At 49.0% G+C, this 279,796-nt stretch overlaps 7 protein-coding genes and 1 long non-coding RNA gene across 32 annotated transcripts in view; 6 read left to right on the top strand and 2 right to left on the bottom strand.

The window, feature by feature from the left end:
* ANKS3 (ankyrin repeat and sterile alpha motif domain containing 3) overlaps positions 1 to 1,431 on the bottom strand; it is a 17,579-nt gene extending 16,148 nt beyond the window's left edge. For both annotated transcript variants that reach the window (XR_005103966.1, XM_037385855.1), the window contains exon 1: positions 1,346 to 1,431. The gene's annotated coding sequence lies outside the window, so the exon portion shown is untranslated. The remainder of the gene's footprint in view (positions 1 to 1,345) is intronic.
* A 107-nt stretch (positions 1,432 to 1,538) lies between these two features.
* On the top strand, positions 1,539 to 97,278 carry C4H16orf71 (chromosome 4 C16orf71 homolog). Of its 6 annotated transcripts, XM_037386620.1 has the most exons (32): positions 1,539 to 1,594; positions 3,405 to 3,597; positions 6,261 to 6,374; positions 7,176 to 7,670; positions 10,802 to 10,898; positions 11,286 to 11,421; positions 12,397 to 12,543; positions 13,358 to 13,423; positions 15,538 to 15,903; positions 17,801 to 17,951; positions 32,193 to 32,384; positions 35,091 to 35,246; positions 40,492 to 40,686; positions 49,173 to 49,289; positions 51,510 to 51,654; positions 53,866 to 54,178; positions 56,198 to 56,304; positions 59,475 to 59,629; positions 60,984 to 61,128; positions 63,906 to 64,037; positions 65,487 to 65,681; positions 66,967 to 67,293; positions 68,923 to 68,985; positions 70,598 to 70,651; positions 72,721 to 72,890; positions 78,387 to 78,582; positions 82,193 to 82,287; positions 83,802 to 83,922; positions 86,525 to 86,742; positions 88,339 to 88,424; positions 92,379 to 92,448; positions 95,616 to 97,278. In XM_037386620.1, the coding sequence occupies exons 2-32, from the start codon at positions 3,451 to 3,453 to the stop codon at positions 95,691 to 95,693; spliced, it is 5,049 nt and encodes a 1,682-aa protein (XP_037242517.1). In that variant the 5' UTR covers positions 1,539 to 1,594; positions 3,405 to 3,450; the 3' UTR covers positions 95,694 to 97,278. The 6 variants fall into 6 exon arrangements, 4 of the variants coding, with proteins under 4 accessions (XP_037242517.1, XP_037242519.1, XP_037242520.1 ...); XR_005104053.1 differs by lacking the exon at positions 72,721 to 72,890 and having other exon boundaries at positions 95,616 to 95,694; XM_037386622.1 differs by lacking the exon at positions 12,397 to 12,543.
* Positions 97,279 to 107,605: 10,327 nt separating this feature from the next.
* SBK1 (SH3 domain binding kinase 1) lies at positions 107,606 to 125,132 on the bottom strand. Of its 5 annotated transcripts, XM_037386685.1 has the most exons (5): positions 118,527 to 118,562; positions 116,043 to 116,850; positions 111,221 to 111,423; positions 110,915 to 111,117; positions 107,606 to 110,286 (listed from the first exon to the last, which is right to left on the bottom strand). In XM_037386685.1, exons 2-5 carry the CDS (start codon positions 116,114 to 116,116, stop codon positions 109,504 to 109,506), a joined length of 1,263 nt encoding a protein of 420 aa, XP_037242582.1. In that variant the 5' UTR covers positions 116,117 to 116,850; positions 118,527 to 118,562; the 3' UTR covers positions 107,606 to 109,503. The 5 variants fall into 5 exon arrangements, 4 of the variants coding, with proteins under 4 accessions (XP_037242582.1, XP_037242583.1, XP_037242584.1 ...); XM_037386686.1 differs by lacking the exons at positions 116,043 to 116,850; positions 118,527 to 118,562 and adding an exon at positions 124,378 to 125,132; XM_037386687.1 differs by lacking the exon at positions 116,043 to 116,850 and having other exon boundaries at positions 118,527 to 118,671.
* Positions 125,133 to 132,050: 6,918 nt separating this feature from the next.
* XPO6 (exportin 6) lies at positions 132,051 to 187,649 on the top strand. Of its 6 annotated transcripts, none has more exons than XM_037382986.1 (25): positions 132,051 to 132,160; positions 148,472 to 148,562; positions 149,942 to 150,054; positions 153,129 to 153,326; positions 156,180 to 156,339; positions 156,726 to 156,803; positions 162,196 to 162,649; positions 162,760 to 162,789; positions 166,102 to 166,228; positions 167,003 to 167,112; positions 169,432 to 169,540; positions 170,289 to 170,378; positions 172,667 to 172,736; positions 174,496 to 174,655; positions 175,354 to 175,446; positions 176,912 to 177,056; positions 177,525 to 177,671; positions 178,422 to 178,611; positions 179,761 to 179,916; positions 181,240 to 181,354; positions 181,826 to 181,997; positions 182,425 to 182,586; positions 184,664 to 184,762; positions 185,700 to 185,930; positions 186,912 to 187,649. In XM_037382986.1, the coding sequence occupies exons 1-25, from the start codon at positions 132,158 to 132,160 to the stop codon at positions 187,011 to 187,013; spliced, it is 3,405 nt and encodes a 1,134-aa protein (XP_037238883.1). In that variant the 5' UTR covers positions 132,051 to 132,157; the 3' UTR covers positions 187,014 to 187,649. The 6 variants fall into 6 exon arrangements, with proteins under 6 accessions (XP_037238883.1, XP_037238882.1, XP_037238880.1 ...); XM_037382985.1 differs by having other exon boundaries at positions 170,286 to 170,378; XM_037382983.1 differs by having other exon boundaries at positions 169,432 to 169,597; positions 170,286 to 170,378.
* On the top strand, positions 132,406 to 134,479 carry LOC119146004. The gene is made up of 3 exons (XR_005103596.1): positions 132,406 to 132,800; positions 132,920 to 132,990; positions 133,129 to 134,479. It is a non-coding gene; the product is annotated as an uncharacterized LOC119146004 (long non-coding RNA).
* A 2,919-nt stretch (positions 187,650 to 190,568) lies between the features above and the next one.
* On the top strand, positions 190,569 to 193,100 carry NME4 (NME/NM23 nucleoside diphosphate kinase 4). 2 transcript variants are annotated; one of them, XM_037386027.1, is made up of 5 exons: positions 190,569 to 190,699; positions 192,295 to 192,425; positions 192,540 to 192,641; positions 192,731 to 192,843; positions 192,931 to 193,100. In XM_037386027.1, exons 1-5 carry the CDS (start codon positions 190,609 to 190,611, stop codon positions 193,049 to 193,051), a joined length of 558 nt encoding a protein of 185 aa, XP_037241924.1. In that variant the 5' UTR covers positions 190,569 to 190,608; the 3' UTR covers positions 193,052 to 193,100. The 2 variants fall into 2 exon arrangements, with proteins under 2 accessions (XP_037241924.1, XP_037241923.1); XM_037386026.1 differs by having other exon boundaries at positions 192,713 to 192,843.
* A 100-nt stretch (positions 193,101 to 193,200) lies between these two features.
* DECR2 (2,4-dienoyl-CoA reductase 2) lies at positions 193,201 to 201,218 on the top strand. 2 transcript variants are annotated; one of them, XM_037386011.1, is made up of 9 exons: positions 193,201 to 193,986; positions 194,132 to 194,200; positions 194,630 to 194,681; positions 196,851 to 196,986; positions 197,420 to 197,544; positions 198,122 to 198,215; positions 198,459 to 198,563; positions 199,163 to 199,351; positions 200,175 to 201,218. In XM_037386011.1, the coding sequence occupies exons 1-9, from the start codon at positions 193,778 to 193,780 to the stop codon at positions 200,207 to 200,209; spliced, it is 1,014 nt and encodes a 337-aa protein (XP_037241908.1). In that variant the 5' UTR covers positions 193,201 to 193,777; the 3' UTR covers positions 200,210 to 201,218. The 2 variants fall into 2 exon arrangements, with proteins under 2 accessions (XP_037241908.1, XP_037241909.1); XM_037386012.1 differs by having other exon boundaries at positions 199,163 to 199,380.
* A 482-nt stretch (positions 201,219 to 201,700) lies between these two features.
* Positions 201,701 to 279,497, top strand: RAB11FIP3 (RAB11 family interacting protein 3). 8 transcript variants are annotated; one of them, XM_037385981.1, is made up of 15 exons: positions 201,701 to 202,396; positions 222,591 to 222,684; positions 239,430 to 239,521; positions 252,840 to 253,027; positions 256,115 to 256,288; positions 260,435 to 260,569; positions 263,885 to 263,920; positions 266,695 to 266,788; positions 268,595 to 268,698; positions 270,746 to 270,886; positions 271,840 to 271,921; positions 273,834 to 273,971; positions 275,063 to 275,218; positions 275,997 to 276,137; positions 276,857 to 279,497. In XM_037385981.1, the coding sequence occupies exons 1-15, from the start codon at positions 202,094 to 202,096 to the stop codon at positions 276,968 to 276,970; spliced, it is 1,992 nt and encodes a 663-aa protein (XP_037241878.1). In that variant the 5' UTR covers positions 201,701 to 202,093; the 3' UTR covers positions 276,971 to 279,497. The 8 variants fall into 8 exon arrangements, with proteins under 8 accessions (XP_037241878.1, XP_037241879.1, XP_037241885.1 ...); XM_037385982.1 differs by lacking the exon at positions 260,435 to 260,569 and having other exon boundaries at positions 201,712 to 202,396; XM_037385987.1 differs by lacking the exons at positions 201,701 to 202,396; positions 222,591 to 222,684; positions 239,430 to 239,521 and adding exons at positions 246,970 to 247,179; positions 247,367 to 247,500.
* Positions 279,498 to 279,796: the final 299 nt, after the last annotated feature.

The raw sequence follows: 279,796 nt of genomic DNA, 5'->3' as shown, positions 1-279,796 counted from the left end.
CAATAGTGCTGAGACTCAGAGCAGGTAGCAAACATCATATTACCCTGAATTCAGAGAGTTTGCTGATGAGAAAACCAGAAGGCAGGAAAAAACCACCATAAAAACTTATTATGAAAATGCCAGCAAAGAGCATGCCTTTTTGGAGGATAAGCCTGAGGAACAAGTGACAATAGATGAAAGAGCAGCAGAAGACCTACACTGAATTAAATGGGAGATGATACCAAAAGCAACAGCAGCAAGCGGTCACCAACAGAACAAATCCAAAAATGCCTGTTAATCATCACCTATCAGGGACCATTAAGCTGCACTGGCTCTGCTAAATTCATTCTCTCATCCTCTTCCACACGCACAGGTAACATCCACACAGGTCCTTCTGTCCCAAAAGAAACAAGACACCCAAAACAGCATAAGTGTGGTGCGTGTTGGTGTTCTCAACTGAGCCATCAAGCAGATAACACACTTCACTACTGCTCCTAACCTAGTTCTATCTCCACTAAATTCAGCAACAACCTACTGGAAGAAATAAGCAGCCTTGTTAGATCCTTGTATAGGTAACTAATAGTAGTGCTTGTTGTGACTGAGCTGGTAACTACCAGAGCCAGAACTTCTTCATATCACTGTTGTCTACTGACTGAGCAGAGACTGGCCCCCACATTACAGCTGCAGGAACCTCACCAGTTTTCACAGGATGGTGGCATGTACAAGAAAGTAGTGCTACAGCACAAGCCCCAGCTGAGGGCCCACAACACCTTGGTTCAACTCTACATTGGCCTGTTGAAGAGACACCAAGCTCTTCATCTGTACCATGAGCCTGGCACCCTCAAGTATCTCAAAGCACAGCACATGCTCTCAAAAAAGAGAAGATAAGAAGTACAAGAGCATTTCAAGAGCCCCATTAGGGAGCGCATTTCCCAGGGCTGGGGCTATGTCGCACAAGGCACAGCACCCCAATGGAGGCGCACCCCACGGCCCCCGGGCTCGGTGCTGGGCAGGCTCTGGTTGCCCAACGACATGCCCGAAGAGAAGCGAGCCCAGCTGCAGCTGTCAAACCAGTAACTACTGTTACCAGAAGTCTCACAGCAAAACCGTTTCCGCGGGCGTGATCCCTGCGTCTCACCGGGCCACTGTTCCCCCAAGACCCTCCTAAGAGCTCGCTGTCGGTGCCCCGGCCTACCCCACCGCCGGACCTCAGCCAGCAGACTGGAACCGCTCCGGCTACGGGCCCACCGCGACCGGCGGCCGCCAGGGGGACGGCCCCAGAGGCGGCTGCGCCCAAGCCGACCCCTCCCCAGCCAACAGAGAACAGCAGCCAGCCCGGCCCGCTACAGGCCACACCACCCCTCACCTGCACACCCGGTAAGCTCCACCACCGGAAACCGTCCCGCCCGCGCAAGGAACGCTGGGAAACCTCCGCTTGACTCAGCCTCCAAAGCCCAAGAGCCTCCACGGCGGAAAAGGCGGGCCCTGCTGGTGGCGCAGAGCCAATAAAAGGTGCCTCTGTAAGGAGGAGGAGCGAAGGTCAGCCAATGGGATTTGCGCTTCGCGGGAGGGCGGGCGGTTCTAGCAGGCAGGCGGACCCAGCCCGGTGGCTGAGGTAGGGGGGCGGGTGGATACTAAAAGTACCAGCAGCGATATGGGCGGGTGGAGTGGTGATTATGGAGGTCTTAAAGCTGTGTTCTTGCTGACTGGCCCCTGGTTTTGGTTGCTTTTTTTCCCGTCATTTTATAGGCTACGCCGGTTGGCTTCACCCCGCCGCCAGGGACGGTTGCGGCGGCCAGGGGGGCTGTGAGGAGGGGAGGGGGCGGTGCTGGGGGGCCGCGGCGGGCAGGGCCGCGGGGAGCTGCTGGCCGCGTTGCCATGGCGACGGGGGCGCTGGTGCCGGGGCGCATGCGCCGCGCCGCCCGCCATTTTGGTGGCTGTGAGGGAGCGCCCTCGGGGCTTCCCGCCGGGCGTCGGTCGGGCGCTGCGGGCCCCAAACCTGGCGGTGCGGTGTGGCCGGTGCTGAGGGCAGGCGCTCGCTTCTCCCTGGCTGTGCGGCGCGCTGCGTGCCCGTCAGCACCGCCCCCAAGCGGAGGTTTGTTTCCAGCTGTCGCCTGCCTCGTTGCCGTCACACCCCTGGCAGCGAGGCTCCCAGGGTGGATGTGACAGAAAACGTCAGTTCTAGCGACATGGATTTCACGTCTCAGTTGCCCCAAGCTCTTCAGAAACTGCCTGTTGTGTTACAGCTGTCTAACAAGACTGCACTTGGCTGTAAACAGAGTACTGCTTGCTCTCAGAGAAGCTGCTCTGTTACATTGATAAGTCAGATTGGGTATAACATACTCAACCTTGAGAGACTGACCTTCTCTCAAGTTGGCAGAGGGAGCCATGTAGGCAGTTTGTTTTTATCCCCATATTACTCCCCTTGCCCTTAAAAACTTAGGCATACTGTCAAAGTACTCCAGCCTGGGGGCTTTCCCTCCAGTCAGATTCAGGGGCTGTCTCACCTGAACAAAGCTGCTGCTGTATGGCTGTGGCATACGAAGTATTTGCAAACACGCTTTGCAAGTTGTAAGCTTCCCAGGGCATGAGATGAGTTTAATTTTATGTTTAGGGGAGTGTTACTGTATTGGTCCATGTGAAGGCAAATAATAGTGATGGTGTAATCATTTGAACAGTTACTTCAGTACTGAACACCATGCAGTCACAAACCTCTTAACCTTTCTTGCCAAACAGAAATTATTTACTCCAATTACAATTGACTCCACCAGAAACCATGCAGTTGTAGCATAAAATCTAAACCCCAAACATTTTCATGAGGATTAATTACCCAACTTCTTAGTACAGTGATAGTCCTTACTGTGTTGTCTTGATTCCTCATGTACGTCAAGGAACGCATGAGGGAAGAGTCCACTTTATAAACACTTTGAGAGGTCAAAATCCAAGAGCGTGCCTCCTGTCAATTATTTTTACACAAACCCAGTGGAATAAAGCAACCAAATAATTTTATCTATCATTTTAGCAGTGAGGAGGGGAATGTGAGTAGGGAAGAGGAGTTAAAACCAGCTGAGAGCAGAGGTGTCAGCCTTGCCTTCACTGCATTTCTTCCCTCTCCTTGCAGGCTGTGTGAACATGCCTTTCTGGGAACAGTTACAAGTCAGTGGCTAAGAATCCCGAAAAACACTTTATAAATGAAGCGCTAAACTGCCCTGTGTGTGGCCCCAATTATGGGTGTATATTGTGAGCAGGGCAGAAAGCTCTCAGCCTTCTCAAGGCAGGTGGGAAGGAACAACTCCAAAAATACAGATTTTATCGTTCACTGCTGACAGTGAAAACCCTAGGAGTGCTGAGAACGGTGCTGACCCTGAATGCACATGCTTTGTTCTTGTTTTGTACTGATGTTATCCCTTGTGTTCTTTTGTGAGGTTTACTTAAGCTCATCGTTCATTTGATTGAAGGGAAGCTGTTCGAATGGCCTCAGAAGGGCAAAGTGAGGAGACAGAGCATCCATCTGAGCCTCCTGCAGCTCCTGTTCCGAGCAACCGAACATTTCAATGGGAAGCCATACTTGCTGCAGTGAAAGATCAGCTCCCATCTCTGGACTCTGACGCTTCCACAGTAAGCACTGGAACTTGCTTTTCTTTCTCACAGTCTTTTAGAAAAATCTCTTAAAAGCAGAAGGTCACCTTAGCCAGGCACTTCTGAGTAGCTAGTATGGTATCCTTGATGGACTACCTGTTCTGACTATCGTTAACAGTGAGCATTAATCCACAGCTTTGTGGATTATCTCTAATTGTCAAAGTGTAATTGCCATCTCCTCTTGCTGTATTTGAAACCTGCAAAAGGGACTGATTTCTCCAGACAATAAGTATTTCTAGGTTGGGAAGAGGAGGGTAGGGGGCATCTTGTAGAATGAGCCTGCATTTCTTCTTAGTTTGTTCAGTCAAAAATACAGTCTGAAAGAAGCATACTGCTGATTTAAAATGAATTTATAAGGTTTTATGCTTGAGAGTATTGTGCTATTCATTCCAATAACATACTTGCCAGACAGTAGGCCTGTTAGTATGTTTTTCTATGTATGAGGATCATAGGAAAGTGATATTCCTGAAGACTTTGTGTACCACTGGAAAAAGCATTTGGCAGATACTTCAATCCTGAATTCTGCTTTTTTCCCAGCCTGTAACTCTCTGCAAGCCATGTTGCCCTTTTTGCTTCAATCCTACCTGTAAAGAAGCACAATGCCACTGATATTTTAATATAAGCATAAGACTGGTATTGAGCAGTATTCTTCACTGTTACAGGTTTTTTACTTGCTGGGTCTTAGTGTCTGGGACCAGCTGCTTCTTGGCTGAGGAAAATCTCTCTTCACAGGACAGGAACAATCTGGTGGAAATAATAAAAATGCCTACCTCTCTATTCCAAGATACTAGCTTTAGCATTGACTTTTCCAAGGTGATAATGTATCTCAAGACTCAATTATTAGTGGCCTTTTTTTCCAAATCAGAATATATTGTTAATTTTCAAACATGTATAATCTTGAAAAAATATTTTTATCTGAATATCTGAAAGGATATATTTTAGTCTAACTTAGTGTGGCCCTTAATGCGACAAAGGGAGTCTTGTGAGCAGTGAAGGAGCCAGAAATGCCTGCATGGGGTATCTATTACTTACTATTAATCAATCATCAGAAGCAGTATGATCTACTGGATAAAGTGTTGATACAGATTCCCCATGACTTGTTTTCTGCACCTGGCTCTGTCACTAACATCTTGGACAAGTTATAATGCCTCGCTGTTTCTCAGTTCCCCTCTACCTACATTCTGTTCTAGTTATTTAAAACGACATTGCATTTTAATACACATCTATATAGTATAGATTAAGGCTCAACACTCAAGTTATTTTTAGGCATTCTTGTTGTATAAGTGTACAATAAGGTTAAAACAGAGATAGCTTTGTACTTTGGTGCCAAATACCATTCCATAACTCTAAATAGATTTTTTACTTATAAACATCTCCAAATTCTCTGTTTCTATTACATCTGGAAAAAAATTCCTGCTGAAAAGTGAGACAGGAGCCTGCTGAGCCTGCAGTTTCAGTGCTGCACCTCTGTCCTAGCAGTTTCCACCTGTGCGAAGATACATTTATGCATCCGAGATCTGTAACCTGAATGTGCGGTGCTCCTGCATTCGAGAATAGCACTGACAAATGTGGTTTATGCCCTGAAGTACTTTTAGTACCCTGATATGCAATTTATTAAGAGGAAAGAAATTCTGTTATTGTTTGCTTCATGTTAAGAGAAATTAATTACACCACAGTGAGAAAATTCTCGGTGGTGTGAGCTACTGAAAACATACACTTGTAAAACAAAAGGACCAGCAGGAAATGTCTGTCCTGACTGCTGAGGAGATGCTTAATCTCACTTTGGTGTCTATGCATAAGGATTCATCTCAAATGCATATCTTATGTTCAGAAAAGAGATTTTCAAAGCTATTTAGACTCTGTCTAACCAAGTAAAGATACTGCTTTACATTCTAAATAGTGAATGTTAGGGTCCTGATTGCAGTAGTGAGCCCTTATGGCCCTGCCCAGCCTCAGCTGGGGCTCCCACCCACAAGCCCGGCAGCTCTATTTAAGCTTAACTCTGGGCCTTAACTCTTGAGCTATGTTGGAGGAGTACTGGTTTCTAGTTACTGTTCAGAGTGTTCTAGACTTTCATGCATGAATTGAATTTGAGGCTTAATCTCCCACCTGCCTCATTACCACAGTATTGTCTTATGATCTGGATTCTTGGTTCAGGCTGGTCGCTGTCTCTGGTCTGTCCTGCTTAATTGCTCTTAGGTGCTGTGGGACTTGGCTTTCCCTGGTGAGGCCCCTGGCTTTGCAGTTATGTGCTTTCCTTCCCTTAGGGAGCAGCCCTGCTCTTGCTGCTCTGTGATGGTAAATGGAGTAGTGCAAAAAATCACTTGGGAGTTAGAGAACTTGCCCACTCTTGTCATAGCTTTGCTGAGAGGGATGTTAGTTGTCAGCCTCTGTAGTAATTCAATGTTTTATGTGTTTTTTACATTTGTAGCTTGCTCAAATGTTAGGCTGCTGTAAGGCAGCCTGGGCTGCTGAGTGTTGGGCTATCATATTGTCAAGCGAAGATGCAACTGCGGGGAAAATTCTTGTCTCTGAACTTCAGTCAAGTGGTGACAACATAGCATTTGTCACTGCAAAACAGCTATTTAGGTGTGTAATACAGTCCCTCATTTAACTTCACTTTTGTTGTTGTTTGTTTGCAGTCTGATTGTGAGAGCGATGGGGAGCTTTTCATTTTCCAGCGGGAACAGCCGAACTTAATTCCTGACCTGTCAGAAGAACTGATGGAGTTTTCCCTGGAAGGCTCAAATGTGCAGGTTGTTGACTGTTGTGCACAGGCTGTACTACTGTAACCCCACTCTTCTGGTTGTCTCTAGTGTGGGTAGCTGCTGCCATTTGACCTGTTTGACTGAACTGTGTGATAGAAGAGCATAGTTCAGAGTACTTTCTCCTACTGGAGATTAGATCTTTATACAGTGACTTTAAAGTGATAGTTTTATAGTGGCCTCCCTGGTTTTGAGATTTTTAGACCTTTTTTTGTCCCATCTCCTTGCAGTTTTTCTTTTCCTTTTTTTTTTTTTTTTTCCCCCTGTGCAATGGCCCTGAATTTTTCAGGATTTGAAATAATTTCAGCCATCATTTTATGTATCTAGAAAATGTAGAGTTAGTTAGGACAGTGTAGGAAGGAAGATGAGTGCAAAGTTTATCCCTTGAACAGATTTTTTGAGATAAAATTATTACATGGCTAATCTTCATCACTTCATCATGGAAGCAATTGTAGGAAGCTGGAAGAGGAGCCAGCTGACCCTACTGTTCCATCCTGGGAAGACTAACATTGTGCTGCTTTTTCCCAGTTGTTTATCTTGGTGAAAAAAAAGTCATATGATGAGCACATGTAAGGAAAATTAATTTCAAGGATGTTTATTACTTCCTGAAGTTAAAGTCTCTGGAAAACAAATAGTCTTAATGTTTTTTATCATGGACATGGTGTGTGCTGTGTCCAGATGGTGTCTGGGTTGGAGCTGCTATCTTTGCATCACTTTGTTTTGGTTTATTGTAAGCTTCTAAAGCTTAGGGAGGTAGGACTTTCTCTGTGTGTGTATTTTCTCTACCTGTAGCAAACACAGGAAACAGAAAGACTACCATGGGAGACCTGGAACGGAGATCTGGAAAGTTTTGGCTTTCAGAAGAAACAAGGTGGTGCCCAAGTCATTGCAAAAGAAGATATACAAATGATTAAAGATGAGACTCCCAATCTTGCCAGCCATACTGAAGAAATTGCAAGCCAAAAGGGAGCTGCTCTTGAAGAGTCTCATGGAGATTCCACAGATCACCTTGAAGAGAAAGAACTGGGCAGGGAACAGGCCAGGGAAAGAGGGAACACTTGGCTTAATACAGCATTGCCTTTGGAAGAGCCAGGCAGTCAAAAAGAGAGAAGGAAGCTCGTAGAGACAAAGATACTCTCCAAAATATTTCTGGAGCCGTTACCAGGCCACCCAGAGCTAGATGACAAGCCTCCCTCACATGGCATTAGCATCAATGTAGAAAAAATTGCTAAGGAAGAAACCTCCTCAGGCGATAATCTTCAAGAACTGACCCATTTGTCATTGCAGGTAAGTAAAAAGTCTTGGTGAGTGCTGCTTGTGGGGTTAGAGAGCACAGTGCATTGCTTGCAGAATCTACTAAAATAAAGAACTTAAATGCCAAATTTTGCACATGCCACAGTTCTCTTTGTTGCTTTCATTGTCCTGAATTTGGGGTTTGTTGGGTCATGTGCTGTACAAACTACCTAAAGCTCTCATATTGCTGTCATTAAAACTCCATAATGGCAACAAAAGGCATGGTTCGTGGTCTGGCCCAGGGAAGCCAACCACAACATCTCTTCCTGGGAAGGTGGGAACTTTTCTGGTCCCAGGCAGACTTTGCATTAAAACAGTGAGCTTGCTGGCCTTCCAGCATCTTGTCTTTTTTGTAGCACTGTGGTAATGCTGGAGATGAGAAGAGAAGGTGGCTAGGGTTGTTGCTGAAGTCTTAAATCCCTTTCACCTAAGGCAGGTGCTTAGGTCTGAGATTACCAGCTCATGTGCACTTAACTGCTATGGAGAGGTTGTGTCTTCAGTGCTGCAGTTACAGATCTCTGCTTCTACTGATTTTTAAGGTCATTAGGACTTAATTAGCACAGAACATGAACCTGGTATTTCTGTTCAAAGCCTTCTATAGAATCAGAGTACAGATGTTTCCTTTTCCCTTTCACTCCCCTTTCTGTACTCACAGAAATAAACTTTTTTGGTGTTAGAGCTGTTCTAGTATAGGCAAAGAACACAGCTGTGTGCCTGTGTTTTAAATTGTGCTGCATCATTTAACCATGCCATTATTGGCGGGGATCTTTTCTATGTGGTTCTAGCTTTAATTCCCATTTCACCTTGTGTTAAGTTAGTTGCTCTTTTAATCCTGGAGGTATAGTTTTCCTTTCAGAACCTGTTTGATATCACTGGCTTCAATGAACTGAAGTTTGGGTCAGTACTGAGACCAAGCTTAGTGTATTCTCGCTTCCATAAAGTGAGGGCAAAGCTGTATGTATTCTTTGTGTGCGTGCTGTATGTGTTTAGATTTGAAAGGTGGTTCGTTCATCCTCGCTCAGCAAGGTACCTCAGTTTATGTCAAGTAAAGTTGTTAAAACTAATATACAGTTTCTTTTTTATTTTAATATTAGTTTTATTTTTTTTAAGTTCCTTTTTGTATTAGAAATGAAATTGTGCAAATCTTAATTTCTTTTTTTCTTCTGGATTCTGTATTGTACAATACTGCTATTCCTGTTAAGGGTTAGGAGGATTAAGCCTTAATACAGCAGGTTAGATGGTAGTTTGATCTTTTTATTATAATGCTTTGTATTTAAGCACTATTATTGAAAAAGAAGCTTAGTACTAATGGCATCATAATTAAAGCAAATGTATATGTTGTCTTTCTCTTCAGGCTGTTTGATAAAACAGCACCTGTACTGACCTGTGACAGTTCTCATTGTAGTAAGCTCACCTGTCAGTCATTCTTCACTCTTCCAATACATCTCAATGATATTGTTGAACCAGTATTAGCTTTGTGTTGATGTGAGAGACTTCAGCTTGTGACTTTCATCAGGCTTTTACCTTTCATCAGCTGCAGCATGTAATATTAGAATAGATCTAATCATGGTTCAGGTATGTGTGAAGATTTATTGCTCAGGGCAGAGAGAGAATCTTCTCTTAAATGTGAGGGGCAGATGATGGAGGTTTTTACAAGGTGAAACTGCTTGTTTTGGAGGCTGCTTCTGCTTTTCAAAAGCTCGAGTGGTCCAGTGAAATACATGTTAGTTGTAGTTCTGACAATTGTTGTAATGGACAGCCACCTTCCTTTTAAAAAAAAATCATGAGTATTTCTGAGTTCTGGTGATGGTATTTCGATGGATGTGAATATTCTTAATTCTAACTTTCATTTCAAATAATATTCAGAGGGGATAGCAATCAGTGCTTTAAATGCTTATGAACTTCTGTCATCGCAGACTGGTTCTTGTACTTAAGCTAGCAGTGTGCAGTGTGAGCATACCCTCAGTGTGTGTGTATGATTCATAGCAACGAAATTGATGGTCCTATCTTCAGTGCCTGATAAGCAGCTGTGAGATTGTATCTGATGCTGACTGTACCTAGAGGAATGGGAATTTTCCCTAGTCGGAAGTTGAAGGGAGTGGAAAAAGCTGTGGGCCTCATCTCAAAGGAGTGAAAAGCCAGATGTCCTTCTCGTGTTAGTGGCAGTAAGAAGTTCTCAGCATTATTCAGGATCAGAGTATGTGTGCTCGGTCTTGTATCAGGCCGTTGTTTAATCTGTTTTACTGTCGCCAGTAGTTTTCTGTAGCCTATGTTGAAAGGGTTCATGATTCTCAGAGAAAAAGCCTCAGCAGAAGTCAGTGAAGCAGCTGGATAGATGCAGTGTCCAAAGAGACAGAGCAGATGTGTTCCTTTGGTTGCAGCACTTCCTTGGGGAACTGCTTAAAGCAGGCTGGCAGTGCAGTTAGGGTATTATTGGAAGCAGTGAAAGGGTGAGGAAAGGTACTTGTGGGGGATGGCCAGAGGGAAATAAAACCTGCTGGTGTCTGGTACTGTTAGTGGGTTTGAGGGATGAAAGGGACTACTTCCTGTTGGAAAGGCTCCACCGTGCGAATGCACATGGAAGACTGAGCCATGTGGAGGACACAACATGAGTTACGTCCCAGCTTATGGCAAGACGGACCAGGTGGATATTTTGGATGGGCTTATATTTCTCTTTTTAAGGAGCTGTCAGTTCAGTCCATTGTAGAAACAACTTCTAGACTTTGCAGCTTTAAGTGGGGAAGGAGAAGGTACTCCACCTTTGTTATATTTGAATGAACATTCGTTAATCCTTCACTGAGTTTTCTTAGTAATTATACTGCACTTGGCTATGCTAGATGTGCAAAGCCTTGGCAATGATGTGTTCAAACTGTAAATATCCTTTTGTTAGTTGTGCCAAATGTTGAGGCTTATGCTGAAGTAACTGTGACAGAATGACACACTGATTAATCTAGTGGCAAGTGATAGTTGTGTGGTACTGGAAATAAGAACTTCCATGCCATTTGTGTATTTATATGTGCCAGAAGAATCTGATGGAATTACTACAAAGAACGTGAGTCAAAAGGTCTTTTGTAGCAGTCTTCTGGGAATGAATTTTCTATCACATTTTGGCTGTCTTCTTTCAGAATATTGAGAAATGGGATCTACACAAGGATCCTGAGGAGCTGGTGCAGCAGAAAGATAACACTCGTGCAGAAGTTGCTTTCTCCTCAGCAGATCATGGTAACATTGCTAAATTAATACCAACTTTGCTGAAAGTGTACAAAAATATATAAAACAGGTTCCTGTTTCCTGCAGCAGCATCTTGAATGTTGAAATCGTAGCGGGTTTTTTAATGCCTCTGTAAAACATTTTTAATTAGCTTCCCTCAAGATTTCATCTTGGTTTCATAGCTTGAAACCAGTGCTTTGTGGCCTGTTACGGTCTAAAAGTGAATCGGACAAGACGGATGAAGGTTTGAAGTGAGTTGGAGCCAGATGACAATAGTATCTTTATCCTTCCCCTTGTGACTGGCTGTAGAGAAAGGGGTGATGTGGAAATGGGGAGGTGTGTTGGGTGATCCCATGGCAGAAGACCACAACTGGTGATTCTTTTTGTTGCTCTTCATAGAGACCTTCAGGAGTAGGTCTGAAAATCAGCTCATGGAAAAGCTAAAAGAGCTGTGTGCCAGGCAGTCCAGGACCGTGTCTCCACACTGCAGGTGGCCATCAGCCAAACTCTCCTTTCAAGAACGGCAAGAGAATAAGTAGGTCCTTTTCTGTCGTATGCGTGAGGTAATCGTGACTGCCAGTAGGGGTACCTGGAAACTGATGGTGTTCTATAGGTGCTTTTCTCTGTAGTCTCTGCAGAAAGCTGATTGTAGTTGGAATATGCAACAGTGTTGTTAAAAGGAAAAACTAAGACTCAGTCCTTCGTGTATGTTTGATGACAACAGTCGATATCCTGCCACCTTAGTGTTCTCCATCAACCACCACCTTTGTCTAGAGACTCTAGACCTTACCAGACACTTGGGATGAATGAGAAAGGCAGGAAAACAAGGCTAAGCAAATTATCATGATCACATTTATTTTTGTCATTTAGGGTACCAGTTTCTCTTGCTGGTACCTCAATTTAGTTGAAGTATACAGGATGATTTTTTTGGTAGGTATCAGTGGAGATGTCAGTGCATCTTGGAGGGTTCTGTGTGAAGGAAGTGGGTTTCCAGACTGGAGGGATCAACATCAATGATGGCATCACAGAGGAAACAGTAGTGAAACAACTCTGTAGAGGGGAAGGTGACAAGTATCCTCATTGCCAGAGCAGTGAGAGCCATGAAGATGGTTTGCACTTTGCATGCTCTGAAGGATAAAACAGAATTGCCAAAGGAGGCAGGGAAGAAAAAGGGACCTGTATTTACTGGTTGGCACTGGGCTCTTCAAACTTGTAAGTTCTTTGGTACCATAACTGCCTGCATTGGTTCTACAGAATGGTTTGATGTTGTTAGTTTTTCAGACCTAAATATCCCTTATTACTGCCTGTGGTTTGTATTCCTTGGGGGAAGCTGAATTTTCAAGTTCAGCTTTGAAAGGTGGTGGATAGTAGGCAGAAGCAGTTTGAATCTGTACAGTAGCCAAGCACAAAGCTCCTGTCACAATCCAATTTTGATCATAATCCACACCCAGCAGGACTTCTTGTCTGGATAAGGCAGAGGACATGCTGAAACAGTGTTTTCTATACTTAGGGATGTTGCCCTGCTACCATCTTCACAAAGTTCTCTAAGGACGGACATGATGAGATTACAGTGCCTGCCAGAGCCTGTAACCGTGTACATAGATTTAAGAGATGTTAAACCACAGAAGTCAGTAATGTTCTCTGATGAGAAACAAAGGTAAATTCTGGCTTTATTGTTAGTGAGAAGTAACAAAAAGTAGAAAGGCGAAACCTTCTCTGCATCTCATACTGGTGAAATGTAACTTCAAAAGTGTTCACTTCTTCCACACCTCTGTGACCTTGGTAGGAAGGCACGGCCCCTGTCTGAGCACAGATGTTCTTGGGAGAGCATAACTTGTCTCAGAACAAGTAAATGTGTGGGGATGCAGGCAGCACAGAAGGGGACATGCAAATCATCCAGGGAAATAACATTTAGAAAGTTTCCATCTATAAAGGAGTGAGCAGTGACTGCAAAGCAATGCTTGCAGCTGTCTGAGTTGGGCTAGCATTCTGACAGCACTGTGCAAAATGGACATCCTTTGCTACATTCCTGGCAAGCAACTGTAGGAGACAGATTTCTGTCTTTAAAATAAAAGAGCCTTATAGTCAGTTATGGGAGGCCAAATTCTTCTGAATTTGCAAGAGATTCTGGAAACATCCTTTTCCCTAGAGCTCATAGTGTCCGAGGTAGCTGTTTGCTCCTTTCTCAGGATGCATATTTGCTGCAGCAAGGGGTTGAAGAAAACAGTAGTTGGAAGAGACCTTGTAGTTAACACAGGTGATAGTTACTGAGGAGCTAATCATTTTGAAGTAGTTGCTTGAAACTTTTTTTTTCTGGAGTCATAGTGTGAAGAATGATCTATAACACCTGGAGATCTTCCCTGAAAGTATCTCTCCCTTTTTCATTGTTCTAAGTTTGCACCCTAGAAATGAAAAAAAGCCAACACCCAGTTGGAATAGAGTTAACTAATATGGTCTAATTTGTTTTGTAGTGCAAGTGACACCTCAGCTGAAGAGGAAGAGCCTATGATGATAAAGGACCAAGCAGAACGGAGAATGTAAGGTTCTTTACCACGACCCTAATTCAAATGATACAATATTCATTTTTTTCTGAAAGTAAAATAATTGCCCTAACAGTGGTTATAGTGATAGCTTGTGTACTGAAATATCTCCATTCCTGGTCTTCACCACAGAAAAGCCCAATAGTGAAAGTGCTTCAATCTGGCCTCAGGAGATCACTCTTTTTCTGTTGCATGGTGAAGATACTGAAGCTAGAAAATAGTTGTTGATCCTTGAGGCAGTGTAGCACCTTGCTCCTGTACAGCTGCATGGAAACAGCTCAAAACCAAGTAGAGGTAGTCCTGGGTGGCTGGGAAACCGGAGTCTTTCTCCAGACTTGTTTGAGTGACATGAGAACTGCTTTTAAATGACTCAGAACCAAACGCTGAAAATGTTGTAGGGAGTTGACTCAGATAAACCTTTATTTTTAGAAATAATAAGATAGGCTAGGATAGATGTTGATTTAAAGAGAATATTGAATACATTGTGTGGGCAGGGATGCTCTCAATTCCCCTTAATTGGCAGGAGGAGAGGAAGAGGGGAAGGGGGGAGGGAAGTGTGATGGATGGAATCCTAAACTGTAAATTCTTCAGTATGCACAGATGCCAGCCATTTCCTGTTGCTAAACTCAGGGCTTGATTCATACCTATAGGTTTAGATGTTTGTTTAATGTGAAGCAGGCATGTCAGGCTTTAAACATCTTACTGCATTTGTGCTCTGGATTACATCTAGAAGTTTGATGGATGTAAGTTCACATTCCAGTAGTGCAGAGGACAAGCAGAACATTTGTTGTATAGTGCCAGCCAATTACCTTTTTTTAAATGGTTTGAAAGAATAAATGATTCAACAAGGAACGGAGCCTAAACACTCAATATAATTTAGAACATCTAATCCAAAGCCAGCATAAAGCAGGGACAAGATGATACTTGGGGAACTCTCACTGGCACTAATGCAAATACAGAAGTTGCATCAGTGTAAATCTGGAGTGATGGACAGCAGAGCTTAGCTGATTGGATTTTGATTTGTTCTAATGTTACTGAAGAACAAACACAAATGGAATGCCTGGCAAATGTTATTTAGCTCTGTTTCTAAATAACAAAGCCTCATGGTCTCAGTAGGGCAAGATTTTGATCTCATTCACAAGGGGTCAATGCTAGTTTCACTCTTGTCCAGTTGGAATTATTAAACAGGGCTACATATTCTGTGGTACAATATACCAGTGTATTCAGGCATTGGAGGCTTAGTCTTTTTGATCTCCAGGCACTTAGCCTAGAAAATACACTGTTGGTTTATCTGCAGAGTGCTTGGACAGTCAGTACCATCTCCAGCACTATACCATAAGGCTGCTCTCCAGTACGTGGCACTCTCCTAAAATTGCCACTACTTAGGCATGTTTCTCAGTAGTCCAGTCATCAATGATAAATGATCATTTGATGGTTCTGGTTATGATGGCAGGAGATGTGAGATCCTTAAGGAGGAGGAATACTCTCCATCTGTTTTATCCTTTGCTCTGAGAAGCATAGGTTTACTTTAGATAAGACAGGGGTACGATGCTGTGTACTTGTACACACCACCTAACCACATCATTAATATCCAAGTCAATCTGTTACTCAGTCTGTGTACTTTCAGCTGCCACTAAAGTAAGGCATATTATTTGCTAATAATCACTAGACCAGCTATGAATTGATGGTAGTCCTCCTGTAGCAGATGACTTGGGAGGCTGATCATTGGACAGAACTGCAAGATAAAATAACTGTATCTGCCCATTATATCATGATAGGACTTTTCACAGCAGAGTACTATGACAATACTGTGGTTGTTGACAGTTTAGCAGTCTTGTTAACCCGGAGGAGGCATGGATGAAGTTAAGGCAAACGCTCAAAAATCCTAAAAATTATTAGAAGAACTTTTCTGCTGTACTTATTTGAATACCAACCACTGTATCCAAAGGGGACAAAAATATGTAGACTCTTAATTTCCATGCCAACATTACATTTTTTCAGGGCTCTTCTAGTAGGTGTGTGGTGTCACTCATATGAGAAGTTCCTCAGAGTCTGAATTTATTCATACAATACTTTACCTTGATTAAATCAGGTTTTTATTTTCTTTGCAGGAGGAATTGCTCAGGGAAAAGCCTGCTACTGCAACAACTCCGTACAGCCCGTAAAGAAGACTCAGAGCTGCTTCCTAGAATGTCTGCTCGGACTGAAAAACTTGAAGGCACAAAACAGGATCCAGAAAGTCTGGAAGAAATAGGTTCCTCTAACATAAGTCAAAACCAGTATTTTAAAGTAAGGCAAGAGACCACTAAGGTGAATCCCAGGAAACTGATGAGATTGAAACCAGAGAAAAGAAATACCCCCTTGTCAAGCTGTGGGGGGAATGGAGCTGACATAGAAGAAGGAAACAAAATAGAAGCCGAGAAGGTTCAAAATTCAGGAAATGCTCCAGAGTCTCTAACTACAACAGAATTGCCAAGGTATCACACAAGAAAAGTTGTCAGTGGTTTTGATTATGGCTTAACTAGTTGTCAAAGATTAAAGAACATTACTTATCTGGTCTGTAAGCTGGAGCAAAAGGATGTCTTGTTTCGTTACCTAGTAAGACAGCCCATCCTGGCTGTTGTTGCTTAAAGGTTTAGAGGCAGCCAGGCTCAGTACATTAGTGAACTGGCCTGGGATTAGACATGCTGTGGCACTTCTGACACTGTAAATTTAGCCATTTTCTTTTGATTTTAGTCTATATAAGAGGAGGATAACATGCTATTGATCTACTTTATGAAGAACAGTTCTGAGATTTACTAAGCATAGCATATAAAAGATGGGTTTCGAAGGGTCTGTCTCTCTGTACCAATATAGTGAGGCAAAAAAATCTAATCCTTTCCTGGCAGATCTTTATATAACTTGGTCTTGACGTCCTCAATGTGAGGATTCCTTGACTCCCCAGGTAGTACATTCTGCTGTTTAATTATTGTTAAAAGTCTAAAGCTTTTCCTTAAGTCTCCTTTAAATTATCCTATCTCCAGTTTAAGCTTTTTTGTTGTTGTTGTGCTCCCAGGAGGTATAGAAAATGGCTTACTCTGTTTCCCAGCAGAAAAAACCTTTTACAAACCAGAACGGTTGGAGTCGATGATCTTAAAAGTCTTTTCTAACCTAAGCAGTTCTAAGATTCTATGTCTCCCCATGTAACTTTTTCCCTAAAGAAAGCAATTCTGACTCCTTGACACCAAGAAAAGTGCAAGAGCTTAGAGGGACAAAGTGCACCCATAAGGAATGAGATGTACCACAGGGATACCTTGGAAAACTTTTTTTAACAGAAATAAGAATGGTGTCAGTTGAGGAAATGGCAGAGTTATTTAGGCCTCTGCTTCATTGGACTTTTAGTTTAATGTAGTGTATTCTGCATAAAGTCTAATTTTAAAGTGAAATCAGGTGGGTGCCTTATGCACCTGCTCCATTATAGTGACTTTTCAAAGGTTATATTCTGCCTGCTATTTTCAGAGTGAAATTTAACATTTTGAATTTGACATAGGAGCCCTTGAAAGAATTAGAATCTGCCTGCTCTAGAGACTATTACTTTCTCAGTGTTAAACAGTTGCCTGCCCTGCCACTTAGAAACTGTAGCTACTGTGTACTTGGTTTAAATGGCAGATGGTTGGTTGCAGGTTTTTTTCCTCTATGGGATTCCTGACATTAAAGCTCATTGCTTCCATTGATTCTATAAAACCCCATTTTGTCTACCTGTTAGCCTGTCACATAGATGGCAGACCATGGCTTGGCAAGAATCTGGGTTATTTATTGTTGCTGAGTAATAGCTCAAATAATTTTGACAAATTTCAGTTTTCTTTCTTGCTATTCTAGTTGTTACTGTGGCACCTGGGGCTTGAAAAATTCAGAAGAAATTGAACTTAATTTTTGCCATGGAAATGTCAGATGAAATCTTTATGCAGACATCAAAATGTAGAAAGATGGAAGGCCTTCAGAGGAAACTTGTCACTGTATTATTGCAGATAGGAAAGGAAATGAAGTTAGACTGAGAATTTTGGTGTGGAGATGGGGAGTGAAACATCACAAACATGCCTCTGCTTAATGGAGTTCTGGTCTCCAGATATTTGTTGCCACTTATCAGAGGCTTGAGGTCTGCTCCTTTTCTTTGGTTTTCTTTTTTTAGAGATGTGATTTCATCCAATGACAAGTTCTTGTGTCCCCCCACAAACACCATAAGTGCTTTCTAAATCTATTTTAGTCTTTTATGTCATGATTCACCCTCAAGTGTGTGGTATAAATATAAGAAAAAAGCAATGCAAACAGAGGAACAAGGATGCTTCTTCACCCAAGTGAAAAGCTTAAGCGAAGCAGAATCTGTGTATTTTTCAGGACAGAAGAAAGTAAGAAAGAGCTATCTCAAAAGGAAGAACAGATGAAAGAGAGACACAGATTCCAGGAGCAGCTGGAGACATTGAAGCCTCAGCAGTCAGTTACTGGAAAGCAGCCCATGGCAGAGAAAACCCCTGTTTTGTTCCACATGGTTAGTAGTTAAGTGTAGGACTGTCCCTTTCCGAATGGCTTCTTACCCAAATGCAAGTGTGATCCTAGAAACAAAATGTGATTTTTATTGCATTTCTTAAAATCTGTTTGTTATGGAGCACCATTACCTGATGAGATGAGTCAGGGGGCTCAATGTCATCTATTTCATGGAGCCAGACTTTCACACATGATTTTTCATAACTTTTTCTTAAAAGTGAATTATTTCTACTGTCATACTTCTAAAGCAAAGCCTATCCTGAGTCTTGTCTGGTTGTCAGCCCCTAGCTGCTTTATCTTTCAGTTTTGTGGGTAGGTTTTGAGGATTGTTGTTTCAGTAACAGATTTTGCTTTTGGCTGATGTCCTGATTAAGGGCGTATGAGATTATCCTGATATTTTTCCCCAGAGCCTAAAATGTGGCTCAGAGAACAGGGCTGTTTTTCCTTCTGAGAAAATTTGTATATGTAGTCCTAATTCATCCTTGCACTGATTTCACTGAACACAAGGCCACCTGAGAAGGTAAGAGGAGATGAGAAATTCCAGGATTTGTCCATGAGTCCACCATAATGAGTTATTTTGGGCTAACAGCTGTGACAAAGTGCTTCTGTCCGTACAAAAGTTGAAAGACCTTACAACCCCAAGCTGGGGGATGTACCATTCAGATTTGTTTGTTTTGTAAGCAATAGACTACTGTATTTCTGGAGATTGAAAGCTCATTTTTTAAACACTGGATTGATCACTGATGAGAAGTAAAGGACTAAAAAACTGACAGCTGAATTTCCCCCTGTCAGCCTACTCTGGCAGGGATGGCACATTGTACAGGGCTCTCTGTTTTGAAGGTTGTCCAGGTTGTGAATCTAGTCCTCAGGCTTGTTCCTCTCTGTCTGCTGGGAGGTACCACCAAATTCCAGTTAGCCCTGATTAAGATGCAGGCACTTACTTGCTCATCAGAAATATACTTGAGCCTTGCTAACTCATTCCTGACAATGCAATTGCTGAATTATTCTGCATCTCTGTCATTTCCCCTATTTGCTGCACTGAAGCCAATAAAATGAGGATAACGGCTTGGTGATGTGCTTTCTCTCAAGTATGGCTCAGGGTTATCTACGCTGTAGTCTTTCTGTAACTGAATTGCAGTGTAAATATACCTATAGTAGATTTAATGATTTTACTGCCAGCTAGTCTTGACAGGATGGACATTGGCATAAGGATTTACTCAGCTTCTGAAGGCTGTAGAAACAGCTGACTGGTACCTAAACTAACTTACAGCCTGCTTGAGGGAAACCCACCTGAACTTTAGGAGGCACTGTTGGTAGAAACAAAATCAGCACAACCCATAACAACTGCATTCTGTGGGCAACTTTGCTCTTCGTTCTTCAGAAATATTAATTATTAAAATTAAGAATGAAAAATGTATCAGCATCATCTATCAAATACAAGTAATTTGTAAGATTACTTGAAGTTCATCTTGACAGCAGTATTTCTTTAAATTAGAACAAGTTTTTCTTTTTTTTTTTTTCTTTTTTCCTTTGCTGCACATAGGAATACAGAAAAACTGGAATGTTTTGACATTTAAAACTAAAGAAGCTGTAATTTGGCAGCTGTGTCTTAGTGAAAATATCTAATATCTATATATAAACATGTATATTCAAAGAACAAGCCACAGCGTTTGACAGAGTAGCACACTTTCAAATTTGGTTTTTAAGTCCTTTGTTTTGGCAATGATAGATGTTCAGATCTGGAACACTTGTCATAGTTTCCAGAATTCCTCTGACCATTTATAATGTACATAAATAATTGAATTGAATAATAATCGGGAAAGTTTAGAAACTCTGCAATTACTGTAGCTGAGATGCTGGGAAAGAAATGCAAAATAAATTTATAAAGCTGCATTAGGGTTACATTAGACTTGTATAAGATTGAAAAGCAGTGAAATTCAGATTTAATACTCCTGTCTTTTTTTTTTTTTTTTTTCCCCCTCTTAACCTAGTTCAGTCAAATGCTGTACTTAGCTTCACTCTGTGGGAAGCACTAATATAACTGAGAATCAGATTTGGGAAGAACACTTTAAAAACAGTGCAGGTAACTTAGGAGAGTAAGAACTAACTTTCAGAGGTACTTAAAGCATCTAAAGAAGGGGCTGATATCCAGTTGTATTTTCCAGACATGCAGGTACCAAGTTACCCTGGAAATCAGCAGGTCCATCCTAAGAATTCTGCCTGTCAAGTCTGTGTCTTTAGGTGTCTGAATACTTTTGCAATCTAGCCACCTCTTATTTTTAAAAATGCGTGAACTAATCTGATTTTCTTATGATTTTTTTTTCCTGCTTCACTCCACCACCCAAACTTTCAGTGAAACTTAAGACTGGCGTGAGTTGAACTCTTCTGAAAATAGGACCCTTAACCACATTTTAACATTTGGCTCTATCAGAACTGGTTTGCGCATCTACAGTTCTGGTGAAAGCCAGCAGAGTGGTGATGTGATCTGTGCTGAAAGGTCAGGTTGAATTAGTAGTTTGGAGTAATGTGCATAGGGCTTGTTTCAGTATTTGAGCAGAGTAAGTGTTATTGACAAGGAAGACAGAGAAGGAATGCTGCACAGTATGTAAAACAGTTAAATGGAGGATGTAAAATTAAGTGGATTTGATCTGTCATTTCATTCATCTTGTGTATTATGATAGAGTAACTTAGTACTAATGTTGATTTCTGTATTACATTCCCATTAGAGGGATCCAGATAATAGCTGTTACTTTTGCCAAGCTCATATCTGAGTTTTATGTGGGGGAGCAGCACTAGCAGATTACTCTGTAAGGGAAGACAAGCCAGGAGCTGTGGGTGACAGCGAGGCGGGCAGGGGCAGAGACCTCACCACTGAGGAGAGCAGACTCACAGTACCCAAACACAAAAAGCAGAGCGGGTCTGTTGAGGATAACCAGTTGGCAAATCTGTGGTAATGAAGTAGGTCCAAGATCAAGGCCAGGAAGTCAAGTCAGGGACAGACAGGACTGGGTCCAGTGATGACAGTACGCAGGGTCAGCAGGCAGCCCAGTGATCGCCCAGGAAGTCTGTAGTGTTGAAGCAGGTCTGAGATCAAGCCACAAAGTCAGATCAGTGAAGGGCAGGGTTCAGATGCATGAGGTGAGGCCAGGCAGAGGTACAGCTGCAGTGCAGCTCAGTCAAGGACCAACGGCAAGTGTCCCAGCTGAAATGCAGCTCCCAAGCAAAGGGGGAAGGGCCTGGCAGAGGCTTCACACAGCTCTTTCCACTGCAGCCTCATCCTCAAGTTAAGATGCCTGAGCTTGCATTGGAACTGGCCTTGGAATACAGGCAGCTCAGCCGCTGCAGGGGGTTGTGTTCATGGCCCTGATACTTTACATCCAGCTATGGGATAATTTAACAGACAGAAAGTAGTATTTAGCTTTTATTAAGCTCTTTCATTACTGGAACAAAACAGGTGTTCTCAGTGGGGCTTCAGCTTGATTCTCTCTTTGCCTTTATCGTTTTATCGTGATATGGCAGAACAAGATAATGTAGTTTGAAAGTTATTAGGAATCCCCTTGTTACCAGTACCTTATGAACACTGTTTTATCTACCTTATACAGCTGAACTGTTTGGAAAATTAATGTGTTGATTCATACTGAGGCATCTAATTTTTCTTGGCTACACAATCACTTTGGCTAACCTTGTATTAGTAATTATATTGCCACCATCATCATCTTATAGCAGCTTAGCCTTACAGCTGGCTTACAAAACAAAAACATTCAGGCATGCAACCAAGTCATTCTAGCTGAACAAATATATTATGCAGGTACTTTCTTTTCCGTCTTGTAAACATAGACTCTATAACCTTTCTGTCAAAATTGGTAGGATTTTAATCTTAATACATGGTTGACTCAGCTTACTGATGTCAGGTAGAATTTTCAACCAAAAGATTTTCTGCTTGCATTCCCACAAAGCTAAAATTAACATTATGCTATGGTCAAAATCTTCCTTGCCCTTTTATGGCCTTATTCTTACTTTGATATCACTTCTATAAGAAAATCCCTGACAGAATTCCTGGGTCATACTTGCCATCAAGAGTATGCTGAAACACTCACTCTATGTTCAGTTCCTGTGATAGCTACCCTGGATTAGCACAGTATGACTGAAAGTAGAGATTGATTTCCAAAAGTTGTAGAAATATTTTTAGTTCAATTACTGGTCCCATATGGTTCTCCTTGTAGTAGATGCCTTGATCTACACAGTTGTCAGTGAAATGCTTTTGATGCTTTACCTGTCTTACTAAAATAGGTGCCTGTGTTTCCCATTACTGTTGTATGAGTGTCTTGATCTTTTTAAGGCAGTAGCACTGGCATCAGCGTTTGAAATTGCCTTTTTCTTACATCTTTCCTGAGCACAAAGGGTTGCTCAAGGACATTGGCTGTGTGTCCCAGGATCCTGACCTAACAGTTTCCCAGCTGGACCGCACTTGGGCATCTCACAAACTCCAGTGTAGAGCTGCTTACATGAATGCACTTAGGTGATGTCCTAAGCAATATCTAAAAAAATCTCCATTTTTATTGCTGTGCGGTAAAGGCATAAAGGAAAAGAACTGTAAGAAAGTGAAATTTACGTCTCAGTAGAAAGAATGTACAAAGGCCTGATCTACCAGTTATGAAAGGAAGAGGTTTTGGGCTAGTTCTGTACCAAACCAAGAAAAGCCAATTTATCTCCAGCAAAGTGGTGCAATATACATATTTGGAGAAGTCAAGGAAAACTGTAAAATCTCATTTCAGTTTTAATGATCTTGTGACACACTAACCGAATTTTTATATAGCTGTATTATTCTCAAACGATCTCATAAGTATAAATTGCCTTCTGACCAAATGCTTTCATTTACACTGAACCAAAGCAACTGTGTTTGCACCTGTGTGAATGTAATTGAACCCAGCGTTTAGCTCTTACTATTATTTTACTATATCTTAAAAAAAAAAGCCCATTAATTGTAAAAATTGCAAAATATTTCCTACACTAAATCTTTCTTCTGACATCAGAGCTGAATTTGGCTTGTGCTTCACTCTAGGTCACTCTCTTGGGCTGACTGCGGGGTTGTCACTAGCAGCGATGTGCCAAACAGCCAGCAGATGGCTCTTGAATATTTTTTTTTTTTTTTTTTCAAAAAATAGTGAGGTATTTAATGAGTTCCTGAAACAAGATTAAAATCTCTTGTACTTAATGAACCTGCTGCCTCAACTCAAGAAAGGCTTAAAAATAAACTAAGGCAATTAGAGTTGTAGTTAAATTTAGCATGCAAAAGCAGAAGGCCAAGGTTCCTGTTTGTACCACCAGTCCAGCATGCAGGATTCAGAATAGCATGGAGGTTCCCAAGAAAATGTTTTTCTAACATAGGCAACTGTTAGCTGGCACAGAGCCTGTATTTCTGGCCTCCATCTTCCCACTTGGTGCCAGTGAAAGCAAATGGGAGGGATTTGCTGGCACAGTACTTTATGCTTAGCTTGAGTTTAGCTGGTCTATGGTCTCCTTGGCTGGAGTCAGCACATTGAGGAGCTGAGGCTGCTGCTGTCTCTGCTGTGGCTCAGGATGGCACAGGTCTATCCTAAGGATTTGCCTTAATAGGCAAAGCAGAGTATCTAGGCCTTAGATGTCTTTGTAATAAACACCTTCCTTTACACAGGCAGTCTGCTTACTTGCTGTCTGTTTTCTGAGTAAGAGATGTTACGGAAGTGTGCACTTTGGCACTCTTAGGGCACAGATTAAAGCAAGTCTTTAATTAGTTCCTTTAAATTAAAGGAACTTTACAGACTGATGACTCTTCTCAGTAGTTCTGCTCATACAATGAGAGTAGTTAAAAAAAGACATACAGGAATCCTGCTTTGATAATCTGCTGTCTGCTTCAATAGGTTTCTCAGCCAAATTGCTGCATATATACTCAGGACCAGGGAATTCACCTTCTGTACTGAATGCAACAGGACCACCAAAAAGCCATAAGGAACCTTCCATTTAAGCTTCTGCATGGAGACCCAGTCTGATGGTTTCATAGGGGCTCCCATCTTTGCTGAATGCGCTTTCCAGCTATGGAACTAATTGTACAGTCAGGTCTTTACAAAGAAATGAGTGCATTCAGTGCCGTTTCTCTATCTGGAGTTAGAAATGGCCCCAGGAAAATGTGAAATATTTAATCCTTTATATTCCTTGGCATATCTTGGAAATGATTAAAATTAGTTTAGGCTTATTCTTGAATAAACTTATGCATGTTCTTGGCAGATGGGAACATTTGCTACTGTTGCTTAGAGGGAAGGTTAATATAAGTAAAAAGAATATAGTTTCCAGAATTACATGCATGAACTTACTGCCAGTAGAGGTCCTAAATACTCCTCCTTTCACATTAGCAGGGTGGTTCAGATTAAACTTGAAGAGAAAACAATAATGTAAAATGTCCATGGGGTAAATTCTATTTCTCATTTAGAAGATGGCATGAGGACAGAAAATAATTTCTGTACCTTTTGTCTCTTCAGGTCTTGCTCTTTGACAGGTCCTGTGTTTGTTGGCAGGAGTAGCAACTCTAAGTCTGCAATGTGTATGAACAAGTGCCAGTCACGTTTAATTATACAGAGAAATACTTTCTGCCATGAATCTCTCTCTTGGACTCAGGATAGAATTCACAGCTCCTGACCTTACTTCAGGGCTGTGATCAGTGATGCTATTTGTAGATGAAAGGAGGCTGAATGTGTCCCTCTGGTTTTCAAAGGGGATGTACAGGCTTGTTTGATACGGCCATGCTACTGTTAAAGAAGCTGTATAATGTAAACTGTGTTCCCAGTTTTTCTCATGCCTTCCTGTTTAGCACTGACTTAGGTTGGACTACAGTTCCAAATCTTGGCACACTGAGGAATAAGCTTGGTCACAACTTGTAAACACATTATTACACAATAATTATGGAAGCATTATTCTTAGTGGCAGGGAGTGGAATTCAAGGCTTTGTTTGAGATTATGGAGTGGAAGTATTGTGCAGTTATTTTTATTGTAAAAAAATAGAGCTCTGTCCAGCTCTGTGCCAAGCACCTGCAGTTCACAGAAGCTTCACCGGACATTGTAAGCACGTAGCAGTTCTCACAACCCCCCCATATTTACTGCCTTGGAGAATCCACAGGTCTGAAGGGTTATCTGCATAGTATTTTGCAGCTGGATGGAAGATCATAGAGCCTGTACGACTGGATGCAATCCATTTCTAAACTGGAAACTGATAGTTTGAAAAGCAAGTCACTTGAGTTCTTGGTAAAACTTCATGATAAAACAGCTGAGCATAGTTTGCTTACACCACCACCCCCCTTTTTTTTTTCCTTGGGGGATTTCCATACAGTATTAGAGGAAATACATGAAAAGATAAATAGAGACTAGGAAAAAAAAAATAAGGCTTTGTCCAAGTTAAGTATATGGTGAATCTCCTGGAGTTTCAGACTAGAGCCATTTCAATAGTATTTAAAGCCAGCTAGGAGCACATGCCAAATACCAGCCTAGATTTCAGATGACTGAGGACGAATTCCCTGCTCTATCACAGCATTTCAAAGTGACCGTGTACAATTTACTTCCCTGCTGTGGGTCTGGAAATCATGGCGCATTTTATTTGCAAGGCAGTTTGAAATCATTTGACGAACAATGCTATGGAAGATACAGATGCTACTGTTTGCATTTTGGAGACCACGATACTGTTTCAGGAGTGTAAAGAAAAGGAACAGAGATGAATTTTGGAAGATTCTTGATAGTCTTACACTCTTCATCTTCAGAGGGTTTTACAAGCTTTTGATAATTAATCCAGCTAGACGGAGCCTCAGATAAGGAAATACTATCCTCACGGTTTCACAGAGAAACACTCCATTCCAGAGCCAGGACTGAGGCACAAGTTCTTAATTCCCAGTCTTGTGCTCACATGAAACGCATAAGTAATTAAACTTCTTTTACTTATTTCAGCTGTTTCTTATTAACCAGGAGTATAAACTCATTAGAGGAGGAATTTTTTGTTACACGTGCTCAGAACACTAGCACAATGAGGCTAGGAATCCTTCTAAGCCTCTCTTAAGTGTTACTGTAGTGTAAACACCAATCATGGAAAAAGCACTTCTCATTTTTAATGATTATGCCTCAGAAAGAAAACAAAATCAAATAGGATTCAATGTTACTTTGGTTTAAATTTTAGTGCAGTTTTCAGAGCAGTTCTTTGTTTACCTGGGGAGTTGAGCCTTTGTCAGAAATTTTTTTCCATTTCTAAAGAGATTGTATGTACGACAGCTGCTTGTTAAAAGATATTTGTGCCGGTTACTTGAATGTTTTTTAGCTGCACTCAGACTTGTTGCTAAATGGCCTCAATGTACAGAGTTTTCTTGAACATATTTGAGTGAAAATACCCGTTTTCAAACACTTGGTTAGTTAACATGCTTCACAACCCTCTGAATATTCTGTGTTCCAATGAATATTGGAATTATTTTGGAATTGTTCCTTAGTCATCTGAAATCTAGGCTGGTATTTGACACATGCTCCCAGCTGGCTTTAAATACTAATTACAACATTTCATCTTCTAATGAAATAATTCAAGAGCAATTCCATCAAGAAAGTCATCATTGCTTTAACTGTGCTTGCCTATCAGTGCTGACTGATAGATACTCTTTTTTTTGTTCATAGTATACGGGGCTAGCAAACTCAGACTGACTAGAAAGACACCATCCAAAAAAGAACATTAGCTGGTTGTGTAAGACTTTCTAATAGTAATAATGTTTTGGGCCCAGGACAGGACAGAGCAGGAAGTCAGGGTATAAGACATGCTGCATATACGAGAGAGGCAAGTGTGGCCAGGGCAGTGCTGTGTGCTGACATTAGGAATGCTGGCAGGCCAAGTAGAAGTGAGCAGGTTAGGACAGGGAGTGCACCCTAGGGTACGAGATCCTTCTTCAGGAGAAAATGTTTGATGCTGTGGAGTTGTCTTTTTCACTGCAGATAGCAGAATAAAGGAATGTTGAATTTTGGGCCAAAAATATTTTCTGTGTGATCCTGAGTGAGCACAGTGTCTCTCTGCTAACATATTCTATGGGTCAGATCCTTGACTCTTACAGAAGAGGGGTAATGCATCTCTTTGATAGCACAGTATTCCCTTAATGCAGGCTAATGTAGAAGTGGCATAGAACAATGTAATTCACACTACATCACATCTCTTTGTTGTCTTCATTTGTGTTGAGAGGGATTATGGATAGGATGAAGAAGGATTTTTGCAGAGTACTGACAGGTTCTGAGCCAGAAATTGTAACTGATCCTAGCTATTATTAGCTGTCTGCCAGTATCTTGGGGACCATAAAGCTACTTTAAATTTCACTTGGGGTTGACCATGCTCAGCTGATAGCAATAAGAAAAAGTATACAAAGTGAATTTTGCTGTCTGTGATTCCTGTGCCAAGCAGAGCTCAGATCCTTTCTGTGCATCACATCTGAACTATACTCCTATATTGAGTAATTTCTGGTGATGAGCTGACATTTCTCTTTGACACTTGCCCTCTTTATGCTTCAGCAGAGGTACTGTCTAGGTTTAGCACACTCGTGCTGCCAGAGATGGAAAAGTAGTTTCTTCTGAATCAGGAGAGGTTATATTCTTCATGCCTAAGACTAAGGATAACTGTCCAGAACAAGAACTTTCAGCAAAGAAATTTTCTTTTATTTTTTTCAAACTTAAAACTCACATTAGAGAACTGTGAAGATCATAGCAAATGATGTTTCCATTATGCAGCTCTTTGAATTCCTGCAATCTTACTTTGGCAGAGTTATCTGCTTTGGAGGATCATAACTCCTCCATTTTAGCAATCTGAAGCTCAGTTCAGATCACAAAATTTCAGTAACATCTTGCCACCATCATATTTTTCAGATCCATAACCTCAGCACATTTGACACTCAGAAAGCTGTTGGTGCTATAGAGAGCGAATCTAGTACAAAAATGCATTAACAGAAAGACCATTCAGACCATTAACATCAGTTGTACTCTCCATTTTGTTATTATGTTACCTTCCTAATTACAGAATGTTCTGCCAGTTGCATGCAGGAAATGCAGATACTTTCCTGATTCTTACCCATTGCTCCCACTTTGCAATGATAAAGCAGTTCTTTGGATGGTTTCAGGGTTTATTCTACAATTTAATGTAGAATTTCAAATAATCTAACAGATGGCATTGTCATAATTTTTCTTTCCCCACAGAATGAAAATGAACAAACACTTGACATTTCCAATATGTCTTCATCTAATGCAAGAATTTTTAGAAGCCATGAAAGAGTGTTATCAGCTTCGCCTTGGACAGATTTGTTAGATATGTCCTAAGTATCTGCTCTCCTACATTAGCAACATGACTGCCTGGAGAATAGATACATAACTAATAATCAGCATGCTTGCATTTTGTAACATGAGCTATGTCTACAATGAAGCACAAACATGCAATGCTAGAGCTATTTCAGTGTAAGAGTATAGAATTTTCATTAAAGAAATTAGCTAGAGCTGCTAAAGTACCTAGAAATCAGCTCACATTTACAAATGTACAGCAGATGCATCGTTTGGCAAAAGATTTCTGCAGTCCCTAATTTGCCATTCATCAGGGATTGCCTCTTAAATCTGTGATCTGAGCTAGGGTGCAGATGACATAGAAGGATAAATTTAGACATGGCTGAAAACAATTATTTTGATTAAGCTTCCAGCCAATGAGAGTAAGATTCTTCCTATTCCTCCCCTTCCCCCTCACTCATCCCCTCCAGTAAAGGAGGAGGAGACTCTGTGAGTATAACTTATCTTCATTTTACACATAGGGGATGTTTTGATTTAGCTCTAGCTGCTGTAGCATCTGCTGAGTGTAGTAGAGAGTGGATTTTTTTGGTTGAATATGATACATTGCTTCAGTGTTATCATCAGTTTAGTTAGTATTGGCAAAAGTGTTAGAAGGGAAATATCAAAGTTTTATTTATCTGCAGGAGAGACTATATTGGAATTTTTTTTACAAAAAAGAGAGAGAGGGAGGAAAAAATAATGGTTTCTCCCTGACGTATTCTTTCACTAGGAGAAACCCTCAGACTGGGTGAGCTGATTCTGCTGGGAAATGCTCACTGCTGTCTTGGGTCTATATGGTAAAATGAACTTTGTGAATGTCCAGTATAGTGTGGTTCCCAAACAGCTGACAGCAACTGCTCTTGCTTGCTGTCAGCCTTGTACCCAGCTGGAAACCAGCAGCAAAGTTGTCACCTGGCCCTCTTGGCTTCTGAGCTGCTGCTTGGTCATTCCAGTTCTAACAGTTTTGATGATGTGTCCCAGTCTTTGGGCAACAGAGCTGTTTGTCTAACCTAGCATGCAGGTCTAGTAAAAGCAATGCACACTAGTCTTTTAAAAAATGTTAAGAAAAGCATCATTTAACCAATTTGAGTTATTTTATTAGAAAAAAATGTTAATCTTGGCTGACAAACTTATGTCTACTAAGCTTCAGCTTGCTGTGATCAGAAACAGCTGTTTTTTAGAAAAATAATAATATGGAGGTAAAATACCACTTTTTAATGATTGTATGGATGCCTTCACATTACACGTTTGTGGGGGGTTTTTTTTAATGAATAGTTGTTTCCTTTGGGGCTATGCCTCTGTGTGTAACTTCAATGCTGCTGTAGCTGAAGGCTAGAATATACGGGTGTCCTCAAGTTGTCTTGCAATTCCTTTTTCCTCATTTCTTTCTTTGGTGTGGATTTGGGAAGAGATTATTCCTTGGCTGCTCTGTGTGGTTTCTGTTTCTGCTTGCCCTGTTGTTATGTTAGAGTGGAGAAAGATGGCCAGAACTGGGGTGGAGGGTTGATTGGAAAATTGAGCTGAAGGGCCGTAAGTTGCCATATCGTAAACTGTAATTGCAAAATAAAATAGCAAGCACTTTGGAAATAGAAAATTTTATCTTATTTACTCTATGGTAATTGTTGGCATTTGACTACAATCAGCTGCAAGCCTGTCTGTGATTGACAGCACAAATCTAGCCAGAGCAACCAAAAATAGCCCAGCATCTGAGCAATTTTAGTCTTTTTATAATCTAATACTGTCACTAATAAAAGCTAGTGTAACATATAGGCAAATTAAGCTCTCTTCTTAGGTAAACTAGGGTAAATTGGGCAATGCTGTGGGAAGGCATACTCAGAAAGCACTGAACATATCTTACTTCAACAGTTCTTGCCCAGAATTAAATAGGACTAACTACTTTTTTGTTCATTAGCCTTAATCTGAAGTTAGTTAAGTTCTTCTACACCTAGATACTTGTTGGCGTAAGGAGGCTGGCAGAGGAAGGAGAGGGTAGGACCGACATTGATCAAAACCTCACTCATTCTCAGAGAGAGCCCTAATAAGTAAAATTCTTAGCTGATCTTGGTCAGAAAGCCTATTGAGCCCTCCTCTGCTGCTGGGCCAAGCAAATTTGGAATAGTTGGAAATGTCATGCTAAGCATTAGTAGATACTGTTTTAATCTTTAGCTCCTGAATTGCCTCCTATCATTGTTCTCCACACCCTTGTGGAGAGAGGAAGAAAGAATCATTTCTCTAATACAGGATGTAGAAGGTGGTCATTTTTTCCTGAAAGTCTGCGAGTTTCTTTTAAGGCCTCTTCATCAGAGAACTGCAGTGGTAGGGCCAAAGCCCTGTTGAATTCTGTTAGCTCCCCAGGACTACAATAACGTTAGTAGTGCAGTCTGCAGCATCAGAAACATTTGCATTACTGTTTTTCCTTTATTATTAATTGCAGTTTTTAGCTGGTACTTGTAGCCAATGCTGTGCCTGTGACGCATGTTTTGTCACCAAAACACTGGATGACACAATAGATCAGCTTGTAGCTTTTTATTAGTATCTTTTTTTGAAAACCATTTTAAGGAATTGTCTATTTTGAGGACAGGCACAAAAGTCAAGCTACATTAACTAGTCAAGCGGATTAGTCATTAAACACCTTGGTGGACATTTTAATTCAGAATTAAACTGTCTTTAATTGGATTTAGCTTACTTTGCTTCCAAAGTAAATTCAGGTAAATCAAATTAAGGCTAATTCAGTGTAAAGACATGGGCAGATATCCTCATTATGGGCTATGTGGAGCAACTGAAAACACAACTGCTTAGCTGCTGCTCAGCACTTTCCTGCTCCCATCATGTTTCTGTGGTGTTCCACAGCTCAGCTCACAGGAGGGTGTGCTTGCTAGTTTCATACTATGGTAGGCTATTTCAGATTAATTCTGCTCACCTTAATTAGCAGTTTAGTCTGTTGGCATTGATGTGTACAAGAAGTGCAGTCATGTTGTGCTTTGCTGACTGCAGTGGGGAGCATAGCCCTCGGGTGATGCTGTAACAAGTAGCTTGGAAAAGTGAACCCCATGAACAGCTCCAGCTATTTGCAAAATGAATGTGCATCCATGCCTGTAGAATATCCGCACTCAGGAGGCCTTAGGGAGGGCCCTGAGGGTCCTTATTAAGGATCATAACTGTTGACTGAGCAATACTCTTATGTATACTGGAGAATCTTTGCGATTTTGTGGACTAGCTTCTTAATTTACAAAAGAAATGCTGGGAGCAGCAAATTGAATATAGATAGGAATAGCAAGCCAGCTAATAATTACAGCTACAGCTACCACATCTTTGGAAGAATGAGAGGTCCCATGAACTAGAACCCCATGGTTCAAGCTTGGGGTTGTTTTTTTAAAGAACAGGTCTCTTAAAGGAGAGGGAGTTTGCATCCTAAATAACCAAGTATCAATACTGAAGAAGAGAAGAGAGATGAGTTGCCTTAAATGTAACATCATCTATGAGATACATAAGATGAAGCAGAAAATAATGAAAGTTTTGACACTTCTATCAGACTTGTTTTGAAGGCATTTCACTGATTAAAAATTTAAGAGTTGGCCAAAACACTGAATCTTAAAAAAATACAGAATAAATTTGATTGCATCGTGTCCAGCTGTGACCACGTAATCTTCCATTCACCAAGCAGTGTTTGACTAAATGAAGACCCAAGTTGACAGCTTTTCAAGAAAAACTGAAATGCTCAAGAAGTTGTCACTGATATAATGACCTAGCTTTTATGGCTCATGCTTCCTCTTTGATAAATGTTCGCTAGGTATTAATTGCCCCTCCTGTGATAGCAGTAAATGTAATTCATTCATGATGATGAATACAGTTCCAGTAATCCAAATGACTTCCATTTTCATACTTTTTTTTTTGACAGGAAGCCTCTTACTTGCCAGGTATTGACACATTGCCTAGACCACACAGTATGAAAAATGAGGTGCTGCTCATGACCGTTTGGCTGTCAAGTTGTGGCCAAGTAGTTACAGATCACTGTGGTGGGCAGGTATTGAACGCAGTGCCGAGAGCAGCCAACATCTACCAGGCCTTTGTGACATGGCTTCTCTCTTTGGTGAGTATGTGCAGTAATGGTGCACAAAAGAAGGTTCTGCATGATTAAGGCTGTGTTTTGCCCTCCAGTGAATATACAATCATTCTTGAAATCAGCTTCGAAACAGTGGCTGAACAAAGGGGAAATTGTGTTCTAATTCACCTTAAAGTCATTAAATAAAAATCTTGCTGAAATCGATGGAAGCTGGATTGTGCCTGTAGTTTAAGTACAGGGCACAGAAAGTAAAAAATATAGAGCCAGACTCTCCGTAGTCAAAAGTGACTACTGGAAACAGAGGGCTGTCTAAGTGTTATACTTTGGTCTTGGCAAAAAAGTGAATGGACACAGGTGCCTATTTCTTACCACTTGTTCTAATTAAGAACAGATTCTTTCTGATAGTCAAGAGGGTGGTAAACAAGTGGTGTCTGTTTCATCTTAATTGTCCTCTGGCTCACATATTTTTCTCCTCTAAAGAAACCACCTTTTCCTTACTCTTCTCATTCATCCCATATTAGCCTTTTCCTCTAGGGAAAACAGGCTATGTGTATTTTTCCTCCCAACCCTGCATGTTGGCCTCATTCTTTTCCCTGATTAAAGACATTGGCATACCAATACCGATCTATGCACTCAAGGTAGATTTCACCCTGAGTGGACAGCCTGCACAAGGCTTTTAAATTACTTAAACTCCACTTAAACAGTATTAATTGTTAATGATGTTCACACTTCCATTAAAACATTGCTGACATTCTTTAATATTAGTTCAGTGCTAATGAGAATTGCCACTTGAACAGTCCCAGAGTCTGAATCTTCCATTCAGAAACTAGTTAGTTCATGACCAGCTGCAGTGTGAACTTTCTTCCCTTGTGTTATCCCTTTTAAAAAAACCTGAGCTCAGACTTGCCACATCTTGCTCCAAGCTTGAAAGGGTACCTCAGCTTCCAGGGCTCAGTGTCACTCTACTGAGACTGTAGGGTCAAATGTTGTGAGGGACTATGTGCCCAAGAGAAACTGGGGTAAAATCCACCAGTTTTTCACAGAGGTTCTCAAACAGCTGTTAGATAGTAATGAAAAAGTCTGCTGCTTTTTTTTCTTTTTTTAATTAAAAGAAGTGTAAAGGATTAGGCATTTTTAGATCACATTCTCATCTGGTCATGATCTATGTAATTCTACTGATTCATTGAGTTCCTGGCTTGTGTAAATCAGCATATATTTATTGATTTCATTGGAGACATGCTGATTTCTACCAGTTGAAGCATGATCTTCCAGATGTGAGCATTCCCCAGTGGCAGAGCTGCTAAAGAATTTCCCATGTGAAACCAGTGTTCAAAGCAGTCAAGGACTTGGTAGTGCTATTTTGAGTGGTGTAGCTGACCTACGCAACAGTTTGAAAACCCACTCATGCCCTGTGTTGAGAACATATTTCTAAAGGCATTTATCTCACTGTAAACAGTTTTGGTTTATACATGCAGTAAATAGCAGAGCTGTTAATCCATCTAGAGATCACGGTGATGGTATAAACCATGAGAACGGGACTTAGTGGTTTCTATACTCACCAGAACCCTGGGAAGGAATGATAGTCCTGTATTTCAAACTTGTCTGTCTATTCACGTAGCGTGTGATCTGATTCAGGCACCTCTGCCTCAGGTGGCTGCTATTCCTTTCTCATGGCTTTGCTGGTTGCCTGTGTCTGACTTTCCCATAGCCTTCTGCCCTCATTCACCTGCTGCTCAGGTTTCAGGATGCTCTGCAGCACTACATTGTCTTCCTAGTCTGTTTTGGGTATCTTTCCTTCCTGTCTTTCTAGCCTGTAATAAAGTTTCTCATGTATCCTGTATGCTAAAGTGCATGATGTTTCAGCCTGACTTTGAGCAGCCTTATGACCCAATGAGTGGTCTGTCCTAAAAGGTGTCCAGTGTTCATCTTGGGCTTGGCAGAAGTTGCTTGTTACCCAGTGTTCATCTTGGGCTTGGCAGAAGTTGCTTGTTACCCAGTGTTCATCTTGGGCTTGGCAGAAGTTGCTTTTTACCCAGTGTTCATCTTGGGCTTGGCAGAAGTTGCTTTTTACCCTTCTTGGTTTGAATCAGTTATATATATTGGAAAACAGAATGTTTGCCTCCCACATGTATGCACACAAAAAAAATCCATCATAAAGAAATCACCTCAGGCTAAATACACTAAAAGGTGTATTCACTGGATAGTGATTGAGGGGGGCTTGGCTATTAGCAATCGCTAATAGGGAAAACAAAGGCTTATGAAGGAAGCCTGCACTAGGTCCTCAGAATGGCATCATCACTTAGCATTGGTTTTTGAACTGAGGTTGGATTGATCTCGTTATCATTAATAAAGGCAGCACATGGTGCCACTGTGACAAGAACATACAGTACAGCATTGACAGGGACTCTGTTCTTATTTCTTGCTAGACTAGGAACAGATGCATGTTCTTGCTTTCACATTGTGAAGCTGGTAGAAGTCAGAGCTTGCAAGTCCTCATTGAGAAAATAAATCCTATGGCTTATCAAAACCTACTTGTTATTCCTATTTAATTTGGTCTTTATTGATTTTTCTACTGGCTAAACTACAGCTAATCCACTAATCAAGCGGGAGTGCTCCCTGGATTATTGTACATTATGGAGCTCTACTCAAAAGCAACAGAGCAAAATAAGGGCTTATCCTCAGTCTCTAAATACAGCCATCTAAGAATGAAATTATGTTCAAATGAATTTACAGGTGTCTCCTGTGAAAATGAAAGATGGACCCAAAGCTCCGTTTCAGGTGGTAGGGCTGCAGCAGGCCTGGCGAGAGGATGGTTTGGCCCTATATGCCTGTCTAATGCCAGCAGATGAGTCTTCAGCCCAGGACAGCACCAAGATCAAGAAGATAAATGTGAGTAGCAGCATTTACACTTGCTAGTCATGCACAACAGCCCTAGGCAGTTACCACTAGTTTTTACTAAGGACCAGGCTTGGATATGTGAATTCAAGCTCAGATTTCAGCAAGCCAGGATAAAGCAGCAGAAGTGCTGCTCTAAATTAGAATGGGGGAACAGCCCAGTACTGTGGGAACCGAAAGGCTGCTTACAGTTAATTGCCAACTCAAGCTGTCCTCGGTTGTGCTGAATTTAAATTTATGTGCAGATGAGAAACCAGCTGTCTATGGTGTAGTGTTTTATCTCTACTGCTCATTAGCTGTTATTATATTTTTGATGGCTGTAAACCCATAGTGCAGAAATTTAACTGGATTCAGAGGAGACACATCTTTGGCATCTCTTTGTGGTTGTTGCCTCTTGTATTTTAATCATGTGAAGAGTGTGGCCCACGAGAGGGAGTATTGTCTTGCAATTTGTCTCCCAGGAGTTGGGGCCCGGAGGCAGGACCTGAGACTCCATTCCCTCAACTCTGGTAGACTACAGAGTCTTTGTTGTGCAGTAAAATGCCAACCTAAAAGGTCTAGCACACAAGCAGAAAATCTAGCGTATGTAGGTGGCACAGTGTAATGTAGGGCATGATAAGAACTTGTGTCCTGAAAACAGCAGAGCTATGAAACGACAGCTCTGGGCTCTAGTTTGTTGCCTCTGTCTTTTCACAGAGCTAATATGATACACATTGGTACCCTGAGCATCTTGGTCTGTTTTCATTTTTGGAGACAGTTTTTAGGTATTATTGCTACCCTTGCCTTCTATAAATACCTATCCTACCTATGCAGTACAGCTGACTCTTGCTGGAAAGTGTACCCAGGTATTTCTGGGGAGCAGTGACCCTTGTGTACCCCAAATTTTCTGTGGGACCCCTGCCTGAATAACTGTCCTGTTACCTTTGAGATGCTGGTTCTGCGCTCTGTTGATGCTGGGGAGTTTCCCTCAAGTGGCTCAAAGCAACACTTGTGGCTTTAGCAAGTTCATAGTGGATTTTCTACTCTTGTTTTTGCCTCTTCACCCCAGTAATGTTAACAGGAATGTGACAATAAATGTGCTTATTCTTGACGCTTCCTTTTTGTTGAACCGACCCCACAGGACCCAACAGCAGGTTGGCCCTTAGGGGGTCCCCCAGGTATCTGAGTCACACCTGCTGGACACACCATGTGAAGTTTAAATGGAAGAGGAGTTGTAAACACATTTTAAAAACACTCTTAAGCTTCCTCTACTCAGCTGCAGCAAACATTCTTCACTTGCAGCTGCTTGCCTGTGAGCAGGAAAGATTAAATTTCCCATGATGTATCATAAAGCCTGGAGTATGACAGCTGTGGCTGCAGTGCTTCTGCAAGTAAATGATTGATGCTGGCAACATTAGTAATGATTAAAACACTACCCAAAAACCCCCAAACTCAAACCAATAAGCAACCTTTCCATTAGTGTTTGAGCACTTGTCGGCAGAAGGAGCAGGGCTAATGAGACTAAGCAGCCTGCTAGACTGGACGAGGGCTTGATGTTGATTTCTGTCTAAGGTGACTGAATTCAAGATATTTGCTCTATGGAGCAAAGAAAGCGGCAGAACAGCCTGACCTGCCTTCTGTCCACTTGCCTTGTTGCTCTCTGCTGATTTCAGCTGAGGGATTGGCCAGAGCATCGAAATTACTGAGCACTGAGTATGCCTCAAGTATGTACCCAGTGTTATGGAACTGTATGAACTTTTGACGCCATGGGCAGAGGCTGCTCTGAACGTTTGATTGGAGCTGGAAAGGGTTGCATCAGAAGTTGGTGGAACAAGCCATACAGAGTTTCCAGTCCATGTATAAATTGTATATGCTCTTCTTATGCCTCATTTACAGTTACTGATGCTGCTGTTGAGTTCAGCTAGCATGTTCAGTGAAACATACAAGGCATTTGAACAGTGTTCCTCAAAGCAAGACTGTATAACTGAGGTTTCCTCTCATTAGAGGCTCTACCTTATGTCTTTGTGGTAACAATGACTTTTGTCAATTTTGCTTTCCTGAGGCGTTTGAAAGCTGCTGCTGTCTCCAATGGAGATCTAAGCTGATAGGAAGTTTTTCAGAAATGCCAGCCACAGCAGAGACAAGAAAAACAACAGCAACTAGTCATACCTCCACATTCTTTCCCTTGAGCAGCTTTAACTGCAGCTGGAAAGAAATGTGGTAGAATTTACTCTTCACACTTCAGTTTCTCGCTGTAGTGTTAATGTATAGGGTTTTTAGTGGTTGAATCAGATAACAAAATTCTGCTGTGGTGCTTAATGGTTCTTGTTCCAGTTCTCTCCCGTGGGCACAAAGAGAACCACTTCTCAGGGCCTACCTGCAAAATGTGACTGGGTTTCCTGGCATTTTTGTTGCATATATTTGCTATAAAAATGTAGGGATATCTTAGTTATTTTTTTGAATTATATAAAAAAGACATACAAAACAGTATAAGTGTTAACCAGAAGCATTATGACAAATGGATATTTTAGTGTTCTTAACATGTAGAGTCCAGAGTCCATTTTCAGTGCCAAAGATGTGTATGTAGAAGGTTGCACCACACAATAGGTACAGATTTGCACCTGCTTGATGCTAAGAGGGAAATGCCGGTCTTTCGCTGTGTATCTGTACTTGTATCTCATAACAGCAGCAAAATGACAATTGTCCATGGATTTTCTTCAGATGGTAAGATGAGTATTCTTACAGCAGACATGGGATTACTAGTCTAAGAGCCTAAGGGTCTATCTGTATGAGCAAGGCCAGCTTGCTCCCCTGTTAATTGCCAGCCCTGGTGTGATTGAACATGCTGAGTGTGTTTTTCAGTCTCATTGGCTTTGACGTTATTTGATCCTGTGCCTTGTTGCCTGCTGTAGGGTCACACCTCTAATGATGGGGTACAGTTCATCACCAAGATCTGGATTAAGGCAACCTGCTAGTTTCATGTTACTGTGGGTTGTTGCTGGGTTTTTTTTGTTTTAGTTTGTGGGGCTTTTTTACCCCATTTATTATTAACTGGAGCTGAGCTATATTCTAGACCTCTAAGCCATCAACTTTTTATTTACTGGCTGCTTCACTGTCATCTGTGTCTTAATTTTTGTCACATTTTATTTCTCCATCCCAAGTTTTAATGGTTATGAGCACAGATACAAGGGTGGTTTTTCAAGGCAAAAGCTCCTGTTCTTAGCAGACCAATAAACATTTTGGCTTACTCAACTAGGATGGCATCTATTCCTGTATCAGGTGGTTCTGCTATGTTTCCTCCCATTTTTGTCAGTTTCTTTGGGGTTTAGTGTTTTTTTTTACTTCTGTCCTCCAACTGATAGAAGTGAGGCAAATTTGAACATCCCTGCATGGTTTTGGTTTCATGACTTGTTGTCAGAACAAATGCTTATACACTCACCTCTTGTAATTCTTGCATGCTGATAGACGAGCTGCAGTTATAAGCATGTCGGAAGGGAATTAGATTTGTACAGCATATGCTTTCTAAGAAGCTACTAAGCATTCCCAATTAGGCACACTACCACTGTACAGAGCAACGTGGCTCTTGTCGGTACGCTTCGATCGCTTAACAGTTCTGTGGTGGCTCAGAAGTGCTTGCAATCTATGTCATTAGATTTGGGGCTTTTTTTCAGACATTTCCTGCTTTAGCTCTGCTTTCTGCATGCAGTAATAGCTGGTGTAGAGAAGATGCTTTGCATAATTGTTGATTCTGTTAATTTCTAATTGGGCCTCACTGAGGTCACCAATTTTGTTCTCTGAAAGGCCTGGTGGTTAAGAACCAACTAGGAAGAACAGAGGGGCTTAGAGGGGAGCTTAAATGATGGACAACTGTAATCTAGCAGCGCAGTATTCAGTATTAATGTATCAATATTAATATTAGTCTCCATCTTAAAAAATCTTGAAGTAAGAATTTTCATTTATATCCCCCTATCAAAGCCTTTAAAAATTAACGTTCCATTGTATTGAGCTGTTTCATGGTCCTGTTTATGGCATTGTCTCCCTCTTTGTGTGGTATGTAATCTGCTTTGGAGTAATGTTTCTGGGCAGACAGATGTCATAAGCCAGTGTCTTGGTTTAACTCCAGCCGGCAACTAAGCACCACCCAGCTGCTAGCTCGCTCCCCCCTTGGTGGGATCGGGCAGAGAATCAGAAGAATGAAGTGTGAAAACTTGTGGGTTGAGATGAAGACAGTTCCATAGGTAAAACAAAAGTTGCACACACAAGCAAAGCCGAACAAGGAATTTGTTCACTACTTCCCATCAGCAGGCAGGTGCTCAGCCATCTCCAGGAAAGCAGGGCTCCATCACGCATAAGAATTACTTGGGAACACAAACGCTATCACTCCGAACATCCCCCAGTTTATATCAGCGTGATGTCCTGTGGTATGGAATATTGCTTTGGCTTGTTTGGGTCAGCTGTCCTGGCTGTGTCCCCTCCCAATTTGTTGTGCCTCTCCAGCCTTCTTGCTGGCAAGGCCTAAGAAGCTGAAAAGTCTTTGACTTAGTATAAACATGACTTAGTAACAACTGAAAACACCAGTGTGCTACAGCATTGTTCTTGCCAAATCCAAAACACGGCACTGCACCAGCTACTAAAATTATGTCTCTCTCAGCCAAGACCAGGACAGCCAGCTGTTTTATACCAGTGTCTTGCAACCAACTGAAGACTGCTATTAACTTGCCAGACATCACCTCTGGTAGAGTTTTATAGATGAGCAGTCTGAGCTTGTCGAGAGCTCTGCTGAAAGGGCAATGCTGCGTTCACTAAGGGCAGTTTGAGTCAAGTCTGTGTGGAGGTATGTCCCTAGGTCCAAGGGGTTAGCCCTTCCACGCAGCTGATGGGCCTAACTGACTGTTGCAGACAGTGTCTGCTCTTGAGTTCCATCTGCTGGGTCAGGACCCCCAGTGGTGTTAGGACCTTCAGTTCTGTCTTTGGGCATGGGAATAGGAAATTTGTGGGATCATACTGGGATGGTGGGAGGACTGTGGTTTCTGTGGGTGAGGGAAGGTTGTGGGGGTGCAGGGTGTGATGGTTTGGGAGGCTGACTGTGTTACATTAGGGATTTGGTTTGGAGAACCTGAAGTGCATCTGTATGGCAGATGCACAAAGCATGAGGCTGGGATGGTTGCAGACAGAGAAAAAGCTGCTAAAGGTGTGTGGTACAGAACAAAAAAGTTCCTGAGGCCATCATCAGTGCTTTTTAACCATTGACTCTTTGCAGGCTAAAGAAGATCTACAAGGAACATCCATTTTCTACCAGAAGGTTTCTGCATTTCTAGCCTGTACGTGGCTTACAGATGTTACCTGGTGGAGGGCAGAACTGGCCAATCATTTCCAAAACCAGCTGTATCCACTTCTTCCTGAAATTCCCTCTGTCCTGCTCAGTTACATCACTGCTGTTAATCCTGATCCTCAGGTACTGTACAGAAGTACTTGGACTTCTGGTATTTTTTTTCTCAGATCTAGTAAAAGTTGTTGTTCTTCCAATGTTAACAGGTGTTCTCATTTGCTTTAGCTCAAGGTTTAAACAGAGTTGGAAAACAAATGCTTCTAAGCCATGAATAAATTTCCACTGAAATGTGTGAGATTGCAAGAACATAGCATCTCTTAAAATCAAGTGCTTAAAATCATTTGCCTACCTAGAGATGTCTGCAAGAAGATTCACCTCGTACTGTCTATAAGTAGAATGATAATTAACTTTTTCACTTCTGTCAGATTGGCAAGTGCTCCATAACACACATTCAATGTTGCAAGAATTCATTATACTTATTGGGGGAGTTTATTCCTTGAGGGCATCCAGCATTGTTTTTAGGCCTTGAACAGCCTATCCTACCTTAGTGTAAATATTTAGACCAGGTTTTCAAAGAAGCCCATAATATGACCTGATCTACATACCTTTTGAGGGAACATTCTACTTCTTTCCAATGACATCACCAGCCTTTGGACAGTCATGGTCTTTTCCCAATATTTGTAAATCAACAAAAACCTTGGAGACAGAATTCCAGGGAATGGTAAAGACTGCAATTCTGCTTGACAATGAAGTTTAGTTCTGAAAATAATGTAGCATGAGAATTTTCTGCAATTTCAACCAGATTTGAGGATTACTATTACTCTGTGAGAATCAGTGCCATGAAAGCTGAAGGGCTTAGCAGTGCGCTTAGCAATTTGCCTAAAGGTTTATCCAACTTCTGTGGAGGAAAAGGAGCCTTAATGTTGTTGATTTGCAGTCACTGTAGCTTTCAAGTAGAAGCAAGTGCTATAAAGCAGTCTGACGCACTTGTAGAAGATAAATCTGCTGTATGCTTTTAAGGCATAAAATAAGACATCATTTAAAACAATCAGGGCTTTTATGCAAATCTCTTATTAGAGGAATTATAAATCATTAGAAATTGAACAGCAAGACAGCAGGCATTTTCTAGGCGTGGATCTTTGCCTTGATGCCGTAGAAAAAAACTGAAGTCGATTTAAAGGCCACAAGCTCTTCCTAAATTCAAATGCTCTGTGCCACCCAGGTTCCCAGGACTGAATTACACCGAGACCACTATGCATCATGGCTTTTTTGATAGATGTATCTTGTGGTTAAACAGAAAGGCTGATTTCTCAAAGCAGGGCTCAATGAGCCAGACTCTCAGCGGGCAGCAGCTAACCCTGTTGTGTGCCCTGGAGCTTTACAAAGTGGTACCAACTGAGAATGTTCCCAGTGTCATTAAAATACGATGAAGAAATGCTGCATAGAAAATTCAATATCATATTCTTTTAACTTTGTTGGCTTGAAAATTTTGTACAAGGCCAGTGATCCATGCTTGCTTTTCATATATTTATGTTTATTTTGAGATGGTGTATACAAAACTAAGTAGACCAAAGAGCCTGCTGCTACATGTTGGAACAGCATGCGGTGAATACTGATACTTTTTTTTGCTCCAGGTAGCTTACAGTCTGAGACAAAAATCATGTCAGGTTGATGAAACAAATGGGTAGGAGTGGAGAGAGAGAACACATCAGGTAAAATTGCTGCCTGCTTGTGTACTGACTAGCTCTGTGTATGGTTTTACAAGCAATTGTTAGCCATAATTGTAATAACCTCTAAGCACATTGTTAGTGCACGAGCCAATGTCTTGTTTTCAGTCTATCGGTCTAGCGTTTGTTCAGTCTGTCCCAGACCCCAAACAGATTGTTTTTCTCTTGCTATTTTTCTTTGAGGCTTTCTTATTAATGCTATGCATACAGTCTATTAACTTGCAGTAATTCGTTTCTGATACAAAGAGTAAACTCACAATGTAGTCATTAAAACCCCAGGTTATGTTAGGAGTGACATAATCCCCATGGAAGTTATTAACTGCAATGTCCCTTGTCAGCAAAAAGATTTCTTCATTTTAGCATAAAATAAAAGTACTTTGTCCTGTTAAGCCTTGAGATGCAAACATTAATCTTAGGGATGCAGGCAGTTCATGTAGCCAGTGCTGGTGGTGCTTTTCCTCTGCCTGTTTGCTTCAGTAAGGCAGACTGGATTTTGCTGGCTCTCTCAGGCACTGGGCCATCTGCCCAAAGGGTGCAGCCCCTAACACGCACCATCTTTCTGGTCACCTTCAGAGCATCTCCTTGAACTCCAACTTATACAGGTGCCTGCCGTGACAGAGGTGTCAGGGCATAGTAGTATTGGATGGGCGGTTGTGGCAGTGAGGTTTCAAGGAAGAAGAGGAACCTCCACTTCTAAGTCAAGGCAAATGAGATTATTTTTTTCTTTTAGTTCCAGAAAATTTATTTTGTTGCACCTCTTGGTTATCAGTTCACTACTTGCTGCTTTTTTAGGTAGTTTCCCTGCTAACTTCCAGCACAAGGATTGTATTTTCTTTTTTGACATGATAGTACTCATTAAGGGCAAGTCTGCAAAGTTCCCTCCTCACTTTTCACTTAAGCAAAGCTGCATTTTAATTTTTTTTTTTAACACAGTTTTGGCTAAGCATAGATAAGAATTGTAGAACTGGGTCCAGGGAGCTATATTTGTCACAATGTCGTAACTCAATGCTGCCAAAAACTTCAAACAGCACAGACTGAACTAACAGGAAGTTTGAGGTATGGGAGTGGACTCGCAGAAAGTACAGCAGTTCTTTCATGTGGTGTTTCAGACTTTTGGGATTTCCCTGCTAGAGAGTTGACGGCGGCTGTGCTACTAGAGGAGCTCTTTACGTGTACACACATACACACAACTTTTGGAAGTTGCTAACCTTTTTTCAAAGGCTGAAATAATCCTATAGCAGAAGAGCTATGCATTGCTGATGAAATTAGAAATCACTGTTTCGTGCTGTGGAAAAGCAGACCCAGATGCATCACTTGTTGCTTTGTACACTTAAGGCACCTAATTTAGATCTGTGATTCCCCTAACTCTGTGTAGTCTCTGAAGAGGGAGCAAGAGGCATTTCCAGAGAATCTTTCAGATCTATGAATCTGTGTTTTAGTATGGGCTCAACAAGAAGACTTTGAGCTTTAGAGTTTTGACATGCAGTGATGTCATTTCATTGGCAAGCATCATGGCCTTAGCCCTGCTGAGTGGCTTCAGCATCTTCCACTGTCTTTTACTGTAACTTCTTTTAACTTCAATGCTGATGAGAGGCTTACTTAGAGAACTGCTGGTTACTACCACATGAGCTTTTCACCCAAGGTCTTTTCAGGCCCTTGGCTGTGTGGGCATTGCTTTTCACATATCTCAGACTGTAGCAACTGGCAGTTCAGTGCCTCATGGTGTTGGCAATTATGCTGGTTTGATTTTGGGTTATTGCCCCATGTATTCTTTCTTTCTCCTTTCGTGCTGCATGAGAAGAAGCAAACTAGCACTTTAAGCTGTACCTAGCTAGCCCATGTAATGTTTTGTGGGTGGAGAGTGCTGAGCTACCTGGAGTGCAACACAATTTGGCCAGCTGTTAGACCTGCTCCACATGTTGCTGTAAGCTCTCAGATTGAGTGTATGGCTTAGGGCTGTGCTTTCCTCCTCCAAAGCTTTTTGCAGAGCCTGATGCCAAAGCTTGAAAGACTTCATTGTTGTGTGGCTGAAATGGGCATTAGGGAGGGATAAAACACCCAGAACAGCACCTCCACATCTGCTTTCCCAAACCAGACCCAGCAGGATGAGACTTGCAGCATGGCAGGTGCCAGCCTCTACGTCCAGCAGCTTGATGGTTTGAAATCCAGGCTAAAGCTGTAAAACAGGAGGTTCAAAAGGACAGATTCATCCAGTCCTTTGCTTTCCAAATCTTGCTCGTGGCTTGTATTTCTCTGAGTTGGGGCTAAAAGACAGGTCTCACGTGTCTGGCACCTTGAGTTTGCGTGCAGCCCGATAAGTTGTATCAGCAGTTTGGCAAGAGCGTGTCATCTGACTGATGATTCCACATGGATGTGACTTACCTGTGGTTGAGATTTGTCCTGGGGCCTCATCTATATGTATTTATAGAAATTAATCCATAGCTGCAAGCACAGGATAGCTGCATGGCTCTATCTTCATGAGTCAGAAGGGATAAGGTGACATCCTGGCCCTAGCTGAGTCCCACTGGAGTTTGTCATTGATCTTGGTGAGGCCAGGCTGTCAGTGGTATTTGTAACTAAAAAATACTGACCTTTAAAAGGAGAAAGGACTACAATGATGTCTACCAGAGTTGGTGCAAAGATGAAGGCATAGTTTGGGGAGGAATAAACTATTATAGTTTTTCATTCTTCCTAAAATTTGATAGGTCGCATTTAAATTGTGACCATTCCAGAAAAGAGCACCTTAGAAGAACTATCAAGCAAATGTGTGTAGACATTATTATTGTGCATGATGGGCAGAAAGGGTGGAAGTCACTGTCTTATCCTTTCTTTTCTGTGTTTTAAAATAACCCTTTCCCTGTCCAGAAGAGGGGAAAGGGAAAGTGAGATGCATCTTCAAACTGTCTGAAATACAGTCACCAGAATTGCACATCTTCAGTGGGAAAGCTCTTAATGAGCCCTCTCTATCCCCAGCCTTCTTGCTGCCTGGGATCTTCCTACTGTGCTTCCATATTTCCTATACTAAATTCTGTAGCCATCTGAAGTGAGCATGCACAATGGGAAGGGAAGATGTGCAGGAAGTTCAAATTTGTGTTAATCTGGATTCTGCAAGGAAAACTACGCTAATGCATCGAGAGTCATGACAGCAGGGAGAGTTTGAGAATAATGCTGCCGGTGCAGGGGCATGGCTCTCAGTGAATCATGTCAGACGTGGCCCCTGCCTGTGTGTTAGGGTTGAGGCCTTTGCTGGAGTGAGAATAATGCTTCCTCTGCTGCTGCTGCTGTGGTCAACAGAGTTGAAAGGGAGAGGTTATACAGATACAGAATTTATAATCTGTCTCTGGAGGTAGTGGAGGGTGCAGCATCTTTAAGGGATTTGGGTGTTGTCTCATAGTGATAATGACTGAGCAGATCTTTAGATTGGAAAGTGCCTCACATGTGAGGAGATGAGATTGTGGAGTACATAGAAATTCTTCCTGTAGTTTCTGTTTTCCTGCTGTGCCTGGGAAGCAGTCTTAGAAGACTCGTTGCAACTTAAAAGACTCTCTTAGATCATCTGACAGCAAAAGCTATTTCTTTGTTGTTGGAAATGAGAAGAGAATACACTGTAAGCAAGAATAAGAGATACTGGATTTGGTCATATTTTTGTATGACAGTTAAATATTCATGATTTTGCTGCACGCAGCTCCAGTCTTCTCTAAAATGTGCTTATTCTTGTTTCTGCTCGGTATTTTACAACACATTTTTGTTCTGCTGTGTATTTCCTTCCCATAATTGTCTGGCGTCATCTTGGTAATATTGTCTGAAGCAAAGCAGTAGCTCTGGGGTTTTTTCACACTTTTTGAAAAAATGGTGCATGTTCAATCCTAGCTATGGTACAAATTGGTCTTTCCAGTGTTTTAAGGTAGCAGAAATCAGAATTTGTCTGCTAAAACAAGTAAGAAAAAGGATAACTGACAAAAAAAAGAATAACTATAAATGGGAGGTTATGGACCTGCCCTCCTTTCCTGCTCTTTCTGGTCATGGCAATATGGATAGAGAGGCTATCAGTGCTGTAAGAAACCCTGCTTACAGCAGGGTGTGGGGGAGACAGTCGTGGAAATGGTTATGGTTAAACAATTCTGGGTTTTGAAGCCTCTCACAGTGTCGCTGGGGCTGCTGTAGCTGCCGTTGGCTGACTGTAGGGTACCTTTCCTCCCTGGTATAATGCCTTTACCATGAGACGTGCGATTATTACAGTGCTCTGAGTCCGCAGAGCTTGCGGAAGAGGTGTTTTCAGGTAAGTATCAAAGGCTTTACTGCCTCTTCACCATTCTGCACAGTGCATGGGGAGGGAGTCTCCTCTCTGCCAAGAGATGGGTCAGCATCCAGAGATGATGTATCAGCTAGCCTGGGAGAGGCTTTGTGAACTGCTGTGTTTGCACAGAAGCTTTACGGCTACTGTAATGTTGGAGGCGTAGGAGAGGAACCAGCCCTGAAGTGAAGCCAGCACAGTTCTCACACCTACCCTCTCTCTCATTGTGGGACATTAAAAGTAGCACTAAGGTATCATAAAGATACATAGTGTCAAAATCACCAAAATTATGTCAGTAAGAGTGGGGTTCTGCAACTGCCTGAGGAGGGTCACTCCGCATTATATGTCAGATAGGAGTCATCTCAGTATTGTAACAACTGACTATTCAGTTCTCTTCTACATCCATGGAGAGGGTTGCTTTCTTCCTATTTTCCCTGTGCATTGCAGTTCTCCACTGGCACACTTTAGCTAGACTGAACAAAGCAGGGTGTGTTGTATTGCAACCATTGATGTCTATTTTCTTACTCATGAGGAAAAGGATTTTCTAGGAGAACTGAGACTTCTCAAGCTTCATTTTCTCTTGCTTTGTGAAATCACATTCAGATTGGCTGCTAGAAAACAGATTCTGACAGATCACAGTAACTATTTTCCACAGGCCTTGATTCCCAGGTGTGGACAGATCCCTGCTCTGGCAGGCAGTGTGCCTGGGATCACAGCTGGTCCACAATTTACACTATGATACTTCCTAAAGGTCAGCTTTTTACCCTGGATTTCCCAGCGCACAGCCCCTGTGTCCGAACTGAGGCTGGATGATTATAATGAAGGTTTCTACGGAAATGTAGGCTGGAGTTGGTTTGACCACATTTGTCCTGTCTCTTTTCCTTCTTCTTGAAAGTTCATAGACCCTGAGGTTTGTTCAAGGAAGAACTGGAATAAAGAGAAGACTGAGGTCTTGCTGCATTCACATTTTATTGGGCTTGGCTTTGCTCACTGCATTGTGCCTGTGTTGCATGCAGGAGCTGGCATCAAATATTGGAAACAGAGATTATCTTCTGTTTCCTTAAATCAATGATTTCTTGCTTTTCCTTTGCTGCTTTTCACAACAACCAAGTGTAATATTACAAGTGGAGGCTGGTGATTTATGAACTTCAGGGCAAAATGGACAAATCCATTGAGATATGTCAAAGGTTTCAGTTTTGAGTAGTTGTGTTGACTGAAACCAGTTGAAAAGCGAAATCTCCAGTTCTGGTTTTAGGCAAGTATCTCATGAAGCACAGGAAGTAGAGGAAGGAGAAAACACACAAGGTTACTGAAGCAGAAAGGCAGATGTCAAAGGGGTTTTAATATTATTCAAATTAATTTCATTTTCTAGTTTTGTTTTTCAGTGTTTGTAGAATGATATGAAGTGCCTGTCATTTGCCAAGCAGTGCAAAAAAAAAAATCTCATAGGTGATTACATGATTAAACAGCATTATATGTACCTCGTAATCCAGAATTGATGCTTCTTCATGCAGTGTTAGTCCATTTTTTATCCATAATAAAACCCCTGATGAAATTTAATTCATTTTTTTCGTTTTTGAAAAGGGTGTCCGCATGAGATGAGGACAGATTAACAACTGCTGTAAATCAAAGTAGTCTTTAAAAATAGTGAAGCTACTCTGAGATACACCATGTGAACCTATGTCTTAAAAGTGACAGGGTTTTTTTTTTTTCTCAATCTTGGAATGAATCCTGCCCTCTGAACTCTGCCTAAATATATCCATATTTCTGGAATGTTCAATATTGGCATAGCTATGAACATCACTTCTTCCCAAACTTGAACTTGACAAACGTGACTTTCAAAAGCTGCATTTGTTCCCCGGCTATGGTCTTGCTTACTGAGCATGCAGTCACAGAAAATTCTCATGAGTGACACATTCTTAAACTTGCACTTGTACAAGTTGCTTGCTTGGCTGCCCAGAAAATGTATGAGAAACAAAATAAGGTGCTGAGACTGGGAAACACTACACTTCTGTAAAGCTGTGACCTAGATGCCAGAGTCTTTGCCTGTCTGTGAGTATGTGGAACAATAAGACTTACAGATATGCGTCACTTGTGGTGACATGAGCACAGGAGAAATGTCCTGTTTTGGTTACAGGCATGTGGAAGTTCATGCAGTTCCTTCCCTCCCCTTCCATTTGATTAGTTAATTAGAACATTCCTTTAACAAAGCACTTTTCTGCTGGATGCTCAGCACATCGTGGAGAATCAAGGTCTCGAGCTGCTCAGCCTGATCCTGTGGTGCCTTTTGCATGCAACTCCTGTTCATGTCAGTGGGTATTCTGCATGTTGGAGGGTCACTGGGTTGGACCCTGGGAATGTTCAGTCTCTCAGGAAGCAGTTGCAGATATCTTGGGGTATCACTTAATTGGAGCTAGTGGTGTGGTTGTAAGAAAGCAAATGATAGACTGAGAACATTGGACTAATGAGTTTAATCCATTAATGTGCATCCTTATGTTTGCTCTAGCCATAAAGTACATTTTTTTTCCTAGCCCTTTATTTTGAGGGATCAAGATAACACACAGGTGAGAGATGTCCTTTGTGCATTTCAGGCAGTGAAGAAGGTGTTTGCGGTGCCAAATGGATTTTACTGGCAGACGGTTGAAACCGATGAAAAATATTTCCCTAACAGCAATGACGTTGAGGCTTGCAGAGATACAGACACTGAGGTAAAAAGAAAAAAACAAACAACCAAACACCCAAACCACTGCTTTCTGACTTGTGGAATCATGTGGGAAGTTGAGAGACGATAAGTGACCTGGAATATTTCAATCTCAAGGTTTGGTACAAATACCTCTTGAGGTATTTCTCACTCAGACCTAAATATATCAGCTGAGTATTTTGTGTCATCAGTATTGATGTGCTGATTGCTCTGAGCCACAGAAGATTAAACTATGAAATGTGCAGGTTGAAGAAATTGCTACTAACCAGGTGCAAATCAGTAACAGTAGACAAAATTTTGAGAACCTAAAACCACTTGACTGCAAGCCAATATACAACACAACTTTTTTTAAAACTTGTGCTCAGAAACATTAAAAATTTTCCGAAGCTTCTGGTACTATCTCCCTGACCTACAGTAACTGTGTATGTGTTGTGTGAACAACAGTAGGAAGTAATTCTGCTTAGTTTACCTTAAGAAGAGGTTAAGGTAACATAAAATAGCTCATATTTACCTCTGTTTAGGAGTGCACACCAAAAGGTACTGGACCTCCATCCATTTATGATAACTTGTTGACTATGGTAACACTTTTCTTAGCTCTTGTGCAACACAAAGCATGGCATGTTTGATCTGACAGAGTTCACTTTCCCATTAGCATTGATTCAGGGCGATGCAGGTATGCAAAGTTCTTCCTGAACACGCAGCAAGGCTGACCAGTTGCTGTGAGTGTATCAGGCTTGCGCCTGGAAGTTGCTTGAAGTCCACAATTAGGAGCTGAAGACACCTGGCACTTGACGGAGTTGGAAAATGCCTCATGTCTTCATTGTAGCTCCTCGCCTCAGGAACACTGTCGGCAGCTCCATACAGACCTCTGACAACATGGGCAGGATGCTCTGTAAGGGAAGGCAAGCTGGGAGCTGAGACTAACAGCGAGGCAGGCAGGGCCAGTGACCTCACGGGCAGGGTTCAGCCCCACAATTCCCAAGCAGGAAGAGCAGAGCAGGTCAGTGACAAGGCCAAGCCAGAAAGTCAATGGGTTAGAATAATGGCCAGGATTGGTGACGTGTGAGACTGGGCATACCTTCCTCAAAGCTCAGGCGGAGACCAAAGCCAAGTGCCTGGCTCCTAAGCAAAGGGGAGATAAGCAGTTACTGAGGTTTCTCGATGCTGGACAGCTGTATTATCAAAGTTGGCCCTGAGCCCAACAGCCAAGCCCCAGGGACTCTCATAGCAGCTACAGAAAAACACTTCCTTACCGGTTGCTGTGAATATTGGGTTAATATCAGGAGAGCCTGAGCTAGACAAATAGAAAGAAATAGAGCTTTTATTCCTAATTAGACCACTTTCTTATGATTCGAGTAAATTTATATCTTCATTTATCGTGATGGTATAAGCCTCATAATGTGTTTATGGTGGAGTAGCATTTCATTTAAAGTGTCCAATAGTGATGAATTCTTTTGCTGTTCACTGCAGCCATAAAGCTTGCTGCTGGGAATAGTGTTTTGTTGCTTTATACCCAGGTGAACCATGCACAAATTTGAGGACAGTACAATCATGCTTTTCTAATCTACAGCTAGACAATTTATTACCCACAGCACCACACAACTTCCTGTCATAAAGCACTTGGTTTTTGGAACAATATGTTTCTTCTGATAGGAAAGTTACAATAATTTGCTTCCCTTTTTGGGTATAGAAATTCAGTGTGTGTTGGTGTATGTCTTCCTACATACCAGGACATGCTATTTGGATTAGCCTGGTAAAGATGATTTCAAAATGTAAATCTGGGACAGTACCAGTGATGCCTGCCTTTTGGCATTTTTTTTTTATGTTGATTTTGGCACTTTTGGTAGGTATAAAGAAACAACCAGTTGGTCTATTATTATTTAACCATCTTTCTGTAGTTCATGAAGTTAAACAGCAGGAGTGATACACTTCAGTCTCTGCCCCAGAGAATTTGCATTTTTTTTACTAGTAGGTTTATTTGACAAAAGACACGACTGTATCAGCAGAAATAGATTTGATCACAATTATCGTGGATAGTTATGATTCAACCTGAAGCCAAGAGCCTACTGTGCTAAACTGCATATAAACATAAAATAAAATGAAGCCTTTTTGTAGTTCTTACAATGTAGATAAGGCATGGGAACTAAAGTTGAAGAGATACAGCTGTGTGGTCATTGAGGGCTTGGAAACATTTGACTCATTTCTCCAATGTGCTCTTGCTGTTCAGGTTGCCATGGTACTGCTGTTCGAAACTCTCTTCCAAAGTCCCCTAGCTACCCATCATATGTTGCAGCTGGTACTTGGTTCTGGTCTGGATATCTGTGGACTCCGCCTGCTCTATCCTCAGCAGGATGTGCTGTTCTCTAGCTCAGGTGAGGTCTAGTTTTCCTTCAGAGACTTCTTCATGTGATGATACTGATGTGAAGGCAAAAACCTGTAAATGTATAAGGTGAAGAAGGATGTGGTGTTGTGGGTGTGGGGGAGAGTACCAGATTGGCATGAGTGTTGATTTATCAGTTCCTGTATATTTCCTAAAAGAAATGATTAAAAAAAATATCTTTGGCTGTTTCTTTCCTTCTGTTCCCAGTGTTGAATATCCATGAGTTGAATTTTTAATCCTTGGCACATTTTCGTGTCTGAAACCACTTTAGTTGGTGGTCCTTTGCAGTGATCTTTCCCAGATTGCAGTGCCCTAAGCTCTAGGATTACACTTCTGTGAGTCAAATGTACTAAATTAGTTTCCACTGATTTTCCTGAAGGTTTTAGCTACAGAAAATCAGCCTCCCCCTTCCACATTTTCCCCCATCCCATTGCCTATGGGACTTCAGAAGCATGGGCAAAACTACTGCTTTAGCCATCTTGTAGTTGTATTGGCTGATAAGCTATCGCCAAAATGTCACATTTGCCAATAGAAGATGGTCTGAGATGGGAGACCAACAAGATAAGGTAAACAAATGATACGGGTCTCTGAACTCAAATCACTGTGTCTTTACTCTTAGACACCAATGTTTTCAAATACTGGCACATACCACTCAAGTGTTTATACTTTTTCCATTTGTGAAATAATGAAACCTGTCTTAAAGCATGTGTGGAATATTAGTAGTTGCCAATGCAATAAAACTCCAGAGCAACCAACATTACATTAGCTGCAAAGTATAGAGATCACCTCTGCAATACAGTATGGCTTGTACTTTCTTTTGAGCCAAGAAGTTCTCCTGCAAGGTTTGTATAGAATCATTTTAGTTGGAAAAGACCTTTAAGATCATCCCAAATACAGGCAATCCATTTCTCTTGGGAAAAGTATAGGCAGGCTGAGAGTGAAAGAAATGGGTTTCCGTTTCCTCAGGCAGAAGGTGAGTGAAGACCAGCTTAAGCGGAGAAAAACTCTCCATTCTCCTTGCCCCCTTTTTACATTTGACAACAGGAGCAGACTGCCTTAGAAATGGGATTGCAATTGCAGTTGTCTCAGTGCTGTGCAATACATTCACACTGATAGCTGGAGGAATGAAGAAGGACTCCAGAAATGAATAAGAAAACCATAAAATCACCAGTCATTAGGAGTTGACAAGCAGCAGATCTGCCTCAGTGCTCTGTACCATGCACCATTATTTGGGAACATTTCGTATGAAGAAACAATTCATTTGAGCTGAGAACCGCTCTGTGGGTTTGTAAATTAGATTTTTACCCTTAGCTTGAAAACTTTAAAATGATTATTTTAAATATTTACAGCCAGTTTCTCCATTATCTACCTGCTCCAGAGACTTATGTTCTGGCTTCTGATCCTTATGCAACAAATGATACGATTGATTATGTTTTTAAACCTCAGGGAAGAAAATTACACACCTTGCTTCTTTTTCTAGCTTCTTCAGTAAGAACTGCAGAGGAGCCAAATTTGCTCTTTTTCTGGGGTTACTTACTGGACCCCAACTATGCTGACAGTAGACATGGAGGAAGGTTTGATGGGAACAGGGAAGGTATGTTGCAGGAAATAAGGGAAGCCACAGGTCAAGTCCTGGTAGGGAAATGAAGATGGCTAATCCAATATTTGCCTAGATATGTTATCTTACAAAATAGTACAAAATCTGTATTTGATGCATAAGGAAATAATATAGAAAAGAAATCCACAGATTTCCAGTTTGTGGTCTCCTTCCTAGTTTTCCCGTATCTGATGAAACTGACAGAAAACATCCCTCTCTTCAGGCCCATGTTCTTGTCCTGTGTCCCCTTCAATCCCCCCAGCCTTCCTCGTGGACGTGAACAACATACTGCAGGAGGTGTTGAAGTGCTGACTTGTAGTGTACCAGCTGCTCTGTAGTAACTAACCCTGTGCACACTCCTTTCCACAGCAAATATGAGGCAGCCAACCCCCCTTTCTTTAACAGATGATCTTGAATAATCTCAGATTTACTTTTAGGTAAAAACATGCAGCTGATTTCCAGCATATCACCCACAGGGCAGGTAATTAGTAGGTCACTTTGTTGAAGTCTGGCTATGACAGATCTGAAAAGAGCACTTGAGTGGAATGAATGACCTTGGGACGGGTTGTTCCATGTTTTAGTCACACATATGTTTGTCTTTCACAGAAAAGCTGCCTTCTTCCTATACTTCAAAGACTGGCATGGTGCCACCGGTGCTGGCTTTAGGTGTGAGAGGGCCTAAAGCACGTAGTACACTGCAGAATCTCATTGGGCCACCTGACCCGCAGCTGGCTAGTGTGACGGACAGCAGTTCCATCAATGCCATCTACTGCAGGAGCCAAGCAGAGCCTCTCGTCTACCTGCCCCACCTGGACAGCCGTGTGCACAGGGAGCTGTGCCTCTGGTTTGGAGGGAGGGCTGCTGATGCAGCACTGCAGGCTGCTCTCCCGGATCTGGCTTCCCCGTGCAACACAGAAAGGTGACGGCCCTGGATGGTTTTGAGCTGTGGTTGTTCCCACAGGCAAGGTGTGACATGGAGGCCAGGCAGGCACGCAGCTAGCGTGCTTTGCCTTTACATATCAGTCTTCTGCTAAAGGTCTCGGTGAACAAGAGCGCAGGGTGGGAGCTCTCTGTCTACTTCTGTATTTCTAGACCAGTTACTACAGTCTGCAAAAGCCCCTCTCTCCCAGGACTGTCTCCTCCGCAGCACATAATAGATGTATCAAGGTGTCAGGTGTGGGACTCTTGCAGTTGCTTCCCCTTACTTGTTCCCTGCTAGCTAGGCCGGTAATTCATACACTTGCAGCACCTGCTTATGGGCCCTCTGTCCCAGATACAGCTGATCCGACAGGTTTTCAACCTCCTCCAGCCGTGCCTGCTTTACTAGAAAGTGGCCTTTTACTAGAAAGCCTGGTCTAGCTTTGTTCTATGTCCCTTACCAAGTGATTAGAGGTAAGGGACTTCAGGTGGAAAAGGCTCTTTGGAGGATTATGACAGAAGTGTGTGAAAATGAAGGGTGACTTATAAATTTTTAACTCTAGCAATCAGCATGAGAAATGCAATTTAGGAACTGATGGCATAGCAGTAGGGTGCCAAAAAGTGCTGGGAGCAAGTGAGGTTCAGGAATCTGGAATCTTGCTCTCAGATGGGTCTGGGTACAGCTGCAGAGGGAATGGGCTTTTAAGAATATCGAACTACAGATCTCCTCTCCCTGGCTGTCACGTTTGCCGCACAGGCCTGTGTAATCACATGGGATGCAACTCTGCACTGGGATTTGCAGGCCCTGGGCATCTTCTTTTAATATTGCTAAACGGAATAAATGATGCTGTGGTGAAACTCTCCTGCAGAAAGCTCAGACAGGGCTCTGCAACTGCAAGTTCTGGACAGGTCTTCAAAGGTCCCTTCTGATCCTGGATACTGGGTACAGCGTGGCATACTGTGTCAGAGGCAGCAGGCTAGAGGTGGGGTCGTCTGCAGTCCTGCACACTTTCTGCAAAGTGACAAAGTGCAGCTGTGTAGAATTAATCTGATGCTCATGGAGGGATTGTGTGTCTAGGTTCAGTTCTGCTTGGCCATGAATAGTGACTCTTAGGTTTTACTTATAAGATTTGAAAAAAATCAATTTGGCAAAGTTTTGTTCTCTTTACTTGTTTATTTTCCTTAGAGATGCTTTTTCCCTGTTACAAAAATGATGAATTCTGCTCCTCGCATATAACTTAGCTAGTCCAGAGCAGTGCTACTTTCTAAATAATACACTTGTTTTTCTCCTAATGCTGGTAATTTGGTCCATTGGGAGACAAGAATACAAACTGCAACTGAGATTGCAGTTTTTAGATTATACTTGCAAATGCTGTGGTCTTCTGGGAGTGAACAAGCAGGATGTATTCCAGCCAATTCAGGGGTGGCAATGAATGAGGCAGGCAGGTTTGTCTGAGCAGCCTGCATTTCACAGACCTAGCCAAACTGTTTCACAGACTGCAGTTTGCATTGCTGTCAGTCTCTGGCTTTCAGAACCACACCTTATATTTACCATGGCATGATTTGGTCCTTTTGGGTATGCAGGAATGTTGTAGAGGTTTCACTGGCATGAACATCTCTGGCAGACTTGATTGTGCTTGTTGCCCAACAGGAACCTTTAAAATTGATTAAACTCGGGATAAAGCACCAAAAGTGAATAGGAGCTACGATGACTCTGTGGGTAGGAAAAGCTTTGGTAACGCAGCCTGACATATTTCTTGATTCCCAGATCTCTTTGCCAGGCTGACTACTTTGCATTACCTACTTCTAATTGAACACAGAGAGCCTCAGAGGGAGTAATATTAAAAGGTGTTCAGTCAGAGAAACGTTGATGCAGCTCATGTCATAGACAAGGGATTGAAATGGCTTTTCCAGTGAAGTAGTTTTACCAGAGAAACTTCTGTTACTCTGGGTTTGTTGCAGAAAGTAGGTTTGAGTAGAACCCGGTATAACAGCTTTTAATATTTATGTTTTTCTTTAGCTCTCAGGGTCCTTCGTCAGCCAGGGCAGAAGCAGATGAAGAAAAGGTTGATCTCCAGGACGTGGTGCTGTGTCAACCTCCAGCAATGCTTGTCTCAACTACCAAAGGTCAGTGTTAGAGAATAAATCTTGAGGTTTTATGGCTCTCCTTCACTGACAGTATTACCTCAGTGTAGCCCACCTGTTTTGGGAAATTCTGCCTCCCTGGGTTCCTCAGTGCTGTGACTTGGACAGTTCCAGAGACGGGAATGAATTTATAGTGAAACACTGTTGCCTGAAATGAAGTGACGGGGGAGTATTATCTCATGGGAGTAGCTGCTAGAGTTCTGTAGAGTGCTTAGGTTTCACCACAGGGTAAACAAAAGAAATAACACAACCCACCCCACAGGAAATCTCTACACACAGGGGCCTGTTCATCAATCATGTGAAGACTTAACAGTGTCCTTGAACTGTATGTTTATCTGGTTAGAGATCATCTACCTCTACTGGTGAAGAGTCAAGTATAATCATTGTGGGTATGAAATGGTTAAGACTTCATTCAGGGCAGTACTGATCACACAATCACAAAGGAAAGCACTTAATGGGGCTAATATTAACTGGCTAACACCTGGCTCTGCCCAAATCCCCCTTTTCCTTTTGTAGGAGGGTAGTGTTCTACCTTCTGAATTGGTGCCTGGCTAGCAGCAAGCTGACTGTGTTTAAGGAAAACCTGCCAACGCATGTGGGCCTTCTAACTGGCTCAGGATCTGTGTGGTATTGGGGTGTCTGCTGTAGAAGGCCAGTGTACTGACAACCCTCTCTAGTGGGTTGTCATAGCAGATCTCAGGTGCAAGTGATTTTTAGACAATGCTGTCAGAGTGTTGTTGTCTGGTTTCTACTCCCACAACTGAAGATAGTTTCACAGGAAAAAACAACTGAGGGGAGTGGAAGCTCAGTAGCTGTTGGGGGAGGGGGAGATATCAGAAGGAAACAAGTATTGTACTGATACAGAAAGGAGGCACAGAAAATTATATTGCCAAAGGAAAGAATGTATGAGAAAAGAATGAAAGCATAAACCAAAGAGATGAAAGGAGTGGAAAGTGACAGACAGAAAATGGACAAGGGAGAAGGAAAAGAAAAAAAGTGTCTCACCTTTGAGATACACTTTCATTTAAATGGGTAGTTAACTCTGGTAGCTTGGCAGGCAGCCATTGGCTCTTTGTTATTTGGGATTGGTATTGATGGCAGCTGGTTGCTGCTGGTGGAATGAGTCACATTTTCTGCCTCCCCTTCCTTTTATGGCCATTAATGATTCACATTTGATGTGGGCTGCTGAGTTACACCACACCACGTTCCATCTGTATTTGGGCTCAGGAAGTCACTTTCAAGCTTTTCTCCTCAGATAACTGTATCATGACTTTCAGACAAGAAGCTGAAAACCTGGTCTGAGAGCAGCCACCTATGGAGTTTTAAGGAAAGGAAACATTCACTGACTTTGTCCCTCAGGTCTCCAGCAGCTTCTCTTGCAGACAGGAAGGTATACCCATGCAGACCATGCAGAACAAATATACTGCAGTTCCCACCAGTTATATCTGCCCCTTCTCAATAATCAAAGTTTTACTGGCCCTAGCAGGTATTCTTGTTGATTCAGGACACCTGTATTTGAAAAAACATTTTTTAAGTGTCAGCAGCTAGAGAGGAAACAAAATCTTACCACCTGCAACCCTAAAGTTTGACAGTTCACGTATAAAGAAAGTGGCAGTAGTGTGAGTCTGGCTCAAAGCCTGCAGAATTAAAGCCTTAACGTCAAATAGAAATTTCAGGCGAAGAAACACCCTGCCTGTCCCATCCTTAGGAACAAACACAAGCTTTTGCTTTGTTTTGTTGCTGTTGCTTTGAACTACCAGACTGAACCTTCGTCAGATTCCTGGGGGGACAAATATCCATATCATAAAATCTAGAACCAGAAGAAACATTCACTGCTGGTAGTCCTATCCCCAAAACCAAGTGTAATTGGGACACAGAGATTAAAATACTCCAACCTCATTACATCATTCAATTGGAGCTAAGAGAAATTAATGAGGCAGTATAGAGGAAACTGAGGTAGAAGTGATACTGAGGGTTTGTCTTCAGAGCTCACTTTTGACAGGTTGTGGAGATCTGAACGTACATGGTGTACAGAAAAAAGCCATACTAGGATTAGGACAGCATAACAATGAAGGTGATGGTAAAAGCAGAGGCCCAAGGTATGATTAGAACAAAGCAAAGACCTCAGACAGATCAGAGACTTTAGGGAAAAGTGTTGAGCTTGTCCTGTAGTTCCTAAGGTGGGGCTTAGACACTGCTCAGGAGGTCTTGTAGGCTCTTTCTCCTGAGCTTGCTCATAGCATATGTTGCTACTCTGTTGGCAGTGAACTTGGAATTCAGCTTAGAAAACAGGAGTATGAAAACTCAAGGTTCTAACCCAATGTAAGTTCCAGTCGCTTCTACAACCTTATCTACTGGGCTGAGGGATACAAGGAGAGCATAAGGAGCCAGACCTAGTGGGTGGGAGTCAGGCAGCAGAGAGAAAGCTAGTACCATTGTCATGATGACCAAGGACAGGAACCTGTGAAGCCACAGGTGGTACCAAACCAAAGGGTGCAGTGAGATCATGATCACAGGCTGGTCCAAGGATTCAAGAGCCTGTGCCAGAAGGCAAGATCTAGGATGAAAGTTAAAGACAGGACTGAAGGAGAGACAAGAGGAAGCAGAAGGTAGTGCTGAACAAGATTGCAGAAGCTAGCTACAGCTAGGACCACCAGTAACAGAGAGGAATGGCTGGGGTTGCATCATGCATTTTATAGCGGACAAATTGCCACTTGGTATTGTTGACCTCAGCGTGGCCAGGCTTAGCAGGTCCGTAGCCCTTGAGGGTACTGACTGCTGTCGGATCGCCAGCTGTAAGGGTAACAGCTCAAATGCAGCCTGGCAGGGGCTGGCACACAGCTAGCAAGCATGCAGATACCTCAAAGATAGATGAGCAGCTCATAAATAGCTAGATAGACTTGATGAGACAGACTATCTGGGGTAGATGATTCATAAAGATATTACTGGTCATGCCATAAGCTTTTCCATTCTAGGTTGGCCTTCGATAGCAGTCATTATGAGCTGTATAGAGGAAATAAACCATAAAATACAGTGTCACCATTTGGGTTTGCACTTCAAGTTGGAACTAGCCGCTGTGAGAGTTGTCTTGTGTTGATACCACAGCTTCTGTGGAAATAATTGCTGCTTTTCTTACTCTCTTTTTGATCTAGGGGACATCATTTTGGTGGTGTCACCCATGGTATCTCCTCATGCATATGGTATCGTGATTTCAGTCTGTACCCATCGGGGGTTTGTTCTGCAAGGAATCAAACAGCTGGAGCTTTCACCCAAGCAAGCTGTTGGGCTGAGCATGACATCAAGTCAGGTACTGGACAGAATGTGCAGCTCAGTTGTACACCTTGGGTTACCAGTTGTTCTGAAAATAATTATGGTGTGAGCTTCTGGGTGTGTGAGCTGACATTCCTCTAGTAAGTGTTCTCAAGGACACTCATTCTCTTTTTGCTAGCTAGCCAGCATTCGTGTTCTCTGTATTCCTGTGAGTGGTACTCTGGTTGCTTTCAATGCTGGTTTTTTTCTTTAGGAGGAAAATCCCACCAGGCCTCAGCCTCTCACTGAGAACAGAAGTGTGAATTCGTAATCAGGCTGCCTCCTAAGACAAACACGATTTTTACCATTGATCTCAAAATAAGCAAGAGCAGGCAGTAGCCCCATAAACTAAAATAACAATTTCTGGTCTGCAAACATGTATTCAGGAGAATACTTTTGATCTAACAGGCTGATGTTTGATTTTGTACTTTGTAGTCCCTCTGGGACTGCTTATGGCCTTTCAGCATGAAGTCCCCTAGTTTAATACGTTCCAGATGGGTTGCAAAAAGAGCTTTCCTATTGTCAAAAATAACCTGTTTTTTCTTTTTCTCTGAAGCTCTGTCTAATGTGATGATAGATTTGAGTTAGAGTGCAGTTGGCACTTTGACAAGTCAGCCTAAGGAAACAGGAATAATCATAAATGCAAGATTTCAGTCAGACTTAATATATGCAAGAAGTCCAGTTCTGCACTACTTTACATGATAAATCACCCAGGAATCACATGATGCTTCCTGTTACAAAGGAGGGGACCCCTTATTTTAAATTATCATATTTAGGATCGTTTGCTGTATCAGTCAGGAAATGCGTGATTTTGCAAATTGAACTGTGTACAAAGTGCTTTTTCTGTGATCAAGCCTGAGGAATAACACTTTCCCCACTCATAATATTTTGTAGAATAAATGTAACTTATTTGCGTATTACTACAGCCCAAATGGCCAAATATTTGGAGCATGCTTCGAAACGACCATTTAAGAAGCTAACAGCAGTAACTATTGCTTCAAATGTTCTGTTTGTAGCTAAATGTTTCTGAAAAATCATCCCTTCGTTTGGGACTCAAGGTCATTTTTGCATGAGTGACTTAGGATCACATACCAGCTGAGTTATAACTGTTGTGGTTTTAGTACAGCCCAGTTACAGGGCAGAATGTTTTTATGTTAAACCTCTTCCCTGGGGTTTAAATTAAGTTTCTTTGTCTCATGAATAGATGACGCATGAACACCCAGTTAGTGGCAGTTACTATGGCTCAGCTGGTGAGCTCTATCTTGTTATGCCATTGTAACTTAACTATTTGCTTGAGCCCTATAGTGATTACATCTGGATTTAGTAGTCTAATCTGGCCCTCATTATTTCAGATTGCTGTGTTTTGCCCTAGCAAGATTTCAAGTTCATCTGATGGTTCTGCAAGAGGAGAGCTCTCTGCTGAACCACACATGCACTGTCTCATGTTGTTGTTGAGAAAGGAGAATGCTAGTCATCACATTCCTGCATTGGTAAAAGGTAATGTTTCAGTGCTCAACAGCCTTGGAAAAGGTTTGTATTTAATCTGCATGTGAGCCAAACATTAATAGTCCAACCACAACTTTTATGTTGCAGGGAGTATTTATTGAGATCATCAGGGCCTGATAGTTCTGCTGTGTCTGTCTCCAGACCAGTGTGTAAATCAATCACTCTGTATCCAACAGAGCAGAACGATCTTTGTCAGTTGTTTGATCTTTAGCACTGGAGTCCTCTTGAACTTAAAGTAATTCATGTTGGAAGGGATCTCAGAAGGTCTCTTATCCAACGACCTGCTTGATACAGCATCAGCAGTGAACTCGGACTAAGATGCTCAGGGCTTTTTTCAGTCAGGTCTTGAAAATCTGCAAGGACAGAGATTCCCCTGCTTCTCTAGGCCTTTGTTCCAATGCCTGGCCATCCTTATGGAGAACTGTTTTTCCTTTATGTGAAGTTGGAACCTCCTCTGCTTGAATTTGTGAGCCTTGTCTCTTGGCTTCCCACTGTACACATCCATCATGGGCCTGGCTTTGTCATCTCAATAACCTCCTCTTAGGTGTTCTTATTGCACAGAGTGGTAGGGTAGCAAAAATATGTATGTGCCACTGAGCCTGAGGATAGCATCTGACCCTATCAACCTCAGACCTGACTTCTGCATTCTTGTGACTTCCAAAAACCAGGCAAGTTGCTACCCCAAATCTTCTTATTTGAGTCAGACTGTGTCCTGAGGCTCTGGTTCAGGAAAAACTGTACTTGGTTTTCTTAAGGGTGAGCTGACATTGGTCTCAAGTGGGAAAGATCACAGGCAACAGCAGTTATCAGCAGGGAACAAAGAACCTGCCCTGCCTGCTTCTTCCTGCTCTGGCAGTGGGCATGTTGCCTGCAGCAGGAGAGTCTATTCCTGCATCTGTTTTCCTGCAACCTCCCCTTTCAGACGCCACTGCTGAGAGAAGAGGATCACTGTTGCTGGCCCCTGCATTAATACCATTACAAATCGCTCATGATGGAGACGTTCATCCACTGCCCAATTGCTTCCTTTAATCTATCCACAGTAGAAAAGAACATTTAGAGGTTCTGGGGGAAAAAATAGCAATTCAGAAAGTCCTCTGCTTTTTCTCCTGAGACTATCACAGAATATTCTGAAAACACGTACAGACACAGTGAATTAATCATGGCAGACTAATTACGGCACTGTGTCACCTGCTGCCTGTAGACCCAAGGAAAGTTGCTCATTATGGAAGTACAGTTTCTGCTACTTTTCTCACAGAGTGCCACAGACCATGTTTACAGTGTTCATGTTTTGCATGGGGAAATTTCCACTAGAAATATATAGGGGGTCACTGGAACAGAGGATATTCCAGAAAGATAAAATGTTTTCCTTTGCTGTAGAGAACTACTTGGGGTTTTTTCCCTTAGTTTATAGATAGATTTTGCAAATGCCTCTTTCCATGTGTTCTGTGGCTGCTTCAGAACTGATCCAGAGAGATATCTTATTCCATATTCCAAAGCCCTGGAGAGCGGAAGCTGACATTCTTGCCGCATAAGCTTTGGTTTGGCCTTTGTAAAGTGTAGAATAGTACTAGGATTTGAGTAGAGTAAATACCACACTAAGAAGTTTTGCATCTGTAATCAATACCCCCAAAAAGCAATGAAAAATTCAACAGTCATTCCTGAAACAGAGCAGATAGATGTCTTTGGGTAATGGATCTCTGTCTTGAAGATCAAACACTATAAACCTTTGTCTAAGCTTTACTTTTTGCCATGCACCGAATTTGAATAAATAGCAGGTGATGCTGATGTGGCACATTTTTTAGTTACTCATTGGACCTGAATTTTGAAAAGCAGATAGGTGGTTGTCGGTGGTACAAGTTCAAATTTCTTGTCAGTGCTACGTTTAACATCTGAGGTTTGCCAGCAGCCTCTAGCCCTAGTAATCCATTTCCTGTGCTACACTGTAGTAAATCTTTGACAGGCTTGTATGGTGGAAAGCAATCAAATATATACAAAGTAATTTAAAAAATAAACCTTTAAAACTGATCTGAAATATTATTACAGAAGGCTGAACTAATTGTTGTGGAAGTGTACTGTATGCCAGTACCTTAATATACTGCCTGCGCGTAGCCCAGTCTTTTGGATGAAGAATGGGAACTGAGAGATTGCTAGTTCCAAGCACTTAGTGTCCGTAGAAGTGGCATGGAATTGGATATTTTCCAGACTGGGAGGTACCTGAGCAGAACACCATGTTTCTGTTCAAGTCTGTAATCCTAGCAATGCCTCTGTGGCCGTGTGGTACTGTGTAGGATGCAGGACACTGGCCTTGCACCTTGAGGCACAAGACACCTTGGGGGCCTGCACTTGAGCACTGGGCTTAAGATTTGTGACTTCTCTTCCTTGTGGACACCAACATATTTAAGGCACTTATAATTTAAGAGCTGTGTGGCATTCTTTATGCATTTGTTCCACATTTCAGTTTGCAGCAGGAGTTAGAAAGTAATAGAAACAACTGGGGTGCTGGTCACAAAGCAGAGGGGTCTCCAGAAAAACCTGTGGCCAAGCAGCAATTTTCAACAGCTACTTGCCCCACTGTAAGTGAATGTGATCTGGGGGAGAGAACATGATTAAGTTGCATTTCACATCTTGTAGGTATGCTCAGCATTACAGACCCACATTAATGTCTCTGTGGTCAGGTGAATCAAAGCATTTGATAAGAAGACTGTTTTCATGCCAGACTGCATGACAGAGCTCTGTATTCCTCACGTTCTCTTTCATTCTGTGCACAGGACTGATGAATGGACTGGCAAAGCAAGGCCTCCTTGGCAACAGGCAGAGCAGCCTGCCTGCCACTGCTGCGCCAGACCCCTCCATGTGTTTTCATGCAGCTCCTTACACAGAGACCTTGCTGCAGACACTGGGTAGGTCAAAGCTATGGGAAATGCAGTGTTCTGGCTTTTATAAGGTCTGACAACCTTATGAGGGGATTTTCCTGAATAAGAACATCAGGAATATGCTTGTCTATAATAACTCGTTGAGTGTTCTGCTGCCTGTCAGCTCTCATTGGATGTCTTCTGCTGCTGGGTAATGAATGGAAGAATCAATAGGAAAATGAAACGGAAATACTTTTTTAAAGTGAATTTAAAGATATGTGGAAAAATAATTGATTTAAATGTGACATGGTAGCAATCAATTAAGCCTTAAACCTACCATTGTTAAAAGATTAATACCAAATCAATACATATTTGTTGCCACAGTTTCAAGAGAAGTCAAAATGCTAAAATGAGATAAGTTGGCAGTTAAGCACATAAAACTAGAATTTGCTGAAGTGATAAATGTTGGCAGCTGTAGTTCTTCTGTAGGTGCAGGGAAAGGACTTAGTCATCTCACTTTACTCTGATGTTTCTTAGTTTCAGTTTATAAAGTCAAATCACTTCAGTAGTTCATTCATTCAAAGTTGGGAAATTGGTAGGACTTGAAAAAGCAAGTAAATGTGTTTGCTGTTATGAATCTGTGACTCTAATGGGTAGGAGAGTCTTAAACCTGCTAGTTCTGTACACTTGGAGATCATGGCAATCAGATGTTTGTTAAACTACAGGTAGTATTTTCTTATGTATTCAGGTTAATATAGCTTTATTTAACTAATTAAAGTATTCTAAATCTTGCATGTCAGGATTTTCAATTGAAGTATATTGCTCTTCAAAACCAAATTCACGCTAAATCACAAGGAAAAATAACAATCAAATGTGTGTCATTCACCATTTTCTAGCATTAAGAAATGTTAAGATGTATGGGAATAACTAAGTAAATAAATTTTAATCTATGCAATTGCTTAAATAATCATGTAGTGAAACAGTATGGAATTGAACACAGGTTTCTGATGGGCCGGGGATTCTGTGGGTTGTACTGTTCCCAGTAGGACTGTGGGTACATGCATGGTATTGTAACAGTCCCCAGTTTAGCCCTCAATTGTATGCCATGTAATCTAGAAAGCAAAGTGAAGTATCAGTTTGATGTGAAATTAGTCATTAGTTATCAATCTGAAATTGATGCCTTCGATAATTTTTGTATAGATCAACCAACTCTTAACAGTGTGAATAAGGAGATCAAAATTATTTGCCTTATGTGGCAAAAAGTGATTCTAGTTAAGGAGTGTGACTAATTAGTAAGGGTTTGCTGTGATACTGCTCCTCATGCATGATTCTTTTTCTGGCCATGCTGAGCTGCAGTGTGAGGAGCAGTATCACAGTGAGGCACTGGCCTCTGTCTCCTCAGTTGAGAATTAATCAGCTCCTTCACACTAAAAAAGACTTGTTTTTGTGGGGTAACTAGTTTTGATTTGATTTTGTTTTGATGATCTTCCTGGGCAGGAGGAAACCTCAGTGCAGTGCCAGACCCCCGTAACATTCCTCTGTATCTTTTCTGTGATCGAACATATGCTTCTGATCCTGAAATGGAGCAAGTTGTCATGCTGACGGTGGTTGGAATGGACACTATGAAGAGTGCCGGAGATCTCCTTCACCAGATCCTTCTTCCGGAGTGCAATAATGAATCTCTGAGTGCAGGTGATCCAAGCTCGTGGGGAGGGCTGTAGAGTTGGACAGGAAAGTTTATTCTGTCTAGGTATTTTTATGACAGCAGGAACACTATGAAAAACATGGTAAAGGGGCCTCAGGACGGAGGACAGGTTTCTTTGTTAACCTGCCTGAAGAACTGAAGAGTTTATCGTGGCTAGTTAGTCATGGGCAAGGCCACTTTTCATATTGCAAACAGCTCAGATGGGCATAATTTTCTTCAGAGAGTGTCAAATTAGTTCAAAGATGTGCTTAGGCTTACTAAGCCTTTTATGTAATCCGGACCATTGTGTTTCTCCCCAAGTACTGGGAAATAAAGCAGCTGTGTAATTGGGGCACAGCAACAGGAATTCAGAAGTCACACACTATTCTGTCCACTGACTTCCTTTGTGATCAGAAGCAAGACACTTCACCGCTTCACGCTTTGTTTCTTCATGCGCACAGGAGGAATAACAGTTTTATCCCCCATGTTAAACACTTACAAATGCATGAAGAGTGCTGTCAAGTGCTAAGCAGGATGATGATTTTATATAATTTCATGATACAGATTGTATCAAAGTGTAATAGTACAGGAAGCATGCTAATAAAGGGCAGAAGTCTGGCACAATGTCTTTTATACTATGTTGTACCCTAATCTCCTGAAACAATACTGCAGAGTAAGTTTTGTGTCATAATAAGCAATGAGGAGGTTGTATCTGACAGAAACTTCCAGCAACATGCACTCATGGATTGAGCTACTAAATATCTTGCTATGTTGGAAGTAAGACTCCTTTACAAACACAACAATATTTAAACTACTTTAGAGACAACTCAGCATTAAATGTACCTTATTACTATAATGAATATAGCTTGAAATTGAATGTTATGAGAGGTGGTAAAGGGTCTATAATTATGGATTATACTGTGTCAAACCACATCGTTATCGGTGTATTCTCAGTGTTTCTCTTTCAGCTCTTCTCCATTAGCTGTGTTCTCTAATCAAGTCATGGCACTTATTCTCTGTGGTGCCCTGTTGATTTCCCAGATAGCCCATTTTTTGTTTTCACTGTAATGTGATTTCCTAGCATTTGTATATTGTGGTTTTTCTCAGTATATTTCTATATCTGCATTACAGTCCATTTTGGATGCAACAGGGGGCAAAGTCAAAGCAGCTTTGGAACTTATTGTCTAGTAAAAAAAATCAATGTGAATTTAGAACACTTGTCTCCAAAAGAACACAGCTTATGTGAAACACATGCTGCCAGCTGGTGCTAAACAGATTTCTCTTGACTTGCAGAAGAACCCGAATCAGGATTTGAGCTCATAGGTCTCAAGTGGTTGCCCCATCTCACTCGATGTCAGGCCAAAGAAATAACCCCTTTTGAGGTTGGAGATATTTGCTGGCAAAGAAGCCTTGATACACTAATGTCAAACCCAGTCCTTGTGTGTGCATTACGGCGGATCAATGCCTTCAAAGTTCTTGCAGATACGTTGAAGAGATTAACACAATGCAGAGAGAAGCTAAGTGAAAGTGGCAGTCTTCTACAGCTAGTAATGGCCTTGACCCCAGAGGTGACATTCAGGCAAGCCATCCTCTTCTTCACTGAGGCGGATTTTGTAACTGGTAAGACATGCTTTTGCTGTTTATAATGTCCTCAGATAAAAGGTGTTTTGGAATTTATTGAACCTCGACAAAGGAATCTAGTGTTACGGGTTTTTCTCAGGCACATAAAAACTTAATAATTTGGGGTTAAATTTGGGCTTGGCTGAATAACGATGAAGGATATGAAATCAGCAGGAGCCAGTTGATGTCATGTACAAGTTGGCCTATTAAATTAATGTGCTATACATGGCCTAGTGGCCTTTCTGAAGATACCAAGGTACTCCATAAATACTAAATAGGCATTACAGCAGTTGGCAGGACTAGAGAGTAATACGATGCATTTTGCCTCTATGTAGGAGAGACTGAGAACCGGAGGCCAAAATCTATCCCACTTAAATGTGGTCACCTAATTGTGGTGCCTAACTTCTTGAGGCTAGATGCTGCCAGCCTTACCTTGTACTTGGGGAGACGAAGGTACTGGGGTATTGGTAATCTGCAAGAGCTGAGGAAAGCAGATTTCTTGGGAATTTCTTTTTGTCCTGAAAGAGAATGAACATTTCATGAGGAACAGAGACCTTTGTTGTCTAAAGCTTCTCAGACTACAGTGACATATGCTAGCATTGATTTTTTAGCATAGTAAACTTGCTAGTTTCCTCCTGTAATAAGAAATGTATAGTCATGCCTCTTTAAACCAAGTCACTGTGCAGACTATGGTGTTATTGATATCAATTGCTTTGGAGCAGCACAGTATGAGCTCCCACTATTCTCTTCTAATGTGAAATATATTGGCGTATCACCTCTATTCTTGGGGATGCCTGACTCCTCACAGCTAAAGATAAACGGTTCTGAACCTGACGATTTATGATTATTCAGAAACAGAGAGAAATCAAGATTGTTGGTAACACCAGGTATCAACTGAGGAGGGAGTGACACAGTTCCATAAGTGCATTCATGCTTTGTAATTTATAGCTCTTCTCCTATCTTTTCATGGTGAAGAAAGATACTTTGTTGTCAACACAAACTTAGAAGCTTACATCAAACACAGTGCTTGTATAGTGCGGTGTAACAAATTGACTTTACTGAATAGAAAGAAGAAAGTGTAATGTTGTCTGGAAAGAGATATTCATTTTAATCTCACAGAAAGTTAGATTTGGCAGTGAATTATGTGGATGTTTTATGTGAGTATGGAGAGCAAGAAGGAGACCTTCAAAAAAGAAGGCATCAGACATCCCAAATTAGTGTATAAAACTCTTAAGAATTCGTGCATTGCAGCCCTTCGTTAAAGTTATCATGGCAGTTAAAGGAAGGATAAGAGGAAAGCAGAACTGTGAGATCAGTTTATTGAGGGAGGTTGTAATCACAGTTCCAGCCTTTTGCACCAAAGCCATTGTCAAGGTCAAAGAAGCATAGCTGAAGCATGACTTCAGCATCCTGCACTATCCCTTTTATAAGGTCATTACATTTTTTTTCCTCCTGTTTTTGTTGTTGTGGAAGTAAGGGGAGAAGTCTTTGTGCAGAGAACAGCTCTTCAATATTTTACAGCTGGTCAAACATCTGCTGTTGCCCCTGCTAAATAAAATTACCTTGGTCACCCCGCAAACAGTGAAGGTCCCCCACCTGTGAATCCAATACATCTCCTTCCTTTCACAGATGCAGAACACCGCCCTGCTATGAAATACCTGCCCCCACCTGGCAAGAGGTCCAGGACTGAAGGTAAGACCAGAAGTTATGTACCAGTTGCCTCTTGGATAAAAACAAATAATTTATACTCTTAAAATAGACTGAAGAAAACTGTAACTCTGTGTCCTCTGCCAGAGTCATTAAAATGAGATTAGTTTTGTTAGACATTGTAATCCCAGGCAATTAGAAAGAAAAGGCCAGATGGGTCCACTTGGTACTGGAGGAAGGTGGTGGCATTGCCGGATCACCTTTCTTCTACACAGTTCTGTGCATGCCTGGATGACCTATTTAGGGCTGGTGTGGAATATAGGCTAGAAGAGTAATTAATGCCAGCTCTTTAATAGCCCTTTTCAGATGTAGATCTCAAAAAAGATTAGTTTCATTATTGTTTTACAGAGGGGTGATTGGAGGTGAAATGTGTTGATCACCATTGTCAACAAGAGAGTGACAGAAATCAGAGCAGAACGCGCATTTCCCAATCTCAGACAGGGGCTCTGTGCCTTGCATTACAGTGCCACCCAAGTCACCACAGAATTCACAGATTCTAGAAACTCTTTCAAATAACCCCAATACTAAAAAGAAACAATTGGTACTGTGAGGATGTGAGCTAAAAAGTTAGGAGGCAAGGACCTTGGAGCTGGTTCCGCCTTCTGTATGTACTCTTACTATTCCAGTGAAATAACAGACAGACATGGAAAGAGAAAAAGGTTTCACTGAAAGAAAAGAACACTTTGGCTAGATACTTCCCAGATACTTTGCCCTGGGAAATAGAAATACATGAGTTCCAGACAGTAATAAATACAAAAGAACGTTAATTTTGTTTTGATGAACAGATTTTAGTTTTGTGTTATCTACCTTGCATGTCACACTGGTTAAACTTACCAATCTCACTGGAAAAGGAAGTCCTTTATCAATCTGATGCAAGCTTCTCCTCATTGTGCCCCAGTCCTAGATAACTTCTCAATTCACATATGCCTTGAAGTGCCTTAAATTTTCCTCACCTCTTGCAGGTTTTACATTAGACTGAAGGAAGTGTTTTTACATAGGCTTTCATCATAAGTTCTGACTCACCAGACTCCTTTTATACTCGTTTGCTCTTTTGAAGAACCACTGACGTGACCATTCCTTGTTGCTTGGGGAATGTCAGTGAGGTTTTATCAGCAGAGCTGAGCAAAGGACTGAACAACAGATTTGGGCTTAGTAGATGTGTAGTCAGAGTACAGAACCCTTTGCTTCCAAGGGCACAAGAGAATTAAACAAAACGCCTGAGCTTCTGGGACTTACACTGGAAATGAGGCAGCTTCTAATTTGACTGTGAAATACTGGGAGCACGAAGGTAGCTTAAAACCACTGTTAGCCACTCCTTGAAATACACAGAAAAGGTAACCAAGAATCAATGTGATCTAGATCTTGCAGTCCTTTTCAGCATCTGCTAGTGGGCTTACTGGAGAAGTGGTAAGTACGACACCTCCCAGGGTGTCCCCAGTACATCTGCAATCAAGCCATGCTTGTCCCGGTATAACACTTTAAATTAACAGTATGTCATAGCAATGTTGGCTGCATTATGTAGAGATGATGGCAGTATTCTCAAATTATTTTCCCAGAACATGCATACCACTTAAATCTATCTCCTTTTCTTATTTAGTGGGAGAGAGCCAGAGATGTCATGCAGAATCACTGTTTACCTACTTGCAAACAGGTGAGAGAAGAGCAAATGGAACAATATGGTTTGGTAAGGAACTAACTCGTCTAGAATTACCAGCCAAAACCAAGCAAAAGGGTTATACCTACTTTTTCCTTAGGCTTGAATACAGGTAGTGATAGACACTCTCTTTTCTAAGTGTGCCAGGAAATCTGATACTTGCTTCTCTTGAGTTTACACTTATTTTAAGCCACACACACATCTAAAGTATTGTATACAAATAGCATATAAAATAAACAGTATTTTTCACAGCTACAATATGAAATCAAAGGGGAAAAAAACATTGGCCATGAGGAATGGATCAAAAATTACAAACCAGAAAAACATAACAGACAGCAGGCAATTCGGGCAAAACTGGAAAGGTCACTAAACAGCTGGAACTGGAGATGGAAATCAGGCATGTTTGAGGGCTACCAAACAGGTGCCTCTGGTGATTCATGATCAATAGAGACTCTTCCATTGATAGAAAGTGGTGTTTTCTCTAACTGTTGTCACATATAATCACAGAGGAGAGAAGACCATTCAACTCTAGGTGGCAAGGTGTCCCACCTGTTTTCAATACTTGTCTTTGACCAAACCAAGACGGCAAAGTGACATAAGACAAATCCCTCCTGAAATGTCTAAAGTAAATAAATATTCGCATACCACAAGAATGAGAAAGTTTGCCCAGAAACATAGCAGATGGTGAGTAAAACATCTGGAGGACAATGAACGCTTATGTAACAGTATACAATCGAGGTTGCTGTTCTCTGTGCGAGCAGCTGAGTGGATCCAAGCGGCTTCTTCTGCACTTGCAGGCTGTTGCTATGGCATTTAAACCTTTCTGTTCAAGAATGATGTGAAGAAGGTAGCAGATCTTTAATAGGAGGGCTCTCTGCACGATGAGGGTTAAGTTTCCATATCAAGTCAAGGGGCAGTAATCTTGCACTTTTATTTTTGATCCCATAGTTCTCTGTCGTAAATCAGCAACAATGAATGCTGCTTGCCATTTGAAAATAACAGTATATGTTAAATCATATGTAGCGTTGTTGACGCTTGGTTGCATCGACATCTGTCTAATTAGTAGTGGGATGTACAGGAAACATAAAATGACATTTTATGTACACAAGCAGATAATCATGGATCAATTTTAGCAGCCTGCGGTACTGTTAACTCATGCTTCATGCTAATCAACATGGTTAGGCACCAGCAGTTAATGGGTCCTAGCTGACCGGTTCCGACCCTGCAGTTGCCAATAAATCTTTTTTTTTTGTTGTTAGGATAAAATCTTAAGTATGTTCCTAGTAATAAGGTAGTTTAGATTAGCAAAACTAAAAATTTGTAGATGCTGTCATTTGAAAGTGAAATTTACGTCTTTTCTGCTTTTAATACATTTTGCATCATCAGACAGCAAAACTAGCTTGGTCCATTTTGTTTTCTTTTTCTCGTAGCACACTGAATGCTGCACCTAGCTGGCAGCTCTGCTGGGACAGCTTTGTCAGAAGCAAAAAGTTTTTGCTGAAATTTCAATTCTAGTAAACACAACTCTATTTATAATAGGTTTATAACATTAATTGGCACCTGTCATACTTGTTAATGCCTCTCTGAAACATAGCTCTAAGATACAGAACACTGAGAGATAAACTGTGAGGAATAAGGATTTAATGGATGCCTTAAGGATTATATCACATAATCGCTACAGTTCACATGAAAAATGTCAAAGGGAATATTTTATCCCTCTTGAAACATTCATATATAATATAAATGATTAGAGTTGTATCCTATAGACCTGCCAAAAACTTTTTGGACTCAAAGAAGATTCCCTGAAAAAAAATTAATCTACAAGCCTGGCTGTTTTAGATACATTTTTAAACTACAAATCAAACAAAGCAAACAAAACCCCCCCAAATCCTATATGCACAGGGTTTTTATGGACTTGTTTTGTTCCAATTTGTATGGACTTGATGCCAGCTTTTAGATAACCCTCTTCTACAGATGTCTGTCCAGGCTAGTTAACAAATATTGCTGTATGTTTTACCTCTGTTTTTAGGAGTGGCTTTGGGTTTCACTAGTGTGCTTTGTTACAGGAGGCCAGATTCTTTGCACAGTGCTGCTGATCAAACCTGGTGCATGGAGCCATAGTCTTGCAAGGATCCTCCGAAAACTAGACCTAGAAAAATTTAGTGTGGTTGGAATGAAACACATAAACCTGGAACCAGACGTTGCCTTAAAACTCCTTTCTGCTGAAGTCAAACAGGTTTGTTAAGAAACTGACAGATCTGTGGCTACGCTTCTGTTTAGAATGGGGAAATATGTTAGCCAGTGGGTAATCCATTCCTGAAAAAAAACAAAAATTCCTATCCGGGATTTCTGAGTAGTTGTTGGAAGTGAGCTGTATAGAACAATCAGCTCTATAGCCCTATCAGGCACAAAGAAAGCTGACATGCTGAGGGTTTCTTTTATCACATGCCATAAAGAAGCAGACCTGGTTTCTCTAAAAAAAAGTCTGCAGGATATGGGCAATACAGACCTCCCAGGAATCTTTAGTTGCTGGTTTACAGTGCTGACTCTTTAACTGCAAAACAGGTGTCCTGTCTTTCTTCCCCAAGGTCATTCCAGGTAGGGTACATCTAAGGAGCATACCATGCTCCCTGCACGTGTGCCTGGTTTTCCTTCCATGTGTTTAAACCTGGGAGCTGGGAAACGTTCATTGCACTGTCAAAGAATATATACCTCTGGAGCCCTGTTACCTTGTATTGCATTACACATACAGCTGAACCTCTGCTCCAGGAGCGTGTGTTCAAAAGTCTGTAAAAATGACCTGCAAAAGGAGAAAATTGAGTTACTGTCATTTCTAATACCTACTAGGCAATAAAGAGGGGGTCTTTAGTAATCTTGGGGTATTAAGGGGTTTTCTTAGGTAAAGACAGATTAATGTTTCTGGTTTTTTATAGCATTAGAATTTTTTTTTCTCAACCTGAAATATCCCAATAGGAGTGTAAAGGTATTGTAAAAGCCAGGAAACTGAAAGCTGGGCATTTTAGAGGAGTTAGGTTGTTTGTTCTTTTATTTTAGTTTCCTTGAAAAAACCCCAAAATTCTTGTTAATTGATTGCTTTCATGAAGACATTTAACCAATTAGCTTTTACAAAACGCAATCCTTTATAATTGATACTGCTCTTGGATTAAGTTGGGAAGTCTTACAGCACCGTCATAGAAATTCTTAATATAGAGTCTTCTCTATATTAATATGTAGAGTCTTCAGAAGAAGATTGGAACATGCCAGGACAGTGCTCTAACATAACCATCAGTCAGGAAAAATTAATACCTTCTTCATGATAGCATAGCGATGGAGCACAAACACCTGATTTTTAAATATTTACAGACTACTGGCAGGAGGGATATAGTAGCAATTAGAGTTGATGGGGAAGTGCTTTCCAATAGAGTTTGTAATCATACAGCTAAATACAGAAATACTTGGTTGGTTATCTAAAACAAAAAACATTTTTAAAAGTCCAAATATCTACCTTGGGAAGAAAGGTAGATATATGTGGGGTAAATTTGAAGAGAGGTATTTTCATAAAAATTTTCTCTTGGTTTTAGAGTTCTCTAACACACTAGAGCAGCTGTGGAGCATTGATTTAGTTTCCTTGAAAAGCTGGTGACTAATGAGTTTAAAAATTACAGGCTGTTGGGTTTTTGTTGATAGAAAAAAACCCAGGTTTTAAAAGTGAGAAAGCAGAGATAATAGACTGCCTTTGGCAAGGGGGGAATGGACAGAAGGAAATGCTTTCTGCTATAGAGGGGCTTCTTCTCATTTTTAGAACACATCTGTAAGTCTTTCATTCATGAGGGCTGAAAAAGGCTGAGCTCCCAAGATAAGTAGGTAGATTTACAGAAATCTTCAGCATGCTTCAAGGATTGAGTTATTTTGAAAATCTGGCTTGTAAGTGTTACAATGGCAGCTGGTAGGGGCAGAACTATTTTTCACAGCTGAATTTCATATAAAGCATTTGAATTGGAGGGATATTCATTGTTGATCTGTTTCTCAGTTTAGGGGACAATGGGATACAATGCTGTTTTTAAAACAAGGCTCTTAATATGGAGGTAAATTGATGAAATTTAGCATCTCCTGTTGAAGAACATGGAGCCGATGTGTCTGACCCTCCTTGAAATTCTGTCCAGGACTTTTTATTTCCTCACCTGGAGCCTGATCCAAAATCCTTTTCCAGATATCTCCCATGCGCTCTGCGATGTGCCAGTTTGTTTTGTGTACGTAGTACTTGATAGCAGATATGAGTTTTATTCACTGGTAGCAAGATTACCTAGCATCTCCTTTCTCTTTCTAATGTATTATTCACATGCATGTTGACAAATATCCTCAGCAACATGACCTCAGATCCATGATTGATTTTTTTCCAACTTAAATACTGACATTCAGCTTCTAAGTAGCGTGTGGCCTTTGGCATACAGTAAATAATGAATTGGGCTGCTGTTTGCTGAGGTTATCTAATCACAGGAGCCATAATAATAGTTTTTATCTGAAGTTTAATAATAATTTTTAAAAAAATAACCAGGTAAATAGAGCTAACATTGTCTTCTCAGCTCTTGGCATGACCTGACTGTGTTCAGACTGTGAGAAGCGACTGCTCCCAGCAGGAGTTCTGCCCATGGAGCCTGCATCTCCTTTCTGCGCTTCTCCAGCAGATCCAGTGCTGCAGAGATCTGCAGTTCTGGCTGCTAGCTAGAAAGCTTGATTTTACAGTGGGACCTGATCATTCTGTTGGGGATTACCTGATATGATTGCTTGCAGTAGCAGGTCACTGGACTCAATAACTTCATGGATTCCCTCCAGTCCTATCTTGTGATTCTAACGGTAGAGGCAGAAGGACAATTTTGCTGCTTTTTAATCCCGTTACTCCTCCAGAGCTAGCGCACAGCTGGAACTTCCTCTCTGTGTGCATCAACAAAATTGCTCACTGAAATCAAGTCAGCTGCACATGTGCAATCTCATCGCAGCTGCTCGGGTATCAGCAAGGACATGGTTTGAAGACGGTGCAGAGACAGGATGTAAATAAAGGCATCATTTGGCTGGCAGAGTCTATAGCGGATGTGAGGATCTATCAGAAGGAAAAGAAGTCACCTTGACTCACTGACACTGTCAGTAGCAATTAGAAACAATGCCATCTTTAACCCAAAGTCTGTGCTTTTGCTGGAGAACAACTGAAAGGCAGGAAATAGGCAAAACAGTTTTGTTATGTAGATCTAAAAGCACTGTTTAGAAGCCCTGGAGCAAAATAATTTTATTTATTTTGGTCTTTAACAGAAACTATGCCTTTGAACATATTCTTTCGCAGGTGTTTCTGACATGGATGACATATTATATCCAGTCCTTTTGAACATTGTCATTAAGTAATCATCGCTGTTTTTCATCTCCCAAACAGAAGGCCCTAGAGAAGTGGATTATATACATATTTTTAAAATATGTTATATCCAGTCCTTTTGAACATTGTCATGAAATAATCATCGCTGTTTTTCATCTCCCAAAGAGAAGGCCCTAGAAAAGGGATTATATACATATTATTTAAACTAAGAAAAGTTTTCAAGCAAAAAAGGTTTATTTTGTATTATACAGAACTGAATGAATGTAAAAATTTTGCAGTATACTATGACATGCTAAAACACTTCATCCTCATCTAAACAGAGTGCTCGTATCACAGGAGAGCCTGTGAAGCTTTCCTGTACGTTTCACATGTGCAGCCACGCGATGTGACTGATGTCCTGAGGTTTCCTTTGCCCTGTATTTCTATGGGGTGGGAGGACTGACAAATATCACCACCTGTATCAAATACCTTACATAACTAAACAATTTAAGAATAGTGAGGCTTTTTCATGGATCATTTTGCATTTTCAGATACAGGGGAGAATATCAGGATTGAGCCTGTGATTTTCAGTTTATAGCCTACTTCTCAGAAATGCAGTTTAGGAGGACTGCAAGCGAGAGAAGATTTGAGTCAAAGTTAGTGAATGGTTTCATAATGATAGAAAAGCAGAAGGGGCCTTGAAGTATTTTATCTCCATATTTTTAAATTAAATTATAGGATTTATTTTTTGACATGTTTTATCTAGAGAATTGCCATACTCTGGTTCTTTTAGAAGATTAAAAAACAGAGGCATTAAAACCTTTAGGGGTCTGAATGATGCGATTCAGCTGAATCAAATTGTGTTTTTTCCCCTTGTTTTCATTTTCTCAGAAATTGGAAAAAAGTAAATAACCAGGGGTTGGTTCAGCCAGTGAGCTGAAAATGCTGCTGTTTGTAAGCTGTACAGAACACACAGCATTGGCATGGAGCTTCTCTGTAGCACAGGCGTTGCCACACTGTGGAGGGCAGGGAAACAGAGCTGGGTGCTACTACCACTTTATTAAGGAGGAGGCAGCCTACAGCTGCTGTGGGCACCCTGACCTCATTCATGCTCATTGGAGACATCTGCAACAAGCCTGGTTGTTCAAGGTTTTTGCTTAATTAAAACAGTCAGCAAAGCTGTGAGTGCTCTGCTGCCTCTTGGTAGCCTTCTGCCCCAGGTACTTGCTACCTCTCCCCACGCTTCTCAATCATTATGTCTGTCTCCAGCCTACACATTGGACTCTTCTCACTGCTGCACTGGTTGCTAGTTATTCTTACCACTCTTCCTAAGTTATCTTAAAGATGCTGGGGTGTTTGACCTGCACAGCTACAAGAGGAACATCTCTGCTCAGGGGTAGTTGCAGGCTGAACTGACCACACTTGGAAAAGAAACAAAGGAAGAAAAATTTGTCATGGAGCACAATGCATCAGTGGCGAAGTCAGGAGGGTGAACTGTTTTCTTTCAGCCCCTATCTAGTGCCATGTTCTGAGCCCTCCTTGTTTTAAGATCACTATTTCTGTAGTCCTGATCCTTACTAATATATGAAGTTCTATCACCCTCTGGGAGAAGCTGGGCTGTAGCAGCAGGGGGTATGTGGGGGTCCTTCCTTCTGTAAATTCAAAAAGAAAAGTTCTGGTATTTGTAATCCATCATTTTGTATCAGCAGAAGAATTAAATGTGGGTCCTTATCCCAAGGCATTTATGACCCTGTTGATATTGTTAATGTCGGTTGGCTTCCACCCTATCCCTATGTCCCACTGAAGGTAGAGTGAAAAGCATATTGCATAAATCAAAGGTTCAGCAGTAGACAGCTAAACTGTAGAGTAGCAATTTGTTTTTGTCCTTAAACACTGAAAATGAACTCCACCTCCAGTACCTAGCATGTACAGATATGCAGAACAAGTCACGGCACAAGACTTTTAGAAAGAGAAGTTTGTTCCCTTTCTTACTACAAGATTTAGGCAATTACTGGTAAAGTTGTTTGTACGTTGGCTGTACATTGGCTGATCTATGACCACAGGGACTAAAACCACAAGGTCTTATGGCTTAAGCTCAGTGCTTAACTTTTTCTTTAGCTCTATGTGGACTCAGGGTGGGAACTAGACCTCCTATTATCTGGTGGATGTCACAACAAACACTGACTTGGTGGCCATGGTGTATATAATCTAGAAGCTCTGCCTGCAGAGACTACTAGCACGTATATTACAAAGAGGAGAGAAAGGAAAAAGTAATGGCAGATCTGCTTGCTTCAAACAGGGAAGAGTCTAGCCAAAGGAAAGCCGGGCTGTACCCAGTGCTCACCAACACTGTTCATTATAACCCATTCCATCTCTGTTATTTCTTTTCAGGATCTTGCTGTTTTAGAAGATCATTGTACCTACCTTACATCAGGCACTGCTCTTGTGCTGTGTCTTCAGAGACCAAATGCTGTGAAGAAGCTGATAGATTTACTGGGACCAGAGGATCCTAAACTAGCCCAAGCGCTAGATCCGTTCCTCTGGAGGGCTCAATATGGCATCAGCATAGTCCAAAATGGATTTTATGGTAGGTTTTTGTAAAAAAAAAAAAAAAAAAAAAAGATCCAAAGGCTCGGGTATTCCAAAGGAAAAAATATATTATGTACTGTTACCTGCTGCATTGTCAATACAGGTCTAGCCTTGGCAAGTAATAGAGACCGTTATTCCCTGGAAAGCTTTCATTGTTTTCTTGGTGGATGAGCTGGGTATGTCTTAAGCTATGAAATATTCTCCAAGAAGGTATATTAAAAAATGTTTCTTCGCAGAACAGTCCTAGATCTGTCTCCCATCAGAGCAGATTTCCTTTGATTTCTTCACTGCTTGGTCATTTTGTACTTTTAGCTTGGTTATTTTGTAATTATCCCCAAGAACCCATCTGTCTTCTATCTGCTTGTGTGTCCCCTCCTGATAACTTCATAACCCGTTGGCCACTTGCAACCAGATTTCACAGAGGGATAAAAGACCCCAAGATACTGAGTTCCTGTAACATCTCAAAACATTAATGACCGGCTAGAGAGAGGTGATCAAAAATTGCTCCCACTGAGGAAAGCAGGTAAACTCTGCTGTTTTCCATTCAGAGGCTCTTGCCAGCTGGCACACCAGCTAGTCAGCATCCTCAGTGTGCTGAACCAGTCACAGTTCATCTGCCAGCAGGGAGGGAACTCGGATGTTGCAGTGTGTATTTTGGGTGGGTGGGACGGGAGATAGCTGAGAATGTGGGTGAAGCGTGGGAAAATGGGAAGTATTGCTGGAGAGAGTGGCCTATAGAAGAAGCAAGGGTGTTGCTGGAGGGGGCCTGGGCCCAGGGAAGGGTGTAATTCAAAAATTCATAAGGAATCATTAGTTCACTGCCCATGAAGTGGTTTTCCTCAGTGTGGTACTGATTGTGCTATATATTGTCAAAGGATTATAAAAATAACAGAAGCAGTAAGTGTCTGTGAATACAGGTGAGCTAGCAGGTGCTGTATGCCTTCAAGTTCCAGAAGAACTTTCCTGTCAAGATCCATTGGATTATTTGGCTCCTTCTGTTGTATTCTGTGCTGTCAAATCATCCTCTCTTTTCATCTATATCAAGCAGTCTTTTGAGAGCTGGTAGGGAATGAAGTAGCCACCACATACAGCTTGAGCAAGAGAATCAACCCCTAGATGTAGAACCTTTTTTTTTTTATCAGATATGACCATAATCCTTAGGACCAAGACTAAACTGAGAGAGATCTCTTATGGTGATTGTGAGAGTGACTGTAGAGCAGGATCTACCCACACAAAAGAAACGGTCAGGGCTCTTCAGCCAGTACTTATCCACTACCAGACCCTGCTTCTTTTGCTCTTAAGATTAACGGGTTCTGTATCCAGGTTGCCTTGAGCATGAGAACTTAGCAGTCGTAGCTAAGAATGTGTAATACATACCCAAAACTTAAGATACCCATGCTACAGTTAGAGCATCCCTAGCATAACTCATTAAAGATTAGTTTATGTTAGTCTCACCTTGTCTCTCACTGGGAGTCACAGAGAACTCGCTGTGTTAGAGAAACTCCCAGGCGTCTGCTTAGGGATTCCCTTCAGATCCCTGCTTCCTTCTAAGACTGGGCTCAGCACAGAGCTGAACTAGCTGCCCACCACCTGCCCTCTGAGGCTAGACAGTGTGTTCTGTTGGAGCTAGCTATATGGCTGGCTTACAAAGCCATCCTTGCACCCATTCAAGGAAAATGGGTGCCACTGTAGCTAACGTACTCACTAACTCTGGCTCAAGAGTCTGATCCAGCTGCTATGCCAGGGAGGTGTCTTGTCTGTAAGGAAAGGAACGTTTGTAACCCTTGTACTTCCAATAAGAGTGAAACGTTTACCTACACGTTAAGCAGGAAGAGCTTTATCGTGTCATGAGTGATCATTTGGGGGACCGTGGAAGACCATCTTCCTTTCCTAGGAGGGAATACTAAGCGTTCTTGGTTTTGCTCGAGCTGAGAGAGATCTGCAGTTAACGCCATCTTGCTGAAGTAGAGGAAACTCTAGCTGTGTGTTTCCTCCCAAAGTGACAGGGAAAATTCAGTTAAGGTGAAGACCAGGTTCCAGTGATACCATTGAACCAAGTAATGCAGTTTTAATACTCTGAGGCTCAGCTGCATAGATAAACCTGTGCTTCCCTCATCTCTTCTGGGTCTTAGGAAGTCACTGTATAGTGCTTTTTCTTGAACCCAAAGAGCTCTTACATATGCATTTTATACAGCCTTATACCTTGAGCAAAGTAAGAGTAAAATGTTGCTAGCTTTGGGAGCGTTTGTGTCCTCTGTAACGGCATCGGTGATTTAAGTGAGGAAGATTTGACATAGAGGTGCACAACGGAATCAGCACAACTTGTATGTTGGTGACTTACGCAATCTTAGGGTTGTAAACTACTGTGTTAAGGACTCTGGCTATACAATACCTAGAATTATGAAGTTCAAACAGGGCTGAGTGCTCTAAGAGCAGTAAGACATTATTCTCTGAATGGGCAGCCTGCAAAGGTTGTAATATTTCAGAGATTATTTGCGTTTTGTGTATTTGTACCCCAGGAGCATGGATCTGTGCCAGCACATTGACAATCTATCTGAACTCCAGTTATATAGAAATAGCTTTTCCTTCTCTAATATTTTCACCCACAAATCTGAAGACATTCAGACTAGTGCTTTATAACACTGTTGCTTGACAGGGGAATATTCAGATGCTCAGCCTGGAGGGACCTCTCAAAAGTCACTGAGTTCAGTTAATTCTCTCACAGAAAACCCCATCATGTATTCCCTTTCATAAGCATGCACCCCAGCTGAATGATTGTTACAGAACTTCACTGCTCTGATAGCTAGAAATCTTCTTACATTTTCAAACTTAAATATAGCCCTGTACAGTTTCTATCATTTGTTCTTGTGCCAATACCTGTACTTCAGTTCTAAGTAGTTCTTTTTTTCTTTTCTGATCTTTTCTACCCTGATGTGTTTAGCAGAAATCAGATTCCTTCTCAGCTTTGTGTCATGTTGGGTCAAACAAGCCAGGGTCTTTTAGTTTTAACTCTTCAGATGATTCTCCATTTCTTCCATGATCCTCACATTATTTCTTTGTACCTGTTCCAGTCTCGGTTTACCTTTATTGACTGTGGGTGAACAGAAAAATACACTGTTATCAGCAATGTCTCATACTAATAATGATTTCTGCTGTAAACCAGAGCCCCCAGCATGTTTGGGACTTGCATTATTGTTACTAAGCACATTTGTTTTACTGACTAGTAGCTCCTTCCCATTCAGTAAGACCAGCCTGATGTGATCCAGAAGCAAGGGAACAACAATGGGAGATTAGAGCTGGTATTGAAGAGTTTCACAGGCTCCTTAACATGATTCCCTTGACTACCCTGTTAGGGAGTAGAAGGAGTCTTGTTTACATGAAGCAGCAGCTGAGCGATAATAGGACAGAATGAAAATACCAAGGCGGCAATAGAACTATTCTAAATATAATGGTTTTAAATGTTTGCTATTACTGTACGGAACAGCTGGCCTTTAAAGCAATTACTTCAGTAAGTTGCACATCATCAATCTCTCAGAAAGATGAGTGTGAGTCTAGAGAATGTTTAATTCATGGCCTGAGAGAATCTTCTCATTGTATTTATCTCTCAGGCTCCAAATCCTATCAAATAGCTGTCCGGGATATGAAGCTGTTTTTCCCAGAAGGGCTGTGCTGCGCAGAGTGTCAGACATTAGAAGAGGAAGAGGTAGGATTCTGCCCTTTCCTGAGAAGTATCTTGCTGTGTCAGAGCAATGGCTTTGACCTTGCTATCCCATGACTTCTTTCATATTATGCTTTAGAGAATGCTTTTCTTGCTGTGTTTCACCAGTGGCCGAGTTTTCCTTCTGTGAATGTTCCTGCCACAGTGTGCTAACTTTGTATTGACCCAGGCAGTCTCGGTGGAAAAGTGCTTTTTCAGATGTGTTTGTTCAGTAACCAGTGCTGTAAATTCAGAAGGGGTCAGGGTTCATACTTTAGAAGCGAAGTTCCCAGATAAGAGGCAACATTGCTTTGGAAGCAGGTCAGAGGGAGGGATAACAACATCAGTGATGATTGCTAAGATGCAGCAGCCCAGAGGCTGTTGGGGTTTTTTACCAGCTTTTCTCGCATAGCGTTCGGGAACGGAGATGAAGTAGGATGGCTGATAATGTAAATCACTGGTTGCTGAGTGTCTCCTACAGAGTCTGTATACATCCAGACACAGCGTGGAGCACTGCCCTATTTGTGTGACAAGAGTGCTGTCCCTTGTGCCCTGCCAGCAGAGGTATCAGTCCACAGCAATGAAAAGGGTGGAGCTGTCTCACCTAAGACATCTCACACTATAAAGTACATGCACTGTTTACAGAGCTGCTGGGTGCCCGCATCCTTCTTTGCTCGCAGATAGAGGCATAAAGACTTGGACTCTTGCCTCTTGGCTTGCATTGTAGGCAGCGCTGAGAAGCCTGCCAGTATTGGTGTGGCCCACTCCTGCTCATCTGGCCCTTCACGCTATGCAGCTGCTGGTCTCTGATTCAAACCACTGTTATTGGTCAGTGGCTGAAATGAAGCAGTAAGTCTTTCCTGCTTTAACTAGTTTTATATGTCATTTCCACTCTGGTAATTTTCTTCTTAAAACCAGAGTTTGAGATGATTGGGTTATGCCCAATGAAGGGATGGAAATTTTTGAGCCTTGCTATGTCCACGTGACGCAGAGGTGACCCAGCTGAGTTAGTCCAAGGGGATTAGCTGTGGAACTGGAAGAAGCCGGCTCCATCTCTAATGTGCTTCACTAATGTGGATGCTCCCCCGCTGCAGCTCATTCCAGAGCATCATGTTGGCACTGTGCTGGGATGCATGGATGTACCAGTTCATTCAGAGACAGAAGAGAGCCACTGCACACCAGTGTGGCACTAGATAGACATCAGACACGCACAGGCCTTAAGTTTCTGGCCTTGAAAAGCTGGGAGCAGAGACCTTAGGAAGATGTCTGGTTACAGAACCTTTAAAAGGATGGCAAGATGCCGTATTGAATTAAGCCTAAATAAAAAAAAAATGCATGGAAAATGTTCTTGTACCTCTAGACAAGCAGGTGTTTTCTAGGCTGGCAATTACAGAAATATGCAACACCGACAAAAGCTTCACAGCTCGCCTAAATCAATGCTTAAGAAGTGTTATCCTTCCTGATTAGGTAATGGTGTTCACATGACTTGCCTCTCTCTCTCCTCCCCTTCCCTCCTGCAGATCTATAACCTGAAACGTGACCCCATAGTCAGTTTGGACATCAGCAAGCAGCGCAAGATCATAAAACGTGAAACAGGAGGGCAACGCGATTTATTGCGCTCTGAGCAGCCGTGCAATCTTGGTAAGGAAACGTGTAACCCTCGTTATAGACTGAGACTGTTATTGATTAATTGGACAGCAAGACAAACCATCTGGTGGCCGCAGGATTTGGTATTGATGTCCTTTCAGAAGGAAGAGACAACTCTGAGCTGCAAAGAACAGCTCCCGGGGAGTCCAGCCATTTAACTGTTGACCTGCCAGGCCTTTCCGCTGCCACTGCTTCCTTGAGTTTAAATATAGGGCTGTTCAGAAGTGCTGACCTTACCGCCAGCAGAAGAGCAAGCACTGTCAGCACAGCTAGTTGTAAGCAACCGTGCACATTTCTCTGCTGAACTTCCTCAATGCATTTCAACACCAACTTGTCCACTTATGGTTTGCATGTCTATTCAAAGCCTGCCACAGAAGAGACCAAGACACCATAGGGATGGGCGATTGTGAGAGTTTTGTTCTGTGGGTAGATAAATAACAATTTATGCAGGGAGTGCTGTTGGCAGCGTGGATGTCTAACTCTCAGGAACTGGACTGAGATCTCACTCAGTTCCCACTTGCTACTGAACAGCTGCCAGCTCAAAATTACTTCCAGTTATCCCTAGTCTGACTTTGATTTGAAGTTCTACAAGCCTGCCAGTTCCCTCAGATGTCTACGGTTTCTCCAGGCTTTTGCTGTTGGTTGTATTTAATAGACATGCATACAACACAGGCTGTGACGCAGCACTGTTTACGTCAGGAGATTTAACTAACGTATGGGGATGCTTCCATGCTGGGTTATTGCAGACTGATCACAAGCCTTTATAAATAAGCAGTGACCAGGTAAAGCATCCCTGTGGTGTTCACTGGGGAGCAGAATTGTTTGGAACTGGGTCACACTCATTCCTGTAGTTTGAGTTCTGATGTGACTGGCAAGCAGGAGGGTGGGCAGCTGAGAAAATGTTCCTGTGCTACACCTGATTGCTGCAGTTGTTAATCCTATCAGTAAAACCACAAGACTCTTGTGGACTGGCAGAAGAGTATGATAAAAATGGTACCGATTACAGACCATCACATCCCACCTCAAACCCTTACTGATAACAGGACTTTTGGGCACTGACCCCATACCAGCAGGTGCATGAGATGGCACATGTAGAAGCGCAAGGAGGATGGTAGTAAGTCAAGGCCTTTGCCTTAATGATAGCATAGCTGCTTGGTAGGCGCAAAATCATTTTTGTGTAGAGGCTCTCTGAAGGAGGATTTTTCCAAAGGTAAGTATCGATCAGATCTTTTCCTCTGTCTTATGTTGGCTTTGGGCTATGCCCTACACATCCTTCGTGATCATTACAAAAATCACAAATCCTCAAGCAAGCTCCTTTTCTTACATTGCACACTAATACATCAGAGACTGACTGCATGAAGGTTTAAGACTTAACTGATGCCTGCAGTGCGGGGTGAGGCCTATCTCGCAGCATTACTGATATTCCCAAGCTGTTGTATGAGTCCTGAAACAAGAACTTGGCAACTGTGTGTATGTAACAGCAGCTTTTTTGAGGCAACCAGACTCTTCTGCATGTAGCTGTCTGACCTTCTTGTCTGGGGAGCTGCAGACATGTGATCACATTGTTGTGTTTCTGGTGGGGTATGTCAGTTCAAGCTGTATTCAGAGCACAAAGCTGCAGTGAGAGGAGACTTGCGGGTGTTCTCAGTCCAAAATACCCTGTGATGCTGACAGGCAAGGTATTTCCCCCATCAACTTACTGCACAATGGGAAAGGACCAGACCTGTAGCGCAGGTCTGCTGTGACTAAAGCACTTCTTAATTTTTAGAGAGGATTGTGGAAAATTAAAAAAAAAAAAAAAAAAAAGCTTGTTGTGGAGAAAGCAGATATTCTGCAAGAGTGGTACAGGCCCAGTGTTGGGAGCAAATCTCAAAATACATGCCCCTAATTTCCTGATGCATGAGAATCTCTTTGCTTTGAAGATGTCTAGGGAGAGTAAAAAGGAAACCAATGTATAGCCCTGATGTGTTTGTGTCTCAGAAAATGTATTTCAAAGAGTTAGTGTCCTGGAAAGGCAAGTACACGTGATCTCTGAACTGCCAGACACAATATAGTAAGTGCCTCCAGCAAGCCAGACACGTCATTCACTTTATGGTCTCATCGTGAACACTAGAGGTAGCTCTTGCACACAAAGAAACCTCTCCTCGTAGCAAATAATTATCACAAAGCTGCTGCCTAATGGTCAGACAGATTTACCATGAGGAAAATATGAAATACATTGAGTTTTATGTATGCTGATCAGAATTACATTTTGGATTATGAAAGCAGCTGGATTAACAGATTCCTTTGCTTGCAAGAAATTAAATGGAATAGTATCTCCTGTAGCAAACCAGCAGTTGTCCTTGTCTGACTCCTGAAATGGGGTCACTGCTGCTGTCTTGTGATCTCCAGATATGTACACAATAGGCATGCAGCAGCTTGACAGTTCAGGATGAGCAATTGCATCTGCGAACACCCCAAACAATATGACAATGCCTGAGTGCCTCTGATCTTCCAGTTACTTGTCTGTGGCAGGGACGAATTACATAGAGGGCTGATAGTTGTTGGGGGTAGATATAAAGCAAGCATTTATTGTGTTTTGACCTTTTCCCATCAGATCGGCCATTGCTTGATAACCTCTGCCAAACCACTTGTCTCCTATTGCCTGGGATAATCCTTCGGGGTTCAGAGCACCCACCTTATGTCGAACTGCTTGATCAGCTTATTGGCAAAGATTTCACAGTGACTGGAGTACGCCTCACTGTTCTGGACACACCACAAGCTCACTGCATTTCTGAGACTCTAAGCAGGGCAAAGTGCGGTGTTGCAGCAAAGGTATGAAACAGCTGGAGTTGTGCTTTGCTTCCTTCACACAAAAGAAGAGCCTTTTAATGCCATGCTGTGCTAAGATACCCAGGCTAGCTCTGAGCAAACTTGCTTTGGTAGCAATATTAACACAGCACTGCATCTGAGCTCTGATATTGCTGGTAAGTAACATGGGCCATGTGCCTTGCTAGCTAGTCTGTACCTTGTGTTCCTGTATCTCCGCTAGCTCACTGACACCTAACCTTGACATCATTGTGTGGACACGTGTCCTTAATGTGCTGGCACATCCCTGTTTAAACATTTTATTCCATTCACCTATTAGTGCGCAGTTGCTGCTATTATGTATGTTCTGCTGCAGTCTCCTGTCTTGCTTTTCCATATAAATATAGTTTCTATTTCCCTTTCTCTAATTGCTCCCCATTAATCCTCTTCTACAATGCTAAATAACCCTTCCACTTTTTGGACTGTGTGCTGGAGTCCTAGGCAGAGATTTCATTGTGCTTCGCCTTTAGTTGGTGTTGACAGCTCAAGCTGCAGTCCAGCGTGGGGCTTGAGCAACAGCTCACGGGGCTTGAGCATGAGATGTGCTTCTGGGGTGAGCAGATACATTGCTTTACATCAGCAGAGTATCTGGCCCAGACTGGTTTTCTCCTTGCACTTTGTGTAGGAGAAGCCCACCATTTCAGGAACCTTACTGGGGCAAAGCAGTAAGGTACAATGTGCAAGAAAGGGCTGTCAGGAGCACTGAGTAAACAAGGCGGGAGACTACTTATACTGGAAGTAACAATCAACAGAGGGCTGTCAGAGATTCACAGCAGTCCCTCTGAAAAAATACAAACATCTGTGCTTCCAGCCTTTCAGTTATAAGAGTCTCAGGTCTTATCTGTTGTAAGAACAGGTAAGATCTTTCCAGGTTGTGATTTTTTAAATTGACAGCATCCCTTTGAAGTACATCTGTATAGAATAGCAATTACCTCTAGCATCCAATTAGTCTAAGCACTACTTTCTTCTCCTGTGGTTCCCCTAAGGATGCCAGCCCTCTGCACATGGGAATGTGCGCAGCTCTCTAGGAAGGACAAAGCAAATCAGCGTGTGGGAAGGAGAGCCATGGCAGCAGCACTGCTCTCCTGGTGATGGAACCACTTCCTCCTCTCAGAGTTGAATTACTCTGGGCAGAGCTGGCATGTTTCCAGAAGGCTCTGGCACTGCTGAGCCAAAGGTGAACATTACAGCATTTGCTTTCCCTTGCCAGAAGGGAGATGTGCTCCTTCAAGTGATAAGTGTTTCTGCTGCAATATCTCAACATTTACCATTATCTCCATATTCCTGCTTCCAGCAGACTTAGTAACTGAATAACACACCTAAGTAACCTGCTTATTTTCACTCTGAGAGAAGGGAACAGGAATAATAGTATGCCATAGGAGCAGGATAACGAACAGTTCAGACATGATAGTCTTTCAATTTGAAAGAGTGTTGCTTTGTGACTTTCATCCCCTCACACAGCACACAAGCAGTTATCTGTGCTGTCAGCGGTTCATCAGTGAGGCTTACAGACTTATTTAAGTGGATAGCAACACCAAAGCTCTGTTTTTCCCTCCCTTGTAGTGTTCCCTCTTAATGGACGGTTTGTGCCTGGTGCTAGCAGCACAGCGAGACAATGCAGTCATTTGCTTCGACTCCCTGCTGGACAGGTAAGTGAGGACAGTATCGCTTTAACAGCACTGTCTCAACCCCCTGCTAGAGAGCTTGTGATCTGAAGGAGGGCAGCTGACTTTCTTCTTTGTAATTCACTTCCAGCTTGCACTTCACGAGGTCAGGTGCCAGTCAAAGGCAACCCAAGTTATGTTGTTGTTAATAGGTCAATACCCTGTAGTGTTCCCTGCTTTCAAAGTCATGTGTCCTATGCTCAGGACCTTAAAATACCAAGTTGCGTTGTTTGCTAAAGGGCTTGGAGTGTCTGTGAGGCTTGGCAGCATGGCTCCACCAATACAGGGAATTCTCTGAAATAAGGGCTCACATGGGGAATAGACCTGCTGAATCAATAAAATTCCTAGGAGAAATATCTTAGCAGATTTTACATTTGCTATAAAAAAAAATTCTTAAAATAATGCCAGAGAGCAAAATCAAAAATTAGCCTCCTAAATAAATCACCAGAAATGCTGGGTGGAGGATGTATAAGCCTGGTAAAACAAACAGAACCCCTCTACAGGGACTGATTAGTGAAATAGAATGATTATCAGGCCAATTAACCCACGGTTCCCCAGAGGGAAAGTTTCCTTGCACAGAGGCTGGTATTTGGCAATGCGACATGTAGTTTATGCACATGGTTTCATCTGGCAAAGGAAGCTAAGTGAGTCTTTTTCCTGACACATTTGGTATAGAGCAGTCAGTCCAGCAGCCACACTGATAAGACTGTTATGACTTTGGCTGTACCATCCGGAGGGCTTCCAGGTAACGCTGTCAACGGGACAGGAATAAGGAATTCAAGGATACAAGCACCAAGGGGATCAAATCTGAACATCCAAGTTGGTAGACACCTTGGAGTTCTCGTACTTTGATGAAATGTTACAGTGCTCAGTCACAGAGCCATACCTGGGAAAAACAGTTGGAACAAATTTCACCAGTAACTTTTCGAAAATGCTTTTAAGCTAATGACAAAATTTAGACATTGCTCCAATTCATTTAAAATCACACCCTTGGGAGCCATATCCCAAGCCCTTCACCCTGCAAGGTATAGCACTAAAAGGAAGCAAAGACCTTTCTAGTGAGTTTTCTCCCACCCTTTCGCTGGTTCACTGGAAAAAAGTGGGCTGTTGGGAACCACAGAGATCAGTGCTGAAGGCAGTTCTGGGAGAGTGGCTGGCAGCACAGCTGGCAGCCAATACAAGATTACCCACCTCTTTATTTTCCCCAGGCTTTTGCTCATCAGAGTCATGGGTGCTGTATAACAAGGTCAGCTGCAAGCCAGTGCTTCCCTCTTCTGTAGGCTTAACTTGACGTGTTTTAAGATTGGCAGTCTCAAGGCAGCACCCCCAGAGCAAACCTTGCAGTGGCTTCTCACTGCCCTTCACAGTGAGCCAAGGGGCTGAGGAGGAAGCAGGGAGGAATAGGTGCCAGTCTCAGCTGCATCTGTCACCCCTCATCCTGGGCTGTGCCAGTATTGCTGTCTGTATGAAGGATAAACTTCCTTGCCGAACTGCAAAATACATGTGCATAAATTATGGCTGTTAGGAGGCACTCCCAAATGGCAGGATTTACTCTGCCTCTTACCCTAGTACCAGAACTAGTGATCATGCTGCCGTTTAAAACCAGGTCTACAAAAAAATATTTGCCTTTCATGATCAATGACACCTGTGGAAGGGAGAGGGCAGCAAGGTGTGCCTGAGGATGGGGAGGCAGTGATCAGCTTTAGCCAACAGTAAACTCATACCCTTATTGTATCATAAGCCATCATCCTGTTTAAAATCAACTTTGCAAATATCTTTGAAAATCCAGCCTGACTTAACTAGTGTCTCATAAGGACACTTCATAAGACATCTTCATTTCAGAACAACATCTGAGGTTAATTACACTTACGACTCCATCAGCAGGAGCCATGTGACCTTTCTTGTACTGAGTAAATCGCTGTGTATTTATTTCACTCCTACTGCCGTGGCCCAGGATTCCAATACCTGCACAGGTTCTGGCCTGCATTTCAGCTGCATTGCTGAAGCACCAGGGTGAAAGAGATTATTTTACAGCCCTGGGAGTTGATTCACAGCTGAGCCACATTACTTAGGCTTTGTGCCAGGGGGAGAAACATTGCCATCTGTATGGAAGCCTGGGATATGATGTCAGAGATGGGCTGTGATAAGAAGGAGGAATCAGGTGTTGAAAGGAACAATGCAGGCTTTGCTAGTATAACTGCTCATAGTTCAGAGCCTATTAAAGCTTTCCTAAGCCAGCTCTAGCAGTGGCACGTCAAGGAGAGACATTCAGTTGCTGGAGGATGTGCAGTGCAGAGCAGTTGCCTTGAAGACAGACACAGACCCTCGTAAGTGTGTAGCGATTATTGTTCAGCAGCAGCAGTGCCCACTCTGTCCTCTGGATGTCTATGAAGGCATTATTTCTGCACCAAAGGGCAGGAAGAGCAGAGAAATGGACAAAATTTATGCAGGTGGGGGCACAAAAGCAGCCTGTGAGTTTGATTGACTGCCAAGAGTGGAGCCAAATTAGGAATCGGGGAGAATCTGGGAAGGTGCCAAGGGTAACTCATAGGGCAGAGTGAAGTAAGTGTTTGGAAGAGGTGAGGGGAAGCTGAAGCAAAGCTTAAGAGCAATGGGGACCTGGGGGGAGAATCCAGAGAAGGAAGTGACACGCTCCTATCTGCAGACAGGGAAAAATGATGTGAGACCTACCTTTCTTGTTCTGTCAGCATCCGGCTGCCTGGATCTCCAGTATAAAGCATTTGAATTTTCCCTGTCATAACTTGTTTTTACAGCCAGATTTCCTAGCTGCAGGGTGGCAGAGGGAAGAATTTACAAGTAGGTTCAAAGCAGCTCCTGGAAGAAAGGCATGCTCTGCTTTTTATGCATGGAAAACTAGACTTTGCTGCCTTAATAGGTGATACTGATTTAGTGGCGATTACTGCTCTCTAGTTATCTGAACTTTTAAAAAGTAGTTTCAGATGCCCATGAGATTGTTAGGACCTAACTATATTGTGCACGGTCTTCAGGAGCTCACCTAGTTAACATTGTACTGAACTCAGTAAGTGGTGTTCGACGAAAGCACACCGAAAACCTGGCTGCATCAGACGAAAATCAAAGTGTAGACTAGGCCTGACACTCTCCTGGTTTTAGACAATGCAGTGCAATCAGAACAAAAGGCAAATGTTAAGGAACTTAGCTGGACGTTATTCTCGCTGATGAAACGTTCTTACCAAGTGTTAATTGCTGTTAGCAGGGAGTGATGTTATCCCTATAGGAAGCTCATCGCTGGGAGCTTTGGAGGGAAAGGAGGTGTAGAAATAAAAAAAATGAACACGCGAGATGTAAAATCTCAGAGCTGTTGAAAACCACTGAAGGGAAAACTGTTGCCAAGCACAATACCTGGATATGGGGGCAGGGAGTGGTTTCCAAAGCCTCTGGAGAGTTTTCAAGCCTGAGAATCTGAATGTACATAGAGTGAATTTAAAAGGCAGTTTTGAAATGTGTGTCTTGCCTTTTAATTTCTCTTGAATATGTCTTGTGGTCAGCTCATGTGTAGCTTGAGGTGAACCAGAGCAAGACAAGGACTAGTGAAGCAGACTCTGCTGCTGAAGGCAGCTTAGAAAGTCCCGTTTTGGGGGGAAAACACACAGATTATCTTTTGTTGAGAAAAAGACCCTCGCACAGAGCTATCTATCTACACTTATATGTATTTCCCACTGCCCCATTATGCAACAGGTCATTACTGTTCGTTTGAAAGCTTATATTTTAAGAATCCAAATCCATTTATACAAAGCTTTGTAAAACCCAGGATTTATCTGTGTAAAGAAGTTCAGTAACAGATGCACATGGCCAGAGCTGCTGGCACAGGGCATAGTCCTCCTCAAAGCTAGGTCATCTGCAGTCTCTGAGAGCTTAGATGGCAAAGTAACACTGGCTTTCATTTTTCTTTACACCCAGAGTCTGTTGGCAGAAGCAGTCGGTCCTGGACACTGCACAGCATCTGCTATATCCCCAAAATGAGAATCAGGCAAGTAGAGAAGTTTATGGTACAGATGTGTGTCCTTTGTGCCCCTGTGATGAATGAAACTTGTCAAAATTGGTTGGATTTTAGAAGAAAATTTTAAGTTGTATGAGACGGAGGTGGTGCCTCATGACAGCCCCAAGCCTTGGCTTATACTGAGAGCCCAGCACATGGCAGAAGGTGGGACCAAAACCCTTTCAAACTGTCTTCCATGTTACAGCGGTGGCACTGTTTGAATCAAAATATTTGGAGACTTTGATAAAGATTCAGTATTTTCATAGATGTCAGTTACTTTTTGCGTAGAAGTGTGAAGCACTTACATCACTTAGTAAGATAACTGTGATACTTGTCAAAAATTAGTGACAGGAAATGCTTGTTCAGCCCTACTGCCAAGCTGGCAGATCCTATGTTCAGGAAGTTGTTCCAGAAGCCCTAATCCTCCAAACGGAAGAGCAGAAATTAAGCCATTAGCCATTCCAGGGATGGGCTAGCTGAATATTTTCTCAGTAGCTCATCCCAAGAAAGGAAACGCTAAGCTCCAGACCTGTGGGCAGCTAATGGGAATAAACTGCATAAATACCTTTAAAACTCTGGCTGTAATCGTCGAAGTTTAGTACAAAACAAGGGAGAGATTTGCATAGAGGAGGCAGTGCCTGAAGAGTTAGGACTAGGAGGTGTAAAAGAATTGGCGGGGGAATGAGAAATGGTAGCAAGCGGACACACCTCTCCTCTGGATCCCTTTTGCTTCCCCAAAAAAACAGCAGGAGAGAGAGATGTTTGTAACCTCATGTAGCGTATCAGAGCTGCTGCTTTCAGCAGCAGTGAGTACCCGAGTACCTTAGAGTACCGGTGCTTTAAGGATTGAACCTCAAAAGACACAGAACGCTCTTTGAAGTCTGTGTTCCTGCTTTTAACACAAGGCAAAACTACCCCAAACTTCCCAAAAGTCGTCCAGCTGCCGTTTTCAGCAGCTTTCCCTAAGGTGCAGTAAAATTCTCCGTGGGCGTAGCTGGGATTGCCCGCGCTGCAGTGCCGGGGAGGGTCTGCCTGCACAGCTCTGTGATAGCTGCAAGGCTGTCATAGCACAGGGCGCACTGCTGCCAGGGTGCCAGGCTGTTGCCAAGTAATGTGACAGGGCAGCGAGTCCAGGCTGTCTCCTGATTTGCTTTGAAAAGGACATTACATATCTCTGGCTGACATAAAATCCCTTCTGCTTCACAGCTATGGGGAATCAGCCTATCAGAAAGAGGCTTACAGTACTTTCTGTGATAGATAAAAGAAAAAGCAAATATGCTCAGCCCTTCTCCCTGTTTCTGGCAGCCCAGGCCACTGAATCAAATCCCTCTGTGCTGGTGGAAGCAGGGGCTACTCGCAGCAGTTCAGGCTTTAGACAGTGAGCCTAGTCCTGGGACAGCGGTGGGTGCAGCGCTTCTCATTGTGGGTTGCGAGAAGCACAGCAGCAAGAAAATTTTATTGCGAAATGGGGCTTCTGCTCCTAAGTTCAGGGTAGGTTTGGAGATCACAGAGTGAGATCTGAGGAGCAAGCTCACTGGGGAATGACTGTACCTCAAAGGCTATCCCTAGAAACGATGTTTGATCCTCTGATCTCTTGCTAATGAGTTTATGAAATGTCAGCCAGGATTTCCAGGTCAAAGCTAATGAGCGACGACATGATATCAGGCAAAGTTCAGCAGGGTTAAATGAATATAGATTTCAAATCCTCATGGTTTGAGCAGAGCTGCAGCATTTACTGGTGGAGGCGAGCCATGGAAGCAGAAAGGAATTTCATATTTGCTCCCGGTGTGATTCGGGACTAGACAATAGGATGAGAAATCAGCTTTCCAAATGTGGACTGTTTCAGTGCTGACATCTGTGTCTAGACTAGTTGTCTTGCGTCCCTGTGCAGTCGCTGGGAGAAGCAAACTTTTCTGTAGCACTTTTCACCTGTCCGATTTGAAACATCTGCCTGAGGAGCAGATGCGTTCATGCTTTGCAAGTTCCTTGTTCTCACGCCGTGACCCTGCAGATGCCTGCTCCCCGTGCGGGCTTATCTTGGGCACAGGCAGACCAGCTCACATCTGGAAGTGAGAGCACCATGTTGTGTTGGTGCCACCATTAGGGGCTGTTGAACTTCCAGCAGAACTCTGTGGGGCAGTCCCAGATGTCCCTGCGCCTGGTCCGCACCCCAGCTGGAACCTCCCCAGCCACAGAAGAGAGTTGTCCGTGAGCACTGTGCCTAGCCTCAGGGCAGGGATGTCCTGTGGCTGAACAGTTTCTCCTCACATGCAGCTCTGCACTGTGGCTGGGATGCGATCGTGAGGCTGGGGTGGCCAGATGTGCAGGATGTCATCACCTGCCACCATTAGCAGGTCAGAGCAGGGAGATGGCACAGCCGTTGCGCAGCCCGAGCTCACGGATGTGCAGTCAAGACTCCACTGGCAGGGAGCTAATCCCTCCACTCCGCCTGGAGCCCTGAAGCTGTTGCCAGCAGCCACATGGCTGCTCCAGCATCTCCCTCCCTGCGGGGATGGCTGAAATCTGGGACTGAAGCAGAGTGACACCGAGAAAATACATCCCAGCCGCTGCTGGCATGATCCTTAGCCCCTCAGCAGCAGGCAGAAGGGCTGGAGTCCTACAAAAGAGACCTAAAAATCTATGAGGAGAGGCAGAGTGCTGGCAGGAGGAGGGCCCCGAGGGCTGTGTAGGGTGGACCGTCAGCACAGCAAGTATAATGCTTTAGGGGAACATGGTGTTCATTAGCGCAGTCAGAATTACAGACTTGTCCTGAAGCCCCTGGCACTAAGCTGGCCTCCCCACCTCCGAAGCATCCATGCCAAAGAGCGGCACAGGAGCGAGGTTCGGGAAGGAGAGGCAGAGCAGCTGCAGGAGGGAGTTAGATTTCCCATTTGGCACTTTGCATGTAGCTGTTTTTCTTTAATTCCTTGAAAAAGTGAATCATGAGAATGGCCAAACAGTGCTCACAACTAACAGACACTTCCCTCCTGTGGGACGCTAACAGCCACCTCTGTGCTGGGATTAATTCGACCTGGTAAATGTCTTCCCTATGCTGCCTGCCTGCAGCATGCATGAGAAACCCATCTCTGAAAACAAAGTGTTTTGCAATGCACGGATATCACAGCTCTCCCCCAACCCCTTCCTTCTTTTCTCCCCAGGCTGAAGAGCTGCTCTGTTGCCTTTTTGACTCCCTGACATCCGAGAGCATCCACCAAATTGAATCCCAGGATTGCTAGCCAAGTGATCGGTGCCCCCAAGCAGCCCGTGGGCAGATGCGACTGCGGGTATCTGTGCAGATGGACACACAGGGGACTCTCAGCCTCTAAGAGCACTAATACTTGTTTGTCATTAAAACATAAAGCCTGAAGTATGGTATAAGCATCAGTAAGATAAATGAGAGTGGTGGGAGTAGGGACCAGTGCCCAAAACCAAATCTTTCTGAACCGTAGTCGTGGTTTCTAGTGGAATGCATTCAGAAACAATCTGCTTGTGTTTGTGGAGGGTTTGGAGGGTTCCTCTGGCTGAGAAAAACTCAGGAAGTAAAGTAAATACAGGGGCAGGTGTTTACCACTGTCTTTCTCTCGTGTGCTTGGGGACTCCAGGCCTCAAAGATATTACGGAGAGACTCTGTTTTCTGCTGCTACTGTGTTCTTTGAACCAAAGACCAAACCACAGTAAATAAAATGTAAATAGTCTGAGGGAAGGTTGAATCCCTGGAGAGTTCAGTACACCAGGTAGAGCCATTGAGTGAGACTAAAAGCCGGACAGCTGAGCGCTCGCCTGCCCCTGCTCCAGCAGCCCTGTTGCCAGCTGCCTGTGCCCAGCCCCAGCTCGCTGCCCTCCCACGGGCACGCAACCCCTCCTCTCGTTCCTGCTTTCACAGCAGCTGCTCGTTTTAGCACGAATCTTCCTCGGCGAGCCCTTTCCACGAGCTCTCCCACAAGGAAGCGGTTGTTAATACAAAGGTCCTCAGTCTTCCTGGGACCCACAGGGCATGTTCAGCTCCTTTGGGGAAGGCTCTTCTCAGCCCAGAGGGGCTCGTTTTCTGCTCTGCCCTCCTAAGGCAAAGGCTTAGACATGCGCACGCATCTAGTGCCAGACATCACAGAGGTGGCCCCAACAGTCCTTGTGCGTTCTCCAGGTGGTGTTCAGGCAGAGCAGCGTGCAGCTGGCTGGCCAGCTCACCTCTGGGTGCTGCTGGCAGGGTGAACCCCCTCTGTGCCCAGCCCTTCCCTCCATAAGAGCCTGGTAAGAGTCCTCCTCCCCAGCCGTCGGCTCGCACAAACAGTGAGAGTGCAACACCCTTGAGATCTCTGTCCCCTTTCAGACTAGGCTCAAAGTGTCCAGTAAGCCCAAAAGCTGAGAGCAGTCTATCTCCGCAAGCTCTGCTTCCGCAGCTGGTAACAGCCCTGGCACAGTCTCCCCCCTTCTCTAAGCTGCTTTGAAACAGCAAAAAGAGATAGCTGCAGTCGGGTGGGCGAAGGGGGGACATGGACAGCGGGCCTGCCCCGGCCTCACACAGCCGTTTGGTGTCAGAATCTGGGAAGTACCCTCCAAACCTCTGCTCCCCGGCACCGTTCCGCCTGGACAAGCTGTTCGGGCTTTATGGTGGGACCAAACATCTCCTGAAGAGAAGCTCCAGAAACAGGCACCCACAAGAGAAGCAGGCAGCTGCCCTGGTCCCCCAGGAGGACGGGGTCCTGGGAGTCAGCGTGACAGAAGAGCCTGCTCTGCTCCTGCAGTTAAGTAGGCCATTTCCTGCACTCCAGGCGCATTTCTGTCATGCTTGTAAGCCATGTACGGCTTTGAAACAAATGAAAATTAAAAGGATCCACCCCCAGCGCTCAGGGAATTTGATCTGAACGAGGAGCGTGTTGGAATCAAGCGCAGGCAGATAGCAGCCAAAAGACAAGGCCTGCAGAGCCACACGCGAGAAGGGGGCACACAGGGCCGGTGGCTGCCCTGCACCCAGCCGGGGGGGGGGTGGTGGGGGGTGGGCCACCAGCACTGTGTCTGACTCGCCTGGGCCGTGGTGGCATCAGCTCTGGGGACTGGCAGCAGTCAGCCTGGGGAGGTGACATCCGTTTGGACACCCCTGGCCCCATCGGGGCTCGCCAGCAGGCAGGAGCTCTCCGAGCTTCGTGGTGGGAGTTGAGACCATGGCCCTTAATCTGCCATGTAATAAACCAGAGCCTGGCACCAAAGGCGCCCCGCACCACCCCGCACCTCTGCCCTGCCGGACAGCCCTGCTGCTGAGGCTTGTTCTTCGTGAGCCTCCATCCACCGACACGTGAAGAGCCGTGCCTCAGTTTCCCACCTGTGAGACAGGTAACGGCTCTGCCATCTCCCCCAGGCACGCCAGCAACGTTGTAAAAATGGGGCAGCGCCCAGGTATTTTCAAGGGAGAGGCTGCTACAGTGTCTTCAGTTCCTATTTTAAAGCCCAGCTAATTAGTCTCAGCATAACAAACCAGCACGCCCTGCACAGAGCAGGGGAAAGCATCATCCTCTGATATTTCCAAAATGCCAGGATTCCATAAATAACCTGGCCAGCCTTTCCTCCCAGAGCACTCCACTCCTCTCCAGAGAGCTGACAACCAGGGACACCGCGGACACGGCAGAAATCAATCCCGTCACCCCGCTGCCAGCGCCGGCTCCGTCAAAGGGAGCCGCAGCTCACACACTGTTTTTCCCTGCAAACTGCCACAAGGCAGCCAGGATTAGCTAATCAGAGCTGAGGAGCAAATTAATGATTGCTAGAACTAGGAGAAAGGCAGATTTGATCGGAGATTGCCAGCTTTGCAGCTGGCTCCTACTTGCAAACAATTCATTTAGATTATGAAAGCAAGAAATTGAGTACAAAACCCCCTAGATTGTTTGCTTCGTAGGGAAAGAAAAGAAAAGAAATGGAATTTAGATTAAAAATTATGCAGAATAGTATTAATTCCCCACCCTTTTGTGCCTCCCCTCTTGCTGGAAAACCAGAGCTAATCAGAATTTAGCATTGTTCTGCTGCCAGTGTCAGAGCTGCCTCAATGGAGGAGAGACAAAATACAGTAGGTGGCATTTTGCGTTAACTCCTTAGGGTCCTGCCATAAGAAAGACGGGACTGGTGCTGATCTCCCATTTTCCTGCCGTGCTCTGGCCCCATCCCCACCGCTCTGGCCCCAACCCCACCGCCCGTCGAGAGGCGAGCGCCGGGTGGCTCCCCATCGGCACAGAGCTCAGGGCTGCGCCCCGGTGGGCTGTGTGACACCGTGTTTCTTGGCAGTGCGGAGGGCTCGGCAGCCCTCGCATGAGCCCTTTGCTCCGCCATAGGGCGCATCGGTGTCCTGAGGGCTGCAGAGGTGCTGGGTGCTCTTCCCTGTCGCGGGCACGGGCAGGCAGCCGCGCTCATGCCATAGCTTTCTAGCTCACTGTGTTCCCTTTGGTGCCAAGGGCAGATTTAACTAATTATCAATTAGGCTTAGAAATGGCTACCTGGCTGTCACCGGCAGCAGCAGGACGCTGGTACCAAGCCAGGTGAGAGGAGGAGGACCACACCGGTTCCCTTCTCAGTGCCAAGCAAGGCACATGCACGTGACGGTGCGATTTGCAGGTGGAGGAGCTGAACTGGCGGCCGATGGCTTCCTGCTCTGCTCTGCGAGGGAGCTGACAGGGCAGCCCATCCCCGGTCAGCACGCGCTGGCCGTCCCTTCTCCGGGTGGCCCTGGCTCCGGGTCGGTGGTGGGGGACATCTCCCTGCCCACCCTCTGGCAGCCACTGATGCGGACCCATGAGCTGCTCAGAGGTTGTGCAGTCTGGCCAAACTGACTCTTACACACACACACCCCCCAATTAACACGACAAGGAAAACCCCGAAATAAAATTAAGCACCTCAGAGCAGAATCTGTGGGCCTGCTGCTTTGGTGTCTCCCATCAGCCTTGCCTCTCCTGCGTTACGCAGATGGGAAAACACAAAACACCTGGAACTGAAACAACCCTCTAACACACCTGGATTTGATTTGGGCCAGAATAGGTTTGGGTTTTTTGTTGGGGTTTGGTTTTTTTTCCTTAGCTTTTACATTCACCCCAAAAACTTGTTTCTGCTCCAGCCGTATGCACGTGACCCCTGCTGAGCACCAGGACTGTCTCACGTCACCACTCAGACCCACCAGCCTAGTGGAGATGACGATGCCCTCCCAGTGAACCGCATCAGCGTGGCCTGGGACCTGAGCACTGGTTTTCATCTCTGGAGGCCCCCGGCTGCCTTGGGAAGCAGGAGGAGCTGCTGGAGCTGCCCCCTGTCAGCCGTCCTCACTGGGCTGGATCATCTTGGTCCACACACTTCCCATGTGCACAAATATTTGCTTTGCCCGAACTGGCACAGCTGTGAGCACCTCTCACGTGGCTGAGAGCTGCCACCATTGGATTCCCAGGTGTGTCTGCATCTCCAGGGCTTGCTGGACCCCCACGCAAGAGGCCTGGCCATGCTGGAGAGCTGAGACGCTTTGGGCATTGGTGAGGCCAGTGTCCAGGATGAGGATAGGGCAAATGGTGCCATCACAGAATGGCCACAAGGATGATGGGAGGCTGGAGCACCTCTCCGGTGAGGACAGGCTGAGAGCTGGGGTGGTTCAGCTTGGAAGAGACAAGGCTCCGGGGAGACCTTGCAGCGGCCTGGCAGGGCATAAAGGGGGCTTATGGGAAAGACAGGGACAGACTTTTTAGTAGGGCCCATAGTGATAGGACAAGGGAGAATGGCTTTAAGCTGAAAGAGGGCAGATTTAGATGAGCTATTAGGAAGAAATTCTTCCCGGTGAGGGCGGCGAGGTGCTGGCCCAGGCTGCCCAGAGCAGCTGTGGGTGCCCCATCCCTGGCAGTGCCCAAGGCCAGGCTGGACGGGGCTGGGAGCAACCTGGGCTGGTGGAAGGTGTCCCTGCCTGTGGCAGGGGGCTGGAACCGGGTGATCTTGAAGGTCCCTTCCATCCCAAACCATGCTGTGATTCCATGATATGGCAGGAGTGGTGGCTGGTCCCCAGTGGGGGAAGCATGAGCCACTTCGTCATCTTCCTGGGGTGGGATCAGGACCTGGGCTCTAGTCCCAGCTCTGTCCCGTCAAGCAGGCAGTGGCCCTTCTCCACTCCTTGATCTCCATCTTCCTGGGGCACCATCTCCCAGGCCTGTCGCAGCAGGAGCCACGGATTAATTGGTACTTGGCAATTCCCCACGGACAGGGGCTGGAGGAGCACAAAGGGCGGTCTGTCTGCAGGGCTGGGAGCTTTGGTACCGCGGGGCTGGGGATGACTCAGATGCGGGTAATTAAGCTGATTGGAACAGCGGTGGCTCAGGCAGGAACACCAGCCCGGGGCACTGTAACTGGGTCACGCAGGAGCCCTGCACTGGCGGTGCCTCGTGCGGGCTCACCTGGCCCTGGCACGGCCACCACCCAACAGTGACACGGCTCTGTCCCGGAGGGCAGCCGGGCGTGTTCCAGCGAGGCAGGGCAGCAGCTCTGCCCACGGCTTCACATGGCGCAGGGTCAGGCTGGGGCTGCTGGTACCACCAGGGCTCCCGGGGAGCTCGGCAGAGGGGCTGTAGGGTCTGGCTGTCTCCCTCCCTCCCTCCTTCCATCCATCCCTCCTTTTTTCCACCCATCCCTTCATCCCTCCCTCCCTTCCTCCCTCCATCCATTCCTCCCTCCCTCCTTCCTTCTTCCATCCCTCCCTCCTTCCCTCCCTCCTTCCCTCTTCCGTTCCTCCCTCCCTCCTTCCCTTCTTCCCTCCCTCCTTCCCTTCTTCCGTTCCTCCCTCCCTCCTTCCCTTCTTCCCTCCCTCCTTCCCTCCCTCCTTCCCTTCTTCCCTCCCTCCTTCCCTTCCTCCATTCCTCCCTCCCTCCTTCCCTTCTTCCCTCCCTCCTTCCCTTCTTCCGTTCCTCCCTCCCTCCTTCCCTTCTTCCATTCCTCCCTCCCTCCTTCCGTTCCTCTCTCCTTCCCTTCTTCCGTTCCTCCCTCCCTCCTTCCCTTCTTCCCTCCCTCCCTCCTTCCGTTCCTCCCTCCCTCCATCCCTTCTTCCGTCCATCCCTCCCTCCATCCCTTCTTCCGTCCATCCCTCTATCTATTCCTTCCTCCCTCCTTCCATCCCTTCTGCTGTCCATCCCTCTATCTATTCCTTCCTCCCTCCTTCCATCCCTTCTGCCGTCCATCCCTTCTGCCGTCCATCCCTTCTGCCGTCCATCCCTTCTGCCGTCCATCCCTCTATCTATTCCTGCCTGCCTGCCTGCCTCCCTCCCTCCATACCACAGCACCCCCAGGACCTGCAGGGCCCCACCAGGCTCCTCCCCCCCTGGCTGTAGGACCCACCGCAGGCTGGGATTGGCCTGGGATGTGGGGCCTCCTGACCAATCCCCTGCCACCCTGCTGTCTCTGGCCAATCCTGCATCTCCCTGCTCCGGCCCTGGCCAATCACACGCAGCTGCTGCCGCCAGGAGGGGTATATAAACCCTCAGGGAGGGCCTGGGGCTGTGCTGTGGGGTTCTGCTGGGCTCCAGGTCTCCGGCCTGTGTGTGGCTGCTCTGCCAGGGGAGGGCTGGCCCCGGGGGTACCGCTTACGCAGGCCCCCCAGAGTCCTTCCCACTTGAAGGCCAGGGTGTTGTTTGCCATTTTCCAGCCATCAGGAGCCTCCTGAGATCTTGGTGAGCTTTTGAAGATGAAAACTCTTGTCTCCAGCAAGATCACCAGGTGCCACAGCTGGTGGGGGCCCTTAGGTGGCTCCAATGGACCTGCTGGTGACTGCCTGAGACCTTCCTCTGCTGGAGCTTGGTGTCTGCTGCCTCTGGGCTGAAGCTGCTCTGTGTGCTGTGGTGGACCTAGCTATGCTGCTCAACTCCTGGAGGAGACCTTGGTGCTGTGGTGGCCTGGCTGGGGCTGAGATCTCAGAGACTTTCTCAGCTGACTTGGGGAGGGCTGGAGGGGGAAGGGCAGGGCGGGTGCCCCTATCCCTCCACCTCAGCCCAGCGTTAGCTGGCAGCTGCTGCCGGGGGTGTTTAGCCTGTGCTATGCAATGGCAGGTGCTTGCAGGGCTGTGAAGCTGTTACCGCAACACATTGGTGTTTCCATGCTCCGAGCAGTGACTTTGGATGTGGGACTGACCCTTTCCAGAGCTGTGGCAGAAGATCCTGAGCTGTCTGTGGCTGTACACTGTGCTGGTGATACCCTCTCAAAGCAGCCTGGCCAGTCATTGCTGCCTCCTCCAAGCCCCGAGGGCTCGGGAGCAGCTCTTCAGACCCACAGAGGACTGGGCTCACCCCGTGGTGGGGCAGAGGAGGCTCTGCCATGAACAAGCAGCTCTCAAGAACGGCTGTAGGTTGTCTCCGGTTGAAAGCTGGGTGATGACTCAGAGCTGGGTACCTGACGCTGCAGGGAACTTGCTGTAAGGCTAATGTGACTGTTGTGCTGGTTCCAGTGTCTGACCCCGTGCCTGTCCTTCCGCAAGATGCAGGCTCCCTTGGGAAGCCTGGAAGCCGGCCAAGGTGATGTTCAGTTCCTGACTCTGCAAGCCGGCACAGAATCCTGGTCTGCTCCAACCAGCTAGAGCTGATGCCAACCAAAGTGCCGCTGGATCCTGCAGAGCTGCTCCTCTCCCCCAAAGGGAGGTACCCAAACACGTGGACCTGGACACGCTGAGCGGTGGTACTGTGAAGCAAATTCAAGGCCACCAAGAAGCTCCTGACCACTAACCTACCCCTGTCTTCTGGGTATCTGCTGCTGCACTTCTCAAACAACCACAGCCCATGTTCTGATACCCAGCCTCCAAATATTGGAGCCCACTTGGGCTTGGAGCCAAGCAGGTGTCACAGGCATCCTGTGGGCTGGCCAGTCGTGCCATGGACAAGTCACCCTGGGCAGCAGCTGCGAGTGGTGCCCGTGGGCAGCTCAGTGGAACAAGGCACCCTAGGGCCCTGGCCAGAGCCCTGAAGTGGACCTTGGTCCTGGGGAAAGGGCCCTCATGGTGCTCCTCAGGCCAGGCTGGGGAAGGGTCAGGCCCTCGAGTGACTGCAGGTGTGTCCCAGTGGAGCAGTTCCAGCTGGGGGAGCTGAGCCTTCCTCTGCCTGAAGAAGAGGAGGCTGAAGGGGGGGATATGAGTCTGGGATTGCCCAGTGCTGGGAGCAGAGGGGGTGGGGAGGTGCCAGGCAGAGGGGCAAAGCGGTGAAGCTCCAGCAAGGGAAGCGCTGATGGGTAGGAGGAGAAGCTGCTCAGCAGGAGGGTGGTGTAGCCAGGGACCAGAGGCCAGCTTCAGGAAGCCCTACTTCGCAACCAACCCCCCTCTGAGGTGGCGGGGGGGGGATGAGGCAGCTCTCCTGTCACCTCTGCAACCTCTTCTCCTAAAGTTTTTCTGGTGCGGTGTCTTTGGGGCTACAAGGTGATTAACATCCATTTTAAGCATGTTCCAGACATGTTCTGGATGCTTTTAAGCCCTTGAGGTGTCACAGATGACTTACAAGTTGGGCTCTGTTAGCGGTTGATTCACTGTTTATTGAAGCCTGTATTAATCTTGTATTAATGCTTTTCAGACGAGACCTTTCTGGAGGTGTAGCAGGCTCCGAGGCGAGGAGCTGAGTTTCTCCCTCACTCAGTGGCAGCGTGGGTTTAGCTCAGGTCTCGTCAGACTGAGAGCTGAGGTCTTGTGAGGCCGCTGAGAGCAACGTCCGCCTGTCATGATGCTCTAATTAGCACGGAGTAACACCAGTCCGTTGCCTGAGCGCTGGGGTGATGGGGGAGTGAGGTCTGCAAGCCAGCAGCCCACCCTGTCCCCTCCGGTGGGGACAGGAAGGGTTTGGAGGTAGCCTGGGGGCTTTGTGTCTAGCAGGGAGATGCTCTGCTGGCTGGGATGCAGCGGAGCTGGAACAGGCAGGAGCTGCAGCTCGGTGGCTGGGGAGAGGCTGCTGCAGCCGTGCCGCTTGCGCAGCAGCTGGACTCGGGCTGTGAAGGGGCAGAGCCTCGCCTGAAATGCAAAAGCCTTTCCTGCCCCTGCTGCTGCCAGCCCTGTGGCTTTTGGAGGGATGCGAAGGAAAGTCTGAATCAGGAGCGTGGACCAGCACCTGGGAGTCAGTGTAAACAGCACCTTACGCTCGTCGGTGGGCTTGGGGTGCTGTCTGTGGCACCCTGAGCTGGCAGCTGGGTCTTGGGGTGGGGGAGCTGCCTGTGCAGGTATCCAGAGCCCAGTCTGGGCAAGGCGATGGTGGGCATGGCTGAGATTTCCCATCCTTGCCAAGCTGGGATGCTGCAGTTGTCATGGCAACGTGGGAGGCCTGCTGAGCTGAGCCCTAACCCAACCGTTTGGGTGGCGGGGAGTGTGTGTGCGGGGCTGAGTGTGCTTCCCAGCACTTTCCCTGGGCTCTGGCACTTCAGCATACTCCAAAACTGCAGTAAACCCCCCTCCTCCCGAAGCTGACAAACCCACCCATTTTCCAGCTAAAAGACTCTGGTGAATGAAAAACGCTGGGTTTTCCATGGGAAGAAACATCTTCAGGTGAAAAAATCTATCCAACCACATTGCAGGGAGCATGCAGCCAATTTGGAGATGCCGGCAGCCTCCTGTGCTCCTCTGTCCTGTGCCAAAATCCTCCCGGCCAGCTGAGGCGGGAGCAAAGGCAGCCAGCACCTGGCAGGGCCTTGCCCAGAGCTGTTCCCTGTGGGATGCTCCCACCAGGCAGGGACCTGCCCCGGTGAGGGGCTGGGGATGGAAGTGCAGCCAGCTCCGCTCTGCCTTGCCCAGGGGTGGCTGGATCTGTCCCGCAAGGTCACCTCTCCCTTCTGCCACCAGCTGCGGCCCTGATGAACCACCCCATGTGGTGCGGGGATGGATTTTTTTCCCCACCTCGGGACAGTTTTTGCTGCCTGGCTCCAGCATCTTGTTCCTGCCACAGCCCTCGGCAGCTGCCAGGCTTTGACTGACATCTGTCCATCATCTCCCCAGCAGCTTAAAACACAGACAGCAGAGGGGCCCTGCGGAAAGGACAGCCAGGGGACGAGCCCGAGCTGCGTCCCCTTCGCAGGCAGCTCTGCAGCTGGCAGGAAGGGCGCTGGGATGCCCTCGTGCACCCTCCCGCAGCATCCCTGGGCAGGCTCGGGTGGCTCGCTCTGCGCAGCGGCCTCGAGCTCCTGCGATGTTGCTCAGGCACTGGGTAGCACATGAGTCACATTTCCTTCCAACGCCCATCTCAGCTCAGTGCTGTTGCTATTTTTGGAAACTCTTGAAAGCGGATCAGCCCTAAGCAGCACATCTAATGAATACTCTTGCCATGCCAGGCTCACGTCCCCCCCGATGTCTCCGTGTGGTGGCTGGGAGAGCCACTGGCAGCCTGGACCCTGTGCTCTGCTCCCGGCTCGGGATGCGTGGGAATGCCTTTGGGCCTCATCCTGCAGCCCCTCCTGAGTCACTGGGGAGCTGAAGCAGCATCTTGGTGGCAAAATATTGCCTTTTAAAGGGATCAGTTAGGGTTGGTTCTTTGGGGTTTTGTTGGGGTTTTTTTGCCATGCCAGCTTGGCATTGATCATTTGCACTCCAAATGAGCGGATCATTCACAGTTATTTTTATTCTCAACCTGCAGTATTTTAGCTGGGGCTGCAGCAGCTCACTTAGCATCTCTAAGCAAAAACGGGCAAAACTCAGCTCCAGAAATCAAGGCCTGGATGAAATTAGTGGCAGGGAGGCATTGCTTGGCTTCCCAGCTCGGGAAGGATTGGGTTTATGGGATGCTAGTGGGGCTGGACCTGCCGCACCCGTCCCACATCCAGCACCCACGCTGTTTTCACCCCTGCCACCCTGTGCCTCTTCCCTGCAGCCGGCTCAAGGATCTGTACAAACCCATCAGTTATTTCCTTCGGGAGCAGTGCCTGCGCTGCCCGTCCATTACTCGAGGACCGCCCAAGGTCAGCGGCACCGGGCGGCCGCCTGCCCAGCCAAACGCCGGAGCGAGCCCGGCGGGCAGGCGATGGCTTTGCCCAGCCGCTGCTTTTGCTGCAGGTTTTTGGTCTGGATGTTTCACCTGGGGACAAGTAGCCCCTGCCCTGCCAGCGCTGACAGGCTCTCAGCATCCCTGACCTTGCTGGGATAAAATTAGCCATTTCACTTTGAATTAAAGGCAGTTCAGCTGAAAGCAACCCGAGCGGTTCATTTCAAAGACGTCAAATGGCAACGTTTCCTTTTTTGTCAGTGATTGGGGAGGGGAGGGTCCTTCCAGCCAGCGCCTGGTGACAATGACATTGATTTCCTAGACCTTTTGGCGTGGCCAAATCTGTATTTTTAGCTGAGGAAGAGAAAAAAATAAATCACATGTCGAAGAAATGCTTTCCTTGCCCTTATGGGAAGGGGAAGGAGATGAGAGGCTTCGCTGCTGAGGTGGGCGGACACGCGGGGCTCGCTGCCCTGGTCCCGGCGCGGGGCTGGGGATGCACCGGAGGAGCCGCAGCCGCATCTTCCTGGGGTCCCTCGGGTGCTGCCCCCCAGCCACGCTGTGCGCCTGCCCCATGCAGCCCCCTGCTGCTCGGCTGGGGACCCTGAGGCCCCCACAATGGGGGTCCCATGGCAGGGAGCAGGTGGGACCCCCACTCCCAAGGGATCCCACCCTATCCCCTTGGCATCCGCTGCAGCCATTTATCTTCCGGGGCGAGCGCTGCCTTCACCTTACCTCCCCTGCCGCCTCCTCCTCGCTCTCCCCCACCCTGCTCTCATTTCCCCAAGAAGACTTTAATGAAATCTGCCCTTAATTAAATCCACATTCATTTGCATAATTACCAGGAAATTGAAATTAGCCTGCGGACGTGGCTGGAATACATCTGACGTCAGGCAGCCCTGCCTGTTTGGAGGGGGCTGCACCGAGGGTGGCCGGGTGCCCCCCACCCATGGGTGCTGCCACTCTGCCCGGCAGCCCCGCTGTGCTGTCCCCCGCTCCCCCTCCCTCCCGCCCTGGGGTGGCCACGGCAGCCGGGCATGGGGGGACAGGGGGAAAGGGAGGGGACAGCGAGCCCCAGGGCCATGGCGGGGCAAAGGCAGGCAGTGCCCCCTGCCCACCCAAGCAGCACCACATTTTATTTTAAAAAAAAGTCTTCACCGCCACTGAGATTTTTTTTTGTTGCTTTTATAACTATGTATTTTGTCATTTTTTATGGTTTTAGTTGGTTTTTGTTGGTTTTTTTTTTTTATCCTTTTCAACAGTGACAAACTGAGGTAACGTCTGTGACACTACAGCCTCTCCTATGGGAAGAAGGTCCGAAACCCGACAGCTGAGGGAATTGGAAATAAAAACCCAACGACCTACCAACACAGCGACCTCGACGGGAACAGAAATCACAGCCAGGCACCCCGCCGGGGGACAGAGCGCCAGAGAGGCACAGCCGAGCCCTCCCGGGGCGGCTGGGATCCCGTATCTACATTATTGCACGAAAGATCGAGGACATTGAGGGACCTAAGGCAAAAAGGAGAAAAAACCGCGCCTAGCGTCTCTACATCGGGGCAATGCTACTTCTAAAACCGGCCCCCAGCCTTGGCGCTGCGGGCGGGCAGGGGTGGGTGCCGCGGGGACGGGGGGGGCAGCGGCGGTGGCGGGGGGTCCGGCCGGGCACCCGCCTGCTGTGTAAACTGCTGCTGCTGCTGCTGAATAGCGTTATAGCCCTTTGTGCGGGAATTGGGGGGGGGCGGAGGGGATGGGGGGGTCCCCACGGCACCCACCTGATGGGAGGGAAGCCCAAAGCATGCCAGGGCTTGGGTGCTGCCAACGTGGGGTGCCCCCAGGCTCCCCACCCTGGCAGTGGGGTGAGCCCCCCGCTGCCCTACAACTAGGAGGGGAGTTGCATCCCCCCCCCCACATACACCCCATGACCTTGTCACTAAGGGGCCACCAGTGGCTCCTGCTGCCACCATCCCGCCCCGCTGCAGCCAGCCCTGGGGGGATTTACCCCGCTGCCTCCTCCCCGCCAGCCCCAGGGGAGGGTAACCGGGGTTTGGGAAAGGGGTGACAGCGAGGGGTGATGGGGACAGCACAGGGAACCATGTGGCCCTTGGGGAGACCACTCAAAGCCCCCTCCCCTGTTCCCCAGGTTGTGCAGACCAGCCTGGAGAGGCACCACCACCACCTTCTCCCAGTCCCTGGGTACAACAACTCTGCAGAGGGGACAGGGGGACACCACCATGGCAGAGCCACCCCGGCCCCCAGCACCCGCCATGGTGGCCAGCCAGCACCGCGGCCACTGGCCGAGCCCACAGCATGGCTCCTGGCTGGGAGGGGACCACTCCCTCCGGCGGGGGTCTTGGGCAGGGGGGCCAGGGGCTGCCAGCGGCTGTGCCTGGGACGCACGACAACACACAAGACAGGGACACTTGCTACATCGATGGCTGCCAGCACCTCCCGCAGCAGGGAGGTAGCCGGGGTGCCGGGGGTCCTGGGCTGCCGGTGACCCCCCAGCTCCCCATCACCGGCCCAACACCCAACTCCACATCCCCTCCCGGTCCCCACCCGTGGGGCAGGGACCGGTGGAAGGGGGCAAATCCCACCCACCCAAACCTCCCCAAAGGCCTCCTCCATGGTGCGGGGTCATCGGCCTTCCCTCGCCCTGGCTGGGGGCTGAGCACGGGGTGGGGGTGAGCTGGTGGGTGCTGGCCAATCCGGACCCCCCACCCACGCAGCCCCTGCCTCCTCTTCCTCCCTGTATGGGAGACCCCTCCCCGGGCCACCCTGCGGGGGGCCTTGCAGGGGGTGGTGCGGCCATGGCAGGACCCGGGGGTACCAACGTCCCCCCGGCACCGAGTGATGCCCTCGGCCGGGCTCCCACCGCCGGCCTCGCCCAGGTGGGGTGGGGGGATCAGCATCCTCAGTGCTATGGAGCACACCCAGTTCTGTCCTTTTCCTCTTCGTTTTTGTTTGTTTCTTGTTTTGCTTGGGGAGCCCCAGAGCCCCGTCCCAGCTCATGCCACCACCCCAAGCAAGACCCCCAGCCCTGTCCCCGGGGCAGGGGGACGGGATGGGACGGGCGGCTGCTGCGTGCCCGCCCCCCCCCCCCCCGGCGCCATCAGACACAGATCTCTATTGCTGTGGCCAGGACCATCTGCCCTTTGCCTTTGTCCTGCCGTCCGTCTGTCCTGCTCGCCGTCCCCGGGGGGGCCGCGCTCGGCTCGGAGCCGCGGGGGCCGCTCCCTTCGGTCAGGACGGTCCTCTTGAGCGGGGCAGGGGTGCAGGCGCCGGCCACCTCATGGCGATGGGGACCGGCTGGCAGCTTGTCCCTGGCGTGCTTGCGGGAGCGGTAGGAGGGTCGGCGCCGCACCTCGGCCATCAGGTCGCACTTGATGAAGTAGAAGACCTCCTTGACGGGACAGCGCTTCTCGGGGTCGAGGGCCAGCAGGCGCTGGAACATGCGCAGGGCGCTGTCCGTGAAGCGCCGCCACTGCGAGGGCAGCCCCCCCAGCCGCCCCTTCTGCCACCGCACAAACTCCTCGAAGAAGGCGTCGGAAGCCGCCGCCGCCTCCCAGGGGAAGTTACCGGTGAGGACGCAGAAGATGAGCACCCCAAAAGCCCAGACGTCGATGCTGGTGTCCACTGCGAAGCCCTCCGCCCGGCCAGCTTGGCAGACCTCAGGTGCCGTGTAGGGGATGGTGCCGCTGATGCGCTTGACTCGGCAGCCCACCTTGCGGGTCATGCCGAAGTCGGCCAGTTTGACGCGGCGGCAGTCGCGGTCGAAGAGCAGGACGTTCTCCGGTTTGATGTCCCGGTGCACCAGGCTCTTGCTGTGCATGTAGTCGAGGGCCAGGCCCAGCTGCTGCACGCAGCGCTTCACCAGCTCCTCGGGGAGCCCCACCTGCGGGCACGGAGACACGGCGTCAGCCACCGGACCCTACGGTGGTCCCACCCAGCTTGGAGACCGCCGTATCTGTATGGCCCTGAACATCCAGCACGGTTGTGGATGCTTTTATCTGGGTGCTCTGTGCGGCAGGGAGATGGATGGTGGGTCCCAGGCCACCCTAGGGATGGGTGATGGGTCTTAGGATGTCTAGGAGATGGGTGATGGGTCCCGGACCACCCAAGGGATGGGTGATGGGTCTGAGGGAACTTGAGGGATGGGTGATGGGTCCCAGGCTACCTCAAGCGATGGGGGGTGCATCCCAGGCCACCCCAGGGGATGGGTGACAGGTGTCAGGCCACCCCAGGATGCCTGATGGGTCCCAGGCCACCCCAGGGAATGGGTAACAGGTCTCAGACTACCCCAGGAATGCCTGATGGGTCCCAGGCCACCCCAGGGGATGGGGGATGGGTCCCAAACTTGCTTGTAGGTGCTTGTGGTCAGCACCAACCCATACAGGGATGCCCAGTCCCCATGCACGGGCTCCCTCCCACACGGCCACCAAAGCAGAGCGGCAGCTTTGCTCAGGACCCTGGGGATACTGAGCCCCCACACCCCAGAAAGGCTCCCATGGGAGGGCTCCCACCTGCGGCGGGATGATGTCGAAGAGGTCCCCGCCAGGGGCATACTCCTGAGCAAAGACGTAGCAGTCCTCAGTCTCGAAGACCACGTCAAAGACCTTGATGATGAAGGGGCTGGAGGAGAGCGTGTTGGTGATGCTGAACTCCCGCAGGAAGTTTTTCAGCTTTGTCTTGCTCTTGTTGACAAACTTCAGGGCCATCTTGGTGCCTGCAGTGGGCAGGAGATGGGGGTCACCCCAGGCCACAGTTGGGACATGCAGGCACCCTGCTCCCAGCGCGGCCGCACCCCTGGCACCCCCCGCTCCCCTCACCTGTGCTTTTGTGGGACACCAGGTCCACCTTGCCGTAGGTGCCTTTGCCGAGCTCGCGGATGAGGTCGTAGTGCTTGCTGATGTCGGTGCCCGAGAGGGTGCGGATGGCCAGGGACTGCATGTCCTCGGTGATGAGAGGCACTCCGCAGCAGGCCAGCTTGCGCGACGGCTCTTGCTCAGTCGAACCCGCGCTCATGGCTGCGCTGCAAGGCAGAGGCACGTCACTGCTTTTGGTGGGTGCTACAAACCCACCTCGCCCCATCCTACACCATCCCATCCCGCCCTATCCCATCCCCGGGGCTGGGAGCCACAGCACCTTGCAAAGGGGCACCCAGCTGCTTGGTGCCACCCCTCTGTCCCCAGGGTCCACCAACCCAGTGGCTCTGGAGAGTATGCTCCAGCCTCTGCAGGGGCTGCAGCCAGGTGGGGCAGGGCTGGGGGGTGTCTGGGGGCAAAGTGAGGGCTCAGGGCATGCAGAGCCAGGAGGGCTGGGACGTGGGGACAGACACACGCACATTTCCTCAGCCCTAGCGTGTTCACAGCCACCGTGCAGGCTGGTAGCTGAAGCCCTTTGGGGCTCCCCACTGCTGCCACAGTCCCCAGTGGGGACCCTGGGAGCCAGCCCTGTCCCCTCCACCCTCCCGCCTTTGCAGAGTGGAGCGGAGCCCGCTGTGACCCAGTGATGCTCCGGAGCGGGGCCAAGCCGAGCCACAGGCACTGAGCAGTACACACTGGCTCTGTGGCAAATCTTTCCACCATACACCTCTGACCATCCATCAGCACGCACTCTCAGCTTCCCCCCACCAGGGTGCCGGGTGCTGTGGTGCAGAGCCTGGCCAGCGGCACATGGACAACAGCACCGATGTTCCTCACTCCCGACAAACCGACGGCGGTTCTTCCTCGCCCTGGCCATCCCTGCCACGACAGCCAAGCTCGGACTCACCCACCACGCTGCCGTGGCAGCCCAACCACCCCGGGATCTCCTCTGGTGCCTTCAGGGCGCTGCTTCGCCCTCCATCATCCCCCAAGAGCACAAACCCGGTGCCCACCGAGCCACCCCACGCTGTGACCACACAGGAGAGCCAGCCGGTGCCCAGCGAGCCCCCCCCCCAGTGACACAGGCACCCCAGGGCCGGTGGGCACCTTGGCAGATAAATCCGGCTGCTTTTGATTTTGTAGCAGATTGACAAAATCATGGGACAGCAGCCGAGCGGGTGCTGGTTTATATTTAGATTTTTAATGCAGCGTCTCACCAGAGGGGAAAAAAACTCCCACTCAACATGGATCCCACTTGCCCCCGGGCCCAAGGGCATTTGGGGGTCCGGCCGGTGTGGGGACAGAGCCGGGAGCACCGGCAGCGGGGGACACGGCATGGGCGCTTGGTGGCTGCAGCCGTGGGCTCACCGCCCGCGAGCGAAACACCCAAACGGGTGTTTCTGAGTTGACAAGCCCACGGCTGCAACAGATGGAGGCTGAGAGCAGCCGTGCCAGAGGGTACATGCGAACTGTCCCATGCCATGGCCAGGCAGGGGCTGTGACAGCCACCCCAAATGGTACCAGATGCCCCATGAGCACCGACAGTGCCCCAGGGTCAGGATCTTGCCCGATGCACAAGGATGCTCCCAGCGTTTTCCCAAAAAGGCCGAGCCTGATCTCCAGCCTCTCGCTCCTTTCTTCCCATGACCATGCTGCCTCTCATCCCAAAGCAGAGCTTAGCTTCTTAATTTTTTATTATTTTTTTTTCCTGGGAAGTTGGGCGAAAAATAGAAAAGGAACTTCAACATCATGATGTTCCAAAAATGTAACGGCTTGACTCACAAGATCTCCAAAGCAGCTCATCTCCATAGTGTTTTATTGGCCTCCTGGAAGAGGAGCACCATTTCGGTGTCTGGGTGCTGGAGGTGGAGGTGGATCAGCGCAGCAGCTCGATGGATGCATGACTAAAAACAGCTCCCAGCATCCTGCAAGAAGAATTCTGTCTACACTTGAATTTACAATCATGCTCGTCAATGTCTCTTAATTAACCGGTGTTGAAATGCAATTACTCAAGTCGGCAAAGTTGGGGTTGGAGAAAAAAAAACCTGCCAGTGGGATGGGAGAGAGAAGGTGAAGGACTGACAGCTGCTTAAAGTCAAGGGCTGTTTGCTTTTCCCCTTGGCTGAGACTGTTGGGTTTTCCAGGCAGCTTCTTCCCAATCGGACACCACGGGACACCCCCCACAGCCGGGTGCCCCACCAGGCCAGGTCCCCCGCCTGCCGGGCACCCCGCTCTGCCAAGGTAACGGGAGCACAGAGCCAACACCAACCCCGGGGGAAATCAAACAACGGCGGTGGCCAAAATACCAATGCACTGAGGCCAAAAAAAGCATAAACACAGAAGTTCTCATTAAAAATTGAAACGCTTTTGAAAACATGTTGGTTTTGATGTAAGCAGCAAAGCAGGGCAGCAGCGGGGAGAGGGAGCGAGGGCTCATTCCCAGCTGGTTCTGCACGCTCATGGGGACGGTGGGACACAGCGGGGACACTGCCCATGTGGCAAGAGATGTCGCCAGCCTGGCATGGCCGGGGCCGAGGTCCCGTGTCCTTGACTGCCTTCTGTGCCCATGCCAGTCATGCCAACGCCACTGCCCATGCAGCCACGTGCCAGATCAGGACAAACCAGAGCAGAAATGGGCCTTTTGCCGACACACCAGCTCCTCTCCCGCCTCCACAGCATGGCCCCGAAGCACCGGAGGAGATGAGCCAGGCTGTGCCCGAAGGAAGCCAAACCCGCCCTCCCAGCACACAATCCCCTGGCTCAGTTGTTTCGGCTGTTCTTGAAGAAGGAGCTTTTAAAAGCAGGGAGGAACGATGCACATCCCAGCTGAGTCCTGGCAAAGGCCCCCACGGCATGAGACCCCGGGCAATGGCAAAGGGGCAGCGAGGACGCTGCCAAGCAGAACCGGGACCCCACCGCTCATCGAAGGCGGTGCGCACTGTCAGCTCTGCGTCCTGAACCATTTCTCCTACTATTCAGACTAAAATTGTTCTGTGTTTAAGCTTCAGAACCATTTATCTCATTGAGTGAGGAGGATAATCCACCCACCTCTTCCTCGCTCCCTGGCAGGTATTTATAGGCAGCCACTCATCTTCCGCCGGCAGCTGCCGCTCCTCTCCCCGGACCTCCCCGTCCCCATCCCCAACACCATGGAGCAGATCCCAAGAGGATGGCATCCCGTATCCAGAGCCCAGCATCCCACCAGGTACTGGGGCCAGCACCGCCAACCCGCTCCCTCCCTGACGCTGCAAGGGGATGCTCTCCCCTGTTCCACATCCCGCTCCGCTGCACACCCAGCCCTGGGCGCATCGGCTCTGCCAATAAGTAATTGCAAACTCATTAAGAGCTCATTGAGAAGAGCAGAGGCCGCCCGGGAGAGCTGCTCCAGGCACCTGGCAGAGGAGGATGGAGGAGCAGCAGCTGCTTGGAAATTAAGAGGGGAAGGGGGGGAAAAATCCCTCCAGCCACATCAGAGATCGAGGGGTCAGAAAACCAACATGGTCATCGAGTAAGGTGAAAGGAACAGGGTTTGGGGCTGAGCCCGGCGCAGGGGGCACGCTGGCAGCCTGCCGAGGGGCCAGGACTCACACCCTGGGCTGTTCTGGGGCGAGGAATCGGGGATACAAAGGGGAAAACCACGTGGGGTGGGGTGAGGGTCTCTACAAGACCCAGATTTCTCTTTAGAGAGGGGGGGAAATGAGAAACAGCCAGCAGCAGGGCTGGGCGCAGGCACACGCTGCTCAGCCCCTGCGGCTGCCCGGCCACACCACGGGTGCTGCGCAGAGCTTTGATTTCCCCCCATCCTCACCCCCAAACCCTCCCACCACCGTGACACTCCCTACAACAGCAGCATGCTCATTAACTACGGTGTAATTGGCATTAATTATTAGCGGGTGACACTGTTTCCAGCCTAGCAGGTTAGAGGCCAGGGTGCCTGCTGGGAGGGAGCTCACCCCCTCCGCACCCTGGCTGGCTCCCAAACCTCCCCTATTTTCTCCAAAACACATGCTAAGCTGGAAAAGTCATTTCCAAGCAAGCTCTTGGCCCTGCTGGGGCTATCCCTGCTCCCGGTCCCCCACCTCCCCAGTGCCACCAGGGCAAGGGGACAGGTGGTGCCTTGGCCGTGCCCTGTGCCAAGCCACTGCCTATCCAGCACCCCGCTCCATTTCCAGCCTCCACGGCTGCCTGACCCCGTTCCGGGGACATCCTCTCATCTCCTCCGTGCCGCTGGGACCAGCATGCCGGCGCAAGGTGTTATTAGCTGCACTTCCCGGGGGCAGCGGCACGCCGGCACCCAGGGAGGGCTTGCAAAGGCACCTTCGCCGAACAAGGACGACATCTCCATGGGCACGGGGGGAGGACAGGCACCTCGTGGGGGCTCAGAGCCACCAGTACCTGCCGTGTCCCCGCAACCTCCGGCCAGGTAAGGGCTGCCTGCAGGCTGCGTTGCCCTCCACCCGGGCCAGCCGCTGCCTCCCACCCCGCCCAAAGCAGAAAAACAAGCGTGGGGAGAGGGTCCATTTGCCCACGCGCCACCCCGGGGCCACCCAAAGCCACTCAAAACAAGCTGAGTGTGTCTGGGAGGCAGCTGGCCGCACATGGCCCAGGGGGCATTTTGGGAACAGCCCCCCTGCCAGCATCCCACAACCCAGGAGAAGCAGCCACCCCGCAAAGAGGTGATGGATGGGGCACGTCTCCACGTCCTCTCACTGGCTCCGTGGTGGTGGGAAGGCACTGGGAACGCCTGAGCGCCGCTTTACACCACAAGCCTGAACCAGCACCTAACCTCCACCGAAGCACCAACAGCAACCGTGACTTCTCAGTGCCCCCAGTTTGGGACATTTTTCCATGCGATGGCATTGAATTCCCAGTTATCTGGAGTTTTCCTCATACCAGCTCCTTGCCCAGACCAGAGCAGACTGCCCAGCATCAGGATCGGCTTCAGCAAAACCAACAAACAGCCAGAAACACGTGGGCTCCCATTTGGCAGGAGCTGCTCCCCTGGTGGGGTTGTCTCAGCTGTGGGGCAGGATCAGGCCCCATCGCACCCATCTGTAGCATCCCCCATAGCAGGAACCGTCTCCCATCCCAGCCATGAGCCTGTGACAAGCTTCTTCAGGCTTTGGCCCCAGGATTCAGGTTTTGCAGGCAGGTTTGGGAAGAGCAAATAAAGCAGCACCCAGGCTCTCTCCTCCGACACCTCTCGCTGTCCTCCTGAGGGATGGGTGGCAGCCGCTCCCCAGGAAGCCACTGCTCTCCCCTCCCGCTGCCATCCTCCGTGCCCTCTGCACTTCTCTCCTGGAGCTGCCAGCAGGCTTTTCCCTGCCTTCGCCTGCACTGCGCCGTCTCCATCCATTGGCCCCCGATGGCAGGACCCTTGACCACCTTTCAGTGCTTCAGCCTCCCAGGATTTTTCCTGATAAGCGGGATGGCTTCGTTAGGACCTCAGCTGCTCCAGCCTCCAGCTCCTCCCGCCTTCACCGCTGGCACCGGGGATTTATGATTACTTCATTGTTTGATTGGTTTCATCAGCCTGTCATCATCTCCCTCCCAAAACTCTTCCACCAGTGCCGGCAGCATCACACGTTTGGGATCTGCAAAGACAAATGCCCCAAGCGGCACCTGCCCGTCGCCCGCCCAGTCCCCCCGGGCAGGGCCAGCTGGCCCCTTGGCCCGCCCCTCTCACTTTTGGAGGCAGGGGGACATGTCACCCTGCTGCAAAATCTAGCCCTACCTCCGTGCCGAGGGGCTTCATGGCCTTCACACACGGTGGGGCTGCATCCCACCCCGTGTGGGGTCCTCCTGGGTGTAACACCGCACCTTGGGCATCGTCTCGGCGGCCCCACTGAGGGGGATGCTCCCACCTCTCGGCTGCCTCACCTTTGCTCCCTCACCTGCCACAGCCCCACAGCAGCACCCAAGGCTGGGTACAGGCAGGGTATGGGCAGCATCCTGAGCTGGGTACAGCAGCATCCCTGGCTGGCTACTGGCAGGGTACGGCAGCATCCCAGGCTGGGTACAGGCAAGGTACCAGTAGGGTATGGCAGCATCCCAGGCAGAGTATGGGCAGGATACGGCAGCATCCCAGGCTGGGTACGGGCAGGGTATGGCAGCATCCCTTGTTGGGTACCAGCAGAGTACCAATACGGTATGGGCAGGGTATGACAGCATCCCTGGCTGGGTACCGGCAGGGTACTGGTATGGTATGGGCAGGGTATGACAGCATCCTGGGGTGGGTATGGGCAGGGTACCAGTAGGGTATGGGCAGGGTACGGCAGCATCCTGGGGTGGGTACGGGCAGCATCCTGGGCAGGGTACAGGCAGGGTACCAGTAGGGTATGGCAGCATCCCGGGCAGGGTATGGCAGCACCCCGCTGACGGCCTTGCCGCCCTCAAGCCCGAGCCTGGCGGGCCAGCGGCCCCGCATGCGGGTGCCCAGCTCCCTGGCTTCACCCCCACGCCACCCGGTACCGAGACCGACCCTCCGCGGCGTCCCGAGCCGCCGCCGCGCTCCCGCCCGCCACCCGCCGCGCCAGCGCCGCCGGCCCCGGAGGAAAGTGGGTCAGGCTCCCGGTGCCCAGCCGCAGCCGCGGGAGGCGGACACGGCAAGGAGCCCCCCCCGGCACCGGGCCGGCGACGAGGGGAGGCGGTGGCCCCGGCTGCCCCCGAGGCCAGCTCCGGTCCCTGCCTCCCGCCGCCCTCCCTCTGCGCGCATCCTGCCGGAGCCCCCCACACAGGCGGGGACCCCCCCGCCCTTCTCCCTCGGAAAGCGGCCTCGGGGCCAGCGCTGGGCTGCCGGGGCACAGCCCCCGGCCCCGCTCCGGCACAAACTCCTTTCAAGTGTGACTCACGCCGCTTCCGTCTCCGGCCCCGAGCTGGACCCCGCTGCCGCAGGGCCGGGGCCGAGCGGGGCGGGGGGGCGCAGGTGGCAGCGCCCCGGGTTGGCGGTGGCGGGGGGGGTCCCACAGCCGGGACCTCGCGCTCCGCCCGGCCGAGCCCCCGGGGGCAGCACCCGCCCCGCCCGCTGTGCCCCCCCCGCATCGCCCCGCTTCTGCGGGGAGCGGCGGGGGGGCGACCCCCGCTATTCATCCCAGAGCTCCGCTCGTACCGTGACGGGTTTTTTTAGCTACCGGGGCCGCCGCGCGCCCACCCCCCCCGCCCCGGCGCCGTGCGGGCAGACAAAGGGCGGCCCCGCCGCGCCCGCCACAAAGGCGCGGGCCGGTACCGGGCGGGCAGCACCCCCCGCGCCCCCTCCCCGCCGCCGCCTTACCGATGGGGCGAGCCGCCGCGCCCCGTCCTCGGCGGGAGAGGAGCCGCCGCCGCCCGCCCCCCGCGCGGGGCCCGCTCGCCTCCCGCACCGCCGGGCTCATGCCGCGGCCCCGCCGCCGCCGGAGGAGCGGAGCGGAGCGGAGCGGCGGCGCCCCCCCCCGCAGCCCCCCGGCAGGGCAGCGCCGCCCGCCGCCCCGCCCCACGCTCCGCCCGGTACCGGCACCGCCCCGCACCCCCCGGGGAAAACGGGGAGGGGGCGAGGGGTGTCCGCTGCTGCTCGCCCCGGTGCTGGCAGGGATGCGCGGCGCTCGGGCAGCCCCTCCGCGTACCGGCCCGTGGGCCCAGGCCCAGGCGGTGGGAGGGTGGCCCCGGGGGGGGGCTGGGGGTGCTCGAGGCGGGGGTCGAGGTGTCAGCTGGGAGCCACGGCGGAGTCACCCACCTCCCCGCCGGCCCACTGAGCTCCAGTCCGGGGGGCTGCCCAGGGAGCAGAGCCGCAGACGAGGGGCACGGGGGGGCACGGCTGGGACAGGTGTCCCCGGGTCCCCCCACCGGGATTGGGCTCCTCACCCCTTCCCTGCACCACTCGTCACTGCAGGACACCGGCATCCCAGACATCCAAGCATGGAACATCTGGGGCTCACCACCACCAGCCCCACACATCCACAGTGTCCTTCTGCAGGGCCATGTCCCACTGCCACCGCACCCCCGTCTCCCTGAGCTTTCCAATATTTTGTGTTTCTTCTCCTCCCAGCACGGGTGATGCCCACCGTGGCGCCTGCCTCGCCCCTCCAAAGTTCCACACCCAGCCACATGTGGGACACGTGTGGGACACGTGGCTCCCCGCCATGTGCTCTGGCATGGCGGGACCGCTCGGACACAGCCAGGGAAAGGCAGCCGCGCCACCCGCGGTTCCTTCCAGCCTTGCTAAAGTTTGGCAGTATGTTCAGCAAACAATGCCAGAGCTGGGCACCGGGAGCTCCCGGGCACCTCCAGCCACGGGGCTGGTGGCAGCTCTCCTGGAGGAAGGCGAGGGGTAGGCACGGCGCTCCTCCTCGGCACGCCCCCGGGCCCATCTAGTCTCTCCAGATTTCCTTCTGCTCTCACCAGGGCTGAGCGGGGACATTTTAACGCAGGCCATAATTTGCTTTGACGCTTCCTTGGCTCTTTGCTGGGCGCTGGGTCTCTTCACAACTGTGATGCCGCTCTGCACCGACCCACAGCTGTGGGGCAGCCCCACGCCCCAAGGGGTAACAGTGGGTTGTGGCCACACACCCCATGGCCCATGCAAGCCAGCCGTGCCCGCTGAGCTGGGACCGGGGCCATTCCGTTGCCGCCCAAGCCCCCGCCACCGGGGAGGGCAGAGGAGCCGTCACCACTGACTCACCAGCGGCTCTAATCCGCTCCCAGTTTAGCACGCAGAGCAATTAGTCATTTTATGAATGGCTTTAAAGCAAGAGGCTGAATCACATTCTGACACTTCTCTTTAACTTGGTGCCAGGTGCTGCTGTGACATTGCTACTCTTCTCCTGTCCAGCAGCCGCACAGGACATCGCCAGCCTGGGGGCTGGGCAGCAGGAGAGGCGGCTGTGGGCCCACCAGCACTTGCCGGTCCCCTTGATCCCCTCTCCGCTCGCCGGTCCCTGCTACAGCTGCCAGCACCTGGGGCTTGTGAGCTTGGAGCATGGACAATCCCCACCGGGATGGGCGCATCCGCGTGGCACAAGAGGAGCCAGGTGACCCAGCAAGCCAGGGCAGGCTGGATGGGTGCTGGATGGGTGCTTAGAGCTGTGGGGCTGGGAAAGGGGTGGCACAGGGCAGGAGAGCTTCTTGTGGGTGAAGGTGCCAGGAAGGGTCACAGTGTGGGACACGGGGCAGCGCTGTGGTGCTGCCACATAAGCAGGACACAGGCTGGTGAAAGCCACCACGGCCCCATTGCACATCAGCTGCCGGGGACAGAGTGGGTCCAGCCTCATCCCTTCCCACAGCCCCTGCCCCCCTGTGTCCCCTGCCTGCCCTTGTCGTGCTGACCCCCGGCTGCAGGTCCGCGGCCCCCGCAAGCCTCCTGCTCAGAGCTGCGCCTCTGAGCCCTCCTTCAGCTCACACTATTTATAGCTCGGGGCTGTTTCTAGGTCAGGCTTGAAGCGAAGGTGCCCAGGGAGCCTGCCCGGGGACCGCGGGGGGCTGCGGGGACAGCATCCCACACCCCACGCATGCCTCGGCCCCGCTGTCCCCACCCTGGTCTCAGAGGATGGGGCTGTGCCGTGCCCCCGGTACACAGAGGCTGAGCTGTTGGTGAGGGACCAGCCGGGTGGTGGCAGGGCCCTGGGGGGATGTGGGGGGCTGCGGGGGGCTGCAGGGGGCTGGGGGGGGGCTCAGCGGCTTATTTTGTGGCTGCCAGGCTGGACTGGCACATTGCCAGCACGTGGGTCATGCACGGATTGAATAATAGTAACACCAGCAGCACCAGTTAGTGTTTGTATTGAGCTCATGGTCTTCAAAACACTTAGAGAATATTAATAACCAAGATGGGCAAGATGAAAGGAGCTGGATCAAGCATGTGTATCACCTGGCTTGATCCCAAACCAGCCCACGGCTCCCCAAAGGATCATGAATGCCCCCAGGATTTCTGCTTGGAAAGGAAATAACCTGGCTAGCGCCACGGGGGATGTGCTTGGACGAGGGCAGGCGGCAGGAAAATGACCTGAAAAGCCCAAAATATTTCTAGGGAGCCAAATCCCCTCCAAATTCAGGGAGAAGGTCGCATGTCCCTTCACCGCCGCTTGGTCATTTCCCCCCCGCTGGCAGAGTGGGAGCCGAGGGGCCGTGCCCCACAGCACACGGGTCGGGGTGCCACGGCTGCCCGCAGCCTGTCACGCTCCGGTACCGCGAGCTAAAAGCTGCCTGAAGATGCTGGCGGGGATGCCGGGAAGGAGCAGGGAGGGAGGGAGGGCAGTGCGGGAGCGGAGCACGCCGGGAGCCGCAGCACCAGCCGAGGGGACCCGCGCGGCTCCCGGCTGCTTTGGCACGTTCCCGCACCCCGCACCGCAGTACCCACCGAGCTCCGCACCCCCCGCCTGGCACCCGAGCCCGGCCCTTCGCTCTGCCCGGTGGCACCGGCGTCACCCGCGCAGCCAGGGCTGCTCGCTCGGCACCTGCCACTTCGCCAGCCCAGGGCGCGAGGCCCGTGCCGGGGGGCTGGGCGCCCCCTCAGTCTCCGAGGACAGTGCCCAGCCAGGGGGATTGCAAGGGGACAGGGGGTCGGTGGCTCCCGGAGCACTGAGGTGGGGGTTAGGTGCCCCCCGCCCCGCCCGGCGGCACGCTGCCATCCCCTGCTGTGGCTGCCGGGATGAGATTCCCAGCGGCTGCGCTCAAGGTCAGGGAGGAGCCGCAGCCCAGGCGCCGTGGGGCACATTCTGCAGCTCAGCGCCGTGCTGGGGACCCGCCAAGCCGCTGCCAGCAGCCACCGGGGCAGCCTCCCCTCCCGCCGCCCACCGCCCCTCAGGCCCTGCCCCGTGCTCCTGGGGGGTGCAGGATGGACCCGAGCCAGCCGGGCGGGGGGCACAGCATCCTGCGTGCTGCCCCCCGCCCCGCCCCCCCCCCCCCCCCCCCAGGCTGGGTCAGGGCCTGCAGCACCGCCTGCCTGGGGCTACCTGCAGGGAGCTCGGACGGGTGTTAACTCTGGAGCATAACGATGACCATTCGGCTGCGGGGCTGGAGGGAAACGGAATGGTTTGCTTTTGAATGGGTTTCTTCTGAAGAACAGCGGAATGGGTTTCTGCCTGGGGGAGGTGGGATTTGGGGGTGTAGCGGGGTCACGGCACTGTCCCACTCCCACCCCCCATCTGGAGCTCCATCACTGCCGGGGCCACAGCACAGCAGTGCCCACCACTCCCACTTGCAGCCTTTCCCATCCCATCAACAACCAGGGCCAAAGTGGGAAGCAGGACCAAACTGGGAGCACAGGGAGAGCCACGGGACTTGGCCCGGCGGCCCAGCACCCTGGCAGCCCAGCACCGTGGAACACAGCATCCCAGCACCCAGCAGTCAGCACCCTGGCAGCTCTGGCACCCAGCACTCTGGCATCCCAGCAACCTGGCACTCGGCGACCTGGCACCCAGCACCCAGCGCTCAGCAACCTGCACCCAGCACCACGCACTCAGCACCCTGCACCCATCATTCGGCAACATGCACCCAGCACCGAGCACTCAGCACCCAACACCAAGCACTCAGCACCCTGCACCCGGCACTGAGCACTCAGTACCCTGCACCCAGCACCCACCACCCCGCACCCATCACTCCGCACCCCGCACCCCGCAGCCGGCCCCGCCCGCCCGCGCTCGCCGCGCGCTCCCCGGGCACCCCCTAGCGAGGCTGCGGGGAAGCGACACGCTGCCGCCGGCGCCGGGCGCGGGCCGGGCCCGGGGGGGCGGGACGGGGACGGGGGGGACGGGACGGGGTCGGCGGAGCGAGGAGCGCCCGGTGGGCCCCTCCGCCGCCCCCCCCCCCCGCCCCGCTGGGCGCTGTGCCACAGCGGTGGCAGGCGGTGCCAGCCCTGTCCCCACCGGCCCAGGGGGAGGCTGGCGAGGACGAGCTGGTGACAGCGAGGGGCTGTTCGAGGACGGGGACCCCCCCAGCGCAGGGCGCGGTGGGAGAGGGGAGCCTGTGGGGACAAGCCACCGGTGTCCATCCCTCACCATCCCCCTGCGCTGGGAGGGGTGGTCCCCATGGCCACCACGCAGGACCACGGACCACCGCACTGCCACTTCAGTGTTCCCCGCCCCCCTCCCCCCCCCTCCCCCCCCGGCTGAGAACAACAAACTGGTAGCCCAGCACAGTCTGGGTGCCATCGGGTCCAGTGCCGGGGATGCTCTGCGCTAGCCCCCCACCAGCAGCACCCACACACAGGGCCCCCCTGCCACTCCCCGTGCCCCCCACCTTTCAGCTGGCACCAAGCCCATGGGCAGTGACCCACAGCCATCGAGGCTCAAAAAAAAGTGACTTACGCCAAAACCCCACAGTTCCCTGCACACCAGGAGGGAGCCTGGCCCCACTGCCCCCCACCCCCACCTCCGCAATCTCTCCATGTACTTGGGGGGGGGGCTCCTGGCCATGGCTGGGGGGGAGCCTTGCTCCGGGGGGATGGCGGCGTGGGACAGGAGCCGGCAGTGGCTCAGTGCCATGGAGGAGCAGTTGGGCACAACATGTGCCGGCATTCACACCTCGCATCCCTGCTGGCTGCCTGGCTAATTCCGGCGCTGGCACATTCTCCTTGGCTGCCGCTCAGCAGCGTGGATGGGAGCAGAGCTTTTGGGGAGGGGGGAATGTGAGCGCTGGTGCCGCTGCCGAGAGGGACAGGCCTTGGGGAGCTTTGTGGCCCTCCTTGGGTACACCCCAGCTGCCCTGCCCTGGCCCCCGCCTCAGCCGTCCCCTGCCTGGGGAGCAGGGTCCAGCCAGGGACCCTGCGCTCAGGAGTGGGCAGGATGGGTCCGGGGTGCCGTGGGTTCACACCGCTCCACGGGCACACGGCACCACTCGGCGTGGCACAGGACACCCGCTCCGTGCCCTGGAGAGCTGCTGCCGGGGAAGCACGTGCTGGATGCGCACATGTGCTGTGCACACAGCCTCTCCCGAGCATGGCATGGCATGGCACGGCACAGCGCCGGGCCCCGGTCTCCTCCAGCCAGGAGAGGATGCATCTACTCCAAAGGAAACTTTGGCACGGCCAAGGCAGGCAGCCCGATGCCAGACATCGTCCCCCAGCCCAGCTCAGTGCTGTGCTCACATGCCCCTGATGGGCTCGTGGCGTGTCCCCACCGGCAGCGTGCCACCTGGGCAGGCACCGCGGCACTGACCTGTGCAGGTGCAGGGGCTGCAGCTCCTCTTTCTGGAAGCAGACGAAGCAGAAGGAATCCATTGCTGGGCTCCAGTGGCCACCGCACCTGGGTGAGGGGGACCGCAGGCCAGACAGCGCCGGAGGGGTGTTGGCATCTTCCTCTCCCTTGCCAATGCCACCGGCGGCCAGAGCCTCATGCTCGCCTGCCCGGAGCCATGGTGCCAGGGGGCCCTTCACGCAGCCGGGCTGAGTGCCGGGGCCAGCTGCTCACCACGCACAGAGGCAGTGCTGGGCTGTGCCATGTCCCGCGTCACCCTTGCTCCGGGGCCGGTGATGCCTAAATGCCAACCCAGCAGCCATTGCTCAGCCCAGGCAAGGCAGCACTGCTCCTCAGGGCGTGTGGGCAGGGACCTGGGGTGGCATCACCTGGGCTGAGGGGTCCAGCAGGGCAGGATGAGGCCACGGCCAAGTCCTGTGGTGCTTCAGAGGCTGGGAGAAGCGGCTGCCCCTCTCCAGCGCCCAGCACCCATGTGGCACAGGACAGGGGTGGGTGCAGAGAACGGTGCTCGTGGTGCTGCCAGGGAAAGTGTCCCCTGCACAGGGGCTTGCAGCAGGTGGGGTCCGGTGGGGTCTGGCGGGGTCCGGCAGGGTCTGGCAGGGTCTGGCAGGGTCTGGCAGGCAGGCAGCTGGGCCAGGAGCTCCACGCGCTCACGAAGGAAAGTTCTGTCGGCGGCGGTGAGCTGCGGCTCCACGGGGCTTGTCTCACCGGCAGAGCAGCCGCTTGCTCTGACAGCTAAACCAGTGTGCGAGTATTAATAGCTCCAGATTCATGCGGTGAGGCTGGGAAGTTAACTCCTTGGCTGCCGCTGCCAGCCCTGCCCAACCTCCAGCCGCCCTCTCTTGGCTCCAGGCTGCTGCCTCGGGGCTTGCCAGCACCACAGCTGAGACCTGGCAAACTCAGCCCGTCCCCCTGGTGCACTGAGTGTCACCGAGAAACCTGTGCTCCATCCCCCAGTGCCCCATCCAGGGCAGACCCTGGCCAGCCCTTGGCATGGGGGACATGGCACCACCAGAGGGGGTTTCTCTTAGCCTGGGTGCCCTGCTGAGGGTGGAGAAGGTGGTCTTAGAGCCATTCCTGGGGGGCTGCTCCGCATGCATGCATGGGCATGGTGGGGCATGGCAGGGCACAGCTTGCCAATCCCAGCTGGGCATGGCAGGAGCATCACGGTGCCTTGAGAGGGATGTCCCTGCCCCACAGCATGTGTCCCTGTTGCACAAGTGGTGTTCCTGCCCCACGAGTGGCACCTTTGCCCCATGATGAGTGGCCCTGCCCCAGAAGGGGTGGCCCTGCACCACCAGTGCGAGCCAGGGCAGCCATGTCAGCAGTGTCCAGCCACTCCCAGGGGACAAGCCGGGCCACCTTGGGCGCAGCATGCTGGGTGAGGATACCCCTCACCCATGTGGCCGCATGCTCTCACCGAGCAGCTCTGGAGTCTCACCGTTCCATCTGTGGGGACCAGTTCAGGGACCCGCACGTGACCCCCATGTCCCTGAGATGGAGAGCAGTGCTGGTCCCTCACCCCAGCCCATGTTCAATGCCTTGGGGCAGAAGCAAAGGCCACGTCCTTGGGAGGCAGCAGTGGGAGGACACAGAGAGGCTTCCCCAGCCTGGCCACGGGCTTCGTCATCTCTCGCCGTGAATTATTCAGTGTGTGGCTCTGCTTGCAGTGCATCTGCTCCAGCCACACCCCCTCTAATGGCAAAAATCGATGGATTTTTAATTTCTCATGGCCGGAATGCTCCCGGCGGTGCTGCTCATGGGTCTTGTCCTTGCACAGCTGCCCCAGGAGATAGGGGGACCCAGCCTGGAGGGTGGTTTATCCTGAGCTCATTCCCATCACCTTCTTCCATGCATCTAGAAGGGTGCTGGACTACATGGTCCCACACGTGAGCCTGCGAGGTGCCTGCACTTCTGGGGTTCAGCCACCCCACACTGGTCCCGACCTGGGATGGGGGCTGAGGCTAAGTGGGATCCTCTGCCTCATGGCCAAGTCCTCAGACCTGCCTCCAGCAGACCTGCCTCCAGCGTCCATGGCCGGCCAGGATGAGGCAGACACATCCCTGTGGGGTGCGTGGTGATGGAGCCTGGCTGCCTGCGCTCTCTTGCCACAATCATGGGTGTGCTTGTGCAGGGAGCTGGTTGGAGCTGGTATGTATATGCGTGTGTGTGGCTAGGATCAGTGCATGCCCCTATGCACGGCCGAGCTCAGCGTACATGCATGTGCACGGCCGTGCTGGGCGAGTGCATGTTGCCCAAGGCCAGGAGTGGCAGGATCCTCGTGATTCTGAGCAGGGTTTGTCCTCAAGCCATCCATTTCCATCAGCTATTTCAAGCCTGAGCATTTCTCCGGCCATTAAGCTGAGTCCGTTACTCTAAGGCGCTTCAAGGACTTGCGTTCTCCTTGGACCTGCCCATGGTGAGCAAAGCTCACCCTGCAGGGTGCCCGCCGGAGACCCCTGGCAAAGAGGGGCTGGGGGCTGGTTTGTGCTGCGCAGGGGGGGCAGGACAGGTCCCTTTTGCAGGATCCTTGGGGCAGTTTGCACCAAGGGAGCCATGGGGCAGTGAAACCCCCCTTGAGCATGGCAGCCACGGGCTGTGCCTGCAAGCAGAACTTGCCATTTACTGGTTTCCTACCTATGTTGGGTGTTTTGCAAGGGCTGGGGGCATTGGCAGCGGCACGGGGGGGAAGCTGGTGGGTGGTCAAGGTCGAGGACTGCTGCAGGGCATGGGGAATTGCAGGGCTGGGCAACAGGATGGCTGCCCATCACTCAGAAGGGATGTGGGAGCAAGCAGGGCTGCAGGTAGCATTACTGGCTGGGCAGATGGGGGGGGTTACTGCCATCTTGTCACCCCCTGCCAACATGGGGAGCTGGCAGGGACATCTCTCCAGGACAACGGGGCTGTGCAGGGGATGCTGCTGCCATGCTGGTCCTTGGGAGCTGGGAGAAGCATCAGCATCCCACAGGTGTCCAGCACTGGGGGAGCCCCTCTCCTGACCATGGGATGCAGGTGGGTACCCCCACCACAGCCAGACTCCCAACGTCCCCCAGGCCCCCTGGGTATGGCGCCAGGGCCCTGGCACCCACCCAGGCACCCACTCACCAGGAACACACTGTAAGGAGCCACAAAAAATGTTAAAATTTAATGCCTCAGCTAATGGGCTGAGCGGAGAGGAGCAGAAACCCAGAGAAAAAGGGCTGCTTTCCCATGGAAGGGAAGAGGCAAGTATGCCCAGCCCCAGGGAGCCCCTAATAGCTTCTGCCTTCCCAGCCCGCTCCACCTCAGGCTTCCTGGAAGAAGGGGAGCCCTTGCCGGCCCACGGCGGTGCCTGGCTGGTGGGACCCTGCTCCCCGCCTCACTGCATCCAGCTTCATAAAAGAGGTGCCTCACAGCTCCCATCAAAGCCCGGGACCAAGAGGCTGGTCATGAGTGCTTGTTGCTCCTGGTGGATGCCCCACAGGAACCTGTGGTAGGTGATAGACCCTTCAGGGTGGGACCTTGTCCACGGGAGCCCAAGCTCCACTGTCCTCCCCCGCCACCGCCTGTACCTCTACTGGTCCCCTCCCAAAATTATGGGAGACTGAGAACGGGGAGAGGTGCAGAAGGGCAAGTCGGGACATCTTGTGGCATTGCCTGGGTTTTTTGAGGTCTAGGGAGAAAGTAGGGACAGGCTCCGAACCTTGTGTAGGTTTAAAAAAAGCCACTGCCTGAAACGAGTCCTTTTTCCCTTGCCTGTAACAAAGTGGCGTCTCTTACCAGAGCGAGTGAGCTGCCTTGGCTGCTGGCTGCTCTCCCATCCTGCTCCTCCAGGTCTGAAGCTGTTGGAAGGGGTGATTTGGACACTGGGATGAATTTTCAGGCCTCCCTTTCAAATACACATGAAACGCTGGATGTGTGAGACCTGTCTAAAGCACAGCTTTGCCTGCCCTCCCTCTGCACCTGCTTATTTGGGGACCTCCTGTCGTGTCTCAGCGCCCTGGCCCCATGGGGTTGTTTTGTCCCAGCCTAGAAGCAGCACCCCTTCAGTGGGAATTGGGAAGCCATTCCCAGCGATATAATCAGCGTGCCAAAAACACAGCACCTGACAACCCAAATAGTCCCAGATAAATCCCAACGGGGTGCGGAGCAGGGCTGGAGGGGAGGCAGGAGGACCTGGCCAGGAGCTGCAGTGGCCACCACAGCCACCCTGGCTGGGGCAGATGGTCCTGACCAGGTTACCCAGTCCAGGGACACGGGATGGTGTGGGATGACAGCCCCAGTGGATTGCCCTCCCTCCCTGGGACACCAGGCTGTGGGTGCCCGCACCAGGCACCCAGCAATGGCAGGTGGAGGAGGAAGGACACCCATCGTGGGGAGAAGCACCTTGGGAGCATACCTTCCCCACAGCAGCGGACTGTGGTGGTTTTTTAAAATTATGAACAGCTGTACTTTTCACAGGTATTTGTACTCAGGGCCTTTACCTGCTGTATTTTTTATAGCTTGCTAAATAAGCAAACTTATTGCCAAGCCACTTGTGAGATACAGGGAGTGGTTGGGGTTTGCTGCACAAAACTTTCCCTCCTGTTCCAGAGTTGCTTTATTGCACTTGTAAAATACAGTTTAACCCTTTTCATAGAGTTGTTTTACTTTAGGTGACACTGCAGTAAGATGCTTATTTATACATCTCATTCAGAATGAGTTACAGTTCAACTTGTGGCAGGAACAATACAAGGAGCTGGAAACTGATACACGGCTGGGTGCGAAGGGAAGCGTAGCCAGCTGCTGGGTTGGCCTTGGGCTCAAACTCACCCCGAAGGCAGAACCCAAACTATGCAAAACTGGTATAAAACAATTAAATGTGGTGAAAATTTGAATGTGTGATTTAATGAGCTGGAATCAAGGCTGGAGCTGTGCAGGAAGCTTTGATAAGAGGGCTTCAAATCACGTTCCAGTGCATTGCTCTGTGTGTTTACAATAAAAGTGGAGGCATAAACCATGCAGTAACAAATGATTTTCACAAATTCTGTTCCCTTGGTTTCCCAATACAGCCATTCAGCACCATGGTTTATTTTGCTTCCTTCTATTTTTTTAAAACATAAAGTTAAAAAAAAAAAAAAAAAAAAAAGGTTGAGGGCATCTCGCATCTTGGGGCTTATTCAGGCATAGTCTGAGCCTTGCTGCCTCCCTCTTTAGGAAACAGATGGAGGAGCCCCAAATTAAAACATAAGGGTTGCAGACAGCCAGTGGTTAGGGTGACTACTAATTTTCTTTAAGAAATAGCCCTTCCAGCAATGGGCAGAGCCCCAGAAATGGAATAAAGGAGGCCCGGGGTCTGGCACTGCAGCGCTCCTGAACACACTCTTCCTTATGCTCCAGTGATGCTGGTGCCTGATGCTGGTGATATGTTGGCGGCATGATGCTGGTGGGTGATGCTGAAGGCTTGCAAAGCTCAGAGCTCACTCTCAGCCCCAAATCCTGTGCTAGAAGGTATTCCATGCCCTTGGGTTTTGCAGGGGAGATAGGGCTAGAGGAGAAAAGCTCCCTATAAGGATCCAGCAGCCTGGCAGAAGGTTTCTCTTCTTCCTTTTGGTCCCCACCAGCTTGCTCTCTGCCTGCGGCACACCAGATCCCTCCTGTCCCAGCCCATGGAGCTGGAGCCACTTCTGTTTTGGAGAGCCACAGAAGAACCCCACCCCAAACAACGCAGAGGTGGAAGGCAGAGCTTCAGGGCTTCGGAGGGAAGGTGTGCATGACCTAGCAGCTCCGTGTCCAGCAGCTGGTTTTCTCTACCAGCAATGTGCACCTCGGAGCACATGTCAACAAACAACCCTGTCGGAATAACAAATGGTGATAATAAGATTATCCTTTTAATGGTCACCATGGTAACCTGCCCTCTGCCAGCCAGCTGCAATATCTTGATGTAACCATTGCTGAGGTGGCGTCTCAAGGCAGTTCCAGCCTCAGTTAAAGACACTGGCAGGCACAGCACATCGCTTGGCTCAGCCTGGTGTTTTGGAGAGGTTGGAAGGGTTTTGGAGGTGTCAGAGGGGTTCTGGAGGTGCTGGAGTGGTTGGAGGGGTTTTGGAGAGGTTGGAGGGGTCTCGGAGGTGTTGGAGAGATAGGTGTTGGAGATGGTGCTCTGCCTTTGGGTGCATATAGTAATTCAGCAGCACGTAGCAGCAAATGGATGTGACCCTCCTGTGCAGCCAGGCAGCCTCTACTCAGCTGCAAGCTGCACATAATCTTCTTGGTGAGTTTTTACCAGCCTGCATGGCCCAGGAACAGTGTTTCCACCCAGAGCAAAAGGCTGAGCAGGGTGAGCAGGACAAGGGGCTGTGTGGTCAGCATTCTCCTGAAAGCACGGAATAAAATCTGCCGTGCAAAAGACACAAGACTGCTCAACCATAAGCTTCTTGTTGAGCCTCGTGGTTAGTTACACCCCCCACGGAGGGTTTATTTTCTTCCCTCTTGTTTTGTTTAATCCTCTAATGTAACTGCAAGCATTTGCAATATCACCATATGGATACTGTTGCCTCTAAAGCGTATTAGCTGCTGGTTTCAGCAATACCTGTGACTGCAAATGTCACAGGAGAGTTTGGTGAACCGCAAGTATTTTCATCTGTATTAACTTCATGGGTTTGGGGCTCCAGTTGGTCCCACCTCCTTGTCTTCGTCAAGCAGCAGTTAGGGGCTGGATTTCCTTTTTGTAAATTCACCCGCTGTTCCAGATCTCTTCGTTACTGTCTTCTCACCCGACCACGTGTTAGAAAATCAAGGGCCACGAAGTAGTTAAAACTAGGGAATGGGAGGGGGTGTTGAGGCTGGGGGTTGCTCCCGCCTCGCATATTTTTCGGGAGTTAGAAAGACACGAGGCCAGTAAACACAGACGGCGGCCCTGTACCTCTGCACCTCCCTTGGGAGGCGGGGGGCCGGGGGGCAGCACAGCCGTGCCTGGGGGTCGGGTCAGTGATCGCGGCCCAGGCACCGTACGCCCCCCTCACGCGCCCGGCCGCTGGCACGGGGCCGCGCTCCAGCCCCGCCTCCAGGGGGTGTGGCCAAGTGAACACACGCCCCCTCACCCGCCGCTTCCGGCTGGCCGGAAGGAAGTTCGCGCATGCGCAGAAGCGGCGGGGCGGGGCGCGGCGCGGCGCACCTCGGGCGCGCACCTTCCCCCCCCCGTCCCCCCCCTCCCCGCCCCGCGAGGCGCCGCGCCCTTCTCCAAGATGGCGGCCGGCGGCGTGCCGCGGCGAGCTGCGCATGCGTCTTCCCCACCACCGCCTCGGCTGCGATTGGCCGCGGGGGCCCGGCGACCGCTTCCGGCGGGAGGGCGGGGCGGGGCCGGCGGAGCCGCCTCCCCGGTGCGCGGCAGGATGCGCCTGGCGTAGCTACCGGACGCCCCGACAGCCGCCGCGTCGAGCCCCGCCACGCTCCGCTCCCCTCCCGGCCCCGCCCGGCCCCGGCCCTCCGCCGCCCAGCGCCGCGCCCTCCCGGCCCGCGCGGGCCTGTCCTCCGGTGGCCCTTCCCAGCGCCCTGGGGCTCCCCGTCCCCGCCGGCCGGGGGAGGCCCGGGGGCTGGGAGGCGGCGGTTGCGGCGGCGGCTCTCTGGGCGGGGGGCCGCCCGCGGTGCCTGGGGCTCTGCGGCCGGCGGGGGGCTCGCTGGTGCATGGGCGGGGAGGCCCCGCCGCCGGCCGCCGCCGGCCATGACATGAGCGGAGCGCGGCGCCCTGCCTAGAGCCGCCCCGCGGGAGCCGCCGCCAGCCATGGTGAGTGCGGGCGGGGAGCGGGGCCGCCGCGGAGCCCCCCCCCCCCGGCCCCGGGGAGGGGAGGTGGGGGGACCCCGCTGCGCTCCGGCGGGGCCTGCGGCCTGTCCCGGGCCCGCCGGCCCTCAGAGCCTGCCCCCGATGCGGGCAGCGGGCGGCCCGGCGCCTGCTGGGGGGAGCCGCCTGGGCAGCGGCCCGGCCGGGGGCTGCGGGCCCCGGAGGCCCCGAGGGGCCCTCGGGTGTTCGGGGAGGCCTGCGCCCCCGGAGCCGCTGGGCTGGCACGTTTTAAAAAGCCCTGAAGGCTTCCCAGGAGCGTGTGTGCCCGGAGGGTGTTGGGAAATACAGGGATTTTTCCAGTGCTAGCAGTGGGCTTGCTCTGGTCGCCTCCAGTTTAGCCTTGGAAAAGCTGCAGAAATAACCTGGATTCCCTTCTGTGCAGAGTGTAATTTAATTCTGCTGTAGATACCGGTCTTCAGCTGCTTTCTAGCAGCAATAGCAGTCATAGCTGCATGCAGTCCTACCGAGAGATGCAGAACTGAGATACGGCGTGCTTTGATTTGCACAATCTCTTTTTCTCTTGATAAGAAGCAGGAGAAGAATCTTTAATCCATCGGGTGCACGCACAGTCAGGCTTGCAGGGCTGGTAGGTGGAAATCGTTCTTCAGGGGATCATGGTATTGCTCGCTATCGCCGTACCAAGTGCTGGCAGTGATGTGCTAAGTAACAACTGCTGTTCTTATTTTTCCCTTGTTCTACCTGCAGGGAAACGTTAAATTCCCAGACTTACTGGGTTGGCAAAGGGAAGCCACAGACATGTACTTTACAGTTGATCAGTAAGTAGAGATGTGTTCAGCAGCCCCGGATCTGCTCATGGAAACTGCCTCCTCTCTCTCAGTCCCGCTGAGTGAAGGCAGTAGTTACTGATTTAGTTTACAACCACTTTCTAATTTAAATTGTCTTAAATAACGTAGGCTCAGGCCTTGCACCTCTGGTCTTCAGGAAGCTGGGATCTTGGTTTGCAGTTGTGAATTTGCTTCACCCAAGAGCCAAAATAATCACATCTGCGCGTTGTTTGATGTGCTCCTGGTACGCTGTTGCTAGTTTACTGAAACCTTGCTCTCTGTAGCTCATCTAAGTTGAATTTCATTAGTCCCTGTGAGAGGCTTTGCTGCTCCACATGGTGTCTGCTGGGGTGGGATATGGCCTCCTAAATAAATACAGTAGCAGCCTGCTACTACTGGGTCTGCGTGCATGAGGGATGTACCTACCTGCTCAGGATGGACTCCTGACTTGTCTGTCATGTGTCACAGATCTCGCTGAATTTAACTTTGGCCAAAGCTAGAGCAAAAATTCTTTAGGTGAATACCCCAGGTTGAATAAGATGAAAAAATACTGTGGTTGAATTTGGAGAAATTGGTAGACCAGTTGTATATAACAAACTGTAGATCTGCATGCGGAAAGAAGTTAGAGTTTTGTGCTTCAGGGTGTGCACCAATAATTACAAGTGACAAAAGGACTTCTTAGTTCTTCCCTTGCCTTCGTGCAGGCGTGCACATTTATCCTCCTGAGTGACATCTTTTGTTTTTTTCCTTGAACATTCGATATTTGGTTCAGCTACAAGCCAGGTACTGGCTCTGGAAGTTGAGAAGCAGTCATCGGGCTATACTGCAGAATTTACTGGTGTAACTCATCATGTGACTACTGTGCAAGATTTTCCTTATGTTCCCATTTCCTTGGAGCTTACAGATGGGCCTGTTCTGCTAGCGTACCCTCCTTCCTGGAAACAGTTGGATAAGTGTGAAGATGAGATGCTGTAAGCCATACTGGGAACAAATAAAACACAATTAAACTCTGCTGTCAGAAATACAGACTTGTGGAAGCAGATTTTATTAGTTGAAGTTGAATTGGGTTGATACAGAAGGGAGTAAGCAATGAGTGCAGTAATGAGTTAAAGCTTGATTAACTGGGAAGGAATGTTAAGAACAAACTGTAAAGCCAGAGCTCTCAGTAAAGGCAGGAGGGGAAACTGGTGATGTGCAGCATACTCAGAAACTGCATGCGTGTCATAGAACAGGTGCCAGTTCAGTGTCCTTAGATGCAACTAATGGCTCAGAAATCTTATGCCACCCTTAGAAAGCTGGTTAGTTTCACAGGAAGCTTGAATCATTCTTTTGCTTTCTGAGGTATTTGTGAAGAGCAGCCCTGCTGCTGCGTCAAGCCTTCTGCACGTTGTATGTGTGTGGTGGTTATTACATGCTTGTGGCATGTCAGACGACTAATGCACATTGAGTGTCCACTAAATAGTTCTTGTACAGCATCCAATTTGAGGCTTTCTGTGAAAAGGTGAGTCAGCACTGATGTCCTATCTTTATAGAGAAAGTAGGGTATTGTGAAATACAGGCTTCTCAAGTGGATTTCTGTGGAGTCATGTTAACCTCTAAACACAGAGTAACAAGCTCCAGCTTAGGCACTCAGGTGGCACTCTTAGAGTGTTTCTCTTCTTTTAATAGACCACAAAATATTAATGTTTTGTTGGTCAACTTTTAGGAATCCTTCTAGATGATTTTAGCAAACAGCTTGAAAATAAATACTGTTCGTGGAAGTAATCCTCGAGTGCATTTGTGTTTTGCATCCTAATAAGCTATGCATTTCTCTCATCACTCATTCTTTCATCTTTTTCCTGTTTCTGCTAGCGAAGATGAACCATCTCTGAAACTGTCAGATCCCAGTTGTAATCTCCTGAGCATACCAGTCACCTGGCAAGTGTGTTAGTAACTCCCATGTGAGGTTGGAAGTCAGGTGATTACCTCCTAGCAAATGTATTCTTCAATTATGTGTGATTTGTATCCTGCCAGCAACTGGAAGAACAGCTCAGGAAAGGGGACTTTTTTCAGGAAATGCTGTTGTGTTAGGTATCAGATTTAAAGGTGTCATATGAAGTCAACCCTTCAGTCAAGGAACTGCAAACAGGCTTCTCAAACATGTTGGCTTTAGTTACAAAACAAGTCCCACTTCTTTCAGCTTATCACTAGGCCTCATGAGCGTGTAGCAAAGTGGGAATCAGACAATAGAAGTAGCAGCAGCAGATCCAAAGAAGCTCCCGTCCCTGTTCTGCCTGAAGCAAATCGAGCTTGCAAAAATGGAAGTAGGCAGTGGGCGTGTGTAGCTTGAATCTAAGTTTTCTACAGCAGCATCCTAGCTTTTACCTTATAGGCCTTGTTATTACCTTCCAATTTTTTTTTAGCGGTAAGCGCTGTCATTTTCTTATGCTTGAAGCTTCCTTTGGAGACCTGCAATGGTTTAAACCTTCCATTTGCTGAGGAATAAAGTATGTCTGGATTGCAGCATATCTAGCCAGGTAATGCTGGTGAGCTGTGGATTATTTTGGCACTGTTGGTTGCCAAGGAGCTTGCTACTGAATTACCAAAATAGCTCGTGTTTATTATGTATGCCAGTGTAGCTGAGCTGGTGGCCTTAAGGCCCAGATCAGGTCTGTGGGCTGTGAACCATTCCTGCGGTTTTGGGACCACTGCCGATGGCTACTGTGCAAGGGGGCTGAGGACATCGTTGTGGCAGGAGGCAGCAGCAACTTCCTGCTTTTGCAGAAAAACCCTGCCTGGCTGTCCCATTGTGCCAGAGATGCTTAAGTCACGTTTGGGCTGCTGCCGCCCGTTCGTGAGGCAGGTGATCTATGGGACTGCGTTGCCAGAAGAAGAGATGGAGAAAAGAGGGTGAAGCTGAAGAGGGTGTGCTGTGGCGGGCAGGAAGCGCTCGCTCATAGTGAGGTGGCCTCTGCTTGCGGAAGGTTTTTGAGACCAAGAGGGAGCTGGAGCGTGTCGTCCCCTCCCCCCGGCAGTGCCTGCTCTGACACTGCCGGCTGATGTGCAGCATCAAAACTAGATGGCTGTGGTGTAGTAGACTGAAGTTCTGTCAGCTTTCTGTACGTCCCCTTAAAGTACATAGCTTAAAAATAAAAGTCAACCCTTTATAAAACCATTCGAACTCCATCTACTGAGTAGGCAAACAAGAGAATAGGAACTTCGAAGTTCTGACCTCAGCTCCAACATTGGGCTTCCTTTTTGGGCCTTCAAGTCACATCATAACTTGCTGTGCCCCTTCATTATTCCTGCTTTATTAAACCGTGAGACGGCAGCTGAGACTTGCCGCTGGTGAGCTGTCACACACATTGATTAGCTCTGCAGCAAAGCCTGTGTGGCACCGTGTGGTGTGAGGCTCTGCCCGCTGTGACCCCTGCGGCAGCACCCTCTGCCTCAGCTGGCCCTGGTGAAGCTCAGCCTGTACGGCACTGCTGGCAGTTAGGAGAAAGGGGAATCGGAATGGAGTTTGTAGCAGGGAAGCTCATCCCGAGCATGGCTGTTAAGGATGCTTCCCCCAGGATGAAAGATTTTTTTCCGACGAAAATAGCGATTTAGCAGAATGGTTATACGCAATGCCTTTCAGGATCTATAATAATTACATGTGCCACATTTCAAAGACCTGGGTAGCCAAATGTAGGCGGTATTATCTCCAGTCGGACTAAGAGGTATTAAGGCAAAATTGTTGAGCCTCAAGGTCCACTAAACTACCTTGGAAAGCTGCTTACTGCTAGATGATGAGCATGGCAATCCGCTGATAGATGAATGTTGCTTATTGCGATTATTTTAGTAGAAAAGCATTAAAAGCTGGCATGTACTGCTACTAAGCTCATGCAGTGGGGCTCCATGCTGCGAAGAGATCGCTCAGTGTCCGGATACCTAAAAGCTCTGAGGAATTTGTGTTTGGTTATTTTAATGCATGTTATGAGGTGTTGCCATTTAGATCGGGGAGAAGGAGCTGCTGTTATTGTTACTGTATTTCTTAATGTGTGTTAGTATATGCAGAGTAGAAAAACATGCAGCTTTTATATGTGTGGGCTGATACCTGTCTGCTAGAATAATGTGTCCTAACATTATCCTTCATAAGTCAGCAGATACTTCCTGTTAGTAACTGCGTTTGTATTTGGGTCACCGCTGGTTTGGCCTTCTCTGCATCCCAGGTGTTGACACGGCAGTCTTCTGCTTTTGGAGAAATAAAATGTTTGCCAGCTTTGTTTTGTCAAAATAGAATGCTTAGAATACCATCTATAGAGGCAAAGTGCATAGCATGTGCCTGTTCTTTTGTGAAAGTGTTGTTCCAACAAAAGCGTAAATACTAAGTTTGGTAGAGGAAAGCCATTGCCTTTTTATGATTATGATGTTCAAGAAGTTGCTTACTCATCTGGGCAGCTCTTGGGGCTCATTTCTGTGGCCAGAAATGGAATGGGTCCTCTGGTGAGAGCCTCTGTCCTCTGGCAGGTTGGGAATGGGGCATCTTCTCTGAGCCTGGGCTCAGGAGCACCTATGGTTTATGGAATGTGTTTCTGTGGTGAAGCAAGTTTTTCCCGTTCTTACCTTCTCCCCATCCACGTGTCTTACTTCTTTCTTTATCCACATTTCTGTTTTCCATTTACAGTTAGGATCGGAAGCTTTCGCTCTTCTGGCAACATCACAAACTCCTTACTTTCCGCCCCCCCCCCCCAGTCTTCCCTGTTCCCTCACCTATGGGGATCATGCCCAGAATAAATTTATTTTATCATTTCCCAGCCATTTGAATTCATGCTGCAAATTATCTTTTATTTATTTCGGCATCTCCAAGTTTGTGGCTGGGTCTGCAAGTCTATCTGTATTTTTAGCAGTTTGACTTAATATTTTATTACAGCTTTAATTGCAGCATGAATTTCTTCCCAGGAGGGATTGTCGTGATTCCTTTTTGTCCCCTCTTTTGAGAAAGGAGCATACTCATCTGTTTTGTATACTGGCTTGTCAGGATGCCAAAGTCAGCATTGAACGCAGGGGCTGCAGCCTTCCAGAAGAGAAGAGTGAGGGTTTTTTTCCATACAGGAGAGGGTTTTGTCAGAAAAATCTGTGTTGTGCTTGGTTGATTCTCTCCTGCTGCAGTGGGTAAAAACAGAACAGATTGCTTCTGAGTAGCAATACTCCCTAGTCCTTTTCTTTGGGATTAAGGGCAGGTTTTTTTCTCTGAAGTTTTGCTTGGTGGTGTTTTGGGTTGTTTTCCCCTTGGAGTAATAGCTGGTGTCTAAGAACAGTGTGTTTAAAGTCAAGGTCTGGAAGGGATACAGTAATGACAGCTATGCTGTAGTGGTTAGATTTGTTGTTCCCCATATCGTTACCCTGTTCCTTCGCTTATGGGTGATAAGACTGAATTTTCTGCAATTCCTTGGCTTTCTTTTTGCAACTGTTAAAGAAAAAAAAAAAAAGGGATGACGATGTGATCTATGGCCTGTAATCTCTGATGTGCAACCATGAGGTGCTCGGGAGCAAATCTGTTTCTGCTTCCACCATGGCTGAGGGCTGCACCAGCAGCTCCTCTGATCCCACCAGCAACCCAGGAGAAGCAGTGTTTTGTGATGGGGAGAGGTGAAGGAGGAAAAGGCTGCTTTGCAGCAGTTTCAGCGGCTTTTTCTTGTTTCCTGCTGGCACTTGATGAGGCGGGCCAGGTCATGTTGACCAAAGTCTAGTTATGCTTCAGCCTGTCAGAGCTCCCCAGTCCTGGGGCAGATAGCCCTGTGTCCGCCTGTCGGAGCCCCCCGGTCCCAAGATGGATAGGATAGCCCTGTGTCCACCCATTGGAGCCCCCCACTCCAGTCCCAGGGCAGATAGCCCTGCAACCATCCCTGGAGGCTGCACACGATGTTGCCCCAGAGCTGCAGGAGATGCAGGAGTGAGAGGCAGGCTGCTGTTGTGAAATACCCCCAAGTGCAGAAGCATTGCAGATATCAACATCTTGTTTTTAAGTGGACTAGATGTTCTTCCTGCATGTGCTGTCCTTTGGAAACATTTAAAATGGGGGGGGGGGGGAAGTCTAGCTGAGTTATTCCCATGGTGTTATCCATGATAGTTTCATTATACAGTCTTAAGTGCCCAACACAAGTTTTAATGCTCTTGCCAGGAATTAAATTTGCAATATTGCAGGTGTGTTTTTTTTCCCACCCCCCCCCCCTCTTTTGACAAGGAGTGAGGGTCATGTATCTTATTTTTGTGTAGTGTGATCATACGTCCTTGGCAATCAGGTCCAGCTGGTGTAATACATTGCGTAAGGTATAATCCTTCTCCCAAGTTTACGATAAACCTTGCACTGATGTCACATTGCATAGTCTGGTGTTGGGAGTTTTTCTGCAAGGTAATAGACTTAATCCTGCCAGGCAGAAGTGGGTGTCGGAGAACTACCTGGAAAATGAGCAGCTGGGATGTGTCAGTGCAGTTAAAAATTCAGCAGGTTCAAAGATCTGTAGATGGAGCTGCATCTGAAGTGCCACTTTAAGAAATATGCTGAATAATTGTTTTCTTTTTACATTTGCTTTCTTTTTTGCTTGTCCTGGTGCTTTCCATTTCCCACTTTGCATATGTACATACTTTCAGAGACTCCTTAAGGTAGGATTGCAAACAACTGCAATTCAGAGTGTTTGTCTAGGTATTGTGAGTTGTCTGTAGGTTGAGCAGCTTATATGTGGCTTTGCAGACGGTAAAGCATTTGAGAAGTGTTTCTAAAAATCTGTTAATGCATCTTGGAAGGCTTGGTGCTGATATGCAAGCATGCCAGGTTTATGACTCCTATGCTTAGCATCTTTTTTTCTAGTCTCTTTGGTCAAAGCAGCTGCCACATTTGGACAAGTGCTTAAGAGCAAGCTTTTTAGCATTTTTAAGTATCATATATCCATCTGTAAGAGCCAGAATAGTGTTCTTTGTAGGAAGACTGTTGAAATTTGTATAGGTGTGTTTTTTAAAAGTCTTCAGCTAGAAAGGCCATACTTTGTACCTTTCATAAGTTCATTTTATGTGCTGCTGCTTGTCTGTTGTTCTGGACCATTTGAGTAAGAAGTTGCAAGCATTTTTCTTAACACGTTTTTATTTCTATGGATGATTTTTATAAGGACTTTTTTATTCCCTCCACAAATACCCTCCCCCACCCAACATACTTATGCTTAAAATAGTATGGCTGTGGGATCTTTCTGACCTGCCTTTTTACAACTTGGGTTACTTCACCTAAAACAGCAGGGGAAGTGTTACCTCAAAATCAGTTAAGTTGCATGTGTTTGTTTGGGCCAGCCCTGTGGTTCTGTTTGTGCAAGCCTAGATTTGCTTATGCAGAGAAAAGGGAAGTGATTTGTGACTTGTGACTGTGGTCCTGGCACTCATGCACGAGCATCGCCGCATAGGAAAGGATGGGATCTCCCTCGAGGTGTGGCAGGCTCGATGGAAGCTTGGGAACCCAGCAAAGGGAGCGTGTGAGGGGAGAAGACAGACCCAAACACTGAGATTGCAAAACTGTTGCCTTTAGAGATGCAAGCTTCTAGACTTCACTGGAAGACTCTGAGTTATTTCTGTACTCTGGGAGAGAACCATAGTCACCTTGCAGTGTTTCAGCATCTGTGAAGTGACATGTGGCTAGCTGACTGCCCTCAGCAGATGACCAACCTTGTGGGGTGTCCATCTGAAGACCCTACTGTGACTTTATGGCTTGGTTTTTTCTCATTATACCTAAACAGAAAATTTGTTATCGGTGATGGCAGTGGCTGAGAACTGTCTGAACAGAGTGTCTACTGAGGAAAGTCTAACAACTGTAGCCAAATTGTCAAATTTAAGTCCTAAGTCCAAAAAGTGCCACCTGTACCCACCTGGGACCCCTGTGCTAGGGTGATACGCAGTTGGTATGGTGCAGAATATTGATCTCAAGTAGTCTGCTTTGGATACTTCTGCACTTCTCATCTGCATATCATTATTTTAGCAACTACTTGTTTGGGGAAATAATGTGTTGCTAAGTCTTTTCCAGCAGCTGAACTGCAGTAAATCGATTGGCAAGTCAGGAGTGCATGGCCAGCCCACCTTCCCCTGGCAGCGGGGGCCCGCAAATTGCTCTTGTGCTTGTCCTCAGCAAGAGTGTGGCTTGTAACGGCACTGTGTCTAAATCTTACCTTGCTTATGACAGCTTGCGATGATTATTTTATGCCTTTGGTGGGTTTCTAAGAGCTTCTAGGTGTTGAATTTTAATGCTTTATGCATTCTGTGTTTCCATCTAATGAACATCTTTTCTGAACAGCAAAGCAAGCAAAGCAAAATGCTTGGTGAAGGACATGCTGGCTACTGGACCTGATGGTGTCGATTCAGAGTTACCGGTTTAGAAAGAATCAGACCTGGACATTTGAGCCTGTTAGTCAGAGTTCAGCCTTAAAACCTGAAGCCTGGTTAACTGAACCTGCCTGTACAAGAAGATTTAAGAAATAAGATCCCTTAAGTATTCAAAAAGGTGCCTGATTACTTGTATAGCAGGCAGTGTTTACAGGTAAGATGATCTCTTTATCCTGTTTGAGAAATCAGATTACCACTTCTGGCTCTCAATAGCCTGTTCCACACATCAGTGTTCAGCCTGTGGTCGTTTTGGGGCCTTAGCTGATATTTAAGTAAAATGCATTGATTCCTGAAGCGCAGTCTGGGGTTTCTGAAGTGATGGGTTGTACAGGCAGAAGGGCCTTGAGCACCTCTGGTGCTGGATGTCGGCTTTGTTGCAGCCAGGAGATCGAGGGTAGCATGAAGCCTTTATTCCTCCCGCAGATTGCCTTGAGGTAGAACAATAAGTCATTTCTTTTATGGTAGTTTTTTTGCTGAAATTGTGGTACAACAGAAATGAGTTTACAAAATCTCATCTCATTAGTGAGCTGCCAAAGCTGTGACCCTTGAATCGAATGAACCAGATAAGTGGGATGTATTCTGCAGCCAGGAGGTCTCTTGAAATGGCACCAGGAGCCTGAACTGTTCTCAAAGCACAGAGTGAAGCTGTCTAGTTTCGGTTCATTAAACCACAAAAACATCTCTGAAATGCAACGAGGAAACCAAGAATAAAGACTGAGCCTTGTCGTCTTGATACCATCAGCAGTGTGCTGCCAGGGAGCACGTATGGTGCAGGGTCTGTGTGCTGTCTCCCAATTTAAGGTCTCTGCGTGAGTTACGCTGATAAGGAGACCCTGGGAATGTGTGAAGCCCCGGACTTGTAAAATCATTAGTTGGAAATGATTAAATATAGTAGGTAACACCACCTTTGAGCTGCAGAACTCTGCCTCTCAATAGTATGCGTTCATCCTTTCTAGAGGATGTGCTGGGTTTTGTACAAGTTCTTAAAAAACACTTCATAATTCTACTTCTATTGCTAAAAGTAATAATGCACTTCTTTCTTGAACTTGGTTGCATCGAGTGACCCAAGGCTGTTCCAAAGGTTCACTGAAGTGGTGATAATATCTGTGCTTTGCAGGTAGCTGCCAAAAAAAAAAAAAAAGGCCTTTGTGACCTTCACAAGCAGACTTAGAGTGACCACAGTCTTTCTGAGAGTGTAGTTACTAATTTATGTGTTCATTATCATATTATGTTAGGGCTTGGGCAGGAAGGGGCTCTGAAAGACACCCTGGTAATTCTTAAATGAGTAAATTAGTACCTTAGCACATATGCATGTTGGTTAGGTATGTGTACTATTAAATTAGTCTCGATTGAGTTTCCTTAAAAATTATCTACAACAGTAAACCCAAAAAATTATAATTATAGAAGGAAGAAAATTCAGCAGCTAAAGTGTGGTGGTTTGTATTTGTCTGTGTATAACTGTACTGTTAAATAACTGTGCAAAATTGGAAGCAGAAGGCTCCCAGGTGGAAGAAGATGGGACAGTGTAACTTAGCAGAGGCAGGGTGATGATGAGTTATTTTATACTAGCAGCTGCCATTGTGTTGTGTGTGTGATTTTTCTTTTTTCTTAACCATATTCACTGGCTTGTTGGTGGCATTATAGCAATTCCTGCTGGGAATGCTGCAAGCAGGTTTCACACTGCTCTCCTGCAGTCCCTCCTCTCCTGGAAGAGTTGCTCATTACGAGCACAAGCTGGTAGATGTAGCTGATACTCACTTTAGCAGAGCTGCATAAGATGTGGTAAGATCCAAATCTCGATAAGCAAGAGGAGGCTGAATTGTGCTGGGCGGTGTGTCTTGTACTGGTGATGGTAGGAGACATGGTGGGTAGGAAGGGGACATAGATGCAGGCTCAAAAAAAATTAGGAAGCCAGGGCTGTGCTGGGAAGCGATCTGCATTTGCTATCAATATCTGGTGTAGGGAGGCTTTATGGGCTGGTAGGTGTTAGATGCAGTGTGAAAAGTGCTTCAGCAGTGCAGGTATTGAAGGCAAGGATGGAACAAGAGTGGGTGTCTGAATTAAATACACGATGGGGTGCAGAGGGGTGGTGAGTAACAGTTCCTGAACAGAAAGACATCCCGTCCTCTTTAAATATAGAGATGCTGAAGGGGGTTTAGATCGGTGGTGAGGGCTTCTGGGGTTCAGCAGTGCAAGTGTTTCTCCTGCTTGCCACTGAAGGAGGTGTTAAGGTTCAGCTTGTGTGGTGTAAAATCCATGCTTCCACATCAAAGGAAGGCGTTCCAGTGCTGCCTGGGGGATGGCTGAAGTCACTTTTGTAATGTTGCAACTGCAGTTAACATCTTATTAGAAAAAGCTTTGTAGAGGAATCACCTTGATTTTTGTCTTGGAGTGATAACCATTTCCAAACACATTTAAAAAAAAAAAATAAACAGGCCTAACCCTCCTTGTAATTTGTCATCTGCCTGAGTTGCCATATTTAGAGAATCGTCTCTGTGATCGATATTCTACCGAGCTGTTAATAGCAAACACTAAAAGGTTAACAGCTTGTGTTTTTATGGCAAAGCATTAGTGAAAAGCTTTCCTCTAAAAGAAACAATTGCTTTGGAGAATGTAAAATGAATTAAAAAGATAGGAAGTGAACTCTAAATGAAAGCACTTCAGGAGAAAATTGAAATAGCTTTATAAAGTGCTTTCATATCTTCTAAAATGATCAGGTATTTGAAGGGGTGGGTGGGGTTGTCTCTAGTTATATGCAAACTAAAATCAGTGTTGTATCTTCTATTAAATATGCAGTGTCTGAATTGCAATCCAAAATTCATTCCTCTGTTCTTCGTCAGAGTAGGACAGGTAGCTTGTTCTACCTGAATGCTTTAGTCTGCAGGCTAAACTGAACTTGTTACGGAGTCCTGGTTTAAGCAGCAAGGTACAAAGGTTTCGCTTCTCTAGAGCTTTATTGAGGTGCGGTGAACTGGAGTTTGAACAGCCTAAAATGCAGTAAGCTGGCAGCTACTAAACTATTTTTCTCATTAATCAAGAGAAATCTGTTAATGGCTCATACATCTTAAAATGTAATTGAATGGTAGCCCTGAAATCAGCTGGCACATCCAGGTTTTATAGATCCTTCTTTTGTACTTTGGATGGAGAATGTCTTTGGATGTGCAAGTTCTTGGTAGCAGATCTCATAATTTCTATCAAAATAGGAAGTTGTAGTCTCAGCTGTGAATCTGTTGTCTTTCTGGTTGTGTGAGGAGGGTGTTAAAAGTTGAACCTCATACATAAATGGTATGAGTAAGCAGCTACACAGCTCAGGTTTGGTAACTGTAGTGAAACACCTTTAGCAAACTTAGAGGCAAAAATGGATATGGTAAGGATTGAAAGGGGTGCTCTCCCACCCTGATCCATATCAAGTCATGCTCAGATCAGGTGGGGCAGTTCCAGGGACAGCAGACATGCGACAGACCTGACCCTTGCCCGGTCCCTGCAGCACAAACTCAGCATAGCACAGCTGCAGTTAACAGCACCTATTTTGGGGAGAATGGGCTGTGAGATGCTATCCTGGAAACAACTTCTAGGTGCAAGGATGGGTGTCCTGCTGGAACACAAGAATTTGTAGCTGCTGGTGCACTAGCATTTAGACCCACTACTTTCATGTGTCACTAACTTCTTCACCTAACTGAGCTGTGACCGAGGACATCGTCTGTGGCTGGAGGATCTGCTGAATCTGGCAACTATAATCCTCCCTGCGGGTCAGAGCTCACTGCAAGCAGCATTCATAGAATTCAGTATATATTTCTCAAATGGTTGACAGAAGAGAGCAAATGGTATTTCCCAGTGGTTCGGTCCCACCCTGGGAGAGGCACTGGGGTGGGGGTGGAGGGGGTCAGATTTTACAACTTGTGAAAGCGGTGGGAAGTATTCCTATTTTAATAGTTGAGTATTTTGTAATGCCTTATGAGGGTGAGGCAAACTGCTCTTACCCAGAAAGCATGTAGTAAATTCTAGTAGCGATGGTCCAGACTTCACGACTTTCCTTGCAAACCTTTAAAAATCTATGGATGACCCAAATGGTTGAATTTCAGACCAGTCAGAAATGGAACGGAGCGCTGCTGGGTCTGCCTGCCCATGGGGTTTGGTCTTGTCCTGACTCTGCAGTCCTTAATGCGGCTGCGTTGCTGCTTGGGATCCGGATTAGTTGGCGTTCCTCTTGGCTGACGATACTTCCCTGTTCTTTTCTTCAATGCAGAGTAAACACTGAGCCCTGGAAGAAGAAAGCACATTGCATGTTAATGTGAGCAATAATACTGAGGTGCAGCTGGAAATAGTACAGCCAGGTACAGCCGCAGGTCCTACGAACAGCTCTACTTTTATTAGTCTCACTAGATAATCTACTTTCTGGTGTGTCTGGATATAGGTACAGTAAATTTCCTCTGCGGCTCTCCAACAGCATGTGCCCTCTTTATCTCACTGACCTAGTTATCGGAGCCTTTGCTCGAGAGGTGGGTGATTGCTGCATGCTCCAGGAACGGTTAACTTGAGGAATACCCAAGGGCATTAGCAAATGCAGAACGATGCTATCCACCTGTTGAAGTCCTGCCGGTAGCTAGGATGGGGGGCACTTGGCGTGGCCATTGGAGAGCACCTAGGGGAGGACCTGGGAGAGGCTTTCCAGGGCCCGTTGTGGGCTGGGCTTTAATTACTTCAGACAGTTTGTGCTGCTCCACCTTTCTTCGGTCAAACCTCCAGAATAGCTGGGAGAAGTCAAATAGGAGAAGAAAACAATCTGGGAGGTCATGCTGTTTCGTGCTGCCCAGGTTGGCCTTGGATTCTGGCCAGCCTGGGCTTTTTATGCCAATGTAAAATGCTTGTGTTGTGCTCTGGTTTCTTTTTTGCTTTTGACGTGTTCAACATTGTGATGGTGATGGTTTTATATAAAAGATTAAGCGTGTTCCTAGGAGAAGGCTCTGTCATCTTCAAAGCCAAGGTAGTCTGAAGTCAGCGGAGGATGTGTCAGATGCTCAAGATTTATGAGAACTCTGCAATTTATTTCCAAATGTAGGAAATAAATCTTGAATCTTGGAAAAGAATTAACTACTCTTCCTAAAGAAGTATTGAATTAACTATTCCAAAATGATTGAACCCTGCCATTCCTGCGTGAAGACCTAACACTCCTCTGTGAACTGAGGTGATCTTGGTCTTGGCTGGTGGAGGGGTGGAGTGGAAGAGCAGTGCTTCTGGCACAGGAATCTGCAACAAATTGATCTGCCCAACATTTGGAAACCCCTCTTTGGGGCTTTAGCATTAGAAACTGCTGGTGAGACTTCCTCAGTGTTGAGCAGCAGAGAAAGTAAACTGCATGTAAACATGAAAAAGTTGGATATGTTGGTCTGGATCTAGTTGGAGGAACTTGCAACAATATGCGATGTCCCAGAAAGAAACGCATAGAAATGGCAGTGTGGCTATATCCAAATGTCATTAAAGACTCCACTTAATCAATTATTATTTTTTTTGAGTGAGGCTTTTATCTATAGTGTTGCTGTTATCTGGGAAATGGTGACTGGCAGGAGGAGACTGTTCGGTGGCTGAAGGGCCGCTGGCTTCAAGGGGAAGTTTACAGTGCGAAGGACTGTTTGCAGAAACCATGTATAAATGGATTAAAGCGGTCATAATGGGTGCTTGATCTTGCTTAAGCTGTCAAAGTGGCTTTGATTTGATTGTAGGTTATTTTAAGCCAATTTCCCACTAACAATGTTTCTGCTAAAATAGTCCTTGCTTTCTAGAGCAGGTCTTTAAAAAGAAAAAAAAAAGTAAAAAAGGGAGGAAGGAAGAGGAAAGGGTGGATGAAATTCAATATTCCTTTGTAACTGAAAATGCTCCTACAGAGCATCCATTTCCAGTTGTTTGCAGAGCAGAGCTGAACTGGTATTCCCATGCTGTTGTGTTGAGTTTTCAGTTCTCCCGGGGATTAATCCAATCCTGGGCTGTTTGGGGAGGGTCTCCTGCTGCTTAGCCCTATGGTGGTCCTTGGGGAGACAGCTGTAGGTGGAAATGGGAACTAGCAGAAGCCCGTAGTGTTTCTGCAAATTGTCTCACTTGTTTACGTCTTTGCAGAAGATTGCCAGGCATGGTTTTGTTTCTGCTTTTATTTTCTTGACTCAGAACTTTCAGTTTTCTTTAATGGTTTACTTTGTTTCTGTACAGAGGAAGGTCGGGGCTTGAATCTTGATGCATTTATTATTGATAGCATGCATTGAAAACATTAGAAGAATGACTAATGGTACGGTCTGTGTTGTAGCAGTAGTGTTTTCTAAGGCTATCCATTATCAGGCTTAGACTGAAAGGGAAGTGTGGTGAGAGGCTGAGCTGGATGGTGAGCTGTTACTAGAATAAAATCATCCCACCCCCAGAGTCCTGCAAAACTATAGTGACCTTGCAACAACTGGATACTAATCGTGACAACTTTTTTTAGGACTTAAAAATACTGAGCTATAACGGATAAATTCCAATAATAAAAGCTAAATTTGGGGATGTGATTTTTGTTTTTCTTGACTCAAATTGCTGAATACTTGTGTATTGCTTTTCAAAGTGCTGGAAATGCCCTAATCCTTCAAGCTGCTACTTCCTGAGCACTGTTGGTATTGCAGGTGGCAGCACTGCACAGTGTGGCACCAAGGCAAAGGTATCAGGAGTCCTCTCCAAGTTTGTGTTCCCCGTGCTATCGCTGTATTTATTATCTAAGCATTTGAAAGCATCTTCACTTGAACTTGCTGTCTTTAAGAATTATTTTACAAGGATGAGCTGACTTAAAATTACTAAATGCTGCCAAAAAAAAAAAGGAAGCTTCTTGTATTGTTTTCATCAGTTATTGCAGCTGAGCAAATGGTCCTTCATGTCCAAAGCTTTCACTTGCAGTGGACAAATCTTGTTGCTACTTGACACCAATGAGCAGTTTAAATTGCAGATTATTTCACCTTGCACCTGGGCTTCATGCTCTTGTTGTTTTTTTAGGTGACATGAACTGTATGGGCATCCTGTGTGCAAGTCAGAGCAGAAATTAGTTTTAACTTTTTCCTTTAAATGTCATTCCCAGGCATCTGAAGAGGCCTCGCTACGGGCTTTGGAGAGCCTAATGACAGAGTTTTTCCACAATTGCACAACAAATGAGCGGAAACGCGAGATAGGTGAGTTCATGCCACCTCTAAAGGCTGGTCCCCTTTGCTGTCTGCCCTTTGCTTTCTGCTGCCTGCAGACCTCGGCAGAGGTGACTCGGGTATGTTAAATATAGCAGATGAAAGTGCTCTGTCTGATACCAAACTGCACCTTAGTCTCTTCTGCTTATGTATGAATTTGAAGTAAAGACTTATATAGTTTGGGTTTCAGAGATCCCATGGCAGGTCCTGTGGATAATTAATATGTAGGTAACTGTCTACTGCTGTGAGCACAGAGATGTGGGGGTTTTTTCGTCAAAGGTAGAAAGTTGGTTAGGGTAGGAGAAGGGTGTTACGTTTTTCTCTGTCTGTACATGGTTGAATTACATGTCGTGGAAAACATCTACTGCCTAGAGATGGAGCATGGACTTCAAATGTCTTCAGCATTAAGCATGGAAAGCGGAAGACTGTCCCAGTTAATATGAAATTACACATAGGAATAAACAGTGAGGTTTCATTTTGGCTGGTGTTATTGAATATGTCCTTCTGAAAGCCAGCAGAGATCTTACAGGTGCTCTAGATTAGCTTCTTGTATCTGTGGTTAATGGCTGTAAATAGACAGTTTGATTTTTATTCTCAAACTTCTGACATTTCTAACTTGAGTGCCAAAAGTATGATCAGCATGAAAGACTTTGCCCAGAAATCTGGTAAAATAAAGAATAAACTACTAGACAGGTTTATTCTTTTTTCCTATTGTGGAGGTCTACTGTGGAAAAGTAAGCCTTCCGTATCCCCCATGTTCCTGCTTAAGTTGCAGGAAAGAAACCAATTGATTAAGGCTTAAATTTGATCAGCCGGTAAAGCAGCCCTTGCAGCTTTTCCTTTTGCCATGTTTGCTTTGTAGTCACTCAATGGGAGATGGCCAAATCCTGTACCTGAGTGTTCAGAGAGGTTTTTGATATGCTGACCTACAACAAGCTTCGTGGCTCTTGGAGCAATTACATTAAACCAGGGGTGTTTTTATAATGCTCTGTGTCATCTGAAGTCCTCCTAGTCTTTCACGGTGACCTGGTATCCCAACATTTGGCTTTTATAGATAAAATGGTGATGCTTGTAATGTAACTTTTGTGTGATTTGTTTTAATATTCAGCTATTAGTCTGTTATATTTATCTCAGATTGGTATTCTAAAATGACATACCTTTTTTTTATTAAATCTTATTGTTAGCTTTTGATACTTCGGAGTGTGATTTTATTTTTTTTATCTCCTCCAGGTTGAGTCATTCCCTGAACGTGGGGCTGCTTCCATATTCAGTGTGTCATTGTGTCTTATTGTGCTAGCAGTACACATTGGTAGGGAATTGTTTGCACCTTAAGAATTTAAATGTAATTTTTTAATACTTTATTTTTTCAGAGGAGCTTTTAAATAACTTTGCCCAGCAGATAGGAGCCTGGAGATTCTGCCTCTATTTCCTGTCAAGTACAAGAAACGACTATGTAATGATGTACAGTTTGACTGTGTTTGAGGTAAGATGTGTACTGTTGCCTGCTTAGTGCATTTTGTCTGGTGCATTTATATGGCAATCGATTTTATTTGAAAATGTTTGTCTAAAATGGCAGTCCTAGTACGTACAGTGATAAAGGATGCTTTTATTGCTCTCTCCTAGAGAGGTTGCTTAATGGTAGGCTAAGAGTGGGAGAATATGAATCTTTGTGCACAAATTGAAGAATTAATTTCCTGGCATCTCTAAGTAGAAATTACCTACAGTTTCAGGGGCTGCTTGAGTTTTCTGCACAATGCTTTTAAGAGTGATACTGCTTTTATACTCTTTTTATGGTCAGAAATAAGTGCATGGTTACCTGGTACTAGCTACTGCAGACTTCAGCGCTAAGAGGGAAAACAAAGTTGCTTTTATTTTTCTGACATCTTGTAGTTGTGGTTGATGCTCTTGAACTACATCCTGCAAGCTTATGTGCAAGTAAGAAGTAAGGTCTCTTCTAGAAGACCACAACTCACTCTTTGCCTATTTATAAAAGAACAAAGTTATGGTTAAAAACCTAAATATTGATTTGTATGTCCACTGGAAGAAACAAAAGTGTTCTGTGAACAGCTCTGTTCTATCATCTGATTTCTTGGTGACCAGTGCAGTGTCTTTCCCTAACAATATTCTGGGATTTGGTCCATGTCACACCTCATCCTGGTCTGTTTGGCCTCTGCACTGTGTTCTTGGCTGGATTGGCAGTCTGAGCTGCACCCCTAAATGAGAGGGGTTTCACAGCCTTTGCTGTGGGCCACTTTTTAGATAGAGCATACAACTCTGTTCTTAAAAGTTGTGTTGTTTTGACTTGACAACATTATGATTATTCATCATGTTGTTGTTGACCTTTTAATTTCATTTATCTGGGGTTGCACAGGGAGTCTGGACCTCGTCTGCAAACTGAATCTGGTTTGCCTTCTCGAAAAGGGCTAAGCTTGGCAAATGGCATGGGAGTTGTTCCCTGCTCTGGGGATGGATCTCATGCAGCAGCAGCCTGCAAAAATTAAAAACTATTAAACTGATTTTCATGAAGAGGAAAACATGTTTGATTACTGAGCCTCTGCTTCTCTGGAGGGAGACTGGGGGGAAAGTAATACTGAACAAATAATTGTGCCCAGAACTAAGCAGAATAAAGAAATCACTGTACAAGTATAAAGTGAGGGACCTGAGTCCACAGCTCAGCTGAGAGATTAGGATCTCTCCATGGAGGAGCTTGAATTTCCCAAGTTAACTACTGTAGTGCTGCGTATTCCATGGGTCCTCATAGCTGCAGTCTGCAACTTCATCAGTCTTCAGCTGTCAGAGAGCACTGAATGTCAGTAAAATGTGTGTATAAACACAAGGATCAGTCACAAAACTTCCTGAGAATGTTGTGTTTTCTAGAATGTCTAGGAAGTTAATAGTGGATCTGGAATAAAGATCCTCATGGCCCCCTTCCAGATGAACCATTTTCACTTTTTGCTTTTGGAAAAGAGAGCATCTTCCCCAAAACACTTCACAGGTGAAGGCTGCCACTTTCAGGTCAAGGTAGTAGGATAAAACTCAGTGGGCATTAAAGCATGAATATTAAAGCTAAAGCATCTTCCGGTTTTATTGGGGCTTCTGAAACTTTATTTCTGGACTTGCATCAAGGAGCTCTCATTTGGTTGGGTCATTGTTTCTGAGCAATACTTCTTCTGGATCTTCTCTGCCAGAAACCCCAAAGTGCAACCTCTCTGAGGAACTTGACATATAAATATACCTCGTGTACCTCTACGCTGTGACCTGGTACCTCTGGACTGTGGGCTGGATCTGTTTTGACCATAAATAGTCTTCCATTTTCTATAACAAACCCCTCTCCACTAGCTATTGCTTTTAGGTTCTCCAGGCTGTGTGCCTGCAGGTGGGTACGGGCATTGCCTCAGCAGCAGGCTTCCTCAGTGACTTATCCTCAGAGGCTCAGCTCCTAATGCTCCAAAGCCCCTAAATGGGATCGTAGCATGGCAGGAAAGCAATTTACAACTCTGTCGTCTTAAGGATTTTGTTTGGCTTTAAGTGGACTAAAAGCTTTCTGTTAAAGTGGTGCCCTGTCACTGCAAGGCCGTTGCTATGATGGCGACCTTCCAGTGTAGCTTCAGGAGACGTTGGCAACATCAGTCATCTAAAACCAAACTTGCTTCCCCTTTTTCTTTATAATGCTTCACACAAGGCTGTGCTTCCCTCTTTAAAGGGGAAAATCTTGGTGGATATATAGATAGTGGAAATACTTTATATGCATGTCAACTAGTTCTGTTTGACCCAAAACCAGTTAAAATGGCAACATACTAGTTGCTGAAGACATGTTGGTAGCAATTTCTGGGGTGTTGAAATCCATCTTTTGTGAAACTAATGTTGGAGCATATCTACAAGTCTGATATGCTTGTGGTGGGGGTGGGTTGTGGGGTTTTTGTTGGAGCTTGTCCCTGTACACTGGGTGGCTTGTAAGAGAGAAGCTCGGTGAGTTTTGTTGAGCAGCTTGAGCCATCCCTGCCCTCGGCTGCCTGCGTACCCTGTTAGGTAGCACAGCTTTACTCCAAGTTAGCGGTGTGGGGTTTGCCCTCAGTGAAGCTGCTCTTGTTCTGCCTTAGTTGGCACACACTCACCTGTACGTGGTGTTGAAGATGTCAGGGTTGGTGCTGGGCTGCTGGGCAGCGAAAGCATCTCAACTTTCAGCTCTTTGCCCAGCGAGCCCCTGTCAGAGCTCTCACAAAAGAGGAGCCTCTTCTGTTTAACCTGCTAACACCTGCTTGTGTCTTTATCTACAGGTCTACCCATGGCAGCAGAGAAGGCCAAACTGTGTCAAATAATAAGTGCTTAGGGTTTTTAACTGGCCAGGCTTGGTCAGCGAGAGGCCTGGATAGATTTGAAAGTTATAGCCTTACCCCTGCCTGTGCATCCTGGCAGGCACGGGCAGTCTTGGGCAGAAGATGCTGCAGCTCTGCCTGGTGCTCTGTCCCTGCATTGTGTGTCCACATTCTCTCACTGTTTAACTTCAGTGAATCATGTCTAAGATGGGCTCATTTGGGAGGTCTGTTTCTTTTCCAGAACCTGATCAATAAGATGTGGCTTGGGGTCCCATCTCAAGACAAAATGGAGATCCGCAGCTGCCTGCCCAAGCTCCTTCTAGCTCACCATAAAACTCTGCCTTACTTCATCAGGAACAAACTCTGCAAAGTCATTGTGGATATTGGCCGGCAAGACTGGCCGATGTTCTACCATGACTTTTTCACTAACATCTTGCAGGTAAGAAAGAAGTTTTTAAAGGGTAGACTTAGTTTCATTCACAGAGACCTTATTTTGTTTCCTTGAGTAGTGACTTCCCTTGACAAAGATTAAATAACTGCATGAAAACCGAAGTTGCTTCTGAAATTCCATTTCCTTTTTAATTTTGCAAATAACCATTGGCTTCCTCCATGTTACATTTCTTTCTGGTGTTACAATTTTATTTGACAAAGGAATGATACTATGCAACAAGTATCAACTGCACCTTGAATTTTAAATATTTAGGAGTAGTTATTGCAAATGTAGGGGTTGTGGGTTGTTCTTTAAAGAAAAAAGGCAGTAAAACTACAGATGCATCACTGGATGATTCTCAAAAGTTAACTTTCTGAATGTGGCTGTTGGAGACTTTTCATCTAATAGCCAAAATCTTTGGTGCCTCATCATGTAAAGTCACTAATGGAATGTTGTTGGGGTGTTTAAGAGGAGCCTTGCAGTAAGGCTAGAGTGTAGATTGGGTATTAGGAAAAATTTCTTCACCGAAGATGTTGTCAAGCACTGAACAGGGTGCCCAGGGAGGTGGTGGGGTCACTGTCCCTGGAGGTATTTAAAAGACGTGTAGATGTGGCACACGAGGACATGGTTTAGTGGTGGGCTTGGCAGTGCTGGGTTAACGGTTGGACTCGATGGTCTTAAAGGTCTCTTCCAACCTGAATGGTTCTGTGATTCTGTGTATTTAGGATCCTGGCTGAAACAGTGCCATTAGTTTGAATGTTGGTTGTAATTCAGCATCTCCGCGGTGAAGCCTGACCCAGGCTAACAGCTCGCTGTGGCTGGAGCAAACTAGGCTGGTGGAAACATCCTCTTTTGGTTTGAGTACTTTGTTTCCAGTTCTCTTAGAGTTGTTCGTAATTGGCTTGAAGAGGCTGAGTGTAAACTGAAGTGCTACAGTCTTTTTCTGCTGACATAATTACATGATTTGAATGCAGCTATGCCCACAGACAAGCCACCAGGCAGTTATTTAAATAAATCAAAGTCCTTGAGTGTCGGGAGTTTATTTGTTAAGTCAAATGGATCTAGTATTAATTGCAGAATTTAAAAAACCGCAAATTTAGCGTACAGAGCTTGTCACAAACTAGTGTAATCTCTTTTCAGATAGCTTTCTGTAGACAGGTAGTACGATATGCTGCAATTTTTTCCCAAATTATCAATTCGACAATAGGTATTCTGAGAAAACTGTCTACACTTGCAATTTTGGCTTTCATTTTACCTGGATCTGAACCAAAATGCTTTCTGAGCTCCTGCTTGTTTTTCTAGCACTTTGGAGGTTATCTTAAGTGATTGCAGAGCCCACTTCGGGTATCTGTTTTTCCTTAAGCCTCTCCTTGTGAACTCAGCTGCAGAGAGAAATGTTCCCATAAATTAATTTCTATAGCAGACACCTTCCAAAAAACTTCAGAGAAAGTGGAGGAAAAGCACTAATATTGAACTCCAAGACTGCAAAATAATGAACAAGTAGCACAGGAGCAGAATGACTTGCTTTTAGAGTTGCAGATGAATCCTGTCTCAGGACTTTCTTCTGAGATCGTTTGAAGTGACCAATTCTTTAGCATGAAATTGTATCCCGGTACTCTAGTCTCTAAAAGTTTTACTGAATCATTGTAGGGGTGTAAAAAAGTAACTTGGACTACTGTATTGTCATGATGCAAAAACAGTCATTCTACACAGAAAGTGCTACTTAAATTTTATTCCTCTGACATTACTGAAGTGCCAGAATGTGGTACTGCTAAACTTCCTGGTACACTCAGAAAATATTCTGAGAGATGTTCAGTCTCTTTGCAGCTGAAGTTGTGCATTTCATTTAATTATTTAGCTGTCTGCTCCTGTGCCATGTGGTTCCATTCTGAAAGCCAAGCTCATGTACACCTAGACTAAGAGCTTTTAGATGGGGCGTTTTTCTCGCATGTGTTTCACCAAACTGTGTAGCCTTGGCAGTGTGAAGTCAGCTTGTCTCTGATTCGGTGGGCCGGGGAGACTGGGACCGAAGTCAAGCTGTATTACAGAATTTATGACTTCAAGGATTAGTTGTAGTAATTGTGATTGGCCTTAGACTTTTTTCTTCCAGAGGGAGTAGCACATAGATAGTTTTGTATGTTCCAGGTCAACAGTGAAAAGCATTGTTGTCTTTCAGCTGAAAATAAAACTTTGTCCCACTTGAATGTGTCTTTAATATCCAAGCAGCTAATGAAGGCCAAAATCGTTGCATTCTCCAGTCCTATTCCTGCATTTGGTGGAAGTTTTTTTTCTTTTAGGGTGAATGTAATTTCTGGTTAGAGATGTGATACAGATGCAAGGAGAGGTCAGATTCCTTAGCTGTGTTCTGGTGTCGATCAGATATCGGCTGCAGCTTTTTGCCGGGATGGGGAGGGATGGGCTTTTTAATGGGAAACTGCTTGGCTGATGGTGCAGGCTCCTGACCTGAGCATGGTTGCAGCAGCAGCCCTGTTATGTGGTGAAACTGCTGGTGCTGAGGCAATTCTGAGAAGTGATGATGTCAGCAGAAGGCAGTAAACAGAGGGAACAAACTGTTACTGGGAGCAGAGAATGTGTGCAATGACATTATGAAAGCTCTCTTGAAACCCCAAGGATTCCCATGGTACTTGAACTGTTGCAACATCATAGGTTAATGTCTCAGGAAATTAAGTATTTGCAGTTCTCTTCCCTCAACATACAGTGCTGCAAACTGTGGGAACTGAGACTCCCACCAGTCTTGAAAGACTTGTAAACTGCTAATAGTGTCGTTGATCCCTTGTTTGTCAGCTGAATGCTTTGCAGAGTGTTACCATCACATGTTGCATTCATGTGTCTCCCTCTCAGTTAATTCAGTCTCCTGTGACCACTCCTCTGGGACTGATTATGTTGAAAACTACTTCAGAAGAACTGGCATGTCCGCGGGAAGATCTTAGCGTAGCCCGGAAAGAAGAGCTACGCAAGCTGCTCCTGGACCAGGTGCAGACAGTGCTTGGGCTCCTCACAGGTACGAGTTCTTGCACTTGTAGTGTTGAAACATGTTCTCCTTCACGACCCCTAAGATGCCGGCAAGCTCACACGTTCTGGGTTGGGTTCAGTGAAGCAGTGTGTGGGCAATGTAGTGGTTGCTCCTGCAGTTTGAACACTGGACTCTACCCTTAGGCATTTGGGTCAGCTTACTTGAAGCTTGTGCTAGAGCAGCTGTGTAGCTACATACATTCCCCCTCTTTATGAAGAGGGATTGAGATTGCGTGTATAAGCACACAATATGAAAAGACCATGTTCCTTGTCAAAACGCTAAAGATGTGTTCTAACAAAGTTCTCTTGTGGTCTCTGTTTGTTAGATTAACCTGTCTTTTAGCAGGCTGTTCTGAAAAATATCTCTTTGGCCAGGTATTTTGGAGAGCATCTGGGACAAACACAGCGCTACTGCTGCCACTCCACCACCATCGCCAACTTCAGGAGAAAGTGGTAAGGATGGCAAAAGCTACAGGATGATATTTCTATGTATTGAAATTTGCAATATCAGGCATTAATTCCTTCCTTTACTGTCTAACTTCTTGTTATAACAATTTCCTAGAGCTTTTCATAGGGCAACAACTTTCTGGTTGGAAAGACAAACCTTAAACGAAGAAGCAATTTCCATTGCAGGGGATGCCACACTGAAAATGCCACCTCATTGAAAAGTGCACACATAACTGCTTGTTGTCCTCAGATGGCAAGAAGCTTTCTCAAGTGTCAGTGCAAAATGCTTTAACATCAGTGAATTGGCATTGTCCTCTGAATTTCAGCTGTAAGCACATCAAAAGCCAGAGAGGAGCAAAACTGAAGCCCTAACTAAAAAAAAAAAAAAAAAAAGTGGCTAGGACTTTATATATAGTGTGAAAGTTCTTTCTGCCTGTTCCTGTTAGTCTTTTTCATGGGTGTTTATCTGATCTGAACTCATTTACATATATATTTCTTAATTACCCTCAAAATAGAGAATATATTTCTATGTCCTTCTATTTGGTGCATATTTCATTTACATCTACCCCCTATTCAGCCTTTAACAGGTATAGAGCCCCCCCCCCCCCCCGGCATAATGCTGATCTTGGTGACTGCCACTTTCTCTGGTGCCTTGATGTATCATAGGTTGTTACTTATATTCAGCTCACTCAGGTGTTTCCAGCAGGTTGTGGTGTCTTTGTTCCTGCTTATTGGAAAATAAAGCAAGAAGAAATGATGCAGTGAAATCAATATGTTGTCTGATCTTGGCTCTGTCTGCTTTTAACAAGGAAAAAAAAGGGCTTAGGGTCTGGAAACTTGTAATAATCTGGTTGTGCATAGGGAGAAGATGAAACACTTGTGGATCTGATATTTTTCTCCAGAGTTGTACTGACAGTGAGCCGTGCTCACTGCAGTGTGTTCTGTGCGTTAACACAATTCTATTTGGGTACCGTTGTCTCGCTTGTCTTCGGGATCTTGAACAGTTAATTGAGAGTAGCAGATCACTTCCTTGTGGCTAGATTGCACTAGTCAGCTTAAGTCAGCTGCCTGTGATAAGCTTTTCTTAGTGTTACATCTTTTGTGTGTAAATTTGAGCAGAATTTCAAGAGCTTCTTTCCTGTAGAAGAGCTTAAGATACTTGTATATTTATATACAAAATGTAAATGGAGAGAAAAATTCCCTTCATTTTAGGGCAGGGTGTATTTTGCTGTAGCTAGCAAAAGTTTGGAGGGGAAGAAAAAAAAAAAAAAGGAATGTTAAAAGAACAAAACTTGTAGTATCACTTGGCAAGAGCCAGTGTGCTGCTTGGAAGGGGCAGGAGTGCCAGCTTCGCCTGCCCTGGCAGCAAGAGCCTCAGGACTTTGATGGGATGTTGAGCAAGACTGAGGTCTTCAATGGTAAAAAGCTGATTTATGGTAGTGTCCACTATTGGTAGCAAGTGTGCCTCAGTGGCCAAGAGGGATGCTGGCTTTGTACAAAACAGCTTGAATTGCTCCGTGAGGCCAGGTGCATGCTAGCAAGATGCTGGCTAAGGTGGGCACATCCGAGTCTGTGCCTGCAGGAGGGGATACTGCACCGCAGACAGCAGGTGCCAGAATTAGCTTGGAAAAAACTAACAGTGCTTTGCAACTGATACAGCCCACAAAATCTGTTTTGTTGTCTAGAGTTGTAATACATAAAACGCCAAACCAGTGGATCAGCCCAAATCCTGGGCTGATTGTCCATCGAAGCCTGTTAGAGATGTCCTCTCAGCTCCTCTGTGAATTGCTGGATGGTGCTTGTGCTGAGGCAGCTTTTCCTCCACCTGTGTGTTCACCTCCTGACTTCAGATTGTGGTTCTCAAAGTGAAACTACACTGCATTTCTGTTCTGGGTCTTTCTCCCCTTTCAGGGAAAACAAACTTTTTACACAGCATATTTTCAAGATAATTGCTAGTAATTAAGACTACACTGACAGTTCCTTTAGAAGTTCAGGCTTTGTGTCATTGGGTCCTGCCTGTGCAAACTTGCTTATTTGAAACTTTATGCTCTGCCTTAACTACTCACTTCATGTTAAAATTGGTTGTACTTCAAGTTCTTGAATTCCAAAAGGAAGAGCACTGCGTGCTTCCCTCTTGTCCGCTGCTCGCTTGCTTTCTGCGTTTTGTGAAGAACTCTCTTCCTCACTTTCTTTATTAACCAAATGACCCTTGGGTCACTACTTGGTGATATGACAAGTCAAAGATTCACGGAGTGGAATAGGAGCACTGGTGGGGTTGCTGACTTGGAGAACCTACAGGGCTTAAAGCCAGACACACAAGCCAGCAGCAGTGAGTAGCAATCGTGGCATCACACGTTAACTGGTCCTTAGTGGCAGGCAGAGATGAGTGCGTGATTGGAAGGGGAACTGTGGGACAAACATGGGTTTAGTGAAACTCTGCCATTAAATTCTGCACTGGAGTTGTTAATTGTTTCTCTGTCCTTAAAATCTGTGAAATCTGTAAGCTGACCAAATCTTTTTACCCACACACATACTGTTATATTGGAGTCTCATTCATGCAGCAAAGTATTCTTGTTTACTGGTGGCACTTAAAATTTTTTTGTTGCTTAGATGAGGTCACTACCTTTTGCTCTTTACATTCAGGTAAATTAAAGGTGTTTCAAAGTCCCTATAAATGTTTAAAATCTTCCCTCAGAGCCAAAATCTCTTTAGGAACTTGGAAAACCTATGCTTCCTTTTTTTGCACAAGGAAGCAGAGTGAAATGGTTACTTGCAAGTCTTGCATAGGTTTTAAATAGCACTTGAAGACAATGTTAAGTGGTATAAGAAATGAATTTAAGCAAAGGAAATCTGATGATGTTCTATGTGGGGAAACATTTGAGTTACTGCATCAGTTTAAAATTTAGTCAGCAATAATCTCAGCCTCCAAATGTTGCCTTTGCATGATTTATAGCGCTTTACTTGATGAATCTCTTCCTTAGGCATATTCACTCGGGTGTGGTAAACAAATGAGTAGCAGAAGTGTCTGCTGCTGCTTACTTCTGCAGAACTAGCTTGATCCCAGCTCTTCCCCCAGAGTTCTTTCCTTGTCCATGAATGCAGTTGATACTATAAATTTATCACCTGTTTGCAAAGTCACCAAATACAATTTAAAATACCTTAAACTCTGAGCTTCAGTAATTATCTGGGAGCAAAGCACTCGTAACCCACTGGTGTGTGTTACAGGGACATAATTTACAGTTTCTGGTGTTGATGGATTAAAAGATGAGGTTCTTTGGTTCTCACTTGTGGAGTTTGCTGGACTGGACATCTGAAAGAAGCATGTCTGCTTCTGTAAAAGCACAATGCAAGCAGCTCATGCCCTGCAGCGTGTGTATAGCTGTGAAATGTTACCTGGGGGCTGCTTTAGTATTAAGACGAGGTGCAGCGTTATCTAATTCAGCTGAAGCAGCATACGATACCTTACGTTTCTGGAGCAGAGGAGAAAAAAAAATGAGAACATATGGCAGGGAGTTAGGAATTTAGTGGTGTAAGACATCGATCTTGATGAAAAAGAGAGACTTAAGAGGAATCTGTTTATCGTGCATACTTTGGAAATAGCTCAGTAAATCATACATGTTTTTTGTACTGCTACTGTGTTGGGTCATTTCACTTTCAAAAAAAAAATTTACTTGGATTTTCTGGGGACAAGTTTACGCTGTAATGTAGCAAGTGCCTGTGGATTTCTAAAGGTGAAGAAATTATTTGTACTCAAGGAAGAGAAGTGTATTGAATAACTTGGGGAAGGTGAATAGGTTTTTAGCGTGTGGTCTGTGGAAGCCTGTGAGATAGTGGGCAGCTTCTGTGGGGAAGGGCAGCCTTGCTGGTGGTGTCGGCTTGGATTTCCATAAAGCTTTCAACAAGGCTTCTCCCTAAAAGCTTTCTCAAAAAGTGAAAGCCATCAGGGATAAGGGAGTCTCAGGACTGTTGATTAATTGGCTCGAAGGTAGGCAGTAAAAGGTAAATAGAAGTGGCCCCCTCTTGCTGTGAAGGGGTGTGTGTGTGTGTGTGCGCCAGTGGAATACTGCTTGCGGCTCAGCTCATGGACATCCTTGTTAGAGACCTGGGAAGAGGGCTCAGTAAAGAGGCAAGGAGGCTTGCCGATGGCACCAGGAGCAGGATGGCAGGACAAAAGGTATGATTGAAGACCCACAGGAAGATCTCTGGGCAAGTGGAAGGTGAAACACAATGCAGATAAGTATTACCTGCATTTGGGCAGGAAGAACAGTACTCGTGTCATGCCAGATCATGAGTTCCAAACTCACATTTGGTGTGCGGGATTAACTTCTGAGCATTACAACACGTCAGTCTACAAAAATTTCAGATTGGTAGCAGACAAAAATAGGTACTATGGTGCTGTACTCATCTACACCTTGAATAGTGGCTGTGGTTCTGGTCGTCTTATATCATTAGGTGTAGAGTAGAAATAAAAGCTTTGTAGAAGGGCAGTAAAGATGATTGAGGGCATTGAATGGCTTCCATGTAAGTAACAAGAAAAGCAGTACTCTTCGTTCTCTCAAAGCAGTTGAGAGTGAGGAGCTGCAGTAGAAACCTATTGAGTGATGTGTAGAAGGTGAATGGAAAGAGATCGTTTCTTTTCCCCGTTTGGGTACAGGAGGCAGGAAATTTAGCAGCTCACATGCCCCAAACAAAGACCGTCTTTACACAGTGTGTAGTTAGGCTGTCACAGGATGTTGCAAATATTAAGTTTTAACTTGGCTTCGGTTGGCAACTGGATAAAGTTATGGAAGGTAAATCTTGAGGCTGCGCAGAATTCTTCAAACCCTGTGTGGCTTGGGGAAACCTTTGTAACTTGAGTGGTTGGAGGCTGGGGTATGTGATCTGTGCCTGCCTGGGCTTTTGGTTGCTGAAAGGTACTGTACTAAGTAGGCTTTTTGGTCTTGACCTAGAACATCTGCTCTTACATCATCCACAGGCTGTATGCAAGCCAAAGGAACTCTGCCAAGGTTCAGTGTGACATGGGTGTGCCAGAGAACTTGTGCAAGCTTACACCAAGGATGCTTGACCTTGTGGGGGGAGTGAATTTTATAATGAATTCCTAAAATATGACCCGTGGCATTGCGATTTTCCAAAACGCTGTGTGAGTGTGCTTCCCAGTAAGGCTAGAAGGGCTGCCTGAAGCTGCTGCTTAAACTTGTATTTGTTTGATCAGCTGGTCTGATCTGATGTGGGATCTGAACAAAACTTCAGAAAATTCCTGAATGCAAAAATTGCTAGTTCATCTCAGCTTGCTGAATGCCAAAGGTTCTGACTCTTGCTTTATGGCTGGGGCTGGCAGTTGCACCATTTGAAGGTAATTGCCTTGATTTATAATGCAGATGTGTGCTTTGCTTCCTAGGTGACCTGTTAAGTAGCCTGTTGCAGAGTCCCAGTGCAGCCAAATTACTGAACCAGCCAATCCCCATCCTTGATACAGAAAGTGAATATATATGTTCCCTGGCACTGGAATGCCTGGCACACCTCTTCAGCTGGATCCCTTTGTCTACTAGTATCACCCCATCACTCCTCACCACCATTTTCCACTTTGCCCGCTTTGGCTGTGACACTCGCGTTCGGAAGATGTCTTCTGTCAACGGCAGCAGCCAGAACTCTGTGTTGGGACAGGAGCGTGGCCGACTTGGTGTCTTAGCTATGTCTTGCATCAATGAACTGATGTCTAAGAATTGTGTGCCTATGGAGTTTGAAGAGTATTTGCTACGGATGTTCCAGCAGACTTTCTACCTCCTGCAGAAGATTACCAAGGAGAACAACGCCCATACGGTGAAGAGCCGGCTAGAGGAACTGGATGAAAGGTAAGAGCAACCAAACAGCTACGTAGCTGTGCTAGGGCCTCTTGCTTTCTAAAGGATTGTCTTTATTATTTTGTGGTCATGCATGGTGTGTCTAATCGCCTTTTTTTCAGAGTACTGTGCTGGGGGAGACAGGCAGAAAGGTAGGTGCCCACAGGTAAGGTTCTGGTAAGGGGCTGAGTTTGCTAAGGGACCGTGGTGGCACAGGTTTGTATTCTTTCCTGTCCTCTTCCTCCCCTTTCCCCCGTTCGTTACTGTTTGACTGCAGGTCTGAGGTGGCACAAGAGCTGAACCTGCCCTTCATTCAGTTGTAACAGAACACAGAAGAGGCTCAGTGAGGTAAAGGCACTGCAGTATTCCCTTCCCTGGTCGGTATCTGCCTTCTCTGCTTAAACTCAAAGATACAAAGAGTGGGTAGATATTCTGTGAGTCATGACTTGAAAGAAAATTGAAGTAGTTTCCTACCCTTCATTGAGATCTGACGGTTTCTGATTGCTTTTTAATTTTGACTTTCTGATTTTTATTTGTAAACGCCACCAAAAGAGGGCTTGGGGAGCTCCGTTCACAGCAGCAGTGAATGGCTCGGGCGCCGTGGCTGTCTGGCATGCCTGGCTGGAGGGAGCAGGGAGGTGGCAGCACCTCGGGAGGCTGCGTATTGTCATTTTTCAGAAAGTTCCTGCCACCTCTGTTGCTTAAAACAGCTCAACTCTGATGTCGGATGTTCCCACTTGTAGGAGAGAAAGTGAGACTTGTCTTGCTCTTGTGTTGAGTGGTTGGCTCCACATGTTGGCAGGGTGGTGGAAGAGGTGATGACTTGATTCTGCCTCTGGTTGCAGCCCCGCTGCCGTGGGAAGGCTGGCAGGCTGGTGCCAACATCAGCAAATAGGTTGCAATTGTGTGAATGTGCTCGGTGTCTTACTACGGATACGCAATGGTGGAAATAAATTTCTGGTGCTGCTGTATAAAATTTCTATTCCCAGATGCAGCAGCAAGGCTTTTGAGCTTTTGGACTTTTTTTGTTGGTCTTTTTATATCTACTCAAGACAAAAAACAAGTTTAAGAAAAAAAAAGTGGGTCTATTTGTAGAGATGGCTTGCGTGGTTCTTCTGTAAAATTCTTTTTCTGTATTTTTAGATACACATTTAACTTTGAGATGGTAAATCTAGATTAATCATGATTTCTGTGTAATAGTGAATTTTACTTGCTCATTTTTTTACTAACTCGCTCTGACTTCAGTATCACTTGCTTCCTAGAAGTAAGATGTGTAGGAATCTGCCACCTTTGCATACAAAATGTGTGCACAGAGCCAGGAGTAACACTCTGGATTTCAGAAAAGCCTTCCTGGAAACCCACAAATCCTTGTTTAATTTTCTTCTTTTATGGAAAACATCAGCAAGCAGCCTTCACTAGCAAGGCTGCGGAAGGGCTGTTGTAGCTGTGTTGGGCTTTGCAGAGATGGTGTTGCCATATCGTTATGTTCTGCTGCTTAGGCGTGTTATCCGCAGAGACTGTCGGTGTCTGTAGTGGTGAGACCCCTGTATGCGATGTGAAGGTCTGAAATAGGGAGTAACTAAGGTGTTCTGGAGACTGGAAAAATCTAGCTGGCTTCTGGAGGAGCGGAGCTTTCTCTAAGCTGACTGTTCTCTTTGTGGAAAAAGATGGGAGGGGTTTCCTTTTGTCACTTAAGGGCATAGCTATACTTTTCTGTCCAAAAGTAAAGAATTACTGCATGGAAGTGTTATCTTGGCAGCGGACTAAGAAAATCACGAACAAAATTGGCACTGAAGAAACTAACTCCAGTAGATTGCTGTCTTCAGAACCTGCTTGCTGTGGGTGCGTTCGTTCCTTTCCTCTTGTGGTGCTGGTTGGTTTTGTACTGTTACAGAACCAGTGTGGCCTTGAACAGTTGGTACTGCCACACTAGCCCAGAGAAAGAGTGAGCTTAAACTGCCTCTTGCTTTATTTGTGTTTGCCTTTAACTTGGAGATGCCAAAATACGGGACATGGCTAGTAAGGATCCAAGGAACGGCTCAGTGGTTGCCGAAGAGGCTTTGGGGCTGGCAGAGCTAGGGGCCAAGTAAGAATTCCACTGGTCTCAGATCAGAAACTCTTCAGAAAATAAAAATGGAAAGAATGAAGGAGGTGTCTGGGTCTGGACTCTACATTTTTGCTGGCTTTGCTTTTGAAGTGTTCGATCTGTGGTCAGGTATGTTCGGTGATCTCTTGCCAAGTAGGCAGTGCCAAATAAAAAGGCAATGTAGGGGTTTTTTAGCATATTGAAAGTATTGTGTGGCTTTGTAGTCTTACAATAACGAACAGTGCTGCAGCTCTTCGTTAGCTGGCAATGCTTCTGGTCTTGAGTGAGCTTTCATTAGAAGGAGTGGGGGTTCCCCCTGCCAAAAAAAGTCTGCAGAAGGGAAGAGCAAGGCTGTACAGTAAAACCAAGACTCTTCATGCGTGTCTGAAACTTTGCTAAGCCTAGCTCTTTATTTAAAAGAAAAACTTGAAGTACTCTTGCACTTTAGAACTCTTGGCCCTGTGGGAAGGATGGACTTCTCTGCACACAGCCTTGCCATTGGATTGCTGGAGCTCTTGCTGTTCATGTATCACACTGCAATGCATTGGTCCTCTGTACTGATGGAGTATTTAACTCTCTTCTGTTTAGATAGATACGAAGATGAAGTTCGTGTTGTTCAGGGTGTGTTCTTATTTCCCAGTAAAAGCTTACCCACTGTGGTCTTTGTAATTTTTCCCCAGCTGCATACTCAAGAACCCTCAGTGGTTGCACCGAGGCTGAGCTCTTGCTGGACTCCCTGAAATTTTGGTAGCAGGCTGCTTTATGGACCTTCGCTTTGTACAGTCCCAAGCACTGAGCAGCCCCATGCTTTGGAGGAAGATTTGTCTTTATAGTCTAATTCAGTCACAAAAGCCTGGGCTCAGTTCAGAAACTTTCGGATAGTTGATCTGCACTGCAGAAGAAACCATCCTTTCCAGCCCTCAGCTCCGTGGCTCTCCCACTACCTCGTGTAAATAAGTGTATTGCTAACTCCTGCATTAACTTCTTGCTTCCAGCTGAATTTCTCAGTGGTACAGTTTATTTCACTAATCCTATCTACATCAGCAAGATGACCCCTTGCTATTAAATTATCTCTCTAGGGTGGGGGGGATTGTGCTTCTTTGCAGGCCTGGTTGAGCTCGATTATATTTATCTGAATATTAAAGTTGCTTTTGACTAGACTGTCTTTTCTGCTGTTTCAGGTATTAATGGAATGAAGGGTTGCCCGTCCTGTAGGTAATTGTTGCAGGGCTTTATATTTTAATTGTTCTACTGACTGTTAATTGTAACTTTCTAATGAAAGGATTTTGAGTGAATTTTATCACTGTTTCAATGAAATTGCTTTCCTTTGTGGTATCGTTCGTGTTTTCTCAGTTGTGTTTTCTCCTTTCCCTTGTAGCTACATTGAGAAGTTTACGGATTTTCTCCGTCTCTTTGTGAGTGTCCACCTGCGAAGAATTGAATCCTACTCCCAGTTCCCCGTGGTTGAGTTTCTGGCACTGTTGTTCAAATACACTTTTCATCAGGTACGGCCCTGTGACATCATTTTTCCTCTGTCTTTCCTCTGTTTTGTTGTCCTGTACAGCAAGGCCAGCTTGTTTTCCCCAGTGAAATTGATACCTAAAGTTGGCCCAGAAAAAAGCAATTAACTTGTCTAACACTTGCCCAGTAGTGCTGGGAACTTGGAAATGACTTAATGTGCTCTTTGATTTATTTGGGGACGGGGTCACGTGTAGTTACCTTGCAAGAACCACTTCTCTGATGTTTAACTCTGCTTCTGCTTTCATTTTTTTGCTAGTCCTTGGAATGGATTATGTTGTCTAGAAGAATCTCTCTAGCTTGCTTGTTTTGTGTTTGGGGATGCTTCTTTCTCATGAAGTTGCTGCTTTTACTGTATTGGAGGCTTTCCTTGAACTTTTAGTTTTAGTATTAAAAAAACCCAAGCCTGTGGCTTTTGGTAGGTATTACCCTGCTGCAGGAGCTGTCACAGTGCAACTCAGCCCTATATACCCCCACAGGCGAATAATACAGAAGCAGGTTTATAAAATGCTAGAAGCTGATGTGAGCCATGAGATGGGTTAACACTGAGACCAACCTTGTAATTCCTGGGTTCCTCCCCTTGTGCAAAAGCTCTGGCTCATCTTTTGACAGCTATAAATCTCTCCAGTGACCTCCCAGAGATTTTTCAATAAAGCAAGTTCTTCCTGTGGAGTGAGGTGCATGCTAATTCGTATTTTCATTGTGTGAAATCAATCTTGCCATAGCTTGTGATACTCATTGTGAATTTTGGTGTATTTCAGCCTACCCATGAAGGCTACTTTTCTTGCTTAGACATCTGGACACTCTTCTTGGACTATCTGACTAGCAAAATTAAAAGTCGCCTGGCAGACAAAGAAGCAGTACTCAGTAGGTAAGTAGTCGGGAAGCTGCGAGGATGTGACAGTTGCAAAGAGACTTCAAGGTCACCATGGAAGGACTGTGAGAAATAAGCTGTCGGTTACTCCAACTTCACCTGTAGCTGAGTCCTTTCTTTTTCTTAAAGTATAAAAAGTGTAAACTTCAATGTTTCACACTCATTCAAAAGAATTCAAACTGAGCAAGTTAGGGTAGAAAAACCTGTCACATACATATGTTGTGTGCGAACATAGCAGCCAGAGGAAGAAAGCTTTGCAGTCTAAAATAGAATTGTAACACATTTTAGCAAATTTTAGAGCACACTTTAGCACATATTAGAGGAGGAGATGAGAGCAAGTTGCCTAGTAAGTGTTCAGACAGCTCATACAACTAATGAATGAATTGGGGAAAAAAAATCTTTTTAATTAGGTTTTTAACATCCCTGTTTAAGTGGAGGATGTGTTTCTGAGAAGTATCGATGAGACTGGAAGTTAAAAGTTCCACTTGGTTACCTCTGATGCTAGTTGTGTGTATGAATTGCAACGGTGGTTGGCAGCTCTTCCTTTGCAGGTGCCGTATCCTGAAATGGGTGGCTCTCTTGAGAAAAGTCCCTTTGCTGCCAGTTTAAAAATCTGGTGAACATACCAGTATCTTGTAAAGTTTTGGAGGCTTAAAAGCGCCATGCCTTGTGCCATGTTATATTCTGCTAAGTGCAGAAGGAAGCTGCTTTCCCTTGAGTACACTAAATACAAGAGGCTGTTTTTTTGAAAGACAGCCTGGCGTCATAACCACAAAGCACAAATGAGGAACTAGCTTACACCAGGCAGCTCTCTTCCTTTCCAGCATGGGAGCTGTGTGGTTTTAATTTCTCAAGTAGTAGGTATTTGCTTTTGAACTTTGTTATAGTTTGTTCCTAATTTACTGCTCTCTGCCTAATGCCATTGAATTCTGCTTTGGTGTTCTGCTCCGCCTCTTCGTCTGGCTAATGTACACGTAATGTGTGTTATCGTTGTGTCAAACAGTTTGTTATGGAGAAAACTGAAACAATAGCTGTCTCTTGAAGATGTGTCAGACTATAAACAAATTTAAAAAAAGCATATAAGTGGTTGAAGCTCGCACTGTTTTGCCAGAACTACCTGTCCTTAGTGACAGCTTTGACAGCTACAGCTTCCTGCATGCTCTCAGATGCATAAACACTGCAGTTTGACAGTCCGGGAGTGGTTACACCGCAGGAGCACTGATGAAGTTTCCTGTTCTGTGGTTTATGAACTTTGCATTTTGTACACATTACAACTTTTACTGCTGGATAAATTGCCAAATCCAGAATTACGTCATCTGACTACAGGAAAAGATGGTAGTTCAGCCACCTTGCACAGAGCTTTCAGCTGCTTAGCTAGTGACACAGCCGAGTAGTCTTGCATCATGCTCTGAATCTCTGCTAGTGTGTGCTTAATGCCTAATTTTCCAGCCTGATCTCCCCTAGAAGAGAGCGTGATTTTTTGCAGCAGACCCCAGCAGTTTTGAGAAAGGATGGTTTTAAAACAGTCAAACCAAAACCCCCAAACTTTGGTGTTTTGTCACAGGAATGATTGTGTGCTCAGGTGGCTCTGTCCTAATTTTGCAACTTGGCATTATTATTATGTGATCAGTGAGAAGGAGGGTCTTCTGTGCTCTGTGCCAGCTTCATAGCTGCGAGAGATGAAAAGATATCTTTCAGTAACATGTCTTTAGTGTTATAATACAAGTAGAAAAAGTGCTGGCTTTGTCTCAGAGGACAAGGGCTTGAATTCTTTGACCAACAGTATAGGGAAAGAAGATGGCAGAACACATAGCCTTGGGGGAGGCCCCCTTTTGAGGCAGGCAGCAATAACTCTGTCCCGTTTCATCTGTTCCTCATTCACTGCCCAAAAAGCAGAGCACCAGACAGGCTGCTGAGGAGCAGCTTAAGCAGCAAGAGGCTCTTGGTGCCTCCCATTTGTGTACGTTGCTGTTATTCCTGGCAAGCTGCTCCTGCCTTTCCCGTTTTGAACTCTGGGGCTGCTTCTATTGCTAACAGCTCTCCCTTTCCCTTTCAGAGGTAGAGGGATATCAGATATTACCAAGGCGCTCTCGTTGCAAGTAGCTTGTGACCTGAAATGACATGATACTCTTAATCCCAGGATCTGCTTGGTGTTTCCTCAACAAACCTGTAAAGCTGTGCTGCAGGCTCTTTGCAGCAGCCCGCTTTAAACTGTCTTCTGGTTTATGTATCTCCTTCTCTGGAAGGGCTGTGGGCACAACCACCTCTGCAGAATTGCTTTATCACACTCCTGCCCTGTCTTCTCCGTGGTCGTAGGTACGAAGATGCCTTGGTTCTGTTGCTGACAGAGGTGTTGAATCGAATCCAGTTCAGGTATAACCAGGCACAACTGGAGGAGCTGGATGACGAGACACTGGATGATGATGTAAGGAGCAGAGTTGAACAAGGGCAGCTGCAGGACCAGATATTAACTCTTGCACTGGTAACACCTGGAATGTCTTTCTCAAAGCTTGTACTTTGGTGTATAAGCTAGACAGCTGCTTCTTTGCCCCATTCTGTGTGGGGTTTGAGGTTTAAAGCAGCTTGAAATACTTTTGAAAAAAATATACTTAAAGTCACACTGAAAAAATACAGATCCTTACATTCTGGTTATCAGAGGCATTAGGTGTCCATGTCTGGTTGCTTGGAATTTAAGTGCTGAAATATCTCTAAGACAAAAGCTTTGAGCAGTGTATATTGTTGGTGCTTTTGTTTAAGCTTGTTTCTCCTAAGTCGTCATTGGTAAACATCATCTCAATACTGATAAATGTAAAAGTGGAGTAGGTGGCCAAAACAGATGTGGCTGGAGCACTGGAAAGGCGGGTTGTTCTGCATAACAGATGCTTGTCAACTGAGCAGTAACTGTGCTTTAGGAGTGAATGCTTGTGCCTTATCACTCCAGGGAAACATACGTATGCATGCCTAAAGCATGGGTTGCCAAAATTTTTCTCTATCGGATGTCTAGCAGCAGGTGAGAATCGTAAGACCAGTACCTCTTCACTGTCTGGGTGTCTGCAAAAGCTAAGCTCTGTCCAGAACTAATCCCAAGCATCAGTTAAGACCTGCTAGTCTACCAAAAGCTGTGTTTCCCTCAGGATGTGCTGTGCTTACCTTGGTGTTTCTTCCCATAGCAGCAAACCGAGTGGCAGCGGTACTTGCGCCAGAGCTTGGAAGTGGTTGCAAAAGTCATGGAGCTCTTGCCAACTCACGCCTTCTCCACACTAGTAAGTAGTTATCCAGACCAAAAATGCAGTGTTAAATGAGCACCGACTGCTGGAGTTTGATGCAAGCTGTTTGATAGGGCCCACAGTGCCAAAAAAGTAGGGAAATTTTGGTTTTTGATGCAAAACCTTGGCAAGGGGAGACCAGAAATTGAAGGAAAAACCTTTGGGTTTTGGCTCTGTCAAATTTCTTGGTGTGTTTTGAAGAGAGTACTTTGGTGAGCATGAGTCCTACTTGCTGGACAGTAAGCTCTTTAGAAATTCCCATCTCTCAAAGTATAAACATTTGGCAGCAATCCTTCCCTGCTGTTTATCTTGGCCTTTATACTGGGAGGCAGCGCTGTGAATTGGATGGATGAGAGTGTCATTATTAGGGTTTTAAGGAGAGTGAAATCTTCTGTTTAAATGAAAGGCTGGATATAAATGCTGAAGAGTGCCTTGGACAATTGGGAATTATATCTGATAAACATAGATAAGTACTTCTCTCCAGCTGGTGCCGCTGCTGTTGCTGGAATCTGTAGTGTAAAAGTGGTCTGGGCTTGTAGCATTATAATGATTTTTGAAGAGGAGATCTCGAGGCAGTAAAGCCAGTGGAGTCTGAAATTCAGAGTAGTCAGTGCCTTTTTGCCAGATGAGAAGAAAGGCAAGTAATAGCAGGGGGATCTCAAAGCAAGGCTGTTAATTCTACTGGAGATACCGCACACCTAGACCTCTGAACCGTATTCCCCAGAAGCAGAGAAGATTGACCTGCTGCAGAGGCAGAAGATGCCTGACCTGAACTGCTTTTTTTCATAGATATTTTTATTTAAGAAACTTTCTGGCTGAGCTAAGCACTAGAAGCCTATTACTAGAAACTCTGAAGCCGTGAACAAAACAGTCCTCATGTGAAAGTAGAAGTTGCTGTGCAGCGTGGTTGTGTGGTGTGAATCAGCGAGAGGCAAAAAATGGAGCAGCTGTTCCAGTGAGCGCAGCGAGCATATGGGTCATATGGTGGAGAGCGTGTGGCTTCCTTGAAGTAACATGTTAACATGAGGGAGACTGTATAACTATTTCAAAAACAAGATAAAGACACTCAACTGTTAATTAGGCATAGCATGTTAGAAACTTGATAGCGAGTGCTTTCTTGAGCCCTGCGTTAGTTCCTTCTTGTGTACTGGCTAATCTGGGAGATGCGCAAGCAGTTTCAGGTGCTTTTCACAGCAGTATGCAGTGCTGTTGAATGGAATGCCATGGCTAGTCTATCAGTAGCAAATAATTAAAACAATGTACAGCAGCTGCCATTAGTCTGTCCCATGCTGGACAATGAAAGGCTGCAGTTCGTTCTGCTGATGGATGAGTGAACTTCCGTAAAACCAACCACCTCAAATGCGGTGAATTTTGCCAATAGAAATTAAGTAGAACTATGCCTGACTGAAAGTGTTGGAGACCATTCTTTCTGGTGGAATGCCTACACGGAAAAGGTCAGTGTGCAGTTTTGTCCCGTAGGTATACAAATGTATTCAGGTACAGCACAAATAAGCCCTTAATAAAGATCACTGAAGTACCTTGGCTGGCTGAAAGCTGCTTAGATGGCTTCCTAGTCTGTGCGTGCGATGCACTCCCCCATGGTAGCGTAACCTGTTGCTCAGCTGGCGTATCACCAGGACCAGGCATGTTTGCTGTCGGTCCTGAATGATGTGGTTAGGCTAATGCTCTGTTCCCCAACCAGGATGTGTGATGATGATGGTGGTCACTCCCTTGGCTGTTTTCCCTGTGGGGCTTCAGCTGTTCTTGATGCAGCTTGCTGGCAGAGTTCTGCAGTGCTTCCCATCTGTACTCTGTTAGAGGCACTGAACTCAATTTCTTTCTTTGAATAATATTTTGGTAGCTGCCTTTTGAGAAGCTGATGCTTAGGGGTATGCAGGTGGATGTAGCACAGGCTCTGCCTTTCCTCTGCTCTGTTTGGGCTGGGTTATACATCCATCTGTATAGTCACGGTGGCAGTGTGCTGTGCCATCACACTTGCCAGACTGTTACCTTGTTAAGCTGATTGCTGGTATTTGTGGGAAAAGGAGAGCTACCACAGAGAAGTGCCTTCAGGGTGGTGATCCTTGTCTTTGTGAGAGCTAGCAAGACACGAGAAGCAGTGGCGTACAGGATCAGCCCAGAACCTAGCAACCTGCCTTTTCTCCAAACATCTTTTTGAAGGCACTAAGGGAAAAATACAAAAACTGTTCTAACGAAGTAATTGGTAGTTGGGTGTTAACCATCTGCCAAGCCCCAAAATCATGCTTGTTTCTTGTCTCTTCTAGTTTCCAGTTCTGCAGGATAACTTGGAAGTGTATCTGGGACTCCAGCAGTTTGTAGTCACTTCAGGGACAGGTAATAACCACTGTCCAGCATTGTGGTCCTCACTCTTTGAATAGCTGATTGTAAAAATACTCTAAACCTGCTTTGGTATTGCTTTTTCTGTATTCCATTGAGGATCTGAAACCATGTACAGTGTCTAATGGCTCAGCAGTTAGACTCCAATAGCAGACAAAGATCTAATAATGCAATTTATTTTTGTTATTGGTGTGTTTTTTCCCTTGTTCCTAGTAATTGAAATGAAGATACCATATGTGTTAAGAACAGGTATGCACCATCAAATACTACGGTAATGTGGATGGATAATGGTTACTTTTTTCCTCCAACTAAAACTTAGTTAAAAAAAGATTGTGCTTCTGTTTGCTTTGGGCTCAGATCTGGTGTGAATTTGCTACCATAGCAGCATTCTCATTTAGGCTTTAATTAAAACTATTGTGAGTCAATGCCGAGATGAACTATTTAGAATGCAGTAGTAGTTTCTGAAGACTTAGCTAGCTGCCGTTTGAGGAGCCTTCGTGTATGAAGTAGTTTACAAATATACCGGTGCTCTCAACTGAATAAGAAGTATGAGCAGAGCTTTGTTGCTCCTTCCTGAGAAATAAGTGAAGCAGTAGCAGTGAGATCTGTATGAGGGAAGATTGTAGCCGAGGTTAGATTTGAGTTTTCTGGTATGACCAGGCAAGCAATCTGTTAAATCTTCAGCACTGCTATACATGACAGAATGGCGATGGTTGTATAGATAGTTCAGGAAAAAATGCTTCGAATTTTAGGACCGTTTCAGGCCTAGGATAAGCAATATGTATGTTTTTAATGCTGTAGCTACAATCTGTATTAGAAGCTGTTGTGGACTGGCTGTTTAGCTGAGGGATCAGGAGTACCAGCTCCAATGCAGCTGCGGATTCAAAACCGGGTGGTAGGATGCTGGTGTACCCATGGTACAAAATGATAAGCTTGTTGCTGAAAGCTTAATCCAAGATTAAATATGGACAGTGGGGAAAAAACCCCAGAATCTCTTTGAAACGTGCTGTTGGAGAGCATGTTTACGTTTTTACTAAAAAGGGTCTGGAATGTTGGGAGAAGAGGTATACACAACTGAGAGGTAGGACAACTGCATAGGTAATAAGACTGGCAAATGTAGTTTTCGGTAAGTTTCTTGTATCTGAGAGATATGAAAGCAAATAACTGTGCTTCACATCACGAGCAAATTGTTCCCAATATGCTTCTGCCGCTGGAATGCTTATTGCACTCTAGCCGGCAGAGGGAGGCTGGGCAGCAGCCTTCTCCGCAGAGCTGGGATTGCTGTTGATGTTAACAGATATCCAGAAAGGCTTCTGTTTTTGTAGGTATTAATACCAAATAGAAGAAAATAAATGTGTAAAAAGGCTGAAATAGTTGGTACCATCTGTTTCAGCCTTCAAAGAGGAATTTGAAGTGTAGCAGTTGGAACAGTTGGACTTGTCTTACCCAGTTTGAGTATTTCAGTCACTTGACAGTGCTGCGATTTGAACTGTTGACCCACTGCAGAGCTAATTTAAGAAGAATGCTTGTAATGTAATTAGAATAAACTTTGAATTTCCTGTAGCTTTGTAATTAGGTTTCCCATCCCAAGGAGCTGTATTTATTAGTCACAAGGTTATGTGTTTGTTCTTGCACGAGGTTTTTAAAGTATGAGTTTTCAGACTGCTAGGCTCTTAGCCGGTGACTATTAGCACAAGTGATTATTTACTCTTAGGTCTTTTGGCTTCATTGCTAATGAAACATAATGTCATTTCAGGTCACAGGCTGAACATCACTGCAGAGAATGATTGCCGCCGTTTGCACTGCTCCTTGAGGGACCTGAGCTCCTTGCTGCAAGCCGTTGGTCGTTTAGCAGAATACTTCATTGGGGATGTGTTTGCTGCCAGGTTCAATGATGCTCTTACAGTGGTGGAGAGGTAGGTGTGGGAGAGGGAGTTTGCTGTCCCCTTACCAGGACAAGGCGCAATTGTCACCACTGCAGTGAGTGTGAAAACCAAGGTTTCTTTCTGCCTCCCCTTGTCATGGTTAAACTGAGATACGAAGACTCAGTGGCTAGAACCTTAATTGTTACATTCATCAGTGCTAAGTTTCCCAGATGGCTTTCTAAATGCTTAAGGAAAGAAATAACTTATAGGAGGGATTAAATAAAACCAGTCACTTGAAAAGATTGACATACTTGTTTTCCAGCATCTGCATTTGTGATGCAATGAAATGAGATGTAAAGTTTGATTACTTCGGAATTGTATCTCAAAGCTAAATCACCAAAATCTATTTTCCTAAATGAAAAGGCTTGTGAAAACTGAAAGGCAGGCATCATTTGATTCTTCCCCTCCAAGAAACTTAAATAGCACATAGTTGAAAATTACAGAATTTCAGGGCTTTGCACAGCTGCCTTGGTTATCCTTTTTCACTTCCATGCAGGAACATCATATTTAGTTCATCTTATCACAAACAGTGGAATAGGCTCTAAATTATTTTCAGCTCAACGGTCTAAATCTTGTCTACGTATTAGCTGAATATTGGCACAGGCTTGCAAAGAGCTGCATTCAGATAGGATGTTTGAGTGGATTTGTACATGTGTGTATCCATCTTAAGAGTCCCTCTGCACTTCCAGGTTGGTAAAAGTAACGCTATATGGATCCCAGATTAAACTGTACAACATCGAAACTGCAGTACCATCCGTATTGAAGCCTGACCTTATTGATGTGTGAGTATGTGATGGGCTGCAAATGATTGTATCCAGATTTGGTAGCTACCCTACACGGGGTGGAAGAAGAGTTAGATGTCCTCAGTCTGGTGCTGTAACCACTTGTTTAGCAAATCTTCTGAAAAGTGCATCTCTCCGGTGAGTGCTAGCTAACCAGGAGGGCACCTTCTTTTAACTGTGGAAGGCCAAGGCTGCTGCCGGCATTTTGGACCGCTGTTTCCTCAAATTGATGTGCTCAGATTATTTAAGATATAAAGAAAAATACATTTGTGATGAGAAATAAAAATGCTCATTATACTAGCTCTAAAAGCAAACTGTTACTCTACCCTGTACTAATGGCCGTAAAAGCTTAGTCCTTTTGCATTGTAATGAAATGATGAAGTAAGTGTTACAATAGTGTGTTTTATAAGAAATGGATCCACTGTCGGCATGTAGTTCCAGTTTATGGATTATTTTATTTTTTTTTTTGCTACCAAAGTCAGATTTATGTATGGCTCAGGTAAAAGATGCTTTTCCAAGTACAGGGTTTCAAGTTCTTGGCATCCAAGACAAATGTACGCCTTCTAGCTATGCAAGCCCATTTCTGAAACAAATTAATGCCTTCGATCCAGACGTTGACATTAAGTGTGAAATCTTGATGCTGCTAGTCATAGAACACCGTTCTGACAGCCTTTTAGAGACCTTCTATTCTTATGGCTGCGTAGTACCAACCCGTTCCCTGCCAGCTGGCGTTTTGTGAGCAGATTTTAAGGTTGTCCTTTTGAACATGTCAGGTGCTTGTTCTAGTTTGCAATTCATGTATAGTGGCTCCTTGAAACAACCCCCACTAGATCTCACCATGTAGTTCCCTGAATTTCTCCTAATAATCCCAAGTTACTGGCCCAGAGTTTTAACCCAGATGATGTTCTTTTAATGGTTTATTTTCTTTTCTGCTTTAAAATAATTCGGGAGGTTTTTTCCACGATCTGTTAGTGAGAGATTTTCATCCTTTTCTTTGTCCAATGTCCCTGAAGAAACCTAGGATCCACTTCCTAATGCTAGCCTAACGAAGGAATGTTATCCAAGCATTTGGAGGAGCCCTGTCTGTGTAGTCCCAAAGAAATGTCCTCACTCAAATATCTTAACAGGGCACTGCGCCAAAAGTATATAGTCAACCTACCTGTTGCTTATAACTTGACCGTATCAGTTCATACCTTTGGCTTAGTTACTGTTGCTCAGTGGGTGAGTCCAGTTACAGCACCCCTTTAAATGTACCTTAAATGTACAGGGTACAGGACAAAAAATATAGCAGTAAACAATTTTTAATGAAAAAACTGCCAGCTTTGTCTGACAATGCCAATATTCTTTCTCTGTACGCTGTCAAAACTACCCACCATGCTCAGGACTTGCGCCCTTCTGCAGCTACTCTGCCTATTGTACCTTTTATCGCGTGTGTGTATCTTACCCTTGCTCTGCTCCTCCGCAGCCACGCTCAGTCCCTGGCAGCACTGCAGGCCTACGCACACTGGCTCGCACAGTTCTACAGTGAAGTTCACCGCCAGAACCCGGAGCAGTTCATCTCTCTCGTCTCCACCGCTCTGGAGGCAATCACCCCCCTCATCAGCTCTAAGGTACCTTCGTCAGTGCTGGGCTGGGGCTAGGCTTCCACCTAGAGCAGGAGACCCTCAGGTGGCAGTGCTGGTGTGTCCAGGCGTTTAACTGCTCTGGCCCCCCATGCTGTGGCTCTTGAAGTGAATCGGTCAGAGTGCTGGATGGCTGTCTTCCAGAGCCACAGCACAAGTCTCATGTGGGGCGAGACCCAGAGCAATTCTAAATAGCACCACGGTTCAAGCTAATATGAGACTAAGCAATTTACAGGCATAAAAGTCTAAAGATTTTATGGCTTGAAAGCAGGGAAATCTCTCTTGGACAGTATTAAGGGAACTGACCTGTGCTCCGACTGGCAAATAAATACTGTAAACAATCTTGCTTGCAAAAACCCTTCAATGGCAGCTCGGTGTGCTGTCTAAATGCTGGTGTGGCATGGAACAGTTCTGTGTGGTGGTGTTACTGGGCAGCCTGACCACCCTCTCTTCCAGGTGCAGGAGAAGCTGCTGCTGTCTGCGTGCCACCTGCTAGTCTCTTTAGCCACCACAGTGCGACCCGTGTTCCTGATCAGCATCCCAGCAGTACAGAAGGTGTTCAACAGGATCACAGACACTTCTACTCAGCGGCTTCCTGATAAGGTGATTTGTCTCAAACACGAACAGTGTTGAGGAGGTGTCCTTGGGAAGCTCTGCCTCAGTTCTTACTGTAGCAAGGTACAACAAAAAAAATAAAATAAAAAAAAAATAATGGGGACAGCAGTCATCGCTACTGTGGATATCCAGGAATCAAAGTGGTACGGTTTGTCAGTGATGATTATTTCAAGCAATAGCATATGGAAAAAACACAATTACACCTCTTAAATCTTACTCCTTTCTCATTTGCTGACACAGTCCCTGATTCTGTATCATCTTTACAGTACAGGCATGTTGATTCTGACATACAGAAAAAGTTTCCTGTGAAACTTCTGTTAGCATTCCACATACTCCAGGTTAGTGTTTGTTACTGAAGTACTGAAAAGCCACAGTGGAGGCTGGGGTGTGGTTGTACTGTGTGCTGGCATGGAGGCATAAAATGTTGTACAAGCACAGAGGCTTAGTATATAAACCAGACAAGGTATCGCCTTTGTTTTTATGAATATGAAGAAGAGAGACCTCCCAGTGCAGGGAAGGGCTGATGGAGCTGGGAGCTGGTTCCAGCCCTGAAGTCATGGAGCTTTGATTCTCTCTTACCTTGCAGAGCTGCTAGTTTTCACTTGAGCTCTTCCATCAGACAGTGAGTGCTGCTGATGCCTTGGACAGCTGTAAAATGTTACTTCACTCTAGGGTTGTGCTGTAGCAAAAATTGAATTGCCAACATGGTAAAACTTTGTCTCTGTTTCATGTCTCTAGGCCCAGGTTTTGGTGTGCAGAGCACTGTCAAACGTATTGTTGCTGCCCTGGCCAAATCTTCCGGAGAGTGAACAGCAGTGGGCAGTTCGCTCCACCAACCACGCCAGCCTAATCTCTGCCCTCACGAGGGAATACCGCCAACTAAAATCCAATGCCATCATGCCACAGAGGAAAGTGCAGCTGGAGGACAGTAAGTACCGAGTTTCTTGGTGTCTGCTGTCTTCTGACAGTTGCAGTGCAAACTGCTGATAGGCATCATTAAGCTGATTTTCCAATAATTATTTTGGCTGAAAACCCCCATTTAGTGTATGGGGAGGACCGGAAAGGAGCAATTTGTATTTTCTTTCTTTTTTTTTTTCTTTGAGACCCTTTTCCTGTGGGTCTATAAAGGGCCATCTCACCCCAGGTTGCCTGTAAACTCTTCCATCTAAGTACTGTCTTCCTCAGTCATGCAGGGAAGGTGGGATCAAGTTTGTGATGACTTTGAATAGCAGTGATTGCATTAGGAATATTAAACAGCCTAATGCTGGGATGGTGTAGTGTTAGAAACATTGACTGGAGGCAGGGTTAATGAAGATTCTGGTTATAAAAACTTAAGAATTTCTCCCAGACTTGGGAAGTACTGTAAGGTTTTATATATATAGGAGAGCCCTGAACTGGTGGGGTCCAGGGACCTTTGGCAGTTTGTGAATGTTTTGGGACTGCTTTTGGGTGTGGGGTGGTGGGGTGTGGGGGTTTTTTTGAGAATCGCTGTAAAAATTGTTTAGAAGTATGCAGTGTCACAGCTGCTGACAAACCTGACATGTTGGTCAGCTTTGTGCAGGGAGGCAGCTCGGGAGAGGGTGGCTTACCTCTCTCGAGGAGAATATCCGCAGACTGCTCACAGGGGTTGAACTGAGCCAGTTAAGTTCTCCCAGCGTTTGGGTTAGCTTATACGGTGACTGCGTATCACTCCAGTTGTTGCTTTCAGAAATAGAAAGCTGCAGTATATTTTGCTGTCGTCATGTGCTGCTTTCTTCTTGGCTAGTGTTTTTTTAGCATTAGCATATTGTGAATAATACTGTTTACAGCTCCTCTCAGCCTCTGCGCCTGAGTAGTTGAGCAGTGGGTGCATCTGTAGGGCAGTAAACCTGTATAATTTAAGAAAGCGGGTAGCCTGAACCTGTTTAAATGTTTAAAATGTGAACACAGACTTGGGAACATTTTTGACTCCCAGCCTGGTTTTGCTGTACGTGCTGCCTTGTGGGTTGTTTTAGTTACTGCGTGTGAACTTGACTTTGTTTCTTGCCTCCAAGTAGTTTTAACACATGCAGGAAGTATCACCTCTCTTACTTTGCAGCCAAAGTGATCATCCATCAGACGCTCAGTGTTCTAGAAGATATTGTAGAAAGTATCTCTGGAGAATCCACCAAGTCTCGACAGATCTGTTATCAGTCGCTGCAAGAATCCGTGCAGGTCTCACTAGCCCTCTTCCCAGCTTTCATTCATCAGTCAGGTATAACCATAGGACAGGCTTTAATGCTGTGAGTAGCTTTATGACCTACTGATAACATCCAAAGTCCATCAGCGTAGAATTGTGGTGGCGTTCATGTGACGTGTGTGAGCTCGCTGTGCCAAAGTGTGATGTCAGTCTGTACTTCTGGGTGGGCTGGGCTTGAATTGGAACAGGAAAGGGAGATCTCCTCTGCCACTGGGATACAGGCTTGAAGGTTTGTCACACTTCCAGAAGGTGGAGGTGCCCTGTGCTGTGTTCAGCAAGGAAACAAAATGGAGCTGATCCTGAGCACAGAAAAAGCTTTAAAATACCCTGTCTGGCTACATTTGCCACCTACGTTCTCTCCAGAAGCTTGAAGACAAAGAGGGGCAGATCTGATCAGATGAGGTCAAATAATGTGGGGTGGGGTTTTCCCCTGTAAAGGAAGAGCTCCTGAGATGTAACCACGACTGATGCTTGGCAATCTTCTGGCCAGCAACCTACATTTTGTTTCACATCGGGGTAGCTCGAATGCCCAGGACTACAGCAGCTTCTCTCATGAGGAGCAAGGTGTTCCAGGAAAACTTTTGGAGCTAGGTGAGATTTTCTCAGTGAAGCGGGCATGGGGGAAGCAAAACAAAGTTGAAATGCAGAGAGGATCCAAGACAGCAAGCTGATGCTGTGACTCCGGTGAACTGTTGCCTTCAGAACAGGCTAGCGGCCTCATGCCATTGCTATTTATTGGCTATAAAAGGCTGTATGAAAGAGTTGAGCAGCTTCAGTTTACTGGGGTTACTTAAAGCATGTTGGGACGGATGAAGAATTAGGTGTATTGATCAGCTAACCACATAATCGTGTGCTGAAGATGATTTCTGAAGTTAGAAGGGTCTTTTCAGTTCCTGCCAAAAGAAAAGAAGCTGGATTTTGTCTGCTAGCCCCCCTCCACAAGCTGCATAGCTGTTCTGGATTTTCCTCGTATTTCCTGTTAACCCTGTACGAGCAGTGAGCAACTGGAGATCAGCCTGGGCCATGGCCAGAGCTTTCTCCAGGTGCTCTGTGAAGGCAGGCCAGACTGAGGGCCTTGCTGATGGTACCATATATGTTCTGAGCTGCTTGGTGCTGCCTGTACTAGTCATCCCTAGTGGTTTTCAGAAAAGGATGAACAATCTTTAAGCCCTGCAGTACTGGCTGTTGGTTTTAGTTTCTAATGGCAACCCTGCTGCTAAATTTCCAAGAGTAAACGGGATTCCTTGTACAGGAGGAGTAAATCTCACATAAAAGACTTACGGATGTACTTGAATGTTACCTTAACACGTTCTTTCTGCTTTCCTGTTCTCATCTTAGATGTGACAGATGAGATGCTGAGCTTCTTCCTCACGCTGTTTCAAGGACTGCGGGTGCAGATGGGAGTGCCTTTCACAGAGCAGATCATACAGACCTTCCTAAACATGTTCACCAGGTATTGTCCCACGTCAGTCACTTCTTTCTTATCCCTCAGGATGATTTAGCTTAGCTGCTCACACAACAGATTGCTGCCCCTGAGGAGTATGGTCTTTCCAATCCCTTTGTGTCCAGACTTCTGTAGTGTCTCAGGACTAAATCCGAGGAAAATGCTTCCAAGTTTGAAATGACCCAGCCCATGTGCATCAATCCTACATGCCTTCGTGCAATTTCAGCTCTCCCACGGATTTTCTGGAAGTGTGTGATACTGAACCAGACCCTGGAATTGCCACTATCACCCAAGCTTTTGTTGGGGGCAGGGTGGGTGTGCATGTCATCAATCCTCAGTCCAAACCCTTTTTTGGGGGGGGTTAACTTTCTTGGTCTGTATTAACTGAGGCAGTTCAGAGGCGCTACCTGCTCTTCTGTAAATCAGCTAAGCATGCAGATCTGTGGGAAGATTCCTATGCAATAACTGTTTTTGTCGTAGGGAGCAGTTAGCAGAGAGCATCCTCCATGAGGGCAGCACTGGCTGTCGGGTGGTGGAGAAGTTTCTGAAAATACTGCAAGTGGTGGTACAAGAGCCAGGCCAAGTATTCAAGCCTTTTCTACCCAGTGTCATCTCACTGTGCATGGAGCAGGTCTACCCCATCATTGCAGAGGTAGGGCTGTTCTCACACGAGGTGAGGGAAGGGGGAGATGGGAAGGGAAGGCATGAAGCCTTTTGCTTTCCAGGAGCTGTAAATGTCAGTCCCTGTGGTGGCAAAGCTGGGTGACTAGTCAGTAGGGACTGGAAGCAGTGTGGGTGGAAGGTTTTGTCAGGAATTGTCAAGAGAGGCTAAAATTACAGATGTGCTCAAAGCAGGAGGTAAAACTCAAAACTTGGCGGTGAATTCTTGGCATGATCCAGCAGCTGCCGAGTGTGGTGCCTTCCTTAGGAGGAAATGCTTCGATGCTCTGGTACTTTGGCCACAAAGCGCTGCCCTGGGTGGCCACCTGGCAGGGTGCTGCTAGCAGTGGGATCCAGGGAGTGAGTGGGATTCCAGCACAGCAGCCTGCTTTGAATTATTTCTTCCGCTCTCCTCCTAGCGCTCATCTCCTGATGTGAAAGCAGAGTTGTTTGAGCTGCTTTTCCGGGTCCTCCACCATAATTGGCGGTACTTCTTCAAATCCAGTGTGTTGGCTAGTGTCCAAAGAGGAGTAGCAGAAGAGCAGATGGAGAACGAAGCGCAGTTCAGTGCCATTATGCAGGTAACTCAGCTATTCCTGTGGTTGTCCAGAGCCGTTTCTGCCATGGACCCTGCACTACTTGTGGCAGTGCATTAAACGTGGCTGGTGGGGGCTAGACCGTGTCTTGAGTGAGGTCTTGCCTTCAGGAACCGCTGAAAACTGAAGTACTTGCAGAGCGGTCTTGCTGATGTGCTCACAAGGCACAGTGCCTCACTGCACAGGGAAGCAAGCACTGAGGAAGGAATGTTAATGCCTTTCCACGCCTCATCCTGCATCTGGACCTAAAAATATTATTACTGATGCTGACCCACTTACTTCTGTTACAAGTCTTGTGGTTGGCACTAGGACAAATCGTCAATGAAGGGAAGTTCTTCTGAGACCAAGATGTCTTTTGGTTTATATGGACTTGTTCTATGCTGTACCATCAGATCTGGTGGAAGAGGGTCAGTGGGGTGATACCCTGTAGGCTTTTGGCCTGGGGAATGAAGAAGGCAGAGGCAGTGTGCCAGCACGTACACAGGGCCAGCACCAATCTTCTCAGATTGGGGAATTTGAATTTTTAAAAACAACAGACTGTATTCCACATGTTACTTAAGTCCGAGTTGGCCATATGAGTTCGTCTGCAGTTCCTAGGTGTAAAAACTGTCCCCAAAGCAGGCAGTGCAACTTAAAGTAAAATCAGAAAAAAAATCAGCCTCCTAATGTGCTGTTGGAGTACCTGGTGTGGGGACCTTCACCTCCAGCCCGTGTCAGCGTAAACAGAAGTGCACTTGTGCCACTTTCTGCAGCCTCAGGGTAGAGCTTGTTCCTCCGAGGGAGCAAGGGCCATGTGCTTAGACTTCAGGTGGGAGGACTTTTTGCAGAGCTGCCCCATCATGGAGTGCTTGTGGAGGCTGCGTCCCTTCTGATACATGAGCGAAGAGGCTGCTCTTGCACTAACATAAACTGCATCGGTGTTGCCCTCTGGCCTTTCCTTGTCTTGGCATCCTTTGATGTGAATGAGGCCCAAGCTGGTCCTGGTGCAGGGCTGCGCAAGGATCTTTCACCTGTGGTAATGTGACACTTCCAAACTTACCCAAGTGCCATGTTTTGGAAGATATTTATGTGGTAATCTCAGTATTGACTTCAGGCTGGTTGGCAATACTGCATGGCTTATTTTACGACTTGGCCTCCTGTTGTTTTGATACAAAACTCTTATTTAACGTTCTGTAAGTGCTCTCCACACAGCCAGTGTGTTTTGTGTTGAGGATATTAGTATAGTTTATGCGATGGTTTGCACCAGAGATCTCAGTCCAGAAATAGCTCGGTCTTGAAGGGACTTGGGCTGGTTTTGTTCATTTAACAATAAATGGCTGGTACGGGGGAATAAACTGTTCTGCGCGTGGTGCCTTGAAGCAGCAACTGTTAAAATTCTGCTGCCTGTCTCTGTACAGAACTTACTCATCTGCCTGCATCATCTGTAGTCTTTGAGGCACTCAGGGTGTAAAAGATATTTCATCACCAAGTCGGTGCAGGCCCACCAGACTAGTTCAGCAGGGTCCAGCAAATTTTGTTCCTGATCTCTTTACTGCTTCTTTACTGCCCAGGTCAGCCTCCCAGCTCTAACTTCTTTCTAATTTAGTGCAGTAATGTGTTAAGTGCATCTGCCAGTCACTTTGGTCTTTTGACTTGGATCGAGACCAAACTTTGTGTGTGTGTGTTCTGGTTTTGTTCATGCTTGCCGTGTGACCATAGGTAGCCTCCCTGAGAAACAGCCAAATCCTTCACAAGAACGCTGCCTGCCGAGGGAGCTGTGCTCAGCATCTGTGTTCCGCTTCAGTACGAGCTTGGCCCACCTGTTCTCACCAGACCCAGCTTAGTGACTGTTCTGCAAGGATATGGCCATGTTTCCACCAAAGTGTCTTCATTCCCGTGGGCCTGGCAGCAGCACGGTTGACTTAAAACACCTGCCTGTCTTGTTTGTTTGCTGTGCTGAGAAGCAGCAAAGGCTCCCAGGGGTTTGTTCTGGTGTCAGGTTGAAGATGGTGGTGTTTTGCCTGCCGGGTCTGATACTCATTGTAATATTGGTCCCCTTCCTTCCATCCTGCTTTGTCTGTAGGCATTTGGCCAGTCCTTCCTGCAACCTGACATTCACCTGTTCAAGCAGAACCTCTTCTACTTGGAGACGCTGAACACCAAGCAGAAGCTGTACCACAAGGTGGGTCCTGGCTGACCACTGTGCGCGGTGCTGTTCTGAGGCTTGTTTTAAACTACTCGGAAACTGAAGGTCAGGATTTGGGAGCTTTTATGCCGTAGCCTTTGGTTGGTTGCCGTGATCCAGATACTTTCAAGAGGGTGTTACCACCACCTTGCTACCGCTGCGGTGGGCATGGGAGGGATCCCAACTCCGGTCAGGCAAAGCAAAGCCTTTATGTGTTCCCTCCTGTGACGGTGAGGGAAGGCAGAGGGCTCACACAGTGACAGCACAGTTTGTCTGAGGAGGTAGAAACTGGGGTTGTTAGTGGGACAGTGGCTGAGTCCCTCTAGCACTTTTATCCAGGCCAGCAGCAGGGCGTCCAGGACTTAGTCACATCACTGCCAGGTGGTTGTCTCTAGACCTGTTAGCTGCTGTCATGAAGGATTAAAGTTGAAATCCAGGGTCTTGCCCTGTGAAAGCAGAGCCTTTGGGCTCGCATCTGTGCTCACAACTGAAGGACAGCCCATCATGTTAACAGCTGCCTGTTGCAGGCTGTCGGGCAGCTAGCCAGATTCCCTGGCTTTGAGGAACACTGTGTAGGGCTAAAACTGGCTGGAGTTTGAATGGGATTTGATGCTGTTTTGCTGAAAATTTGGGTCAGATGCATGAGGTAAGTGTGGCCAAATTCACTGTTAACTTTAAAGCTGGTATTAATCTAGCTTATTGTAGCCATTTGTGATCTTCACTTGGCTTGGAAAATTATCTCTGTGCTTGCAAGAGTTTGCAGACCTCACTGATAGCTTAGAAGCTGATGGTATTGGAGTGGCTCTGTGCAGCCACGCCTGGTCTGACCTTGATGAATTTGTACTTCTGAAGCAACGTGCTGGCTGCTGTGGGCTCTCCTGTGGGAGGATTGCTGGTGTGAAGACTCCTAATTATGTGTTCTCTCACTGTGCAGAAGATCTTCCGGACAACCATGCTGTTCCAGTTTGTGAATGTGCTACTTCAGGTGCTTGTCCACAAGTCGCATGACCTGTTGCAGGAGGAGATCGGCATTGCCACCTACAACATGGCCTCAGTGGACTTTGATGGCTTCTACTCAGCCTTTCTCCCTGAGTTCCTGGCCAGTTGTGATGGTGTGGACTCGAACCAGAAAAACGTGCTGGGAAGGAATTTCAAAATGGACAGGGTAAGAAGGGGAAATGCTGCAGCAGCGTCTCCGTATTCTCAGGATGCGCAGTTTTTCTCCTAGTACATGCTGGCAGGCAGCCTTGAGCGTCTCGGGGACAGTTTTTTGAGGCAGTACCTTTTGTTCCAAACACTTCCCTACTCAGCAGTGCCTAGCCAGGGTTTTTTCACTGTAGGTCACAGAACTGCCATCTCATCTCTCAGACTGCCGAATGCTGTGGGTGTTGGGGAGAATGTTTCCTGGAGGAAGTTTTCATAGGGGTAGACTGACATTTTCTAGAGTGGGATACTTGGATCCTTGCCAAAATCTCGCTCCAGATGCTGGCCAGATGTTTGAGGGTTACAGTGAAGACAACAGCAGGGTAGCTGCAGTGGCTCACAATTCTTTCAAACCTCTCCTGTGCATGTGAAGCAAATGGGAGGGCCTGTAACCTCCCTGTGGAACATCATGGCAGTGCAGCAGGTTGTGGCTTCCATCTGCTGAAGGTTGCTTGTCTATTGAGTGCTTCCTCTCCTGTGGGAGACGATGGGGATTTGAGACCAAGATTAAGGGTAGGAAAGGAGCCTTGAGAGAATCACCAGGCTGCAGAAGGCAATTGCTCTTCAAGTAATCAGCCCTTGTTATGGGGTATGTGGCACCCAGGAGCCTTGGCAGGGATGCAGTGGGCAGTTGCCGTTGCAGATGGCCGTGTTGTTGACCACTCATGTAGTGCCTGACTGCACACCGGGAAGGCAGTGCTGTGAACAGAGCCCAGATCTCCGCAGTCAGCTCTCTGCGTGGAGCAGCTCCGGAGCAGTCTCTGCTCCCTGTATGTGGGCTGCAGAAACTCGCTTTTCCTGGGATCAGGCTCTGGAGGAAGGGGTCTGTCTTTTCTCATGTATGAAAATGCACGTTTGGCCCTGTGGGTTCCTGTTCCCTGCCATAAGACAGTACTTGTAGGCATTACTCTGTTTGCAGTACATGTTGTTTGATCTTTTCCAGGATCTGCCATCGTTTACCCAGAATGTGCACAGACTGGTGAATGACCTGCGTTACTACAGACTCTGCAATGACAGTTTGCCCCCTGGAACTGTGAAACTATAGTTACTGCACTGGACTCGTGTTTTGATCACTGTAGGGAACGGATCCATATTTCGTTTTGCCACCACATTCTCTCCTCCCTGGATTTTGTCAGTACTGCAGGACGTGGGGTCTTGCACATGGGCACATCTTCTTGGATTCACGCACCACGCTTCCTTTTTTTCTCTCCCAACCCAAAGGCCCCCAGCTGGAGTCAGCACTGTCTGCAGGATGTGTCTTAACGCCCAACCGCAGGGCATCTCAACTGTACGGAAAGTCCTCTCGCCGGGGTTTGGTTCTACTAACGTAGCACTTTGTTGCGTCTGGAGATTTCTGTGGAGTTGTCTTGAGAGATCATGTACGTATCAAACATGAGGCAGAAGCGCCAAAGACTACTTCAGACATTCGTACCTTCGTGTCATTCCACCTTCCTGCCCCTGCCCAGCTCTCAGAGGAGGAGTCTCATGATGTTGGGACTGTTTTGGCACGTCTGTCACTCCCTTTGTTTTTAAATTGCCTTGAAAACCTCCCTGCTGTTTGTGGGGATTAGAGACTTTTTGGGGTTTTTTTTAAACGTTTTCTCATCATTCCATTGTGATACTAAAACAACATGCTTAATGGAAATAAAGTGCTTACTTTGTTGTTTTAAATAACTTATAACTTGTTTTAGTTTCCTTGTAGGCCTGTCACCAAGCCATTCTAATAGATGAAAATGCATTTTGCGATGCAGGCAGCAATTGCAGCCTTTCCTCATGATCAGACAAGACTGGCCGCGGGTGCATGTGGTGCCTGTACCAGTGCCCTGTCCAGGCTCCCAGCAAGCCCCACAGCTCCTGAAAGGTGCTGTGCTGAACTAGTGCAGAGCAGCGTTGGCTTCCTCTCCCCTCACTGTATTTCCCATCTGTGTTCCCTGGTGTTTTCTGTGGCCTGTTGTGGTGATCCGTGTATTCCCTCCAGCAGACAGTGGTCTGGATTATCAAGAGCTGCGTGCAGGAAGAGATCTCCCAGTGTTCATGGTGTTGCATCACAGGAGGCCTGAGCTGAAGGACAGCTGCTGGCCAGAATGACCTGGGAGTGGCATCTGAGCCTGAGGTTAAAATCCCAGTCCCCAGACACAACTGGATCTTGTGGAGCTGGTGAATTTCTGATTGTGCAGCTGGGAAGGATTTATTTTTTTTGTTTTTGCCCTGAAGTCTCCAGTCAGGTAGCTAGTACAGAGCATTAAAACGCTCTTAATTCGCTGTGGTGGTTACGAGGGCAGCTGCAGAAGGGTGCACAGTGGGAGCAGCACCATGAAGGCAGCAAACCTGGAGAAAGGGTCTCATAAACATTTGTGGATGTGGACTTGAGTGAGATGGCTGCATGTGGACAGCTGGGAGGTGTCAAGGGTGAGCTGGAGTGTAAAAGCACTTGCTCCATGGTTCCTTTAGTTACAGTTTTGTCAAAAACACCCTGTGATGTGCATGTTTGCTCTTTGGAGATAATGTATGCTGTTTGGATAACCTGTGCATGGACAGAGCCCTGCATGCAGGCCTGAACTGGGCCGAGATCGATGTTTGGGCTTCATACCCTGCGGTGAGCAGCTTGAGGTGAAAGCTGTGTGTGCATCAGTCCAGCCTGCTGAGGACAGGCCTCGGCCAGGTCCAGTCCTTGCAGCTGAGGGGCTGTGAACCGCTCTCTGCTGCAGAGTGTGTGAAGACACCTGTGAAGGTGGGTGATGATCTACCACCAGGCTGCAGAGCTCTGACCCGCTGTGGGCGAGAGGCGCTGCGCTCCCTGCCAGCCAGAACCTGCACTGGGAGCCCACGGTTTGAAGCCACCAGCTCTTGGAGTAACAGTGTCAGTCTGTGCTTGAAACTTTGAGTCCTTGGTTTTCCTGGTGGTAATTAAACGTATGAAAATAGAGTGCGGGGTCCAAAGCTGTGCACAGAGCTGCTCTCTCCTCCTGTGGTGCCACCCCGATCACACAGCTGTCTGCTGCCTCCTCCACCAAGCACCCTGGCTGTGGCTTCCTTCAGAGGTGGGCTAAGGGGATTTCACCTGTTCCTGGCCCAGCTCCCCTCCTGGCACAGTGCTCGGGGGCTGGTGGTGCTTCCCTTTCTTGCAAAATATTTGGTGGACAGAGGGTGAAAGTACTTGTTTATCCCTCGACCAAGGGCAGCAGCTGGAAGGTGACCAAAGCCCCGGCTGCAGCCTGCCTCCCCTTGTGCTAAAAGCTGTACGGGGCAGCACCCCGGCCCTCTGCCGGAGCGGGTAAATATCAAAGGGCGGCTGGTTTGCGTGTATCGGGCTGCATTAACCTTCCCCAGAGCAGCCCCCACCTCTGTGCCAGCACCCTGGTGCAGCGGGCACTGGGGAGGGGCCTCTCCCCACCTCCAGCCCCCGGGCTGGGTGGGGGTCACCAGTAAAATGTCCATTTTTGCATGAGCTGTTGATCAATCTGGGTGCTTGTGGGGGATGTTTCTGCAGCTGTGCTGAACGCGGCGGGTCCTGGGAGCCCCCATCTCCCTCCAGGCTGTGGCTGGTGCGGGGGCTCTGCCACCCCACCCCCATTCCCTGCACCTTGGGGAGGCAGGAGGGGAGATGATGGGGATGTAGGAGCTTGATGCACAGTTGGAGCTGGGCTCAGCCCCTGCAGCCCCATGCTTTGTGTGCCTCAGCTCCTTCGAATTATCACAGGTTCAGAGAACAGGCTCGAAGTGACCAGGATTTTCCATGAACTTGCAGACATTTTAATAGCAATGTTTGCGTCAAGCTCCTCTCCCAAGAGGTGTCTTGGGAGTTTGGGATGTAGGGGGAAGCTCAGAGTGATTTCCCAGCATGGGACTGGGGCTGGCTGGTCAGAGCAGACCCTGAAGCCCCCCTACCCCTGCCTGCAGGGCCGCCCCTGCCCCCTGGCAGCAGGCACAGCTCCCTCGTGGGATTAACTCAACCCTAAGGAGGACTTGAATCTCAGCTGGAGCGATGCTGCACAGAGGAGCATCCCGCGCTCCCGTGCGCAGGGCTGTGCCTGTTGCTGCTTTGTAAATCCCCTGGGATTTCTGCCTCCTTGGGTGCAGGCTGGGGTGAAGAAAGGGGCCCTGACGCCTCCATCCCTGTCACCTCTGCGGGCACAGGGCTCGTCCCTTTCCCTGCTTCCCACAGCCTTCAGCGATGCTTCACCGCAGACAGGCTCTGGGCAGTGTTGCAGGTGCTGCTTTGCCCTCAGGGCCTTGCACCCTCTTCCCAGCACCCGCAATGTGTCTGGGGCAGCCCCGTGTCCGGGGGGAGGGCACCAGCCCTTCCCCGTGCGCACCTGCTGGGGCTGGTGTGGGCTCACCCCTGCGCTCTTCTCGCCTGGACTACATGGAGTACATCTGGGGTTTGGCAGGGTCGGGGTCACCCAGGGGCTGGGTGCCCGCTCTGCTCTTGGGGCTCGGCCCCGCCAAGGGAGAGTTTGTTCCGTGCTGGGGCTGCCCCGTACCGGGATGCTCCGTGCAGGCGCGGCGGCCGCCCGGTCCCGGCGGCTGCTTTAAGGGGAGGGACGGAAGCCTGACCCAGCCCCGGGCCGGCCGGGCCCTTAAAGCCCCCGCGGGGCGGCCGAGCCCCGCCGCGGCCACTCCGACCCGCCGGCCCCGCCATGGGCTCCCTGGGGCGCTGCCTGGCCCGGAGCCTGCTGCGGGGGCAGCCGGGCCCGAGCCGCCCCCCCGGGCCCCGCTGCTACGGCTCCGGTGAGACACGGCTCTGCCCGGCCCCCTACCCCGGGACCCTGTCCCCATCCTCGTCCTGCCCCCGGGGACCCTGTCCTCATCCCTGCACTGCCCTCAGCCCTTTCCCTGACCTGCTCCTGGGGACCCTGTCCCCATCCTCATCCTGCCCCTGGGCAGCCTGTTCCCATCCTTGTGCTTGGAATGCAGTCCCTTTCCTCAGCCTGCCCTGGCGACCCTGTCTCTTCCATCCTTGTCATGCCCCTGAGGACCCTGTCCCCATCCCTGTTCAGCCCTCGGCCCCTTCCCTAGCCTGTCCTGGGGACCCTGTCACCCCCATCCTCATCCTGCCCCTAGGGACCCTACCCCCGTCCCCACCCTGCCCTCCATCCCGCCTGTCCTGTCCCTCGGGGCCCCCATCCCCATCGTCGCCCCACATTGTCCTCAGTCCCACAGCACCCAGTAACCCCATCCTGGGGGCAGCCCCCCCAGGTAGGGCGTCAGCTCATGGGGTCCTTGGCTGCTCTGTGGTGTGAGGGGGCACCAGGGTCTCCTCCCCGACGGGGCGGAGGCCAGAGCTGGTGGCTCCCCCAGCACCATCCTGAATGTCCCAAGGGGTTTGGTGTCCCTAGGGCTGCGATGGGGGGACCCCTGCGCTGTCCTGTGGGGGATCGGGTGGGAGCCTGACAAAGCCGGGCCACCCCAGCAGCACCCAGAGATGTGGGTGAGCTCCGGGGGGTGTTTATCCCACCCTGTCCCCGCCAGCACTGGTGCCAGCCTGGCCTCACTGCCTGGGACAGGAGCCCAAAGGCTGTGGCTGGCAGCGAAATGCCCCAGCTGGGTGTCCCTCTGCCTGCTCTCTCCTGTCCCCTGTCCTTCTGGCAGACAGGGCGCATGGTCCCTTGGGGAATGGTGTCCCCTCCTGCGGTGTGGCTCTGCAGGGCCAGTGGTGGGGTGAAGGGGTGGCGGTGGTGCCAGACCTTGCCGCCCCATGGTGCCACAGATGGTGGTGGTGCCAGACCCTGCTGTGCCATGGATGACAGCGATGCCAGACCCTGCTATCCTACAGTGCCACGGGTGACGGTGGTGCCAGACGTTGCTGTGCCATGGGTGACAGTTATGCCAGACCCTGCTGTCCCATGGTGCTTGATTTCTTCCCCCACCAGTGGGGCTGTGACCAGGGACCCACGCTGTGCCAGGGCTGGTGCCCACCTGTTTCTGGGCAGGAGCAGTGACACACAGGGTGGCACCTGCAGCCCCGGCATCAGGACAAGGCAGCGCGGTGTGCTCAGCCAAACCAGAGCCAGCCCATCCCACGCTGGGTTGAAGGGTGTTTCCCAGCTGTGGACATGTCCCCACCACCTGTCAGGGCTTTGCAGTGTGTCCCTGGGGTCCCTGCTGGGACCCTGCCAGTCTGCGAGCACAGCTCACCCAGGGGACATGGCACCAGCATGGGGACAGGGATGGGGACAGGCTCGCCCACCGGGACCCAGCACAACCCGTGGTGCCCCAGGAACAGCTTGGGGTCCTGCTGTCACAACCTGTGCCCATGTCCCACACCCGGCAGTGACCTGTGACCCATGCCTGGCAGTGACACTGGCCCCTCCGTCCCCACTCAGCCCCCCCAGAGCTGCAGGAGAAGACACTGGTGCTGGTGAAGCCGGATGCGGTGCAGCGGCGGCTGGTGGGGACCGTCATCCAGCGCTTTGAGCGGCGTGGCTTCAAGCTGGTGGCCATGAAGATGCTTCAGGTAGCCACCCCGCCAAGCTGCCCCACGCCCCCCTGGGGCACCCCACATCCTACAGCCGGCTCGGGGGTGCCAGAGGGGGGTACTGATGCTGCTGTCACCCCATGCTGCCATCAGGCGGATCAGGGTCTCCTGGACAAACACTACCAGCAGCTGCGGCAGAAGCCCTTCTACCCTGCGCTCCTCGCCTACATGACCTCGGGGCCGCTGGTGGCCATGGTGAGGGGCTGGGATGGAGGGTCAGGGGGATGGGGGGGCTCGGGGGGCTGGGTGGAACCGGGGGGGCTTAGGTGTCCCCTGTCCCGCAGGTGTGGGAGGGCTACAACGTGGTCAGGTCCACGCGGGCCATGGTGGGGGACACCAACTCGGCGGCAGCGGCGGCGGGCACAATCCGGGGGGACCTCAGCATGCACGTCAGCAGGTAGGGGCGCGGTGGGGGTGGTGGGGGCGGCGGTGGGACCCCGCAGCCATGGCACTGTCCCTGTCCCCGTTCCTGGTTCCTGTGCAGGAACGTGGTCCATGCCAGTGACTCGGTGGAGACGGCCCAGCGGGAAATCGGCTTCTGGTTCCAGCGGGATGAGCTGGTGGCCTGGGAGAGCGGGGACCGGGACTACACCTATGGGCCCTAGGGTGGCCCCGCCGGGGGGGCCAACCCCCCAATAAACCTCAGTGCCTCCAGCCGTGGCTCCGTCTCCTCCCTCAAATGCCACCAGCAAGTGCTGGAGGGCTCTGGGGGCGCTGGAATGTCCCCAGTGGGCACTGGGGGAGTGCTGGAAGACTGGGAGGCACTGAGCTGTCCCTGGGGAGCACTGGGGTGGTACTGGAAAGCTCTGGAAAGCACTGGGTTGTCCCGAGGGGGTATTGCAGCAGTACTGGGAAGCTCTGGGAAGCACTGGGATGTCTCCAGGGGGCACTGGGGTGGTATGGGGAAGCTCTGAGAGGCACTGAGCTGTCCCTGGGGAACATTGGGGTGGTACTGGGAAGCTCTGGGAAGCACTGGGATGACCCCAGGGGCACTGGGGAAAGCACTGGGATGTTCTTAGGGGGCACTGGGGCAGTACTGGGAAACTCTGGGAAGCACTGGGACATCCCTAGGGGCACTGGGGCAGTGCTGGGAAGCTCTGGGATGCACTGAGATTTCCCAGGGGAGCACTGGGGCGGTGCTGGGAAGCTGTGGGAGCGGCACTGGGAGTCACGGGGCTGTTCCGGGGCAGCAGGAGCCCCTGCAGGTCGCTGGAGGGGACGGGGACTCTCCGGGCGCCGCGCACCGGCGTGTCACTGGGGACACTGGGGGGCGCTGTGGGACGCACGGCAGCCCCGCGCCGTTGCCAGGCAACGCCCGCTGATGCCCGCGCATGCGCAGGGCGTGCCCTGGCGGGGCCCGCCTCTCCCGGCAGCCCGTGCGCGGCGCGCTCACCCGGCGTGCCCTGCGGCCGGGCCCGCTGCCGGCGGCACATCGCGCCGCCATGGCGGAGGCTGCCGGTGCATCTCGGCCGCCGGCGGACGTGGACACGGACGACTGCCTGCGCGAGTACCGCCACCTCTTCAGCCCCGACATCCTGGCGTGAGTGCCGGGCCGCTGGCGGCCACGGGTGCCGGGCCGCGGCCTGGGGGTCGGCCGGTCCCCGCCGCGGCCTAGCGCGGTGCTGGGGCCGCCCTGGCTGGGCCGTGCCTGGCGCTGAGCGCTGACTGACCCTCTGCTCCCCCAGGGGCCAGGTGGCGTTCATCACCGGCGGCGGCTCGGGCATCGGCTTCCGCGTCGCCGAGATCTTCATGAGGTGCGGCTGGGGGGCAGCGGCGGTGCCCGGGGGTGTGTGTGTGTGCTGCTTAGGCTCCTCGGGCGCCAGTGGGAGCGTAAAAGCTTCCTTTCGCTTGAGGAGGCTGTGGTAGCGTGGCCTACGGGGGTGGGGTGAGAAGCTGGGGGCAGCCGGGCCCCGGGGGGAGTTGCGGGCAGCCCTGCCTGCTGCAGGTGGGCTCGTGGGGGTGTGGGAGGCGGGGGCTGGCCCTGTCACAGGGCTCGGGTCGGTCTCTGGTGCGCTGTGATTCTCCCCCTCTTGGAGCCCTGCGGGCTTGGAGGAACAGCAACTCCTCCAAGTTGTGCCAACTCCCACCGTTCCCCGACCAAGCTCCTGGTGAACCCCAGAAATGTGAGATGCCTGTGAGGAGTCAGTGCTGCGTGGCCCTTCTCACTAGCCCCTTCTTTGCAGACATGGCTGCCGGACGGTCATTGCAAGCAGGAACCTGCAGCGAGTGTCCGAGGTGAGTCTGTGGGCTCCAGCGGGACAGACAGGCAGAAGGAAGAGTTGTGAACACTTGGAAATCCTGCTGTCTCTGCTGGGTGAGGCTGGGAGCCTTGGGAGCAGTGCAGCAGGAGAAACGGCTTACTAGTGCTGCTCTGTCTTCTTCGGCCTCTGAGATCTTCAGTACAGCAGTGGTGGGCAGGGTGCAGGTTTAGGGTGGGCTGCACCCACCGCACCTCATGGTAGAGCTCAGTTAATCGTGGCGGTGTCCTGTAAGCGGGTCCATTACCTGGTGCACAGCACCAATTCACACACTGAATTGAGTATTTGTTGACTGTCTGCAGAGACAGGTGCTGGGTGCTAAATCCATAAAGCTAGCGCGCCTCCTAACACGCAGTAAAAATTTAGTACACTTTGAACAATTGTTCATAGTTATGTTTAGTTGCACTTAATTCTCATGGGTTCTTACAAGCCTTATCTCCATTTCAAGTACAGCATTCTTGGTTTTCACTGCATGTTCTGTGTGGAGGGGGCTTTGTTAGCAGGGGGCTTTCTTTGCTTCATGGTGGATCTTTTAGCGTGCTGATTAGGATAGTTCAAGTAATTTTCTGTTTAATCTCATTAACCATTTCGTTCTCCTTGAGCTTATCTTGGTACTTCTTAGCTTGACTTAATTTATGGTGTCTGTTCCTTTTCCTAAGGCCATGTTTTGTTAACTGTTCATAAGGGTTAACTAACATCCTCTGGTTTTCAAATTCTTTCTTGTTCTTCAGTATAGATATTCACATGTTTTGTTTAAATTTCAAGTTGGGTAACAGACTGGCTTTCTGTTAATCATATGTCTGTGAGCTGGCCCACTACAGCAGGACTTGCTGCCTTCCCCTGCCAGCTTTGGGGGTGTCTGTTCCAGGTATCACATTGCTTTTTTGTTGATGAGACAGAAGGAAACAAACTGCGGTGAAGGTTTGTCAGCAGGGAAGTGGCACAGTCCAAGGCCAAACTTAAATCTCAGCTTCAAGTAGGACAAGACCCTCTTGTCCAAGAGTTAGGTGGGTTGAGGCAGGTCCCCAGATCTCAGCTGTCTTGTGCTTTGGACAGAGAGGGAGGCGCAAGTCTGGAAAGCACTGACTGAAGAAGCTGTATTAGACTAGCTGTAGCCAGCTGGGCAAAAGAAACACCCGCCCCTGTGTCTGACCCTGGGCTGGGGTTTGGCTGGTCACAGTTTCCATTCCTCACCGTGGCTGGTGCTGCAGCCTCGGGCTGAAATCAGCTGTGTGAGAGCTTTGTGGTAGCTGCGTGTGGTCTGAAATATAATAAAGATCAAAACCAGCACTTGGGGGTAAGCTGGCATGACCCAGCTGCTTCCCAGGGATGGCTTTCTCTCATTTTGTATTCCTGTGTGCTCACGTGCCAGAAAACAAGCTGCAAAGCTCAACAGCTGTTTAGTCCTCAGGGGCTGGAGTCTTCTGAGTACACAGGGACCATTTGCCCAGGCCCTTGAGGCTCGGTGTATGTGTGGGCTAGTGGGGGATCAAGGCTTTTCACAGAAGGGCCTGATGAGCCCAAGCAGGAATGTGGAGCTTTGCTGGGTGTTGTGCAGGGTTGCTGCTGAGTTTGTGTGTCCCCTGTGCTTTATTTGCTGGGGGAGCCTGTTCTTAACGAGTGCCTCGGGGTGCTTTGTGGCAGATGCTGAGCCGCAGAGCTAGCTCTCTCTGCCTCACGGGCAGAGTCCCTGGCAACTGCTGGTCTGCGTTTGCCCTTTTTGCCTACTGATGTTTTTTGGATCTAAAGGTTAATTATGCCTGGGCTTGTACCAAAAAATGCCTTGTCGGCATCCGACCTTTGTACCTGTCCTGCAGAGGTGTTGCTCGGGGTGTGCTGTGTCGATGACAGGCCACGGAGATAACCAGGCTTAGCGAGCTGTGGCCTCAGGGCCAGCCTGGCATTCGGTTGGGGCATGATGTGCCCGAGCTTCCCCTGGCTACCCCAGGGCTTTAGCGTCAGGGTGCTGCATGGCTGAAGCTGGCTGTGCTCAGGCAGGTCTCTCCCCTGCCTGCAGTGTTTGCTGTATGCCAACAGGGACGTGGCCCCTGGCTGACCACTTCCTCGCCTGTTCAAAGGTCTGGGTCTAACCCTTGCTGAAGGAGAGAGTCCCAGAAAGAATCTCAAGTCTCTTTTTTTTTTGCAGGCATCGAAGAAGCTGGAGGCAGCCACAGGCCAGCAGTGCCTGCCTCTGTCCATAGATGTCAGGCAGCCCCAAACCATTGTGGCAGCAGTGGATGAGGCGCTGAAGGAGTTCAAGCGGATTGACATCCTCATTAATGGTGAGCTTCTGGAGTGGACAGGGGAAAGATTCAGTACTTGCTGCTGGGAAGGGTGTTTTCCTGTATGGAGATTGTTTGCCTAGTGTCTGCCTTATGCTGCTTTGGCCTGGGAGCGTCTGGGCAGCCCCCCGGGAGCACAGAGGGGATGGGCTCAGAAGAAGCAGAGACCTGTTTGTGATAGGTGGCTGCCCGTGCTTGCCTGGTGTGGATCATCCCTGCTCCCACTGCGCCAGCACCCTCCTGCCCTCAGGCTGGCTGTGGTGCTGGGCACTTAGAGCCACAAACTGTTTATCCTCTTATCAGACCTTTTTCCATGTGCTTTCTAGTCTACCCAGACAGTATCACTCACCGTCCCTCTTGCAGGAGTGCTCTGAACCTGCCTGACCCTCTCCTGGCCCAGTCCTGACTGTGCTCCTGGCTGCTTGTTCTTCAGGTGCTGCGGGAAACTTTCTGTGCCCAGCCGCTGCCCTGTCCTTCAACGCCTTCAAGACTGTGATAGATATCGACACCATTGGCACCTTCAACACCTCCAAAGTCCTCTTTGAGAAATATTTCCGGGTAAGTGGGACCAGAGCCAGAGGACTCGGAGGAGGGGCTGCTGATAGGCAGGGAGTTAGTGTCAAACAAACCACACTTTGCTCCTGAGCAATTCAAGGTGGCGTGGAGGGCAGAAGGGAGTACAGCACTGGTGTAACCAGGGCTGTGCTGCCAGGCCTCTGCCACCCACCATTCTTAGATCCAGTCCGTTCCCTCCCAGGGGTGGCAGCCTCTGTGCAGGAACTGGGAATCTTGTCAGTCCCTTGCCCTGGGGCTTTCGATTGCTGTGGCAACTTTCCATGCTCTGCCACATGCCAGGGAAGAAGGTGTGATCTGCTGCTCCTTTTCCGGCTCCTCTGCTTTCTCTTGGCCTTTGCTTGTCCCCTGCATCTCCTGCCTCTCTAGAAGGGCCTTGCTGGCTGCCCCAGCTCACTGAGGCTGGGTGGGCAGTGCTGCCCTGGTGATGGGTTAGCAACGCAGTGGTGGCAGTGCCCGTGGGTGACCATCCCTCCTAGCTCAGCTCCCTTGTTCCACCATGCCACTATGTGACCCCTTGTGCTGCTCCCTGCCTAATGCCGTGTCTCTTTTTCTTCCCCAGGACCATGGTGGGATCATCGTTAACATCACAGCGACCCTGAGCTACCGAGGACAGGCCCTCCAGGTGCATGCTGGTGCTGCTAAGGCTGCCATAGGTACCTAAATGCTCCTTGCTGGGGTTCTGTGAGCTGTGTGGGGCCAGTAAGGAAGCTGCTTCTTCTCAAATATTGGGATGGGAAGATGTCCTTGAAAGAGGTGACTATAAAACAGTGTGGTTACTACATGCCTGAGTGCTCTTCCAGGGCCCTTTGCTCTTGACCACAGTCTTCTGTGGCGTTTTGCGTTCCCCCCACCGGCTCTGCTCTCCATTTCTCATTCCTGTTGTAATCCCTTCCCAGATGCTATGACCCGCCACCTTGCTGTGGAGTGGGGACCCAACAACGTCCGAGTGAACAGCTTAGCGCCAGGCCCCATTACAGGCACCGAGGGCTACCGGCGGCTGGGTAAGGCAACCTGGGGCTCCTGTCTCTGCCTCGGTGTGGCTCGCTGGGAGGGGACTGTGGCAGACTACCAGTGCCATGCAGCCCGTGGGACATGTGATGCGGCTGGGGCTGTTGCTGCTGGGCACGGCTGTCCTGTGACTAGGCTGGCATGTCTTTTTGGGGGAGCAGCCCTTCCTGCATCCTCGATGACTCGCAAGGCACTGATTTTTCTCTATTGAGCGGCGGCTTTTTGTGACCTCTGATGCAATGACATGGTGTAAGGTGCTTCCCCAAAGCTCAGCCTGGCCGGCTGCCTTGCCTGATGGTTTAGCTCTCGCAGTCTCTCAGCAGAGTGCCAGTTCAGCCCAAGAGGCTGGGAAAGCTGAGGTGGAACTTAACTGTTGCAGTACAAATCCTGCTGCTGGGCTTGAGCCACCCTCATTTAACTCTCTCCTCAGGCCTTTGTCCCTGGCCTGTCCCAGGGCTGTGCCAGGATCTCATTTAGTTTCCACGGCGCACTCAGCAAGCCCCATGCAAACCGTGCCACAGGGTCTGGCGGACAGTGGTGGTGGGCAGGCGGTCCCGTGATCTGAGCTGGCTCTTCTCTTTGCCACTCCTAGGTGGGAAATTTGCGGAGGCAGCAAGCCAGTTTGACATGATCCCCCTGCAGCGCGCAGGGAACAAGACGGAGATTGCCCACAGCACGCTGTACCTGGCGAGCCCCCTCTCCTCCTACGTGACGGGCACCACCCTGGTCGTGGATGGTGGGAGCTGGCTGACCTCTGCCAACAACTTCCCCGCTTTGCTGGGTATTGCTTCATCCTCTGCTAAACTCTAGGTGACGTGCATTTCCCCCTCCGTGGGATTAGAGCAGGAATTGTCAGAAACCCCATTGCTTCATGGCATAGGGGCGTGGCTGCCATAACAGTGGGTATGGCATTACCATCTTCAGGTGCCTCGGTCACCTTGTAGCAGTCCCAGCTCTGCCCCTCCTGCGGCAGCTGCGTGGCACGTGCGCTGTCTTGGGGCAGTGGGGACATGCTGGGTGTCAGGGTCTCCCGGGGAGGGCAGCCAGCTTGGGTCTCAACTTGGCAGCACTTGTTCTCAAAACTTCCTCTGCTTTTGGGAGGGTGGAGCAGGGTCACCCCCCATGCGGTTGTCAGAGCAATGTGGGGAACACCTCTGAGTCCTTGTGGATGGTCCTAGGGATGACTTGGGAAGGGCAGGAGAGCTTGCTGGGTTTTTCCTCTGAGCCTGCAGTTGACATGGTATCTCTTGTTCCTGCTGGAAGATGCTTGTCTGGACACCTCTGAGTGTCCCCTGAAGTGACGTGCTGCTCCTTCTCTGTGCCCCACCAGCAGGATTGGGCACAGAGAGTCCCAATGGCCTCTCTCTCCCCTTCCTTGCATGAGTTACTGCAGGGTGTCTTGTGTTGCGGCTGACTTGCATGCAAGTCTGTTGGCATATGTCTGCAGAGGTGGGAAGGGAGCTGGTGGCTGGGGCCTGGCACTTCTTTCCAGGAGAGGGGTCTCCTTTCTTCCCCTCTCCCCCTACTTGGGTCCGGCGTGGCGGCCTCTGGGAGCAGGGCAGGCCCAGGCAGCACTGCATACCCACCTCTGTGCTGTCTTGCAGATTTCTGGGCTGCAGGAACAAACAAAAATCAATGATGGACAGGCTGGGATTGACCGATGGACAGAAACGTGACCGAACTGCTGCTCTGGGACATCTCGGGGGGGACATCTCCTGGAGCCAGAGTTGATAGCTGCCGCCTCTGATCAGTGAATGGTGGTGATGTTGCTGATCCTGCATCTGCCTGGGGGAGGGAGCACTGGGGGTGCAGGGTAGGGAGCAACCCCACCCTCCTCTGTGCTGTTAATTTCTTCTGAGCTGAGGGCACGGGGACAGCAGGGGGTGTGGGCTGCGATGTTCACTCTCCATTTGTGTCTCCCTCCGAGCTGCTCTCCTGTTTTTTCCCAAGTCCCAGGCAGAGCTGGCTGTGGATATCCATCCTCTTCCACACCTCTCCCTATCTCGGCCTGAGAGCTGCCCAAGACCCCCGGTTCCTTGGGAGGGGGGAGCAGTTCAGCCCGCCTGGGGGGCTGAGGCCAGCTCTGACTTGGCAGCAGTAGCTGGTGGCTCTTGGCGGGAAGCAAGGACCAAGCTGGCCCTGGCAGGGGAGATGGCCCTGTCCCCTCGTGGGACGTTCCTGGATGGGGCAGTGGCCCCGGAGGCTGCTGGAGTGTCCCTCCCCAAGGAGCAGAGGTGGTGTGAGGTCACATCCCACCGGAGCTGGCTCTACTGCTGTGGACCATAGCACTGTAGCTGCTGGGAGCCCGAGATGTCCAGCTGTCTGTCCGGCACCCATCTGTCTGTCACGCCAGTCTCACCAGTCTCACGCCGTCTCCTTTCTTTGTGCAGACACTGTGGCTGAGGGTAGATCAAGCGCTGGCTGGAGCTTGGTCCATCCCGAGCGTGGCACTGAGCTGTGGGGGCTGCACCGGCTCTGTGCGGGGCTGCCGAAGCCGTACGCACGCCCCCGTCGCTGCTGGCAATGTTTAAGCTTATCCTGAATCCTGTGAAGCTTCTTTCCCTACTTGATCGCGTTTCCTACTTGATTGTAGACTTGCCAGGTTTTGCTCCTTCCTCCAGGCCACGAATAAAGAATGTCCCCACTCAGCTGCGACCTTCTCACATGCCTGTGCGGGGAGCTGCTCTGCTGGGGGGGGTGGGGGGTGCTGGTCTGGTGCTCCTCCCCCTCTTGCCAGGGGCAGCGGCCGCCGTTTGGTGACGCTGAGCTCTGGTGACAGGCTGGGAAGCCAGCAGCTCTGGCACTAGAACCTGGGGCGTTGTGCCCGTTCCCCGTGGCAGTGGGGCTGGTGGAGCCCCCGGGCAGGGGTCTGAGGGGCGGCCGGGGCGAGTGGTGCAGGGCTGGGGGGACGCGTGGGGAGGCTGGCGGGGCGCGGGGTGACCCCCCGCGAGGGGCGCGGGTGGCACGTGCTGGCGCGCCGCGTGGCCCTTCCCCGCCCGCGCAGGGGCGTGGCCTCCCGCACGGCTTCGCGCCGCCTCGGGGGGGTGGTGGGGGCGTGGCCGCGGTGGCAGGCGAGTGACGTCACCGGGCCGGCTACTGCGGCGGCTGCTGGGCTGGATCGGGCGGTTCGCCGCGGGCTGCCCCGGAGCGGCGGCGCGGGCGGGCGGGCGGCTGGGCTGTTTCTCGTCGCCGCCTCCACCCCCCACCCCCCCGCACCTTGTCCGGCACTGACCGCGGCGCGGAGCCGCGTCCCCCGGCGCTCGGGGCCGCCGCTGCCGGGCGGGCGGAGCGGGGCCGCCCCCGGTGGCGGTTCGGCGGGCGGGGCCGGCCGCCGCCTCCTCGCACAAAGCCGTGTGCCCGGGCGGAGCTAACTGCTGGCACCGCACCGGCATCGCCGCACCGGTCCCGGCCGTGGTCACCGCCCCGCTGGGCGGCAGCGATGTGAGGGGGGCATGGCCGCGGGGCATGGCCGGCGGGCAGCGGCGGGGCGGGCGGCGGCGGGCGCTCAGCGCCGCCGGTGAAAATGGAGCCGCATCCGCCGGCCGCCGGGCCCGAGCCCCCGCTCCCCCGGGGGCCGCGGCGGGACGGGCCCGAGCCGGAGCCGGAACCGGGTCTCTGGGCACCTGAGCCCGCCCCGGGGCCGCCGCCCTGGTCCCCACTGGAGCAGGGGGACTGCCCGACCCTGGGGGGCCTCGCCGAGCCCCCGGGCCGGCCCGAGGAGGAGCCGCGTCTCCGCCCCGTCTTCGACGCGCTGGACCGGGACGGCGACGGCTTCGTGCGGGTGGAGGAGTTCGTCCAGTTCGCCACGGCCTACGGCGCCGAGCAGGTGAGGCCGGCGGCGGCCCCAGGGCCTGGCCGGGCCTGGCCCCCTCCCTGCGGGGTCCACAGGCCGCAGCCTCCCCGCGCTGGGGCCCCGGGCCGGGCCGATGGGCGGGCGGCCCTCGGTGGTCCCGCACCCTCGGAGGGGCGACGAGCCCAGGCGGCCACACGCCGGCCCCGGCTGCCCTTGGCGGGGTGAGGGCAGCGGCTGCGTCGCCGGGTGAAGGGCACGCGGGGCCTCGATGGATGCAGGCAGGTGCGGAGGGAGCCAGGTAGAACCGGAGCTCCTGTTTTCCAGGCCTCGATCCGTTGGGAAGAGCATCCCGGCAGTGCCACCGGGAGCCCGCGTCCCCTCTTTGTTCTCCAGCGGTGACACGGTTGGGCTCGGTGAGCAGTCACCGTGTCGGGACCAGCGGCAATTCTGCCCCTTGGCCCCGTGCCTTACCATGCCTGTCACGGCTTTGATGAGCCTCGATGTGCGTTTTCCTTCTTTCTCTCCGCCGCTTTGTGCCATGGGGAGCTTGGCTTTCTGTGCAGCAGCTCGGATGCGATGTAACATGAAGCTGCCTGGAATGACCCAAAATGGAGAGAGCTCGAGCAGCGTGCCCGGGGATGGAAATGAGTGTGTTGGTGTTTTGTATGTTGGCCTGTGCTAGTGTTGCTACAAGGAAAAACCAAAATATTTCTTTTTCTTAAGGCATGCAGGTATTGTGAGGAAGTTTCTCTGCCATCACTCAGCAGATCTGCTTTAATTCTCTAGCTGCTGTGCCTGTATTAAAGTGGCATGACAAAGCAAATCATCGCATGTGGAGTGTTTTGGTGGAGGAGGGTTTTCTATCTTTGTCCTAATGGTAAAAAAACCTCTCAAAGATAAAATAGAGGCATTTTTTTCAGAAAATAGCTCTATCAAGTGGAGATCTGTAACTTCTTTGTCAGATTGCTGCTGTAAGGGGCACCGTGTGCGGACGGTATCGCTCACCACCTCATTGCATGATTAACCGGGTAACGTCATGGCACAGGGGGGGAGTTACGAGATCGTCTGGGCAACGTGCTTCTGCCGGGTGAGAAGCTTTATTCAGCATAAAGCCTCTGACTGTCATCCTCCTGCTGCGGTCCGGGTGCTCCGTGCCGCTGTGTGTCCCCTCCATTGCTGCTGCTGGCAGAGAAAGCAGAAGCAGATGGGTCTGCTGGCATCGGCGTGTGAGTTGCTCCGCAGAGGCTTGTGGACCCTACACGCGATGGCCATTGCTTCGGGGCGTGGTGGCACCTACCAGGGGGCCGTTTGCCTTAGCGTGTCTCTCCCTGCACGTTTGGTGTGGAGCATCCCGAGTACATGGGAAATAAGGGCAGGCAGACCGCGTGTGCGTGGTGAGGGACATGGCAGGTGGCTCCAGCATTTGTTAGCACTGGCAGCCTGCGTGGCTCAGCCCAGACCTGCCTCTGGCCCTGCGCAGCGCCTTGTGCCTTGATTCTGATGTGGGAATTGTGCCAGAGCTTCAACGGTATGATAATAAATCTGTAAAGCGCTTTGAGATCTTGGCCTGAGGAGCAGTTGCGAGGTGTTACGGTCTCTCCTAATTTGAAGCAGGATGTCCAGGGAGGTTTTGTGCCACTAAAAGCTGTCTGGTTGTATGGACCCAGCTTAGAAGTGGTTGTCTGCAGGCTTCTTGCCTTGGCTTTCCCTTCAAAGTCGCTTGGTCCTTTCTGCTGAGCACAGCTACCAGTAATGTTGTCAGTGCTGAAATACATTGTGCTTCTTAGATACGTTTATCTTCAGCAGGAGCCTCATGTAGCTAGCTGGCTGTCGGTGTGCAGAGCCACTGGCTCTCGGTATGGCAAGTGCTGAGCACCCTGGTGAGGTTGATGTGACAGCAGCTGAGCCAACAGGTAATGCGTGCCCCAGGGGTGCAGCCTGGTACCTCTCACGGAGGCACACCAAAAGGGAAAAATTAATGTTTGTGTCGCCTGTGTCTGCGAGAGGGTTACTACAAGTCTGCAGCTCAGAAAAGCAAGAAGGCACACTGAGTGTGAAGGAGAAAGGGGTAGCGATGGGGTCCGCAAGCTCCCAGCAGATGTGCAGAGTAACAAAGGGAGGAGTTCCGGGGAAGTTTCTTGACCTATTTCAGTTTAAGCAGATACAACTTGGGCCAAAAAGGAATCTTTTGAGAAATGGAAATTCAGCTCAGGTGAAGGTTAAAGGGTAGGAACATCACCAGGTGGTTAAAATCGTGTCAAGACGATTAAAAGGAAACGTGTAAACAAAGGTTGTGCTACAGCTGGATCTGGGAAGCTTGCAAGGGAACTTCCAGGGCTTGATGGCTTATGAGGGTAGCCGGTAGCAATCGGCAGGCAGTTAATGAGGAGCAAGTTCCAGTCCTGTTACTACCGCTCTTCTCTAGCAAGAGGAGGAGGTATTTGCTTCCTTTTCTTCTCCCCCTCCTTCCTCCTGCCCACGCGGGTGGATGCGTGGAAGCTCTGCGTGGGGCCAGTGGTGGAGCAAACTGCTAAATTTAAGCACAGCAAGTCATCACAGCCAGCTGATTCATGTGTGGGTTCAGAGGGGGTTGAAGGGTTAAGGAAAGTGTGTGTGTGTGTAACCACATGTACTGGAGAGCGGGAGAGCAGCAAGTGTTGTTTTTAGCATTCAGTAAAACACCAGAGGCATTTATGGGCTACTGAGCTCAGTGCTGTTGGATTATTTGGCTGAAACAATTATTAGCTAAATGTCAAAGGAAAGAGACCAACTGGCATTTAGTCATAAAAATGACATGACTTTGAATTTGTTTGATTTCCTGTCCCTCATCCCTCCCTGCCCATGGTGCAAACCATGGATAAAAGAACTGGGGAGGGCAGGGGGTTGCTTTGTTTTTGGTTGGGGTTCTTTTTGGATATTTTTTTTGTGTGTGTGTGTTGAAGTGGCTTGGGTTGTTGAAAGACTGCTTTAAAGCATTAATGGTTGTGTTGGCAGCGAAGTGCTGGTATGGAGTAGAAGAGATCAAGGCACAGAAATCCAAAGACAGCTGGTTCTCTGGAATGATAGAAGTTGATGGGGATTGGGGCTATTGGCAGTACCTCCGTATTAAAAGGTGTATGGGAAGGATGATGCTGAGGTCCCAGCAGCTGGGGATGACACCTCTAGACAGGGGTGGCCTTGAGGAGAGAAGATGCAGCCATGTGATGGTCCTCCAGCAATCTGTAACGGGTGAGTGTCTGTCAAACATGGACTATTGTGCAACTTGAAAAGCTTGCTAGGACCTGTTTTGTGCTCCAGGGACTTGTAAACAAGATGCAGGGTGGAAAGGTCTCGAGGACAGCTTGACTTTTCATGCAAAACATCTGGACTGCTCGCTAGTAGCGTGTGAGGCCGTTTATAACATTGTTTAAATTGTCTCTTTTCCCTCTCTTTTATCCCTGCACGTCACTGGGAATGTGGTGCTTCCTTGGAGCTGCTGTGCATCCTGTAGCAGCAAAAGGGGTCCCGGCTGGCTGGTACCAAAGTCTGGAATTAGGCTGGTTTAGATAGCAAGTTGGGAGGTAGAGGCTCGCTTTACCACTTTTATGTCACCTCGTAAAGCAAGAAGAGTTGCATCTTGCAGTTCTGTGGGTTATACAGAATCTGAGGCTGTTGTGCAATATTTATGTATTTTCTGTTTTAAAATCTGGCTTGCCTGTTGCACAGTTGCACTCTGTCTGTCCAACAGTGGTGCCAGAGGCCAAGCCTTTTCTCACTAGATTTGTTACTAGCTGGAAATGCAGGGTCGTGTCGGGGCGGAGGAGAACCGGCTGTTTGTAAGGCATGAGGAGAAGCTATCCTGCTGGCATCTTGGATTTTTTCCTTTTTCTGTTTTGATCTAGAAGACAATTGGCGGTAGAAAAGCCTCTTGCGCCGCATGATCTTGCTGCCTCTGCTCAATTAAGAGAAGTCCCAGAGTTTGTGTAACCTGTTTTAAAATGCTCCAAGCACCGCAGCATCCCTGCTCTCTGTGCTCTGACAGACATCTTCAGCCTTTCTTTTCCTCTTGATGATCAGTTCAAGCCTTCTTTCAGCGTGCTTTGTTTTGCTTTCTTTAATATTTACCTCCTTCAAGTAGCTGTCCCTGACTACCAGCCTTCCTCGGCCCCCACGTCAGCTGATCCTCAGCTGAGGTCTCCGTATTCAGCTTTTAACTTTTCCTGGTGCGATGGTTTCTGAAGCTTTTTATCAGGTTGTGCTTTTCTGACCTCCCACCACCTTTTCAGCCTCTTGTAACGCGGTGCCCAGCCTGAGCTGGGTGCTGCAAAAGAAATTCCCTTCTGAGGGGTAGCAGGTGTCGCTCTAGGCACTCCTGGCTGCAAAAAATTGGGGGTTTATTCTTGCTTTTAAATAAAACAATGTACCAGGTATGGCAGTTACTTTCTGGAATGAAGTCTGGATGGTGTCAAACTACAGATTTTTAGCAGCTCCCCCCTCCCCGGTCAATCCCGGCTTGCTTTTCCTGCTCACCGCTGATGGATCCCTTGGGAATTACGCACAGACTCTGGATCAGATGCTTCGTACCTCCAGCATAGTCCTCTCGGAGTTGCTGACATTGCATCTGATCTTGGACGCCCTCTCTATTCCCCTTGGTCTTCTCCCACTTCCCTGGGAAATCTGATAGTTTGGAGCTCTGTCATGAGGAAAGCTCTGTTGTTGTTATTTTTTTATTATTTTTGAGGGTTCTTACACTCTTTAGAGCAGAGGAATTGCTGGCTTTGCTTGTAAAGAGATTTCTAAAATTATCTTGCGTTGATTCACAGGCCACCTAAATGTGAGTGAAGCTTAAATGGTTCCGACTGTGGTGCTGTTGCACCTTTCGGAGGCTTTAACTGGTGTTTAACGTTGGTGTCCACTGTTGAGCACAAAGCTGGGATCGTGCCGAGGGCGATACTGTGGGTGTATGTGGGCTCGAGCATGCCTGTGGACATGCATGTGTGTGTGTTGGAAAAGGAACGAAGCTGAAGTATTTTGCTTGCTTTGACCCAGGGCCCAGTTTTCCACCACAGAAATGGATGGCAAAGCTCCCGTTGGCTTTGCTGGTTTTGGCGTGAGCCCTTCCTCACCTCAAATACCGGGCTGGCTTGGCCGGGCTCAGACCGCAGCGCTCGGGCTGCTTTTCCCCCCTCCCTCTTCAAAGGGTGCTTTATTGTCACTAAGGACACATCTGTATTCTGCGGGAGCTGGAAGGTGGGAGTTTTTCTTTCTCCCTCTGAGATGAAAACGCTTCCAAGCCAACATATTTCATGTAATATTTTGGGTGAGGTGCTTGCCAGTTAGCTGAAAATGGAATTTGCAAAGTTTATTTATTTGTAAATCTCCCAAAGACTCCAATAAAGAGGTGATTTTGGTGTTCCCAGGGTTTTGCTTTGTCTGCTATGTTTTGTCTTTAAGCTCCTTGAAGGCATCCCTTCTCAGAATGACTGGGAAGGGTTCGGAGTGTATCCTACCACAAACAGATCTTTTTGGTGGTATGTTTCATACTTAACGTTTGTGGCCGTAATCAGATTGGTGGTTTATCCGGGCTGGATTGAGTCTGGCAGGACCGTGAATACTCAAAGGCACTGTTTGTCTGCGCGGGCTGGGAGGAGGGTGGCGACGGTAATTTTATCCCAGCTGCCAGTTTATTTAAGAAACCTTTTTATTCTTCCTTTCTCCTTCACGTTGAGAATACAGCTATTGCTGAGTGGGCTGTTGATTTAATTTAATTATAGATTTTGATAAAAATTAGATGTGTTCCTCTGGATTTGGAGGTGATTTCTGCAAATAAAGAAACGTTCTGTCCCCTGCTTCCCAGAAGAAAGAAAAAGCATCAGCTCCACCTTTGTAGAGCTGGCAAATGCTGTGGGCAAGGAGGCAAACATGGGATTTCCAGGGAAGTGGGGTGTGGGTGTGGCACCCAGTAATCCCCAGCAGTGAGGCCAGTTTGTACTGGGTGGATGTTGTCAAAGGCTGGGTGAGGAGCCCTAGCAGGGGACAAGAACCCCATCTTAAGGTTTTCAGGTTTTCCTTTGGTGAGAGTTTTATTATTTGTTAAAAACACTTGCAAGGGCTTTTTCTGGGGGTTGGATTTCTATGCAATAAAAATTCTTCCAAAGTTTGGCTTAGTTTGCACACAGTTTGCTTAGTTTGCTCTCTAAGGTCAGGTGGATTCACAGGAAGCTTTCTCCCTTCTCAGGATATTTTCCGAGGTTATTACTAATACAAATTTGATTTGGGTCGTCATCATTAACTGACTGGAGTATGATACTGCTCCACAACGCAGTGAGTTGGCTCGCTCTTCCAGAGCCTTTTGACCTGGTGTTGCTTATAACCGAACGCGCTCAAAGCGTTCCACAGTTGCTTATATCATTATGTAACTCAATACAGCCAGTAATTGAGAGTCATTACAACAATTGCCTATATAATTTCTCTCAATTTTATTCTTGTTTTGACTTTCCTTCACTGCTTGTTGTCAGCAGAGATCCACTTTGAACTAGCAGCTTCCCCCCCCCCCCCCCCCTTTTTTTTTTTTCTGGCTTTCAATTTTTGCAAAGCAAATGAGTTCCCATCAAGCGCAGCCAATGGCTCTGCTTGGGCAGGGTGATCTGCTGGGCCACCCTCTGCTTCCCCTCTCCCCTGGGACCATTTGGTTTCCAGCACCAGAAAGCTGCTAGTACTGTCCCCGTGAGAGCAGGCAGTGGGCTGGGGGTGGCCGTGCCTTGCATTTCCCTGTTTCTCATGCCTGGCTCCATCCTTTCATCATTGTCCTTGGGTTTCTGGTCTAGCACACAGGACTGGTTCCTCCACGTGAGCTTGGAGTGAGGAGTGCCAGCCCTTCCCTCTGCTTGTTTGCTTACATTCAAACACCCATGGAAAATATAGGTACAGTGCTGCCGGGCTGGTTCTGGTGAGCTGCTCCGTGGGATCAGCAGTGCTTCTCTGGTGGCGGTGTCATCGGGCGTGCTGCGGGCAGGGGAGCGGGGTGCCGGTGGGGGACACAGCGGAGTGCGAGCTCCAGCAGCTCAAAACTTAAAATGCCATCTGACTCATCAGGTCCGAGCCAGTGGTTTGGCAGGGAGGCGCGTTCACGGGGATAAACAGCATTAGGTAGTGATTTGAGATCCTCCTGCTACTGTGTTCACATTGTGAAATGCGCCTGCTGACACAGACGGTGAAATGTGTCCTTGGGGAATTGTGCATTTTATACTTTCAGTGACTCTTGTGCTCCCACATGCCGAAAGCATTTCCCCCTCCTCTTGGACTAGAAGGATTGCTCTCGGTGCCGCATTAAGCTGCTTGGAGCCGCTGTCCTGACAGCGCATCTGCAGTACAGCTGTTTGCCTAACTAGCCAAACCAAGTCTGCAAAGCAGTCGTGCTTCTCTCTTCTAGCCCGGCAGACCCCCCAGAGCTCCTCTCAGCTTTCATTTTCCACTTGAAAAGCATTGCATCTTTGGGTCCCCTTTCAAACTGATCTTTCGCAGGATGCCTCTGCCTAGAGGAGGCAGGTGCTGAGCTGCGGCATTGCTGGTGGCAGCAGGGCTGTGACAGCCTGCGCATCGCTGGTGATGCGGGTGGAGGCAGGTCTGCATGTGGCCGGGCTGTGCGGTGATGGCGAAGCACGCGTGGGATGCTGCGGAAGGCTGATGCTTGCCACTGGTGCTGCGGAGCTGCCGGTCCAGCTCTGAGGCTTCCCAGCTTAGGAACTTTAACTGAACACGGTGGGAGAAACACCATGGATTTCATAAGGCATAAAAATCACAGTTTCTTAGTATCTTTGTATGTTCCTGCTTGATAGCAGGAGGATACCTTCAGGCTCAAGGTGAGCTCATCCCTTGTACGAGTAGGGGGGTCACAGTTAATATCAGTGGTGCCTGGCATGAACCTTGTTTTGGGAACCCAAGACATCCAAGCCCAAGGAATAACCCTGAAGGTGTCATGGAGCGGTGGAAATGCCAGCTTGTGTTTTCTGCATTGCTCAGAGCTGGACAGCAATTGTCTCTTCTTCCCAAACTTCAATTTGCAGTGAGGTTCCTCCCTTTCTGTAGAGCCTCTGCTGGAGTTGGTATGGGGCAGAGAGTAAGTTAACGGCCTCGTGGGTGGAGGAGGAGGAGGGAAGAGGAGGAAACATGACCAAGGGCAGCCTTGGGGACAGCTTCCTCCCAGACTGCCGCTGCCGCCGAGCTGGAGTGGATGGCGCTGGCCCCGCGGGGGGAAGGCCGGCCGAAAGGGGCTTGGAGCAGAACTCGGAGCCACGTGAGCGGTGGTGGGAGCTGCGGCAGCCTGGGGCTGGGCCGGGGCTCTGCTCGATGGAGGTGGGAAAGGGAGAGCCCCGGCGAGCTGTGGGTGTGGGATGGGGCCCCTCCGCTGCTGCCATCAGGCTTTTACAGCTGTGAACGTCCTGGGGTCGGTGCCTGCTTTAGCCCTGGCTTTGGTCAGTGCCTTTCCCCTTTCTAGGGAGAAAATGGCTGTTAAAGCAGGGAGATGTGTGGAGGCTGCCTGGGAGAAGGGGTCCAGGCTGCTCGGTGCCCAGCGTGCTCCGAGCACTGCTTCTCCCCAGCCAGCTCCTTATATTGTAACAGGAAAAAAACCCTTTTAATAGATACACCAGCGATACCAAACTGCTGAGCTTGCTCACTGAGCATTACCTTAGCTGAGGTGACTAATTAAGCCGAAACAAGCAATTGGATGGCAGCGGTGTTTGATGCAAATTTGAGTGCTTGCTTAATTGATACCAGTTCTGGTATTGCCTGCATGGGTCCTGGCTCTGGCATGTCCCCAGCACTGCAGAGACCACTGGGGTCCTGGCATGGGACGGTGACAACTCTGGGGATGTCCCGTGGTGCTGTCCATGTTACAAGGGTTGGTTACAGCTGGTGGCTAGGCTTTGTTCGCAGGCTGAATGTCCCTCTGTTAGGTTGCGTTGCAAGCAGCCTGGTAGTCTCCTGATTTTTATTTTGGTTTATAATGCCTTGTAGTTTTTAGGAAAAAGAGCTGCTGTTCCCTTTGCTACAATACCGCTTAGTGAAATACCAGTAGTGTTACACCGAGGTTTGAGTCACTGCTGCTTCTGGAGGGGTTTTCAGCTCGCGGAGTGCCGGGCTGTTCCTGTTTATTTCTCTCCCCGGAGAAGGAGTAAAGTGGGAGGGAGAGGACCTGGTGCTGGGAGCCGCATAATCTGGCAAGACTCGGTGGAGCTGACTGCCGACAGCCCTGTGGAAAATCCATTTGCTAGAGTCCAATAGGAAACTGGGCTCGAGCAAAATGTGCGGGAGGCAAAAGGAGCCCAAACCAGCGGTTTTTGGAGAACAGAAGCTGTCAAGGGCAGGAAAGAAGCGGTGAGTGCTTGCTGTGGCGGGGCACAGGGCACGGTGCCAGACCGGGATCCACGCAGCCGCTCCATAGTTCTGCCATCCCCAGCAAATGCGGCATGAAATGGGGGGCTGCCCGAGGGGCCCTTCTGCTGCTCGGGGCGAGCACAGCTGTGCTGGAAGTGAAACACTTCTAATAAGAAAATAGTGTTCAGTTCCACCTTGGCTTTAAAAGCTGAGCAGGACGTTGTGGCTTTCGCCGCTGCCTTTTGGCTGTGGAGGGATTAAAAGGCATCTGTTGCCTCCCTTTTGCATGGCCACATTCCTTATTTTTTCCAGGGGAGCAGCAGTTCTTCCCTCTGCTCACTGTGTGTGCGTGAGATTACAGCTGGGGGCCTGGAGGGGGAAGAAAAAATTGGATATCCTTGTGGAATTTTTTTCCTATGCCTGCTAAATGGATGCAGCAGCTAGCTAATCCTCTCCTGGCTACTTGGAGCTCTGGGACTACTGTGCTGGCAGGAGCACAGCCCAAGGATGCGAAGAGCAGGAGCAAGGCTGGTGGGAGGCTGTGTGCCCTGAGAGGTCCAAGGGAGGTGCTGGAGGCCTTGGTGGGCGACAGGGAACTCGCTCTTGGACTTTGTGCCGCACCACTTGGGGTAGAGCATCTGTCCCTTGGTGGTGTCATGGGGGCAAGCGGCAGAGGTGTGGAGAGGTGCCAGGGGGAGAGGTAGGGCTGAAAGCCCAGGGCATGGAGGCCATCTGCGGTGAAGGGCAGGTGATGGGCTGCCAGCCTGGCAGAGACCCGCAGAGCTGGAGTGGAGCGTGGGGAGCAAAACCCAGACCTCTTGCTGCTCCTCTGCTTAGAGGAGCTGATGGGTGCTCGGCGTGTGGTGGCTGCTGGGGAAGCATCAGCATTGTCATGGGGTTTCTTGTTGTTGTGAGGCTGGTACACCTGGTGCTTACAAGATGCTGAAGTCCTGGGCTTCCCAAGCTCCACATGGCATCTCAGCCGCTTCTCCCTTCTTCTGAGAATCTACTTCTGAGCCTAGAAACCGTTCCGTGCTTTTTTCCCCTCCCTCCAGCATATCTGCTTTGTGTACTTGCCTTTGCACTAACAGCCCCTTCTGAAGGCTGCATCAAGGGTTGCCAAAAGGAGGGAAACAGTTTGAAGCAGCTCTAAAAAAGAAAGGAGTCGTTACGCTTTGCGGGTTGTATGATACACTTAGCTGTGACAGCATGGCTGGCTCAGTCTGGCTGGGAAAGGCGAGTGAGTTCTCACACTTGGCTCCCTAATGTTTAGCTGCTTGGTCGAGGACAGTCTTGTGCTCACCTGGGCTTCACCTCTGCAGCCAGAGAGGCTGCCAGTGCTCACCAAATTCCCAGGGTTTCCAAGTTGAGAGATGCAGCTCACTTCCCCCTGCTTCCATGGTTTGCTCTGTTTGTGCATTGGCAGCAATACGTTTCTCCTGGTTTTGGTTGTTACAATCTTGTTTCACAGATTCTAGCATGTATGTTGTACATTGGAGAAGGTCAGTTAGTAAAAGCGGGTCGAGAACTAGTGAGAGGAACTGGTTGGTGGTGTGCCATGGGGGTTTTGTGCTGCTGGCTAACCTGGTTGGGAAGAAGCAGGAGCAGGTTGGATTTGTAAGCCCGGACAGCCTGTTCTGTAAGCAAACAGCCCTTGTCACAGAAATACCTGGGCTTCTTGCAGGGGACATTGAAACTGGACCAGGTGCTGCAAAATGTTCAGCATCTTCAGATGCCTGGTCCTCAGTATGTGACCTCCTGGCTGGTTTTATTCAGTTGCTTTTTGTCTGTTCAGACCAGCCCCAAAATCCTACATCGGCACTTTCTGCCCCAGTCCTGCACCCTGGCAGGGTGCAGCCATCCTGCCCCGAGCTGGGGTGGCTTTGGCTGGGGCGCTTGGCTGTCCTGCAGAGGTGGCTCCAGCCCACGTTAATGCTTGTGTTTTATGTAAGAAGTAACCTAGCACTAAACTTCTTAATTTTTTTTAAAAATCTGTTCTCCTGCCTCCGAGCTGTGTGTTTGGAAGGGTAAGAACAGGTTTCCCGTGCCATTAGAGGAACAAAAGCTAGAAACAAAGCCTTCGATGTTTTGGAGGGTGGAGGAAGAACACTTTTCAAGTTTCATTAAACAAATGAGTATGTTTATAGTAGAGCATCGCTGCTGAAGCCTTTGAGCACTTAGTTAGCAACAGAAAATCTGGAACACTTGAGACAAACACGATTAAATTTGGATAACTTATGTTCCTGTTGTGTATCCAAACCATCCTTGAAGTTGTTTTATTTAAATAAGTTTTTATGCTTCAGTGACAACAATCAATGGACAATTTGGAAATAGTCATACTTGAAATTTGAGAACACGCTTAAAAATATAACAAAGCGTGGCTCCTGAAGCTGTGGTTAGCATAGGGGTGTTACAGATGCCTGCAAGTAAGTCTTGGAGCTGGCGGTGTTAGTCCGAAAAAGTTCAAGTCCGAAAAGGTTCTGCACTCACTCCTCTTACATAGTACAGACCAGAGGAATTTCTACCAGCAGGTGAAAAACCCAAAACTGCTGAATATGAGTGATCTGGGCTGGCAAAGGCATGTGGCACTTCGGCCACACGCTGGGCACTGAGGATCTGGCTGGGTGCACCAATGTCTTCTGGCTTCTTGTGAAAGTCGACAGGAAGGATCTGGGTCCTCAGGCTTTTTTTTGGCCGCCAGCTCTTTAAAACGTATTCTGGCATCTTGTTGCTCTTCCTGTTGAATCTGGAACGTTTGAAGGGAAGTTTTCCTTTGCACGCTCCCGATGCGTATGGCACCCGGACAGTGGCAAATGCAGGAGACTTGCTTCTCTGCATCAGCTTTGGGCTTGTTCTTGGCTCACAGTTGACTTGGAGACTTCATCAACTTCCAAAAAGGGAAAGTAATCATTTGCTGGGGAGGAAATTCTCTCCTGTTCATGAAGTACTCAGTCCCAAGGCCAAAGTCAGCTGGGTGCAGGACTGGTGTGGAAACTGCCCCAAGCAGGTGACATGCATCGAAAGGCGACGGCACGCGGAGCAGCTTTTCTCTTGGGTAAACAGGAGGAAGGAGGATTTGTTAGGAAGTGGATGTGTTAAATGGCGAGGATATTGTCATCCTGGGCAGGTAGGAAAGGAAGGGAGCTTGTTCCTGTTGGGGATCTTGCTCAGTTTGTTTCCTTGAAACAGTCAAACTACTGGGGCTTCTTTCCCTTGGTCTGTGGGTGATCCCTCTCCCCTTCCAGTTCTTTAAATATTTGCAGGCTGATGGAGAAACATGGGAGGTTTGTTCCCCTTTTGCCTTAAATAGTAGGTTTGATTATTTCTTCCATAGCAGGAAGAGATGAGAATAAACCAGGCTGAATCTGTCTTTGTCTCCTTCTCAGAAAGATTTCTTGATTTCAAGTGTCAGAAGCCTCTGGGACTGAAGTGGCAGCAAGGACAGGGGAACTGATGTCTGTGCAAGATAGGGAGGGATGTTGCAGAAAGCATCTTCACTAAGTGTTGTTTATGGTGGACCTTTAAAGAGAGATGCAATCTGCCTACTTATCTGCTCTTGGAGCTTCTGACAAAGCTCAGAGCGCAGCGCACTCGGAGCAGCCCTGGATAAGCACTGCCACTTGTGAAATAAATAATGCAGCTCTTGCACCGCTTACTCACAATTGACCATTGCTTCTCCCTGTAATTAGATCTGTCTCCTTGAGGGTGTTTTAAAGGTTAGTTAATTAGGTGTAATTGCAGCAGAATAGAAACCTGCTCTGAGGTTCTGCCTGTTTTCTGTAACGCCAGATCCTTTAACAAATTATGGAGTCAGTTCCTATAAACATTGCTGGAGCCAGCGTAATCCTGAGTTACCGGCCTTCCACTCAGCCTGCTTGTTCACTGCTGTTGGTGAAGCAGCCCAAGTGGAGGGCTGGAAAGGGTGCTGCTGGCTTTGGCATCAGTGCGAGTGTGGTTCACATCACAGCAACAGTCTGGGAAATACGTCGCATGAAGCAACGTTAAGTTTTGCTCACGCTGCCAGCATGTTAGTGCTCTCTCAGCACCCAGCACAGGGGGGATGGATGTTGTCTTAGCCCAGACAAATGCTGCATTAACAGGGATCAATTCATTTTAGCTGATCACATTGCAACCCATTGATTTAGCGACTGCATGATCTAAAGAGGACGGCTGTATAGGGACAGCGATGTCTTTGGCAGGTTGCACAGCTGCTCCAGTGTTTGGCTGCAGGAGATTTAGCAGTTCCAGCATGTTTGCACATTTCCCAAAGATTAAAAAATACAACTACTTCTGTAATTAGCATTTTAAAAGAAATTATTTTTTTTTTCTTCAAAGGATGGGTTTAGCCTTGAGAAACAAAGTGGGTTTTTACAAGCAAATGAGTATGTTGGCTCCGTACCCTTCTGTTCAGTGCAGAGGGTAGCGGTGCTGCATCCACCTTTGCATAACCATGAGAGATTTTTACATTGTGTGTGCTTGCTCTGTTAAATTCCTGTGTACCACTTCACGCCAAAGATCTGGCTAAAGATAAAGAGGAGGGCATCTGGCTGAGCCCTCTCCTGCACCTTACTGGCTGAAAATGCCCTCATCTGGCGGGTATGCCTGGGTGGTGCTCGCTTTCTTGCCGCTTGAGTTCAGGGATTGTGTGATTTACAGTACTATTTTTTCCCCCAAAGATAAAAGATGTTCAGAGCAGATTTGGGCTTCTTGCAGACAGAAGAGGGTAGTCAGAGTTATGTGAGAGGTACCTGGATTTACATTCCATATAAATGAGTTTCCTATGTTTAAAGCTCCAAGACCCACTGGATGTTAAGATATTTTTGGTCCTCTGTTTTGCTTGAAAGTCCTCAAATTGTAAATTGGCAGAGAAAGTGTGCTGGCTCGTGTGGTGACTGCTGGCGGGCAGGGGTCTGCTCCTGCTGCCCCACGTGTTGTCCCTGCTGGAGACCCTTCCCACCGGCAGCATGAAGCGGGCCAGCTTGGCGCTGCCGGGCATGGCAGGCCGTCTGCAGACGGAGCCTGGTAAACCAGATTCTGCTACAATCCCGAGACTTCAGATGGGGGGAGGTGGTTTGAGCAGCCTTTTTAAAGGCCAAACAGAAGATAAAGGCTGGCTTTGAGCATGTTTAACATAGCGTGGAGCCTTGCACCAAGGCAGGCAGGGATCCAGGCAGCAGAGCGTGCGGGCAGCAAAGAGGAGCACAGTTCAGCTGGAGAAAATGAGAAGTAGAGGCTGATAGAGAAAGCTCAGCATTGGATTGCAAGCAAAGTTTTATTTTCTGTTCAAGCCCGTGTTCAAGCCAAATGTCCAGATGTGTGGGGAGCGACGTCTGCATGCACTGTGCTTGGTTGTGAAAAGCTGATTAAACAGCTACATAAATGTTTTGGAAACCTTCCTGGCCTGTTGACAGCGGTGGTGAAGAGCTGCTGTTACTCGCTTCCCCTTGTGCATACGCAGGGTCCTTGCCCACCGAGGGGGCAGCTGCTTTCCTTCCGCAGGCTTTCCCGGGGGGCTCCGGGTGGGAGCCGGCCTTTTGGAGGCTGATGCTGGAGCTGCCGCTTCCCTGCCTGGTCCCGCCTCGCTTTGTGTTTCGGTTTGACCACGAAGGCTCCCATTTCTTCTGTAGTGTAAGAGACAAGGGTGAGGTCCTTAAACCGATTAGTCCTCTGTCATATTCCATTCAGGAGAGAAAAATTTCCTATCGGTAAATGGTTTGGGAAGGGGTGGCGGTAAGAACTGCATGGCAGTGGTGTGTGTTTGTGGGAGAGGGCTGTGCAGGGGACCCAGCGCGTTCTTGTTTCATCCCCTGTAGCGGAGCTCTGCTCCTTTTGAGCTTTTGTGATGGTCTTTTGTGCAGCGTGATGGTCTTTCCCTGCACGCAGCCTGCTGACAGCCGCACGTTGGTGTCCAGGGGGCTTGCTGAGCCCAGCGGCAGCGGGGCTGGCAGCTGGAGCCAGCTGGGATGGACGTGTGAAACCATGTGTTCCCCTTGCCCACCACAACCTAGTTGCTGGAACGGCTACTTGAGGTGGGGGTACCCAACCCACCCTCACACTGAGTAGTTGCTTTCAAAGCTCGGGTTTGAGTGCCCCCATGCGCGCTTTTTAAGCTTAAACCTTTGCCTTTCTGTGGAAACAGTTTTTAATAATTGAAACGTGAATGCGTGTCGGACTGCTTGTAGGTAGCTGCTGCTTTTTGCAGTGGTCCCCAGCCAGCGCTGCGTGCTCGGGTGAAGTATGGCAGCAATTCCCCGGTGAAGGTCTTCCTCTGGCAGTTGTGTTAATGGCTCATCTGATGTTTTGGGTTAAAATCAAGGCCCAGCCAGCAATTTGCAGGCTGTGTCACCCAGTCAGAATCTAGACTGGGCTTACTGGTTCTGTTGTCTTTTTCCTGGATGGGCTGGATTGTCCGTGCTGATTGCTCAAGCGGCCAAAACATACCAAGGCAGACACCCGGTTCAACCCGGGTAAGCCTCTGGTGTGCTGTTCCTTATCTGGACAGGTCTCTCGGTGTCCTTCTAACAGCTCTCTGGGTTCTCTAGGTATCTAACATCTCTCTAGGTTCTTTTTGAACATAATCCATGTGGTTGGTCCCTTTGGGGACCTGAGAGTAGAAGTCATCTACTAAGTAGACCTGCTCTTCACCCTCGCCCAGTTTGCCGTGGCTTACCTCAGCGCCTGTCCTGTTACTCAGAGGAGGGAGACGCTGTGTCGGATCCTCTTCAAGGAAAGGAGGGAGCGACTTCAAGGCGAAAGCGTCTGTCTGCTTATCGCCGCCAGTGTGAGACTGCAGGTGCACAAGTTCATGGTGGGAACTGCAGCCTGCTTGCTGGCCTGCCTCGGGTGTTTGGGGATATTTGAGGAATACGTCAACACCAATTCCTCTTCTTTGTCTCCTGTGGGTTTGCTTCCAGCATCTGTGTACAGTGAAGCAGTACTGAAACGCTGACTTATTCCTCTCGCCACAGTGTCATCAAGTGGCTAGCTTACGTGGTGTGGAGGGCAAGCAGTGGCCCTGGAAGCATCGTCCGTGTGAGATACCAAACGACTGCAGGAGCTGAGCTCAGCCAGCTCTGCCTTGTGGGGTGCCTGACTGCTGTGGCCGCTAGAAATCTCCCACCCTCATTTCACCCCTCCAAAGAATTTATTTTTGGAAGCTGATACAGCCCCAGCTTTTGCCAGAATACGAGGGAAAACTTCTGGCAGGCTCAGGGGTTACGAGGAGGGGTGTGGGCTGGCCGGCAACAGCCCTCGCTTCCTTCAGAGGTCAGTGCTTAAAACAAGCACAGTGGATATTTTGTTCTGCTGAATCCATCTGCGATGTGGTGGGGACGTAAGGATAAAAAGAAAAGGCTTGGAGCTTCCTTTTCCTCCAGCCTGCTTAACGGAGCCGCTCACAGCTGGGGCATCCCTCCCCTCCCTGGAAAGCTTCCATTGCGTGGCTGCCAAGCCTTTGTGTGAATTTGAACTTGGGAGTCGCCACCGTTGGCTTTAACTGGGGCTTGAAACCATGTACTGAACTGGTTTCGTTGCGTCGAAGCGAGGAGTCTCCTCTTGCCTGACATGGTGGGGAAGCTGTGGCCGGCCGGTGCAGAATAGCACGGGGCCGGGGGCTGGAGCTTGGAGGGGCTGCTGGGGGTGGGTGCTGGTTGCCACCCAGTCCGGTTGGTTTTGGAAGGCGAAATGCCCTGCCAGCGTGCAGGGCTCTGAAGACGTGCTGGTGTAGTTGGTGCAATGAGTAGTTCTTATTCGGTTGTTGAGGTGCCAGGTGACCTCCCCCCTCCTCCTCCTCCCCAGTCTGCTTCACCCTCTGTGTCCCTCACCAGGAGGATCCCTTCTGGGGTCATGCGAGGAGCTCACTCTGCCGTTGGGTTGGGCTGTGCCGTGTCCCCCCGTGGGGGGAGCAGAGCCCCTGGCAGCTCTCACCACTGGTTCCGCTGCTGCAGCCTGCGGCCACGCTCAGCTTAAAGCAGATTGACTGCAAGGGGTTTAAACCTCTCACTTTCCACCAGGATTTAAGTCAGCTGTTTAAACAGAGTCATCCTCTGACTCTTTAATGCGCTGTGTTTCTAGGTGCTCTTTCGTCAACGAGACTTTGTAACCAGCTACAAACACACACATTGAGCAAAGCCTGTATTTTAAATATGTCTTGCTGGCCAAAAGCAGGAACCTCCACGTGACTGTGGCCTGTTTTTTGCTTAATGTTGCCGTTTGGTAGAGTGTTAACTTTTGCTTTTGTGCTAATAGGAGCACGGTGTTAACTACTCCGCTCTTGCACATCAGTCTTCAGCTAAAACCAACAAATCTGTGACTTCAGAACTGCGAAGATTTGCTAATCTAAACCAGTTTGAGCCGTAACGCTTGGGGTTCTTCCCAACTGTCCTACATAAGGTAGCTTTTTTAGCCTCATCATCAAAATGAAGAATACTGGCAGTTATGACCCAGGAGCGAGATGCCAGCGCTGTCGTTGGCCATTCCCGGTGTGGGTGGCTCAGTGCCGTGACAGTTCGGGTGTGAGCAGTGCAGTGGGTATCAGGAGGGGGTATCAGAGTAGCACTGAGGGTCTCTGGCATCATTCAAGATCTTGATGTACCCTGTCTTGGCTAGTGTGTGCAGTTCTGGTCTTCATCTTCAAAAAAGATGGGAGGGTGATGGGGAACATGATTAAAATGGCCAAGGGGCTGGAGCAGCTGCCTGGCTGGGGAGGGTGAGTGTGGTCCACAGGGATCATACTTGCACCTCTCCATATCTTTCAGTGGTAGAACTGTGAGACAGTTGATGGAATAGCAGAAAATAGGTGCAGGTGCAGAAGAGTTTAAAAGAAGGCACTGCTGAACAGAGCAGGCAGTGAGCTTCTGGAGCCTGCAGCCCCAGAGGCAGAGTGAGATGCTCATGGGCAAGGATGTCCCCCCTGGCTCGTTACTGTGGGTGCTGGGAGATGCTGGGTGCTGGCGCACAGGACACACAGCCTCTCTCAGGGGCCGGGGGCACAGGCAGGCCCTGCTCATGGTCTGTTTTCTGTGTGTTATGAGCTCTTGTGGGTGTCAGTGGCCACCACACTCAGTCTGGTGGTGGTGTCTCGATGTAACAGTTAATTCTTTTTAAACCTGAGCAGCAAATACAGGCAGGTTTGGATCAGCACAAACATACCACCATGGGCTTGAGCTTCATCAGTTGTGTGGCTATTGGTTGTTTGCGTCCGTAATGTCAGGGTTGTGAAGTTTTAAGAAACGTTTCCCCTTGTTTCCTCCTGCCCACGGCTCAATTTAAATCTATAGGTGGTTCTGTTGCATAAACAAGATACTTGTCCGGCTGCTCTGTCTCTTGCACAAGCACCGGTGTGGGAGAGGTGCCTTGCTGGGGGGTGGGCACGGGGGCTTACACCCTCCTTGTCCCGAGGAGCTGCCCACACTGTGGCAGCGCTGTGAGCAGCCCTGCCTGGCGTGTCCCTGTGTCACTGCGGCTGGACCATTGCAGAAACTATACTTGAGTGTGTCATGATCGTAGCTTACAGGCTTATCGAGTTTGATGAAATGTCACTTGCATTTCTGTTATCTGTATACACAGATAACAAATTAAGCTACAGCCTTTGAACTCAAAGAAGGTGCCAGATGCATTAACTAGAACTGACACATTCCTGAGAGTTGTTTTTATTACTCTAAAATACCTTTGTTTGACATACAAGAAGCCTGACTCACTCAAGTCAATGCGTGGCGAGTTCAGCACTTTTGTTATCTATCAAAAAAGTTCCCCAGGAAACTAGAAAAGATGCTTGTGTTGTCTTCTCCCTGTTGGTGATGGGGTAAGCTGGCGGGTGGGCAAGCCTGTACTATGCTGGGGCTCGTGGCCACCCCCGCAGAGGCACTGCCGGGTGGTTTTTATGGTCCCAGCCCTGCCAGGTGCTGAGCGCTGCTGTGGGGAGGTGGGGTGTCTGAAGCAGAGACATCGCCTGCCTCTCCCAGACGTGTTGGAAACCACGTGGATACATGGGTGAACAGCTCCGAGCTTGTTGCATATCTGATTTCCCTGTATAAACGCATACCTGGGTTTAAGAAAAAAGAAAGCAAACCAACCCCCCTGCTGACACAGAATGAGTCGGGCGGCTCTGAGCACCTTCAAAATTTAAATTGTTAAAAATAATTGAATTGTCTTGGCTTGAGAAGCATCAGTGGTGTAAAGGGTTTTCTGAAGGGTGAGCTTGTGACAGCCTGGAAGGAAGGAGCCAACGGCACCTTTCCTAAGCCTTTGGCTGAACCGTGAGGAGCAGCTGTGGGTTTGCCCTCAGGATGTTGCCGCTTCTCTTCGAGGAGCCCAGATCGTCCTCACTGGGTCTCGCAAGTGTCCCCCGCTCCATGTGCGCCTGCTCCAGCAGCCGCATCCTAATCCTCGCTGGCTGACGTGATTCCTGCCCCCTTGGGCATTGTCTAATTGTGAAAATGTTTCAATTATATGGTCTAAATTTGTAACATGGAGCAGTTCGTTATCACTGAATCCTATTAATTGGGCCCTCCTACTGGGCAGCCTATTACTGAATTTTCCCAATTAAGATAGGACCTCTTTAGAAACCATAAAAATAAACAAACCCCTGGCAGAGCAGGACCGGGTTGCAAGAAGTACTGCCCTAACATATGTTCCAAGACTAACCGATAGTTTCAGCACCAGCCAAGTGCTAATTAACCCCTCCATACTGATTACTCATATTCCCTTCAAGGAGAATGGCCACGCTTTGGTGTCGGTTTAAGAAATTCACTGTCGTTAGCTCAAATCTTTTTCTTGTAAGGAGAAAAAAAAGTGTTACAAGGTGTTTCTCTGATGGAAGATGCTGTTTCCCTGAAGGGCTCTGTGGGTAACCCTGCTTTTGTGTTTGCAGGTAAAGGACCTAACAAAGTACCTCGATCCAAGTGGACTTGGAGTCATCAGCTTCGAAGATTTCCATCGAGGGATCAGAGCTATCAAAAATGGAGGTGAGTTCGCTGCCGTGCTGCGAGTGAGGATGGGGAGACACCGAATCTAACGCTGCAAGGGTTAACCGAGCTGAGAAGCTGCTTGGTGAAGGCAAGCTGGGCTGGGGGGAGAGGTTGGGTGCGTTTAATAGAGTTGAAAAAGGTGGTACAGCGGTTGTGGTGGTGGCTGCGTGTTTTCTGTCTGTCAGGAGAGTTCATTTCTAAACAGATGTTGGAAACAGAAAAGCTGTTGAGGGAAGACCCCTTCTGGTTTGGCGTCTGCTCTCCACTGTGGTTTTGGGGGCTTTGCTGCCCTGACGGAGGAGGGATTCCTGGCTGACATGCCGCTGGAGATGCCTGCCTGTCTGCTGCAGAGCGTAACGCCTTCCCAGCGTGGGGCACTAATGCATTTGGAGGGTCAACGTGCTCAGATGATTTCTAGCAAGAAGCACATTAAACAAGAGCTTTGAACTCACTGACTGGTAGGGGATCTTTAAACAGGCCTGTGACAATCCCCATGTTGCTCTTGATGGGCTTGTTGCGAGTACTTCCAGAGCAGTAGCTCGGTGAAACGTGATGTATCTTTCTGGCTGGTTGGGCATTTGGATTTCTTTGCTGAAGAAAATGATGTTGCTTTTTCAATTTGGGATTAATCTCTAATATGACTGTTAGAGAGTCGTTTTGGGTCAAGCATGTTGTTAAGGGCAGGGTGTGAAAAATGTTAGAAGCCTCCTGCTGAGCAGATGTAATTTTAAATGTGCAAATATGAATTATCATATTGTGCATTAATCAATTCTGTTCACAGCAATGCTTATCTTAAACTTTCATGCAGCAATGAACATGCACCATGTTGTCAGCCCCACACACTGAGCATGTTTTTGAGGACTGATACAAGCAAAGATGGGAAAAGATTGATTATTTCTATACAAACCATGTTGTTTCATGAGTAGAAAATGCTCAGAGAAGTGAGTTCTTTTTTTTTCCTGTTGGTTGTCCATCCCTCCTCCTGTTCCCATCTCCCACTGTGAGCTTATTTGTGCTCAGGACTGTAGTGTTTTATGGCAGGTCTGAAGTTTTCGTGGCTGGTGTAGCTTGACAGTGCAGATGATTCCCAGTTCTCATGATGCAGGAGGAAATGCAGCATGCTATTAATTTGTAATAAATTGCTATTAGAGTAGAGCATGTTTGTGAAAGCTCTGGCTTGTATTTCTCTTCAATAATTCATTGCTCTGGTATTGTGTTATATTAATTGAATGGAAAGCAGATCCAGAAAAAGCTTTTAGGATCTCTATTTATTAAATTTGAAAGAGATTGATATGTATTTATTACAGTGGTTGAGGAAGGCAGAGCTCTCTAACACTGCACAGCATTAAAGAGCTATAAAAGAATCCCCGGACAGGGTACAGAGAGGGGTTTTTTTTAAATCTCACCAGCTGAGTGGCTGCTCACGTTGAAGTGATCTTGAGGATTTGCTGCTGTTGCTGCTATTGAGACAGTCAGTATCGATCATCCCTTTGTAAAGCAAGAAGGGGTTATACTTGCTGCTGGATGTCCCTTTTAATAAGGGTTTTTTAACTAGCTGGGCCTGGTTTTAGCCAGAGGGAGATCTGTTGTGTTTCTTGGTACTCTGTAGTTCTTTGGTCGGCCACTGTACCTTGCGGTGCCTGTCTGAATGTGGGTAAGGGTTTATCTCTAAAGATGCTCCACTTTCCCTCTCCCCCCCTCTCTTGGAGGCTCTCCGCAGGAGAATAGCTGGGATTTTACTCAAGCTGTTACGGTCTAGCTTGGCAAACTGAAGGTGCGGTTACAAAACTAGCAAAACTTGCATAGTCAGCTCCTTTTCTTACGACTGCTTTTGCATTCAGTTAGCCTTTACGTCCAGGGAGGATACTAAACTCCTCGGTCCTAGTCCTGTGCCAGCTGTCAGGTATATTCCCGCTGGCTGAGGAACATGCTGACCTAGGGCGCCTTGAACTTGCCTCTGCCTTCAGTGTGGAGCAAAGCACTGTTTAACCACTCAGCGCTGAAAGCCACGATGCCACCTCTCTGCTGCCATGAAACGATTCTGATCTCTTTGCCACTGTAATCTTTGTCTGGCCAGGTAATGTTGACCATGGAGGGGGGAAGAGCTAAGTGACTTGTACGCTACAAAAGCTGAGTTTGAGACTTCAGTGAGAGTCTTCAGCCAGTTATGGCTGCCTTACCTTCTGCCCTTCCCTAAAAGAAGGCTTGATAGGAAGATGTCCTCGTACACATATTTGTGCCTGCTGCATATATATGTGATTGCCATTAGAGTGCTCTGGGTGGGGGAGTCTGGAGGGCCCCCTGGGGTCTCCCCTCTGCGGGAGGAGGGGAGCCTGTGGCTCTTGGGCGTTGGGCTCAGTTCTCGTGCCCAGCTCCAAGGCGTTCATCAGGAGCAGGCTGGCATGGGAGGCAGGCTCAGAGCTGCTGCTGGGACAGACTCAGCTCCTCACAACCTTCCTGCTCGTGAGGTGGTGTGGCTGCTGGGTGGGACAGCCTTGTCTTCCCCCTGCTCCACGAAGCATGCGGTTTGCCTGCTTTTAAAGTCTGTGTGAATGGTGCCTGGACAACTGGCCAGTCCTGCAACACGTAACTGGCAAAGCAGAGGGGGAAACTGAAACAGATGCTGGCGGCAAGTCAGGGCTGGTAAATAACTCGGAAAGTGGAATATTTATAGCTTTGTATTGTAAAACTTGTCAAGCTGATAATGTGGAGGTAGTAACGATAGCGATGTGAAAGAGGAGACTCTTACAGAGCGTGCTTGAAGAAGCCAGGTAATGTGTGTAATGCCTGGGGAATCCACATCCAGAGGAAAACCTTATTGCACTTGGCTACCAGCAGTGAGATTCAACGGGACATCTTTCTAGTCTGCAGGGAAAAAGAAATGGGGAGCAGCCAGTGTGACTGCTGCGTTCATCATGTTTAGCAGCTACAGTTCATGGGGGATCTTCTCCAAAAAAAACAGGTACGAGGGACTGTACGCGAGCCACTCGGGAAAGGCTTAGGAGTGAGGTTTCTGTCTGTTTGTACGGCAAGGAGCTGACCATGGGACAGGGGTGGTGAGGTGGTGCCTGTAACTGGAAGCCAAGGTGCGTGGAGCAAAGAGCAGCTCCAGTTTGCCGCATGTTGGATGCGGGAACTGCTGGAGGGGGTGTTAGTTGGCAAACAGCAAGTATGGGTAGTGTCAGCCACAGCTGGATGCAAACAAACAAGGGTTGTGCTCGCCAGCAGATTCCTTCCTTTGTCAGATATTTAAAAACCTTTTAAGCTTCAGACACCCGTTTTTTCTACAGAGGCCTCTCAGCCTCCAATAGGACATATTTAACCTCTCCTCTTTGTAGCAGCCCAACACAAAAGCAGTAATGAGTTGTGTAATTCACACACATGCTCTGAGCTGAAACATCTGTAACATCTGTCTTCCGAAGAAAAGCCCTCTGGGAATGGGCTCTGCAGGTACGCCCCTGCATGCAGCGAGATTGCTGGTGGTGTCAGTTCAAATAACTGCTGTGTCAGGCAGGGGAAGGTACCTTGTTGGAGCTGACAGCCTCGTCCGTCCCTTCTGCTTCGGCTTCTGATCCCTGAACAAAGGGGCCCCTGTGCATCGAGGGCAGACAGTGCATCCACTGAGGAATAGATGTGTTTGTGAGCTCAGGGGAGGGCCCGAGGGTGGAAATAGTCAAACCTTTTTTTCAAATGTTTCAACTAAAAGCTCTTTGGATTTGGGAAGATGGAAAATTCAGCTCCAGAGCCAACGCCCAAACCTGGAAGCTATAACAGAGTTCCTGCTTGTGGGGACAGCAGGGCGCTGGCAGGAGCAAGGGGGGGCAAGACTGGGGGGGACCCCTGGCAGTGCCAGGTTCAGGAGCCGGCTGATGTGCCGAACCGACAAGCTGCAGCTCAGTGGATGTACCCCGGTGGGGTTGAATAAGAGGCATTTAGCAGGAGGAGTGTGTTCGGCTTACCGAAGGCATTTGATAGGTTTCCAAAGGGAAAAGTGCGGAGCGAGGCAGGGCTGGGGCGGGCGCAGGGCAGGGTGTTGAATAGCAAATAACAGGCTGGCCAGCAGTCAGGGCTCGGGCTGGGCTGGCTGGCTTGCTTTGGCAGCGCGCAGGCAGGCTGCTGCAAAGAGCCTGTGTGAAAGCGCCGTGCCGTTGCTAATTGGAACTGGCAGCAGCATGAACGCGTAATCGGTGGGAGTCTTTGTGGGGCTGCATCGCTCTGTTCCTGCGAGCAGCCCTGGGAGGGTTTCAATGGGTGTAGCCTCGGAGCAGGGACTGCAGTTTCTGCAGCTGGTATTTCATATCCCGAAATGGTTGGTGTGTTCCTGGTAGCTGAATGCCAGTTTGGGAACTTCCTGCAAGAAAAGCGCATATCCAGCCCTCCCCCTGGATGAAGGCTTTCAGCATTACATCTTAAAAGCTTACAGCCCTGAGAGGGAACTGCACATCAGATCTCAAACCCAGGTCTGAGTAACTGCCCCTGCGTTGCTCACCTGTGTGCAGGTCGTGCTCGGCAGCCTTGCTGCAAGGGGAGCAGCAGCGTTCCCCGCTCCCACCGCCGCACTCCTTGCTTGCCGAGCCAGTCTGGTCTTGGAGATGCCTCTGGATCTGATCGTGCTTAGATGACATCTCTGAGATCATGGCTCCAGGTGCCCGTGAACCACTTAGTGCTTGTGTAAGTCCGCTAGATAGCGTGTGGTGGCTCTGAATTAATTTCTGGAGAGCCAGGCTGGCTGCTATCTTGGTGATACGGATCCGCTCTGGCTCCACAGAGCGTTTGAAGGTGCAGAATGTGTTGGGTATCTGGCTCCGTCTGGTAATGTAAACCACTGTTGGGCTTGTGTGTAGGTTTTTTTTTCCCTCTGTAGGATCTGCATTGCAGATGGCTTTTGCTACGCGAAATGAAAGCTTTCCTTGCACAGGGATAATTCCAGAAGCCAAAGCTTGCATTCCCTTACGCACTCCCAATCCAGTAATAATTTCTGAGGCTGTGTTTTTGTGCATCTTCAGTGGTCTCTCTTCCAGACTGATGCTGGAAATACGGTAGTACTTGCAACAGGCTACTGCTGACATCTAAGCACGCTTTCTCAGTGGGGATACCCAGGCCCAATTTAATATTCAAAGCATTTGCTTTTTAAAAGGAAAGTCTTCACTGAAACTTAGCTGATGGAAGGAGAGCTTGTGTGCATGTTTGACTAAACTCTGTGAGTTTCTGGCACTGGTATGAGCACTTTCTATCTTCTCATCAGATCTGCTGATCTCTTTATTCATGCAGCATTGCTGCAGTGAAGACTTTCCTGCTGATCTTGCCTGTTCCTAACCCTGGCTAAACCATCACCGATTAGGGAGACAGCTCTTTCGATGGCTGAAGGTAGGACAGATGCCTCTTTGTGTACAGCTGTTGTTCAGGGAACAGGGGCTGCCATGAATGGGAAATCAAAATTGATTCATGAGCAAGAATAAAATGGAAATTGCTCTGAATGTGTCTTCTGCATTTTTTTTGCATTGCATCTTGCTCTGCTCTGGCATGCGCATATGTGTGTGTGTGTGTATGTTCTATATATATGTACTGCTTGTTAGGATAAAGAGTTTAATGAAGATGAGTGTTAATTCTGCCCCTGGAAGGAGTGAAGACTTAAATGTGGTTTTAAAATTTGTACGTATGCTTGGCGGGGGGGATGCCCCCACTGTTCTTTGTAGTGCTGTTCTTTGTAGATCAGTCCCTGCTCGTCCCTGTAGTGCAGAGGGATGCTTGTAGCACCATTACTGTGCTTGTTAAGCTTGAAGTCCACATGCTTGTCATCTGTGACCCCTTCAGCTAGGGACAGGAGCAGCCAAGCCTTTCTTGGAAGTGCTGAACTTGGGATTTTTTTCTTGATATGGTGCTACTTAGACTTGTCTTGGAAACCACTGGCTGTGAGGGCTGTCTGTTCAGTCTATGTAACGCTCCATGCTCACAGGGGACAGGGAATTAGGAGTGTACGTGCTAGTTTGTGATGGAGGCGGGCTGCTTTGGTGGTATCCTGTGGTCAGAATGGCCTGGGCACTCTCTCCATTCCTCTCCTGCAGAGGCAGCTCTAACAGGAGGGGGGCCGGGGGTACCTGGAGGCACAGAGGCATGCTCCTATGAAAGACTGGTGCTTGGGGCATGAGGGGAATGAGGGTGGGACAGAGGTCCTCTGCATGATGGCACAAACAGATGAAGAGCTGAGCAGATGTGAGTCCAGCCCAACTATCATCCCTAGAGACTGTTCCTGGGTGAGGGGAGGGCACAGGCGAAAGCCTCAGGGCAGGTGGTGCTGGGGTGTTTGCTCTCTTCCTCCAGCCTGCATCACACTGTGTCTCTGGAGAAGAAAACTTGGTCATCTGCTCCTGAGGAGCCCCAAAATGCTGCACAGCGTGTTCAGCTGCTAGCCCAGCCTCTGTGGTCAAATCCTTTGTTATCAAACCTCTTGAAACAAGGAGACAGCTGTGCCACTTGGACACCTACCTCTGCAGATGCAGCCTTGTTCTCCACACCTGTTTGTAACAGCCCCCCGTACCCTGGCTGTGGCTCCCGTGCCCCGCTGTGGGGCAGCGGGGAGATGGGAGGTCAGTGCTTGACATTCCCAATACACACGCTTGTCCTCTGTTTTGGAATCCTTTCATGCTGGAAGGGGTAACTCCAAACTGGCTCAACTGGGAGGAGGGATATTTAGTTCTTCAAAGCAAAACTGGGAACAAAATTGCCGCCTGCAAAACCATTTATCTCCAGCTGTGCAGCTGCCAGGACTCAGCAAGGTTAATTCTGGCTACAAACTTTCCCTGCGTTAGTGTAAGCAGGGAGATTTGGATGAGTGGGGGTAACTGGTTGTTCCCCTTCAAACTGGGAGCAGTGGTGGGGCAGCGGGGGGCGAGAAGATGCTCTTCAGCTGTGGAACCTGTCCCGCTGCGGAGTTCTAGAGCAGTGGGGAGCAGAACCACACAGCTTACGTCACCCTCGAGCTCTTTTAAGTCATTATTTATTCCTGCGATAACATGCTAGGGAAAGGACTCGGAGGCTGATGGGGCCGGGGGGGGACGACACTTCTGGCTCACCGTGGCTTTTTTGGTTTGCAGTTCTCTCTCCCTTTTTTTTTTTGTCATCTTTTTAAATTTACGGAAACAATTGGGTTTATTCATTTTTGTAACTTGGCAGCTGGGTGAAGGGTTACGTCAGGGACGAGGCCGGCCGGCTCAGTGTGCGCCATGCCTGAGCAGGGAGCACGTCTTCCCAAAAACAGCCTGGCAGATGACATACTGCATTGACCTACTTTCGGGAGAAGCACCGAAGTGTTGGAGAAACTGTGTCCGTAGGCTTCCTCGCAGCTCTGGGATGAGAATGGCGGGGGATTACTCAAACGTGCTGCTGTAAAACTGCTGCTAAGGCTTGGCAGCCCTCGGGATCCTGAGGAACAGGAGATTGGCACGAGCATCTCTCCCGTTTTGAGAATTCCTTCTTTATGAATATTTTGCAGCCTATGCCAGAGAAATCTTGCTCTGTCTGGTCACTGCTGTGGAGTGTAACAGGCTGCAGGTCCAAAACACACGTGCAGTCTGACGGAAATCCAGTTCACAGCACTGCAGAGCTGCCCCTCGCACCATGGCAGCTGTGGTTAAATGCCCAAAGCATCGCCATTTGTACACAGCTGCTCGCGAGGGGAAAGCACTGCTGTGTAGCCAGATCTCTTGCAAATTACGGAGCGGAGGGAATTCTGTGTGGCCTGATGATTTAAAATAAACTGGTGGTGGCTGCTCAGACTATAACCCAAGCCTGATAGAGGCAAGCTGGGGTGAGTTTAAATTGCAAGTGAAAAGCCTAAGTCTGATGCTCAAAAGAAAACTAATTTCTCTGGCAAAGGGGAAGAAAAAGCTCTGCAGGAACTACCTGTTTTCTTGGGGAAATGGTTGGTATAAAAATAGAGAGCAGTGTTTTATTAGAGCCTTGGAGTGCTTCTTAGCACACTCGATCTTCTACAGGGATGATGACTAAAAAGAAAACAAAGGCAACTTCTGTTAGAAAACAGATACTTCTCATCACCCATCTGCTGTCTCAGTATTTCTCCATCGTAAGTCTTATTTTCTGCGTCGGGAGCGTGCTGTTTCCTTCCACATCTGCTGCTGCTTCTGGGAGGCTGGGCTGGCCTGCGGTTTGGGGAGTGCGTGGGGGAGGCTGGGCTCGGCGGGTGGCTCCAGGTGGGGCGGCGGCAGTTTCGGTCCAGCCTGTTTTGATTGCTCAGGTTCAGATGTTAGCTCCGGAGTGAGGGGTTATTAATGCTGGGCTCAACCCAGGAAGCTGGAGAATGCCGCCTTCATCCTCACCAGCGATGTCTGGCCAGAGCTCAGGAAGGCATCCCTCCCTGGGCTTGGGTAAAGGCAAGTAAGTAGCCCATCATGCTGCCGCCACACCAGCAGGCAAGCTGGAGCTGTCAGAACACTTCTCGTTAGGAATCCAGTCAATCTGGTGTTGTTAATGAAGGGCTAATTGCTCACCTATGACTTTTGCTTCTCCGTGAGCTGTGCCCGGCTCTGTCACAGCCCGGAGGCTTGTGACTGTGTGGTGAGTGTATCGTTGTGACACCTTGACAGATTGATGTGGCAAAAGCTTGTTTCTTCTGAGCGTTTCCTGGTCTCACTCTCAGACACGAGAGGCTGTGTGTGATGTGGCTTTGCTGGGAAATTGGTCCTAATTGCAAAGCTGCTGGGTTGGGCTGTGCTGGGCGGGCAGCAGGAGGGCTGGCTCCACTGGGCATCCCTGCACTGAGGGAAACCTTTCCCTGGTGTTCCAACTAACCACGGCTCACTCCTTCATCCCCATCCCGTTCTGCCCGTACCGAGCAGCATCTCGTCCTGGGTTGGTGTGTGTGTCCCTCAGATGTCTTTCTCCTTGATCATCTTTTCCAAGTGCATAGAGTCTGACTGTAAATCTGCTTACTCGCTAGGCAGCTCATTTCTCCTTCAGATAGGAAAGACTCCTGCTAACGAGGTGACCAAATTCACTGATGTGAGATTCACAGGACGCAGCAAAGGGCTACTGTCCCCTCTTGCAGCTGTGGAGCATCTAGAAGAGCTTCTGCTTCAGTGTAATCAAATGCTTGACAAGAAACCAGCTGCTGGATGTCCCAAAGGTGGTGTCTAAATGCAGTGTGCTCTGGGAAGCTAAGTTAGGATGTTATGTTGTTTCAAGATGTCCTGCCTCAGTGGCTTCACAGAACAGGGAATAAAGCTGTTGGCTGCAAAATCCAGCTTTGTTTCCTGAAATAAAGAGTTATTGAAAGTGGAAGCTAGAGTGAAGGAGATGGAGGACATCCTTCAGGAGGTCTCCTCACCAGGGCAGCTTGTGCTATTTTGGAGGCTCAGTCTCTTGGTGTTTTCTGCTGGTAACATCACTAAGTGGCTCTGAACCACTTGCTGGTGGCCACAAGCCTGCTCCGCATTTTCCACACCTGCAGTAGTGATCCTTTGTTCCAGGCTGACACAAGTCTGGAGGAATTTGAGCTGGTCGTGATGACTAGCACACACACAGCTCAGATTGCTGAGAATTAAAACCAAGGACCCATATGTTAAACTTAGTACCAAAACCCACGTGTGTTAGCTGTGGCTCCCTGTCTCCGGTCTGTCGCTGCAGCGGAGGCAGCAGTGCTCACCTGGGCTCTGAGACAAAGTGAAGGCAGCTAGGTTTATGCTTCCGAAGTACTTGGATACCGTGAGGTTAATTCTTTTTATTATGTCTTTAGATGATATGCCTAAACAAAGCTTGAGGGCCTGCACTGTATGAAGAGGATCAAAAGGAATATGCAATAAGTACCAGTTGATGAGCAATGATATGCAGAAAGCAAAGGGCTGCTAAAGTGCGTTAGCCGACAGGGGCTGGGGTGAGGGTTGTGTAAACAGCCTTAATTCTGACACTGCTTTCTTGGGAGCCCGAGCTTGCCACTCGGTTATTCAGTCACGTAATTTTTAGTTGTAAAGTTACGGTCTTCAGTAAGTGTTCCTGGCCCGTTGTCTCGTTTCTGGAGGAGTCAGCAGGTTGAGCTACAGGAAAAGCCAACAGCAGAAAGCTGCTCTTCCCAGTGCTGATCAGCGCTGCCACTTTGTATGTGAGCATCCGAATATAAATGTACTTCTGGAGCACTTACGGAAAGCAAAAGGGTGGATGGGTGGGTGGCTGCTAGCTTTATCCTACAGGAGCTAACACCACATGGGTGTCTGAGCTTCAGTGAAAGCACAGGACCCTGAGCTGCCTCTGGAAAGCAGATAGTGGCTTCCCCTGTTGTCTCTTCGCTCTGGATGCAAGAACCTCCTAAATGCCTGTAACTCTCTACTACCTGACTGTGTGTCCTTTTTGCCATCTTGTTTTCAAGCAGCGTGCCCAGTAAGGGAGTTGTCCTCTCTTAAGCCAGCCATAACTTTGTCTTGCCTTTTTGGGTCTGTTTTGTTTTGTGCCATTTGTGCAGGTGCCTAGTCTTATTCCTACGTTGTACAATTCGGGTCTGTTAGCTGCACATAATCCATACTGTTTGAATCACTTTGAGTTTGTGGCTCTGTGGCTTGAAGCAGTATGTACAGTGTGTGTTGGCAGATGACTTAAATACTTCTGAAAGGCTCTGTTTTTCTAGGTCATTCCTATATGAAGCCGATAAAACTGGCTCTGTTTCTGACCTGTGTGTCACTACTGTACCCACAGCTCTTCACTCAAGGTGCCTTTTCACTGAAATCCTGTCTTCTGAAAGCAGTTTTTAGAATCTATTTCGGGAGCCTTATGTACCCTGGGACTTCTGGTCCTGTGGCTCTGTTGTGTGTCTTGAAAATCCCAGGTTACTATTGCACATCCCAGCCCTTTTGAAGTACAGCGATTCTCCCGTCTGCACGATGAGAAGGCAAAGGCTGCTGTGAGAGCTCAGCACACATTCACACATTCACCCCCATGAAGAGCTCAGGACCTGTCCTGCTTGTTCTCTAGCTGCATGTGTGCCATACATCCAGGAGAAATACTCCATCAGTGGGAGAGCACGCGGATATGTTCGGACAGAGGCTGTCCTTGTCAGAAGCTTTATGCAGCAGTGCTTGGACAAAGATTTATTTGTTGTTATTATTATTATTATTTTAAATACTGGGAGGAACGAGGGCATCTTAAGAACAGAGGGGAAACAGCAGCACAAGCCAGCAAGAAATGGGGCAGCACTGGGGAACACAGAAAATCATAGAATTGTAGAATGGATTGGAATGGACCTTCAAGATCACCCGGTTCCAGCCCCCTGCCACGGGCAGGGACACCTCCCACCAGCCCAGGTTGCTCCCAGCCCCGTCCAGCCTGGCCTTGGGCACTGCCAGGGATGGGGCACCCACAGCTGCTCTGGGCAGCCTGGGCCAGCGCCTCACTACTCTCACAGTGAAGAATTTCTTCCTAATAGCTCATCTAAATCTGCCCTCTTTCAGCTTAAAGCCATTTCCCCTTGTTCTATCCCTACAGGCCCTTGTAAAAAGTCCCTCCCCAGCTTTCCTGTCAGCTCCTTTATGCCAGGCTGCTGTAAGGTCTCCCCAGAGCCTTCTCTCCTCCAGGCTGAACCACCCCAGCTCTCTCAGCCTCTCTGCACAGGAGAGGTGCTCCAGCCTCCGAGCATCCTTGTGGCCTCCTCTGGACCCGCTCCAACAGGTCCACCTCCTTCCTGTGTTGGGAGCCCCAGAGCTGGAGGCAGCGCTGCAGGGGGGTCTCAGCAGAGCAGAGGGGCAGGATCCCCTCCCTCACCACGCTGGCCATGCTGCTGGGGATGCAGCCCAGGAGACGGGTGGCTTTCTGGGCTGCGAGCACACGTTGCCGGCTCACGTTGAGCTTCTCATCAACCAACAGCCCCAAGCCCTTCTCCTCAGAGCTGCTCCCAATCCATCCTCTGCCCAGCTTGTGTTAGTGCTGGGGATTGCCCTGACCCACGCAGGACCTTGCAATTGGCCTTGTTGAACTTCATGAGTCCGCACAGTCCCGCCTCCCGCGCCTGCCAGCGTCCCTCTGGACAGCATCGCTTCCCTCCAGCGGGTCTGCTGCACCGCTCAGCGTCATCAGCAAACTGAGTCCCAGTGTCCATGTCACCAACAGAGATACCAAACAGCGCCGTCCCAGCACCGACCCCTGAGGAACAGTGCTTGGCACTGGCCTCCACTTGGACATCGAGCCCTTGACCGTGACTCTTTGAGTGTGACCACCCAGCCAATTCCTTATCCGCCGAGCGGCCCGTCCGTCAGATCAGCGTCTGCAGGTTAGAGACAAGGATGTGGTGCGGGACAGCGTCAGATGCTGATGCCAATAACATCCTAGCCCTGCAGTGTACACACACCTCTTAACCCCTCTTGTTTATTCCTAATTCCAGCTACTTCCTTCCCAGCCCCCCTGGTGTTACTCAGGGTGTGTAACATCATGTGTAGGAGGAAAGGGAGTGCTGTGGCTGGCTGGTGGCAAGAGCTGGACTTGGGGCAAAATTTGTATGACAGCAACTCTCCCAAGTGAGTGCTGCAGTTGATGCAATGAGCTTGGAAGGAGGTGGTCTCAGTGGGGCTGGAACGAGCACATGCTGAGCAGCGGGAAGCTTCAAGGCAGAGATAGGGAAAGGTGTCAAAAAGATACTGCAGATGCCTCATGGTAGACTTAATTTACGTATTGCGTTACTTTTTTTCCCCTAAATTCACCATATCTGCACTGGATGATATAGTATATATGCCTGGTCTTACTGGTTACAATCAATTCTGTAAATTCTGCATCAGCCACATTACCCTGGTAAAACAGTGCTGCCGCACTAGTTAAATTAAAGCTTTATTCAGCTGCCTGGTACCCTGCCCACATATTCCAGACAAATAAATTAGCACAATTAATTTGGGAAAAAGACCTAGTATATAGCTTGTAGCCTCTTTGCAGGGAGATTGTTGGGCAGTAAGGTTCTCCAGAGGGTCTCTTGGAGCCTGATTTTTAGCTTTGAGATTTTGGGGCATGTGTGGATGTAATGGGACTAGCAAGTGGGAGTGATGGGTAGAGCTGAAACTGCGGGAGAAGCTGGGCAAAGAGGAAAGGCAGCTCCTAATGACATCTGTATCTCTGGGCTAGAGCTGTGGTTTTGAGCAGTTTCGGAAAGAGGTGATTCCAGGTGCGCTGAGCACATCGTCTCTCAAAAGAAGAGGAAGGAGAGAGGTCAAATGAAACAAAGGATGGGTGTAAGAGGTGGAAGCATGCTTCGTGGGGCGAGGGGCATGGAGAAGGTGATGTGAAGGAGAGTAGGTGGCAGCTGGGATTTGGCTTTGAGGTCCAAGAGGGAATCTGAGTGTTTGTGCTCACCGCATGCTGCTGGAGCAGGGCTGGTGGCCCATGGCCATCCTGCACCCATGATGGTGTGGTGAGGGAGAATGGCTGGCGGAACCCTCCAGCTCTCACCACACACCTCTTTCTGCACCTGGAGGATGATGCTCATCACATGGGGGGTGCCAGTTGAGCAGCAAAGGTCTCTTGGGTTTTTTGGCTCTTTTGGACAGGAATTTAGAAGCTTCACGCAGCCTATTGTGCTGGAAGGCTTGCAGGCAGGCTCTCCATGGCAACTCTCCCTATACACAAAGCACCATATGGCTTTTTTGGAGGGGGAGGGAATGAATCGAGCAGAAAAGTCAACCTTTGTCTGCGGTGGTGTTTTTCTTTGCTCTCTGATGTGGAGCGTGGGGAGGTGGAAACGTGAAGTGCTGTCTCCTGGGCATGGCTTCTGCTGGCTGTGCTACCACCAAGGGTGCAGGTGACCTCTCAAATGGTCTTTGCTTTTTGCAGTAGAGCTTGCTGTAAAAATAAACCCTGCCTGTGCAGACCCACTCTTTGGGCTGGGTGCTCTGCAGGCAGATGGAGCAACCAGTCGCCTGTTTGCCCCTGCACTAAGAAGCCCCTGAAGGGACGGGAAGGCTCCAGGAGCACTCGGTTTGGGCAAGAGCCGTACAGGAGGCAGCTGGTGTCAGGACCCGTTTGTGCGTTGTCTGCCCATGCTTTATGTATCTGCTTCCAAAGGGAGCTGGAAGCCTTCACTTGACTGTAAATCCTCTCTTTTCAAGTCTCTTTTGGAAGGAATGAGCAGAATAAATATCTTTATCTGTGTCTGTAGAAAAGCAGGAAGCTTTTGTGTGTTTACTTGGAGGGGGAGGAAGAGAAATTATACGGGATTAAGCAGCCCATGCCTGGCTCCACCGCCTTTGGGACACCCTGTGGTTCCCAGGGCTGCCGCAGGGTGCCACCAGGAGCACTGGGGTTGGCCTTGCAGGGTGGCCACCGGTAACTCTGGCTGGGTTGCCCAGCTGTGTCCATCAGAGCTGTGAGATCATGCAGCTGGAAGCAGTAGCAGCTGCCCAGCACCCAGCCATTTGACTGGAGCCCTGCTGCTGCTGGCTCGAGGATTCAGATATGCCGCAGATGAAGCATTCATGCTGTGCCAGGGCATGCTCGGAAGCTGTGGGGGAGCAGAGCTGTCACCAGGGCTCATGCTGGATGGGACATGCCACAGGGCAGAGCCCTGGCCGGGCATGGGACCAGGGTGCTGTGCCTGCAGTCTGCATCACGGTGAGCTGGTCTGGCTCTTTGGATGCTCCTGTGCACATCACAGCCACCTCTCTGGAGGTGGCCGTTGCCTGCCTGCTGCAGTCTGTACTCGGCAAGGGACGTGGCTGGCTGTCCCCTCTGCTGGATGATGTGACATGGGTTGCCTTTCAGGAGCACTGTTTGTTTTTTCCAGAAGTGGGCAGAGGCTCCTCTTGGTGACACCTACTCTTAGGTGCTCCCATGGCTTTAGGTCCCTGTCCCCATCCCCTCGGTCCTCCCTGCTGTCAGCAAGGAGGCTCTCAAATCCCAGAACAGCAACAGGGATAACTAATGGGAAAACTCCTCCCGCTTGCAGGCTCAGACCCACGGGTAGAGCTGTGCGGGTGGGGACAGGGTAACGTTTGAGGAGAGGGAGCATGCAGTCCTAAGATACTTCAGTGCTAAACCCCTTCATTAGAGTAGGGGGTGGCCTGAGGCTGCCTTGCCTTGAGCAGCGTGCTCAGGCAGCAGTGTTTTCATGTGCCTCTCTCGCTGCCTTGCCCGGGGTTCTGCGCAGGAGCCCCGGCAGCTGGAAGCGCAGCTCATAGCGGCACCGCCGCCGGGTGCGGGGAGAGCAGTGGGGATATTGAATTCATAAATTGTGAACAAGAGCACTTGTCATCTGCTGAAGCCGTGACCCTGCCGTGTGCTTACTGTAGAGCACAGCATTGTGTGCTGGTTTCTGGAAAAGCAATTTGGCTTATTCCTGGGTTTGATTTACAGTCTAACCCCTGGGAGCCCCAGACACGGGGTGGGGAGGGCTTGTTTCTTGGTGCTATGTGCTCAGCTTCTGCTCCCGTGGGCTGCCGGTACCCATCAGGTTGGTGGCTTCTGTATCTCCCGGGCCCTGATTCTCTTTGCATTTAACTTGCATTCAGCTGACAGAGGCACTGGGGAGGGTGTTCATGTGGGAGGGGTGTTGCTGTAAGCCTGACTCCTTACTCTGTCCTGTGCCCTAATCCCTTGACTTTGTGCTAGATGGACCCAAAGCAGGAGCCCCATCTGTGACTGTATAGGGAATATACCCTTCGAGGGAGGCTGGGTACAGTCCCGTCGGGGTGGCTGTGCCGCTTGGCTGCAGCAAAACGTCATGCGACTTACGTGCCCCTTCAGCTTGGATGCGAGCCTGGGAGCTGTTGGAATTGGCTGTGCCGCCAGCCTGCTGTGAAGCCACCAGCCTCTGAAGGACACAGAAAGCACACCCTGCTCTGTAGCTCTGCTCCCATCATCTGCCTTCAGCAGCTGTAAAGGAGAGCCTGTCCCTCCCCAAAGCTGGGCGGCTGCCGAGCTCTCCTAGGAGCGCTGACATCGTGACTCCTCTGCCCAGCCAAGTTTATCGACATCAGACAAACCTAGTGCCACAACGTTTGCAGCTCCAAGGCATGTGGGTTTGAGCCTGCTATTTATTTTGGGACTGCAGCATCTGATCTTGATTTGGTGTTTCCAGCCTGTGATCTAGGTCGTGTGCTGGATCAGGCATTAGCTGTTGCTTGAGGGAGCACAGGGAATTTACGCTCCCTTCCTCGGTTGAAGGGCTCAAAGAAATGCTGCTCCGCTCTGCTGCAGATGGGTGTTTGGGGGTGAGAGGAGTAATTTTTTTTTTCTTTTAAGAAATCTTGTGGAAAACCTCCTATTTTCCTGTCCGCCTGTGAGGATGGCTCCTGATGTGGCTGGCCAAGGGAGGAGCAGTAGATGATAAAAGCTTCGGTGCAGCCTGCTTTCTCTGCGGTTCCCATGGTAGTTGGCTGTCACACATAGATCTAATGTATTCCCTGCCCACAGCAGGATTAAAGCCTTCTGGGAAAAGAATAAGAGGATGTAGGAAACGGAGATAGGGAAGAATCCAGGAAAAGGAATGAAGACCATGGCAGGGTAGGGATGAATCCAGGTGCTAGCCCTGTCGGAGCAGCAAGTGGCCTCGTAGGACCTCTGCCAAGGAGCAGCCGTCCCAGTTGCCTTCCACCCGAGGTGGTGGTGGGATGCCTGGAAGCAGAGATCCTTTCTGAAAGCTGGAGGCACCGGTGCTTGCAAAAGGAAGTTCCTGTCCTGCTGCTGTCATGTCTCCCAACGCTGTCCTTCGCTTGAGGGTACAGGTTTCCTTTTGGTGATTCTTTTTTTTTTTCTTTCCTTTGCAGATCCTGATAGCCAGTTGTATGATATGGGATATACCCCTGAGGAGGAAGCCCCGGCCTGTCCTGATGAGTTTGATGACTTTGTCACGTTTGAGGCAAGTATGAGCGCTGTAACCTCCCGCAAACATCAGCTGGATATAGTGTGAGACTTGAGCACAGAGGGTTTGGCTGGGGGAGAAGAGCATTCGCTGTGAGAGGGCTCAGGGGTGCTTAACATGTGGTGAAGACAAATCCTTTAATCTGCAGGTGACTGGCCCAGAGAATTTGCAGCAAGCATTTGGTGCTGTTCAAGTTAAAAATGGTGTTCAAACAAAAATCCAAAGCTAGTGCTGTCTTAGCTTGCAGAATTGCCCGAGCGTGGTGCCCTGGTGAAAGAGGGAGATGCTTTTTGCGATGAAACACTAGCAATGCAGGAAGGGTGCCTGCTGCTGTTGTGCTTGCCTTATTGCTGGAATTTCTGAGGTTGGAGAACCTGAGCCTGATTTTGAGATGTACCAGCCAGGAGCCTACCTGGGAGGCACAGCAGAGTGGTCAGACGTTGGCACTCAGTGCCTTTTGGCCAGTAGAAGGCAGAGCAGAAGACAAAAACGTAGATTTTTCTCTCTATTCCTGGGCTTGATCAAGGATGCTTTATCTGGCATGTTTTTTTCCTTTTGTTGAAGTTGCAGCCTCCATCCCTCCGTTCTCTTTTGTATTCCGTAGCCCAGGAGCGTATCGCAGTGATATCCTGTGTCTGCTCTCCCCAGCTAGAAAGGAGGCTGCTGCTACAGTGACCTGTTTTCTGTGTTGATGGGCATTTGGGCTTGCTTTGGTAGGCTTCCTCTGTTCCTGCTCCATACCTTCCAGCCTGGAGCAGAAGGTGCTGTAGGTGCCTCCAGAGCAAAGGGCCAGCTGGCTCCCTAGTCCCATGTGGGGACCGAATAGCTTCTTTCTGCTTCTCCTCTTCAGGTTTTTGACCCTTGTGTCTTGGTAGCCTGAATGTTTTTATCACATAAATTGTCACTTGCAAAGGGACTCCCAGCCTCCTTTATGTTTGCATGCAAATATATCTGCCTTTGCTTTATATAATCTGTAATATGTTATTTTGGCCTTGTGACATTGATAAAAGTCTCAAGCTATTCGTTTGAGTTCCTAATGATAAACTGGGTGTTGGGCAACTTGTTGTCCCCACATTAGTGAGAAGCACAGGTCCATCACTTATGATTACTAGAAGCTCTTGCTTTGACGACTTAATGCTTGACAGTGGACCAGGTCATCGTCCCATTTCCCAGCTAAGCGCAGGTTTTCTCTTGAGCCAGTTCTGGATCAAGTCAATGGACTTGCATTGTCACCCTGAGCAAGTCCCTTATTCCCTTGGGGCTGCTGGGATGAACACAGCCTGAAGAGCTGGGTTCCTCCCCTAGAAGGCTTTCAGGGGCCTGTTGAATATTGGATTATTTTTCCTTTTTGAAAGGTAGTTACAAAAGCCAGTAATAGCTGGGTAGAAGGTGGGAAGGGAGGTGAGTTTTCTTATTCCTTCTCTATCTGGTACAAGGTCACAAATGTGCTTTTTAAGTGCTGGACTGAATGGTTGAGAGGCTGTGACAGTCTGCGTCCCACTGCTCGTGCAGGCAAGGGCTTTTGCTTTTTGCTCCTCAGACCTGCACCAAGGGACAGTCTTCTGTGAGATTCAGAGCAGGGATGTTTTCTAAGGGCTTATTTAACATAGATGAGCTCTGTCAGCGCTGCAAGCTATTCTGGGCAGGAATACCAACAAGCCGGGTGTGTTCCCTGCTGGGATGAAATACTTCTGCTGCTGGGCCATCATTTCCTTGAAACGACAAGGTGACCCAAAGGAAAAAGGTGACGAGTCCTGAAATCTCCTTTTCAGAAAGCCGTAAATGGTTTCTTATACTGAATTCAGAGTAATCATCCAAAGATCAGAGCTCTCTTCGTGTCTATGTTTAATATGCCAGGAAAGAATTACCCTTGTTGTCTTGGATACATGATTCGAAATAAAATTTCCAGCCTGCAAGGATTTTGTAGAGGTTCGGCAAATGAGAACATGATCAAGAAATACCGCTTAGTGTTGCGGGTGTAAAAATAAATTGGCATCTTGGGGCATGTGGTTTTTTGTTCTTGTTTAGCTGAGCTGCAAGCTCCCAACGTGCATTTTATGCCACATGTCCTGTAGTGTGGTACCTTGGAAAGCTTGAGCTGGTTCAGGGATGGAGGGGCGGTGAGAGAAGCCATCGTACAAAGCATCCTGCTGGGAGCAGCGAATGAGTGTGTTTTCACCGGAGCCCGGTGCTGCCCTGCCTGGCAGAGCTGTCTGCTGGTGGGAGGGCTCCGGCAGGCCCTTCTTCGTTAGGTGCAGCAGGCACCTAATCATTGAGACAGAAACAGAGTAAATAGCCTTTCCCAGTATGTATTCCGTCTTGCTTGGATTCAGCTGGAAGAGAGGAGGGGGGCAAAAAACACCCTTCCAAAAGTGAAGGTGATGCCTTTCTTCCGAGTAGACCTCCCACACCACCAAAAAGCGGTTTGTATTCTCAGGTGTCCCCGTTTCAGACCGGGAAAGCTGGTGCACAGCGAGCACGCGGCTCTGCAGCTTGCTGCCATGTGGGATCAGAGGGCAGCTGAACACGACGGCTTCTTTCTGGGCCCCCAAAATGTAGCTGGTGGGCTTCAGGCACCGGCTGAGCCCCGTGTGCTTTGGCAGGGCCATGGGGTAAAGGAGCAAAGCTGGCTTTCCTCCTCTCGTGTCACACCGGAGGGTGTCTGACAGGTGACTGAAGGAGAAAGCACTGTGCCGTGGTACTGAGAGTGATTGTGGGTACCGGGTTGGGACCATCGACTGTGGTCCCTCTTAAACAGCACGGAATCACAGCGGCTCGAGTGCTTGGCTTTTACAAGTGTTGGGGCCTTGACAAAGAACTTGTCTCCTAAATGTTTGCCCAGACAAGTGTAAACAAGTGCTTCAAGCAGTCTAAATGAAAATGTCTTCTCTTTGTTAATAAGGTTGCCCTTCTCAGTGACTCATCCCCTCTTCTGGTGGCTGTCCTCAGAGCCAGCTGAACATCTGTGGAAACCCCTGAGTACCCACTCAGTGGTGTCTTTCAGCAAGTGTTTGCTCTATAGAGAGAAGAACCAACACTTGCACCTTCCAATATGGGTGTAAAAGCCTCTCAAAGGGGGGCGAGGTCTGAACTTTGATGCTTCACGCAGGGACCTTGGTCATGTGAGATACTTCCACAATTCAGCCGCTAGCGTGGCTCCTGATGCAGCACGAAGCTGCTGGCTCTTGTTGCACCTTGCGAGGTCTGTCTAGCAGGCAGGTCTGTCTGTTACACTTTTTTCGAAGAGGATTTCTGGTTGCATGGCTCTGCCGAGACAGCGGCTTGCAGAGGATTGGAAATGCAGGAGCCTGGGTTCCTTGCAACCACGTGGCTTCTTGTGCACCCAGCTGTGCTTGCAGGGGGCTCATCGCAGTCCCTCACAATCCGCTGTCACGTGTGCAAGAGGAATCTTACCCCCTGTACCCGCTCTGGAGCAGGGAGAGCATCACCTCACTGCCTGCAATCCCGGGTAGCATGTTTCTCCCTGACCGAGGTGGAAGTGCAGTGGTTGCAGGGCAGCTGGGTGACAAACTTACTGCTTTCTACTTCTGGAGGGAAACGTCACCCAAAAATGGTGGCAGCGGGTTTGGCTCCCTTGCTTTGCAAAAGCTACGTAAAGGGAGCTTGGAGTCTGTCTGTCCAGGCACCGGGGTCCTTGCCTGTATTCCCCCGGGCTGGGCCAGCACAGCTTTGCGGCTGACTAACTGGGAGGTAGGAGTTCTCGCCTCCCTTGCAAGCTCCCATGGAGCTCGTGACTCAGTTCTGAGGTACGTGGACTCGTTTGCAATGTTCTGCAGGGGGGAAAGGTGAACTTGGACTTGGCTTTCTTGATAGCCACTGTGCCTTGCCCTAGGACAAGGGCTCTGCCCTGACTCTTGGGGGCAGATGAGCCCGATGGAGCGATGCAGAGCAGGAAGGTTGACTCTTTCAAAACAAAAGCACGCCACAGAAATGGGGTGTGCTGCCAGAGTTACGCTGGGATTGGGCATGGGGACGTGTAACCTCAGGTAGGCTGGAGGAGAGGCAGAGCCAGTGCAAGGCTGTGCTCCGTAAAGGCTGACCAGGAGCGCGCCAGATAGCACAAATACTGATTTTAGCTGTGGGAACTCGTGCTTTAGGCCAGCAGGGTTGTAGGACAGCCTTTTTTGAGATCTGCAAAATAGGGCAGCTGCAGCTGCTGTAGGTGAGAGGCGCAGGGGCAGCGGGGCAGGTGGTGGTGCTGTGCGGTGCTGTGGTGCTGTGCAGTGCTGTGCGCCTTGCGCAGGGCTGTTGCCATCTGCTGGGCGGCTGCTGTGGCTCCTTTCGTAGCAGCCAGGAATATGCATCATGCTGAGCCCTGCACAGCCACAAGAGGGGAATTTTGCTTCCTCAGAACAGCAACGCTAACCAGGCATGCAGCAGCACTAACAGGCACGCACACGGGCACCCTGCAAGCCTCAGCCCCCCCAGGCATATCCCCTCTGGCTAAATGTTCAGTAGCAAGTTGCACAGCACAGTAAGGGTGGATCTTGGGGAGTAAAATGGTTGTTGGAGTGGTCCCACATCTAGTTTTGTGCATTTTGGGCGGAAGGGATACTCGTGCCTCTCTCCACCCTGCCTGCCCGCAGGCACAGCTGGCAGCTGCTGAAAGAACAGTTTCGTCTGTTAAAGTTGGAATTTCTTTTCATGTGGCACAATTGAATTTAATGCTTTTTGAAGGGCAAAAAATAAGAGTGAGACAACTTAAATCCACACTGCTGGATTTCTCCAGCTACTCGGAGTAGCTGCAAAGGGGACCCAAGACTTGCAGCATTCCAGCTGTGTGCTGGTAAGACAGAAGCTGTTGCTGAGATTGCGTGGTGTACCGCAACTTGGGTGTGCAGGAGCCGTTCCCCGGAGGCATCAGCTATTATTCCTCATGGCTTGTGTTTTGCAATGAGCCCACGTGGAGTGGTTGTACAAGTCTGGTGTAGACTTGCTGTGTCTTCTCCTGGTAGCCCAGTGGACTTGCTGAGCCCTCCTTTCTTATTACAGACTAACCAGGAAGATACTTGCCCTCCCTAAGACAGAGCGCTGTGCAAGGTGAGCGCAGAGTATTTGGAGTACGTGTTTTCCACCTTCGTGGTGGACCTACTTTGCAATCCTCAGCAAAAGCAGCAAACGTGAGGTTTTTCCTCCTCTGCCTCTCCATACCACTGTTACCAGCAGATGCGTGTCTGGTAGAGGCCAGCTACTCTGAAAAGATGGGGTTAAGCTTTGCAGCCTTCAAAGGCAACCTGCCCCTGAGCTGCCGACGCAGGGGCAGAGCTGGGGTACAGCTCGCCAGCTCTTCCACTGACTCTGGGCTGTTCCCTGACTACCCTAGCACAGGTATGAAGGTCTGCAGCCCTTTGCCACGCCAGCACTGCTGTACCACTGCAGCAGCAATGGGGATGGGAAGATGGAGATGAGACAGCAGCATGGGAAGACTGCAGCTCTTCACCCTTTGGCTTAGGCTTTCTTTACCAGTGCTGTTCCCCTCCCTGGAAGGACTGGCCTCAATGGGCTTCTGGTCACGAGGCTGACCCAAAAGCATTGTCGTGCCTGAATGAAAGGAAATCGCAAATCCCTCTCCAAGTTGGCCGCTGGAATTGGTGTTAATTTTGTCCTAAACAGCTGCTGCACTCGAAATCTCGTAGGTGGCCAGAACTGCAGGGTGTGAGATATAACAGCTGCAGTTCGATGTCTGTTCATCTGCCTGTCCCTTGGGGAAGCACATGGAGCCCTGAGCGATGTCCCACACCATCCCCAAGGCCTTTCTGCTCCTGGGCACGGAGAGGCGAGGGGAGCTGCCCGTGCCATTCGCATGTGTGCAGCACATTTTCACAGCAAACAAGTGAACAGTCTGTATTACCTTTGTATTGATTAGGCACAAGAAAATACAGTAATTGGATTACTAAAACTGCTCCGACTGAACTCCAAAATCAGTCCGTGGTGGTAACTCAGTAACAAAAAGCCTGAAAATACAAAGGAAATTCATATGTTGTATAGACTCAGTACTGCTTAGAGGAAAGGATGGGAGTGTTAATTGGCACAACTGTCCCAGGGGGCAGGACTTTAGTTCAGGGTTATCATGAGAAATGTCTTTGCTGGTCTGAAAAGGTCCTAGTTGAAGTGTTTGCCTTGCACAAAATAGGTTGGAATGAGTTTGGAAAACAAAGACCTTGAAGCCTTATCTTGAGCCACCAGTGCAGCGCGTCGGACAGAGGTGGGAGGCTGGGCTGCAGCACGCCGGGCAGGCTGGGCACGGGGAGCAGCAGCGGCAGGAGCCTGCGAGTGGGCCAGGCGGCGTGGGAAGCAAAGGGGTCTCCGTAAGAGTTTGAAAGGCTGGCAGCGGCTGGGGTTTGCTGATTAGCTTTACTGTAAGGGGTATCTGACTTTGGGCTCCTCACAGTGGCGCTACGCCTCCCGGAGGTCCTGTGGCACGCACGGAGGAGCTGGGGGAGCAAAAGGGCTACGACCTGCTCAGCTGAGTAGCAGATTGGAACAGAGCAAGGAGGAGAGCTTGGGTTAAAGGGTAACCCCCCTGCTGCCGTGCCTGTTAGCAGGCGTCCCTGCTGCCTTTGGACTCGGCACAGAAGGTCAACTGGTTATCAAGGTGGAAGATGCTTCCAGTCAGTGTTGCCGAGTAGTAGGTCCTGCTCGGGGCACTGTGCTTCGGGAAGGATGTGGCCCAAAGGAGAGCAACGATAACCCGGAGGAAATGAGAACATGTAATTTATGAAGGTAATGGGAGGAAATGTTTGTCTATGCTAGACAGGCATGATTAAGGGAGTCTGAAGTTTGAAGCATGTGAAGTCTCTGTAGAGAGGAAACGGAAAAATAGACAGAACTCTCAAAACTTAGGGGTTTGAGCGGTGCACTGCAAACTATCCACTGTCAAGGACTTTATGTGCCAGTGGCTGCTGTGGGAAGGGAGGATCCCGTGGATCGGGTCACCCTGTGGTGCTGGTTCCGATGGGGCTCCTGCGTCTGCAGAAAGCAGCTGCTTGGGTGAGGGTAATGCAGAGCTGGGGTTGGTGTGTTTGTAAACTTGGTTAGCACCTGTGACCGAAGCACCGGCTCTTCTTTGTGGCCAGTATTGTCATTGCCTATCATAGATTGCCGTCTGAGTCACCCCAGTGGTGACTGAGGTTGCTTATCAGTAGCAAAGTGCTCCTGATCTTCCCCTGGTGAGCAAGGCAAGCTTTATTCATTTTTCTATTTGTAGCTGTAAGGAAGGAATTTGTCATTTTGTGCTTAAATATTCACCAGAAATATCAGGAAGGATGAGATAAGGCCTGGAAGCCTCCATAGGTCTTCCTCAAAATTAACTTTTTTAATGGGTGGTGGTTTCAGGGGGGAAGAAAGCGTGTGCACCTGGCATGGGGCTGGGCGTTGCGTTGCTTTTATTTTGGCATTCACGTAATGGGGGGGGCTGGCGGGGAGGTGTGCGTTACTCGCCTCTCCTTGTGGTGGAGGCTGGGAGGTCAGGAACAAAAGGCGCTCTGTTCGGACGGCGCTGAGTCAGTAAGCCTCACACCCAGCATCTCCTGGACTTTGTTTCCCTCCTGCCTTGCAGAAGCAGCCGGTGGCTCCTGGCGGTGGGCACACCTGGAGCTGCGTTTGACTTGGGCAAGGAGGCGATGTGCCCACAGGTGGGTTCTGAGTGCTAACGTGAAAGGAGGAGGGGTTGGGTTTCTAGAGGAAGGCAAGTCTCCGGCCCCTGGGACTGCTCCCAGCCCTGGAGGGGCTGAGCATCCACCCGACTCCGCCGCTTGCTGTTTTCTTACCGAGTATGTTGGCATGTGCAGCATGTTTAGGAATGGTCTTTCCTCCCTGCAGTCCGTGAAAGGTGTGCACATGATAGTATCTTCATAGTCTTCTCTGCATGGCTCTTCCTGGGGGAGCTGGACCAGGAGGGACAGTGGCTGCAGGCTTTCAGGGTGCCAAGGGCAGTCTGCAAGATCTGGTGTCTTGTGAGTTGCTTTTTGTTTGGTTGGTTTTTTTGGGGGGGGGGTGGTGGGGGGGTGTGTTTTTTATTTGCTCCAACAGATGCAGTGTGGCTCTCTTGCTGACTTTTGAGGGGTGTTATTGAGTGTAGCAGCCTCAAAAGCCAATTTCAGGGGCTGTGTTGTGAAAGATGCCTTTACCCTAGGCTGAGCACAGGCTCTCTGGCTTCTCTGAAAAGCAGACATTGCCCGAATGTGCAGGAAGAGGCAAATATTGTGGCCAAGAGGTCAGTGCTTTGCTGCTGGTAGCAGCCTTCGATGTGGGATCACATTTCTGGGTGCCTCAGGGTGTTTCAGGGCTTTGGGGGTGGTTGTATTAATGCAGACTCAGGTGGGACTATAAACACAACTTACCTTCCTTCCCCCTGGCTTTACATGGGTCTAAAGCCAGTTTAAGCACAGATTGCCTGCTCTGAGACTGGGCAGGTGCGTGTCCCCAGCAGGCTGATGCCACGGTACTGTGAGCCGTGCCGGGCTACCCCTGCGTGCTGTGATCCCACACCGAGCAGGTGGGATGCTCTGCGTCCCTTCTCCCTCCTGTATTCCTCCTCCCTCCGGACGGAGCCTGTCCCGCAGCCACCATCCATGTGGGGGTCCCTGGGCGTTCGCAGGGCTGCCACTGGCTCGGCTCCAGCCAGGGCAGCGTTCCCAGCCAGGGGCTGGCACCGGGGTCCTGGCTGCGGTCAGCAGCAAGCCAGGATGTCCTTGGGGGTTGTTTTTTGTAGCCGGTCTGTCTGTCCTGTGCGCTGCCAGAGCGGGCACTCATCATAAACAGGCTCACACTTGCTGGGAAAACAGCACTGTTTTTCCTTCTCCTCTTCCTGACCTTCCCCTCCCAAGCTTCTGAGCGCTGGTGGCCCAGGACAGCAGAGCTGGGGATGTGGGCACAGCTCCAGGCACAAGCACCAGCCCTGCAGAACATGCCAGGAGAAGCTTCCCTGGGAGCCAGACTTTGCCCTCCTCTCCAAGGCAGTGCCTTACCAAAGCCTGGGTGAAAGCTTCTGCCCGTCACAGATCAGAGCTTGCCTTGGCCCTGCGTAGACCTTGCAAGTGACTCCCAATAGTCTTGTTTCCTCTCCTCATACTCAAGCAGCTTTTTTTTTAATCAGTGTGGGTTTTATGGCTCTTTAAAATATTTAATCCAACGGTCTTTACTCAATGTGTAATCAAATGACTGGAGTAGATGCACTGCTGCTGGAGAAGTCTCCTAAAGGTGCTTCGTCATCTCACCAGTCGGATCTGGGCACGTTGTCACCCCCACGCTGATTTCATCCATTTATTTCTTTTTAGAAGCAGGAGGGGTCACTGCTGGCCTTTCAGATCCCCACGTTCTGCCGAACCCCTTTGGGCAGGCAGGGATGTGCCGGGACGGCCGAGGCTGTGCTCAGCCGGGCAGGTGGCTCCGGCACCAGGGGAGGTCCCTCCTGGAGGAGCTGGTGTCAGGATGGGAACCCCAGTGGAACCAGGATCCTGTGTCAGTTCAGGGACCGTGTGTGTGCGTGTCTCCCAGGTTTAAGGTCTAAGATTTACCTGACGTGTCTAAGGGTACGTTTTATTTGATGGAAACTTAAAATGCAGTGATCATGGTGACACCAGCCCCATTCTGAACGTGGTGGGGACCTCCTTGGCGAGTCCCCCGGGGCATTTGTAGCCTAGCCTGGCTGTCCCAAGCCCAGGACGTCTTGAAGTGTACCGTGGGGGTTTTTAATCTGGAAGAAGGGTTTGCTTTCTGCCTGCTCACAGAAAGGCAAACCTGGCCAAACGAGAGATGTGACAGGGGGGCTTGAAGGGTCAGTGCACAAACCAGCTGCTCCTGGGGCGGTGAGGAGCAGCGTCCTGCACCCTGCAGCTGCACCTTTGCCCAGGGCACTGCAGCTTGGGTTTGCTTTGCCTTTTCAGGTCATACCTTAGCTAAGTCCCCTTGTTTTGCCTATCTCTTCATTGCATCTTTTAGCTTAGTTACTTAATCTGTGCTGAAAAGTAAAGCAAAGTTCTCCACGCTCATGCTCAGGAGAAAGACTTTGTTTACAGTTTCAATTGCCTTTTAACTCATTGACCAGGTAGGTTTAATTTTAACAGGGCTCTTGGATTTGAATTCTCGTCTAGGCTAGTATTACAAGAGAAAAAAGTTTCTCCTTTGCTAAATACAAGGGAAGTTTGAAAATTGTGTTACAAGGCTTGTTTTAAATTTTTTCTTATTATTATTTAAAATAAATAGCTGCACATCCTCAGCATGGCTGAAGGAGGATGGTTAACGTCCTGCTCTGGTGGCTATTCTAGCTCTAAAGGCTTGCTCCCTCATTCAGCGTGGCTGTACTGGTATTTCCCATCAATAAGATGTTTTGTAACAATTTGATAGACAAATCATCTGAGGGGCCCTGATGCCCTGAGCCGTTCAGCTCCTGATTACGCTTCGTGTCGAGAGGGTCAGCTCCAAACCATAACAGGGTGTGTTTTAATCAAATTATTTGTGGGCTGGAGTGTTTTGGGGTTTTTTGGTTTCTTTGCAATAGTTGTCTTTACTTTATGCTCATTACAATACTTCAGTTGATACTTAAATTTAAGCTTTCCCAGTGGTTTTTTGGATTTTTTTTTAAAAAAGCAGCATTTACTTTGCGGTCTGCAAGCTAGATTATTTCCAGTTTGGCATTAAATCTTTTTTGGACAGGTAAAAAGTATCCCTTTGAAGCAGGCAGGGAAATCCGCAGATGTGGATGGCTGCTGTCATCTCTTGAGCCCTCTCTGCTGCATCGGGTCCCCACTGCTTCCCACCGGCAGAGCCGTGCACGAAGCACCATCACTGCTGTGAGCGCTGGGGACCTGCAGTCTGGGCTGGAGGTGGGTTTTTTCCCCCAGCCCAAAACGTAAGCGATGATGCAGCACAACACTGTCCACTCTGCTGAAGCCTGACCTCTCCTAAACTTGGTGTACGCTGCAAATAGCTTGGAAAAAGCACTCAGAATTGCCCGAGCACCCCTTCCTCTGGAGGCTGGGGAGGGAGCTGCCGGGCTCAGGGATGCTGCAATGTCCTCGTGTGTCCATAGCAAGCTGGCAGAGCAAGCCTCCGCTTCCCAATCGCCTCATCCTCCTTCTGCTCAAGTATTAAGAGCCTGAACAGTGTTTCTAGGAAGTGCACAAATCCAGTAAAGCACTTAAACAAGTCCCCGGCTTTAGGTATATAAGTAGTCTTGCTTGATTTATGCTTTTTAAGGTGGGTGGGTGTTTTAGGAGGCTTTTGTTTTTATCTTGAAGCTAGTGAAAGCTGCCTTCTCCTGTGCCAGGGATGATGTGCCACAGCAGCCTGTCCTCTGAACCCAGTTCGTTTGAACAGCCCTGCCTCCTTCTGATGCTGACTTCAGACTGGTTTCATGAAGGTTTATGTCACGTTTAACTTCCTAGAGAGCTGTTGGTGCCTGTAAGTCAGCGTGGGTCCACGAAGGCTGAACCAAGCTTCCCAGAGGGGCTCCTGGCTGGTTGTCTCCATCCATCACCCAGCTGAGCATGCTCAGCTGGCGCAGGGACTGGTGAGAGTCCGCAGCAGGGAGCGCAGCGAGGGTGCTGCCTGGGTCGCTTTGCTCGGCTCCCCAGTGTCCCTGTGGAATAAGAACCGCTGCTGAGTAATTCTCTCTCCATCCCTTCGAGGTTTTCTGGGCACCTGTACAAGTCCTTGCTATCTCTTCTGCGCCTTGCATGTGCCGGGGCAGCCTGGGAATTTGTGAGTGAAACAAAACGAGGCGTTGGTTGTGCTGACAGTGACAGCTGCAGAAGTTCTTTGGGCTGCAAAGCATTTCCTGAAAGAGGAGAATCAGGCCGGTGAGAGCAGCGTTTGCAAATTCTAGGTAACAGAATGGCAGTGGGACGTTTGTGTCTCAGCGTGGTGCTCTCCTGCTGTCCAAATGCACACATACACCCTGCTTCAGATGAACAGCTCTAACGCAGTTTTTCGTTCTGCTGTCACAAGGGTGGTACGTCTATGTGTTTTCTTTCCAGTTGCTGTAATGCAGGGCTTTGAGAAATAGTTTTCTCAAAAATCCTTGGAAAAAGCCCTGAAAGCTGCTCTGTGTGGAGGAAGAGAGGTTTGCTCCAGTGTTGGTGCCTTCGTTCAAAATGCTGCTGCTTTGCCCTGCTGGAGGGGGTGCAGCCAGCAGCTGAGCCAGTTTGATCCCATTGGTTGAACTTCAGATGGAGCAAACGGCTTTTCATGGGTGTCTCTTTATCTTGAGGCCAGGCAGGAGGGCTCCGGTCCCTGTGCCCAGCACCTCTAGTGACAGGGGATCAGCTGGAGCTCAGCGCTGGCACTCACAGATCCCACCGCAACTGCGATCCCAGAGCCAAAAATTATTTGAATTCTGAGGTGCGCTGGGGAAATCCCATAAATGCTGGGAAATGAGCTGGCACTTTGATGGGTAACAAGAGCTTTTGCTTTAGGATGGTGTTCCTTCTGGTGCTCCCAACGGTTCTCCTCCGAACATCGGGGTGGCTCTGGGCTCAGCACTGTGGGTGTCCAGGGAGAGCCGTCCCTGCCCACGGGTGCGAGCAAGCAGGCAGGACCAAGATAACACCTGCCTGAGGGGCAGAACTGGGAGGAAAACCTGGTCCTCCTGGCTCATAGCGTGGTGGCTTCAAAATCACGTTGTGCTGCTTTCCTAGAGCCTGCCGCAGGTGCTGGATGTGGCGAAGCAGTGCGAAATAGTCGAGATGCTGTTCAGCTGGAGTGCGGAGATTATTTGAGTGCCCTGCTCTGAGTCCCTGCAAATTAGACACTGTAATGAAGATTTATAAACCAGCTTATTTTCTGTTGAGGGATGGAAGGTGCCCTCGTATTACTAGACGGAGGGGAAAGTGCTTTAAGGGCTAACTGTTACTTTTGAATGGTGGTGTTTGCAGAGAATTCAGATTAATAGTGTCCCCTTAAAATGGAGTGGGTGAAAGCAACGGTGGTCAGAACCGCAGAGTAAGCAGTGGGTAATCCCTCCTGGACTCGACAAATCCATACTTGCTCACAGCAAAACCTCCCTCCAACTCTTATTTAGTATGTATTTCTGTAACCTGCTTTCCAAACTCTGCAAATCATGCGCGGCCAAAGGCTGTGGCGCAGCCGGAGCGGCACTCGGTCCTAGGACCTGGAGCCAGAGCAGCAGCGGGACGTGGGGTACGGCTCACGCTGGTTTTAGGAGGTTGGATTTCTAAGCACAGAAATTCAACACACAACAGTAATTAGCTGCCTCACACATGTTTTGTCCTGCTCTGCAACAAAACCACATAGCTATACTATCTTATTTTTGTCCTCTTGTGTTTTCTGGCAGGCAAATGAGGTGACTGACAGTGCGTACATGGGCTCAGAGAGCACGTACAGCGAGTGCGAAACCTTCACGGATGAAGACACCAGCACACTAGTACATCACGAGATGCACGACGAGGTAGAAACAGACAGTGCCATCGACTCCACTGTGCACTCGGAGTTCACGGATCCCATCGAGGAGCCGGAGCATGGGTGAGTGGGGACGGCGAGGGGCTGGAAGCTGGCAAACCAGGAGCAGACAGGGAGCGAGGGAGACAGCCTGAGGATTTAAAAATAAAGTGGGCTGGGTCTGTCTTGCTGAAACTGGTTGGTTTGTTCTTTGTATTTGTAACTTCATGCAAGACCAAAATAGCTCTTCTTTAAGAATAATGATAATAATTAGGCTGCACACGGTGTGTAGGCTGTTTTGGAGCTCGGCCTGGCAATCTCTTTGAGTTAATTGTTGCTTGCCTTGGGAGAACTTCTGTAGCCTCATTAGCATCTTTAACCTCTAAAATAACTTCTCAGATGATCCAAACACCTGAAATACTTGCAGTTTTTAATCTATCACTTAAGCCAGAAACACAACATTATAATTTTCAAGTCAGGAGGGGAACTCATCGTATTCTTGTTTTACCTAAACATGCGTGTGCCCTTTGATGTGCAACCACCTCCTGTAATAACTAGTTTCAAACTTGTGCCTGAAGCACCGAAGTGTGAGTTAAGATCATCTTCCCCAGCTCTGAACCGCTGCTGGCAAAACTGCTCCTGGGCCCGCCTCGTTCCCTAGATTTTGCAGGAAAAGTGGCTTTTGGGGTGAAACTGGGATGCTGGCGGGCAGGAGGGGAGGGAATAGCTCCTTTAATACTGACCCGAGAGCACCGGTCTGCACTGAAACCTCTGGGACCATCATTGCTTAAGGTCTGCTAATGCACAAGAATGTTTTTGGCCCAAAACACGTCACCCAGGCTTGGTGCTCTGGTGAGTACTTGCAGTTCCCTTTGCTTTTAAAAAGCACCAAGCTTCTCTCCCACCCCAAAATCATGTCTGGGGACGTTAGAGATGCAGAGTCAGTGCTGCTGGGCACTCAGTGCCGGGGCTGAAAGGGTGCTGTGGATTAGAGAAAAAATGAGATTATCTGGCTAGGCTCTCCTCACCCAAGCGCGTTCAGCTCAGTGACAGTTAAATTGGGATATAATCGGTTGCTGAGCTCCCCGGCCGCCGAGCAGAGGGTCTCTGGAGGGGTCATGGCAGCCTGCGTGCGCTCCCATCCTTTGGGGAAAATGCTGTGCCTCAGATTCACCTGCCTGTAGGTACAAAAGACTTTGCTCGGGAATTTTTTTAAGATTAAGCTGTTCATGGGGCTTCCCTGCTATTCCCAGTGTGGGCCTGGGGAGGTTGGGTGTCCTTCGGGTGCTCAGTCCCAGTGCAGTGGTACCTCTTGCCAGGTGTCCTAAATGTCTGCCAATTCCAGGTAGCCAAAAATATCAAGAAGAATATTCATTTGTCTTAAAGATTTGGAAGGCTTGAGATGGAAACCTCTGGAGTTCTATTCCCAAGTTGTTGTGGGCTGGGTTTGGTGCCACCAAACCCCAGGCAGGACAACAGTTTTACACCTCTGGTGCTCCAAGCTCTTCCAGGGGACAGTTAGTAAGCACAGTGCAACCAGCGCAGCCGGTGGACTGAATCAGAGCTTCAACGCTGCTTTTTGGTAGGTGTGGATGAAATACTCATAGTTTATTGCCCGAAGCATCCCTGGCTGAGGGGTTTCCAGGTGCCTGATCAGATCTGCTTCTGTACGGTGCTTGTCAAACCACAGCCCCAAATTTAGAGATGTGGGGTTGGGTTTTGCTTGGGAGTTCAAACTTCCATCCCCTGTCTTCTATTCTTGGAGAGATTTCCGATGCTTTTGGCAATGGTCTGCTGGGTGCAGCGTCTGACTCACCGCTGGGGAGGATGGGCTCTGATGGATCCCGCTGCGGGAATAACGCCGCTTCTCAAGCGCTCAGGGAGGATGTACAGATGCCCGCAAGCTGGACTGGACTTGTCTGCGGTTAAAGAGAGATCTGCTCCTGTTTTGGCTGGAGAGTTGACATGTTTTTATTAGCAGGATAAGGGCAAATCCTTCAGATGGTACAGGTTTTTGTTGTAAATGACTTACCGGTAATCTTTTTTCTTTCTGATTTAGTACAGCAATCCAGTCATACCCCGTTTTCCCTTTCCTAGCAAGTGAATGAAGGTGGGCGTATAGCCTGAAATATTAGTTACAATAATGCAGCGGGGAGGGAGGGGTTATAGAGCATTGAATTTTGCAGTGGAGAGCAGTGCTAGTCCCCTCAAAACACAGACCTGTGGCTCGTAGACACCTGGGCTGCTTTCAAGTCTGGTTCTTACAAATACCCCCTGCCTTTTCCCCCCAGCTTTATGTTAAACCCCCTGCAGTCCTGGGCAGGAAGGTCCCTGAGAGCATGCCCATACTGCTGTGGTGGTTTGACTTCATACAATGAATGCTGCGCACGCAGAAAGACACAGAAGCAATGACTGCTGTGCTGAGCTGTGTCCCCTCCGAAGCAAGAGACATCCCAGGACCTGTGCTGAGTGTATTTGGGATTTATGCTGACGCTTAACACACTACAGCCTTCTGTATCCAGTGTTAAAACCACACGAAACGGCATTCCCCCCTCCAAGATTGTCATGAGTGCATACAGTGTTTTCCCAGCAGGAGCAGGGAAGGGGCTCCTTCGTCTTGCCAGGGGGTCTGTGGCTGCCGGGTTTGGCAGCCTGTAACGGCCAGGATTTGTGTCGTGGAAGGGGGGTGGGACGGTGTTAAGAGTGTTAAACCCTGGTGCTGGGCTCTTGATAGGATTATACAGCAATAAGCAAGTGTGAGCCTGGCGCATAGACGGGTGGTGTATTTCAAAACATACTTAGGGTGTGTTTGGGACATGCTGAGCTTTTTCTTTGCTTTCAGTTGTGGCTGGGCCATGCAAGGGCTTGCCACTAACCCTGCAACACTGTCTTGCAAGTCTTACTGCCCCCAAATCCTCTGTCGCAGCTGCCAGGGGAGCTTGCGTGAAAAAGCAACAGTTTGTTGTAAAAAAAAAAAAAATTGCTGTAAACTTCCCAGTGATGCCCGGGCTGCCCCTTCAGTGTTCAAGGCACAGGGTGAATTGCACTGTAAGGAAGGGCAGCCTGGTCTGCCAACGTGGGAGGCGTGACTTGGAAAGCAGATGTATGGGATGCAGTCGGAAAAGTTGCTGTGGTGGCCGCTCTCTAACGTCTTCCCCTCTGTTCCCACAGATCCCATCCGCACGACCTGCCCCTGGGCTCGGAACTCAGCCACTCCATCGTTACGGTCATTAGCAGAGAGGAGCATTTTGAGGATTATGGAGAAGGGAATGAAGCAGATTTGTTCTCGGACAGCTTGTGTAATGGGGAAAGCAGCTTTAACAGCTCCTCGTTCCTCTCTCCCAGGTAACACCCCGCACAGTGCTGGCAATGTTTTAACCGCTTTCAGTTGCTTAGCTCTTCGCCTATGCTTTGTGTGTGAGAGAGTTGTTTTCTTTGGGTTTGCACGCTAGTTGGCCTGCAAGAGGGAGTTCCTGGCAAACTTTGGATACAACAGGATAACTGGCTTGGAAGAGGAGTTGCCTCCCTCAATCTTTCCTGTTCCTGGACAGTACACATCCTCCCATCCAGAGGCACTAATGCCCGGCAGCAGGTGAAAGAGCAGTCTGCATTTCACATGTCTCCAGGACAGCATCACGTTCCCACTATTAGCGATATGGCATCTCGCAGAACCTTCCAGTAGAGAGAGCCACCGTGCAGCTTTACCCCTGGATAAAAAAAGTTGGATGGCTTTTTCTTTTTCTTTCTCTTTTGTGCTTGTATTTTTGGCATTGATATGATGTTTGGTTGGATTTGCACAAGCTGCAGCAGCCTTCCTTCTCCAGCCAGCCGAAGGGATATGTGGAGCAAGAAGCAGGCTGTAGCATTTTCCTGCACTCCTTGCATTAGAGTCTGCAAGCGGGCACATGTTGGTTTTCCAGCCTGTGCAGGGTGGACTGAGGAGCTGGTATGACAGTACAGAACCCGTCAATCCTTTCTAAGGAAAAAAAGTAAAAGCTGGAATGATCATCCACTGCTGCAGCCCACCGAGTCTTTGTGCTGACAGGTGACACCAGCGACACGTTGCTCTGTTGGGCAGTGCATCTCTGCATGAGGCAGGAGCGGTCCCTGCCAGCCACACGCTTCTGTTGAAGACAAGAACGTACTTTTTTTCCTTTGGGATCATACACATTTGTGACTTTCTGCAGCAGGATAAACATGTCATAGCATTATTTATTTATTTATTTATTGCTGTCTACCTATATTCTACCAGCTTCCCAAAGCCCTTCATAGAGTTCGGGCAATTCTGGTTGCCCAGGGCTGTCTGGGAAGGAGTGCTGTCAGATCTCCGCACCTGCGCTTTGCTGCCGGTCAGGGCTGGCTGTCTTTTCTGCTGGTGCAGCAGCAGTCCCGAAGCTGTTAGCTAAACCTGCAACAGCCGCGTGTTGCTGTGAAGCATGCCTAACCCATTACCTCGGGAGACCAGTGCTCCAGCGCTTGACGTGATGGGATGCCCGGCAGTGGAAGGGACACATCGTTCATCTGTGGCCGCCCTTTGGTTGTGCTGTGCAGAGATGCCGAGCGTGGCTGGCTGCACTGGTGCTGCAGCGTGGGAAGTGCTCTTCAGATAAAAACCAGCCTTGGTGTTCATTTTGAGTTCCTCCTTGAGGGTGGGCCTCCAACCTAGTCCAGAAGGCTCCTGGCAAGAAAAAAACTCAGCTAAAAGAGCTTTGCAATCAGCTAAACTTTTTCTTTAATATCAGCCTGGAGCTCCCAGGTTGCCTCCACTCCCAGTGTTCAGATCTTGCTCTGGCAGGGCACTGCCTCCCCTCTGCTGCTCTGTCTCTTTGGATCTTATCCACACGATCATGCTCCGCAGCATCTTTCCTCTGCTGGGAGGGTCTCACTCGGCACGTGGCCACGCAGCTCATGGTGGTTTGTGCTGGAGACTCACTGCTGAGGCTTGCTAGGGAGGCAGGCTGCAGACAAAGCCTGCAGTACCTCCAGAGTAAAGAATGCAGAGGATTTCCTCATGCCTTTCAGGTCTAGCCCTTACCTTGGATTACTGTTGCGCAAGCGTAGGTCCTTAGCTGATTGTTCTATGGGATTGGGCTGTTTTTCTGAGCAAAGCCCCGCTGCCCCAGTGCGTTTAAATGTAGTGAAACCTTAAAGAACTACAGGATATCACTGGTTCAGGCTGAATTAATATTTTATTTTATTTTTTTGGGCTGTGGTTTGAATATGAGGAACAGCATCACTTTTAAGAGGTGACATCGCCACGTAGCCTTTCCGTGTTACAAGTGTCTCTAAACAGGAATAACGTCGACAAATTTTCCTGCTACAGCTCCAGATCTTCACCGGAGGTCTAACACAAAACCCAAGAGCCTCCAGGGAACGCGATGGGATATTGCATTTTCCTGCTTAGTCCTTGCGTGTGTGTTGTGGTCCCTCCTCTTGGGTTGCCGCCTCTTCCCTGGCACGTCCATCTGGCAGCAGGTCCCTCTGCAGCGCTTGTTGGGAAACAAATGGCAATGGAAAGGAAAGCTCCTTGTACGTGCCCGTTGCCACTGCCGCCGTGCCGTGTCAGGAAGCACCGATGCCCTGTGGAAGGCAAATGTTACTCTGCGAGTTGGAGGGAGGAGGCCGGAGGGCTGCGTACGGCGCAGCGCGTGGCGGCGTGCCACGAGGGTAGGTGGGGGCACCCCGAGGCACAGCGCGGTTTCAGCTCTCGCCCACTCCACGGGCAAGCAGCCAAGGCAGCCAGAGGCCAAGTGTATCTGCACGCACCCGAAGAGTTGCCAGGCTGGCCTGTGGGTTCTCCTCTGCGCTTCTTCTCCCATGTTGATTAATGATTCGGGTTCCCACCTTGCCCAGGGATGCACCCAGCTGGGTGAGCCGTTTCTGCCTCCCGGCGGAGGCGAGGAAGACTCCCCGTGAGGGCTCATGTGCAGCCCGGCGCTGGGGCAGAGCCCCGGAAAGGGCACAGCGCTTCCTCCAGGTGCCACAAAGCTGCTGTCACCTCTTACCCCGTGCAAAGCCGGAGCGACTGAACCGACCGCTGGTGGATAATGATCGTCCTGGGTCCAGACCTGCCCTGGAGGGTAGGAGGAATGTTCCTTTGGGTGGTGTGTTGTTTTTTTTTCCAGGAATGGGAAGTGATGAGCAATTTGGCATTTACTGTTGTCCACTTGCCCGTTCTAAGAGGGCTCGGAAATACTGTACAGACAGCACAAACTCAGAGGCCTGGCCCTGGGGGTGGCTGGGCTGCTGACACCCCACTGCAACCAAAAATGTCAGTGAGGGGCTGTGCAAAGGTGCTGGGCCAGGAGACCCCTCCTGGGGTGTCTCACGCACTCAGCATCTCCTGGGCCAGGACTTGCCAGTGTGTATCTGTATCACGGGGTTGACTAGCCCTTTCAGATGCCTTTTGGTTTTAAGCTTGCTTGTGTTTGCTCACACCTTTACCTGTCTTTCTTATTGAACTGCTTTGTTTTTTTCACTATTAACCTTTCTTTGATTAAAGTCAGTGGCTTCCAGAAGCATGTTTTCCTGCAGAAAGGATTTGTGCTATATATTTGGCCCCAAAGAAACACAGACTCTTTGCTGTTCAGAATCCCTTGGCCAAACTCCGTCCTGCCCAAGTCATGTCAGGTGGGGGAAATGGTTCTCTGGTTTGCCATGTGTCGGTGAATGCCTCGGCAGCTTGCTTTCCATGTCAGCAGCTGAAAACAAAAAGCTGATGGGACCTGTTAGCTTCCCAAGCTGTTAAAATCCTGTAGACCCCCATGTCCCCTTGCCAAAAGATGCTCCCTATCCTACAGTAAGGCAGCGCTGCTGCTTAGCTTCTCTGTGCCTCCCTTTGTAGGAGAGAGCGATTGAATTGCAACCACCTTTTTGAGCTTATCTTCAAAGCTCTTTGCAATGAAAATCTGACGCCGTGTGCTGCTGACGGTGGGTCTGCAGCAGCACAGCTGCTCTGGCTTTAAAGCCTCCCATCAGAAAGTGGTGTGAGTGACCAAAGGGTCTGGCTCACACTCGCAGCACCCTGGCCGGTGGTGTGTGAGTTCAGGCTGCATTTACCGAGGCAAACCAGGACCATTGCTAGAGCCTCCTGAGACAGGGTGCTTGGAAGATCGTGCCAGAAAATAAACTGTGTAGTGATGTGGGTTCATGGAAAGCATGCACCTCGCCGTCCCTGGGCTCTCAGGGGGTCCTCCACAAGAGCTGGCTGGCACGTGGGGTTGGAAATGTGGGCCAAGCTCAGCTGCTCCAGGAGGAGGGTGATGGAAGTCCTGCTCATTTATAGCAACTCCAGACTGACAGTGATTTGGCTTCTAAAATCAAGGGCAGAGGTGGGGGGGTGTGACTCGATCTGCCCTGAAGTTTTTAATTGTAAGTCTTGTATCTGACACCAAAAGCTCCCCTGCCCACACGCTCAGCTTGTGGAAGCCATGGACGAAAATCAGCTCTGTCTGTTCTGTCCTGTTAAAATGACCCTTGTGATTTCTCTAGCACCAATCCGCTCGCTGCGAAACTGCACAGCATTATCGCAGATGAAGCATTTGAGTTTTACTGTAGCCAGTGCCACAAACAAATCAACCGCCTTGAGGATCTTTCCGCTCGCCTGAATGATCTTGAAATGAATAGGTAATTGGGCTTGTGTGTGGCCATTTCAGTGTTGGGAATGATGGTCTGGAAGGGAAGACTCTCCTCGTCTTGCACAGCTTTCCTTTGCCGGTGCATTGCTTGATTCTTGGTTGAGAAAGGGGATGAGTTTCACCAAAGGTGAGCCTCTCCAGGTGGAAAAGGCTGTGGTAACGTTACGGAGGGTGAGCAGAAGTTTCCTTTAATCTGAGCCCCGAAGGCTGGCAGACAATGAGGGTCTTCCCTTCCGCTCTGGGCAGCCTCTCTGCATGTCCTGCCGAGTGGTGGGTGCTTCTTCACGCTCCGAGTCATGCAGTCCTTGCATCGGGACTTGAAGCCGTAAGCTGATCGTGTACAGTATTTCTGTCACCAAGGAAAAGACTGCCAGGTCTTCTGGCCGGTAATACCCAGTGTGGAGGCACGCCTGAGCTGCTGGTTCAACCTGGAGGGGCAGGCGCAGCCTGTCCTCCTGCTGCAGCAGTAACCTGAAAGCATCAGCTTGCTCTCCGCAGCTTGGGACCTTTCCTATAGATGCTCTTGCTTTGCAGCAGTAAAACCTTATTTTACCTGGCTTCACCAGCAGCCTGCCCACCTTGTGCCACCGCTAGCCAGGCAGACGTGTGAGACACCAGTGCCTTTGCCTAGGGGCTTCATGTAGGGAGTTCTGGGAGGTCATGTTTTGAGGTCTACCAGCACATGCAGCTGGACTTGCTGGTTTGACAAGTGGGGAGCGATTTCTGGTTGGTTGGTTGGGTTTTTTACATGTTTGCGGTCCATACGGTGGAAGGATGGGCGGCATTAATGACAGTCATTCTTATCGCATCTGGCGTGCTTGTTCAAGCCTGGTTTTTGGTTGCTGTCTGTCCTCTGCAGGGATAGTGTGACATGGGGGCTCTGCTGGGCTAGATAGCTGTGGGAAGGGAACTGGAAAACAAGTTAGGAGCGTGACCTTAGTTTTTTTAATGGAAAAAGTACTTTCCCTTTCTTGTTCATGGGTAGATAGTTGCCTTTGCTGTTGGAGGCTTTGAGGGTCAGCGATGGGTCTCAGGTTATGCAGGTTATTAAGGAGAACACTGGACTTCCCTGGACGCACCAGTAGCCCCACTCCATTCCTGCTTTCTCCCACTAATTTACATGCAAAGCTGAAGTAATGCCTCAGAGCCTCCTGCGATGGGTGGGATTTCCAGAGGAGGCTTCCCCATCCCATGGTGTCATGGCGTTGATATAACACGTGCCCTTGGGGCTCAGGGCAAGTAGGTATGGTTCCTCCGTCTGTGTTCAGGGTTTCCCGTGCACAAATTTGCTGGAAACTTGTTCCAGGAGCCCCTGCGCACTGATCCAATGGGAGGGGCATTGCCCACCTTCTGTACAGTGAGGACACTAGGGGTGTCCCCGTGCAGCGTGCGGGATGCGGCGGGACCAGGTTTTGCTCCCAGCATCACCAGCAGCGTGAAGCCCTCGGTGCAGGGGACAAGTCACAGGCTGCAGGCGGAGGGAGCGGCAGAGACTGGACCAAAATGTGGGCCAGGCAGCCTCGCGCTGCGCCTGGCAGGCGAAGCCTGAATACGCCAGCCCCAGAGGATGCTAGCAGCTGGGGTGGAGCCCGAGCCGCTGTGTAACAGCCTCGCTTTTCAAGGCTGTGGGCGCATATACTGTGTTCTGTACACAGAGCAAGGTGGGGAGCCTGGTCCCAGCATTGGGGCGCTGCTGCCTGAGCCCACGGCACGGGAAGGCAGGGAAGAATTCCACAAGGAGTTCAGGATGAATCAGTCTTGTGAAAATACAGTTTGTTTTAGTGCCCTTGAAGCAGAGGTTATGTGTTTTGTCCCCTCCAAAGAGACCCGTGGGTGCCGGCACTGCTTTCTGATAAGCTGTTTGCAGAGAAAAATATTTTTTCTCCCTCCGGTGCTGGGGACATACGTGACTCGTTGCAATTGCTGGCAAACACAGGGGTCTGACCTCCTCCCCTCAGGCGGCTGCCGAGCATCCTTGAAGCCTGGCCAGCAGTGGCTCTTGCGCTCCTTGGAAATCTGGGATCTGAGGATGCACTTTTGACACAAGAGCTGGTAACTCTGACAACAGCCCCTGGTCCTGCTCAGTCATTGTATTTTTTAAAAAAAGAAAATTGTCCTGAGCTATTTGTAGTTCCTCCTTCTAAAAGTGAATACAATTTTTGCAGCTCTGGGCAGGAATGGACTCCTAGATGATTCTGTTTATTTTTTTTGCTTTAAACTGAGCTAAGCACCAGGGAACACAGTTGCTGCTCCTCTGCTCAGGCTAGAGCCCTGTTTGCTGCCATCGCTCAGTGATGATGGTTGTCACGTTATCAGTGATATGTCCCAGTTGCATCTGTTTGACAACAGTGTGTGTTTGGGTGGAAGACGAGGAGTGAGATCCAAGCCCTGCTCGCTTCATGAGCGTGCAGCTGCATCGGTCACGACCGAAGGACTGGATGGAGCATCTTAGCTTAGCAAGTAGCTGTTTCTGAAAAATGCCTTTTTCTCAGTGGGGAGAGCCTGCAGCCCTGTCCCGAGGGGCAGGGTAACGCAGACCTTGGCTGTTCATACCATGGGTCACGCTGGGCATTAGCTAAACCCTGACCGCTGTGGTATGGCGGCAGCTGGCTCAGGCATATACAGAGCCGGGGAGGGGGGTGATCACTCTCAGTTATCTGTGCAGAGGAGAGGTCCTACCCTCCCCAGCAATTATAGCAGTGCTCGTGCTTAACGTCCAGAAAGGGGCACACTGAAATCTCTGAGCTACAAGTAGGCAGCAGTTCTCCGGTGATCCAGAGCCGAATAGTGAGAATCATCTCTGTGAGAAGCCCAGGGGATGGAGGTGCCTGCGGGCAGGCAGGAGGGGTGCCTGTCCCCCCGCCGCCAGGCAGGGGGCACAGGGGAGGCAGGGCTGGGGTGCTGCTGTGGGGTGCAGGGCTGCTGGGGTGCTGCGGGGTGCAGGAGATGTAGCTCAGTGTGCCACCAGCGCCAGGCTGAAGCCCACCGAACCCACAGCTATTGTTAGTGCTTTCCTCGGGGATCATTTTTCAGGACAGGGATCAGCTGGTGAGAGGATACCGTTGCTGGAGGCGGTGAGGTTTTCTGCGGCGTTAGTCCATTTGGTTCGTTATCGCCGCGCTGTTGAGCGGTTTCCTCGCCTGCTGTTCCCCGGGGGTGGCCGGGCTGTGCGGGTGGTGCATGCCGCATGGGCGCTCCCCTGCCATAGCGAAGGATGTGCCCCGGCGTGCTCGCAGTTTCCTGTTTCCCTTGCTCTCCGCTGTCGGTTTTCCTAACTCTTTCCTGTTTTTTCTTCATTTTACAGTCCAAATAAAAGACTCTCAAGCAAGAAGGTGGCAAGGTAAGCTCTGCTCTTACTACTGCTTGGTGAGAGGGGTGCCCATGCTAGCTGCCGGGCCTGCAGAAGGAGGGCTGTCAAAATAAAATCGCAGTGTTGCACTTCTGGATGTGTTGCGTAGCACTGGGAAAAAGCATATTTAATTCTGATACAGTTTACGCTGGTGGTTTTTTCTGAAATGGGGGCTTCTCACTTGTGCACACAGCTGGAGGGTGGTGGCAACCCGATTTCTTCCAGGACAAAAGCAGGGGTGCTTTCCCCTCTCCATCCTACCGGTGCCCTAGCAGGGGCATGTGGAGTGGGGAAGGAGGCTCCAGAAGGGCATGTCCCTCTGGACCGCTTGGCTGGGCTGTCCCCTCCCTGGTGTCACCGTGGGGGTCTCTGGGGCCTCTAGAAGACTGGGCCAGTTGGTATACCCACTCAGAGGGGTTTCTTCAGCACCCCCAAAAAGCCAGCCACCTTAGGCAGCTCTCCTGGTTCTGTGTTACTTTGCTCTGTTACTTTCCTCAGCATTTGACTTTACAGGAGCAGCCCTCCCCGCGCAGGCAGGGATGTTGGGGAGTGCCGGGGGGGTGGCTGCAGGTAACCCCAACCTGGGGTTTAGTGCTTCGATGCTTCTGTCCTGCAGGACTGTCTCATGTGATGCCGGTCGCCCATTCCCTGTGGGCATTTTCCTGTGTGACAGCACAGGAAAAGCTGCAGGGTTTGGTCTGAATCGCTGGGACAGGGGGTCCATCCCCTCTGGATGGCATCGGGTGCTCACGTTTCCTCTCCCGGTTTTGCCATCCCTCCTGTTCCCCTGCCATCGTGCTTTTAGGAATATACCGAGGCTTGCCTTAGCTATCCTGCCTGCCTCTGCCCTGCTCGGGAGGGAGATTGCCCTCTGTATTTATTTGGTTTCCCTTTGCTTGTTCCCGAGCGAGGCAGGGATGCTGCAGAGGAGTAGGCAGCTCGATCGGGGTGACGCTCGTACCCCGGCTCTCAATCTTCCCCCCACACTGCCCTGAGCAGTGGCCATACGCCTTGCCCTCCCGGCTGCACTCTCACACCTTCCCCTTCCTCGTTTTTCCTGCAGTCAGCAGGTCTCCCCTGGCACGATTTCCCCTCCTGGCAAGGAAGCAGGTCCTCGATATTACATTTCCTAGTTCCGGTCATCTTACTTTCTAGATCTTTGTTAAAAACACTGGCAGGAAAGAAGGCTGAAGGGAGCAGCCTGTCCTCAGCTTTCCTGTTTTAGGGCTAGTTTTTGTCCCATGTCTGGCAGAGCAAATTTGGAGAGGATTTGAGTGAAACTGTTGGGAATGGAGATGTCCTGTGTTACAGGGAATTGAGCCTTCCCAGCCCTTTGCATTTGCAAGATGCTTTTCTGAGACTGGGACTTGTGGGCTTAGGTAAAAATTGATTAATTCAAGAGCAGTTGAGTCTAGTTTGTGATAACAAGAGAGATAACAGGCTTTTGCCACAGAACAGAGCCAGACCCTTAAGAACAGCCCAAAGAAGGCTCTCTGTTGCAGACACTGTAATTACTGAATAATACCAAAACATTTGATTTTAGGAAATTGATTTTTATTTTGGTAAGGGCTCTTTCCTGATCTTTGTTATCTGGGTTCTGCTTGTGCCAAGAAATCTCAGCTGCTTAGGCCCTGTTGTGCTTGGCATGATTTAAATGACAAATGTGCCCGACACTTTAGAATCTAAATATATACTCAGGGTGAGGATGCAAAATAAGGCTGGTACTCAGCTGTGGTCTCTCCGGTAAATGCCAGTTACGCTTCATGAATATTTGCATGAGCATATTGTGCAGCAGGGTGAATTTGACAGCCCACAATACAAATTCCTAGGAAAAACTGAAGTTCAAAGATACCTCTGTGGTGTTCTCGTTTACGTCCCGCTCAGAGCAGCACTCGGCTTCATAGGTGGATGAGGCTGCTCATCGCTTGTGTTGCAGTGGGAGAGCAGAGCAGTTTTCTCCAGGTAGCATCTGCCAGGGGTTCACAGAGTGGGAATACAACCACCCCTCCCTATGGCAATAGCAGTTTCTTGTGCCATGGGATGATGGAGCCACTCTGTAGCGATACCACGAGGATTAAGTGCAAATCAGCCCCTCCACGGGGTGTCCTTTAGGTGGCCGTAAAGCTGTGGGCACCATGTCGCAAGGCTTTGCTAATGATTAGCTTGCTCTCGGCCCTCGTGGCCAGCGCAGGGAGGTGGGCTGGGGTGTTTCACAATGGGTTCAGAGGCGGTTTTTTTCTCCCCTCCCTTCCCTTACACCCACTGCTCCTCACTTCTCAGTGACCTTATCAGTGGCTAGAGTGGAGTGCTCTGTCCTTTGCTGGATAATGCGTGGCCTTGGTACGTTCATAAAGAAAGAAAAAGTGAAAAGCGTGAGCTCTTATCTCTTCTCCCGTTCCAAAGAGCAAGAACAAATGATCACGGTATGAAGTCCCAGCAGCATGTATCCACGTCTGCGCTTCCCTCGCAGGGAGCGTGCAGCCACCCGCTCAGCCCTGTGACCTGGGCGCACCGAGGTGGGGAACTTGGTGGAGAAGTTGGTGGTGAGAAGGGACCTGGCCCATGCCATCCTTTGCTGTGTAAATCCTGCAGCCAGGGAAGGAGCATTGCTATTAAATCCCCTTGGAAAAGGAGCTGGCAGCTGAGGAGGGGAGAGAGGGGACCGTATCCTGCAACAGGGGTCGTCATCTGAAATTGCCATACCCTGTGATGTTCACTCTAATGTGCATGTTGCTGTGGGTTGGGGTGGTTTGTCTCCGTTATAGACAGTTGCATCAGACGAGCACGCTGTCCGTGGGGGTGATGGAGGAGTCCTACCGCGACACGCTGGAGTGTACAGAAGAAGACATCACAGACAAGGTAAGAGCGGTGCTGTCTGTGCTATCCTGGAGCACACAGTGGCTCGCAGCGCTCGGAGATCCCCAGGCAGGAATTAGGCTGATGCTTCTCTTGCTGTGGACAGATCAGCGCAGGTGGGACATCCCTCTGCATCGCTTCGAGGGGATGGAGAATGGCAGCGCTGGGAGGCGAATTGCAGAGGTCCTGTGTTGAGTCAGGAGGTGGCACTGGTGCCTTCTCCCGGGACCAGGCTGGAGGCATGCTGCCGGCTTGCATCGAGGGTGGCTTCCCTCCGGCTTGCCGGGAGCCCGGGGTAGCCGTTTGCAGGCTGTATTTTCACTTCTGCTTCATGTAATAAGTTGTTCTCAAATTCTGCTTTTCTGAGATGAGTAAAGTCGCCTGATGCAAAATGAGGATTTCCTTTCCTTGGCACGCTCTTGCCGCTGATACTTGTGCCGTCAGGATATAAAGCTGATTTTGTGCTGGTCCCGTTGGGTTTTCCTGGGGTGTTATGAGTGAAGGATTATAGACAGGGTAAGATGGGAGCTGGGCAAGAGCACAAGAAAGCTTTTTTTTTAGCATCCCTAGCTAAAAATAGCCCAGGGAAAGAAGGGAGGTGAAAGGTAGGTGAGTTGTGGCTTGTGTAAACGTCTGCTGCAGCCCTGAAACTCCTTGAAAATGGCTTTTTAATTCTGAATATTTATTCTGAATGGAGAGCTGCATGGAACAGCATGTGAAAGAGAAATAAATATGTATGTGGCTGCACTCAAATATAGTTATAATGCATAGAAAACCTTTTAAAATATTCTTTTAAATCAGCGTCTCTCTAAGTCTGAAAGTTGAATAAAACACTTGTGTTCCTTAAGGCATCTGGCTTGGGAAGCCATGTATGTACTTCTGAAGAAGGCCTTGTCTCTCCACCCGTTTCTGTTTTTTTAATACACTAGCGTGTTTCTTGCCCTTTTCCCCAGAACGATGCCTTGAGGTTTGCAGACGTGCTCCTAATTGCCCCTCTTTCTTGATTGTTCCTGTATGGGTATAAATGGGATTTTTGGGACCAGGAACTCTGTCCTTCCATGGTTCCTCACCCACCCGTGCTCCTGCTTGGGTGGAAGCAGAGGGGCATTCCCAGCCCCCTTTGCCCTTCAGAGTTGTGCACTATTTAGGGAAAGTGAATGAAAATGCAAATACAGCTGAAGTGATCCCCATCTAGGTCCAGGGAGAAAACTCTCCTCTGATCCTTTCCCACCAGCTGGCATTGTTTCCTCCTGCATGACTTCATTACATGTAGCTGTGAACCCAGGGTCTTCCAGTCCTGTTTCAGGCTGCGGGTGCTTATCCCCAGCCTCAGGGCTGCACTTGGACGTGGCACAGCCCTGGTCCAGCTGGGGTCTTTTGCTCTAGACCTCCACGTAGGATACCATCATGGAGGGTATGAAGAAAGGAGAGAGCGAAGCGTTTGGCCTCGTATTGGTAGGTGGGAGACCTCAAAACTGGAGAAATCAGGGTATGTTTTAAAAGGATGCTTTAAACCAAGAAATGGCTACCTCATGCCAGCAGCAAGCATCCATTTTTAAGTGGCCTGCCCAGGAGCAAGCCCAGTGGTCCTTCCGCAGCTCAGGCCCATTTGTGCGGTGAGGAGCAGGATGCAGGTGATGCCAGGAGCTGTGGTCCGGTGACCGGTGCAACAAACCGAGGCAGCCCCAGAGCGAGCGTGGAGCACCAGCACGGTGTGCCAGAGGTGGTGGGAGTTGCTGCAGCACTTGGTGCCACTTTGCCAGCAGGTTTAAGCACGGGTGGCTGATCCTCCTCCCTCCCGTCGCACAGGTGGTCTTCCTGGAGAAGCGGGTGACGGAGCTGGAGAAGGACACGGCTGCCAACGGCGAGCAGCACAGCCGCCTCAAGCAGGAAAACCTGCAGCTCGTGCACAGGTAAGGGAGCCCAACTTGTGCCCTGGCCAAAATGCAGCTTGGCATCACCTGTGGTACCTTTTCTTTTCCCCCTCCGTGTCCTGCAGCACCCTGTGCCTGGCCGCACGCAGGCAGGAGCTGCCGGAGCATGTGGGGAAAGGAGGGAGCAGGAAAGCTTCCCAGCTCTGCCCTTGATGATCCAATCCTGCCCTGGCAGAGGGCAGCTGGGGTCAAATCCAGCCAGGGTGCAGGCTGCCCTCTCTGCATGAGGGCCGTGGGTGGGATCTGGGTGGGATCACAGCATCCTGCATATACTCTTCTGGATCTCTGGCAAATTCCCAGGAGTGCAGGAAACAGCTTGCTGCTCAGATGGAACAAACAGCACATACCTCCTTTGCAGCGTTCTGCTCAGATGCATGTAGCTGTAACAGTGCTGTTCAGATCTTTTTTTCAGATATTTTTTTTTTTTTAGATCTTTTTAATGTGTTTTCCTGCCCCGTGTGTCCATTCTGAAAGGCCTCTGTGGAGCTCTGGAGCTCCGTGTGGAACTCTGGAGCTCCAGGGGTTGGCTCGAAGGACCACAGGGGATCATTCTTCTTGGAAAGCTTCCCATTCAGGGAGGATACATCCTTCATACTTGCTCTGTGTGGACCCTTTTTGGCCCTGATTTCTCCCATTAGGTCTGAGTGGAAGGGTACAGCAGAGTCCCAGTACCCATCTCTACCCTTCCCACAGCCAGCCTTGATCCTGTTGCTTTTGGATCCTGGCTGGGGCGTAGCCCTTTGGATCCCATTTGATGTAATCGCTGTCTTTATTAATCTGACAGGCTTCTCTCTTCCAGCACTGTATTTACCCTCGGCCGATAAACCCGGCAGGAGTTTATCTATAGGGCTGTAAGACTGTTAAGTAACAATCATGTCAGGGAACAGAGTGATTCAAACAAAGGTTTCTCTAAGCCCTGATAAACTTTGCAGCGAGGGAAATGTTTTCACTTTAGCAGCTTGGCCCAGAAGTGTCAGTCAGCTTTTAATCAAATAAAGCCCTGAGCGTACTTGTTGCTGGTTGAAGAGTGGGTTCATCTGGCAAAAGCCTTCCCCACCTGCCTCTGCAAAGCAGTTGCATCGACTCCAGCTCAGCAGCCTCCAAGCGAACCTCAGCCCTCGGATTGGTGCTGGGGCTGGGGGATGCACTGCAGCGCAGGGGCACGGGCTGCCTCTGCCCGCGCCATGGGTGGGTGGGTGGGTGACACATGCCCCTGCCCCGTCTGACGTCTGACAAACGTGGCCACCGCCTGCGCTGCCACTGTCTCGGCACCGTGTGGACGTCGCTGTTGTGCTGGCATGCAGAGAAGGCTGACCTGCAGGTCCTGTGCGTTTTGTTGGGGACGTGAGTGAGAGGAGGGTCAGGGCTGTTGTCGTCTTTTCTTTGGGCAACGAGCTACTTCAGGGCAGAGTAAAGGAGCCCAGAGTGCTAGAAAGAGCTGAAGGACTGCTCTGCCGTGGCCACCACGGGTGAAACCACAGCCCTGGGGTATACAGTTGGATTTGATGATCTTAAAGGTCTTTTCCAACTGGAATGACTCTATGAGATTGCAGTTAAGTACCTTGTTCTGGGTGATGCTGTGACTGTGACCCACAGGCTGTGGGTTATAAAAGGATATAGAAAATTATAACTGTGCTTCCACCCTCACCTCACTGTTGGCCTTCCCCTTAAAATGGGTTTTGATGCAGACTTATAAAACTAGACAGAGACAATGCCAGCATGTACCCCCTGGCTTATGGTATTTGTTGGTCATGGTGGTCAGCTGCAGCATCCTGGGGGGTTTCATGGGCCCTGCTGCTTTCCCACTGCATCTGCTGGGGTGAAGTGAAGCCCTCATACACCTGCTGCTTGAGATGGCAATAGACGCACTTTCCCTGAAAGTTCACACTGTTTTACAGCCTGCTTCTCCCAGCTCTCCTGTGCGGTGGGAGAAAGGCTGGGAAGAGAGTCTGCTCCCTCCCTCGGGATGGCAGCGTGCCGGGGGTGAGCCATCGGGAACGGTTAATCCTCTCTCTCCTCTCCGCAGAGCAAATGCTCTCGAGGAACAGCTGAAGGAGCAGGAGCTGAGAGCTGACCAAACACTCCTGGAGGAGATCAAGAAGCAGAGGGAGCTGCTGAGTAAAATGGAGAGGGAGAAGAGCATCGAGATTGAGAACCTGCAGGCCAGGTGGGGCTGGGGCAGGGCTGGGTGGGAGCAGGGTTCCTGGACCCACGCTACGCACCGGGACACTCATACAGGCTGCAGTTGCAAGGCAGCATCTCTGGGGACACAAAGGTGTAGCTAACCCTGAGTATTGGCTACATCTCCTACCTTTGCTCCAGAGTGAAGCCCCTCCATGAACCTAGCCTCAGAGTCTTTGTGTGAATGGCCCTGATGCAGTTCAGATTTAGCTCACCTTCTCCATCCGTGCACTGCCCTGCAGTGTGTGGGTGAAGAGGCGGTTTGTTAGTGCTTGCTCCCGTGAAGTACGTTTGCTCAGGTGTTTTCCACCTTCATGGAAAGAGGCAAATAATCTGGGGAAGAAAAGTTGTCACCCCAGTGTCCCAGACAAGGTGCTTCATGCCGCCTGTTGGCTTCCCAAGGCAGAAGCGGTGAGGGAGAGGTTTCATTTATTGGACAGATTTTCTGCTGCTTTTCCAGAATGTGTTTTGCTATTGTTCAGTGCAGTCAATGGGAGATGAAGGCAGTGGGGGTTTTGACTGGGCTTGTAGTAGAACAGTTACCATGACAAATGGACGTTACTTGACCTGGAGAATGCAAAGCTGAAGCCCCCCCTGAACCCTTGCCCTGACTCTACCCAGGTGATGTCTCTGCTTTTTGGTGCCTAGCGCTGAGGCTTGCCTGTGGACCGATGAAGCCCTTGGCCTAAAGAGTAGCATTGGACCTGATTGAGAAGGGCATGGCAGTGGACAGTGGACTTGCTAGAAGTCGTGTGGATGTCCCACCTTTTCCCCTGGCAGTAGGAGTAGTGAAAGTCTCAGGGTTTGCTTTGAAAAGATAAATCCCTGCTGGCTTGCCTTCAGCAGGTCCCACTTTAACATTCTTAGTGATGTTTCAACCAACTCTCCTACACTTGGGATGCTTGGGTGAGTTTCTTACGCATCTCTTTACTGTTGCAGGCTGCAGCAACTGGATGATGAGAACAGCGAGCTGAGATCCTGTGTCCCTTGTTTAAAAGCTAACATTGAAAGACTTGAGGAGGTGAGGACTGCGCGTGCTTTGGGCGCATGAGCCAGAGCTGTGTTTCTGGGTTCTGGGCTAAAATTCACGTTTACCCGAAGGGCTGCTGTGAGATCTGTTTAAAGTAACGAGCAAACCAGCTGGTTCTGCCTTCCAGTCCCTGCAGACCTCGCCTCGGACCACAGCTATCCCATACCGCTGCCCGTGCAGGTTCCCAGTGATGGGCTTGGAAGCTGGGATTAACAAACAAAAAAATAAATCTGGTGGTGACCGCGCAGCCTGGGCGAAGCCGCAGGTGCAGCAGTGGCAGCCCTGTCCTGGCTGCTCGGGAGGGTACTCGTGCCCTCTTGTGGAAGCTTGTCCCCAGCCCTGCGACAGTTTGCCGAGGAGGAGGAAGAGGAGCAGGCACGCTTCATCTCTGCGTCCTGCCCGGGCAGATAGACCCCGCTGGGCTTTGCCAGTTGAATCTTCAAAGCACCGTGTTACCTCCCCGATCCTCTCGCCCTGCTCAGGATTCAGGGCTGTGCAGCCGCTGGCGGGGCTGGGGTGGGAGGCTCTGCCGGCACCGCAGGCTCTGTGGGATGGACAACATCCTCATTTTTGGAGAAAACGTGGGTTGCAGGTGTAACATCTGGTACAAAGGCTGCGTTTTGTTTCTGCACAAGCTTGTGGCAGATGTAAGATTAAAAATTAAGTGAAATCAAACTTCTCTGCCCAGCTGAAGGCCCTCAAGCATTTCATCCGCCACAGTCTTTAACACTGCAGCTCCATCTCTACCTGTCATGGCCACAATGAAGTGGTCTCCATCTGCCGAGACCTCGTGAGCACAGTGCATTGAGGCTGGGGGTAGGGAAGCCGCTGTGAGTCTGAGAAGTCTCCTGCTTAGGTGTGTTTCAGCCATGCAGAGTGGGGTTTGATCCTTAATCTCTCCGCAGCACAGTGCTGCTTTTCCCCACAGCCGGTGGGATTAACCAAGGGGTGCAAATGCTGCACCTCCTGGCCGAGGAGGGCAGCCCGGGGATGAGCTGCTGTCTCGTGCAGGGTCTGAAGTGATGATTTTGTTGTCAGTGTGGCGTTTCCCGTGGTGCTCTTCTCCATGGACACCCCAGACTCAGCAGCTGGAGCTCCCCTCGGACCTGCTTCTCACCTCTTCGTGGCATGGTCCATCCAGCACCAGTGTTGGCTGGGGTCCTCTGTGGTCCTTCCTCACGGGGAGAGCCAGGCTGGAAGCTGTGAGCCTGGGGGGAGGGGATGAACTGGTCGTAGGCAGAAGGGTGCCGCTGTACAGGGCAGTGTCCTGCACAGGGCTTGTTGTCACCACCAAGTGACAAGCTTTACCTGCCAACCCAAACGTTCAGCCAAGACTTTGAGTGTAAGAAGGGGACAGGGCGGGAGAGCTGGGCTGTGTGTTTTACATCCTGACTTCAACTGGTCATATTCCTTCTTGGATCAGTCCTCGGTTAAATTCTTTCATATCTGAAAGCAAGAATGAGCATTCCTAGAGTGACTTAAGATCTTGGATTCATGGCTTTTCTGAAATTCAGACCTTGTGATTTAATGTGTTGCCTTGGCCTGTACCCCCGGTGCTGGCCCCAGTCCTGCCCAAGCCACGTCCCGCGCCAGCGTCACGCTGCCCAGAAAGCCGCCCAAGTGCGGATATTTGCCTGTGCACATTTATTCTTGAGTCATCTTACTGCCTCTCTTAGCAGTGCTATTTTGGTGTGTGGCTCTTCTTGCTGCTGCCAAAGCACTCAGGCTCTGAAGCCCTCAGACAGCAAATGAAATCCCAGCAGGCAGAGCATCCGAGTGCGTCAGCGAGAAGAGCTTTCCCCGTGGTGCTCAGCGTGTGCCATGTCCTTGAGCGAGCGGGAAGAGCCCTGGCAGCACCGAGTGAAGATGGGCCCTCTGACTATTGCTTTTTGTGTCGTTACAGGAGAAGCAGAAGCTGCTGGATGAGATTGAAGACCTCACTGTGCAGCTCACAGAGGAGCAGGAGAAAAAGAGGAAGATGGGGGACAAGCTGAGTCAGGAGAGGCACCAGTTTCAGAAGGAGAAGGAGTCAACTCAGGAGGTAAGTGGGGTTGGGGCTGCCTGCCACAGCCCCGTCCTACTCCCCCAAACCAGGGGGATGTGGTGCAGCTGGCCTCAGCAGCCTCTCCAGAATTAGGCGTAACCCGGAGTGTTTGGTCGACCTGGGCAGAGAAAGGTCGGACAGCAGCTTCACTGTGTAACATCTGTCACTTTCGCCTGCATTAAAATTTGGCCAAGCACGTTTGCATCTGCAAACCCAGTCGGGCTGTGCCACCCTGGCCTGTTCCCACTTCTGCTTCGAAGAAGTGGTGGTGAAGCATGGTGACAATGGCACGTGGAGCCAGTAGGCATTGTTAGCAGGCAGGAGGAGAGGGGTACGAGGCTGCTTGGGTGAGAGCTGCCAGCTTCTATGTGCCTGGGGGCAGAAATCCAGCCCCCCTGGCTCCATCCAGTAATTTTGAATTGCTTCCATGAGCTGCAAGGGAGGGAGAAAGGGAGGGACCTGTCACTGCTTGCAGCTGCCCAGGGACACAAGCGGGGCTTCTCGTGGCTCTGCGCACCCATGGGGGATCCCCCGCTTCTTCATTTTGGCCAGGGAAAATGCCCTTGGTAGCTGGCTCTGCTCACTCCTGTCCTTCCTCAAGTTCTCAGCTGGAACTGAGTAGTAATTCCGGCTGGAAGCTCAAGCAGAGCTTGCTGTTGTGGTGGGAAAGGAGCTTTGGGCCTCAAAGTGGAAATTACTGTCACTGTGGCGATGCTGAGAGCACTCGGGTGAGATGGGAGTTCACAGCACTGTGGCAGGAGGGAGCTGCCTGAGCAGGTGCCACATTGCTGAGGGGGGGTCTCTCTGCTGCTGCTGACCCCACACCAGCACCTTTGGTGCTCCAGCAAAGTCTTTCCAGGGCTGCTCTCCTGTATTTAAGTAGCTCCTCCCGTCTTGTTTGCTGGAGGCGTGGGAGAGGAAGGGGAAACCATGTGCCCCCCCCAGAAAGTGTCTGTTATTCCTGCAGCAATCGGTGGGGTTGCTCCTAGCACAGGGACAGCCCATCTGTCACACCAGCCGTGACCAGCATGAGCTGCTGGACTTGCAGGGGATGCGGCACTCAGTTGTCACCTTCCTGTGTGCTGCAGCTCATTGAGGACCTCAGGAAGCAGCTCGAGCACTTGCAGCTCTTCAAACTGGAAGCAGAGCAACGAAGAGGGAGGAGCAGCAGCATGGGGCTCCAGGAGTACAACAGCAGGACGCGGGAGACGGAGCTGGAGCAAGAGATCAAGCAGCTCAAGCAGGTGCGCAGGGCTGGGCAGGGAGGGAAGCGTCTTGGCTGCTCGGTCTGCAAAAGGGGGTGCTGGTTCCCTGGCACGTCAGCGAGGGCCCAGGGGCTCCCTCCCGAGGAGCCGGCCGTGGGTCTGGCAGCCCACTGCTTGCTTGCTCCCTGCCCTAGGACGCGAGGGTTGAGCTAAGAACAATCTAATAATTGAAACAGAATGGAAAATGAAAGAAAAATAATAACAATGATGACAATAACAGTTATAATGAAAAAGGGAAGGGAAAGAATAACATCCAGAGGGAAAGGAAGAAGGGAGCATGTGGTGCACAACGCAACTGCTCGCCGCCCGCCGACTGATGCCCAGCCAGTCCCCGAGCAGTGACCTGCCTGCCCCGGCCAACCCTGGGTGCATATAGTAGGCATGCTGTCCCATGGTATGGAATACCCCTTTGGCTAGGTCGGGTCAGCTGGCTTGGCTGTGTCCCCTCCCCATTCCTCATGCCCCTCCAGCCTTTTTGCTAGCAAAGCCTGAGGAACTGGAAAGTCTCACATCAAAGCCAAAACACAGCACTGCACTCGCTCCTAAGAAGATAATTAACTCCATCCCAGCTGAAACCAGGACACCCATGTTTCCAGAGGTTCTCCAGGCTCTGCCAAGACTGAGTCAGGAGACAAGCGTGCAGTTCCCAGTGCTGCGTGAGCTGCTGGTTAGGATGAAAGCCACTGCCTTCCCTGGCCAGATCTGCTCTGGGGGCACCGCGTGCTTCAGCAGCATCTGGTTTGTGTGTTGTGAACAGGATAACAGGAACCTGAAGGAGCAGAACGATGAACTGAACGGACAGATCATTAACTTGAGCATCCAGGGAGCCAAGAACCTCTTCTCAGCCTCCTTCTCTGAATCCCTGGCAGCAGAGATCAGCTCAGTCTCCAGAGACGAGGTACGTGCCACGGGGTGCTGCTTGCCCCAAACCGCGTCTTCCCAGGCTGGCTGGTGCATCTTCTGTCAGCCAGCCAAGGGCCGGGGGGAGCTGATGTGGCCCTAGCTGTAGTACAGCTCACTGCCAGAATTCGCTTGAAAGCTGTCGTGAGCAAAGAAATACCCACACAACTATTTGAAGAGCTTGCAGGACTTACCCTGCCTGCCTGCCCTCCTTCCTGGGAATAGGGGAAACTGCTGCCTTCCAGTTTGCTGCTAGTGGCAGCTCTGCCCTGTGACAGCCTTCCTCTTCCTGGGACAGACCAGGCAGCACGGGCTGCAGCTCTCTGTAGCTGCCTTAAAACCCCAGGGAGCCAAGACATCTGCCCTGGAGATCGTGGCTTCTCTGGCACGGTTCTCCCTGCTCTGTGGCTGTACCCCAGATACTGGTGGGTGAGCCCATGGAGGCATCAGAATGAAATCTTTCAGACCCCAAGAAGTGAGGTAACACAGCTGGAGGTTTGGAGGGCCAAAGGGAGATGCAGTGCTCCCCGCTTTCTCCAGGCTGAGAACTTGAGGAAGGACAGGAGTGAGCAGAGCCAGCAACCAAGGGCATTTTCCCTGGCCAAAATGAAGAAGCGGGGGATCCCCCATGGGTGCGCAGAGCCACGAGAAGCCCCGCTTGTGTCCCTGGGCAGCTGCAAGCAGTGACAGGTCCCTCCCTTTCTCCCTCCCTTGCAGCTCATGGAAGCAATTCAAAAGCAAGAGGAGATCAACTTCCGCCTGCAGGATTACATCGACAGGATCATCGTGGCCATCATGGAGACGAACCCCTCCATCCTGGAAGTGAAGTAAGGGTGGCCGAGAGCTGCCGGCTGCGCACTTGTCGATGGGTGTGGATTTGGTGCTCTGAGAGGATAAAGAGGGACTCGAAATGTCTTTGCTCTTGATGAAGGCACAAGGAAGCATCGCGCCGGGTCAGTGGGTGAATTAGCCAGCGGGCCAAGGAAAAAGAAGACCAGCAGCAAGGCTTTGTTGTCTGACTCCGTTATTTTGAAATCCTTCTGGCCTCAAGGGGTGAAAGGGAACCTGGAGAGGAAACACAGGCAATGGACAGCTGGAGGAAGCTACCCGTGAAGCTGGGAACTGTCCCTACAGCAGCGTCAGACCCTCTGGCGTGTGAGCTGCCACCACGAGGGCTGTAAGGAGAGGGTTTCTGCGAACTGCGGGGTAACAGGATGGAGAAGGAAGCAGCGGTGCTGACGTTTTCCCTTGCTGCCCTGTCCAGCCCAAGTATCTGCTTTGCCAAAGTGTCCCTGACACACTCACTCACTGGGGCAGATCTGGGAAAGAGGGAAACATGTCCCGGACTTGTAGAGGTGTTTTTGTTTGGTTGGTTCTTTTTTGTTTTTGTTTTTTTTTAATTAACTTAATGCAAATGTCCTCATTCAGCTGGCGCAGTTAATCCTTGCCCTGCCGCTTCTGCTCAGGCAGGGGCTGTGTGCAGATTGCTAGCTGGCTCCTCTCTCGCTTGCCGGTGGCAGAAACAGGCAGGGGAGTGGCCGTTTTTGGGACAGGGCGTAAGCGCACTTTGTCACCTGTCTCCTTATTTATTTTTGCTGTCCGTGGCTCACTACCGTCGGCACGCCTTGGTGTTCACGGCTCCACTGCCCTCCTCCCTGCTCCCAGCTCTTCTGCTGGCTGCCCTGGGGTGGCTCTGGGAGGAGAGGTCCCCTCCGCCCCAGCCGCAGGCACATGGGTGCTGCCTGCCCAGCCTGCGGGGACTGGGGGAAAAGCTGCAACTCTTCAACTTGCACTGGAGGCTGGTCCTGGCCGCCTCTCCCTGGCCAAGCGTGGCTCACCTGGCCCGGCATGGGGACAAGGGCGGTCTGGGAGCTGCAGCGGAGAGGGCTGAGCTCTCCACATTGCCTCCCGAGGTCCCTGGCCTGGGGACAGTGGCCTGTGCCATTCCCACCCGGAGCGGGGCTCTGCTGGTGATAGCTGCAGCCCTGGAGGGAGAGCCCGCTCTGGCCGCCTTTCCCTGCTGTTTCCCTGTGCTGGGGCAGGGGATGGAGCAGCCGCTCTCATTTCTCAGACCCCGGCAGCAGCATGGGTTTAATATCCATGCCGCTGGGGAGAGGAGACCAGCGAATACAACAGCAGCTCCCTGGGAAACAAAAGCCATGTTTACATCAGACAGCTTTTGGCTTGCTGGTACAAGCGGCCGTGGCGTAGCGTGATCCCGGGGAGCAGCCACGTTAACCAACCTGCTCCTCTCCGGCTCCCGGGAGGAGACAGCCAGCGGACTCCCAAGGATCCAGCTTCATTTCGTATGTCGGGCCCCAAAAAGCGGTTCTTTTTCCTGCTTGTCAGGTTTTAGAAATGCCAGAGTGGCCCGAAAACAGAAGCCGCAGCGATCCCTTGGCCGCCGGCGGGGGGGTGCCTGCTCCTCCCCAAAACGCTTCCACGCACACGGCACATCTCTCTTCCCACACTGGCGCAGCGGCAGAGCAGCCAGCTCGCCGGGAGGGTGCCGCTGCCCGGGAGAGGTGGCAGCTGCCACAGCCTTAGTCCCCGTTGGGTGGGCTCCAGTGGCTCGCAGGTCCGCTGCTGGCCCCGGGGGAATCGGCCGAGCCGCCGCCACCGGGACCTTCCCTCTTCCACCCTCTCTTTAAACACATCGCCTCTGGGTGCTCAACCCCCCGTGGCCTTGTGCAAGGTGCAGTGGGGCAGGGGCGAGCCCCCCAAAAACCTTGGGCGAGGGGGGCACCCAGCGCTCCCACACCCCCTCCCGTACACCCAGCCCTCCCCAGCATCCACTCCCCTCCCTGCCCCAAGTCCGCGGGAAGAAGCCACGTAATGTACATTTCCAGAGAAGCTTTGGGTGTAAATCAGTGTATACTTGGAGAGGGAAAATTTTTCTATCTTGTAGAGTAGGTATTTTTATAGAATGAAGGTTGATCATTTTTTTAATACTTTAAAGAAGAGAGAAATGTATCTGTGTATACACAAAAGCATATATATATATATGTATAAATATATAAATATCGGAGATCTGCCTTTCTCAACTTGGGATCATGGATCCCCAGTTCTCAAACAATCGTCTTTTTTCCTGTCGCTCACAAAGAGGTACTGTAACTGTAAATAAGCACCGGGAAAAAGTTTTAAGCAAACAAAGCACTGACTTGCACATTCACCATGCTTTAAAGTCCCTATGGAAAAGAAAAGAAAAAAAAAAAAACACCCTGAAAACTATACTTCCCGAAAATGTTCCTCTTTCCCCACCGGTATGTGAAGGAAGTCCCAAAAAAAGAGGCAAAAACAGTATTGTCTTAAATGATGTATCAATTCTTGTCATATTAAAAGCTGTTACTATTCCTGCCCTGAGACCTTCTTTCCACAGGGGTGGCTCCAGGCATTGGAGCATCCCGAGCATCCCAGTGCTGGTGCCGGCTCCCCAGCGGGCCGTGGGGAGTGGAAGTGCCCCTACCCCCGGGAGTGCCCTGATTTGGGGGTGAGGGGGATGGGGGAGGCTGGAGCCAGCTGGCTCTGGGGGGACTGAGGTCAATGGGAGCCAGAACTTCCCCAGCAGCAGAGCAGTGCTGGTGGGAGCTCAGGGGGTCGCTCTTCGCTTGCCTGGTGGGGTCCGGGTGGGGTGAAGGACCTTCAGGGCTGGTCCTG

The sequence above is a fragment of the Falco rusticolus genome, chromosome 4 (assembly GCF_015220075.1).
Source record: "Falco rusticolus isolate bFalRus1 chromosome 4, bFalRus1.pri, whole genome shotgun sequence".
NCBI lineage: Eukaryota > Metazoa > Chordata > Aves > Falconiformes > Falconidae > Falco > Falco rusticolus.
Note: the sequence above shows the minus strand (reverse complement) of the source record. Positions and strands in the feature narration are given on the sequence as shown.

What these genes read in the sequence shown, in the direction of transcription:
- C4H16orf71 (XM_037386620.1), top strand. Translation starts at nt 3,451, where the DNA reads ATGGCCTCAGAAGGGCAAAGTGAGGAGACAGAGCATCCATCTGAGCCT. An exon ending in TGAGCATGACATCAAGTCAG is followed by an intron (nt 59,630 to 60,983) that starts GTACTGGACAGA and finishes TCATTATTTCAG; the next exon opens with ATTGCTGTGTTTTGCCCTAG. An exon ending in TGAGCAGCCGTGCAATCTTG is followed by an intron (nt 83,923 to 86,524) that starts GTAAGGAAACGT and finishes TTTTCCCATCAG; the next exon opens with ATCGGCCATTGCTTGATAAC.
- SBK1 (XM_037386685.1), bottom strand. Translation starts at nt 116,116, where the DNA reads ATGCCATCGCATGGAAAAATGTCCCAAACTGGGGGCACTGAGAAGTCA. An exon ending in GGTGTCCCACAAAAGCACAG is followed by an intron (nt 111,118 to 111,220) that starts GTGAGGGGAGCG and finishes TGCCCACTGCAG; the next exon opens with GCACCAAGATGGCCCTGAAG. An exon ending in TCGACATCATCCCGCCGCAG is followed by an intron (nt 110,287 to 110,914) that starts GTGGGAGCCCTC and finishes CCGTGCCCGCAG; the next exon opens with GTGGGGCTCCCCGAGGAGCT.
- XPO6 (XM_037382983.1), top strand. An exon ending in TGAGCGGAAACGCGAGATAG is followed by an intron (nt 148,563 to 149,941) that starts GTGAGTTCATGC and finishes TTATTTTTTCAG; the next exon opens with AGGAGCTTTTAAATAACTTT. An exon ending in TCTACCCCATCATTGCAGAG is followed by an intron (nt 181,998 to 182,424) that starts GTAGGGCTGTTC and finishes CTCTCCTCCTAG; the next exon opens with CGCTCATCTCCTGATGTGAA.
- NME4 (XM_037386026.1), top strand. Translation starts at nt 190,609, where the DNA reads ATGGGCTCCCTGGGGCGCTGCCTGGCCCGGAGCCTGCTGCGGGGGCAG. An exon ending in CGGGGCCGCTGGTGGCCATG is followed by an intron (nt 192,642 to 192,712) that starts GTGAGGGGCTGG and finishes GGGGGGGCTTAG; the next exon opens with GTGTCCCCTGTCCCGCAGGT. An exon ending in CTCAGCATGCACGTCAGCAG is followed by an intron (nt 192,844 to 192,930) that starts GTAGGGGCGCGG and finishes GTTCCTGTGCAG; the next exon opens with GAACGTGGTCCATGCCAGTG.
- DECR2 (XM_037386011.1), top strand. Translation starts at nt 193,778, where the DNA reads ATGCGCAGGGCGTGCCCTGGCGGGGCCCGCCTCTCCCGGCAGCCCGTG. An exon ending in ACCTGCAGCGAGTGTCCGAG is followed by an intron (nt 194,682 to 196,850) that starts GTGAGTCTGTGG and finishes TTTTTTTTGCAG; the next exon opens with GCATCGAAGAAGCTGGAGGC. An exon ending in TCTTTGAGAAATATTTCCGG is followed by an intron (nt 197,545 to 198,121) that starts GTAAGTGGGACC and finishes TTTCTTCCCCAG; the next exon opens with GACCATGGTGGGATCATCGT.
- RAB11FIP3 (XM_037385981.1), top strand. Translation starts at nt 202,094, where the DNA reads ATGGAGCCGCATCCGCCGGCCGCCGGGCCCGAGCCCCCGCTCCCCCGG. An exon ending in CAGAGCTATCAAAAATGGAG is followed by an intron (nt 222,685 to 239,429) that starts GTGAGTTCGCTG and finishes TTTCCTTTGCAG; the next exon opens with ATCCTGATAGCCAGTTGTAT. An exon ending in ATCGAGGAGCCGGAGCATGG is followed by an intron (nt 253,028 to 256,114) that starts GTGAGTGGGGAC and finishes CTGTTCCCACAG; the next exon opens with ATCCCATCCGCACGACCTGC.